We start from the raw sequence: 229,299 nt of genomic DNA on the forward strand, positions 1-229,299 counted from the left end.
AAATAAGCTCTTCTCCATTAGGGAAATTGAACTTTTGAAAGCAGGCTAATTTGGTAGGTTCTAAAATAACATATTTCTAAATGCAAGGCAATTTTACTGTTATGTTGAATTAGCACACTTGAAAAATTAGTTACCTTTTTAAGATCATTAATGTCAGGTGGCACATTGTTTTATTTATAAATATCTCAGCTCACTTGATAGAACTCTGCGCAGACTTACTAAAGGACCAGCAGGCTGGGGACCCTGGCATATGAATTATGGAGGAGACGAGCCAACGTACACAGCAGGATTAACTAGTAAGGATATAAAAATCTGCCTTTCATAACATTTTTGAAAGGCAGAGTTCTCCTGATTAATGAGAAAATTACGAAGGAAACCTAGAGCATTTCTGGGACTTGACGGTTATCCGGGAGAACCAAGAATTTCAGAGTTTGTTTACCCCAGCAGGTTTTAAGCCCAGCTGCTCATTAATCCCTCTAGATTCCATTTTGCTGATCTTGCTATACTGTTGGAATCACTTCTCCAATCCTTCTCAGGCCCTTCCACCACAACCACCATCACCTTGCTGCTTGAAATTAATCTAGAGTCCTTGAAAGGGCGCTGGGTGATGCACTTCTCGGTGTTGGTAGGAGAGGCGAGATGGAAGTGCTACTTACCCTAAGCTTCACAGGTGCTCTCTACAAGAGTGAAGTTCCACCTTCAAGACCTAGAATCTATGTTTGGAGACTAGACATAAAGATTCACTAAATCATGATTACACATTGCTCTCGTTAGGTATAGGAAACTGTGAGTTGCGTTCTCTATGGTGGTGGTGGAGTACATGAGAAAAGATTTAAGAAGCCCCTTTCTAGACTGTGGGAAGCCACAAGATTTTCTCAACTCAGGTCAAGGAAGATTTCCAGTTGAGAGTAGAAAAGTAAATCTTATTATCCCTTGAACCAACGAACTTAGAACTGACTAACAGACTTGGATTCAAATTCTGGCTGCTCCATAAATGAATAAACAGACTCCAGTTTCTCTGTGGCTCATAAAAACTGGCTCAGAGTTAACACCTTTCCCTCCAAATCTTTACAAATTAGCTGAGCACCGCCTGAAGATAGTCGTGGTGCTCAGTTGCATCTTACCCTTGGTAATCCTTGGGACTGTTGCCCTCCAGGCTCCTCTATCCATGGAATTCTCCTAGCAAGAATAATGGAGTGGGTTGCCATTCACTCCTCCAGGGGATCTTCCTAAGGATCAAACCTGCATCTCCTGTACTGGCAGGTGGATTCGTTACCACTGAGCCTCCAGGGAAGCCCTCTGGGAAGCCCACATGAAGATAAAGTGAAGTGAAAGTCGCTCAGTCGTGTTCAACTCTTTGCGACCCCATGAACTGTACAGTCCATGGAATTCTCCAGGCAAGGATACTGGAGTGGGTAGCCATTTCCTTCTCCAGGGGATCTTCCCAACCCAGGTCTCCTGCATTGCAGGTGGATTCTTTACCAGCTGAGCCACAAGGGAAGCCCCATGAAGATAAAACCCAAGGAAAATTATCTGATTTTTCTGTGTACCGTTATTACCTAACATTACCATACTTGACCACTTGGTGGTGCTCTTGAACCACTGAGGTCAATGTTCCTTTGGTTACTCCCCAGGAGAATGAAATGAAGGTGCAAGACAAAGAAACAGATGGGTTCTTGGTGCTTAAAACTGTATAATTCAAAGGAGTCAGTAAAAATAATAACCTGATCCTCTTAGGACCTAAAACAAATGGGGTTTGCGGGCCTTGTCAAGTTCCAAATCTCCTTCAAGGCTTAGAGTTCTCAAAGCCCGTTTCTCCCTTCTTGTTCCTCCCCATCTTTGGTACTCTGCTCTCCCCAGCTTAAATACCCCTACCCTTAATCAGCCGCAGTAAGCCCTTGGGGAAATTTAAAATGGTTTATATTCAGAAATGTTAAGACAAGGCCTTGGATAACCAATTCATGAACCAGAGTATTTCTTCAACTTCCAAATATTTTATTTATTACAATTATTTTCTTAAAAGTTTTGGAATATCCATCCCTTTTATCTTCTGTTAAATGACAAATACTTACTTTGGTGCACTCTATCCAGTGTCCTTAAATATTAAAATCACTTAACTCCCCTTTCTTTGACCAAACCACTAGGCAGCTTCCGAGTATATTTAATGGGGATTCCCCTATAGCTTTCCCAGAGGCAAAGAATGAGAAGAGCTAACGTTTATTATTCCTACAGTGTGCCAAGAACTATGAAAAAGGCTGTGTTTCATTTAATTCCACAAACACTCTAAGCCTGTTTCCTCTTCTATAAAACAACGTTGATAAATGAGGCTCAGACGGGACTGATCTGCTCCAAGTTGCCGTGACAAATTGTCACTCAGGCTAATTCCAAAGCTTACCAGGGCTGTGACCTGACCGCATGTGAAACAACCCTCTACCTCTTCCCAGCTGCTCTGCTCTCCCTCCCTTGGCCACCTTCAAGACAGAACATCTTACTTTTTTCTTTGCCATTGTCGTGTCCTCAGCATCTAGGGCTGTGGTACGTAGCCAGTTCTCAGTAAATCTTTGTTGAATATTTACTTCCATCTCTGTCAACTTGGATGAGAAGCTGAATCTGCCAGTGAAAGGAGGAGACACTATGGGGTGTTGACACCCAGATTTCTGAGCAAACACAGTGCAGGACCACAGTGAGTTCAACACGTAGCACCCACCAAGTATTATCCAGGGAGGGAGACTGCTTGCCTCTGGACACCCAGCCACTGACTCAGTAATGAGGAGGGCTTCAGTCCACAGCTTGTTTTTGCTCCTACAAACACATAACAAGTGCACGTGTTGGGGTATAAACTTGCACTTCTTCTAACTTCTACCAAGAATCAAACCCCCCTTTCCCCTCGGATGGTGCTCCCTTTGCTTATTCAGTCCAATCTCAGAATTTTCTATCGTTTTGGGATGTCTGAACCATGTCCATTCAGGTTTTGAGTCTTCAGTCATGTGTCTGACTCCCAGCTCTCCTCACATCTACCTCCCACTAGACCGACAGTTCCAGCTGTCTCTTTCACACCTTCTCTCTCTTGCATGCAACTTAAGCCTCTGGAGTGCAAAGTCGGGGAGACAGGGAGAAGCAGGAGCGTGTCACTGCCCAGCAGGACGATTTAATCTTTAATCTTCTGGCTGGGGCTGCCTCTCTGGCTAGTTGACTAGTGGCCATTCAGTCTGTTGGCCGATCACCTGAATGTTGGCTCTCTTCGGGGTTTGCTAGTTGGTCCCTCCAGGGGGTAAAGGGGATTCACCTCTCTCCCATCTCCTGCCAAGTATGTTCTTGCTGCTGGGTTGCCCTCACTGCTCAGGTTGCTTTCTTCTGAGGGTACCAGAGAGATAGCCTTTAAACCCAGCTCCCTCCAAGGGGTCCACTCCACCCTCGGGAAACACGCATTCTTGTTGTTATCACATGGTGGAGGGCGGGCTCCATCTGGACTCTCAGCCCCAGGTATTTACAAGCTCCAGGAACATCAGGTCCTCTGCTGGACTAGCAGGTCAGAACTTCCAGAAAGAGATCATCACACTCAATATAATGCCCAGTTCCAATGTCTTCGGTCTTCCAGAAATGAAGATGGGAGGTCCAAGTGAAAAGCCTCCTTCCTCACAATAAAGGAAGGTTGGAAGGTTTCTTGCTCTCCATGTTCCTTTGCAAAGCAAGTTCTCTCTCTCACCCAATATTCCTCTTTCTCAAAATAGCAATGAGAGAGAAACAGTGGGGCCATTTTTGCTACAAAGACACTATCACTTGAACAGGTAGAATTCTACTGCTCTGAATTTAGAATTTAGTACCTTTGTTAGAACTGGATATGGAACAAGACTGGTTCCAAATAGGAAAAGGAGTATGTCAAGGCTGCATATTGTCACCCTGCTTATTTAACTTCTATGCAGAGTACATCATGAGAAACGCTGGCTGGAAGAAGCACAAGCTGGAATCAAGATTGCCAGAAGAAATAACAATAATCTCAGATATGCAGATGACACCACCCTTATGGCAGAAAGTGAAGGGGAACTAAAGAGCTCTTGATGAAAGTGAAAGAGCAGAGTGAAAAAGTTGGCTTAAAGATCAACATTCAGAAAACGAAGATCATGGCATCTGGTCCCATCACTTCATGGGAAATAGATGGGAAAACAGTAGAAACAGTGTCAGACTTTATTTTTGGGGGGCTCCAAAATCACTGCAGATGGTGACTGCAGTCATGAAATTAAAAGATGCTTACTCTTTGGAAGGAAAGTTATGACCAACCTAGATAGCATATTGAAAAGCAGAGACATTACTTTGCCAACAAAGGTCCATCTAGACAAGACTATGGTTTTTCCAGTGGTTATGTATGGATGTGAGAGTTGGACTGTGAAGAAAGTTGAGTGCCGAAGAATTGATGCTTTTGAACTGTGGTGTTGGAGAAGACTCTTCAGAGTCCCTTGGACTGCAAGGAATCCATCAGTCCATTCTAAAGATCAGTCCTGAGTGTTCATTGGAAGGACTGATGCTGAAGCTGAAACTCTAGTACTTTGGCCACCTCATGCGAAGAGTTGACTCATTGGAAAAGACCCTGATGCTGGAAGGGACTGGGGGCAGGAGAAGGGGACGACAGAAGATGAGATGGCTGGATGGTATCACCGACTCAATGGACATGAGTTTGGGTAAACTCCGGGAGTTGGTGATGGACAGGGAGGCCTGGCGTGCTGCGGTTCATGGGGTCGCAAAGAGTCAGACACGAGTGAGCGACTGAACTGAACTGTTATCAGTTCTAGGTTGAGTCAAAAGTCCGGGGGAGGGAGTTGGGGGGAAAGGAAAGTTCCATTTGAAAAAGGGAAAGACCCACTTGGTCTCTAACCTACCTGGTAACATACCCACAGACTGTGATCTCCTTTCCGGTTTGTATATTCTATGTATATGAACAGGCCAGTACATGACTCCAGCTCTATAGGTTATCCCAAAGGTTATGCACATGCTGTGACAAATAGCAAATACCTGATAAACTATTAGTTATGAATGCTATCACTATGATCCCTTCATAGGAGCTCCTTTTTTCCTTCACAGAGAAAAATGTCTTTCATACACTTTTTTCTTACATCTTACTGAGCATGTGAAATATTTTCCTAAAAATGTTGTGCTTCCTGTAAGAAAATACTTTTGTGAGATGTTCTCTTCTATTAACTCTTTACAGAGTAAACCTTCCCTCTTGGAAGCATGGGACCCATGTTGCTTTTTCTTCTCCTTTTTGTTCCATTTCTTATGAAGTCAGCAAATGGTATTGGAAACTATAGATGCAAATGTTTATTGAATGAAGACATAATAAGTACATACTCAGTAATCCTTTTAAGTTGAGTTAGAAAATGAAGCTGGATGTGAGACTGAAGTTTTGTTAATTTTTATAAAAAATAATGAAAGCTTTGGGTTTAATGAATAGATATTAGTATTAACCTTAATATTAATACTAAGCATATTAGATTTTTTTCTTTCTTATATAAGGGAAATTTGTTGATGATACTATTTCTATCTCAAGTATTACAAATGCTTACAGTATCAAATATGCACTTATGTCTTAACTCTAATATAACCAAAGGTTTATTTCTGTATTCTACTTATGTCTCACCTTTTCCAAGGTTTAAACACATGTAACCAGTAAGGAAGTTAGTACATTACCCCAAGTAATTTTTAGATGGTCTTCCCAAGCAGAATCATGATGGGAATGTCTTCTCAAACAGCCGAGATGGCCGCAGTTCACAGCTGCCATCAAGACTAGTTGACTTTCTTCAGTGTTTTTGATGGTTCTGCATTTCTTTGCTTCTCATAAGATAGATGATAACTCTACAATGACTTTAAAGTCATTCCATTGAATCTTTCATGCTCTCAGTTGATTCTAAAGCAACCCATTTGAACAGGAAGAATCCTCTATTCTTTTCTCCTTTTATCTAGACCACAGCTCTGTTGACTTCTAAATAACTGTCAGTGATTTATTTGACTCTTGTTATCACAGTCTTAAGGTCCAGTGACAAAGGACACAGAAGAGAAAGCAATTCATGTTTTTGGGGGAGATAGCATAACAGCATTCTAAAAGAAATTCCTAAGGGACATCCCTGGAATGCCAGTGTTTATGCCTCGGTGCTTCCACTGCGATGGCCTAGGTTCAATCCCTGGTCGGGGAACTAAGATCCCACAAGTCCCACAACATGGGCGAAAAAGAAGTAAATAAATAAATAAAAGAAATTTCCTGTTTCTAAGAATGAACCTGAGGCCAACTTCAGGCCTGAGCCTGCTGCAGAAAGATGTTTCATCCAGGAAATTACAGTTAAGTCCATCTGTTTTTATGGTAAAGACTTTGTAATGTGTGAGGGTCATTTTGAACCAGTTATTCATACGTGGTGATGAGGCAGATATGTATGGGACGGCTTCCAAAACACACTCTGGCAAGGAGTCAGGAGACAGGAGGACAGAGGCAGGGAGGATTTAAAACAAAACAAAAGAAACCAACCCAGAAGGTACTCATGGAAAACGGAGAACTTGGGGATCTAAGAACTCCTATGCCTCCACCTGGGAGCAATAACCAACAATGTTTTCTCTTGGTCATTTTTTTCAGTAAAAATGATATCCCACAGAATAAAAGCAGCTAATCCACAACTAAACAACCAAACGGGGGCTTTCCTGGAAATCAACCAACATACCTTGGTATACCTTCAATCATACTGAAATCAATCAATCATACCTTGGTATACAGCACAGGTGCTGGATGTGAATTTGCCTTTTTATCACACAGAATATTGGAAAAATGTGTTCAAGAAATGAGAATTAATCAGATAATTTGCTGCCATTGCCTTGATTTGCAGTTAAGTACCAGTGATTTTGGGAGAAGGCCATGGCTATGCACCCTCAATGCAAATATCAACACACTACAAAAGCTGAATAACCTCTTGGTTTATAAAAATAGTTTCCCTTCTGCAGATCCCAGAAGGGTCTCAGGGACTCCTCACAGTCTGCAGACCACACTTTGAGAATCACCACACTGTGCTGCTGCTGCTGCTAAGTCGCTTCAGTCGTGTCCGACTCTGTGCGACCCCATAGACGGCAGCCCATCAGGCTCCCCCTTCCCTGGGATTCTCCAGGCAAGAACACTGGAGTGGGTTGCCATTTCCTTCCCCAATGCATGAAAGTGAAAAGTGAAAGTGAAGTCACTCAGTCGTGTCCGACTCTTAGCGACCCCACGGGCGGCAGCCCACCAGGCTCCTCCATCCATGGGATTTTCCAGGCAAGAGTACTGGAGTGGGGTGCCATCGCCTTCTCTGCACCACACTGTAGAAGGCCCCAAAAAAGATTCTGTGGAAGATTATTTAATGACATGGAAAAACACGTTCATAATACACCCAAGTGAAATATAATAAAGAACATGTTTGTGTTTGATACTAATTATACTTCTTGAAATAATCTGAAATAGAAAAAAACAACAAAGTCACTAACAGGTACTGATTATATAAATTATAGCATATTCACCAAATAACATAGTATATAGCTGTAAAAAAAAAAAAACAGACTGATACATATACTGACATGCAAAGATCTTCACAATAAACTAAGTAAAATAACCTTTGTTGCAGAAAATTGTAGGGTGATGGGGAGGGGTGAGATAGGACTAGGGAATTAAGAGGTACAAACTACTATATATAAAATAAATGAGCTGCAAGAACATATTGTACAGCACAGGGAATATAGCCAACATTTTACAATAACTGTAAATGGAAAATAATCTATAAAACTATTGCATCACTATTTTATACACCTAAAACAAATATAAATTTTAAATCAACTGTACTTCAATATAAGAATAAAAGTAAAAAAACAAGAATGTATGTGTAGCTACACAAGCAGAAGCACATAATGCAGAAGAAATGGTTATGGAGAACTGTATGTCACATATTCAACAGGGGTTACCTGGAAAAGGGCTTGTACTGGGATGCAGGGAAAAGGGAATATGGGGGACTTTTATGTTTTAAGTGTAGCTTGAATGTTTCACAAAGAATATTCATTCATGTATTATTCATGTAATGAAGAAAAGAAGTGAATATAAAATGGCTTGGCCAGATATATGAAAAGGGTTAATAAATTACCTACCATGGGAACTTCAGTATTTTTTTTTTCACTTTTCTGGATTTTTTTCATTTTTCTACAATAAACATGTATTTCTTCTTTATTAACAACAGCTATTTTTATTTACAAAGAAGTCAAGTAAATGCTACATGTTGAACTGCTTAAAGTTATATCAACTGTGATTTACCCAAATCAGTGGCAGGGTTTTGGATATTTCAGTTACATGTGCTAAATAAAGAGATATTAGAATCAAATTCCAACATCATCAAAAGTTAAAGGTACTCAAAGTAATTCAGTTCAGTTCAGTCACTCAGTCATGTCCGACCATTTGCGACCCCATGGACTATAGCACGCCAGGCTTCCCTGTCCATCACCAACTCCCAGAGTTTACTCAAACTCATGTCCATTGAGTCGGTGATGCCATCCAACCATCTCATCCTCTGTCGTCCCCTTCTCCTCCCACCTTCAATCTTTCCCAGCATCAGGGTCTTTTCCAGTGAGTCAGTTCTTCGCATCAGGTGGCCAAAGTATTGGAGTTTCAGCTTCAGCATCAGTCCTTCCAATGAATATTCAGGACTGATTTCCTTTAGGAGGGACTGGTTGGATCTCCTTGCAGTCCAAGGGACTCTCAAGAGTCTTCTCTAACACCACAGTTCAAAAGCATCAATTCTTCAGCACTCAACTTTCTTTATAGTCCAACTCTCACATCCATACATGACTACTGGAAAAACCATAGCTTTGACTAGATGGACCTTTGATAGCAAAGTAATATCTCTGCTGCTTCCTGACCTGCATACACATTTCTCAGGAGGCAGGTCAGGTGGTCTGGTATTCCCATCTCTTTAAGAATTTTCCACTTTGTTGAAAACTGATCACAGTGATCACACTTTGTTGTGATCCACACAGTCAAAGGCTTTGGCATAATCAATAAAGCAGTAGATGTTTTTCTGGAATTCTCTTGCTTTTTCTATGATCCAGTGGATGTTGGCAATTTGATCTCTGGTTTCCCCACGTTTTCTAAATCCAGCTTGAACATCTGGAAGTTCACAATTCACGTACTGTTGAAGCCTCGCTTGGAGAATTTTGAGCATTACTTTGCTAGCATGTAAGATGAGTACAATTATGTGGTAGTTTGAACATTCTTTAGCATTGCCTTTCTTTGGGATTGGAATGAAAACCAACCTTTTCCCGTCTGGTGACCACTGTTGAGTTTTCCAAATTTGCTGGCATATTGAGTGCAGCACTTTCGCAGCATCATCTTTTAGGATCTGAAATAGCTCAACTGGAATTCCATCACCTCCACTAGCTTTGTTCATAATGATAATTAAATAAATGATAGTTTAAGAAAATATATATCTTTACAATTTTCAGTAGGAAAGAGTTTTTATTATTATTTGAAAAATAATAGAAATCATATGTAAAATACAAAGTGCATTTGGTCTCCTTTGTTCTGTTCTTTTCTCTATTTACACAGAACCCTAAACGTTTCATTTTCACTGGTCTGGCCCACTAGTACCATTTTAAAATGCATACAAGAGTTTCTTCTAAAAATAAAAAAACAATTTGTAAAATAACTACGCATTCTTCATGTATAAGACAATTTCGGTAATACAAGAATATTTCATATCACACACATAATCACTATACAACTCCTAATCTGTTACATATATTAAATCATTGTACATTACATATTCCAAACATACTATGGAAATAAGTGAAGAGATTAGAAAACAGGCAATGACATGATTTCTTAAAGCAATCTCATAGGAAGGTAACTTAAGATTCTGTCCTAGGAGGCACTCACTCAGACCCTCAGAAGACTCAACTTTACGTGGCTTGCCCAAGACTGTTTTCAAATGCCAGCTGTTCAATAAATAGATGAGTTTTACTTCAAAATTAGAATAATTTTTAAACAAACACTCCCTACTCTTTTCAGAAATGAAATACAGCTTCCCTCTTATAATACAGCAGGACATATAATTCCTCTGACAGCTGCCAGTCTAACTAAAAAGACCCTTCTTTTTGGTTTTGGCCACTGATTTCTTGCTGGTATCAGGTAAGGTGTCATTTCCTTTGGCAAACCACCAAGGTAATTTTCTCCTGGACATTTCAGACGAAGTCTATAGGAAAGAAACAACAAAAAAAGTATATATATTATATATATGTATATATATATTTGTACTGCTGGCAAGTAACACGTGCTGTGCTAAGTCATTTCAGTCATGTCCGACTCGGATCCCATGGACTGTAGCCCGCCAAGATCCTCTGTTCATGGGATTTCCCATACAAGAATACTGGAGTGGGATGCCATGCCCTCCTCCAGAGGATCTTCCCAACCCAGGGATCGAACCCACATCTCTTACATCACCTGCATTGTTACTAAATATACACCCATCATCATTCCCTTTTCAATAAAACAAAATAATGATATCTAAAGAGTTTATTTCTGATTCAAAGTAAACACATGAGACACAAAATCACTATATCATTTGTTTAGGCAATTACCTGCCACCCTGTTACGTGTTTTTAGACACTCAAGTGTCTAAAAAAGACTCTCATTTGGGAAGGAAAGAACTGGATATTATTTCAGATCCATATTAATTTTGGATATGCCAAAATGGTGAATTTAATGTCGGAGGAAGGCATCTGCTTGACCATGTGTACACACACAGTTATATTAGCGATTAAAAAAGCATACAACGTGTACATCTCCACTGGTGGACAAACTTGGAGCAGTTCAGGCATCATCAGGGCCTTGAAGAATTGCTGAGACATCACAGGTACTCAAAAAATATTTGTTCAGTAAATGGGGGAAAAAAATGATCTTTGTTTTGTAGACTCTTTTGAGGATCTGCTGAAACTAGGGATCCACTTAGGGAAAAAAAGACAAATGTACACATGCACAATATTTTGTCTAATTCTAGGGGGTCCCATGCACCAAATGAAGCCTCAGAATTTTAAGTTAAAAGTCTCTAGCTTTTAGGGGAAAAAATTAAATGCAAAGGCAGTGGTTGCTACTACATGACCTGCACAAGCAGATCCAACATATAGAGAGCAGAAGTTTCTTTTCCCTTAAGAAGAAATAAAAAGCAATGGGACAAAAATACTAAACAGGAAAAATTTTTTAAACATCCTGAAATAAACAAAAATTTTAAAGCTTCAATTTAAGAAAACTTGCCATCAATTTTTAAAAAACTTATTTGAAGAATCTTATTTGAAAAAAACTTATCTGAAAGAAAAAAAACACATTTGAAGACTCTACTGTGTGCCTTAGTATATTAATCAGAACTACCATTATCAAGACATAATCTTCCTCCAGTAAACAGCAGTCACAACAGATGTAAACCTAATGATGCATCAGCTAATAAAGAGAATTTGTTTTGACATTAGCTTTTATTAGAAGCCTCATAATCGTAAAATGAAAGAGACTAAGGAATACAACCCAGGGCGGTAGAGAAGACGAATGTTAACACAGGAAGGATCTTGAAACTTGGCCTCGAACAGACTCTACAGTGCTCAGAGTAGCTTTCTATACTGGAAGGTAGGTGGAAGAAAAACAGTCTGGCTGGCTCTCTCATCTCATAATCTACTTCCCAGCCTCAATATTCTTGTTCCCCTAAATGGGGAAAAAGAAAAGGCTAAATCCAGTAAGCTTAGTATGATTTCCACCCACTTACCCACCCTCTCCACAATACCCCCATTCTCCATATACACACATGGTTGATTCATGTTGTACAGCAGAAAGTAACACAACACTGCAAAGCAGTTATGTCCCGATTAAAAAAATACCTCCACTCTGTTGTCAGAATATGATATTATTTCATTAGGAGGGAAGCAAAAATGTTAATGTGAGATTGAAACAGTATTTCACTATAAATGTGCTTCAGTATTCAGGAAAAATAACAAGTTACACTTTTTCCTGTATTGACCGATACAGCTGGGAAAAAAATAAAGTCTTAGGCACTTTGTATACAGATTTCAGAAACAAAAGGCTGGGAATAGCAGCCAAATTTCACTACCACTGCCCAACATATATCTTCTTTAATGCCCTTCTTATAGCTAATCAATTGCCAAAATAATGTAAAGAATTCCAGGTAAGCAAATTTCATTAGGTTATCTAGGACATGAATATATACACATCTAACTGAAGGATAGTTTTAAAAAACCAGCCCCTCTTATTTTTAAGCTATTGAGAGAAAAAGAGTTTAACTGCTGGAAATCTTATAAAGATTACAACTGAAATAAAGTTCCTAATTCTCTAATATAAATAGTAGCAACCACCTACCGCTATGCTGAATTTATCATCCGTGAATTAAAGTAATTTTTGAGTTAATTATGATTTTCACAAACTTTTATCACTGAACTTTAGGCCCAGAAGAAATTAAATGTCAAATTTTCAAGTCTTTGCAATCATTTGGTAGAGTCACAGTGTCAAAGAATAGTTATTCTCTAATTACAATTTATCTCAGATAAATCATAGAACAATAATTTTCAAAGCATGTGATTTTAATAAAATATACCATGTAAAATACTACTAAACTCATGGTCGTTCTCTGATCATGCAAAAGTGCACTGGGCTGTGCCCAGGACCATGAGAAACAGCTACCCTTGTACCTGAGAGACTCAGTGTAACAGGAACAGAGAATGAAGAGTAACAGAAGGTAGACAAATTCCAACATCTAAAGAGGTATTTATAATAGAAGTTGGGTTTTGTTTTTGGTTTTGGTTTTTTGACCATGCTACAAGGCATGTGGGATCTTAGTTCTCTGAACAAGGACTGACTCTGTGCCCCCTGCATTGGAAGAACAGAGTCTTAACCACTGGACCCCAAAATTTTAGGGAAGTCTCTGAAAGAAAGGGCATTTCCAGGTTATACAGTCAAATATAAGGTAGATGTAAAATTTAAGCTGACATTCCCACACAATAAGCTAGAATAGATGGGATTATATTCTTCTTTTCTTGTCATTAAAAAAAAAATCTCTTTTCTCAGATCAGATTTATGAAACCAAAGGAAACACAGCACAGAGATTTTTTTTTTTAAAGTAACCTTCTATCAGAATTTATAACACATCAAAAAATACAACATTGTGGTATTAGGATATGGAAATTGAACACTGACAGTATATGAAAATTCTACATATAATTAACACCTTGGTCTTAGTGTCTACTTCTTCCTTGGTTCTCTTAGAATTTGACGAGCTCTCTTCAGGGTCAGGGAAACATCGCTTTTTGTTGGGATCACATGAAGAGTGGCATTGCATTCTGTGGTCACCATCTTTTTCCAGGATCTTGATTGTCATGTGGATAAGATACGTGTCAATGTTTTCAGGAACATATATTCTAATTAGGTTAATTTTATGTGTATCTGTAAAAGAATTTTTTAAAAGATTTAAAAGTAAATCACATAGAGCATCACAGAAAAATCTATGAGCTGGAAATAATGAAATATTTTGTAGAGACGAAGGAGGAAGGTGGTCAGAGAAGATGTTCCTCCTGCAAATGCCTACCCCCTCACAGATCGGAAATGGAGTAAGCACACACCCCCTTCACTCCTGCACCCCTGCCTCCGAGAGCCAGAGTCAGGTCAGCTCATCCACTCTGCAGAACTTCTGTTTCAAACTGAGAATCAAAACCAACATCCACAGAATTGTTTCTAAAGGAATTATGCTTCAAATTCCAAATATCAATTATAAGCCAATTTTTTTGAAAATAATTTTTTTCAAAATAATAATTTAATAATAACATAGAAGCTAATCATACTTGTAAATAAGATGCTAATAAAAAGTATTCTTTCAATGGATACTGAAGCATAACAAAACATATAAACTATTTAAAATGTCTATTAATTGAATATGTTTTCTGAGAAAGATAGATTTTAAGATCTTATTTGCCCTAACTTTCCACACAAATAAGGGCTGAAAATATCTCCTGAAAAATCAAGTGAAACAATGAGCACTGCCTGCACCCCTTCAGCCGTTAAAGAGATCAAATCACCCTTATTTTTGTGGCATGTCCCTTGGAAGCCACCCTTAATTTTCCAGGGACATGCACATTAGGAATGAAAGAACAAAATTCTTCAAAATATTATCCAGGTACATCATTAAATACATTGCTTCATTTATTAGCAGGCATAGTTACAATCTCAACTCCATAAGAGAAGCAGCTTAAAATTATGTAAACATGAAAAAAAACTAAAAGAATAAAAAAGTGCAGAATTCCTTAAAATATTAAGTTACAGGGACAAAAATCTATTTAGCAAATCAGCATGAAAATAATAAGACATAATTTCTCCGTTCTCAAATACTCTATGTTTAAGTATAAGATTATGCCATAATAAAATATAGAAAATTATCAATTCAAGATTGGGCAGAATTTAAATGCCAACAAACTGGTTCATTAAAACACCAAATTATGTAATATGGCTGCTGCTGCTAAGTCACTTCAGTCGTGTCCAACTCTGTGCGACCCCATAGAAGGCAGCCCACCAGGCTCCCCCGTCCCTGGGATTCTCCAGGCAAGAACACTGGAGTGGGTTGCCATTTCCTTCTCCAATGCATGAAAGTGAAAAGTGAAAGTGAAGTCATTCAGTCGTGTCTGACTCCTAGCGACCCCATGGACTGCAGCCCACCAGGCTCCTCCACCCATGGGATTTTCCAGGCCAGAGTACTGGAATGGGGTGCCATTGCCTTCTCCGGTGATATGGCTACAGCTAAGTAAAAGATGAAATAACCTATCTGAATCATTAGTGTGACATGGATATCTTCATTTCTTATTACAGTTTATAACTCAACAATGTTTCCTCCAGTGAGATAACAGACAGTATTTTATTATGGAAAAATAAGAATTCAAAAATAAAATTTCACATCAATAAATTATATATTACAGACTATAAATGTACAATCGAAAGAAATAAAGTTTAGTTAGAGCTCACGAATCTTAACGTTTTCAATTCTGGCTTTGGAAGTAAACTACAGTAATATATATTTTCACATTATCTGTATAATGTATATATAATGTTTGGACAGGAAGATGAAGTAAGTGTTTAATAAGTATAATTTACATTTCATTGTTCTTTGGAATTTCAATTTATGCTAATATCTTTATTAATTCAATTGAAATATTAATTTCATTTTAATATTTAACTCTGAATGAAAATTTGCTATACTCAATATGTAGTAGTAACAAAATAGGAAAAAGAGGGGCAAAAACTGCACAAGCTCTTTCAGATGATATTGTATACAATCAAATAGCTTATCAGAGACACATCTTTCCCTAAATCCTAAGAGACAATACATATATAAGGAAAAAAGTAATTCTAGGGTGTTAATATCCATCAGGCATCTGAGCAAGAAGGCATTTGATTTTCTCTGAAATACTATTTCCTTCTGCACTGAAGAAAGAAAGATTTTATACAATCATGATTCTAACCCCACCAGTAATTACTGTTGTCCTTTCTCTAACTTAACTTCTAGTAAACGGCAGCTGAAGTGAGAGAGACTGGCGAGTGACCGGCAGAAATGGCTAGCTTCCTCACAAGATACTCACAGCTAAGTGACCTTGGGTATTTTATCACAGGACAGGATTTGGCCCTCAGGTTTTCAAATTTACAAACCAGTAATAACCTTAACAGAGCCAGGTGAACCAAGTTCACACAATGCCAATTCATTAATTTCCAGTTGTGAACTCACAACTATTATATAGATTAGCAAGCCTAGCACATATTTTCCCTATAGAGACTGCCCTAAATGGGACATCAAAACATAACCAGAAAGCTGTGACAGAGAAGCAGAATTAGTTGTTAAGGTGTCTCCTCCCTCCAATAAGATCTTGACATAATTTATCAACAGGCCCTTAAAATACTTGAAGGTCTCATCGACCGGGATTAGAAACTGCATATGTCTTTGCTTTAAATAAAAGTTGGCAGAACAACTTTAACACGGTATATTGTAAAGAGGGAAACTTAGGTTCCCTGGAACTAACCTTGAGCAGGTTTCCCTGCTCAAACCTGTGTTTGTCCCTCTCCTGGCCTCTTAGGTTGATCAGCAGGAGAAGAGATTGAGGTCTTCTTCAGTCAAGTCTTGTTCAGGCCTAGAATGAAGGCTGCCTTTGAAAGTAACTTAAATACCTTTGTACTTATCAATTAAGTATAGTATTAACTGTGATCTTTTTCACCTTATTTCTAACCTTGGGGGGAGAACTGTATACTTATTCCTGAGTGGGAAAGAGTTTGACGTAGTAAAAAGCTTAATTAACTATTTGCACTGCAGCTCTGGAGATGAGGCTTTTGCTATGTCCTCTGCTCTGTCCTAACAGTCCAAAAAAATTCATCAGATTTACCGGATTATTATGATACATCTAGTTTACGTTTGTACATTTAGAGTAGGAAAACCCTTCTAATGTACCTCGTCTTTACTTCTGTAAAAAAGGGATCATAATTTTAAAATAGGCAGATTTTAACATTTTCTGTAAGGCAAAGGGGCTTGACCACAGTTGAGGTTCCACAGCATAATGACAGGAGAAAACCCTTCCACAAGGGGCCCAAGTCCATCCCTTCAATTTCACAGTGCCTGACGTGACTGCCTGGACGAGACAGGCTAGTTTAGTGAAAGCAATGACAGGGAATCAGAAAGATGTAGGAAGAAATTAAGAGTCAGTAAGCCATGGGGAAGGATTTTTTTTTCCAAGTGATGAACTAGAAATCAGAGAAGGATGAAAGAGCTCTGTTTTGGCGATAGGTATGGAAGGTGTAATAAGAAGCTGAAACAAACAAACAAAACAAGGATTTATCCGATTCAGACTTTCCTTTGAGTGATGATGGGAAGAAAGATTGTTTTTCTAAAACAAGACAAAGCATTAGAAAAGTGAAGTTTTCATAGTAGCATAAAGGGTTAATGTGATCAGAGTGGAAAATATCAGCAGATTGCTTGTTTACTTCATCTGGGTTCAATGACTCAAGTCATTAAGGCTGCAGACAAGGGTCGTGGTTATCACCTGAGTTGATGGGAGGGTTTCGGATAACATCAGCAATAATCTTTTGAATCTCTGGAGTCAGGCCTGCTCGCTCTGTATCGACTGGGTAGCCAGCTTTCATCGCTTGGGATAAGTGCAGGCCAACTGCTGTGAGAGGCAGAGTCCTCTTCTCAGCTGTATCCTTCTAGAGCAATGGCAGCAGAACAATCAGTGAGTTTTTTTTTAAGCTTCCACTATGCTGTATAGAAACACAAGGTCCAAAACCTTCAGGGAGTAAGTGTTCACTGAGAAATAAAACAGTGGACTGAACCTTCATTTAAATTTCTCATTTTAACTAATTCTTCAAAATGACTCACATGCTAGAACTCCACAGGTGCTGCTGCTTTGTATACTTACTCCATTGAATGAAGCAAAATCACCCAGCTTTAGCTAAGAGATCAGTCCTCACCCTTCTGCAATTATTCACCTTAAAAACCCATTAGTAACAGAGAACAGTCATTCTACTAAGTCTCATAGCTGCCACAACCTTTTAAAAATACAGCAAACTGTAACTCAATAAACTGCACACTTGAAATAACACATGGCCTTTCAGTTACATGAACTTCCAGGAAGACAAATGCTAAAATACTTAGTGATAACATCAGGTTCCGAATGTATTCTATACAAGGTTCTCAAAAAGACTTTAAAAAGTGCTTCAAGTGGGCTCTATTCATAAAATAAGAACACACACAATTTACAAGTGGCTGTCATCATTTGCCTAGTACTGAACTTAACATGAATTGTGCTAAATTAAGGACATTGCTACATATTTATGTAGCTTTTAAACAAATGCGGCTCCAAATCCAGTTAAGTTGTCTGTTAGATAAAATATTCTTCTCAACATTCAGGAAGTTCAATCACTCAGCTCTAAATTATTTCATGATACTCTTTTTTAACACACCTTGAAAGTCTAAATTTGGACTGTATGTGTATGAATGCTGATATTTTCACAAAACAGGGCACGTAAAGCAATATTCTTCATCACTCAAAGGAAGGTTTTTAGTTACTTCCGTGTCTGCCTAATATCAGGGTTATTTGATACCAGGCATCATATTACCTAAAACTAATTGTATTATAGCTCCTGATTAATTAGCCCTTAGGCATGTTAAATTTTGTGCTTAACTAGCAAGACCCGCCCCCACCCCCAGGCTCCCTGGAGGCACAGATAATTACACTACAATATTTCACAATAATATACAACCAAATAATAGCAAAAGACCCAAGTGAAGATATACCACTCCTCATATTTTTAACCATGAATAGGTAATATATGAAACTTCATATCCTGGCTGAGTATGAGAATACAATTTATTCAAAAAATTTAGAGGCTATTCCATATTTTTTTAGTAATTACATACAGTTTTGCCATACATATTTGGTCCAATTATATATATATACAAGCATTTTTAACATGTATATGTAAGTTACTGTTTAAATAAGAGACTGAACTTAAAATTCCTCTTTATCGTGTAATTTGTTTCAAAAAGAGTACAGTGGAATTATTTGGTTCTTTGTGTAATGGCTTTCAAACTTTTAATTAAGGAGTTTGGCTATCTAAGTAGAACATCTATTAATGACTAAGTCAAGCTAGGGACTGTTTATTCTTATTTGTATTGAATCTTAAACAGAATAGAAAGTGTGTAATGGAGCCTAGAGCATGAGACACAGAGAACAGAAAAAAGAGGCCCTGGACCATACAGCCTGATCTAAATCAATTTAACATCAGAGAGGATAGGAATGCAAATCAGTGAAACTCAGGGGGAAGCCTCATTCTGCCCTTCTGCCACTAAGATACCCTCTTCATTTTGTGTATTTAAAAAATCTCCACAACCTTAAGGACTTCTGCCACAATGATGAAGAAACAGGAAGTATGGCCATTTTTCACAGCAGTCAGATTTCTTTCAAAGAGCATCAGGCAGACACAGTTAAGAAAAAAAAAAAAAAAAAAAAAAACCATGACACTAGAGAAGAGTGAAAAGCAAGTTTGTTGCTTTTTTAAAACTTATTTTTAGCTTCTTGGACATCCTTACAGAGATATTCTATGCACTTTTGTATACATACACAGGGATACATGAATATGTGTGAAAGTGAAAGAACTCCTCAGTCATGTCTAACTCTTTGCAACCCCATGGACTGTAGCCCACCAGGCTCCTCTGTCTATGGGATTTTCCAGGAAAGAATACTGGAGTGGGTTGCCATTTTCTTTTCCAGGGGATCTTCCTGATCCAGGGACTGAACCCCAGTCTCCTGCACTGCAGGCAGATTCTTTACCATCTAAGCCACCAGGGAAACCCATTTATAAATATATAAGCATGCAAATCCATATATATACACATTTATGTACATTTTTCACACCACTAGGCACCTTCCTTTTTCTACTTAACAATGTATCTTAGAGATTATCTATTATCAGTACATACTATAATAGTTTTTTAACTATTAATCCCATTTAAAAAAAAATAGCTTCAAAATATGGCTGCTTCAACATCCCTAAGCTATAAATATGTTAATCAGTACCTCTGATACAACCTCTGTAAGATAATCATGCTCAAACTATACTTGCTGATTTTACTAGAAGTAGGCTTAGAAAAAGAAAAGGACCTTGTTCTAAAATTAATTATAAAACGAACCAATGTGAAACACTGTAGGATTATAAGAAATTTATCCCAAGTTAATACTGAAAAGCTGATAAAATACATTTAGATAAATTTAAAAATTCCCTCTAACTTGAAAGCAACACTTACCAAAGACATTTTCTTTTCTTGGAAAAAAGAATATGTAATGGCCACAGACGGTGAAAGTGAGTTTGCTTTATTTTCCAGCACCAAACTTGTCTTCTGTTCTTCCTGTAGTTCTGTGCTTGAAAAGAGGTCTGTCTACACAATTTTAAATGTAGCACAAATAATCAAAAATAATATCAATATAATGATAGAATATAAACATGATCATTAGCTATTAAGGAAAAAAATAACATAAACTTCAAGGAACAGCCCCAAATTCTCTTTTTATGAGAAGCTCAAAAAAGAACGTGTGTTTTTTTTTAACATATTGATTTTTAAAAGTAAAATAGGCTACAGTGAATAAATTTTGAATAAAGTATTTGCAATAGCAAACATGGTTACAGAACTAAAAATTCCCAGTCTTCTCCTTAAGCCAAAAGGAGAGAATACAGATGAACTATAATGTTGACCACACTGCTTCTAGATTAGTCCCCAAATCCCCTGGAAGTGAATAGTGAATAAATAAATGAAGTTTTAATTTCTATCTACATTTGAAAGTAAGATAATTTATTAATCTAAAATAATGTATTTATTCAAGTTTTAAAACAAAACCTCTCAACAAAATAAACAGATACCAGCAGCCTTGACAACTATTTTAGTATCTTAATTATGTAACTAGTGGTTATCAGTGGGGAGAGGGATGGGGGAAGGGGCATGATAGGGAAAGGGGATTAAGAGGTACAAAGTACTAGGTATAAAATAAGTTACAAGGATGTAACATACAGCACAGGGCAAATAGCCAGTATTTTATAACTTTGGAGTATCATATATAAAAATATTGAATCACTATGTTGTACATATGAAACTAATATAATACTGTAAATCAACTATACTTAATTTTTAAAAACTGGTAACTAATATGTTTTTATAACTGATTTAATAAAGAAACTCTCCAAATTCATTTTCTAAGTGTCTAGCATGGAAATTAAAATGAAGGGAGAAAATGATGCTTGAAGCATGTTTTGAAATCATCAAAAAAAGTTTATTCTCTCAGAGCTCCAGTAAATCACAGTATTTTACCTGAACACTATTTATTTGACAGAAACGTCTGATGACTTCCAACAGAGGGGCCAACATCACAGCTTTGCCTTCAGAAACACCATCGATCCTTTTCACATTTTCAACTGTAGTAGGTCTATCATTTTAAAAAATTGAAAAGTCAAGAAACCACTGAAACATTACTACTCCAGCAACAAAGCTGATAGATATTTAGCTTCATACTGGCATTCAATACACACGTATTAATGTTTGTTCCAGAAACCAAAAACTATGTATAAAACGAGTAATCAGGTTTTGAGTCTTAGAGGACAACTAAAAGGCTAAGACCACCTGACCTGCCTCTTGAGAAACCTATATGCAGGTCAGGAAGCAACAGTTAGAACTGGACATGGAACAACAGACTGGTTCCAAATAGGAAAAGGAGTACGTCAAGGCTGTATATTGTCACCCTGCTTATTTAACTTCTATGCAGAGTACATCATGAGAAACGCTGGGCTGGAAGAAGCACAAGCTGGAATCAAGATTGCTGGGAGAAATATCAATAACCTCAGATATGCAGATGACACCACCCTTACGACAGAAAGTGAAGAGGAACTAAAAAGCCTGTTGATGAAAGTGAAATAGAGTGAAAAAGTTGGCTTAAAGCTCAGCATTCAGAAAACGAAGATCATGGCATCCGGTCCCATCACTTCATGGCAAACAGATGGGGAAACAGTGGAAACAGTGTCAGACTTCATTTTTGGGGGCTCCAAAATCACTGCAGATGGTGACTGCAGCCATGAAATTAAAAGACGCTTACTCCTTGGAAGGAAAGTTATGACTAACCTAGATAGCATATTCAAAAGCAGAGACGTTACTTTGCCAACAAAAGTCCATCTAGTCAAGGCTATGGTTTTTCCTGTGGTCATGTATGGATGTGAGAGTTGGACTGTGAAGAAAGCTGAGCACTGAATAATTGATGCTTTTAAACTGTGGTGTTGGAGAAGACTCTTGAGAGTCCCTTGGACTGCAAGGAGATCCAACCAGTCTATTCTAAAGGAGATCAGCCCTGGGATTTCTTTGGAAGGAATGATGCTAAAGCTGAAACTCCAGTACTTTGGCCACCTCATGTGAAGAGTTGACTCATTGGAAAAGACTCTGATGCTGGGAGGGATCAGGGGCAGGAGGAAAAGGGGACAACAGAGGATGAGATGGCTGGATGGCATCACCGACTCGATGGACATGAGTTTGAGTGAGCTCCAGGAGTTGGTGATGGACAGGGAGGCCTGGCGTGCTGTGATTCATGGGGTCACAAAGAGTCAGACACGACTGAGCAACTGAACTGAATTGAACTGGTGGCTCAGATGGTAAAGAGTCTGCCTGCAATGCGAGAGACCTGGGTTCAATCCCTGGGTCGGTAAGACCCCCTGGAGAAGGAAATGGCAACCCACTCCAGTATTCTGCCTAGAAAATCCCATGGACGGAGGAGCCTGGCAGGCTACAGTCCATGGGGTCGCAAAGAGTCAGACACGACTGAGCGACTTCGCATTCACTTAAGACTGAGAAACTAGTTAAAAGTAAAGTGTGGTCAAGAAAGATTAATTTGTTATTCATATATCAGATGAGATAGAGAGAGAGACTGATGAAAGAGAAACTAATTAGAGGCTTTTACAATAGTTCAAGGGTAATGGTCTGAACTACCATGCTGTCACTAAAAAAAACAAAGAAAAGCATAAACGGATTACACAAGGAACAATTAAACAAAAAAAGTCTAAAAACTATATAATAAAAGATGGGGCTATATATTAGAAGAGTAAAAGTAATATCAGAGGTATTAAAGAGGCGTGATGAGGAACATGATAGTATGAATAACAAAATTAAGGAATTCAGAAAGTAGAGTTCTGGTATGTGCATGAAATGCACATACATATGGGGGGGTTGGTGGGTAATGTGTTAAGATTTTATAATGTATCCTGGATCTGATTGCTGAAAACAGCTGGTTTCATAGAAATGTAGGACTAAAGCTCAGTGAAGAGATCACTGGCATCAACACGGGAGATTTGGGAACCACTTCTCAGATGTGACTGCTGGAGCCATAGTCATGATATCACTTAATGACATATTTTACGAATCTATTATGTTAGAAGAAAATAAGTTAAAATATGTAAACAGTTTACCTCATTTTGGCCATATCCAACAATATCTTATTTGTTGCCAGAACAGCCGGAGGAACATCCATCGTATTGGCGTGTTTCTGCCTAGCTGCTACCAATTCGCCATATAATGCAGTCTGAACAAAAAGCAAATAAACAACATCTGTTTAAATGTGCTTAGAAATATCCAGCCCTTTATTTCAGAGTTTCAGATATTACATTTCCTCTTAGGATGAAAAAATAAACGGAACTGTATCTTAGCCTCTTTGTTAAAGAACAATTTTTAAAATACTGGCAAGAGAATTTTAAGCATGCTTAGATTCATAACTATCTTCTCAAAAACTAACTGCCTCTCTACAAAAGTCATACCTGAGTCTCCTGCTCTTGAGCGCAAATAGCAGGTTCTGAGGACTTGTAATATTTTCTTGGTGATGACACTATGATGCTAAAACAATTAAAAGAAAATAAATAACAAAAGCTTTTCTTTCTCCAAGTTCACTTTCTATTTTGCCTTCCAAATGAGAATATCTTTCCAAATCAATATTAACACTTGTATGTTATAATACCAGTAAGGTGACTGTTACTTAAATGACAGCCTAGATTTTAAACATTCTGGATCAAATACATACATTATAAAGGTAAAGTTAAAGCTGTAATTTGAGTTCATCACAAAATTGGTATAATTAAAAATACCATTTGCCTCCTCCTCCTCAATCAAATTCTTTGAAAGAAAATACTCCTTATCTACACTGAAGTAAAATAAGCTGTTTTAAACCAAGAGGAATACAATCTATAATCCTTCTTGTAATAGCACTGTTAATAATTTATAAATTTATAATAATTTTTGGTTGCTGAGGAAAATTAGCATGGATTTAATTAAATTATTGACAATTTTCTTCAAAACCAAACTAACAAAAATAAGCCAGAAGGTGTAATTTTGCCTTTGACTCGTTAAAAGAAAACTTCAAAACACCCAATTAGCAAATACGTGAAAGGTGTTAGGCAGCACATTAGACGGAACACCAACTTCTACAATAGGCATTTTTCACTGATAAATTACTTATAAAGAGGAAAAGTTATAAAATTGAAATTGTATAGAATAGCATATGTATAAGATGTCAAAGTTAAATAAATTTCTGCTTTTAGGGGTGAAAGAGAAGAACATGCTTGATATTTAAGAAATGCTTATAAATTTCCCAGTTGCAAGGGCTCAACATCTACAGTGTAAGGACTTCAATTTTATAATTATCAGATCCTGGATCATGGAAAAAGCAAGAGAGTTCCAGAAAAACATCTATTTCTGTTTTATTGACTATGCCAAAGCCTTTGACTGTGTGGATCACAATAAACTATGGAAAATTCTGAAAGAGATGGGAATACCAGACCACCTGATCTGCCTCTTGAGGAACCTAAATACAGGTCAGGAAGCAACAGTTAGAACTGAACATGGAACAACAGACTGGTTCCAAATAGGAAAAGGAGTACGTCAAGGCTGTATATTGTCACCCTGCTTATTTAACTTCTATGCAGAGTACATCATGAGAAACGCTGGACTAGAAGAAACGCAAGCTGGAATCAAGATTGCCAGGAGAAATATCAATAACCTCAAATATGCAGATGACACCACCCTTATGGCAGAAAGTGAAGAGGAACTCAAAAGCCTCTTGATGAAAGTGAAAGTGGAGAGTGAAAAAGTTGGCTTAAAGCTCAACATTCAGAAAACGAAGATCATGGCATCCAGTCCCATCATTTCATGGGAAATAGATGGGGAAACAGTGGAAACAGTGTCAGACTTCATTTTTGGGGGCTCCAAAATCACTGCAGATGGTGACTGCAGCCATGAAATTAAAAGACGCTTACTCCTTGGAAGGAAAGTTATGACCAACCTAGATAGCATACTGAAAAGCAGAGACATTACTTTGCCAACAAAGGTCTGTCTAGTCAAGGCTATGGTTTTTCCTGTGGACATGTATGGATGTGAGAGTTGGACTGTGAAGAAAGCTGAGCACTGAATAATTGATGCTTTTGAACTGTGGTGTTGGAGAAGACTCTTGAGAGTCCCTTGGACTGCAAGGAGATCCAACCAGTCCATTCTGAAGGAGATCAGCCCTGGGATTTCTTTGGAAGGAATGATGCTAAAGCTGAAACTCCAGTACTTTGGCCACCTCATGTGAAGAGCTGACTCATTGGAAAAGACTCTGATGCTGGGAGGGATTGGGGGCAGGAGGAGAAGGGGACAACAGAGGATGAGATGGCTGGATGGCATCACTGACTCGATGGTGAGTCTCTGAACTCCAGGTGTTGGTGATGGACAGGGAGGCCTGGCGTGCTGCGATTCAAGGGGTCGCAAAGAGTAGGACACGACTGAGTGACTGATCTGATCTGATCACTAAAACAGATTTGAACATGAGGAAAGACAACTCCAGTTCAAAGAATTAGTCATATCAGATTACTCAAGACAATTATAAATTTGTTTGAAGTAATATATTTACTTTTATCTTAGTATTTATGGAAATCTTTATACTAATGGACTATTTGCAAATTGTTACTTTAAAATAGTTCTCAGAAAAATTTTATTATCATATATACTCGCAAAATTCTGGCTAATATACCCCTGAAGCAGAAATACATGTGGAAAATGTTTGATAGAAAACATTTTCCCTATGAATGCTATAACAAGTGTACAGAAGGGCTTCCCTGGTGGCTCAGTGGTAAAGAATCCACCTGCCAAGGCAGGTGACATGGGTTTAATCCCTGGTCTGAGAAGATCTCACATGCCATGGAGCAACTAAGCCCATGTGCCACAACTATTGGGCCTGTGCTCTAATGTAGAGCCCATGCTCTGCAACGAGAAGCTCACACACCACAACTAGAGAGGAGCCCCAACTCGCCGCAGTGCGAGAAAAGCCTCTGCAGCCAACAAAGACCTAGCACAGCCAAAAATTAATAAGATTAGAAAAAGAAAGTGCACAGAAGAAAAATTCAAAATATACAATGAATATCATCAAAGAGGTAAGTGAAGATCCTATACCCACGAATCAAGAAAAGATTGCTATACATGGTCCAACAAAGAAGACAGAGAATGAGAAACAGTTCTTAGAAATTAAAATTTTTTTAACTACAACTAAAATCTCACTGGATGTGTTAGTTGCTCAGTCGTGTCTGACTCTTTATGAGCCCATGGACTGTAGTCCGCCAGGCTCCTTTGTCCATGGGATTCTCCAAAGGCAAGAATACTGGAATGGGTAGCCTTTCCCTTCTCCAGTGGAACTTCCCAACCCAGGGATCAAACCCAGGTCTTCCACATTGCAGGCAGATTCTTTACCAAATGACCCAACAGAGAAGCTTCTCATTAGATGGGAGGGGATACAAAGGCAAGGAACTCTCCAAGAAAATAAACAAATGAAAACAGGTTGAAAATAGGAGAAATTAAAAATTAGTAATAGGAACATTAAAAATCAAGAAAACAAAGAAGATAATTAAGGGAGCGGTGGTCATAACAACACAGTTTGCCTTAGTATACAATATTTGAGCATATATAATAAAAACAAATTATTTATATGACCAAAACTTGAAATATAATTTTGTTCCAGGGAAGCAAAGGGATTGAAAGTAAGGAAATGAGGGAAGCAGATATGGGAAACAAGCCTTTAGTTTACCATTATAGTATATAAACAGAAAATTTCTAAAATTAATTGAGTCAAAAAACAGTAATCTAAGCATGTCAGAAATATGCAGGCAACCTCTCACCTGTCAGAATGACTATCATCAAAAGTCTATGAATAACACATGTTGAAGAGAATGCAGAGAAAAGGAAATTCTTGTACAATGCTGGTGAGAATTTAAACTGGTGCAGCCACTACGGAAAACAGTATGGAGGTCACTCAAAAAACTAAAATTAGAGTTGCCATATGATCCAGCAATTCCAGAACTAGGTACACAGCCAGAAAAAAGCAAAAACACTAATTCGAAGATACATACATGCCAGTGTTCACTATTTATAACAGCCAAGATATGGAAGCAACCCAAATGCTCATCAACAGATGAATGGATAAAAAAGATGTGGTGTATAGATATACAATGGACTTATAACTCGGCCATAAAAAGAAGGAAATTCTGCTATCTGCGACAACATGGATGGATCTAGAGAGTATTATCTGTAGTGAAGTACGTCAGGAAGAGAAAGACAAATACTGGATGATATCACATATGTGCTAAGCTTGCCAGGCTCCTCTGTCCATAGGATTCTCTGGAGTGGGTTGCCATTTTCTCCTCCAAGGAATCTTCCCAGTCCAGAAACCGAACCCATTTCTCTTACATCCCCTGCATGGCAGGTGGTTCTTTACCACTAGTGCCACCTGGGAAGCGATGGTATCACTTATATGTGGAATCTAAAAAATAACAAAATGAATGTATATGGAAAAGTCACAGGTTTTATACCAAAGGGAAGAGGCAGGAGGGGAGGAGCTAATTTAGGAGAATGGGATTAAAAGTTACAAACTACTATGTTTAAAAATAAATAAGCAACAAGGATACATTGTATGGCACAAGGAATCATAGCCGTTATCTTGTAATAACTTTAATGGAGTATAATCAGTAAAAATACAGAATCACTATGCTGTTCACCTGAAGAAAGTGAAAGTCAAAGTCGCTCAGCCGTATCCGACTCTTTGGGACCCCATGGACTATACAGTCCATGGAATTCTCCAAACTATATTGTAAATCAACAGTACATCCATTTTATAAAAAAGGAAAGATGAGTGATTGAAAACAATAGCCTCTCTCTTAGCCTTTTCCCCACTTTTTCAGCCTTTCAAAGAGAAATGTACAATAAAAATAAAATATATGTTGAAAAGGCATTTAAAAAAAAAAGAAATATGGAGGCCAATTGCTTCTATAAAACAGAACATGGGTTTGAGAAGGGTGTGAACTTATGCTTTGTTATATGTCTTTAAGTGCCAATCGACTTTTAAAAAATTCACATGTATTATTTTAATGAAAATTCAAATGAAATTTAAAATAATAGTTATTGATACATAAGCATCATTATCATTTCTGTACACTAAGCCTGTCCATTAAAATTAACTACTGGACCACTCCATGGGTATCTCAAAGTTGGGTTTGTCTATCACTAAAACTCCTAAGTTAACCTCATCCCCTAAACATACAACCCTTCAAACCTGGCTTCCTCTTACATGGCCCAGTGAAGGAAATGGCAGCACTTAACCCACTCTCAAAGACAGAAATCCAAGCGTCACACTCAAGTCCTCCATTTTATCAACCCGTATCTTTTCAGTCACTGAGTCCTAACAATTCCATCTCCTAAATATCTCACAAATCTCTTCTCTCCACGCCTGCTGCCACTTCCCTCAACTAATCTACCGTCACCTCCTGCAAACGGCACACCAACAGCCTTTCTACTTGTGTCTCTACAACGTTGCTCCTCCTGCAATCCATACCCTCCACAGCCAGTCATCAACCATGGGTCGACACGCTAGGGTGCTCGGGCCAAATCTGTCTGTTCTGGCAAAGTTTGTAGCTAAGAATGGCTTCTGTACATTTTTTAAAGGTTTAAAAAAAACATCAAAAGAAGAACACTGTGACATGTGAAAATTAAATGAAATTCAAATTTCAGTGTCCCTAAGTAAAGTTTTATTGGAAAAGAGCCCTACTCATTCATTTTCATATCATCCATAGCTGCTTTGAGGCCACAATGGCAAAGTTGTGTAGTTGAGACAGAGACCAAGTGAAAAGTTAAAGTCACTCAATCGTGTCCGATTCTTTGCGACCCCATGCACTATACAGTCCATGGAATTCTCCAGGCCAGAATACTGGAGTGGGTAGCCTTTCCCTTCTCCAGGGGATCTTCCCAACGCAGGGATCGAACCCAGGTCTCCCACATTGCAGGCAGATTCTTCACCAGCTGAGCCACCAGGGAAGCCCAAGAATACTGGAGTGGTTAGCCTATCCTTTTCCAGGGGCTGTTCCCGACTCAGGAATCAAACCAGGGTCTCTTGCATTGCAGGCAGATTCCTTACCAGCTGAACTACCAGGGAAGCCCACCTGGCCCTCAAAGCCTAAATTATTTATCTGATCCTTCATAGAAAATGTTTGTCAACACCTGTTCTTAGTCATAAATTTGATTATGTCACTGTCCTGCTTAAAATCCTTCCTTGGCTCCAACTGCCTTTATGATCAAATGGAGTGCTTGAAAGGAACTGGATAGTCTTGTTGTTATTGTTGTTTAGTCACTCAGTTGTGTCCAAATCTATGCAACCCCATTGACTGTAGCCTACCAGGGATTTTCCAGGCAAAAATATTGGAGGAGGTTGCTATTTACTTCTCCAGGGGATCTTCCCGACCCAGGGATGGAGCCCTGTCTCCTGATAGGCAGGCAGATATTTTCACCACTGTGCCACCTGGGAAGCCCACCAGATACTCGAGACCCCGTTCAATCCTCCAGTCTTAAATGTTGCCACTCCCTTGCTTCCCTCTCCCAGGAAACTGCTAGCAAACTGCTGAGCTCCTCAATCACGTCATCCTCTGCTGCTTTCAGGTTTTAGTGTGTGGCCCATCCCACTGCTTAGAAAGTATTTCCACATTTCACCTAACTTCTACTTAAGCCTCAAGTGTCACTTCCAAAGTGTGTTTCCAAAGTGCCACAGCCCTGGATTGTAATTTTCTGTTCCCTCATCTGTATATCCCACTAGAATACAAACTCTGAGAGGGCCAGCGACTACATCTCTATCAATCTCCACTCAATCCCAGTGCCTAAGGTAGTCCATGGCACCAAGAAGTCACAGGGAATGTTTAAGTGAAGACATGCTTCAGCATACTGAATGGGTTTACTGTTTTGCACATTCCTTAAACCTTTTGTTTACATGAAACACAGTCATCACATATGACATATCCAAATCAAAAAGAAATCATTTGATGTGGAAGACTGATATTATACATAGTAAATGTTTCTATAAGCTCCAAAGCAATATTATTGAAGTGAGCACACCATTTAGAGAACAAACCATTTTCTTTCACTTAATATGTATGTAAATGTAGTCCACTTAACCTGTGCATATGTCCTCACAAGTTTTTAAATTCTCTACTTTCAGACCTTCTATAATTCGGTACATTCTCCATACTTTTATTAAGTCAGAAAGACAAATATTAAGCTTGAAAGCACAACAGATGTATCACCTTAATATCCACCATTGTATGTTGCCGTAAGATCTCTTTCTTGAAAATGAAGTGGGAATATATATATTTCATACAAATTATAATTAAATAGTGTATAGATGCTAAAGGTTAACAAACATAGATTTCAAAGTCACCTCTGTGATTAATTTATGCTCCTAACAAGTTAGTTAACCCTTAAGTCTCTTCAACCGTAAAATGGGGACAAATAATAGTAGCTAACTCATAGGTTATTGTAGGCATTAAATGACTATAAATGACTATATGACTATAAATGACATTAAATGACTATAAAGACTATATAAAGACTAGCATTTAGCACAAGCCTGGCAAACAATACCCAGAAGTGTTAGCTCTTAATATTAAAACTATAATTTTAATATTAAAACTATAATTTTATAAGTCTGCCTTAATAATTGTAATACTGGAGGCTTATGTTTGAACTTTCTTCTGCCAATGAAATAACCCAACATCTGATAGAGCTTTCTCTCTCGAAAAGAAAGAGAAAAAGTGTTAACACAGTGATTATAGAGAATAAAAATGTGAATTCTGTACCTGTTTTTAGGACCGTTACTCCCAGAAGAAATTTTATCATGTGCTTTGTAAGAATACAGCTGATCCAAGTTAAACTGCTTTTAAACATATAAAGATCCATTTAAAAAAGAGAGAAGTTTCAAAAATCTTTTAAATATGCAGAAAATAAAATACAAAATATTACAATGATAATTTTTCCTCTGACTAAACATCTCATCAAAGAAATCAGCTGAAAATAAGCTCATGAATTATCAGTTTCTAATGTTCTAAAGGCAGTTGGAAATACAATGTAATGTCCCATTCCTTCCAAATCTAGAGAATATGTGATCTAAAGAATTCTTAGAGACATGGAAAGAGCCAAAGTCATAAAAATGATTTAATTACATTCTACATACTTTAATAAAGCAGAAAAAATTCACCAGAAAATTTAATTCATTTGTCCATCACCCCATCACCCTAGTATTCTAATTAGTGGAAGTCTGCCTGTGGATAAGTATTTAATCTGTAATAGTTACCTAAGATCCAAAACAAAGCAAGAAAATGTGTGTGTGTGTAACTTTAATGAGAACATTCAGGAATCAAGCCTATTTTTCCATCAACTAAAAGTATCATAATTGCTAAGAAAAAAAAGACTCCAAACCAAATGAGTTATGAAGTAGGCATAAAAGAAAAAGAAAGTTACTTGCTCAAATACTTCTAACTGTTCTATTAATCCCAGAAATCATATATTGCATATTTTATTCTGTTCATATAATTTCTCTCTCCAAATTTTATGTCTTGCTATATATGGCGTTTTCTTCTTTGAGTGGAAATAAAATGGAAATAAAAATTAAAATAGAAATTGTATCAATGAAGAATGAAATAAATAAGAGCCATCTCTTTAACAAAAACAAACCTTCTCTGAAGTTAATTTAACTGGTACTTGATCAGAGACATGTTCCTCAGTGCCTGAAGATACAGCTTTAGAACTGAAAAGTAATAAAATTCTCTCAAATGTTAAAATGTAATTATTTAATACATGAATCATCACACCTCTACTCTTAGAGAGGCAGATGAGATTATATTACTCTTTTAGAACTGATGATTTCTTTAAATCAACTCCCCGCCACCCCAAAAGAGATTAAGCTTTTTAAATTTTTTAAGTCTTAAAAGTAAAACTGATAATCTAATGTATAACATTGTGATTAGTCAGTAATACTGTATTATAAACTTCAGAGTCACAAAGAGACTAAATCTTACTTGCTCTCTACACAGAAAAGTTATATTCAAGTAATGAGTTATGTACTACTGCCATAATCAGAGTAATATGTAAATGTATCAAACCAATATTTGTACACCTCAAACTTACACAGTGTTAGATGTCAATTATATCTCATTTCTTTAAAAAAAGAAAAAATGAAAAATGATCAATAATGTATAAAAGTATATAATGTATAAAAGTAATGTATAAAAAAGTATGATCAATAATGTATAAAAATTATTAAAATGTATAAATAATGTATAAAAGTAAGTAGGCAACAACACATATATTCCTTTCCCATCTTCTATATAGAAGAAGGCAATAAGGGATATGGATTCTTTCGTATTGATCTCAATGCTGTTTCTTTATTTATTTTTAATTGCAGTTGATTTACCACACTGTGTTAGTTTCAGGTGTAAAGTGAAGTGATTCTGTTATACATATATATATATATATGTATATATCTACATTCTTTTTCTTTCCTGATTCTTTACCATTACAGTTTATTACAAGATGTCAAATATAGTTTCCTTTGCTATATACTTCTTTAATCAATAGGAAAGCAGCTTTCTAAATACTATAATCAACTACTTCCTATACACTAAGAACACCTTCTGAATATTCTATGATTTATTCTCCCTACTAACAGCCACCTCCAAACTGACTAGAAGAGGCATGCAAAAATGATTCTCTTTATTCATTTTACCCCGTGTGGTGCCTGCAAATTGGAATAAAATGAATCATAAAAACCTGAAAGTTTAAAAGAAAAAGAGAAAAATGCACCTTGGTAGAAATGTCCTTGGACACAATTGTTCATTGGTTTGAAGGAAAAGCCCCGGAGGAGATTCTGTTTTGGCTTTAGCAAACCAGTTTCTACCCTATTGAACACAAGAAGACTCTTTTCAATGCACAGTGAGAATATGAAATCAAACAGGCAGACTTCTGCACGGTTTACCTTTTCCGTAAGGGTGCAAATCTTTACATATTTGCTGTGCCCAGGAACTTCTGCCAAGAATCCCTCAATGATGAGCTGACGGGAAAGAGCCTTCCACCATTTCTCTGTGCGGTCCTTGCCCGTACCAAAGACACTGTGTCTGCGGTATCTATCTTCAAGACGCTGGGAATTCTGAAATTGGGAATAAAAGTGTCTACTTAATTAAACAGGAGAAGTAAACCACAAAACCATCTACTGATTCTTTGGCTTTAATACTTAAGTTTCAGCTACCTAACTCACAAAAAATACACTTCAAACAGTGTTCCTTTTCTGCTTTAAAAAAAAAATGGCAGGGAATTTCATCTAAAAAGCACAAGCATTTCCCAACGCATAGGTACTTACTAGCTTTTTGATATGGGGCAAGTTGCTTACTTATCTTTGTTTCTATTTCCTTGGCTGCTATATAAGTATAATAATAATTCCAATCTCTTGGGGATGTTGTGAAGATTAAGTCAGTAACCAGGACAGGACAGAGCCTGGCTCCATAATACTAACTTTCTTTTTATGAGCTAACAGCTGATCCTTTAACTTAACCTGCATTCCTCAACATAAAAGTAAAAGCCCTGACTCAGTATCTAGTCAGTTTTCCTGGAACACTTGTAATGGCATTCTACACCTGCTAGGGGCTTACTTTTATAGTAGGAGATTCTATTGCTTGCAAACTAATAATACCAAAAGTATTAAGCTGCCTGACTAGTACTTGTTAGCAATCTGGACTCTAAAAATCATTCCTCTAGTCTTCCCTTTCAAAAGCAGAAAACAACGTGAAGTGAATGAACACATTTACTAGTATGAAGTAAGAAGATGCTCTTCTAATCAGTAGGAGTCTCTTCCCCTTATGAGCAATAATCAGTGTGAATACTGTGTATGGTGTGAATAAATTTACACTGCCTTGTTTCCATGGCAATCCCCACACAGAAAATATTTCTGCTCTTCCACACAGAGCATTTTGCCTTAAAGGAACCATATTCCTTTTTCAACTAGAAATCCAAACTTACCCAAGTAACATTTTTGAAAAGTCAAAATACTTTTCAGCAACAAATGTCTAACAATTTTTTTCTCTGTGCGAGGCATCTTCCATTTATTACGTATGTTCCAGTTAACTTAATTTTCCAGGTTAACCCACAAACGAAGGAAACTGCTAAGGATGAGAAAGTTGCTATAGAGGACATGGGGACTTGGGCACTGATTTTTACAGAGCACACAATTTTACACACATTCTAACCAATCATAAACCTTTCTTCCAGTACCTCTAGATCATTCAACTTAAAAATACAAATTTAAAACTGCATGTGAACAGCATAATAAAACAGAAACAGCCCTAGAACAGCAGTTAGGAAAGCTGTCATTCATCCTGCTTCTGATACAAAGCAGACCTGAGGCAGCTCATTTAACTTCTGGGATTTTGTATCAACCATTGTGTAAAAGGTGGTAGAGTTAAACAATCGTTTTTCTCTAATAAGAGTCTTTATTTCTATGGGGCAACATCTCAAAAATGGAAATTATCAACCCGTTGTTTCCCTTTAAAAAGCAGGTTGGAAAAATCAGGGTACCAAATGATGCATCAAGGAATGTGGAAATCTACTAACAGATGGATGTGTGTTAAAATAAAGAAAATCATATCCCCAATCTTTAAACCACTATCAGGCTTCCCAAGTGGCTCAGTGGTAAAGAATCCGCCTGCCAATGAAAGGAGACTCAGAAGACACAGTTTTCGACCCCTGGGTTGGGAAGATCCCCTGGAGAAGAAAATGTCAAACCACTTCCATATTCTTGCCTGAGAAATCCCATGGACAGAGGAGCCTGGCAGGCCACAATCTACGGGGTCATAAAGAGTTGGACACAACTGAGTAACTGAACACACACACATGCTATCATGATACAGAAAACAAATTTGCCACTTCTCTGAATTAACGTCTTTAAAAAAAAATCACAGTTGCTTGTTGTAGAGGTTCTTCTTGCTGGGAATGCCACATTCCCCTCCATGCCTTCTTCCCTTGATCCATCTCTGAGCGCACATATCTACTCTTAGCATCCACAAAATGGAAAAACTACTCTAGTTTTGCAGCTACTAACAACCATTCTCTCTTCAGAATTTGAATAATACTTTAACCTATTCCTTTGCTCCTCATCTTTTTTTATGCTGCAATATACTTATTTCTTCTCAAGTAACATCTTCTATACTGGATAATAAGTTTCATCTAATTTCACTTTGAATTCCCCACAAAACAGAGTACAGTGCCTCACACAAAAATAGATGTTTAGGTTCTTCCATGACAGTCCAGTGGCTAGGACTCTGCACTTGGGTTGCCTGGGGCACAGGTTCAATCCCTGGTTGAGGAACTAAGATCTCTCATGCCCCTGAGGCACAGCCACACACACACACAACAAACATGTTTAATAACTAGCAGGAAAAAAAAAACAAAAAACAATTATAAACTCTTCACTGCTGAGGTTTTAATTTCCTGTGTTCTTAAAGTACAAAGTTCATAGTCTCTGTCTATATTAACTAATGTTTTCCTTTTGCTTCTTCCCCAGTCCCTTCAAGTCAAAGAAGTTCACAGCTACCATTTCAGGGCTTAAAAAAGTCATTTCTGGAACTGCTGTTCTATGTGAACAATCAGGCCAAAATATAAAGATAATTATCTCTAGGCATATATACCAATCTGATAAAATAACCTGTCCAGAAAATTAAATGGATAACCCTCTCCTGCTAGAAAGTTTGAAAATTATAAAGGGTGATTAAAACTACTGATAGTTTTCCAATGGCTGCATATAGTCAAAGCATCTTTTATCAAGTGTTCTCTAATTCTGGAGCCATGATAGGGTTCAGCACTTTAGTAATAAGAAAGAGGTTTCACTTAATCTCCTAATTATGCAAATTAATCATTATATCTGTTTTCTAATCAGTAAAATTAAGATAACTGCATATCTTAATACTATTCACAAAGGTGTTTAAAGATTTTTGGAAATCTCTTTATGTGGTGAGCTAGACCCCTAAAACAAATTTCCTTAGGCAACATTTCTACTATTTATTTTCCAACAAAACTTATGCTTTAAAAACAAAATTTCCCAGTGCACTGGGACAACCCTAAGGGATGGGATGGGGAGGGAGGTGGGAGTGGGGTTCAGGATGGGGTACACATATACAACCATGGCTGACTCATGTCAATGTATGGCAAAAACCACTACAGTACTGTAAAGTAATTAGCCTCCAATTAGAATAAATAAATTAATAAAAAAATTTTCAAACTATTCACAAACACCTGGATGGCCCGATTTATACTATTTGTAAACATCTTATGTAACAGAGGAAAATCATGTATAGCTGAAATACTTGTTTTACATGTACAAATATCTCTTTAAATAAACTCAAAGAGTTTCAAGTTTAAGGTGTTTAATCATCCCACAGATAAAAATTATCTATAAAGATATTAATTTTTCCTAAATTAGTTAAGGTGGACGATTCATTAAATTCTCAAAGGAGATACAATTATAATTTTTAAAATAATATCCCAGTAGATGCCAAGATCTCTGAAATAAGAGAGAAAAAACTTGCCTTATTTTCACTGTAGTTAATGTGTACACATTTTCGTTAAGTGGTACTTTTTAAAAAGTTTTACACCTTTATCTAGCAAGGGTAATATAAAATTTCACAAAGAATACACTTCTTAATTTGTAGACTCCCTGAAGAGACTGTCAGTATAAGTGGTCTGGCTTGGTTTTTAAATAATAGGTGAAATCTGATCCCTCTTGTGACCAGTTCAAGTTTGTCTAGGAGCCCACTTCCACTTATCTGTTGATACTGGATACTGCTGGGTTATACCAAATTAAAACAAGGCTAATTTTTATAAATTATACATTCAGCTGGGATACACAGGATTTGAGGATGACAGAGACAAAAAATTTTCATAGATCTCAATTATATTTAATCTGTTCCTTGCAACTTGAATTCTTTTATATAAAAAAATACTGCAGCACTCAGAGTTGCTAGTCCAAGTTCCTCAGGCAACACTTCTACCATTAGATTTCTAATCAAATCAAATCAAATTTTAAACTCCATCCAGAATCTAAAAATACCAGTACCTGAAGGTGACATGCTTCCGATCTTTCATTAAAAATATTTCACAACTGACTACCTTCAAAAATCTCTTTCCAAACAGAACCAAAACTCCGAAAGTAAATATTTACACAAGGTATTCAAGAATTTAACAAATAAATGCTGACCTAAATTATTTTCAGAATTCTACATACAAAGTGAGAATTTTAATCTCTACTTTTAGTATATTTTTAATAAATATACACGGTTGCAAAGGATTCTATCTCCCACTTATTTTTTTTTCAATTAATATCAATATATAAAACTTAACTTTACAGACTTGTAAATCAGGAATAAAATCATATAAACAAAAGAACTACAGAAAAAGCTCCTTGGCTGTAAGGGTCGTGACCTACTCATATTTGTACCTGCAGCTGTTAGCATAATGCTGGCACACTAATCACTCAAAAAAAACCCAAGTAGCTGAATTAACTGTTTTTCCATTAGTTAAGAAACAGAAAACTTTGTAGGAATTTTAAATGCTTCTGATAAAAAAAAAAGCAGAAGGAAAGAAAAAAACATACAACCAAATATTATAACTGAACTGAGACATTTACAAAAGATCACTAAAATTTTAAGTTACGCTCAAAAATTTTACTGCTTTTCAGGGCACCAAAAGACACAAATTTGTTCTACCTGTCCCTTGACACAATGAAAGTTAACTTTTCTTAATTATCCCAAAAAAGACAGCCTAGGGATTCATCCGACTGCAATGTAATAAACTAAGACAGACAGCCTGGAAGCATTCTTAATGACACACACAGGTTTTGTCAAAAGTAATGAATGCAGTGATGACCTGGAACTTAATATGACTCTGAGTTTCTAATAACTAAAGCCAAAGCTATAACCACAAAACAGCAAACCTCTGAAGAAAAGTACAATGGGAGTAAAAGAAGACTTACAGATCCTCGGAGAAATAAAATTGGAATCCCAATGCCGAACCTTCCTCCTAAGATGGTCACAGCAGATAAGAGCTGGAATGCTTGTGGCCCGAAGTCCTGTGTATTATCTGAGTCTTCAAGGGAAAAGCAGTGATCCAATCTAAATAAAAACAGTACGTTAAGGAAGTTTAGTCAAGCTATGTACCTTTAGAAATTAAAAGAATTAGTTGTAATAATAAGTAAATTGTAAAAAAAAAAAAAAATTCCAGTAAAAAACATTTCAAATGTGCCAACTGCTTCAGAAACTACAAAGAAAATTCAACACAGCAAAGAGCATGTGAAGTATGTAGAACATGAAATATAAGCTGTAATACAGCATCACAGGCATGTCATGTTGATGTTTCTCAAACCCTAGTGCCCCAGAACCCAAGTTTCACAGGAGGTACTTCAGCCCAAAAACAGAAGAGAAAAAGGTTCAAGCAGGCAGAAATGTAGGGTTATCACTTGAAGCGCTTCACTTGATCGATTGTATAAAAATGCTGGAATTTTGCATTAAGTTTTGGTGGAAGAAAAAGGGTTATTGCCCTCACTCCCCAAAAAAGTTTTGAACTGAACAAAAAAATCTCCTGTGCAATCAATCATTAGTTTAAAATCTAATCACTGTAAAATATGACCAAAGATGATAAACTGTTCATTTAAGACCATTTAGAAGTTAAATTCCTAAGCCATCCTTCAAGCAGATTTGAAATTATCATTAATACAAATGAAAATTCTTTATAGCACGTTGAGAACAAAAGAACTTAAGAGAAAATCTACTAACATGGCTCAACTACCTAATTCAGTTGCTTTCTTTATAATAAATATCTTTGAAATAACAATAAGAATATAGTCAGTATTCTAGATATATTTGAGGGAAAAAGGCTACACTTAGGTTTATTCTCTACAGTAACTATTTTAGCAAGATACTTCGCTCATTAATTTTCTTTTCTACTATGAGTATTTAAAGGTATCAAATTCCCATAAAGTACCACCTATGCTGCAGCATACAAGTTGTAGTATACATTACTGTAATGATCCCTAAGCTCTAAAAATGTTTTAATTTCCAGTTTGAGTTTTCCCTTGATTGATGAGTTATTGTAAAACATTATTTTAAATTTCCAAATGAATGAGAATTTTTCTGCTTACCCTCAGTTTACTTCTAATTCAGTTGCATTCTGGCCAGAAAATGTAGTGTGTTTGATATCAAGACACCAAAAATTTGAAACAGTCTAACACAGAGGTCAGAAAACTTTTCCTATAAATGGTCAAACAGTAAATAGCTTAGGCTTTGTGAACCATATGATCTCTGTGACACAACTACTTAGCTCAATTTTGCAAAAGAGTCACAGGTAACACATAAAAGTACACGTCTGGGTTCTAAAAAAACTTTATTTACGAAAACTGGCTGCGAGTGAATTTGGTCCGGGGGCCACAGTTTGCCAACCACTGCTTATAAATATGCTACCTATGTTTGAGAAGTAGTCTCTAATTCAGTGCTCCCCAGCCATCATGTTGCAAATGGATTATAACTGTGCTGAAGACTAATCCCTTCAGACCGTAGGGTTCTGAACACAATCGAGATTCAAGCAGCCTCGTGTGCTATACAAGTATTATCATTAACTATGTGGGTCATGAAGTAAAAATGTCTGAGACACATTACTCAAACTGCTTGATACAGGCTTCTCTATATACCACAAATTGATAAATCAAACTTGTTACTGTATTGACCAGATTACCTCTTGCTTCCTACTTTTTTATTTCTTAGCCTACCAAAAACTAAAAATTACATCAACCTCTCCTACTTTGGTGCATAGACTTGGATTACTGTGATATTGAATAGTCTGCCTTGGAAAAGAACAGAGATCATTCTGTCGTTTTTGAGACTGCAAAGAAGTTCTGCATTTTGGACTCTTTCGTTGACTATGAGGGCTACTCCATTTCTTCTAAGGGATTCTTGCCCACGGTAGTAGACGTAATGGTCATCTGAATTAAATTTGCCCATTCTGGTCCATTTTAGTTCACTAATTTCTAAAATGTAGAAGTTCACTCTTGCCATCTCCTGTTTGACCACATCCAATTTACCTTGATTCATGGACCTAACATTACAGGTTCCTATGCAACAATGTTCTTTACAGCATTGGACTTTACTTCCATCACCAGTCACATCCACAACTGAGGGTTGTTTTTGCTTTGGCTCAGCCTCTTCAGTCTTTCTGGTGCTGTTTCTCCCCTCTTTTCCAGTAGCATATCAGGCACTATTGACCTGGGGAGTTCATCTTTCAGTGTCATTATCTTTTGGTCTTTTCATACTGCTCATGGGGCTCTCAAGGCAAGAATACCAAAGTGGTTTGCCATTCCCTTCTCCAGTGGACCACATTTTGTCAGAACTTACCACCATGACCCGTCCATCTTAGGTGGCCCAACATGGCATGGGTCATAGTTGTATTCAGTTAGAGAAGGCTGTGATCCATGTGATAAGTTTGGTTAGTTTTCTGTGTAATCCAAGTATATATCCCAACCACAAATGCTGAAGAAGGTGAAGTTGAATGGTTCTATGAAGACCTATAAGACCTTCTAGAACTAATACCAAAAAAAGATGTTCTTTTCATCACAGGGGCCTGGAATGCAAAAATAGGAAGTCAAGAGATACTTGGAGTAACAGGCAAGTTTGGCCTTGGAGTACAGAATGAAACAGGGCAAAGGCTAATAGAATTTTGCCAAGAGGATGCACTGGTCATAGCAAACACCCTCTTCCAACAACACAAGAGACAACTCTACACATGGACATAACCAGATGGTCAATACTGAAATCAGATTGATTATATTCTTCACAGTCAAAGACGGAGCTCTAGACAGTCAGCAAAAACAACACTGGGAGCTGACCATGGCTCCGATCATGAGCTCCTTAATGTAAAATTCAGACTTTAACTGAGGCAAGCACGGAAAACCATTCAGGTATGACCTAAATCAAATCCCTTATGATTATACAGTGGATGTGGCAAATAAATTCAAGGGATTAGATCTGACAGAGTGCCTGAAGAACTATGGACAGAGGTTTGTGATGCTGTACAGGAGGCCGTGATCAAGAACATCCCCAAGAAAAAGAAATGCAAAAGGCAAAATGGTTGTCTGAGGAGGCCTTACAAATAGCTGAGAAAAGAAGAGAAGCAAAAAGCAAAGGAGAAAAGGAAATATATATACATCTGAATGCAGAGTTCCAAAGAATAGCACAAAGAGATAAAAAAGCCTTCCAAAGTGATCACTGAAAAGAACTAGAGGAAAACAAGAGAATGGGAAAGACTAGAGATCTCTTCAAGAAAATCAGAGATATCACAGGAACATTTCAGCAAAGATGGGCACAATAAAGGACAGAAATGGCATGGACCTAAAAGAAGCTGAAGATATTAAGAAGAGATGGTAAGAATACACAGAAGAACTATACAAAAAAAGATGTTTATGACCCAGATAACCACGATGGTGTGATCACTCACCTAGAGCCAGACATGCTGAAGTGGTAAGTCAAGTGGGCCTTAGGAAACATCACTATGAACAAAGTTAGGGGAAGTGATGGAATTCCAGCTGAGCTATTTCAAATCCTAAAAGATAATGCTGTGAAAGTGCTGCAGTCAATATGCCAGCAAATTTGGAAAACTCAACAGTGGTCACAGGATGGGAAAAGGTAAGTTTTCATTCCAATCCCAAAGAAAGGAAATGCCAGAGAATGCTCAAACTACTGCACAACGGCACTTATCTCACATGCTAGCAAAGTAATGCTCAAAATTCTCCAAACTAGGCTTCAACAGTACATGAACCAAGAACTTCCAGATATTCAAGCTGGATTTAGAAAAAGCAGAGGAACCATAGATCAAACTGCCATCATCTGTTGGACTGTAGAAAAAACGAGAATTCCACCAAAACATCTACTTCTGCTTCATTGACTATGCGAAAGCCTTTGACTGTGTGCATCACAACAAACTGGAAAATTCTTAAAGAGCTGGGAATACCAGACCACCTTACCTGCCTCCTGAGAAATCTGTATGCTGGTCAAGCAGCAACAGTTAGAACCAGACATGGATCGATGGACTGGTTCAAAATTGGAAAAGGAGTACATCAAGGCTGTATATTGTCATTCTGTTTATTTAACTTATATGCAGAGTACATCATGTGAAATGCTGAGCTGGATGAAGCACAGCTGGAATGAAGATTGCTGGCAAAAATATAGATAACCTCAGATATGCAGATGACACCACCCTTATGGCAGAAAGTGAAGAGGAACTCAAGAACCACTTGATTAAAATGAAAGAGGACAGTGAAAAAGCTGGCTTAAAACTGAACATTCAAAACACTAAGACCATGGCATCTGGTTCCATCACTTCATGGCAATCAGATGGGGAAACAGTGGAAACAGTGACAGACTTTATTTTGGGGGGCTCCAAAATCACTGAAGATGGTGACTGCAGCCATGAAATTAAAAGATTCTTGCTTCTTGGAAGAAAAGTTATGACCAACCTAGTTCAGTTCAGTTCAGTCGCTCAGTCATGTCCGACTCTTTGCAACCCCATGAATCGCAGCACGACAGGCCTCCCTGTCCATCACCAACTCCTGGAGTTCACTCAGACTCACGTCCATCAAGTCAGTGATGCCATCCAGCCATCTCATCCTCTGTCATCCCCTTCTCCTCCTGCCCCCAATCCCTCCCAGCATCAGAGCCTTTTCCAATGAGTCGACTCTTCACATGAGGTGGCCAAAGTACTGGAGTTTCAGCTTTAGCATCATTCCCTCCAAAGAAATCCCAGGGCTGATCTCCAGAATGGACTGGTTGGATCTCCTTGCAGTCCAAGGGACTCTCAAGAGTCTTCTCCAACGCCATAGTTCAAAAGCATCAATTCTTCAGTGCTCAGCTTTCTTCACAGTGCAACTCTCACATCCATACATGACTACTGGAAAAACCATAGCCTTGACTAGACGGACCTTTGTTGGCAAAGTAATGTCTCCGCTTTTCAATATGCTATCTAGGTTGGTCAAGTGGGCCTTAGACAACATTACTATGAACAAAGCTAGTGGAGGTGATGGAATTCCAATTGAGCTATTTCAAATCCTGAAAGATGATGCTGTGAAAGTGCTGCACTCAATATGCCAGTAAATCTGGAAAACTCAGCAGTGGCCACAGGACTGGAAAAGGTCAGTTTTTATTCCAATCCCAAAGAAAGGCAATGCCAAGGAACGCTCAAACTACCACACAATTGCACTCAACTCACACGCTAGTAAATTAATGCTCAAAATTCTCCAAGCCAGGCTTCAGCAATACGTGAACCGTGAACTTCCAGATGTTCAAGCTGGTTTTAGAAAAGGCAGAGGAACCAAAGATCAAATCACCAACATCTGCTGGATCATCGAAAAAGCAAGAGAGTTCCAGAAAAACATCTATTTCTGTTTTATTGACTATGCCAAAGCCTTTGACTGTGTGGATCACAATAAACTGTGGAAAATTCTGAAAGAGATGGGAATACCAGACCACATGACCTGCCTCTTGAGAAATTTGTATGCAGGTCAGGAAGCAACACTTAGAACTGGACATGGAACAACAGACTGGTTCCAAATAGGAAAAGGAGTACGTTGAGGCTGTATATTGTCACCCTGCTTATTTAACTTCTGTGCAGAGTACATCATGAGAAACGCTGGGCTGGAGGAAGCACAGGCTGGAATCAAGATTGCTGGGAGAAATATCAATAACCTCAGATATGCAGATGACACCACCCTTATGGCAGAAAGTGAAGAGGAACTAAAAAGCCTCTTGATGAAGGTGAAAGAAGAGAGTGAAAAAGTTGGCTTAAAGCTCAACAATCAGGGGGGAGGAGCCAAGATGGCGGAGGAGTAGGACGGGGAGAACACTTTCTCCCCCACAAATTCATCAAAAGAGCATTTAAACATCGAGTAAATTCCACAAAACAACTTCCGAATGCCGGCAGAGGACATCAGGCACCCAGAAAAGCAGCCCAACTCTTCGAAAGGAGGTAGGGAAAAAATATAAAAGACAAAAAAAGAGACAAAAGAGGGAGGGACGGAGTTCCGTCCCGGGAAGGGAGTCTTAAAAAGAGAGAAGTTTCCAAACACCAGGAAACCCTCTCACTGCCGAATCTGTGCCGAGCTTTGGAAGCACAGAGGGCAACATAAAAGGGAGGGGAAAAAAAAAATAAACAATTAAAAATCGCGGATTGTGAGCCCTACGGGAACTCCCCTAGCGGAGAAGCAGCGCAGATGCCTGCACACGGCATTAGCAAGCGGGGGCTGGGCAGGGAAGTGCGGCACGGGCTGTGTCCCTTAGAGTAAGAATCGGGCCGAATGTCCTGAGCGCTATCTGAGCGAAATAATTTGGGCTAGCAAACCAGACTGTGGGATATCTACCACGCGAAAAGCCAGCCCTAACCTAAGACACCGCCAGGCCCGCGCACAGAACAAAGGACTGAACAGAGATAGCCGGCTGCAGACCTCCCCCTCCGGTGACAGGCAACCAGAGCCGGAAGGGGGCAATCGCAGCCCCAGAGAGACACTATCTATAAAACTGTAAGCAGGCTTCTTTGCTAACTAAAACTTCTTGGGGGTCTGGACGGTCAACATCTGCCTGAGAAGGTGCGCGGGTTTTACACCCAGATAACCGAGGGGCGGGGAGGCGATAAGTCGCAGCATTGGCGCCCGCCAAGCACCTCATCGCCTGAGCTGCTCGACCTGGGAAGAACACAAAACGCAGGCCCAACCGAGTCTGCGCCTCTGAGGACTACCCGAGTGCCTGAACCTGAGCGGCTTGGACCTGGGAGCTCAGTCCAGGGCCGGCCTCTGATTGTTCCCGGCGGAACAACCTAGAGCCCAAGCAGTGTGGGCAGGGAGGTTACACGCGCCGTGAGCGGGGGCAGACCCAGTGTGGCCGAGGCACTTCGAGCGCACGCCAGTGTTATCTGTTTGCAGCATCCCTCCCTCCCTCCCCACAGCGCGGCTGAACAAGTGAGCCTAAATTAAAAAAAAAAAAAAAAAAAAAAAAAAAATAGGGTCCTCCACCGTCCCCTTTGTGTCAGGGCGGGAACCAGACACTGAAGAGACCAGCAAACAGAAGAAGCTCTAACAGAGGGAAACGCCTTGGAAGCTACAGGCCATAGATTAAAACCCTGTGGTTACTACGGATTACATAGGAAGGGGCCTATAGATCTTGAGAAATATAAGTCGGACTAAGGAACTGCCAAAAATGAACTGAACCCACAATACTCACAACAAAACCAGAGAAAGACCTAGATATATTTTTACTATTTTTACGATCAATCTTTCTTTCTTTCTTTTTTATTTTTTAATTAAAAAAAAAATTTTTTTAAGTCCTCTATTGTCCTTTAATTTTCACTTTTATAACTATTACTTTGCAAAAAAAAAAAAAAAGACCCTATTTTTTTTTTTTTTTTTCTTCTTCAGCAAACTTCATATATATATTTTATAATTTTTTGACTGTGGTTTTTTTTTTTTTTTTTTTTTTTTTTTTTTTTCTTTTTTCTTTTTCTTCTTTTCTTTAACATTGCATTTTTGAAATTCCAAACTCTACTCTAGATTTTTAATTTTAGCCTTTTGATATATGTTATCAATTTTGTACCTATAGTTTTTTTCATAATTGCTGTGACTTTTTTTTTTCCTCTGTTTCTTTCTCTTCTTCTTTTATATAACATCGTATATCTGCAATTCCAAACTCTACCCAAGATTTTTAATTTATGCTTTTTGGTATTTGATATCAATTTTGTACCTGTATTTTCTTTATAATTTTTGCGACATTGTTTTTGTTGGTTTGTTTGTTTTCTCTCTTTATTTTTCTTCTTCTTCTTCTTTTTTTTTTTTTTTTTTTTTTAACGTTGTATTTTTGAAATTCCAAACTCTACTCTGGATTTTTAATTTTTGCTGTCTGGTATTAGTTATCAATTTTGTACCTGTAGTTTCTTTATTACTTTCACGACCTTGTTTGTTTTTCTTTGTTCGTTTTTTCTCTCTTTCTTTTCCTTCTCCTTTTCATTAACATCGCATTTTTGGAATTCCAAACTCTACTCTAATTTCTAATTTTTGTTTTTATGTATTTGTCACCAATTTTGTACCTTTAAGAACCCAATCTTCAGGACCCATTTTTCACTAGTGTACGAGATTACTGGCTTGACTGCTCTCTCTCCCTTTGGACTCTCCATTTTCTCCACCAGGTCACCTGTATCTCCTCCCTAACCCCTCTCTACTCTACCCAACTCTGTGAATTTCTGTGTGTTCCAGACGGTGGAGAACACTTAAGGAACTGATTACTGGCGGGATCTGTCTCCCGCCTTTTCATTTCCCCCTTTTATCCTTCTGGCCACCTCTGTCTCCTGCCTCCTTCTTCTCTTCCCTGTATAACTCCGTGAACATCTCTGAGTGGTCCAGTTGTGGAGTGCACATAAGGAAGTGACTACTGGCTAGCCCACTCTCTCCACTATTGATTCCACCTCATCTCATTTGGGTCACCTCTAACTCCCTCCTCCCTCTTCTCTTCTCCATGTAACGCTGTGAACCTCTCTGAGTGACCCTCACAGTAGAGAAACTTTTCATCTTTAACGTAGATGTTTTATCAGTGGTGCTGTATAGAAGGAGAAGTTTTGAAACTACTGTAAAATTAAGACCGATAACTGGAAGTAGGAGGCTTAAGTCCAATCCCTGACTCCAGGGAACTCCTGACTCCAAGGAACATTAATTGACAGGAGCTCATCAAACGCCTCCATACCGACACTGAAACCAAGCACCACACAAGGGCCAACAAGTTCCAGGGAAAGACATAACAAGCAAATTCTCCAGCAACAAAGGAACACAGCCCTGAGCTTCAAGATACAGGCTGCCCAAAGTCACCCCAAAACCATAGACATCTCATAACTCATTACTGGACATTTCATTACACTCCAGAGAGAAGAAATACAGCTCCATCCACCAGAACATCGACACAAGCTTCCCTAACCAGGAAACCTTGACAAGCCACCTGTACAAACCCACACACAGCGAGGAAACGCCACAATAAAGAGAACTCCACAAACTGCCAGAATACAGAAAGGACACCCCAAACTCAGCAATTTAAACAAGATGAAGAGACAGAGGAATAGCCAGCAGATAAAGGAACAGGATAAATGCCCACCAAACCAAACCAAAGAGGAAGAGATAGGGAATCTACCTGATAAAGAATTCCGAATAATGATAGTGAAATTGATCCAAAATCTTGAAATTAAAATGGAATCACAGATAAATAGCCTGGAGGCAAGGATTGAGAAGATGCAAGAAAGGTTTAACAAGGACTTAGAAGAAATAAAAAAGAGTCAATATATAATGAATAATGCAATAAGTGAAATTAAAAACACTCTGGAGGCAACAAATAGTAGAATAACAGAGGCAGAAGACAGGATTAGTGAATTAGAAGATAGAATGGTAGAAATAAATGAATCAGAGAGGATAAAAGAAAAACGAATTAAAAGAAATGAGGACAATCTCAGAGACCTCCAGGACAATATTAAACGCTACAACATTCGAATCATAGGGGTCCCAGAAGAAGAAGACAAAAAGAAAGACCATGAGAAAATACTTGAGGAGATAATAGTTGAAAACTTCCCTAAAATGGGGAAGGAAATAATCACCCAAGTCCAAGAAACCCAGAGAGTCCCAAATAGGATAAACCCAAGGCGAAACACCCCAAGACACATAGTAATCAAATTAACAAAGATCAAACACAAAGAACAAATATTAAAAGCAGCAAGGGAAAAACAACAAATAACACACAAGGGAATTCCCATAAGGATAACAGCTGATCTTTCAACAGAAACTCTTCAAGCCAGGAGGGAATGGCAAGACATACTTAAAATGATGAAAGAAAATAATCTACAGCCCAGATTATTGTACCCAGCAAGGATCTCATTCAAGTATGAAGGAGAAATCAAAAGCTTTTCAGACAAGCAAAAGCTGAGAGAATTCTGCACCACCAAACCAGCTCTCCAACAAATACTAAAGGATATTCTCTAGACAGGAAACACAAAAATTGTGTATAAATTCGAACCCAAAACAATAAAGTAAATGGCAACGGGGTCATACTTATCAGTAATTACCTTAAACGTAAATGGGTTGAATGCCCCAACCAAAAGACAAAGACTGGCTGAATGGATACAAAAACAAGACCCCTGCATATGTTGTCTACAAGAGACCCACCTCAAAACAGGGGACACATACAGACTGAAAGTGAAGGGCTGGAAAAAGATTTTCCATGCGAATAGGGACCAAAAGAAAGCAGGAGTAGCAATACTCATATCAGATAAAGTAGACTTTAAAACAAAGACTGTGAAAAGAGACAAAGATGGTCACTACATAATGATCAAAGGATCAATCCAAGAAGAAGATATAACAATTATAAATATATATGCACCCAACACGGGAGCACCGCAGTATGTAAGACAAATGCTAACAAGTATGAAAGAAGAAATTAACAATAACACAATAATAGTGGGAGACTTTAATACCCCACTCACACCTATGGATAGATCAACTAAACAGAAAATTAACAAGGAAACACAAACTTTAAACGATACAATAGACCAGTTAGACCTAATTGATATCTATAGGACATTTCATCCCAAAACAATGAATTTCACCTTCTTCTCAAGCGCACATGGAACCTTCTCCAGGATAGATCACATCCTGGGCCATAAAGCTAGCCTTGGTAAATTCAAAAAAATAGAAATCATTCCAAGCATCTTTTCTGACCACAATGCAGTAAGATTAGATCTCAATTACAGGAGAAAAACTATTAAAAAATCCAACATATGGAGGCTGAACAACACGCTGCTGAATAACCAACAAATCACAGAAGAAATCAAAAAAGAAATCAAAATTTGCATAGAAACGAATGAAAATGAAAACACAACAACCCAAAACCTGTGGGACACGGTAAAAGCAGTCCTAAGGGGAAAGTTCATAGCAATACAGGCACACCTCAAGAAACAAGAAAAAAGTCAAATAAATAACCTAACTCTACACCTAAAGCAACTAGAAAAGGAAGAAATGAAGAACCCCAGGGTTAGTAGAAGGAAAGAAATCTTAAAAATTAGAGCAGAAATAAATGCAAAAGAAACAAAAGAGACCATAGCAAAAATCAACAAAACCAAAAGCTGGTTCTTTGAAAGGATAAATAAAATTGACAAACCATTAGCCAGACTCATCAAGAAACAAAGGGAGAAAAATCAAATCAATAAAATTAGAAATGAAAATGGAGAGATCACAACAGACAACACAGAAATACAAAGGATCATAAGAGACTACTATCAACAATTATATGCCAATAAAATGGACAACGTGGAAGAAATGGACAAATTCTTAGAAAAGTACAACTTTCCAAAACTCGATCAGGAAGAAATAGAAAATCTTAACAGACCCATCACAAGCACGGAAATTGAAACTGTAATCAAAAATCTTCCAGCAAACAAAAGCCCAGGTCCAGACGGCTTCACAGCTGAATTCTACCAAAAATTTAGAGAAGAGCTAACACCTATCCTGCTCAAACTCTTCCAGAAAATTGCAGAGGATGGTAAACTTCCAAACTCATTCTATGAGGCCACCATCACCCTAATACCAAAACCTGACAAAGATCCCACAAAAAAAGAAAACTACAGGCCAATATCACTGATGAACATAGATGCAAAAATCCTTAACAAAATTCTAGCAATCAGAATCCAACAACACATTAAAAAGATCATACACCATGACCAAGTGGGCTTTATCCCAGGGATGCAAGGATTCTTCAATATCCGCAAATCAATCAATGTAATACACCACATTAACAAATTGAAAAATAAAAACCATATGATTATCTCAATAGATGCAGAGAAAGCCTTTGACAAAATTCAACATCCATTTATGATCAAAACTCTCCAGAAAGCAGGAATAGAAGGAACCTACCTCAACATAATCAAAGCTATATATGACAAACCCACAGCAAACATTATCCTCAATGGTGAAAAATTGAAAGCATTTCCTCTAAAGTCAGGAACAAGACAAGGGTGCCCACTTTCACCATTACTATTCAACATAGTTTTGGAAGTTTTGGCCACAGCAATCAGAGCAGAAAAAGAAATAAAAGGAATCCAAATTGGAAAAGAAGAAGTAAAGCTCTCACTGTTTGCAGATGACATGATCCTCTACATAGAAAACCCTAAAGACTCCACCAGAAAATTACTAGAACTAATCAATGACTATAGTAAAGTTGCAGGATATAAAATCAACACACAGAAATCCCTTGCATTCCTATACACTAATAATGAGAAAACAGAAAGAGAAATTAAGGAAACAATTCCATTCACCATTGCAACGGAAAGAATAAAATACTTAGGAATATATCTACCTAAAGAATCTAAAGACCTATATATAGAAAACTATAAAACACTGGTGAAAGAAATCAAAGAGGACACTAACAGATGGAGAAATATACCATGTTCATGGATTGGAAGAATCAATGTAGTGAAAATGAGTATACTACCCAAAGCAATCTATAGATTCAATGCAATCCCTATCAAGCTACCAACAGCATTCTTCAGAGAGCTAGAACAAATAATTTCACAATTTGTATGGAAAAACAAAAAACCTCGAATAGCCAAAGCGATCTTGAGAAAGAAGAATGGAACTGGAGGAATCAACCTACCTGACTTCAGGCTCTACTACAAAGCCACAGTTATCAAGACAGTATGGTACTGGCACAAAGACAGAAATATAGATCAATGGAACAAAATAGAAAGCCCAGAGATAAATCCACGCACATATGGACACCTTATCTTCGACAAAGGAGGCAAGAATATACAATGGATTAAAGACAATCTCTTTAACAAGTGGTGCTGGGAACTCTGGTCAACCACTTGTAAAAGAATGAAACTAGAACACTTTCTAACACCATACACAAAAATAAACTCAAAATGGATTAAAGATCTAAACGTAAGACCAGAAACTATAAAACTCCTAGAGGAGAACATAGGCAAAACACTCTCTGACATACATCACAGCAGGATCCTCTATGACCCACCTCCCAGAATATTGGAAATAAAAGCAAAAATAAACAAATGGGACCTAATTAACCTTAAAAGCTTCTGCACATCAAAGGAAACTATTAGCAAGGTGAAAAGACAGCCTTCAGAATGGGAGAAGATAATAGCAAATGAAGCAACTGACAAACAACTAATCTCGAGAATATACAAGCAACTCCTACAGCTCAACTCCAGAAAAATAAATGACCCAATCAAAAAATGGGCCAAAGAACTAAATAGACATTTCTCCAAAGAAGACATAAAGATGGCTAACAAACACATGAAAAGATGCTCAACATCACTCATTATCAGAGAAATGCAAATCAAAACCACTATGAGGTACCATTTCACACCAGTCAGAATGGCTGCAATCCAAAAGTCTACAAGTAATAAATGCTGGAGAGGGTGTGGAGAAAAGGGAACCCTCTTACACTGTTGGTGGGAATGCAAACTAGTACAGCCACTATGGAGAACAGTGTGGAGATTCCTTAAAAAACTGGAAATAGACATGCCTTATGATCCAGCAATCCCACTGCTGGGCATACACACTGAGAAAACCAGAAGGGAAAGAGACACGAGTACCCCAATGTTCATCGCAGCACTGTTTATAATAGCCAGGACATGGAAGCAACCTAGATGTCCATCAGCAGATGAATGGATAAGAAAGCTGTGGTACATATACACAATGGAGTATTATTCAGCCATTAAAAAGAATACATTTGAATCAGTTCTAATGAGGTGGATGAAACTGGAGCCTATTATACAGAGTGAAGTAAGCCAGAAAGAAAAACACCAATACAGTATACTAACGCATATATATGGAATTTAGAAAGATGGTAACAATAACCCTGTGTACGAGACAGCAAAAGAGACACTGATGTATAGAACAGTCTTATGGACTCTGTGGGAGAGGGAGAGGGTGGGAAGATTTGGGAGAATGGCATTGAAACATGTAAATATCATGTATGAAATGAGTTGCCAGTCCAGGTTCGATGCACGATACTGGATGCTTGGGGCTGGTGCACTGGGACGACCCAGAGGGATGGAATGGGGAGGGAGGAGGGAGGAGGGTTCAGGATGGGGAACACATGTATACCTGTGGCGGATTCATTTTGATATTTGGCAAATCTAATACAGTTATGTAAAGTTTAAAAATAAAATAAAATTAAAAAAAAAAAAAAAAAAAAAAAAGCTCAACAATCAGAAAACAAAGATCATGGCATCTGGTCCCATTGCTTTATGGGAAATAGATGGGGAAACAGTGGAAACAGTGTCAGACTTTATATTTTTGGGCTCCAAAATCACTGCAGATGGTGACTGCAGCCATGCAATTAAAAGACGCTTACTCCTTGGAAGGAAAGTTATGACCAACCTAGATAGCGTATTAAAAAGCAGAGACATTACTTTGCCGATAAATGTTCATCTAGTCAAAGCTACAATTTTTCCAGTAGTTATATATGGATGTGAGAGTTGGACCATAAAGAAAGCTAAGCACTGAAGAATTGATGGTTTTGAACTGTGGTGCTGGAAAAGACTCTTGAGAGTCCCTTGGGCTGTAAGGAGATCAAATACTAAAGGAAATCAGTCCTGAATATTCATTGGAAGGCCTGATGCTGAAGTTGAAGCTCCAATACTGTAGCCAGATGATGCGAAGAACTCACTGGAAAAGACCCTGATGCTGGGAAAGACTGAAGGCAGGAGGAGAAGGGGACAAGAGAGGATGAGATGGTTGGATGGCATCACCGACTCAATGGACATAATTCTGAGCAAGCGCCGGGAGTTGGTGATGGACAGGGAAGCCTGGCGTGCTGCAGTCCGTGGGGTCGCAAAGAGTCGCACATGACTGAGTGACTGAACTGACCTGAACTAAACTACTTTGATGGTAAATGTGTTGACTTTTTTCCAGCTATTATGTCAGTTGGGTGCTTTACATATTTGTAGGGGTTTTCTTGTTTAAAGTGCCAATAAGAATTTTCAACGAACTGGTCCATTTCATCTAAATTACTGAATGTATGTGCACTGAATTATTCATAGTGTCTTCTCGTTATCCTTTTAATGTCTGTGAAATTCCTCTTTCATTCTAGATATTGGTAATCTGTCTCTTCTTTTTCTTTTTTTTTTCCCTTTTTAGGAGTCTCTATCAATTTTATTGACCTTTTCAAAGAATAAGCTTTTGAGTTCAGTGTTTTTCTCAATTGTTTTCCTGTTTTCTATTTCACTGATTTAGTCCCTTATCTTTACTCTTTCCTTTTTCTTTTTTGCTTCCTTTAAGCTTACTTTACCCCTATTTGCTAGTTTCTTAAGGTAGAAGTTTAATAACTAATTTGAAATCTTTCTTCTATTGTAAGTATTTAATGCTCTAATTTTCCATTTCAGTATCACTTTAGTTTTATCCCATACAATTTGCATTTTCATTTCATTCAGTTCAAAATATTTTCTGACTGAACTTGTGACTTTCTCTTTGACTAATGGATTATTTAGTAGTGTGTTGCTTAATTTCCAAGCATTTGGAGACTTGCCTCTTATCTTTCTATTGATTTGTAGTTTCATTCCATTTTAGTTAGAAAATATATTCTGTATAAATACAAATCTTTTAAATGTGTTAATACTGGTTTTATGACCCAAAATACAGTCTGTTTTCATGAACACTTGCACCTGAAAAGAATGTGTAGTTCCTGTTGACAAATGGTCTATAAAAGTCAATTAGATCAGATTTCAGACCTGTTAATCCTTACAAACAGCATGAGCCAATTCCTTAAAATCAACCTCTCTCTCCCCTTTATTCTCATTCTCTGTGTATATGTGTGAGTATGTGTGCATACACAAAGGTGATATGTTTCTCTAGAGAACCCTGACGGACACATTCGTAAACTGACCGTTTTATCATCATGTAATATCCTTCTGTAACCCTGGTAATATTTTTTCTCCAAAATCTTCATTATCTGACATTAAAAATACTCCAGCTTTCTTTTGATTAATGTCTTCATGGTATACAGTTTTTTATCTTTTTTTTTTTCAATTCTTATTTATTTTTTAATTGGAGTTTAACTGCTTTACAATGTATGTATCCTTTTATTTTTAATTAACTTATATAATTATACCTGTAGTGAATATTTTGTGGACTGCATATGGTTAGGTCATATTTTTAAACCAATTCTAACAATTTCTTTAAATGGAGTTTTTAGACAATTTACATTTAATATAACTATTGATATGTTTAGATTTAGGTCTACCATCTTATTGGTTTACCTCTTTATAAAAGTAAAATGTTGTAATACTGCTTGCTTTGTCCTCTTTTTAAATAAATAAATTCATTATTTAGTTTTTTTTAAAAAACTGCAATACATATCATTCAATAAAAAAACAATTTAAAAGCATTTGAAAAGGAAAAGAAAGAAACAAAGGAAGATTTTTAGAATGTCCATTTAGAAGAAAAAGGTACCTGGACTTGCAATTATCACAGCAGTTTTCAGTTCCCATAATTCCTATGGAGGCCTTTCGTAGTTGTTTGTCTTCAAAATGAGACAAGATGATTCTACCCACAAGAAAATTTAAAATGAAATAAAAGAACAAAAACATATATGTTAAATTCATTGTTGAAAATAGTGAGAAATCAACATTAACTGACTCAGCTGGGATCTCATTATTTGGCTTCACTTTATTGAGGCACAAAGAAAGTTGACTTAAAAATTCAGCACATATGTAACACCAGCAAATATTTTCTAAGTATTTCTAATTATTCTGTGAAACATTTTTCTTAAGAGTATCATCTATATATCCTTGTTATTGAGTGATATAAAATAAACAATACTTACTGTCGCCTACACTTGCTGGAATAAAGATATTTTTCCATCTTTCCCATCATCTTTAATTTGTATGATCGAAACTTTTCATTGCGTATCTCACTAAGGAGGCACCTGTCAATTAAAAATATCACAGTAATATTAAAATTGTATTAGCACTTTATTTCATTTATTTATTACTGCTTATTTTTTGTAACCTAAAACATCCACACCACTAACAAGATAAAGAATATTTCTATCATCTCAAAGTTATTGGATCCCTTTCCAGTCAATGCCCCCACAAAAGCTAGGCATTTTTCTGATTTTTTATGAAAATTGCCTTTGAAAGAATGTCACCTATGTCCAAATATCAACTGTTTCATTGCCTATTAAAAACTGGTTAACACTCTAAAGGTTTTCACTTTGGCTTATATGCTACTTCCTTTTTTGGCAATCGTTCTACTGTTCACGAATTTTTACATTTTTCCAGTAAAAGATTATTCTTAAAGTTATTTTACATGAGAAACTAAGGCATCTAATCTATATAAGGAATACTGAAAACACTCATGATCCAAATATGAGCCTTTACCACTTCAGCTCTTCAGAAAACCTCTCAGCCTTCTAAAAACTACCTTTTTGTATTATGGGGTTTTACCGGACATCACTGCACATGGAACAACTGACTGGTTTCAAATTGGGAAAGGAGTTCGTCAAGGCTGTATATTGTCACCCTGCTTATTTAACTTAAATGCAGAGTACATCATGCGAAATGCTAGGCTGGATGAAGCATAACTGGAATCAAGATTGCCAGGAGAAATATCAATAACCTTATATGCAGATGACTACCCTTATGGCAGAAAGCAAAGAAGAACTAAAAAGCCTCTTGATGAAAGTGAAACAGGAGAGTGAAAAATTTGACTTAAAACTCAACATTCAAAAAACTAAGATCATGGCATCCGGTCCCATCACTTCATGGCAGATTGATAGGTAACAATGGAAACAGTGAGAGATTTTATTTTTTGGGGCTCTGAAATCACTATAGATGGTAACTGCAGCTATGAAATTAAAAGACACTTGCTCCTTGGAAGAAAAGCTATGACCAACCTAGACAGCATATTAAAAAGCAGAGACATTCATTTCTTTGCCAACAAAGGTCCGTCTAGTCAAAGCTATGGTTTTTCCAGTAGTCATGTATGGATGTGAGAGTTGGACCATAAAGAGAGCTGAGTGCCAAAGAACTGATGCTTTTGAACAGCGGTGTTGGAGAAGACTCTTGAGGGTCCTATGGATAGCAAGGAGATCCAACTAGTCAATCCTAAAGGAAATCAATCCTGAATACTCACTGGAAGGACTGACGCTGAAGCTGAAACTCCAATATTTTGGCCACCTGATGAGAACTGACTCACTGGAAAAGACCCTGATGCTGGGAAAGATTGAAGATGGAAGGAGAAGGGGACGACAGAAAATGAGATGGCTGGATGGCATCACCGACTCAATGGACATGAGTTTGAGTAGGCTCCAGGAGTTGGTGATGGACAGGGAAGCCTGGCGTGCTGAAGTCCATGGGGTCACAAAGAGTCGGACACGACTGAGCCACTGAACTGATTGACCAGACATCAGAAAATTATCAAAATAAAGTTCCTTCCTCAAACTTGTTTTCCCATAATGCTGAATTTATATAAACTTTTAAAATAACACGAAAGACTTTTTTTTTAAGTACTGCTGCTATACCTTATGCTGACTCTCTTAATTTTACTCTTATATGAAGAAATTCCATGACTATCACATATTAGATGATGAGAATCTCCCAAATAGTTTTTGCATATCTTTCCAGGAATATATATATAAGTCTGAGTTGAACAGGTTACAAATACTTCAAAAGAAAACAACACAACCTACAAGATCTAGGTGATAATACTTCTCCTCATCAAAAGGGAACTGACTCACTCATATTTTGACTATACCACCTTCAGACTGATAAAAATACTGATAGAAGTACAATTCTTAAGGATGATACCAAAAGGGAATCCAGTTAAGAGAATTCTGGCAAGTCTGAACACACAAATGACCTCTGATTCAAAAACTTTCTTATCCTTTGACACTACCAACCACCGTGCCCATCCATGTAATTTCTCTAAAAAGTCTCTTCCCACAACTGACTCTAGTTCCTAGTTCAGCCATCCAATCTCATTCCTAGCTCCTGGGCTAAAAATTCAGGCCCTATTTTGCAATGATTTGTTTAAGTCACCTCCTTTTCCTCAGAAAGAACAAAGGAAGCAAATGCCCACACTCTGAGAACAAGATCCCTCATTTTTGGTTCCAATGACCAATCTTTAACACATCAGTTTTGCTAACAAATTGAAGGAAATAAAATAACAAGTTTCTAACAACAAATCAAATGAATATTTGTTCTTCTTCTGGGACCATCAAAATAGTTAAAGTATAATATTCCACAGAATACAAAGAAGTTGAAAAAGAATAAATATTCTGAAAGCAATACCCTAACTAGAAATCAGTTGGAGCCAGTGGAAGATTTATTAAACTGAGATTAATTTGCAAATTATTCCCTTTAAACAAAGATTACAGTAACTATCTGGGTTTTGACTGTTTCAAATAATGACTAGCAACTGTAGACACTGAGACTTTGCCAACGGTATGGCTTCTACGATAAAAAAATTTTAGTTGCATATTTACACTGATGACCAGACAAGTTTCTTCTCTTAGTCACAGGATTCTAGCATAAGACAGGCTCTAAACATTTCATGAATTACAGTGATCTTTTCATTCGAAAATCAGCTATTCCATTTATTCTAAAACTCTCTTTTCTCTAATAGAAGAGGTTTGTCATAGGATAGCACAGATTTGGGCCTCGACCCTTGCTGAAATATTTTTTTATGCTGATTAACCCTATAGTTTTATTTCCTTTAGTATGGACACAAAGAACAACCTGTCTGTATTAAAGATTCAAGTATGGGTTTTCTGGCAACACTATTTGATTACTACTCACTGTTAACCTCTGTTAAATCTTAATGAGATAACCATTTAATATATCTTTGAGACTCAGATAAACAGAAACTGTATCCACTGATGAACCGGCCAAGCCACAATACAGAACTTAAGTTGTTAAGTCTTCAGCATCTTTAACACAAAGCACAAATAAAATCAGAACTGGTAGGAATCAACTTATGTTTGATACAATCCCAAATGTTTTTAACAACCCCAAATTTAATAGTGGTATGCGAAGCTGTGTTCTATCCCAATTACTTTAAATTAGTTTATAAAAAGCTTTACAAAGACACTAATGTCAAAAGCACAACCATAAGAAACAAAAGCTACTGACTACTCCTAAAAGGAGAGGCTTAAAATTTATAGCCAACATTCCTACCTAATTAATCCCTACTCTTCTCTCATACCTCAAGTTAACTCATTAGTTCCTCACGGAAGCCTTACCTGATCTTTATAAGTGGGTAAACACACGCCCAATATTACACTGGCTGCTCAAGGCAATTTCCTTCATAGCACGTAGTAGCTACACCGTTACACGTATTTGCTCGATCCTCTCCAAAAGAACTTTTGGTTATTGAAATTTTCAAACACAAACAGAGCAGTAAAATGAACCCTATGTACCCACAGTTGTATGATTCTGTGATTAAGATCTGTCATTCCCATTATATAGTAAACTCTATAAAAACAGGTACTATTTATCTGCTGCTACTCTGCTAAGTCGCTTCAGTCGTGTCCGACCCTGTGCAACCCCATAGACGGCAGCCCACCAGGCTCCCCCGTCCCTGGGATTCTCCAGGCAAGAACACTGGAGTGGGTTGCCATTTCCTTCTCCGATGCATGAAAGTGAAAAGTGAAAGTGAAGTCGCTCAGTCATGTCTGACTCTAGCGACCCCATGGACTGCAGCCTACCAGGCTTCTCCGTCCATGGGATTTTCCAGGCAAAAGTACTGGAGTGGGTTGCCATTGCCTTCTCCGGTACTATTTATATCTGCTTTTATTTACCATTGGATACTCAGCACAGAGCATAATGCTTGGGACATAGTGTTAAAAAAAAATTGCTGAGCACTAAATAAAAATAAAAACTGTATTAGATAAGCACTCTCACCATTTTAATAAAATGGGCTAATAAGTCCACCACATACATGTTTCTTAACTTTTTTTCCCTATGGGTAAAGGAATAAATTGGTAAATCCTGCCACTAAAATTCTGCAAGATAAAGTTTTCCTTTCAACATCAATCTCACAGAACATAAGTGCCAACAAAATACCTGTTTAGTATTTAAGTAGTAAGGCTTTCCTGCCTCTAAACACTAAGCACAATATTTTTCCATGGCAGTCAGTCAGTACAGAGCAACATGATCACTCAGACGGGCAAGGAGAGCGGACATGCTCTCACAGAACAAACAAAAGAAACAAAAATGGTAATTAGAGCCAAACTGGAATTGACAGAAGTCATTTGGAATAAGCACCATGGCAGCATGAGAAAACAAAAACAAAATAAATGGTATCTAAAGTAAATATGGCTGAAGACATATCAAAACTTGAGAGAACTGAAGAGAAAACCAAATCATCAACGAACAATATTTTGAAAGTGTTCCACAAGATCTACGTTACATTCCCAGTATAGTGCTGGTTTTAGCTAACTAAATCTTTACACTAAAAGATGTATAGATGAAATTAGTTCATCTCGGCAACTCACCACAAATCTTCTTAAACATCTTGGGTTTTCTTTTGGTTTTAAATGCACTTACACATATTAGTTTAAATTTTGAATGTTGCCTCAAATACTTTAAGAAATCTGCAAGGGTGAAAGTCATGAATGTTTTTACCTATTTAGGTTCATGTCTGCTGGAGCCCAAAGAACGTGACAAGAGCTTTGAAGTCCATCTCGGCCAGCTCTACCAATCTCCTGGTAATAGGATTCCATTTCCTTAGGAGCACCATAATGAATGACTTGGCGAATGTCAGCTTTATTGATGCCCATTCCAAAAGCTACGGTAGCTATGACACACTGAGAATACATAACAACATAGTTAAACATTTAGCAGAATTAAAACATGTTTCCCTTTGGTAAGTACAATTAGTTCATTCATTACAGTCCCTGGCATGCTACTGAATTTAATATGAAAGTGAATTTAGAAAGATGGTAATGATAACCCTGTATGCAAGACAGCAAAAGAGACACAGATTTATAGAACAGTCTTTTGGACTCTGTGGGAGAGGGCGAGGGTGGGATGATATGCGAGAATGGCATTGAAACATGTAAATTATCATATGTGAAACGAATCGCCAGTCCAGGTTCAATGCATGAGACACGGTGCTCGGGGCTGGTGCACTGGGATGACCCAGAGGGATGCGATGGGGAGGGAGGTGGGTTCAGGATGCGGAACACATGTATACCTGTGGCGGATTCATGTCAATATATGGCAAAAACCACTACAATATTGTAAAGAAAATAAATAAATAAAACTGAAAAAAAAAAGAAAGTGAAAGTGAAGTCACTCAGTTGTTTCCGACTCTACAACCCCATGGACTGTAGCCCGCCAGGCTCCTCCATCCATGGGATTTTCTAGGCAAGAATACTGGAGTGGGTTGCCATTTCCTTCTCCAGAGGTTCTTCCTGACCCAGGGATCAAACCTGGGTCTCCAGCATTGCAGGCAGACTCTTTACCGTCTGAGCCACCAGGGAATTTAATATAATTTTGACAAATCACTTACAGCTTAAGAGATTATCTGCCCAATTTACAGATTTAGGACTGGTGACCATCAAATAGGATTTGTTCCCTCTCTACAAAAAGGAGCAAATATCATGGTTCTTCTGAATGCATATAAATATAGGACACAAAAGAGACTCTTAAAATATATATTAAATGAGCCTTTGGGTTATTCTGAAGTTTCAAGACTGCATCTCAATTTTTCTAGCAGTATTCTAAGGTAGAAAGACAGGTGTGGGGCATGCTCAGTTGTGTCCGATTCTCTGTGACCCCATGACTGTAGCCCACCAGGCTTCTCTGTCCATAGGATTCTTCAGGCAATAATTCTGGAGTGGGTAACCATTCCTTCCTCCAGAGGAGCTTCCCAACCCAGAGGTCGAACCCTGGGTCTCCTGCATTACAGGAGGATTCTTTACCATCTGAGCCACCAGGGAAGCCTAAAGGTAAGAGGAAGCTGCTCATTAAAGAGATAGAATGAAATATGCATTTCTCTCTGCAAATTTAAAAGGATAAAACTGGTATAACAGGAATGAATATACAGAGGTGAGATTTACATGACTAGGGGAAATTTTAGGCCAAAATTAGTGATAATTGTCAAAAAAAAAAACCTAAATACATTTCTTGAAAGGTATTAATTAGAATACAAAAAAATGTACAAGTAACTCTAAATATACTACATGCCTTACATATAAAAAGCATTTATAAACAATACATAAACATAATATTTGGGTATACTGATCTAATCAAAATTATGATATAAATATATTGGGAAAAGAGGGGGTAGGGTAGAAACTTGTAGACGCGATGAGAAGGGCAGGAAGGGATGTCAAAGAGCTATGCGTTCACCTTTCATAGTGGGGAATTGAGAGATAATGCCTAAATCTAACAGGCAAATAATAAGTACACTAAGTAGGAGCAGTACAAGCAAATTATTGCAAGATACAGTGGCAAACACCAAAGGAATAAGCTAAAAAAGCTGAGAGCAGGAGAAAGAAGCTGGAAGGAATGATGACTTGTGCTTTTCATTTTAAACACCAGAGAACTATTTAGTTTGTTAAACTATGTGTGTGTATAAGTGGTAAATATTAAAGTGCCATTTGAAACAAAAACGTGTTAAGATGTACCAAGAGTAGAAAAAAAAGAAGGAAGGAAGGACAAATAAAGGGAAGTATGAGAAATATGAGAGAAAAATAAACATAGGAATGGAAATAATATTAAGAAAAAGCTTTGTTCGAATACAACGAGTCAGTTTTGCTATATTTGAGTAAAAAAGCAATCTAATAATAATTCCAATATTTATTTTTGAAATGTTATTTCTTATTCAATTTTTCCAACTTTATTGATATAACTGAATTATAACATTGTGTAAGTTTACCATATATAACATGATTTGATATACATATATATTGTGACGTGATCGATAACCTCAGTAAGGTTAATACCTCCATCACCTCACATGATTACTGTGTGTATATGTATGTGTGTCTGTGTGTTTGTATGATGAAAATTTTTAAGATCTAATTTTTTTCATGATATTGTCTTTAAAAGAGATCAACCTATTCTACAGATATGATTTTCAAAATATCGTTATAACCTCTCAGGTGTAAATGAAAATACTTAATCAGATAATTTACTCATAATCTCATCCCAAAAAGGAAAGGAATTCAAGCCATCTTGAAAAGGCAAATAAAATACAAAGGACATAAAATTAAAAGTCAGGATTAAAAGACTGATCACAGACTCAAAACACAAATCTACATCCAAATGTGAGATTTCATCATGAAAAATAGGAAAGAAAAAAATCTTAGTCTTCCTTATGTCTCTGGGAGAGGTTTCAATCTAAATAAATAATTAGTAATAATACGACAAGACAGAAAAACCACTGGTCAATTATTGACTCAAAGATCAACTGTTAAGATTTAGTAAGCAGCAGCTAATGAACTTTATCTGATAATTTTCAAGCTTCAGAGATAATAGAATAAACATACAAGCATTTAAGAATTTGGATAAAACCTCTATTCCAGGCAGCTGTGATAGCTGTTCTTGCCTTTGGAAAGAAGAGGAAGAAAGAGAACAGATGCCTTCAGGCAGATATGCACTGCAGCGTGACAAGGTACAGTGAGCTGAATATGCAGAGTTTTAGATTCATAGGAAATGGATGATCTATTGGGCAGAAAATGCAAAACGGAAGTTAAGTTCCTCTCAATTTGAGATGAGGACTATTCCAGGAGTATATTGACAGGGGGTGGATATGTTGATAGTGTTGATTTAAACCTACTTACATGTTTGAATTGAAATCCTCCAAAATAATCCATGTGACACCCGCTGAACCAGGATTCTAACCATAAGAATCTCAGCTGCAGCCCTTCTTGTAAACTTCATCAATACCTTTCTTCTCTCCTTCAGACCAATCCTACTTAGTGCTCCCAGTCTAGTGTTTCTATAATACTATTATCTTGCTCAAAAACAGAGCAGTCTGTCACAGTGGTTTTCAAGTTTTGTTTTGCAGAATTCTGAAGATTCTAAGACAACCCCCAAGACACTGACATGGAGACAGGGACGTTCCTGGACTCGGTTCTCCGTCACATCAACTTCAACAAGGCCATTCTACTTTAATCTGCTTTACCTGTCAGATGGAATGTCATTTAAATAAAAAGTCCTACAGCTTGTCTGGAAAAAATAAGGGAACTTCATACCAACTCCAGCTTGCCTCTCGGCAAGTTTTAAGATCCTCTATAACCTGGCCAAACAACCAATTCAACTCTCTTCCTGAGTCTCCACCAGTTCCTGCCATTTTACCTATACTTTGTGTCCCTCCTACTCCATACTTCCCTTTTCTCCAACCATTGCAAACGACTCACAATTCCTTGAACCCAGTATGCTCTCGTATACCAAAGTGCCTTGCACACATCAGTCCTTCTTTCAGGAGTTCTATAATCAATTCCTTATCCTTCATCACCCCCTAGCCATGCATACCTGATGAACTTCTATTCACTTGTTCAGATTCTACTCAAACTGCTTATTCCTGGGTGTACAACTCCATTTGACAATCTACCTTAACAGCTAGTGTTCCCTCCTCTGTGAACCTAAACACCATTCTATGTATAGGCTGCCATTTATACTTGCAACAGTTTTCTTACCTATCTATCTCCCATATTCTACACCAATTCTATCAGAGTGACTGCTTTATGCTCATCAAAACGGTACTCAAATCTATATGCATGAATGAATCACATGGATGTACACCTAAAATTTTTTAATACACATTGCTGTTTTTCCATTTTTGTGCTCATGCTCAGTCATGTCGAACTCGACCCCATGGCTCCTCTGTCCATGGAATCTTCCAGGCAACAATACTGGAGTGGGTTGCCATTTCCTACTCCAGGGGATCTTCCCAACCCAGGGATCGAACCCACATCTCTTATGTCTCCTGCACTGGCAGGGGGATTCTTTACCACTGCAATTTTAAACAAATAATATTTCAGGATTAAATTATGAAGTTCAATTCCAACTTTAAAGAAATTTTTGTTTAATTTTTAATATAGTTGACTTACAATGTTTTTTTTTAATAATGTATTAGTTTCTGCTGTACAGTAAAGTGAATCAGGTATACATATATCCACTCTTTTTTAGATTCCATTCCCATATAGGTCATTACAGAGTACTGAGTAGTTACTTGTGCTGTACCATAGGTTCCTATTAGTTCCTATTTTATATATAGCATGTATACCTGAAATTAACAATACATTGTAAATCAACTATAAGATACACTTTAAAAAAATTAATTAGAAAACAAAAAACATTATCCCTCCATGGGGGGGCAGGGGCAAGGAAGTTGGGGAACACAACAAAGATATTCAATAAAGACTTCATAAATAGCTATTATAGAAATATCTGTTTCCAGTATGGGGAAAAGATAGTCATGATGATCCATCTTCACACCTGAATTTCATCTCTCATGAACCTATGATGAACTTGCTTCCTTAAGTTAATACTCAGTCCTGCATGGTATGTTCCACAGGCTAACTTCAGTTTTTTAAGCTCAGCTGTAACTTGCTCTGTCATTTTTCTGGAAGGACAATAGATGATAGTTGGACCTTCAAATTCCCAAGCAGAACTAAAGAAAAAGAAGAGCAAAAGGACAAATATATATATATATATGTTTGAGTTTTACATGATTTAATTTCCCCTTATTTTTAAATTTTTAATTTAATTTCATTTTTAAATTTTAATTTACGTTTTCCTTTTAGTAAAAAACTGAAAGGAGAAAGCATATAAAAAACAATGATATATTTAACAAAAATCTAAAACATTTTGGACACTCAGATGTGGAAATAAATTATGTTAGACACAAACACCACTGACTTCAGTTTTTTGTTCAAATTAAAACCAGAGACAGGTTTATTTATTGAAGCACAAGCCTTGCTAAAAACCGACAAACTAATGGAAATACAGTTACCATCCTTTTGGAAATGCAGAACTCTAGTTTAACAATTACTCTTCATTTACACAGGAAATGTAATATTTACATAGGAGAATAAAATTTTTACATTATCCTTATCTCTCTTATGATTGTAAAATTCAATTTCTACATGTTTACCAAAAAAGCAAGAACTTTCATATAATAATAAAAGATCATTTATATAGTTCAAAGAAGCATTTATTGGTAATCTTAAGGCTATGTTATAGAAAATAACATGTTAGAAAGCCTATTTTAGAAACCTGCACTTATTAAAAGTTTAAATGATGATTTCGTAGAATATTTAATTCCTCAATATATTCATTTACATAAATACATTCATTTATGCTGACCTAACGAATATAAAAAGAACATACCCCTTAGATTTAGAAAGTTATTTTATTTAATTTTTAATGCACATAACCTGTGATACAATTTTAATTTTAGGAATCTATTTTACAAATATACTTAAAGATCAGCCAAAAGATACATACAAATATTCATGGCAAAACTATGATAATGATAAATTATCTAAATGTTCATGATCATACACATTCATACTATGAAAGTGAATCAAATATTTAAAAAGTAAATGTATAAAAACCTTTAAGAAGGACTATGGTAAAAATCATTGAAAACTTAGAAAAATAATGCAGCAATTTTACTCTAAGAGTCTTAACTAAATAATCTACCCAAAGTAATTTTTGAGAGTGACCAAATGGGCTTCATTGTCAAAATTTCACTCCATGGAGTGAAAAAAAAAAATGCAAATTATCTTTTTAATGTACAAGAATCTCATTAAAAAAATATTTTTCAAAGAAGGAAGAACTGTGCACCAAAACATGAATACTGTAACATCTTAAAACATTAAGGCCTAATTTAAGAAAACACAATATACAGAAAGATAACAGAGGTACAAAAAGGAGGAAAATTGCAGACAAAATGGACATACTACAACACCATTTCTGTGGCAAGCTAACAACAACAAAAACAATTGAGAGCACATATTTGCATAGTCTAAGACAAAGAACAGAAGCCTATAAAGCTAAATGCAAAAATATCAACAGTGAAAACTGAGGAATGGGATTGGAGAAATCTAAGTACTCTTCAGTTTACATGCATCTGTACTGTTCAAAATGATACTAACAATATGGATCACTTTTTACATTAAAAAAAAAAGTAGAAAATATAAAAATTTGAATTTATAGAACCGAAAAATCAAAGCAGTGAACATTCCTATTGACTACATCAGTGAAATGACTGGAAGAAGGGCCTTGGTCTTTGTCTTCTCTGCCAAAAGAATTCATAAGAGACCAGCATTTATTGGAGGCAAAGCATGTGTGGAAGAAAACAAAGGCAAACTCGTAGAGTGAGCTGCATCCAATGGGGTGGCTTAGATTGCTAATATGAGGGCACTCTTCAGGTTATGTCTGGCCAGTCATCTTGCTTGTTCCCATATTTGGCCTGTCTCAGGGTTCTTCCTTGGTCAGCTCGAAGGTTTTGGGGAGGTTGGCAGGACATATTATGGGCTGGCATCTCTTCCTTCCTTTTCCCCTCCCCTAGAGTTGCATTATCCAGAATTCCTTAGAGGACAACGAGGACATTCTCTGCACACGTCAGGATGAGAAACCCTCTTGACCACAGCAAGAGGAAATTGTGGTCTCAGGGCCCAGTGCTCCTGATGGCATCTTCTCTCAAAGTGTAAACTGGAGACTGTTTGCAGCAGCTCAGCCTGGGGCCCGCCTATTGCCTACCTCACATCCCCTCTGAGATTCCTGGACCCCAGGGAATTTTTATTGGGAGGATGCAGGGCAAAGGTCCACCTTCTGTAGCTTCTTCAGGCTGGCATTGGGCTCATGGGCCACGGAACTCTCATCCTGCCTTGCCACGGAGCCCCAGGGAGACCTCTGCTGTTCCAAAAGAATCTGTCTCAGGGAGTGGCTAGAACCCCTGAATAACCATCATCTTGACATGGAACTGCTGCCACCTCGAAGAAATAAACTTAACATACCAGATGCATGGCTTTTGTCAACTGGGAAGACTCAGAGCAGGAGCTCTGATGGATCTTCCCAGCCCAGGAATTGAGCCTGCATCTCTTATGTCTCCTACATTGGCAGTGGGTTCTTTACTTCTAGCGCCACCTGGGAAGCCCAAGGTATAGAGATGTATTTTTGTCTTTGGAATATCTAGGCCTGCTGCTGCTGCTGCTGCTGTTAAGTCACTTCAGTCGTGTCCGACTCTGTGCGACCCCATAGACAGCAGCCCACCAGGCTCCCCCATCCCTGGGATTCTCCAGGCAAGAACACTGGAGTGGGATGCCATTTCCTTTTCCAATGCATGAAAGTGAAAAGTGAAAGTGAAGTTGCTCAGTCGTGTCCGACCCTCAGTGACCCCATGGACTGCAGCCTTCCTAATACAGATTATTTTCTATGGATCCCATGTATTTAACTTGCTGCTTTGAGATCTGCGTCTTTTTCTGGGAGACCCTATAATCTCGAGTCCCAAGGAAATTAAGAATTTCAATGGTGTTCTGATCTAAGGCCTCCATGGAGGGGCTACATATCAATATATCTACATACTGTAGAACAGGCCCTTCTTTTAGGCATATTTCCCCTAGTTTCTTTCCTAGGGCCTGGGCAAGCAAGTGTGGGCTGTCTCAAAACCCCTAAAGCAACACTGTCGAGGTATATTGTTGCATCTGACCCAAGTGGGAGTTGGTCCACTCAAAGGCAAACTGATACTGTGAAGATGAACAGATACTGTGAAGATGAGAGATGAACTGGGATGCAAAAGAAGGCATCCTTGAGGCTGAGCACAGTAAAACATTTAGCATCCTGAGGGAGCTGGACTAAGATGCTATAAGGATTAATCATAAGGGGATGTATAGGAAACACTCTATCATTTACTGCTCAGAGGCCATCTACCATGCTATATTCCTCATTTGTATTTAACAAAAAAAAAAGGTAGAGGGGGCACTGCTCGGGACCTCCTAACCATAATACGGTCAGGGAACTAAGGTTTCTCCCCATTAGTGGGGTAGGACACTCAGTGACAACCAAAAAGGCATGTGAGCCCACTTCAGTTCAGTTCAGTTGCTCAGTCGTGTCCAACTCTTTGCGACCTCATGACTGCAGCACGCCAGGCTTCCCTGTCCATCACCAACTCCTGGAGTTTGCTCAAGCTATTGTCCATCAAGTCGGTGATGCCATCCAACCACCTGATCCTCTGTTGTCCCCTTCTTCTGCCTTCAATCTTTCCCAGCATCAGGGTCTTTTCTAATGAGTTAGCTCCGCATCAGGTGGCCAAAGTATTGGCGCTTCAGCTTCAGCATCAGTCCTTCCAATGAATATTCAGGACTGATTTCCTTTAGGATTGACTGATTGGATCTCCTTGATCAGTCCAAGGGACTCTCAAGAGTCTTCTCCAACACCACAGTTCAAAAGCATCAATTCTTTGACGCTCAGCCTTCTTTATGGTCCAACTCTCATATCCATACATGACTACTGGAAAAACCACAGCTTTGACTATACAGACCTTTGATAGCAAAGTAATGTCTCTGCTTTTTAATATGCTGTCTAGGTTAGTCATAGCTTTTCTTCCAAGAAGCAAGTGACTTTTGATTTCATGACTTCAGTCACCATCTGCAGTGATTTTGCAGCCCAAGAAAATAAAGTCTCTCACTGTTTCCATTGTTTCCCCATCTATTTGCCATGAAGTGATGGGACCAGATGCCACGATCTTAGTTTTTTGAATGTTGAGTTTTAAGCCACCTTTTTCACTCTCCTCTTTCACTTTCAAGAGGCTCTTTAGTTCCTCTTCACTTTCTGCCATAAGGGTTGTGTCATCTGCATATCTGAGGTTATTGATATTTCTCCCAGAAATCTTGATTCCAGCTTGTGCTTCATCCAGTCTGGCATTTCACATGATGTACTCTGCATATAAGTTAAATAAGCAGGGTGACAATATATAGCCTTGATGTACTCCTTTCCCAATTTGGAACCACTCCATTGTTTCATGTCCAGTTCTAACTGTTGCATCTTGATCTGAATACAGATTTCTCAGGAGGCAGGTCATGTGGTCTGGTATTCCCATCTCTTGAAGAATTTTCCACAGTTTGTTGTGATCCACGCAGTCAAAGGCTTTGGCATAGTCTTTAAAGCAGAAGTACATGTTTTGCTGGAACTCTCCTGCTTTTTCTATGGTCCAACAGATGTTGGCAATTTGATCTCTGGTTTCTCTGCCTTTTCTCAATCCAGTTTGAACATCTAGAAGTTCTCTGTTCACGTTTAACTGAAGCCTCGCTTGGAGAATTTTGAGCATTACTTTGCTACCATGTGAGATGATGAGACGAAATACTGTTCAAACTGGCAAATGTGATTCCAGTGAAGTAACAGGTGTGAGGCTTTTCACTGACACCTGTCACTGTGCAGCTTTTAGAGAAAAAAGATCCAGAGTAAGAAGTCAGGCGAGTCAGCGGCTTCTGTATGAATTAAAAAATCGATCTTCTTTCCGCCACATCAGAGATGACCCAGGCTCCTTGATGGAGATAGACATCTCAGGGCAGGTGTGGGGGAAGCTGCCGGGACACCTCAGGAGCCCAGCATGGTCATCTCAGAAGCAGGAGTCCCTCTTCCTCTTCAGGATCAAGCCTGTCTACAGACTGGGCATGGCCTAGGAGGCTCCTTCTGGCATCCACAGGCCCAGTGGTCAGTTGACTTGCCTTTGAAGCATTCCCCCTTGTTGGTCTAACCTCTGGACTGATGGTTGACACCTGCTGTCCCCTCTCAGTGGCCCTGAAGTTGCAAAGTGTGTCCGACAGCAACCGTTATCAGCTGAGCTTTGGCTCTGGCCTGCCTCAATTCACACTGAGTTCTTTTCTTCTCCTCAGCTTGATTTTTTACCCCAAAAGCCACCTCTAGCAGGTGGGGCATCAGGGTTTGTGGCCCTGATTGTAACATTTGAAGTTTTCGCCTATTGTCATAGGGGCGAACTGAATGATAAAAGGTAGTCCCAGTAGGGACTGACCCTCAGGAGTGGAGGTATCTATGTTAGTAAACGTTCTAAAAACCTCCACAAGTTGTCCCCAAAAGAGGGCTGGATTTTCTTCTTTCTCTTGGGTCACTTCTTTGACCCTTTCATAGCTGACTGGTTTTCTAATGCATTCCTCATTCCTTCTAATAGGCACTGAATAATGTGCTTCCTGGCCCTCATGCCCACCAGGAAATCATCATCCCAAGAGGGACTCTGCATCCCCAGCGTATCATAAACGCTGGGTTGGGCCCTGGCAAGCTGCTCAGTGTGCCCCGAGGCTGCCGTCCAAACCTCTGCTTCTCCTCACAGGTACAGCAGGTAGTGAGGATTAGTTGGATGTCCCTCCAGGCTAAACCAAATGCCAGGGTTAGGGCCTGAAATCCTTCAGTAAACCTACTAGGGTTTTCAGAAAATTGGTCCAGTCTTCGTTTGCACTCTGCTGAATCAGTTAAAGAGAAGGGCAGGCACACTCAGACTGTGCTTTCGCCATTTGCCGCTTCCCTGGGAGGACACATTCTCCCTGATCCTGGGTGACTGGAAGGCCCACCTATGAGATACCTCAGTGGTGGGATTAGCTTTTTCATCCTGGGGTCACTTCAGTTCAGTTGCTTAGTCGTGTCTGACTCTGTGACCCCATGTACCGCAGCATTCCAGGCCTCCCTGTCCATCACCAAATCCTGGAGTTCACCCAAACTCATGTCCATTGAGTCAGTGATGCCATCCAACCATCTCATCCTCTGTCATCCCCTTCTCCTCCTGCCCTCAATCTTTCCCAGCATCAGAGTCTTTTCAAATGAGTCAGTTCTTTCCATCAGGCGGCCAAAGTATTGGAGTTTCAGCTTCAATATCACTCCTTCCGATGAACACTCAGGATTGATCTCCTTTAGGATGGACTGGTTGGATCTTGCAGTCCAAGGGACTCTCAAGAGTTTTCTCCAATACCACAGTTCAAAAGCATCAATTTTTCAGCACTCAGCTTTTTTATAGTCCAACTCTCACATCCATACCTGACTACTGGAAAAACCATAGCTGTGCTAGACAGACCTTTGTTGGCAAAGTGTGGTACCAGTGTGTTTAGAGGTGAAAAGGGAAGCGAGGTTTGGGATTTGCCAGGGGGATCTGGAGAATCAGGGGTACTTGTAGGAATCAGAGAAGGCAATGGCAACCCACTCCAGAACTCTTGCCTGGAAAATCCCATGGATGGAGAAGCCTGGTGGGCTGCAGTCCATGGGGTCACTAAGAGTCAGACACGACTGAGTGACTTCACTTTCACTTTTCACTTTCATGCATTGGTGAAGGAAATGGCAACCCACTCCAGTGTTCTCGCCTGGAGAATCCCAGGGATGGGGGAGCCTGGTGGGCTGCCGTCTATGGGGTCACACAGAGCTGGACACAACTGAAGCGACTTAGCAGCAGCAGTAGAATAGGAGAAGCTCGGTTTCCCCATTGAGAGTTGGGGGAAGTTAAATGAGGACCGTCTAGAATGCTGGGAGAATTCTCTGGTTCCCCAGGCCTCTGAGCTGCACAGAGCGAGACTCCGGTAAAGGGACATGAAGGCCTGGACGCAGGGAACCTCAGTCCATTGTTCCAACCTGCAGCAAGAACGATCCAGTTGCAAGATGGTATGATAATTTACAGACCCATTTTGGGGCCATCTTTCTCCATCACCCAAATTATATAAAAGCCAGGAAGTATTACAGAAAAACTTAAGTTTTTCTTTTTTTAGCCCATCTAATTTAAATAGCTTCCAGTTCTTAATTAAGGAAACAGCCCAGAGGTGTTCCCTCTGACTTAGGAGGGGGTCCCCTCATGTTGAACAACCTGCAACCAAGAACAAAGAGGCTAACCTAGAAATGTAATCCGGCATCCTGGAAACATTTACCAGAAGGCTTTAATCTAGACAGGCTTCCCTGGTGGCTCAGATGGTAAAGCTTCTGCCTGCAATGTGGGAGACCTGGCTTCAATCTCTGGGTCAGGAATATCCCGTGGAGAAGGAAATGGCAACCCACTCCAGTACTCCTGCCTGAAAATCCCATGGACTGAGGAGCCTGGTGGCTATAGCCCTTGGGTTGCAAAGAGTCAGACATGACTGAACAACTTCACTTTCTTTCTTTTAATCCAGGGCGTCCCTGAGATCCCCAGCAACCCTGAATCAGATGTGTTTGGCTGAACTTAGTTCCCTGAATAGAGAAAAATGTTGCAGTTGCCAGGGACTCCCTGGGGAGGTTATTTTGATTGTACAGTCTTATGATTATTTTTCCAATACTGGGATGTATCCTCCAGGACCAGGCATCTCAAAGATTCAGGTGTGGCAGCATGGAATCAACCAGCCCAAAAAGGCTGTTGTTATTAACAGAAGCAAAGCTCGTGTGGAAGAGCACACGGGTGAACTCACAGAGTGAGCTGCACCCAACAGGGGTGGCATGGATCGCTCATATGGGGCAGTCTTCCAGGTTGTCTCTGGCCAATCATCTTGCTTGTGCCCATATTTGGCCTGACTCAGGGTCCTTCCCGGTGGGTGTGCACGATCCTCAGCAAAGATGGATTCCAGTGCAAAGGTTTCAGGGAGGTTTGCAGGACGTGTTACGGGCTGTCTCCTCCTCCATCCTTCGACCCCTCCCCTAGAGCTGTGTCATATGGAATTCCTTAGGGGACAGCTGAGGACTTTCTCTGCACATTGTGTCAGGCTGAGAAATCCCCTTAACCATAAGAATGAGGAAACTGTGGTCACTGTCTTAGGGCCCAGTGCTCCTTCTGGCATCTTATCTCAAAGTGTCAGTGGGAGACTGGCTGCAGCTGCTCAGCCTGGGGTCTACCTGTCTCCTACCTCACTATTACAAGAGGATTCATTATTTTGCCAAGAGGTTTACTAAAGACTGTTATTTCCTCATAACAACTTTCTGAGAGGGGGAAAAAAAAATCTATCCTCATGTAATCAAGTTAGATAGGTGAGACAGGCTTATTTAAATTAAACGCATCATGCATATAGAAAACAAATAAGGTAAGACTTTAAGAAACATGATGGCTCAATGAAGAGAAAAAATGTGAATACAGATAAACAAATAGTAGAATTAAATGAAAGGAAGAAAATGAAGATAACAGGTAACACCCTGAAGTCTTAACTTACTCTCCATCGCAGAGCTCATTAAGAGGAAAATTTTTTTCTTTTTTTCTTTGTTTCTGGCCAAGTCACATGGCATGTGGGGTCTTAGTTACCCGACCAGGGATCAAACTCATGCTGCCTGCAGCAGAAGCATGGAGCCCTAACCACTGGACTGCCAGGGAATTTCCAAGAGGTAAACTTCTATTTGCCCAAGTTCTACAGAGAACATTCTGACTCTTAAAGGTTCCCTGCTACCACAACTCTTCTTGGAAGATGCAAAACAGGTGCAAAATCATTTCAGATTTGCTTTTAGAAAAACCAGTCACAGTCAGTATCAAAATCTTTGGATGGTCTTAGGAAAGAGGGAGCCACGAAAAAAGGAACACCAAGACTCAGGGGATATGCTCTCAGGTGATACATCTGAAAACTGTATACAGATGCACCAGGGAGTCCTGAGGAGCAAGGAGGTCTGTTAAGAGAGGCTATACTAGTCTGAGCTAAAAAGTAATACAAACCTCAATTAGTAGAATTAGTATGAACGACAGTGAGAAGAAATCATTTATGTAAGATATGATAAGAAGACAATACAATCGCAGTGTCGCAGTGTCACGGTGTTGGGGGTGAAAAAAGACAAGCACAGTTTCAAAAAGGATAGGGTTATTAGGAAGAAACACCATAGAGCTTGAGAATACCATGGACTGAAAAGGATCAAGTATTAGGAAAGTAAATAAGGATCTGATTGTGGAGATGCTAACGTAAAATAAATAGCCTTCTCCAAGAGAACATTTTACCTTTAGGACAGAAAGGAAGTGTAGTACAATGGATATTCACTTCGGAGAGATTCCCTAGAGCAGCCAGAACACTCAAAATACATTCATTACATGCGTGCTTTAACCTGAACACAGGACAGTCAAGCCAACAGTGAATTCTGTATTTAAATTCACCCTAAAAGACCTTAAGAGTTACTTTAGGGTTTCCTAACCTAGGATCAATCTTCTTTTTATTCCTTTCTGAGAAGGAAAATACTAACAATGTTCTTTAAATTCTATTTTCCTAGATTTGCTTTGAATTTGTATGGATAGAACAATTATTTCCATTTACTCTAACTTCACATTTCATAATGCGAAAATTATAAGTTTTTCACTGAGAAAACAGATCAGAGAAGCCTTCTTAGCATACACATAAAATGTCCAAAAACAACATAAATAGGAAGAAGTGCTAGTGACAGTTTCTACATCAGTAAAATGAAAATAATATGTAGCTTACAGAACAGTTATAAAATCAAACTAGATCATTTACATGAAGCACCTAGAATACTACTTGATACATGATATGGGCTCAAAAAGTATTTAAATTCCTTAAAACTCAAGTTAGTCATGTAACTAGTGAACCAGGCAGAATTCAGATAAAAGACGCGTTTGCTTTTTTGGAGATTTGTCACTTATTAAGAGTGTAGTGAAAGTCACTGAGTTGTGTCCGACTCTTTGCAACCCTGTGGACTATAGAGTCCATGGAATTCTCCAGACCAGAATACTGGAGTGGATAGCCTTTCCCTTCTCCAGGAGATCTTCCCAACCCAGGGATCAAACCCAGGTCTCCAACCCAGGTCTCCCGCATTGCAGGCGGATTCTATACCAGCTGAGCTACCAGGGAAGCCCATTAAGAGTGTATGTTCTCTTCAAATAACAGTACGGAGTATAAAAACATAAGAAAAATTAGTTTCTCCCTTCCTCAGTCACTGATTATATAACATCACACTTGAACTGAAGCTAAGCAGAATTTCAAATATGTTAAATATACATTCCAAAGAGATACGTTTTAAAAATAAAATACATTTTTTATAAAGAACAAAATAGTTACCAAAATTTATCAACCATGAAACACTCACCTTGACTTATAGACAAGAAACTGCTTCAGATCCTCGAGGATGTCTCCTGTTTTTCGTCCAACTTCTAAATACAAGTTTGGTCGATCAAAACCAGTACAGGTTATCTGAGGATCCTTCAGGTTTAAGCAACATACAATGTCTTCTCGGACTGAAGAACCTGCCGTAGCAGTCAGTGCAACAATTGGAACCTGAAATAAGGAAAAGCGATTTTTAACAAAGGAGCGAGGTTGTTAATTCCCAACATTTCTACTGCCTTCTTAGAAAGACACTGGAAGACAATTACAGGAAGAATAGAGAACAGTGATAAAAATGAAACTTTAAAATTATTCTTTCAAAGAAGAAGAAAAACACTTTCTTCTTGTTTCTCAGCCTTCTAAGAAATCATTCAAACACTAAACTCGTAAGATTTCTAAATGCAATTTCTATCTAAAGTTAAATCCACTTATTAGCTATCTACCTCTCCATTTATTATTTATACATTTATAACAGTGCTGGGACAAATGAGGGGTAAGTTACGTCTTATCTTTGATAATCTATAATTCATAAATTATAAACCCTGCACTCACTGAAAATTTAGCCATACATAGCCCAACTAAGGCTCTTGTTTTACTCCTATACTAAATACACTGGTATATGGCTTTTCAGATCTAAAATAATAGCTCTCAATTACCTGGATAATCTCTCAACAGTTTTAAATGGTTAATAGGGGCATACAATATAAAAGGAAAATGCAGAAAATAAGACATCTAGTATTAACTGATTCCTTGAGCAACCAAGTCATGTTCTATTTTCAGTACAGTAGACTTCTAGATTTAATTTTTTCATCACTATTATCACTGGGAGTATTAATCAACTATGCAATCATCTCATAATCAGAAAAACTGTTCCTATATAATTAGCTGCTTGATATCCAAGATTACAACTTTCTGAATACTTTTTGGCTTATTATAAAATATGGTAAATAATATGCTCATAACACAGCTCTTCAGATGCAATACATTTACCCTGCAAATCAGTTGAAACAATTACTGTACATAAGTGAAAATTTAAGTGCAATTTGTAAAAATGCAATTACAGAATTTGAAAAAAGATACAATTTATTAAAAACTGTAAACTACTTATATAATCAATATAGCTTTATTAAACTGAAAACTATCTCAAAGTTCATGCAAGGAAAAATCAATTAAGTCTGGGAGCAGTTTTTAAATGGAAAAAAAGATAACCAAAATCAATGTGACCAGTTAACTGACATTTTGATATTTTCTAGCCTTAAATTCTGTGAAATTATTAAAAAACACCCCAAATCAACTTAATTGATTTTTGGTTTACAATCAGACTATTCTCTGAACTTAGAGAGCATCTGCCTAATAACATATAGGAACAGGCCAATTTATAAAGAAACCAGTTTCTCTAATCAAGGCTTAATATATATGGCTTAATATATATGTATATACCTGCTATATATCTTTATAGCAAATAAACATATCTGTATCAAAAATATGGCTGAGAATAAGGGAAGTTCAAACACTGAATTTTCCAGGACACGAACATTCTCACCTTACCACAATGAAGCATTTCCATCAATTTAACTGTTACTCAAACAATTTATAAATGAACTAAAAAAATGCTTGATATTTAACTGCATATACAGATAAAGACAGACGTTTTCAGGATAGAGAAGAAAAGAGGGCCTGGTTCGTTTCTATGCAGTATCATGAAAGAGCAGACAAGCAATGCTTTTGTGAAAAAAAAAAAGGAAATAAACATGAACCTGACACATTTTGAAGAAGTTAGTAGAAAAATCAGGCAAAATAGCAGCACAGTAGTATAAGAATCTGGCTCAGAAATAGCTGCCTCAGTTCAAAGCCAGCTTTTGCCACTAACGAGATGTGAGATTTTGAGCTGCTTATTTTAGACACATTGGCTGCACTGTACAACAATTGAACCCATGCCCCCTGAAGTGGAAGTGCTGAATCGCCAGGGAATTCCCATGAGCTATTTACTTCATATTCTAAACGCTGGTTTCCTCATCTCTAAGATGGCTACAACAACAGCAACAACCTCAGAAAGTCACTGTGAAGAGCAAATGGGATAAAAGGTCTAATTGCAGAATATAACGGCATAGTACACAGAAAGCAAGTGACAAGTGTCAGCTATTACTGATATTATTATGGAACATCTGAAAAGAATTCTACACAAGAACTCCAGAGACACGGCCACTACTCTCAGATTTGCCACTCCCTTTGGCAAGAGCTAACTTCTCTCGGCCTCGGTTTTTTCATCAAAATATGAGATGGAGAGGGCTACTGGATGTTAACCTCTCTTCTAACTTAAAAATTCCCACTTTGCCACGAGAAACTCCTTATTCTAGTGACCAGCTAACAGAGAAAATCACCATAAATAATTCATTCCTTTGCCGACATCCTAGAAAGGCACAGTTAAGAATGTTGCTTCCGTAACTTAAAAAACACAGTAAAGTAATGGAATGCACTAAATTTAAAGGAACAGTATTTACTTTCACTTCAGAAGTGAACAGAATGTTTTTGCTTAGAAACTCTGGTGCTTTATGATATTTAAAACAAGTAAACTAGGGTAAAGCTTGAAAATAACACTCAGGTTGGCTAGGAGAAAGGTGTATCCATACATCCTGGTTTGCTGGGAAGCTCTCAGTTTATCTAGTCATCACAGCATAGTTCTTCTAATTGGAGGCTAATTACTTTACAATACTGTAGTGGTTTTTGCCATACATTGACATGAATCAGCCATGGGTGTACATGTCTCCCCATCCTGAACCCCCTTCACACCTCCCTCCCCATCCCATCCCTCAGGGTTGTCCCAGTGCACCAGCTTTGAGTGCCCTGTTTCAAGCATCGACCTTGGACTGGTCATCTATTTCACATATGGTAATATACATGTTTCAATGCTATTCTCTCAAATCATCCCACCCTCGCCTTCTTCCATAGAGTCCAAAGTCTGTTCTTTATATTACAGCATAGTTCTTAATAGCTTCAACTTTTTAATTTTTAAAAGCAAACTGGTATGGTTGATAAATTACCTTGTCACTCAGTTTTATCAAGTTCACAACTCACAAGACTTGTTCTTTAAATTGGCAAATCTTGGTTTCTTTGGTAAGAAGTACAAAGTTTTGGTGAAAAAAGCAATAAAATGTAAATTAATCTTGTGACTATAAATCTAGGAATGCCTGAAGACATATACTTCAATGGTGCTACCACTACAAATTCCAAGAACTGTTACCATTCCATTTGCCTCTGAATTTGGGTGGTGGTGCTGCTGCCGCTGCTAAGTCGCTTCAGTCGTGTCCGACTCTATGTGACCCCATAGAAGGCAGCCCACCAGGCTCCCCCGTCCCTGGGATTCTCCAGGCAAGAACACTGGAGTGGGTTGCCATTTCCTTCTCCAATGCATGAAAGTGAAAAGTGAAAGTCAAGTCGCTCAGTCGTGTCCACCTCTTCGTGACCCCAGGGACTGCAGCCCACCAGGCTTCTCTTTCCATGGGATTTTCCAGGCAAGAGTACTGGAGTGGGGTGCCATTGCTTTCTCCACTGGGTGGTGCAGTTAATCTATATACTCCATAGTATGCTTCATTCATTCATTCACTCACTTATTCCAAATAGTTACTGTCTACAATGTGCTGATCTTTGTAAAAGGGCTGGGAGGAATGTCATGGAAAGATCCAAAATGTCTCATTTCTTACAGTTCTTCTTACTTGAATTTTATAGAACTTTAAGGTTGATGTAAAGCTTTCCAGGGCTTCCCTGGTGGGTCAACAGTAAAGAATCCAACTGCAATGCAGGAGACGCAGGTTTGATCCTTGTGTAGGGAAGATCCCCTGGAGAAGGAAATGGCTACCCACTCCAGTATTCTTGCCTGGAAAATTCCATGGACAGAGGAGCCTGGTGGGCTACAGTCCATGGGGTCGCAGAGAGTCACACACAGCTGAGCAAATCAACAACAACAACAAAGCTTTCAACAACAAAGTTGTTCTTTGGAGACTCATTTTGTCAGATTCTCTCCAAATGGGAATAAGTTAGTGATTTTTTTTTGTTATTTTTGAACTTATTGAAATAGTTCAGTGTCACACTGGTGACAGTCAGCTGTAACTGCGATGAGAAGAAAAAAAAGCACGGAGAACAGCGAGGAAAATGAGAGCCCTACAGCCACCAGGGGGCACTTCTCACCACTCAGCTAACAGAGAGATTTCATGAAAACACCAGGGAAAAAGGTTTCTCAGCTGCTGCCTGACGACCATCCTGGGCTCAGTGAATCATCCCAAGAAATGAAAAGAATCCAATGGCGTCCACAGCCTGACAGAATAAAAGACTAGTTCAATATCGAGAAGCATTTCTAAACTGCATAAAACACTTAAAACTCCTCTAACACAATCCTTCTAGAATCAAAGGCCCAGGAAAGGATTACAGACAGCAATCTTCCTAATTTCCAAAAGCTTACTTTAAACCGTTCTACATCAATGAAAAGCAGTCCTCAAGGAATCTGAGCCTGCTGGCTTTCACCATATCATCTTCTTTTTCTATTAATACTACGGGTACTATTAACACTACTAATCTTTCTATATTATTCATACTGTTCCATGCACTTCATTTGGTACTACTGCTTCCACTTTTATGGGCAATTCTGAATCTAAACTCCTTTACTGGCCTCTGTGCTAATTCAGAGCAGAAACTGTTTTAAACTTCTTTGACGTCATTAGTTCTGGAAGCCCATCTAGTATCCCACTGTGTAGCACTGCCCAGCTCTACCACTCACTGCCTGCGTGGTAAAGTTACTTCTCAGGGACTCAGCTTTCTCATCAGAATTCACTTATTCATTTACCAATTATTTGTGGAATACTCACCATGTGACAGGCACTGTTGTAGATTTTACCAACTAAACCAGCAGAAATCCCTCACCACAAAGAATATTCTGGTAGGGACCCACAGGCCATAGACAAAATATATTAAAGTACGTTAACACTGCTAAGTGTTATTTAAAAGACAGCAAAGGAATATGAGGAATGCTGAGAGTTGTGGGAAGAGGGTTAATTTGAAAATCTGACCACAGTGGACAGGAGGACTAAATGAAAAAGTACTCTTTTCAGCAAAGACTTGAGAGAAGTAAAAGATATACCATGTTGTAAAAAAATCTTTCCCCTGCTTAAAAAGCAACCATTTGCCCTTTCATAAAATCATTTTCAGGTTTTTGGCCATTCCCCAATCCTGGATCCTCCCTTGCTAAGCAAGTCATTTCAAGACATTGTACTTGGCAAAGCTTACCTTCGGGAATTCTGCCTTTAGGCAACCCAAATCCCTGAATGAATTTCTAAAATCATGTCCCCATTCAGAAATACAGTGAGCCTCATCCACAGCAATAAGTGTGATACCTATCAAAAAAGAAAAATATGTAAATGGAGAAGATAAAGTTCAAAAAAGTAATAAACTCATCTAAAGTTTTACCACCAATTTCACTTTGAATATGTAAATATAACAGAAAGGAGAAAAATAATTCAAAGTATTGACTCATATAAAAATATAAGCATAAATCATAGCAGATAACACCAAAAATTGGGCTTCCCAGGTGGTGCCAGTGGTAAAGAACAAATAGACCAATGCAAGAGACCTAGGAAACAGAGGTTTGATCCCTGGGTCAGGAAGATCCCCTTCAGGAGGAAATGGCAACCCTCCAGTATTCCTGTCTGGAGAATCCCATGGTCATAGGGGCCTTGAGGGCTACAGTCCATGGGGTCACGAAGAGTCAGACACGACTGAAGTGACTTAGCACGTACACCAAAAATCATTACTGAGAATAAGCAGAGGGAGATATATGGATAAAAGGCAGATGGATAAAAGAAAGAAATATTAATATCTATTTTTCAAGTAACATATTTATTCAATTTTGGTTTTCATCATTATTTCTCAGAGAAATTAATTACTACTACTCTGTCCTCAAAGCTATCACTCATCTGCAATGATAATACCTTAAAAAGAAGAGCTGTTCTAATTCTCATTCATAATACTTTTATCTCATGGATTAGCTATCCAAAGAGAAAAAGTCAGCATATTTCTACTGAGATTACATTCATCACTGTCTGTGAATGATCACTACAGAATTCCTCTGAAATGCCAGTTCTGAAAGACAGGATGACATCCACAGTTTCTAATATAAAACGGGAAGGGAAGAACTATATCTCATTTTGTACAAAGTAGGTAAGAAGGAAGGCAAATTGTTCCTTCTTCACCTAGCAACCCCTTTGCTCGGCCCCCACCCCCACCTCCACATTGACTCAGAATCAATAACGTACAGTAATGCCTCTCAGAAAAGGGCTTTACTATATAACTTCCCTGGTGGCTCAGACGGTAAAGCGTCTGCCCACAATGTGGGAGTCCCGGGTTCGATCCCTGGGTTGGGAAGATCCCCTGGTGCTGGGAGCCGGTGAGAGACATTCCACTCGTGACAAAGGTCATGAGGAAGGAGGCTCGGCATACGCAAAGGCGGGATCGAGCCTCGGGAGTCCCCCCAGATATTCTCGAGCATCTACCCCCAAAAACCAGAGTCTGCCTACTTTATTGCTTTGTGCTCTCACCTCTGACTTTCCTGGGGGCTGTCCCCCACCACCATCTTGCTCTGTCTGTCAAAGAGTTAACTTACAGCTCCAATTAATAAAGTTCCTGGGCAATTAGGAGTGTTTAAATCCAAACCCTCAGATGGCTCTCTAACTCGCCTGACAAGTTTACCCGGACACCTACAGCTATGCATACGATTGTTTACAGTCTCCCAGCCTCGAGAGGCACGGGAAGCTTAAGATATTCAAATAGCTTAGAGCCTCTCAGAGAGTTAGAAACTGTCAAAATAAAACTAGTAAAAGATTTCATTGATGAGCCAATGCTTGTTGCCAAGTTTCCACATCCCCTGTATTGTATCCTTGAATGTGTATTAATTAATATAGTTGCTATGTAGAAAAAATTAGTGGTGGCCTTGGTGTTAGTAACTTTAGACCCTTAAGGTAATAAATTCTTTCCTTTGTAAACCCTTTACACATTCACCCTATAGGAATGTAATTTTATCTTCGGAAGATGGCGCCAAACCTTAAAATAATTACTCTTAGAGAAAGTAAGTCTTTGTTGATAAGTCCTTGTCAAGAGTCATAAAATGTTAATAGGCCTTCTGGCCAGAAGATGATGTAAATCACCTAAACCATTTGTATACGATAAATTTGCAGGAAAGAAACCCTGGTTTTTGATAAGCATCAAAGACTGCTGACTTTGCATCCCCTATTATCCTCTATGTGTAACTTAGGGTATATAAGCCCCAGTTAAAAATGAAGCTACGGGCCTTGCTCACCAACGCTTGGTCTCCCCATGTCATTCTTCCCTTTAACTTCCAGCTGAGTCTCCATCTGGAGCGCGGAACCCACCATGCTTACTAATTATGCCTGGGCTTCTAAGATCCGACCAGGGAGGCCTCAGTGTCTCCTCTCCTTCGGGAGAACGGAAGGACGCCTGCGGCCTACGTAAGTGGTGCAAACTTCTTGTCTTGAAGTTTTATTGGTCTCCCGCGTAAACCAAGCTACTCAGCTTCTTTTCTCCACTGAATTTTCCTACTGAGCTATCCTCATTCTATTATTCTTTATATCTCTGAATAAATAAATAAATAAATAGGTCGCCTACTTCGTCTCCCCTTCGAATACCCTGGATCAGCTGGGGCTGGACCTCGGCACCCTGGAGAAGGAAATAGCAACCCACTCTAGTACTCTTGCCTGGAAAATCCCATGGACGGAGGAGCTTGGTAGGCTACCGTCCACAGGGTCGCTAAGAGTCGGACACGACTGAGCGACTTCACTTTCACTTTCACATAACCATCCATGAAAATGTCTTCAGATATTTCAAAGTAATGACAGTAGCGCTTTTGCCCTTGATTACCAAATTAATACTTAAGAAATAAAAAATTTTTCCCTTCAACGGGGATGATCACAACTTAATGTGTATCTGCATATTAATGTTTTGCCACCGTGTGTTAGCTGCTCAGTTGTGTCCGACTCTGTGCAACCCCATGAACTGTAGCTCACCAGGTTCCTCTGTCCATGGAATTCTCCAGGCAAGAATACTAGATTGAATTGTGATTCCCTCTTCCAGGGGATCTTCCTGGTCCAGGGGAAGTTTTGCCACTGGGGTTAATTAAAAACATAAGTCAGACTACCTAGATGCATAACTTGGCTTACCATTTATATTACTTTAAGCATCTTACTTAAGCTTTCAAGTGTCGGTTTCCCAAAAGTATAAGGTAGATAATAAAAGTAGCTAACATTTTTTTTAGTTACTCTGAAGATTAAGATCATTCACATAAAATGCTAAGATAGGGGCTGGCATAAAAGACTGCTCAATTTAAAAATATATATATTATTATTATAGTTATTGTGCTAGTCACTCAGTCATGTCCAACTCTCTGCAACCCCATGGACTAGCCCACCAGGTTTCTCTGTCCATGGGGTTCTTCAGACAAGAACACTGGAGTGGGTTATCATTTCCTTCTCCAGGGGATCTTCCCAACCCAGGAATCGAACCTGTGTCTCTTCTGTCTCCTGCATTGGAAGGCAAGTTCTTTACCACTAGCACCACCTGGGGAAATGCATACTATGCTCCAAACACTTCCCTAGGAATAAAATAATAGTAAAATGCAATTCATGATCTTGAGGAGCTCACATTTCTAAAGGAAGAGACAGAGAAACATGCATATAACTACAATTCATTGAGATTACCAATTACAACAGGGTCGGAGAAGAAAAAGAAGGAAAGAAAAAAAGAAAACCCTGCTAAATCTGAGAAAATCCAGGTTGATTCACATCAAAATTCTATTAACTGATGAGTGGGAAACATTCAATATTACCACTATACTTATTTGGCTTTAGAAACTATATGACCCAGATTTTAAGTTAAATAGGTTAAAACAAAGAATGACAGCTCCTTCATTTTAAAACCCTCCTTAAAATCACAGGTTTGATTAACTAGCTTTTGCACTTCCTCGGTGGCTCAGTGGTAAAGAATCCACCTGCAGTGGAGGAGATGTGGGAGATGCGGGTTCGCTGCCTGGGTCAGGAAGATCCCCAGGAGGAGGAAATGGCAACCCACTCCAGTATTCTTGCCTGGGAAATCCCATGGACAGAGGAGCCTGGTAGGCAGGGATAGGAAAAGACTCAGACAGAACGGAGCAACTAAAACAACAACAACTACTATTTTTTAATGGAGTTAAACTTTGTGCCTCACAACCAGCTGCTGCAAGCTTCTGCCAACTTTCCCATTAAATGTGCAAGTCCAAGTGTCTGCCCAGGTCCAGGACATATTTCATTTTGGCACATCAGTCATTAAAGCCTTACTCCCAAATTTACAAGACAATTACAGGTACGTTTGCTTTTAAGGTGTCTCTATATAAAATTCTGCTTGCTGCTTCTGTTATAAACCCACACTACTTAAATAACAGCATTTCATAAAAATCATAAATCAGAATAGCTAAATGCCAAAACTACTGTACAAATGAAATTCTGAGTATATTCACTGCTGCAAGCATTGTAAAATGAAAGTTAAATAAAACTACTTGAGAGAATTTATCCTATTTTGTTCAACACTGACAGCCACCCAAAAAGAGCATTTTCATCCATCTTATGCAGATACTCAGCTCTAATAATTGCAGTGTTCATAATTTATTCCTTTACAAAAAATTAAAATAGAGAATTAGAACAACCTGTCAAGAGGCTCTAAGTAAATATTGGATTAAATCCATCACAGAAACAAAGCAAATGTTAAAATGGAACAAAACATATCCAGACCACTAGGTACATAGACCCTAACTTTTACAATAAAATCATGGAGTTTATATATCTAGAGTTGTTGATTTTAATCTGAATTTAAAAATTCATAAGAACTTTATACAACCTAATAAGATACACACCAAATTTGTTTTAAATTAAAAGCAAAAACATAACATGCCAATAAGGGAGTTTAACAGCTGATGGTTGCCCTTTTTGATAATATATTTAATCAAATGCTAATTTCTGCCCTCATTCTTTTGTTGATACTTAACACATATTAAAAGATAAATACTTGTTTTCATTATATTATGAGGATAACTGTTAAATGCTTTCCCAGAGTTATCTGCAAGTAACCATTAAATGAGAAACCACAATGTTTAAAAAAACTTTAAGTGCTAGGAATTATTTTAACACATAAAGTGAGATCATATTAAATTAGAAAGCAAAGATTGTCTGGTTTAACTTAATGTTTGAAACATGAACAATTGCAATAGAATCTGTGATTGTAGCTCTTAGATAGCTGAGCCTGACCATCAAGAAGGGAAAAAACAAGACAAAAATGTTTTTAGCACACACATCAAAGACGATACCAGCTTTTGACTAATTTTTTATTTACATTTTCTAGGAAATAGGCTATGACATATTATGTAATTTTTAAAATTAATCGTACTCACTGACAACAAATAGTCAAAGGTACTGTGGTCTCCAACCTGAAAATCACACATCAGAATCACCAGTGAAAGACTACAGCTGCCACAACCTCATAGCAGGTGCATTAAATCACAATTTTCAAGGTTGGAGGATCTGAAATTTTCTAAAGTTTGAAAGGTGATTCTCATGAACAATAAGAGTAGAGAATCACTACATTAAGATTCAGAATACCAAAAAAAGGAAATTATAATATCATAGAATCCAAGATTCAACATTTATTCAATAATATATTTAAATGCTTACTATGTACCAGTAACATACTGCTACTGCTAAGTCACTTCAGTCGTGTCCAACTCTGTGCGACCCCATAGAAGGCAGCCCACCAGGCTCCCCCGTCCCTGGGATTCTCCAGGCAAGAACACTGGAGTGGGTTGCCATTTCCTTCTCCAATGCATGAGAGTGAAAAGTGAAAGTGAAGTCGCTCCGTCGTGTCCGACTCTTCACGACCCCATGGACTGCAGCTGACCAGGCTCCTCCATCCATGGGATTTTCCAGGCAAGAGTACTGGAGTGGGGTGCCATTGAAGGAAATATAAATAAATAAGAAGAGCATTTTCCCCTAAAAAGTTTATAGTCCAGTAGAAGAAAACAGGTATACAAATAGACAATTATAATCCAGGAGCTTAATTTCTAGGGCAAAAGGAATTGTGGGACAGGACAGGAGAGACAGAGATTTGCTGGATCCATCCACAAGTTTAAAGAATATCTCACTTTAACAAGTACTTATAAAGATTCTATCATCCCACTTACCAATATCAGCCTCAAGTTGCCGAAGCAGCTCCAAGTTACCTGAACAGAATTCTGGAGTTAGGTATACAATCCGGTATTTGCCTCTATAAAAACAAACAAAGAAATAGGAAATGTAAAAACAATCACCCAATGAATATAACTGAAAACCATAACACAGTATAATTTTTTTTAAATAATGCATTACACCACTTAATAAAAACAAAATGCATATTATATGTGTGGACATATACACATATATTTGTTCTCTGATTTCATTTCAATTCATCAAAACAAACATGGCAACACCAGTCAGAAAGTACTCAGTATAAGATGCCATTAGAAGCCAGATTCTGATTTCCAGCAGTCTAGCCCCAAAATCGCAGTGCTTGAGTTAACTGATCAAGCCTACAATAAACCTTCTATACGTTAGCAATCCACCTACACGCCACCTTCCTTGGAGGATGACAACCCCATCACCCTACACAATTGATCCCATCTCCACAATTATACCCGCAGCACCCACGTTTCTCCTGTATATTCTGCTCTATTGCCCACATCTTCTTGGGCCAGTGATGAAACCATACTAAGGTCAAGTTAGTCTCCGTCCTAGAATTCGGGGGTCTAACCAAGTAACAACCAGTCAGTCTCCAAGCAGCAAGATCTGTAACATGTAAATGAAAAATACCTGCAATCTATTTTGTGACTAGAAAAACAGAGAACGCTTACCTTCTGAGAGAAAGCAAGAGGAAGACAGAGAATTTAGGTTAAAAAAAAAAAGGCCCTATTGTATTTTCAATACTGATTCCAGTCTCTTCCTGAGGGCTGGCTAATTTCTTTTCATAGGGATCCACAAGCCATTCCTGTATCCTTACTATAAAAGTTGATGTTCGTTTAAACTAGTTTGATTGATTTCTATTCTGTGCAGACAGAATCCTAATTAAGACAATGTTTGCAATGAAGGTTAGGGCTAGGGCAAAATAGGTACAGAGTCTCTTTTCCATTCTATCAAATGATGACATAGATCAAATTAAATAAAATAAAATAATGTTCTTTATGAAACCACTTAAAAATATTTAATCCACTGTGTGCTAGGCATGGTGCTTTCACTAGGAATGGGTAGAAAACAACTAAGAAAAAAGTTATGCTTTTCATATCATGAAATTGACTCAGTAGTCTAATGAACACATTAGACTCAGTAGTCTAATTAGTTCTGATGCCAGGCTATCTAGGTTTGAATCTCAGTTCTATTTCTGACAAGCTAAGTAATCTTAGGCAAGTATTTAACTTCAGTGTGCATCAGTTCTTCAGGGTAAAACAGAGTGATAAGAACTATAAAGACAGCTAATTCTTTAGATATCTACCTTCAAAGTAAACCCAATCAAATCCCAATTGGCAATTTAGTTGAAAAGGTGATATCGAAATACAAAGAACCTAGAATAGACCCAAAAAAACTGAAGAAAAAAAAAAACCCCTACTTTGAAAGAACAAGAAAAACAAAAGTGGATGACCTGCACTACCTGATTTCAAGACTTATTAGAAAGCTGTAGTAATCAAGACACCAATCAAGGCAGACAGTGACAAAACAGAAAATAAACACTGCAGCAATAAACCCATGTATATTTACTCAATTTAGTTTTTACAAAGGTACAAAAGCAATACGGTGGAAAAAAGATAATCTTTCCAACAAATGGAGCTGGAAGAAATGGATGTGCCTAGGTCAAAAAAAAAAAAAAAAAAAGAACTGCAGTCAATACCTGATATAATATACAAGATTTACACAAAATGGATCATAGATCTACATGTAAAACATAAAACTATAACATTTTTTGAAGAAAATATAAAGGAAAATCTCTGTGACCTTGAGTGAGGCACCAAAAAGCAACAGCAAAAGCAAAATCCATAAAAAAACACACTGACAAACTGGACGTTATAAAAATGAAAACCTGATACTTTTCAAACTAACTGCTAGGAGAACGGTCCGCCTTCACCAAAATCTTGTATGTTGACCTTCCTCCCACTGCCTCTTTGGAGCAGTTTATAAGAACTGAGATGCTGCCTCCCATGCTGCAGTCCTCATTTTGCCCCAAATGAAACTTAACACACACACACACACACACACAGACAAATCTGTTAGGAGAATGAAATATGGAGTCATAAACTAAGAGAAAATGTTTGGTAACCATATAGCAAGTGAAGGATTTATATTCATAATGTATAATATAAACTATCAAAATTCTCAAGAGAAAAAAATAAGCAAAAGATGGATATAAACACTTCATCAAAGATACACAGATTTAAAAAAAAACATAAACAGATGGCTAATAAGTATATAAAGAGATGCTCAACATAATTAGTGCTTCAGTTCAGTTCAGTTGCATCCGACTCTTTGCAATCCCGCAGGCTGCAGCACACCTGTCCATCACCAACTTCCGGAGCTTGTGCAAACTCACGTCCATTGAGTAGGTGATAACGATCCAACCATCTCATCCTCTGTCGTCCCCTTCTCCTCTGACTTCAATCTTTCCCAGCATCAGGGTCTTTCCCAATGAGTCAGTTCTTCACATCAGGTGGCCAAAGTGTTGGAGCTTCAGCATTAGTCCTTCCAATGTAAATCCAGGACTGATTCCTTTAGGATTGACTGATTGGCTCTCCTTGTAGTCCAAGGGACTCTCAAGAGTCTTCTCCAACACCACAGTTCAAAAGCATCAATTCTTTAGCACTCAGCTTTCTTTATGGTCCAACTCTCACAACCATACATAACTACTGGAAAAACCATAGCTTTGACTAGACAGACCTTTGATGGCAAAGTAACATCTCTGCTTTTTTTTTTAATATGCTGTCTAGGTTGGTCATAGCTTTTCTTCCAAGGAGCAAGGGTCTTTAAATTTCATGGCTGCAGTCACCAGCTAAAGTGATTTTGGAGCCCCCAAAAATAAAGTCTCTCGCTGTTTCCCCATCTATTTGCCATCTATTTGCCATGAAGTGATGGGACCAGATCCCATGATCTTCATTTTCTGAATGCTGAGTTTTAAGCTAACTTTTTCACTCCCCTCTTTCACTTTCATCAAGAGGCTCTTTAGTTTTTCACTTTCTGCCATAAGGGTGGTATCATCTGCTTATCTGAGGTTATTGATATTTCTCTTGGCAGTCTTGATTCCAGCTTGTGCTTCACCCAGCCTGGCATTTCACATGATGTACTCTGCATATAAGTTAAATAAGCAGGATGACAATAAACAGCCGGGAAATGTAAATGAAAAACACATTGAGGGGCTTCCCTGGTGGCTCAGTGGCAAAGAATTTGCCTGTCAATGCAGGAAACACAGGTTCAGTACCTGGTTCCGGAGGATTCCACATGCCACTGAGCAACTAAGCCCATGTGCTGAACTACTGAGCCTGTGCTCTAGAGCCTGGGAGCGGCAATGACTGAGCCCACGAGCCACAGCTACTGAAGCCCCCGCACCATAAAGCCTGTGCTCAGCAACAAGAAAAGCTACTGCAGAGAGAAACCAACACACCACCACTAGAGAGTAGCCCCTCTTCCGCAACTAGAGAAAAGCCCGCACAGCAACAAGGACCCAGCACAGACAAAACTAAATTTAAAAAATTTAAACACACACACTGACATTCTATTAAAATGGCTAAAATTAAAAACTTGGCCACACCAAGTGATGGCTGAGATGAGGAGAAATTAGAATTCTAAGACACTGCTAGTAGGAATGTAAAATGGTACAACCACTCATAAAGTCTGGCAGTTTCTCAAAAACTTAACACAGAATAACTATGTGATTCAGCACAGGCCTTCCCTTGGAGCTCAGTGGGTAAAGAATCCTCCTGCAATGCAGGAGACACTGGTTTGATCCCTGTGTCAGGAAGATCTCCTGGAGTAGGGCATGGCAATCCACTCCAGTATTCTTGCCTGGAGAATCCCATGGACAGAGAAACATTGTAGGCTGCAGTCCACAGGGTCACAAAGAGTTAGACACGACTGAGCGAGTAAGCACAACACATGCAAATGCTCACAGCATCTTTATTTGTAAAATCCCCAAACTGGAAACAATCCAAATCTCTATCAACAGGTGAACAGATAAATTATGGCATATCCACATGATGTAATCTATTCACCAATAAAAAAGAATGAACTATTGGTACATGTAACAACATGGATGAATCTCAATATATTGGGTAGGCTAAAAAGTTCAGTCAGGTTTTTCCACTGAGAAAAATACCACAGACAGTTGACAACATGATCAGGAATCATATAAATAACTTACAATTTAATATCTTCTACAACATTTTTTGACTGTGCTGATCCAAGAAAACAAGCTGGAATACTGGATATTCTGTAAGAAGAAACACAAACATCCTGGAATCATGTGCACACTACAAATATCAACTTCATTTTTAAGTGAGAAGAAACAAAAGGTTATGATGTACATTTCTCTTCTTTGCAATCACTTTTTGTAACTCACTAACTTGGTAAATAAATTCCTTCAATGGCTATATTAGAAGGAAGGTGGTTGTTAAGGTGGATTTTCCAAAAAGACTGCAAGCACAGGTTGAAGGAATTTAAATGTTTTTCATAAATGAAAACTACACCTCTATGTATACACTTCATACCAAGCTAAAGAAGAAGGGTAACCAACAGAGAAAAGAATTTTGTGATATGTAGTGTTAACCGGCATAAAATTTGCTTTTTAAAAAAAATTTGGGGGTGGGGGGTCATCTGGTAGCCCTAAATTACAGAGAACTCAAGAAAGAAGATAAGCTCTTCCACTAAAGTGTCATATATTACTAGTAAAGACAAAGCAACATTATATTAGAAATGTGTTAATAGGAACTAGATTTTAACACACATGATAAATCAAGTATTTCTTTCACAGGAGTTACAAAAAAAAAAAAAAAGGTGGCAATGTGGCTCTGAAAGCCTTACTCACTCAAGCTGAAGTACTTGGTCTTCCATCAAAGAAATAAGGGGAGAGATGACAAGGCCAATCCCCCCTACATAAACAGGTGGATACTGGAAGCACAGACTCTTTCCATACCCTTAAAATAAAAATAATACACTCAGAGAAATGAAATTAGGTCGCTGTTACCCTCATTTCTTCTTACAATGTACTTGCATGAGATGAACAGTCACTACTAATGGGCTACCTACCTAAGAGTTAATTCATGCAAAATTCAAGCATCTATCCTCAGCTCATTCTCTTCTACAATTTACACCATTTGTATACATACATACCTTATGGAAAGATTAAGTATTTCAAAATCTTGAAGCTTTATTTTTTAAAAGATAAGGTTATTTGCTTAAGTACAACTTACCAGTTGTCATGACAACAACATTATCTCTTCTTTCTTCCAGTACAGAATGAATCACTTTCCATTGAACCCTGGAGGATGAAAAGCAAAATGCTGCACTGTTTTACTAATAACAAATGGAAGAGACAAGTTAAGTCTAACCATTTCCTTACATGTAAATTTTAACTTAAAAGTAAAATAAATAAATAAACATTTAACTCTAGTTAATGATTTACCTGCTGAAGTGATTAGAAGGGAGTGTAAGGATGCCTACAATTTACCCCAAGATGCACTTTATTAATAAAAACTGAATGGATTAAAAAATGGATAGACAAATAATTGATATGTGATAAAGCCATTTTATTTTTTCATTTCCTCCAGAATTTCTTTTACATTTCCAAGTTTCAGTAAAAATACGTGAATTCTGGAGCTTTAAAAACAGAACTCCCACTTGACCAACTTCCCATTCAAGGTGACTGAACAACTAGGATTTCCATTTATATTTGCATTAAATTTTATTCCCTATATCTAAAATATAAAATAAATTCCAAGCTTCAATCTAGATATCCAACAAAATCACTCATTTAAATAAATAAGAGAAATGCTCTAGGTGCAAGGACTGACTAAAAAGGGAAATGAGGGAACTTTTTGGAGTGATTGTAATGTAGCATATTTTAAAAAGGGTTTAGGTTACATACGGGTGTGCCTGTACACTTAAGACTTGCCAATGTTAAACACTTAAGTTTAACCATTTCCTTACATACAAATTTTAGTTCAAAAGTAAAATAAATATTTAACTATAGTTAATGATTTACATGCTGAAGTAGTTAGGGCGGAGTATAAAGAAGCCTACAATTTACCTTGAGATGCATTTTATTAATAAAAATTGAATGGATTAAAAAGTCTAGACAGATAATCAATATGTGACAAAGCAAGTATACTAAAATGCTAACAGTGAATTAACAGTGAATATACAAGTATTCATAGTAAAAAAAAAACTACTGTATCTTTGAAATTTCTTTTAATAAAATTTTGAGGGAAAAACAACAGAAGGTGATCTTCTGGTATGCTGATAATGATCTACTCTTTCTCATCGGAACACTGGCTACACAGGGTGTCTGGTTTGTGAAAATTCATTGATATGTACATTGATGTGTACTATGTGTAGGACACAGTTTAGTCTAAAAAAAATGTTTTAAGATCAGAATAGAAAAAAACAGTCTAGATTTTTACATTCCTATTACCAACAGTTTTATTCAAATTTACTTGTTCTTCAGCTCATTTGTATTCCTCTCATTTTAAAACTTACAAGTGTGCTCCCTTGGATGTAAATACATTTGACTATGTTAAAACAGATACGATTATCACTGTTTTTCATTCTACTGTCTTATGAATGTCTATTACATCAATATGTTAATAGAATAGACAATAAGATGCACAAAAAAGACACACAGATACTTTTGTAATAAATTAAATGTCAGGATTAACTTAAGATGAATTTATTAATGTATTTAAACTCAGAACTCTATCTTAAGGAAAACCATTTTTTCTCACTTATAAAAACAATATGCAGATACGAATTTTATATAAATATTACTTCAAAATAATTCTGCACTTAGGAAAATTACAGTGTAGCATGTATAAACAATAATGAAGTTGTACTTTTACTGTTCAATGGATGGATTATTTGTCTTTTAAAGTTTGTAAAGAAAACAGTAAATGTGCAATTTAATTAACTGAGACTATACTCACGGCTTAAAACTAGAATGGCCAAAGTAGGTCTTGAGGCAGTTAATTTGCTTTTCAGTAGGTCTTGGTAACAGACAGTCTTAAAATAAAATGGGCATTTATGTTAAAATAAAGGTACACAAAGTGAGAGGAAGTTTTATTTTACTGACTTCTTTTAAAGAATCTAGTTACTGTGTTGTTGTTCAGTCACTCAGTTACGTCTGACTCTTTGCGACCCCAAGGACAGCAGCATGCCAGGTTTTCCTGCTGCTGCTGCTGCTAAGTCGCTTCAGTCATGTCTGACTCTGTGCGACCCCATAGACGGCAGCCCACCAGGCTCCCCTGTCCCTGGGATTCTCCAGGCAAGAACACTGGAGTGGGTTGCCATTTCCTTCTCCAATGCATGAAAGTGAAAAGTGAAAGTGGAGTCGCTCAGTCATGTCTGACTCTTCGCGACCCCATGGACTGCAGCCTACCAGGCTCCTCCGTCTGTGGGATTTTCCAGGCAAGAGTACTGGAGTGGGGTGCGCTGCCTTCTCCTGTCCTTCATCTCCCAGAGTTTGCTCAATGGCAAAAAGTGTAGAAGAACTGAAGAGCCTCTTGATGAAAGTGAAAGAGGAAAGTGAAAAAGTTGGCTTAAAGCTCAACATTCAGAAAACTAAGATCATGGCATCTGGTCCCATCACTTCATGGCAAATAGATGGGGAAACAGTGGAAACAGTGGCTGACTTAATTTTTCTGGGCTCCAAAATCACTGCAGATGGTGATTGCAGCCATGAAATTAAAAGACGCTTACTCCTTGGAAGGAAAGTTTTGACCAACCTAGACAGCATATTAAAAAGTAGAGACATTATTTTGCCAACAAAGGTCTGTCTAGTCAAGGCTATGGTTTTTTCACTGGTCATGTATGGATGTGAGAGTTGGACTATAAAGAAAGCTGAGCACCGAAGAATTGATGCTTTTGAACTGTGGTGTTGGAGAAGACTCTTGAGAGTCCTTTGGGCTGCAAGGAGATCCAATCAGTCCATCCTAAAGGATATCAGTCCTGGGTGTTCACTGGAAGGACTGATGTTGAAGCTGAAACTCCAATACTTTGGCCACCCGATGCGAAAAGCTGACTCACTGGAAAAGACTCTGATGCTGGGAAAGATTGAGGGCAGGAGGAGAAGGGGATGACAGATGATAAGATGGTTGGATGGCATCACCGACTCAATGGACACGGGTTTGGGTAGACTCCGGGAGTTGGTGATGGACAGGGAGGCCTGGCGTGCTACGGTTCATGGGGCCACAAAGAGTCGGACACGACTGAGCGACTGAACTGAACTGACACTTATTTTTCCTTTGAGTACCAGGGACAACTCCAGATAAACCGTTTGATTAATTTCTTAATACTAAGGATAAGAACTTTGCTACAATTCACACTTTTGCCAGCTTCATAAAAATACGATGTTTTGGAATTTGTTATACTTCTAAAAACTAACATTTAGAGCCAACCATGGCAAACAAAATAGCAATTCAAATTTTATAATATAACCAATTTTCAGTCAACAGTAAGCCATAATTAATTACTGTCATAAATAAAATCCATAGGTAAAACCTTCATTTTAATTACCATTCCACCAAAAATCTCTGATCAAAATTCCAACTGCAAAGCAAAATGGAGTTACGTTAACTTCACCCCACTGATTTTCATTTTTTCCTCAAGTTGAAGGATTCATGAGTAGCCAAGAAAGAGCAAAGGAAAGAAGAGTCAAGAAAACCCACCTCTAAACAAATGAATATTTGTCCATTTTTAATACAAGAAAACAAAGGGCAAAAACTTTAACATTTTCATATACTTTCCATCTATGAAATGTATTTTAAATTTTCCATATTACAACATTGAAGAAATCTAGCTCCAGAGAGCATTCTACTCTATGAGAAGATGCCTACAGCTTATCATAATGCGTATCATCACTTATACTTAAATGACAGAAGATTCATTTAGCAGATTCTTTACTAGAGTTTGCACACACAAGATGAAAATTAGTCCATTTTGCTATTTGACACTTTGCCATTTATTTTTAAGTAATAAGCACCTGAAGGACAGATATTTATCAATGCCATTTATAATAATGCTTAATATAAGTAATTAATTTATTATTTCTTATTTCTGTACCGTGCTCAGTCATGTCTGACTCTTTGCAACCGTATGGACTGTAGTCCACCAGGCTCTTCTGTCCACAGGATTTTCCAGGCAAGATTACTGGGGTGATGGAGTGGGTTGCCATTTCCTCCTCCAGCGGATTTTCCTGACCCAAGGATTGAACCCATGTCTCCTCTGTCTCCATCACTGCAGGTAGATTCTTTACCGCTGAGCCATCGGGAAGCCCCTGCTTCTTATTAAATGATTTTTTATCGTTTTTGACAAAACATAAAATTCAGGATGAAAAGTTTCACGTCACCATGTTCACCAAATGACACAACACTTTTATTACTTACTTTTCTAAGTAGTATGACTGTCCTTTATGAAGACCAAAGCACCATAGGATTTAATGACAAGTTTTCAGGGCCTAAATAACTACATGCCACAGAATCCTTGATGTCCAAAATGTTTAAAATTAAAACCTAAATTAAAATCAGTGATAGGTACCAGAGATGAGTCAGTTCAAACACAGGACAGTGCTTACCTTCATCAGCTTCTTTTTCCTCTTCAACAGCTTCGTTCTCATCTTCATCATCTTCTTCAGAAGGAAGATCTAGATTTTTTTCCATTTCTATGCATTTTGAATGATTTGGATCTACCGTGCCACTTTTGAGGTTTTCTAAAGACTGAACATTTAAAAGAATTTTTCAAAGCAAAAGCATTGAGAGTGCTGCATCTTTTTCAGCAAACACAAAAGGAGTATTATTAACAGAGCCTACAATTTTGTTCAAAGCTGGCAGATGCACAAGCAGTACCACAAAAGAACATGTGTGCTCCCGTTTAAATATGTGCTCAAGAATGGTTTCTCAGGCATAAGGCCAAAGATGGAATACTGCCAGCACAAACAGGGTTCATTAATAGCATACAATGAACTGGCCCTAGGGAAAGTTTTCATAAATTTTGCATTTAGATTATTTAAAACATTTTTTTCTTTATCATACTTCAATGCTTCCAATTCCCAAGTTGTAAATGTGGGTTTTAATGTGATTCTTGTAATGAGTTTCTCTGTATCATGTGTCAGCGACATTATTTTTGAGGAAGCATAAAGTTTAAACTATAAGCCAACAATAAACGTGTTTCTGGAGTTGTCAAAGCAACAACAAAAACACTGAAATAATTTTAGGAAAGGAATATTACAAATGTAAAACAAATGCTTTCATGTCAGCTTGGTATCTGATTTCCTCCCCTAAATGAAGATTATCTTCTTAATGAATCTGCAGGTATTTCAAAATTGTTTCATCTGTAAAATTTCTTAATGAGAAATAACAGGAAGAATTATTAAACCACAGTTGTCATTTTCCCTTTATAGTAAAACTTCTATTCAGTAAGTCTGACTTAAAAGGTTTTTTAAAAAGTATTTTTCAGGCCTTTAAAAGGGGAAAAAAAGAGATTCTCTTTCACATTTTTTTTATTCCAGTCAACAAACATACTTGTAAAAAAAAGTACTTTTATCTGTGCACCCAAGTTGCCTTCTAAGAGGTTCAATATATAACATAAATTTGTAGAAGTCTGCAAGTATCCTATAAATCCACTACTTTAATAGGACTCTTCAGAGAAATGGCTCATCAATAAAGGCATATGATTCAGTATTTATATCCTTTTATTACTGTTAGCTAATATTTATTACACTTAGGAAATGCCAGGCTCTTTAGTTAAACCCTTCACAAGTAACACCTTAATAATAAATACAACTGTTAATAGAGTATCAAAAAGCTAAGAAACATGCCCAAAGTCACCCAGCTAATTAAGGGAGAAGTTAGACTTTAAACCCACATTCACATTCAGAATCCACATTCCTATCACTACCCAGTACACTGACTCAAATTCAAAGAATCAGGAACTTAAATCTCATTTCATAAAAAGAAAAATCACATCGACCTAAAGATGAGAACTAAAAAGTATGCATAATGGTGAACTTCCATGTTTTTCTTCATTTTCCCTTAATTTAGCTAAGTTTAGGCTTTTCTTTCTAATTGTCCATCCTTGATTCATAAGATTTGATGAAGAAACTGGAGGTCAGGTGAAGAAGTAGACTATACATAAATTAGAAAATACTATTTTCAACTTGGTAATAGGGGAAAACTGAATCACTTAAAACATTAGAAAATTATGTATAAAAGAAAACATCCACAGCAAATAAAACCAAAGTAAAGAAGATGGAATGTATAAAAACAGAACTTCCAAATAAAAGTGGACACACATGGATAGGAGGAAAGAGAAACCTGTTTCAATACTGGAGAGCTGAACCACTACCCACGTTCCAGGAAAAGATTAAAAGAAAAAGTGACCTAATTAGTATACTATGGAAATGAGAATCCAAGTTCTTATTCACAGTGCCAAAGAATGAACTTCATGAACACTCAGAACACTCACAGTAGCAAGCAAACAGAATTTATTTCAGAAAGAAAGTACAAAGCTCTCAGGATAGATGCTGAGAGGGAGTGAAGTTCCCACAAAGGTGGGACTTAGCAGTTTATATCCTTACTCATAATGATTTGTACACTTTTGATTGGTTCTTACTTTTAACATATGTTGTTTCTAACCAATCAGCATAAAGACCACGTTTGACTTGACATCTTTATGGCTTCTTTTGATCCTTGGATTCTTAGTTTTCTTAGACATTAAGTTACCATCTGCAACCATTTCTCATGACTCCCAGCCATTTTTACAATGGACCAGATGCATGCACTAAAGATTAATGATCACCAGTTGTTTTTCCCTCAGGCATATGGAACACAAATTAATTAGTTAATCAGATCCTTCCTGGATCTGAGTGCTGATAATTTATCAGACCAAGGACACATTCCTCTAAGAGCCAGGAATTCGGGACAAAGGAGATAGGCTTAGTTTAATGGAGTGGGATGCTTATTAAAACAGGCCAAGGTCTCAGAGTTCCTACACTAACTGCCTAACAACTTCTACATCACTACTGCTAATACATTATGCACAGGCTGTACAAAGACATAAAGAAATATGAAAAGGAAAACAAAATCTAATGCTACATAAGTGACAGCAATCTCATTGTGGTAGGACCAGTTTAGAATCAGGCAATATTTTACTGCATTAATGTCCATTGTAAAGAACTAGAAGTAATTTTCTGTAATGGTAAACATACCTTAAGCATCTCCATTTCTAAATCTTCATCACTCTCAATTATGTAAGATAGATCCTCTTCATTATCCTTGGAAGATGAATGCTTTAAAAAAAAAAAAAAGTATGTCAAACATTAGTTTCCAGTATTATTGACTCAATACCCTCTTTTCTACAAAATAAAGTTCCTTTACACTAAATATCTTTAGACCACCTCCTATTCTTCACTAATAAATGTATAATATATATTTATATGTTTATGTGACAGGTAGATAGAAAGGAAGGGAAAGAGGATGGTAGGAAGGAAAAAGAGAAGGAGGAATAAATGTAGAAACAAAGAAGCAAACAAAAAGAGAAAAACTACCTAACCTGTTTACCTAATAAACAAAATAGATAAACAAGCTTGTGATAGTCCACACTCTCTAAATGAAAGTACAAATGACAAATTCATTTATAGTTTAAAAAAAGCCCAAACTGTGGTTCCCAAACTTTTTGAGTACAGGAACCTCTTTGCAATATTTAGAAATTCTGTACAAAGCCAGGAACTATACTTGTTCTCTTATAGACACTGATTTTTAAGAGATCACAACAAGTTACAATGACTAATAATACATTTAAATAAAATTATATTTTACAAATAGCATCTACAGGTATTTAAAAAATAGTGTCAGATAAGTTATTTATTGCCAATGTGGAGATATGAAGAAACTACAATAATCTGGCAATCCTTACAAAGCAAATGTCCAATGATAGTAACCTGTATGAAGGAAACCCACCAAAGAAATACAGAAGGACCCCAAAAAAGTCTAAAATTTAAACTGGAAAGGAAAAGGTAGTATAGACTTAATTAACCTCAAAAATTAACCTTTAAAAAAGATCTTAAAATAAGCCTTATTCTTTTATTTTTTAAATGGGGTCTCATGAATTTTTTAAATGCTAATAATTATTACACAATAAAAAATGGCAATAAATGGGATAAAAGATGTGAGTCAGATCATGAAATCCTGATCATCATTCTATATAATTATATGAAACCTATCACTTTAAAGTGAATATGTAATATGAAATTTCTAGAAAATCAGAAGGTACTACAGACATTAGCAAAAGATATTTCTCAAAAGTGGAGTCCACTTTACAAATGGTTGGTATGAAAACAGTTTGAAAACAATGCTAAAATGCATTTGTATACTGATAGAAGTGATTACTAATATAGTTACCAAATACAAAGAAATATTGAGAATCTGTCCTTAGAAAACTGAGGAAATAATCCTACTAAATGACTTTCAAATCTAATTTTAAAACTTTAAAATGCAGTTATTATTTTTAAAATGTACACAAATGTATACAACCAAATATGGGCAATACAGATAATTTTTTAATTAATGAAAAACAAATGAGATAAAAAGTTTACAGCTGTATGTCTCTTTTGTCTTAAAGAAACACCATAATTCCGCTAATACAACTTCACTATTTCAAAAAATATGCTTAAGTTATTAGCAAACAGAAAAACATAATCTCACAAATTAATCAAATCAGAACATGATCAGAAATCTAAACATGAAGTTGAGAAAAAATATACAATGTTTAACAATAACTATCAAGAACAAAATGAGGTTTCTGACTCTAGATGACAGTATAGGTGAGTGTCAAGTAAAAACATGGGTTTAATAGAAACCCTCTCAGAATATCAAGTAAAGAAAACCCATATGAGGAAACAAAACTACCCTCAAGAATCACGTTTGGAAAAGTAAACTCTGGTAGGTATGTAGGGATCTACAAAAAGAAGAGGTATATAGTAGGTAAAAAAGCAGGAGAAATAGCATATGCTTAGCTTCTGCTAAGTCGCTTCAGTCGTGTCCGACTCTGTGCGACCCCTAGACAGCAGCCCACCAGGCTCCCCCGTCCCTGGGATTCTCCAGGCAAGAACACTGAAGTGGGTTGCCATTTCCTTCTCCAATGCATGAAAGGAAAAGTGAAAGTGAAGTCGCTCAGTCATGTCTGACTCTGAACAACCCCATGGACTGCAGCCTACCAGGCTCCTCCGTCCATGGGATTTTCCAGGAAAGAGTGCTGGAGTAGGGTGCCATTGCCTTCTCCGATATGCTTAGCAAATGGTAACAAATGTGTACTGACCCTAAAAACCTTTCCACTATAAAATGCTGTTGATCATACTAAGTCAGGAGTAGCAAACAACAGCTCACAAGCCAAACCCAGCCTACTTTTTTGCTTTTGTAAATAAAGTTTTATTAAAATACAGACAGGCTGCTGGTCTACAGCTGCTTTCACACCAAACTGGCAAAACTGGGCAGAAACCAGGTGGTCTGCAAAGCCTAAAATATTTACTCTCTGCCCATATATAGAAAAAATCAGCCAACCACCTTCATGAATGAACTGTTTGCTCTTTACTGTATTCAGTACCTCAGGAGATGTGCAAGTAACATCAGTAAGATGCTTTTCCTGAGCCTGTTGTTCCAAACGTTGGAGTTCCTCTTCTGTAATATCTAATGACATCAAACAATTTCTTTCTGTATTCTCTTCCAACTTCTTGCCTTCCAGTTCATCTTCAAATCCATCTTCTTGTTTCATTTGATTTCCAAGTACCTTTTCTCCATCATGTTCAATTAAATCATCAGGTGTTGCATCCCATGCCTCATCTTTAACTTCAGGAAAAATGTTATGTGCTCTAATTTGTTTCTCTTGTGCTTCACCAGCAGTTGGCTCTTCCAGTGGTAATAAGTGAAAGTTACTGCTAGGTCTCAGTTCCTTCTCAGTGGAGCCAAACATCATCATCCTCAATGAATACAGATTTTCTGAAATATCCTTCAATAGTAGGGAAACCCTAAAAAAAAAATTTAAGAAAGGTGAATTCAACTTTAATTGTGTTAACTCTAAGGACAAGTTTTAATGCTTTTTAATAAGAAGATCTTCACTTAAAGGACACACTGAATTAAAGTCGCTCTTCATGCCCTTCATGCTTATAGTTTCTGGGCTCCTTGCTAGTACAGCAAGGTACTTCTACACTCAACACCTAACTTGCGTGCTTACTAAGTGTCAGGAGTGTTTGGCCCCAAACTAATTATTTATGGTGTCACTCCTTATCCATTCTTGATTTTCATGTTAAGCATTCATCCAAGCTTGTCAAACTGTGTCATAAATGCAAAGCAAATATGCCCTGAATGCAGCCTCATGCACTCCACTGGAACTGCAGTTAAGTGGACATGAATTCATGCTTATGGCATGTGTTTTGGCTATTCACAGATCTCTTTTGTTCTACCCTAGTTCAGAGATATATCTAAATAAGTGAAGCAACAGCATAGACTTGTTACAGAGAATCTGGAATAAAAGATTTTAACTAGTTCTTGTTTTGACCCACTAAAAGTTTATAAGCTCTACCTTTATTAAAAATGAATCCAGGGAGGTGGGAGGGAGGCTCAAGAGGGAGGAGATATACGTATATATACGGCTGACTCATGTTGTTGTATAGCAGAAACTAATACATTGTAAAACAATTATATTCCAATTAAAAAAAAAATGAATCCAATATTGCCCATTCTCAAAATTTAAGAAAATCTACTTAGCTTTGATATTATAAAGCAAAGTATTAAACACATGTAATTTATACTCAATAGTTATTTTAATTCCTAGAAAGAAACCTGAAATGCATGTGAATAGTAATTTTTCATATAAATGGCATTTTCTTCTTTCATGGAGGGAAAAATGTAAAAATGAATATGAAATAGTTTTATTAGTGCCTTTCCCCGTTTGACAGTTACTTCTTTCAGATATTCTCAAAGTTACATAGCAACTACTAAAACAAATTGCCAGGAGGAAAATTACTTTGATAAAGAGCTGAATTTCTATCTCATACTTTGAAATCTATCAAAATATATCACAAACCTCATCCAAAAAAGAATACATTAACATTGCATTTTTTTCAGAGTCAGAATTCTATTTCAATTAACTGCTTCACATTTCTACAAAGGATTTTAGCCTCAAAATTGTATTACCATGTTATACTCAATCACTGTTCAAGAGTACTCCTGTTTCTAGAGGTTTTATAAGGGAGTCATTCATTCATTAAGGACAGAGCAAAGCCAGATTCCAAGAAGTAGCTACTGGGAGCTACAGTCCATGGAGTCCCAAGAGTTGGACACAACTGAGCAACTAAACAACAACAACCAGTAGTCCAATACCCATCAATTCAAATATCAAAAGTTATCTAATGCTTGGCTCAGACCGTAAAGAATCTGCCTGCAATGCAGGAGACCTGGGTTCGATCCCTGGGTGAGGAAGACTCCTTAGAGAAGGGAATGGCAATCCACTTCCGTATTCTTGCCTGGAGAATTCCATGGACAGAGGAGCATGGTGGGCTTCAGTCCATGTGGACATGACTGAGCAACTAACGCTTTCACTTTTTTTTCAATGCTTCAGCTATATAAAACACTCTTTAAAATCTAAATGCCTCTTATTTTAATAGTCTACTGATTAGATAGAATTCTCATATAATAATCACTTAATAACCAGAAAAATGAGGTTACAGGTTTAAAAGTTGCTCCTATTTACTGATTTCAAGTAACCAAACTATAAATATAATTAAATGAAAAATGCCCATAAACAGAAAGAAAAAGAACACTGTGAATCTTCTACATTTTGTTCAAGTGAACTTAAAGAATTTTATTTGGCTTTGCTTCGTAAAGCCTCCTACAAAGCAGAGAAGCCTCCAACTTTTGTGCACAATTTCACAATTAGAAGAGATTTCTTAAATTTATACATCAGTCTGTGTGCATGTATTCAAGCAAATTTATGAGTCCACCCTAATGAACTTCTTTACTGTATTTAGAAAAATGCAATAAGAACAAACAGAATTGATTTAAAAAAAAAAAAAAAAAACAGAAACATTTAACCTCTGTGGATTTTCCAGTTTTCCAAAAGTATCAGGAAGACGCTCAGCCAGATCCATCATCTCCTTGGAGATCGAAGTCAATTGTTTCTTCACATCACTAGGTAGTATTTCCTCCTCTGGAATAAAAGAATCAATACTAATTTTCAAATTACAAAGCAAAGATATTTATTTAAACACTGCTGCTGCTACTGCTAAGTTGCTTCAGTCATGTCCGACTCGGTGTGACCCCATAGACGGCAGCCCACCAGGCTCCGCCGTCCCTGGGATTCTCCAGGCAAGAACCCTGCTGCTTCTGCTGCTGCTAAGTCGCGTCAGTCGTGTCTGACTCTGTGTGACCCCAGAGACGGCAGCCCACCAGGCTCCCCCGTCCCTGGGATTCTTCAGGCAAGAACACTGGAGAGGGTTGCCATTTCCTTCTCCAATGCATGAAAGTGAAAAGTGAAAGTGAAGTCGCTCAGTCATGTCCGACTCTTAGCGACCCCATGGACTGTAGCCTACCAGGCTCCTCTGTCCATGGGATTCTCCAGGCAAGAGTACTGTAGTCAGGTGGCAAGAACACTATTAGGGCTTAAATTTTCATTGTTTCTTTAAATGAACTGCAACAAAAAGACTTCCTTAACCTATCCCAACATCACCTCAATCACTTTATTTCCCTTCCAAATTTCTGTTCTTTAAAATTTTAGACTAAATTCTAACTGATCTGCATTCATACATATTACAACCCAGTGGTTCTCAACCTTGGCAGAAGGTGAAGGTAGAAATGAGACTCTGATCTCACCTGCACTGCTTCAACATCAGAAACCAACAGACCACCATATGGGACGCTACTTACTAAAACAGCTTGGTAAACATAACCTTACCCGACAGACACTCCTCACTGTCCTCATTACCAGTCATCACGAAATAAAATGCAAGCCTTTCTCATTCATAAGTGATCACCTTCCGAACTTTCAGCTTCATTCTGTCTGATAGTGCCTCGCCAACACCACCCAACTTGCCCACCTTTCCCAAACCCTTCCCCTGCTTACAATTTCTGCTCTTTATCACCACTTGTGTCCTTTAACAAGTCCAGCTCCTCTGAAGCACTGGACATTGGATTACATCATCAGCTACTCCTACTAGTTACCTTGTGATCTCAAAATCACATCACTGAAGATTTCAGCACTTGGTTCACTGTCTCTTTCTTCCCTCTATTTCTGTGATAACTCCTAGTGATTTCGACATTCACAGAAACTCTCTGCCTAAGAATGTGGCCTTTTCAATTCCTCAGTCCCTCCATTTCCAGCCATCTTTTCCTCAACTGGTCTCAGCCACCCTTCCCATTACCATGTGCTGTGCTTGGTCGCTCAGTTGTGTCTGCCTCTTTGCAATCCCATGGACTGTAGATGGCCAGGCTCCTCTGTCCATGGGGATTCTCCAGGCAAGAAAACTGGAGTGGGTTGCCATGCCCTCCTCAAGGGGATCTTCCCAACCCAGGGATCGAACCCAGGTCTCCTACATTGCAGGCAAATGCTTTACCGTCTGAGCCACCAAGGAAGCCCAAGAATACTGGAGTGGGTTGTCCTCCCCTCCTCCAGGGGATCTTCTGACCCAGGAATCAAACCAGGGTCTCCTGCATTGCAGGTGGTTTCTTTATATCTCATCTGAGCTACCAGGGAAGCCCATAACCATACCCTAGATCTTAAAATTATCAATAAAGTCATCACTTCCAAAATGCCAACTGCAAGCATTCCATCCTCTGAACACCAGCATGACTTCTGCAATACAACAGTTCTTGCACACTTTCAGAACCAAGCCCACTGACCTCCTGCCTTTTCCTTTCCCATTCTTCTTCTCGCCGCTCCCCACACCCCCATGCCTTACTCTCCTCCCTTACCCATATTAACCATTCGCTCCTGTGGACTCAACTCTTTCGTTCCTTCCTTCTTCCATGGCACATACTTGATGCCCATACCCAAGCAGTTGACTACAGTCAAAAATAAACCACAGTTATGAGGGTGATATTTTGCTTTCAATTCATGCACACACCCCATGAACCCTCAGTAATGACTGTTAATTATTCTACATTTCCCACTTTCCCACTCTCAAGAGGACTATATCATACTTCTTTCTTTCTCTTCATGCTTCCAACACCTCAACACTTGTCCCTCCCTTTAGTCAGAGAACAACTTCATCTCTTACTTCACTAAGAAAACAGAAACAAAAAGAGAACTATCTCATCTTCCCGCCACCAATCTGCTAATTGCTAATTCATATCACAACTCCCATTTACAGCAAAATTCCTTGAAAGAAAAAGCAGTCCACACTCACTGTCTTCAACTTTCTAATGCCATTTTCTCCTAAGCTGACTGCCTGCCACTGAGCTTTTTCCAAAAGCTGTTCATGGAAAGGTTACAATGGCCTCCACATAGCCAAATCTGTTCATCCAAGTTGTTCATCTCACTCTTTCATTGGAATATTCACTGGAAGGACTGATGCTGAAGCTGAAGCTCCAATACTTTAGCCACCTGATGTGAATAGCTGACTCACTGGAAAAGACCCTGATGATGGGAAAGACTGAGGGCAAGAGGAGAAGGGGACAACAGAGGATGAGATGGTTGGATGGCATCACCTTCTCAATGGACTTGAGTTTGAGCAAACTCCGGGAGATAGTGAAGGACAGGGAAGCCTGGCATGCTGAAGTCCATGGGGTCGAAAAGAGTTGGACACAACTTGAGTGACTGAACAACAACATCTCAAACTCTCAGAGGCATTTAAAACAGTTGATAACTTGCTCCAGCTCACAGCATTGGTTGGCTTCTGAACACTGCCCCTCCTATGCTTCCTCCTTCATCACTACCCCTTCACAGGCCTCTTCGCTATACTCTCCATGTCTTCCTGACCTCTAGAGGCTGGTGTGCCCTTGATGCTAATATGTGGGCCTCTTCTATTCTTTATTCCACTCGCTTCCTATTTTATCTTCTCAAGCTTAACTGCCATCTGTATACTGATGACAAAGTTACAGCTCCAACCTGTCTTCCCTCCAAACTCCAGAATCATGTTCCCAACTAAGATATCTCCTTGGGTGATGATAAACATCTAAAACTTAGCACACATGTGTTCTCAGTCACTCAGTTGTGTCCAGCTCTCTGCAACCTCATGGACTATAGCCCGTCAGGCTCCTCTGTGGGTTGCCATTTTCCCCTCTGGGGATCTTCCCGACCCAGGTGTCGAACCGGCGTCTCCTGCATTGCAGGTTTCTTTTACCACTGAGCCATCTGGGAAGTGACCAAAACTGGAATCCAGATTTTTCTTACCCAAACCTGCTCTTCTCATTATCTTTCACTGTGACTGACCCTTGCATTCGCTCAGTGGATCCAACCAAAACACCTCTACGTCTCACTCCCCACAGAGAATTCATCAGCAAATATATACATACCTACCGCTTCTCACCCCCTCTGCTGCCACCAGCTCAATCCAATCATCTCTTGCTTGGATCATTATAATAGCCTCCAAAGCGATTTCCCTGCCTAAATACTTACCCTCCTGTAGCAGCCAGAAAAATCCTTTTGAGATAAATATTTAATCACATCATGCTGCTACTCCAAATCCTTAAAGTATTTCCCATCACTCATCCTTGTATTTAATTAATAAAATATGAAATCAGATTCACGGCCTATAAGCCCCAAATGATCTAGCCCAAGCTACCTTTCTGGCCTCATTTCCGACTCCTCTCACCTTTGTTCATTTCATCTCAGTTTCACTCACCGTCCCTCACAGCTTTGCTCTCTTTTCCCCTCACGCCTTCTATGTTCTCCCTTCAGGCATCCATGTGGCTCATTCCATCACTCAGACACACAAAGTGAAGGTTTGGTCTGTTTGGTTCAGTGTACTTTCCTCAGCAAGTGGTACAGTGCCTGATGCCTAATAAACCCCCAACAAATCTGTTATATGAATGAATGAATAAATAGTCCCTTTCTGAACCAAGCTTCTTTACCCAAAAAAAAAAAAATGTTTACAGGTGCTTTCTCACTTTCCTTAGATCTCAGGCCTCTATTCACGCTAATGCGATTTCCACCCACATCATTCCACTACTCCATTCTGGCTCCGGTTATGGGACCTTCACGGCACCCAAGCCTCCCTCCCTTTTTTGTGTCCCAATGACCACTGTCCCCTCAATACAGTCTTTTGTCACCCAGTCTACCAAAGCGGCTGTAGTAAAAGGTTACCAACGACTGCCACATTGCCAAACCCAAGAACTAACTCTAAGTCCTCAGTTTCTCAAACTCGCAAGAAAATTTAAACAGTGAGTAACGCCCTCCTCTGTAACACATGTCCTTTACTTGGCCTGCCGCACGTCCACCTCATTTCCTTCCATGCCCATGGCAACTCCTCTAGGTTCCCCTCCCCACGCAAACATGGAATACTGAGAGTTCCTTGAGACTCTTAGCCCCAGTTCTTTACCTAGAACTCCTAATTCTTTAAGTCCAATCATCCTCTGAGTTAACAGGCTGTATATCTAAGAGCCTACTGGCCACCACCTCCACTTTGCTATTTCGCAGGCTTCCTTCCATTAACGTGTCTAGAATCAACTGTACAACCCCTTGACCCCAAATCTGGCTCCTTGCCCTCAATGTTTCTCAACCCTGCTGCTCACGCTGACAACACAGGACTGATCCGTGCACATGGCTCACACCGTCACATTAAATCCTGTTGATTCTACTGCTCTGTTAAATGTACTTTGCATCATCCACTTCTCTCCTTTCACAATGCAACCAAGCCAAGCCACGTCACCATCACCTTTCACTTGGATTATGGGCACATCACCCTAACAGGTCTCACACTGTGACCCTTGCCGTCCAGAATCAATATTCTGCTTCACAGCCCAAGTTCTACTTTTTTTAATGTAACGCATGTCATTTTTGTTTAAAACTCTCAACAGCTCTTCGGAGGAAATGAAAGCCCCTGCCTCTCCTCTATCCCTTACCCTGTCATGTTCAACAGCTGACTATACCAAACTGCTTTCAATTGCCCATAGACACCTCTTCCTCCTGAAACTGGGCACCTGCCATTGCCTGTGCCTTTGACACTCTTCCTCTACTCTTCCGCCAGCTAACTCCTGCTCATATTTAAGATCCTGCCATAAACATCACTTTTTCCAGAAAATATTCTCTAATACCTCCAAACATTCACTGGGCACCTCTATATGCTAGCCGTAACACCTTTTTCCCCACATCATAAGCCTCATCTTCCTACAGTACCCTTGTTTTTGGTGTTCACCTATATCCCCATAAAGCTGTAGGTTTCCCCTCTCAGGAGACAGATCATGCCTGTCTTGTTCACTGCTGGCTCTCCATTTATACTGGACTGAATAATATTATATTCTAATCTTCTTTTATTTTTTAGTAAAAGAAAAAAAACATAATAAAACCCGAAAGTTTTGAAAATATCATTTGAAAATGTCATCTATATATACATCTACATTTGAGAAAGGTGAGGCTGACACTGCTGGTGTAGTAACAAGAAGGAAAGAAGCGCAGGAGGGAGGGAGGGAGGGATAAAGGAAAGAAAGAAGGAGGGATGAGAGGAGGGAAGAAAAAAGGAAGGGTAATGTTAGTTACAATTCACTGGAATCCTAGTCAAGTAATTTCCCTTCAGACGTCACAACACACTTAAACAAATAACATAACAGAGAATAAAAGTGAGGGTCAAAGAATGCAATATTGCAATGACAGGAATCAGGATTTCCATAAAAACTTATAAAACATATGCTACTTTACTTGAGAAATAGCTTACAGTCCTCAGAAGCATTTTCATCAGAGACAAAATAGCAAGTGTAACCTCCAAGCAATCTTGTAAACCACAAAATCAGAAAATCACGAATCCCTCTGTTGAATTCTGAGTTAAATAAGCTCTTATATATTGTTCTCTACACCAGCTTCAAAAACATATCATCTGCCTCAGTTATCAAGGTAATTTCCAGCCACCATACAACTACCAACAGATGTGGCCTTCCAACAAGAGAAAGTATAAGAAATCTTCCTTAACGTGTAAAGGAGGGTCACCCACAGAGAGTATGGATTCCTTCTCAATAACAGCTATGAAGGATATTATATAATTTTTTATAAGTAGGTCATGCCATATTTTTAAAAGTTTGGCAAAATCACCTCATTTAACTAACACCTTCACAAACACAATTATTTAAAATCTCTAAAAGGAAGCTACAAGAATAACAACTATACAGAGATTAGTATGGGTGCTTAGTATGAGTTCAACAGCTACTCTGTGAAACAGGTATTATGCCATCACTCACTTCCCAAACACAGGAAACAAGTAAATTCCAGGTCACGTGGCTGGGATTCCGCCACTGGCCTACGTGACACTATATAAGCAGATCTGCCATTACTGACCTAGCAAGAGATCTGAGGGCTGAACTTGAAAGCTGCAAGTGGCCATTCTTTTAGCAGAAAAAACAGAATTATTGCATCCTGAGGAAAATTTAGAAATTTAAACCAGAGCACTCTGTGCTCAGTCATTCAGTCATGTCTGATTCTTTGTGATCCCACAGACTGCAGCCCACCAGACTCCTCTATCCATGGAATTTTCCAGGCAAGAATACTAGAGTGTGTTGCCATTTCCTTCTGCCATTGCCTTCTCTCGAGGGCATCTGCTTGACCAAGGGATCGAATCTCCCATCTCCTGCATTGGCAGGCAGATCTTTACCAACTGTGCCACCCACGGAGCCCAAATATTTATAGCAAAGATGTATAATCTCCAGGCTGAGAGGCGGCTGTTTGTATCACTGATGTTCTCCAAGCTACAAAATCCCAACTCTAGAAGCCTCATGAACAGCAATGCTACAAAGGATAAGTAGTAAGTGCTGCTTTGACACAGTAACATGCTTGAAACCCTAAGCTTTGGCCAAGCAGACCTCATCCTGATCCTCAGACAACCAACACGCTGTAATAATGCTAAATACACATGTGAGAAAATTTGTGCTTTTGGAGCTTAACCTCACAAATGAGCAAATTCAAATTTTACCTTTTATTTTTAGACCATAACATACCTTTAGTCTTCACAAATATTTGTACAGGATCACTCAAATTTGCTAATTTTTGATAAATGATGAAACCAGCCTGTAGGAAAACAGAAAGGTGAAAACAGTATGCTAAAATCACCAAAATAAAATCCGATGCCTCACCTTTACAAAAACTAAAAACAATGATTCCCAAAGCACCCAAGAAGCTGAATGCAACCCTTTAAGTTAAACAAAGATCTAACTGTCTTCATTTATTCACCACACCCATTGTCAGAATGGAGAAAGTGGCACAGCTTTAAAATAAAAATTTTCTCATTTTAACCTCCAATATTATGAGCAAGTACCAAAATCAAATACCTTATAAATGGAATCTAACAAAATATAATCAAGTAAGAGACAACTGTATGACACAGATATCCATTTCCCATCATCTCATTATTAGCCGTTGGTCAGTATATACACAGTCCCCCAGCTCGCTACTGTAAACAGGAACAATCAAGTCACACAGAGTTCTCATGACTCACACATGCTACAGAACTTGGATTAGTTCTCAAAAAGTTTTCTATTTTAAACAAAACATAAAGGAAAATTATCTTTTTATTTCTCCCACACAGATGAATTTTCTTCTGGTTATAAATAAAAGAAGCTCCCATTTCTAAAAACAGATGCAAAGAAAAGAAACAAGATATTAATCTACAAATAAAAGTACAAGCTGAGGGGGGAAAGTCTATTAGGCCATAAAATAAGACTTTTAGGGAAAAAGAAAAGAGTGCTATATATACATATGTATGTATAGATAGATCAGCCCTAATTTCACTATGTACAAATAGGTAACTATAAAAATCATCTGACTAACAGCAGTGGAGAGCTAATTGTGGGGCCAATTTTCTAAATTTTTACTGCATTTTAAATATAAATGTAAGAAATAAGGCCAGTTTCAATACAGAAACTGCATTGTAGTTATTTTTATTCTGAAGTGGCTTATAATCAAATACATCATCAACACCATTTGTGCTTATTCAGTCTGAGCTTACTGTCCTCTCATGTTTTCAAAGAACTCATTTTTTTTCACATAAAAATTGGACATTATTTTTGCTTCATGATGATAAAAATAACAAGCATTACAATCTATTGATACTTGCTAATTAATATTTAGAATTAACAATTTCACTAAATTTCTACCTAAGCATTTTTAATGCCCAACTGACTTAAAACATTTTAGTTATACAATAAAAATTTTATAAGGTAATTCATAAAGTTTAGAAAATAGATTGTAGTCTAAAGATCTTAGGAGGGGGATGGGACGAATGAAGATTCAGACTGACATATATACAGTGTTGATTTGTTGTTGCTCAGTTAGTAAGTCATGTCCGACTGTTTATGACCCCATGGACTACAGCATTCCAGGCTTCCCTATCTTCCGGAGTTTGTTCAAACTCATGTCCGTTGAGTTAGTGATGCCATCCAACCATCTCATCCTCTGTCGTCCCCTTCTTCTCCTGCCCTCAATCTTTCCCAGCATCAGCGCCTTTTCCAGCAAGTCGGCTGTTTGCATCAGGTTGCCAAAGTACTAGAGCTTCAGCTTCAGCATCAGTCCTTCCAATAAATACTCAGGATTGATTTCCTTTAGGACTGACTGGGTTCATCTCCTCACTATCCAAGGGACTCTCAAGAGTCTTCTCCAGCACCATAATTCAAAAGCGTCAACTCTTCAGTGCTCAGCCTTCGTTATGGTCCAACTCTCATATACATACATGACTATTTTGGAAAAACCATAGCTTTGACTACATGAACCTTTGCTGGCAAAGTGATATCTCTGCATTTTAATACACTTTCTAGGTTCGTCATAGCTTTTCTTCCACAGAGCACATGTCTTTTAATTTCATGGTTACTAAGTATAAAACAGATGACTAATGAGAGCCTACTGTAGAGCACAGGAAACTCTACTCAATGCTCTGTGATGACCTAAATGGGAGGGAAATTCAAAAAAGAGGGTATGTGTGTATATGTATGGCTGATTCATTTGCTATACAGTAGAAACTAACATATGGAGAAGGAAATGGCAACCCACTCCAGTATTCTTGCCTGGAGAATCCCAGGGACGGGGGAGCCTGGTGGGCTGCCGTCTATGGGGTCGCACAGAGTCGGACACGACTGAAGCGACTTAGCAGCAGCAGCAGAAACTAACATAACATTGTAAAGCAACTGTATTCTAATAAAAATTAATTTTTGAAAAAGATCTTTGGTACATACATAAGCATCAGTGGCTGCATACACTTTCTGGTCCTCAGTGAGGGGAAACTTACTCCAGTTGCTACAGCGGATAGACCGGTCTTTCAGAAGCTGTTTACCAAAGAGGTATTTAACCAAACCATTGAGGCTCCAGGTCTCTATACATTTCAGCTAAAAATAATGGAAAAATCACCTCAGGAGAAGTTATTTCTTTCCTTTTATTCTTAGATATTTCTAGCCGATACCAAACGACCATGTCACATGTAAAGTTGAAAATGTTACACCAAAATATAAGGCAGAGATAGTCCTTAGTAGATTTCCAGTCACTAAAAACCTCATTTGCAGTCTACCTTACAAGAATGTAATTCTATCATTTCCTCAATGTAGGTATTAAAATTCTAGGACTGTCCAAGTATCATCCATGGACAAAAGTTGAATAGGTTGGTGATTTTCCTACCTCTCAGCCAAATGAACACTTGGCTAACATGAGAATGTAACTTAAATGACTACATTAATAAAATATGTGAAATATGGGCCATGGAAATGATGGTCAAACTTCAACTAAGAGGATCACACCACAAGAGCTGCATTATGTTCTCGTCAAAAAAAAAACAGGGGGGATAGCGATATAGATGGGTTAAAGAGAGAAACTTTAAATATAATAATTAAATTCACAAATATATAAAACAAAGTGAAACAGTACTAAATATGGGAGAGGGTGCTTGCTTAAAGAAACTATTCGCTAAGGCAACTGATTAGAACTGAAAGTTTTCATTATGAGACATGTATTAGGGACTTTTTTTATAAAAACATTACGTAGCTTAAAATATGCTCTCAAAAAAAAAATCTAACACTCAGAAGGCACATTCTGTAAAACACAAATTTATTTTGTTTTTATTCTGAAAATAATATATGTAATATGTCTACCTTTTCATTGGCAACATCTGTCAGCTCCACAATACTCTTCAACTTGATATCAAAGTCACGTAGAAGTTTCCACTGATCTTGTTCAATTCCCACACCTGCCTTTTTAATTGCTTCATTTTCAAGCAACATTTTTAGTCCCTGAGGGAAACCTATAATTTTTTATATTAATGTTTATATAATATTTATATAATAATATATAATATTTATTTCCATAGGTTCTATCAGACATGACAGATTTATGTTCTACTTCATACACATTTTATGTTTATATTTAAATTTGTGTTTAAGTTTAAATTCAGAAACCAACACTTACCTTGAATGTTTTTGAGAGCTTTTTTTTTTCACCTAAAGCAAAAAGTCCTGGCTGATAAATGACAAGAAAAACAACTAATTTAAATGCTAATAACTGTATTATCACTAACATTTAGCCCCTCTGCACTTCAGTTCTCTACCCTGTGAAACAGGAATAATAATATCATTGACTGACAGATATGACATGAAAATTAAATAAAACAGGGATGAGTGAATACTTAAAATATAAATACTTAAATATAAGGTGATGAGAGAGGCACCCGTTAATTCAAGAGCTTAATTTCATATGGACAAAGTTGACATAATACAATTATCTACCATATAAAAATGAAACAAATACAAGAGATACCAACCTGACATAGAAGAAATATGAAACAAGTAGCACTTGCTCTCTGCCACACACAGCTGAATGAGGGCCACTCTGCCCAGTGTCCCTTTCTTGTACGCTGGTGGCCACTCGATGTCAAATCCGACCACATCTCCATCAGAGAGACTCATGCTAAAGGGGGGAAAATAAAATAAGTTATTTAATTAAAATTTTAATTTCTGCACCACTGAAGACATCATTTAACATGTTAAAAGACAAGCCACAGACTGTAAAGGATATCGTAATACATACAACTGATAATGAAGAGTCAGAAAATATTGGGTTAGCCAAACAGTTCATTCTGGTTTTTCCACAAGATGTTACAGAAAAACCCAAATGAACTTTTTAACCAACCCAATAATAAAAAATTCCTTGAAAAGTCAATACAAAAAAGATAAATAATCCAGTTTAAAAAAAGTGGGGGTGGAATATGAACAGGTAATTCCCCAAAGGAGGGTTTCCCAGGCGGTGCAGTGGAAAAGAATCTGACTGCCAATGCAGGAAATGCGAGAGATGGGGGTTCAATCCCTGCACTGGGAAGATCATCCCCTGGAGTAGCAAACAGCAACCCGCTCCACTATTCTTGCCTGGAAAATTCCATAGACAGAGAAGCCTGGTGGGCTACTGTCCATGGGGTCATAGAGAGTCGGACACAACTGACCGACTGAGCACGTAATTCCCCAAAGGAAATCCAAACAGCCAATACATTCAAATATATACATGAAGGCACAAAATCTCCTCTGAAGTCAGAGAAATGTAAATTGAACCTTTACAATTTCACATCTAGCTGACTAACAAAAATTAAAGCTCCACAATACTGAATGCTGATAAAGAAAGCTGCCAGTGGGACCACTCACATACTGGTGAATTTTCAAACTGATAATCCTCTTGGAAAAAACTCTGACAATATCTAGTTGAAGATGTATGAACTGTATGACCTGACAAGACTTTCTCATAAATATATGAAACTTATATGTGCATAATTAGAAATGTTTAGGAATGTTCATTGCAATACTATTCCGACTAGCAAAAATGGAAACACTACATTTCCATCAACAAGAGAGTGAATAAATTATGATATACTGAGACAATGTAATACTATATAAAAGTTTAAATAGAACTTCACATACCAAACCAAAAAGAAAAATTCACAAGAATATAAAGTGTTGAGTGAAAAAGACAAGTGGAAGAATACACAGAGTTTGATAGCATTTTTTTTTTAAACTTTACATAATTGTATTAGTTTTGCCAAATATCAAAATGAATCTGCCACAGGTATACATGTGTTCCACATCCTGAACCCTCCTCCCTCCTCCCTCCCCATACCATCCCTCTGGGTCGTCCCAGTGCACCAGCCCCAAGCATCCAGTATCGTGCATCAAACCTGGACTGGCAACTCGTTTCATACATGATATTTTACGTTTCAATGCCATTCTCCCAAATCTTCCCACCCTCTCCCTCTCCCACAGAGCCCATAAGACTGTTCTATATACATCAGTGTCTCTTTTGCTGTCTCGTACACAGGGTTACTGTTACCATCTTTCTAAATTCCATATATATGCGTTAGTATACTGTATTGGTGTTTTTCTTTCTGGCTTACTTCACTCTGTATAATAGGCTCCAGTTTCATCCACCTCATTAGAACTGATTCAAATGTATTCTTTTTAATGGCTGAGTAATACTCCATTGTGTATATGTACCACAGCTTTCTTATCCATTCATCTGCTGATGGGCATCTAGGTTGCTTCCATGTCCTGGCTATTATAAACAGTGCTGTGATGAACATTGGGGTACACGTGTCTCTTTCCCTTCTGGTTTCCTCAGTGTGTATGCCCAGCAGTGGGATTGCTGGATCATAAGGCAGTTCTATTTCCAGTTTTTTAAGGAATCTCCACACTGTTCTCCATAGTGGCTGTACTAGTTTGCATTCCCACCAACAGTGCAAGAGGGTTCCCTTTTCTCCACACCCTCTCCAGCATTTATTGCTTGTAGACTTTTGGATCGCAGCCATTCTGACTGGTGTGAAATGGTACCTCATAGTGGTTTTGATTTGCATTTTTCTGATAATGAGTGATGTTGAGCATCTTTTCATGTGTTTGTTAGCCATCTGTATGTCTTCTTTGGAGAAATGTCTGTTTAGTTCTTTGGCCCATTTTTTGATTGGGTCATTTATTTTTCTGGAGTTGAGCTGTAGGAGTTGCTTGTATATTCTCGAGATTAGTTGTTTGTCAGTTGCTTCATTTGCTATTATCTTCTCCCATTCTGAAGGCTGTCTTTTCACCTTGCTAATAGTTTCCTTTGATGTGCAGAAGCTTTTAAGGTTAATTAGGTCCCATTTGTTTATTTTTGCTTTTATTTCCAATATTCTGGGAGGTGGGTCATAGAGGCGATAGCATTATTTTTAAAGTTTCTTAATGGGCAAATAATAGTATATGATATTGAGGGGGACACTAAATTATGAAAATTATAGAAAATATGTGAGGGAATACTAAACTCTGAACTCATGATAGAAGTTAGCTCAGAGGACTGCAAAAGAGAATCAAAAAGAGCATACACGGGGCTTCAGCTGTATTTTATTGTTTTTGTCTTAATAAAGATTTGAAGAAAAGGAAGATTAAGGTTTGACAAATCTAGTGGAAGGACTATGGGTGCGTGTTAAATTATTGCTTATATTTGCCTGCTTCATAGTTTTTAAAAGTGAAAAACCTATTTCATAAATTTAAAAAACTCAACCTCTGTTTTGGGCTAAGATGAAATATCACTGATCAGTCAAAACTTTCCCCCATGAACCAATAGAGAAGATTAAACAAAATGCATAAACAAGAGTTTTCAGACACTGGACAACAGGAGCTACAGGACTATGCTCTCTGAGGGGAGGAAATCAAGTATAAGCCCAAATGCTGCCCCAGATTTCCGCCTGGAACATTCTAGACAACAGAACAGGAAGGAGAGTCCAAAGCAGAGCACAGAATTGGGAGGACAGAGTTCAGAGCCAGAGAGGCGAAGCAGCTGGAAGGTGTGGGCAGAGTCCTGGGGAGGAGGGAGCTAGGCAGGAAACGACACGTAAGCACAGAGAGAAACTACAAGGCTGGACAAAGACAAACCAGGGAACTGCAATCTGGACAACTCCTGCGGCTTACACAGAGGTAAGAGGCATCGAGTTCTGCAAAACTGGTGTAGAGAGATTCGTTTCGATCACCTGGGGCAGTCAGCAAAGACTCCAGAAAGGTCACACCCATTACAGACTAAATCATGCCTAGAATAAAGGCTACTGACATCTGGCCTAAAAAAATTAAAACTAAGCCTCAAAGTGTAAAACTGATTTTCAGGTGACTTTACTGCCCAATACAGCAAAGCTCCTTTCTTTGAAGGAAGACAACAAAATCTAACATTCAACCAGGTAAGATCATAACATCTAATCAAAAATTGTCAGTCATGAGAAAAGAAACAGGAAAACATGACTTATAAGCAGGATAATAGTCATTTAATAGACAAATAATTAGTATAATGGAATTAACAGAAGAGTATATTAACACAGCTATTTTATAAATATGCTGAATATGTTCAAAGATTTAAAAGAAAATATGAATATAAGTTCAGTTCGGTTGCTCAGTCATGTCCAACTCTTTGCAGCCCCATGGACCACAGCACGCCAGGCTTCCCTGTCCATCACCAACTCCCGGAGTTCACCCAAACTCATGTCCATTGAGTCGGTGATGCCATCCAACCATTTCATCCTCTGTCATCCCCTTCTCCTCCCACCTTCAATCTTTCCCAGCATCAGGGTCTTTTCAAATGAGTCAGCTCTTTGCAGCAGGTGGCCAAAGTACTGGACTTTCAGCTTCAACATCAGTCCTTCCAATGAACACTAAGGACTGATCTCCTTTAGGATGGACTGGTTGGATGTCCTTGCAGTCCAAGGGACTCTCAAGAGTCTTCTCTAACACCACAGTTCAAAAGCATCAATTCTTTGGCGCTCAGCTTTCTCTATAGTCCAACTCTCACCTCCATACATGACTACTGGAAAAACCACAGCCTGGACTAGATGGACCTTTGCTGGAAAAATAATGTCTCTGCTTTTTATGAATACGAATACGGTAAGAGCCAAAATAGAAGGTATTTTTAAAAAGAAACAAATAGAGCTTCGAGACATGAAAAATACAACAAGATTTTAAATTCACAGGATGGCATAATAGCTGATCAGATATTACAGAATAAAAAAAAAAAAAAAAAAAAAAACAAGGGAACTTGCAGACAGAGCCAAAGCACAGAGAAAAAAAGAATCAAAAATTTTAAAGACAAAGACCCTCATGACCAAGAACACAGCCGCTGTATTAAGCAATGTAACCTATATGTATACAGAATGGCAGAAGAGAAAAACAGGATGTGAGAGAAAACACATTTGAAGAAATTATTCAAACATGATGAAACTATAAATCCACAGATCCAAAAAGTTCACTGAACACGCAAGCAAGACAAACACAAACCACACTACACAAAGGCACATCATAATCAAATTGTTGAAAACCTGGAATGAGGTGAAGCAAAAAAAAACCAAACTACGTGCTTACCTTCCATAAAACACAATTCATCAGAACTACACCCTTCAAGATATTTAGGCTTATTACCTTCAGATAGGACATACTATAGCACTGTTAAAGGTAAGATGGTAGCTGCTGCTGCTGCTGCTAAGTCGCTTCAGTCGTGTCCGACTCTGTGCGACCCCATAGAGAGCAGCCCACCAGGCTCCTCTGTCCCTGGGATTCTCCAGGCAAGAATACTGGAGTGGGTTGCCATTTCCTTCTCCAATGCATGAAAGTGAAAAGTGAAAGTGAAGTCGCTCAGTCGTGCCTGACTCTTAGTGACCCCATGGACTGCAGCCTACCAGGCTCCACCGTCCATGGGATTTTCCAGGCAAGAGTACTGGAGTGGGTAGCCATTCCCTTCTCCAGGGGATCTTTCCAACCCAGGGATAGACCCAGGCTTACCACATTACAGGTAGATTCTTTACCGTCTGAGACACCAGGGAAGTCCAATGTGTAAACAGTAATTAAAAAAATATATATATATACAAGTATATTAACATCAAAGATTTGAATGAATCTCCCACTACTTCTTCTTGTAAAATGCTTGAAGAGTCTCAGACTGGATTATTCAGTTCAGTTAAGTGGCTCAGTCGTGTCCGACTCTGTGTGACCCCATGAATTGTAGCACGCCAGGCTTCCATGTCCATCAGCAACTCCCAGAGTTCACTTAAACTCATGTCCATCAAGTCAGTGATGCCATCCAGCCATCTCATCCTCTGTCGTCCCCTTCTCCTCCTGCTCCCAATCCCTCCCAGCATCAGAGTCCTTTCCAATGAGTCAACTCTAAGCATGAGGTGGCCAAAGTACTGGAGTTTCAGCTTTAGCATCAGTCCTTCAAAAGAACATCCAGGACTGATCTCCTTTAGAATGGACCGATTGGATCTCCTTGCAGTCCAAGGGACTCTCAAGAGTCTTCCCCAACACCACAGTTCAAAAGCATCAATTCTTCGGCACTCAGCTTTCATCACAGTCCAACTCTCACATCCATACATAACCACTGGAAAAACCATAGCCTTGACTAGACGGACCTCTGTTGGCAAAGAAATGTCTCTGCTTTTCAATATGCTATCTAGGTTGATCGTAACTGTCCTACCAAGGAGTAAGCGTCTTTTAATTTCATGGCTGCAGTCACCATCTGCAGTGATTTTGGAGCCCCAAAAAATAAAGTCAGCCACTGTTTCCACTGTTTCCCCATCTATTTCCCATGAAGTGATGGGACCAGATGCCATGATCTTCGTTTTCTGAATGTTGAGCTTTAAGCCAACTTTTTCACTCTCCTCTTTCACTTTCATCAAGAGGCTTTTGAGTTCCTCTTCACTTTCTACATTAAGGATGGTGTCATCTGTATATCTGAGGTTATTGATATTTCTCCCAGCAATCTTGATTCCAGCTTGTGCTTCCTCCAGCCCAGCGTTTTTCATGATGTACTCTGCATAGAAGTTAAATAAGCAGGGTGACAATATACAGCCTTGACGTACTCCTTTTCCTATTTGGAACCAGTCTGTTGTTCCATGCCCAGTTCTAACTGTTGCTTCCTGACCTGAATACAGGTTTCTCAAGAGGCAGGTAAGGTGGTCTGATATTCCCATCTCTTTCAGAATTTTCCACAGTTTATTGTGATCCACACAGTCAAAGGCTTTGGCATAGTCAATAAAGCAGAAATAGATGTTTTTCTGGAACTCTCTTGCTTTTTCCATGATCCAGCAGATGTTGGCAATTTGAACTTTGGCTCCTCTGCCTTTTCTAAAACCAGCTTGAACATCTGGAAGTTCACGGTTCACATATTGCTGAAGCCTGGCTTGGAGAATTTTGAGCATTACTTTACTAGCATATGAGATGAGTGCAATTGTGCGGTAGTTTGAGCATTTTTTGGCATTGCCTTTCGTTGGGATTGGAATGAAAACTGACCCTTTCCAATCCTGTGGCCACTGCTGAGTTTTCCAAATTTGCTGGCATACTGAGTGCAGCACTTTCACAGCATCATCTTTCAGGATTTGAAATAGCTCAACTGGAATTCCATCACCTCAACTAGCTTTGCTCGTAATGACGCTTTCTAAGGCCCACTTGACTTCACATTCCAGGATGTCTGGCTCTAGGTGAGTGATCACACCATTGTGATTATCTTGGTCAGGAATATCTTTTTTGTACAGTTCTTCTGTGTATTCTTGCCACCTCTTCTTAATATCTTCTGCTTCTATTAGGTCCATACCATTTCTGTCCTTTATTGAGCCCATCTTTGCATGAAATGTTCCCTTGTTATCTCTAATTTTCTTGAAGAGATCTCTAGTCTTTCCCATTCTGTTGTTTTCCTCTATTTCTTTGCATTGATCACTGAGGAAGGCTTTCTTATCTCTTCTTGCTATTCTTTGGAACTCTGCATTCAGATGCTTATATCTTTCCCTTTCTCCTTTGCTTTTCACTTCTCTTCTTTTCACAGCTATTTGTAAGGCCTCCCCAGACAGCCATTTTGCTTTTTTGCATTTCTTTTCCACGGGGATGGTCTTGATCTCTGTCTCCTGTACAATGTCACAAACCTCATTCCATAGTTCATCAGGCACTCTATCTATCAGATCTAGCCCCTTAAATCTATTTCTCACTTTTATTGTATATTCATAAGGGATTTGATTTAGGTCCTACCTGAATGGTCTGGTGGTTTTCCCTACTTTCTTCAATTTAAGTCTGAATTTGGCAATAAGGAGTTCATGATCTGAGCCACAGTCAGCCCCCGGTCTTGTTTTTGCAGACTGTATAGAGTTTCTCCATCTTTGGCTGCAAAGAATATAATCAATCTGATTTCGGTGTTGTCCATCTGGTGATGTCCATGTGTAGAGTCTTCTCTCATGTTGTTGGAAGAGGGTTTTTGCTATGACCAGTGTGTTCTCTTGCCAAAACTCTATTAGCCTTTGACCTGCTTCATTCCGTATTCCAAGGCCAAATTTGCCTGTTACCCCAGGTGTTTCTTGACTTCCTACTTTTGCATTCCAGTCCCCTATCATAGCTACCCCATGCCCAAGGTCAGGGGTGGCGGCCAAGAGGAGCAACCCCATGCCCAAGGAGTGGTGGCTGCGCGGGCACAGGAGGGCCGAGAGGAGTTACTCCACGTTCCAGGTCAGGAGGGGCGGCCAGGAGGAGATACCCCTCATCCAAGGTAAGGAGCAGCAGCTGCGTTTTGCTGCAGCAGCCGTGAATAGATACCCCACGTCCAAGGTAAGAGAAACCCAAGTAAGACGGTAGGTGTTGCAAGAGGGCATCAGAGGGTAGATATTCTGAAACCATAATCACAGAAAACTAGTCAATAATCACACAGACCACAGCCTTGTCTAACTCAATGAAACTAAACCATGCCTGTGGGGCCACCCAGGATGGGCGGGTCATGGTGGACAGGTCTGACAGAATGTGGTCCTCTGGAGAAGGGAATGGCAAACTACTTCAGTATTCTTGCCTTGAGAACCCCATGAACAGTATGAAAAGGCAAAATGATAGGATACTGAAAGAGGAACTCCCCAGGTCAGTAGGTGCCCAATATGCTACTGGAGATAAGTGGAGAAATAACTCCAGAAAGAATGAAGGGATGGAGCCAAAGCAAAAACAATACCCAGTTGTGGATGTGACTGGTGATAGAAGCAAGGTCCGATGCTGTAAAGAGCAATACTGCATAGGAACATGGAATGTTAGGTCCATGAATCAGGGCAAATTGGAAATGGTCAAACAGGAGATGGCAAGAGTGAACGCTGACATTCAAGGAATCAGCGAACTAAATGGACTGGAATGGGTGAATTTAACTCAGATGACCATTATATCTACTACTGTGGGCAGGAATCCCCTAGAAGAAATGGAGTAGCCATCATGGTCAACAAAAGAGTCCGAAATGCAGTACTTGGATGCAATCTCAAAAACGACAGAATGATCTCTGTTCGTTTCCAAGGCAAACCATTCAATATCACAGTAATCCAAGTCTATGCTCCAACCAGTAACACTGAAGAAGCTGAAGTTGAACAGTTCTATGAAGACCTACAAGACCTTTTAGAACTAACACTTGAAAAAGATGTCCAGACTGGATTATTACAGAAAACTAATTTGACAATTTAAAAAATATTAATAATCATTTTTAAAGTTCTTTTAAAGGATCATTTGCTATAATTGTTGCTCATTAAATGCAAGAGACAGTCACAGTCACTATTCAATATTACGTTTGTATTTTTAATGAAATAGAAAGGGACGTTTTAGAGGTTGAATAACTTGTGCATGTTTTTCCTAAACTGGTGTGTTCAGTAATTCTATATATAATATCTTAAGTATTGAAAAGATTAAAAATTAGCTAAAGTAATACAAAGGTTTATGAATGAACAAACAGGGACATTACATGTTTAATTCAGAAATTTTAAGTTTTTTGTTTTTTTTTTACCCTTGAAGAAATCATTAATATTCTTTATTCATATTTTTTTTTTGCAGTTCTTAGATTTTTTTATTTTTTATAAGTTCAGATAATATTGCTATTATGTAATTTTTTTTTTTTTTGGTCTTGCCATATATTGAAATTTTTTAAGTTTTTATTTAAAAAGTAGAATTAGTGATATTTTACATGTATAAATATGTACTAAACACACCTCCACTATAAAACTCAGTACACTTACAAATACTACCATAAAGCTTATAGTCTAAGGGTCCAAATTCAAATGAAAGTTGGAAATTTAAATCTTTACCTAATATCTTCTGAGAGCAAAGAACAATCATTAGCTTCATAACTGTACACAGTGGATCCAGTGAATTCTAAGAAGGGCAGGTGATCTTCCAAAACACTCTTCCGAACAGATGCCTTGAGTTAAACAAAATTCCAAAAAGGCACAAATAAAAGTCACATTAAATAATAAATGTTAATTGAAATAATAAAATTCACTGAAATATGGCAAATTATAGCTCTAAGTTTTATCAACTAAAGCTTTATAGACTAACGAGTCATATAGACAATTTAACAAAGATGAAGCTACCTACTGTAAAATTATTTTTCTAACAAATTTACTTGCAAACTTCTACCCTATTTTCATAAAAGCATTAATTTTGTTAATGTTTTTCTGCAATTAGATTAGTATTCTAGATGCAATAATGTTGCCTTAAAATATTGAAGACTGGTTGGTGAAGCTTAAATCTATCAGGACTTAAAATTCACTTGACCATAAAAAAAATTCACCAAAATAAATATTGTCTAAATTACAATCTGAATTGGAACAAATTGGCAAGGCCAGCCATGTGAACTAGATAAAAAGGGAAAATAGAATAAGAATTCTTATATTGTAAACCCAATTAAAATTTAATCCCACTCATCCATTCAAGGACTAGATTCTGGTTCATTCACAACAACTCTAAAAGTAAATAATGGCTTGAAGTTTATAAGTGTGAGGATGAACTCAGTTTACAGTCAAATATACATTAAATTTTCCATCTGAAAGAATTACTGATGAACTGCATACCTTTTTTTCTTCTACCGTATAGCTCCTCTGCACAGAAATCCAATCAGGAAGTTTCCGCTGCCGTCCTCTTTCCGTTTGTTCACTCATCTTTAAAAGGTCCTAGTTGCAAAACCCAAAGAACAATTATTCCATTAATAAATCCAGTCTTTATAAGAAAACCCACAGACAGATCAATCAACCTGACTGAAGAGCCAAACACACATATTTAAAGTAAGCTGTGGCATCTGGGCCCAAACACAGGATGTAAGAGCCAGAATCGCAAAAGAAGAAACAACACGCTAGCTCTAAGCCATTCATTTATTATTTCTTCTTTTTAAAATAAGCGAGGCAGTTTAATAGAGTTCTAAATTCTAAGCTTCTGGCAGTTTCTAAATTCTATTATTCTCTGACTTTGATCTCTTCAAAAAATAATCTTCATCTCATTCACAATGAGAATCTCTGAGTATATAAATTTTTATAAATTTTTGATAACTTTAATTTTCATATCATATTGCCTAAGATCTAAGTAAACTCATGAAACTGTTAAACTGTTCACAAATCTACCTGAAAAGACAGAAAAGCTTTTCTATATTAAGGGTTTTTATTACACTCTTGGCCTATCAAGTGAACTAGTCTTTCTAGTTTCGTTGGGAGTATTTTTAAAAAATCTGTTATGAGCTTTGAGGGCTCTCCTCAACATAAACTGCACTTCAAGAACGGTTACAGAATTACAAAGACTCGGAACACTATGACATACTCTGTTAAAGGTAAAACAGAGCCATCTCCTCATGTCACTTTACACAATAAACTGAAGTGGCTTTAAGTTCTTAATAAAACTCTTCAAACGCGAACCTTATTCCTGACATCTCAAATTTCTAGTAAACGCACAGATTTTAATATATACCTGAAGATTCTTATGATGAAACATGATATCAAGATGAAATAATCAAAGCAACTATTTATGATTATGGGTTAGCTTGTCATCCCTATTGATATTATAAATGCTGAAGAAATTAAATAGCATCCAGCAAGTATCCATTAAGTTCTCATTTTCCCAACCATAAACCCCCAAAATTGATAACACTAATAATGTATGAAAGAAAATTTTTAAAGATTACTTTGGCAAACAAATCTGGCATACAGAACAAATCACTCTTATACCTTGAAAAGGAAACAGTTAACAGCAGTAGAAGGTAACTCATTCACTCTATTGAGGAAGTGGGAATGGAAGACCTCAACCACTGAGCCACCAGGGCTCACCTATCAATGGTATCTACTAGCCAAAAAATACCAAAGAGCATCTACCTAGAAAATGTTGTTAGCCAGATATAACTAACCTATCTAGATTGCTCATCATAAATAAGCTTGGAATGATGGATTTATTAATTTATGCCTGGAAAATGGGAGATAGCAAGCTGTACAATTTAGATAATATAAAACAGAGGAGTTCCAAAATGAAGACAACTTCCTTTGTGCAATTTTTTTTTTAACTGCTCAAAACTATTCTGCTAATCCAAAACCATAACATGTAGTAATGCAGAAGAAAAGGAAATTTTTGGAATCTGTGTGTGAGAGTTTGGAGTTCCTCCAAAAAACAAAAAGAAAATAATATTCCATCTGCACTTCATGCTTGCCTGTACTCTTTGAATCATCAGCAAAGTCTGGCATTGGGGAAGATCTATGATTCAGTCAATCAGAACTAACAACTTGAATGTTAGCACTCCCACCTGCATTATATGTTGTAAGATAAAATATATGCTGGATGAAACACAAGCTGGAATCAAGATTTCCAGGAGAAATATCAATAACCTCAGATATGCAGATGACACCACCCTTATGGCAGAGAGTGAAGAAGAAATAAAGAGCCTCCTGATGAAAGTGAAAGAGGAGAGTGAAAAAGTTGGCTTAAAACTCAACATTTAGAAAACTAAGATCATGGCATCCGGTCCGATCACTTCATGGCAAATAGATGGGAAAACAATGGAAACAGTGACAGACTATGTTTTGGAGCTCCAAAATCACTGCAGATGGTGATTGCAGCCATGAAATTAAAAGACGCTTGCTCCTTGGAAGAAAAGTTATGACCAACCTAGACAGCATATCAAAAACCAGAGACATTACTTTGCCATCAAACATCTGTCGAGTCAAAGCTATGGTTTTTCCAGTGGTCATGTATGGATGTGAGAGTTGGACTGTAAAGAAAGCTGAGCGCCGAAGAATTGATGCTTTTGAACTGTGGTGTTGGAGAAGACTCTTAAGAGTCCCTTGGACTGCAAGGAGCTCTAACCAGTCAATCCTAAAGGAAATCAGTCCTGAATACTCATTGGAAGGACTGATGCTGAAGCTGAAACTCCAATCCTTTGGCCACCTGATGTGAAGAACTGACTCATTTGCAAAGATCCTCATGCTGGAAAAGATTAAAGGCAGGAGGAGAAGGGGATGACAGAGGATGAGATGGTCGTTTGGCATTACCGACTCAAGAGATATGAGTTTGAGTAAACTCTGGGAGTAGGTGATGGACAGGGAGGCTTGGAGTGCTGCATTCCACGGGGTTGGAAAGGGTCAAACACAACTGAGTGACTGAACTGAACTGACTGACACACTGCAAGGCATTTTATAAATGTTAATGGTTATTAATAAGCTTATATTTATTTCAAATCCTAAAAGATGATGCTGTGAACGTGCTGCACTCAATATGCCAGCAAATTTGGAAAACTCAGCAGTGGCCACAGGACTGGAAAAGGTCAGTTTTCATTCCAACCCCAAAGAAAAGCAATGCCAAAGAATGCTCAAACTACCACACAATTGCACTCATCTCACACGCTAGTAAACTAATGCTCAAAATTCTTCAAGTGAAGCTTCAGTATGTGAACTGAGAACTTCAAGATGTTCCAGCTGGATTTCGAAAAGGCAGAGGAACTAGAGATCAAATTGCCAACATCCAATGGATGACAGAAAAAGCAAGAGGGTTCCAGAAAAACATCTACTTTTGCTTTATTGACTACGCCAAAGCCTTTGAAAAAGCAAGAGGGTTCCAGAAAAACATCTACTTCTGCTTTATTGACTACGCCAAAGCCTTTGACTATGTGGATCACAACAAACTGGAAAATTCTTCAGGAGATGGGAATACCAGCCCACCTTACCTGCCTCCTAAGAAATCTGTATGCAAGTGTAGAAGCAACAGTTAGAACCGGACACGGAACAACAGACTGGTTCCAATTTGGGAAAGGAGCACATCAATGCTGTATATTGTCACCCTGCTTATTTAATTTATATGCAGAGTACATCATACGAAATGCCATGCTGGTTCAAGCACAAGATGGAATCAAGATTGTAGGGAGAAATATCAATAATCTCAGATACGCAGATGACACTACCCTTATGCCAGAAAGCAAAGAACTAAAGAGCCTCTTGATAAAAATGAAAGAGGACAGTGAAAAAGCTGGCTTAAAACCCAACATTCAAAAAACTAAGCCATGGCATCTGGTCCTATCACTTCATGGCAAATAAATGAGGAAATAATGGAAACAGTGACAGACTTTATTTTGAGGGGGCTCCAAAATCACTGCAGATTGTGACTACAGCCATGAAATTAAAAGTCGCTTGCTACTTGGAAGAAATGTTATGACCAACCTAGACAGCATATTAAAAACCAGAGACATTACTTTGCCATCAAAGGCCTGTCTGGTCAAAGCTATGGTTTTTCCAGTAGTCAGGTATGGAGGTGAGAGCTGGACTATAAAGAAAGCTCAGCACTGAAGAATTGATGCTTTTGAACTGTGGTGTTGGAGAAGACTCTTGAGAGTCCCTTGGACTGCAAGGAGCTCCAACCAGTCAATCCTAAAGGAAATCAGTCCTGAATACTCATTGGAAGGACTGATGCTGAAGCTGAAACTCCAATCCTTTGGCCACCTGATGTGAAGAGCTGACTCATCGGAAAAGACCCTGACACTGGGAAAGATTGAAGGTGGGAGAAGGGGACGATAGAGGATGAGATGTTTGGATGGCATCACCGACTCAATGGACATGAGTTTGAGTAGGCTCTGGGAGTTGGTGATAGACAGGGAAGCCTGGCATGCTGCTGTCCGTGGGGTCACAAAGAGTAGGACACGACTGAGTGACTGAACTGAACTGGTTTGCCACAAATCCAAAGCCCTTAACAGGAAAGTCAAAAGCTAATCCCAAAGTATGTGTATATATACACAACACACATAGGAAAAGAGTCTATTCTTAATCTTAAAACACATTTTTATTAAACTGGAAAACAAGTTTTGCTATATACAGAGTAGATCATTTGCAAAACTTCCAGAAAATTGTTTTCTGCAAATAGTAAACAACTCTATAAAAACAACTATAAAATCTTGTAATTCTGTAAGTAATCATTCACACTGCCAGAACAGAAATAAACCTCAGTAACTCTTCCCTATAGCCAACTATATGACTGAAATAATTTTAATTTAAAATGTCTAATTTTTAGATGTACATACTCTTTTTTGCACACAAAATTCTGTCTAGATGCCTCCAGGTTAAGAATTTGAAAGTAAATTGTTTACAAACCTAACATTTTTATCAAACTTAATAATACTTACATCTTGGGCCAGATAAAAAGCACACAGAAAAGAAAGTTGAAGAATAATTCACAGTACAGAAATTCTTCTGCATATATGCGGCTTTTAATCATTGATCAGATAAAGGTTATTCTTGGAAAGGATCGAAGTCATTGAATAATAGAATTTTTAAACTATATATTGAGCTGTTACCTTGTTGAATATGAACAATGTTCACACATTTTTTTTCCAAAATCAAATCTTATCATTTATTTGGGCCATTAAAGGATCCCAAGTTCCTCTTTAAAATAATGTATTTTGATTTGCTTTGGTTTGGATTCTTCTAGAATAATCTCACCTATCTAGCCACCACTATCTACCACTTTTCACCTTTATCACTTTTTTAAAGGCTGGCTTTAAACAACATACATGTGGGATTTTTGTTGTGGTTTGTTTTTCTGGTTTTGGTTTTGAACAGTGCCAATTTGAACATGCTGTCTTTCAATAAGGAGATTCATCTGATTCACAGTTAGTATAAGAAGTTGAGCTTTCCCTTTCATTTTTGATTAATATTTATCTTCCTTTCTTCAGTTTCTTCTTACTCTTTGTCCATTTTTCCAACTGGGTGAAGTTACCATTCATACTCTTTTTTACCACTGTCAGTGTTAAAACTTCACTTTTTACACTATTATTACTATTACTACTATTACTCCACTCTCTGGGCAAAATAATAAAACTATATCCCTTCCCCATCAAGACCTGACATTTACACTGTCTCTCCATCCAGTAAGGGAAAACTCTTAGAATGTTTTGACTTCCCCGCCCTCAACCACTGCTTTTTCCTGATACAGTTTTGGCTGTTACAGCCTGTTAGCTTTCTAGTACTGCTTTTCTATTTCAAGAATCCTTACTGTTTTCTGAACATTTTTGTTACAAATTTCATCATCCATTTTAATGTTTATATAAATTTAGATATATATGTAAATGTTTATATTGCTTACTATGGTTTCCTTTTCAATTCATCCTGCCCTATCCTAGATCTCTGTTCTGAATTCAAGTGTTTGCTCAGAGGTTCTTTTCAATTGCTTTCCTCAGGTAGAATATGTAGGGGATAAGCGCTGATCCCTCGCATATATAAAAACCTATTTTTTCAGACAGATAAGAGAATGATGTGTTGACGGAGCATAACAGTCTCTCAGCAGTTTATAGATGTTCTCCTACAGTCTTCTGCCATTTAACATCACAAGTAAGAAGTCCATTGCTTTTCTGCTGCTTTCTTCAATTATGAGTAGCATTTTTCCCATCTGGGAGCCTTAGAGACTTTAAAGGATTTTTATATTTTAAAGTGCTCCACTTTATTCTTCTTGGGATCAGCAAGTCCTTGGAAAGGATTCCAAGTCTTAAGAAAATTTTCCTCTTGTCATAGGATGAACTGTATGCCTCTCCAGTATAAGACAGGTTGGGGTCCTAATCTCCAAGTAGCTCAGAATGCCACTTTGGAGACAGGGTCATTACAGAGGTAACCAAATTTAAATGAGGTTATTAGGGACGTCCCTAATCCAAAATGAGTAACGTCTTTATAAAACAGGGGAAACCTGGACACAGAGACAAGACATGCATACATAGAAGACGATCTGAAGAAACACAGGGAAAAAGTCATCTACAAGCCACGAAGGCAGGCCAGAAGCAGACCTTTCCCTTACAGCCCTCAGGGAAAAAAAAAAAAACTCGCCAACAACATGATTTTGAACTTCTAGCTTCCAAAACTATAGAATATTAAATTTCTGTTGACTCTTTCAGTTTGTGGTACTTAATCGCGGCAGCTATAACAAACTAATACACTCCTGTTACTAGTTTAGTTATTAATTGCTATAACCTATTCTTTTTTTCCTTCTATACCACTTATTCACATTCCAGTGAAAACTTGCCTGAATTTCTTCTGTTAATGTCTATTTTTTTCTACCTGATGATGACTTCCTTAACTTTGTTCAGTATTACAAGACATCTCTTCTACTTGATCTCCAAGATGCTAATTTCATTCTCAATATTCTCCCTTTCATTTCAAAGTTCTTTTACAATTTGCCTTACTGAACTTTTACAATGTTAAGATTTGGACTATTAGTTTCAGAAAGTTTCTTTGCACTCTAGTTGAGTCTCCCCAAATGTGCTTGTAATTTCTTTCTTTAGTCAAAGTTATGATTTAATTATTTCAAAGACCCGTTTCAACAGGAGTTTCCTATTCTGGACGTTCCTCATCTGAATTCCTTGGGTAAAATGTTATTTTACTTTACCCCGTGTAACTCTATTTACCATCAGCAGTCTCAGCTCTTAGGATCCATCAGAAAGCTGCAAACTGAGCACCAAGAGAATATACTAAGTTTTCCACTGAAGTTCTAGAAGACAATTTCTTGATTCACAGGTATCCAGAGTTGGAATCTCAAGCTCTAGCTCCCCAGCACATAGAACCCACCAGTACACCTCCTCTAGGTCCTGTAAGACAGAAAATATCAAGTAGGCTTCCTAAGTCCAATCACTTCTTCAGTACATTCAATACCAATTTAATTTTCAGCCACATTTGTTTTACCACAGTAATTCTAACGAGTACTTATTTAGGAAACGTTTTAATTCCTCTCCTAACCTCCAATATTCCTTTTATACCATTTTCAGTTCTTTAATACATTTTCTATTGAATCCACTGAATTCATTTTTACAAGGAGTCTAAGTTATTTTTTGTGTAGAAAATTCTTTTTTATCAAGGGTTAACTATTCAGCTAAGTGATTTGATACCTGTTGATTTTACTCAAATACATGATGACTCCCAATTGTCCGATTCATTTGTAAATGAAGTTCTACACCAGAAGTGGACAACATTTTCAAGTTCATGGCACATTCAGAAAATGAAACTGTTTTCATGGCATGCTGGGAATGGGATCTGGGAATATACTGTGAAACTTCTACCTTCTTTATAAAATTAAAATTTTCAAACTTTTAAAATAACAAACTTGAAATTATTTAGAAGAAATAACTTCTGTATATTAAGTTTTATGTTTAACATGGTTACACAAAATTCTTGATTTAGATCTTTAAACAACATATTCTTAATACTCCGTAGAGCAACCATCACGAACAAGCTTTGTTAGCACCAATGGCAGCAAATGGCAAAAGGGGAAGCTTTGCTCCCACATACTGAAAGCTCCTTTTTCACTGTTTACCAGCACTCCAACAATTTAATCTCCTTAAATTGAACTTCAAGCCTGCAGGAAGTCTTTAATGCTTCTCCTGTTCCTCTACTGAGAAATATGTTAATTTCTTCCGATGATGTTAAATAAGCTTCAAATACAAATGAATGTTTTTATATCCAGAATTTCAATGCTCAAGTTCTGTATTAGGCACACACTGGCTTCTCTCTAATAATATTAATCCTTCTTTAGGATTCAAATAACACCAATTAAACAATCACTTGTAAAAGTTATTTTAACTTCACTCCGCCAAACCTGAATTTTTACTCTGAATCCATAAATGTTGTCAGTACACATTAATATATTTTCCACATGATCACTACAGTGATGATTAAGTTAATTCAAGTGCTCAAAATGTCAGTTAAGGATACCATTTTTTTGAAGCCAATAATTAGACTTCAAAAAATCTGCAAAGTAAGAGTCATTCACACAGAATAATTTGAAATTTTTCCCTTTAGCTTATAAATCTTCCTTTGGACTGTCAACCTATTTCAGTAATGAAATAGCTAATCAGATTTCTTCACCTCAAGCTGAAAGGATGGCATTGTAGCCACTTGGATTTCAGTAGATTCACCTTTTTTATGACATCATTTAATGCAGAATTCAAAACTACAGGTAAATTTTAATATACAAGAGATTCTGTGAATAAAATAACATATAACTAGGAATACTGGGTTTTTCATGTTGAACTTAACATAAAGCCTTTCTACATTCCTATTGTCACCAGCCCCATACTTCCAGTTTCTATAATTTCTCATATGTTTCAAAATATTCATTTTTCACTTCATTTTTCATCCCCAGTTGGTTTTGGAACTTCTGTGCCAAGCAAATAATGTCCTTCCAGGCATTTTTCAAAGATTCTATAAAGCCTGCTGAGGACCACTGCCAGTATTTACAAATTCATAACTGCAATGAACACTTTTTTCATTAATCTTCTTCTAATGTTGTCTTCAGCATAAATCTTCAACATATCTTCTAAAAGATAACTGAAAAATGGCAACTTTTCTACTTCCTTTGCCTCACTGGTCCCAAACATAATATTCCATATAGGCAGGAGGGAAAAAAGCAGATTTAGCAAACTAGTGAGGTAATCTGGGCTCTATTAACTGTTCAATCCTTCTTGAGTTCAATCTGACTATTTCTTTTATCAGTCTCTTAAATTTGTTCTTATTTTTTGCTCATAGACACTTTCAAATGTTCAGATCTTTTATTTAGTAAAATAAATGTTTTATGAAAAGGTATCAGAATATTCTGCCTGACACCCCTACTCCATTTGATTTAGGCTGAAGAGTAAAGAATTCTAGGAATACTAAATCCAATTCTGAGATAATCCTTTACTACTTAGTTATTGATTAATAAATATTTACTATTATGTTCAACTCATAAACTGAATGACTTTCCAGCTTTAATCAGTCTTACACATCAAAATTGGGCAAGTAAGTATCTAAGGAAATTAAATCTACTTGCATATAAAGTACTTAAAATATTACAGGTCTTTAATTCCTCAGGAAAAGTTTTCTGTTGTTTAACCTGTCTTCTGTTGTTTAACCTGTCTGTATTCTTATGAACATTTCTAAACAAATCCTATCCAAAACAACAATTTTTTTTAATTAAGGAGATTAAACAAAAACTAAGTGTACTGAAATACTTATTTTCATTTATTTTAATAATTAAAAAATTTTAAAGTAAACAAAAAATACTTCAGGGTAATCAAATATATTTTTAAATGAGTTTCTGAATTATAAAGACATATTTTATTGAATCAATTGAGTTGCATATATTCAATCAATTAATAATAGTAATAATTAACTAATAATCATGCTCTTTTCTATGTTTCCAGTAAACCTATGAGAATTAAGAAAGAAAATTCAAAGAACACATATAACTTTCCCAATGATTAAATAACATACACATACCCAATTAAAGTGATTAACAGATAGGAAATTACTTAACAGTTAAGATGGAAAGATACAGCCACAACACAGCCCTTTTCAACCAAGTTTACTGCACATAACTATACATGTTATAGATATCAGGCAATTTACAAAACGATCTACATAAAGAATGCTCAAATATAATTTAACCTATTGCAAATCTTTGAATGTTTGCCTTATAAAAAGCTTTTATGTTTGAAAATTATAAAAAATATGCAACCATCAAAATCATGCATTACCCATAACCCATATCATTATGCTGCAGCACAAACTGGAAGGCACTAACCTTGCTTCAGCTAACTCTTCCCAATGGTCAGTTTGGCCCATTTTGCCAGACCTTCCAGTTTTCCAAAAGAAATGGATGTGACTATGCAATCTCCCATCTGATACCAATTTCCAAGACCCGGTTTCCTGCAGGCCTCTTAATTCTAACCTTGGCTGTAGACAAATCAATACCAGCAGCTGGTCTGAGTATCTTAGAAATGTTAAGAGTCAATATCTCTTTATAAAACATTCTTTGAGTGAAATATTTGGGTACATTTTTGGAGGTATACTACAGAAGGAGTAGTTGAGAAACAGTAGGAATATGCCAATAGAGGAATCAGGGTGGTAGTCTGGGACACCTACTTAATCAGGAGAGTAGGAGGGGAGTTATCCTAAGACTGGAGCACGTCTCCTTTTCTCCCCATTTCTGAGTCTTCTATGTCAACTCACACTGGCCTGGCGCATTACTTCACCCTATGGATTCCTCAATGACGCGAGCAGCACCCACACAGCCCATCATTTACCTTCTCATCTGTAAAACTGGGACCAAAAACGATGAACCCAGAGAGGGGCACTAGCTCAGTTCTTCCAGTCCATTAACTACCAGCATCAATAAAATGCTTCAATAGTCAAATTATTAAAAGGGCCAGTTTGATGGTCTAGTGTGAAAATTAATGTCTAAATAGAGCCTAGGGTAAATGAAAGAAAAGCCATCTTCATGAAGGTAGGCCAAGGAAATTTCTTTACATAATACTAAGATTTCCACTCAAAATACTTCTTTACTTCTCACACCGTTTTACCTATAGTTACATTTTAAAAAATTAATGTTACAAAAATAACCAGTATTCTCCAGAAAGATTTATATACAAGTATAGTCATCCTTCGGAGAAGGCAATGTCACCCCACTCCAGTACTCTTGCCTGGAAAATCCCATGGACGGAGGGGCCTGGTAGGCTGCAGTCCACGGGGTCGCTAAGAGTCGGACACGACTGAGCGACTTCACTTTCCCTTTTCACTTTCATGCATTGGGGAAGGAAATGGCACCCCACTCCAGTGTTCTTGGTTGGAGAATCCCAGGGACGGGGGAGCCTGGTGGGCTGCCATCTATGGGGTCGCACAGAGTCAGACACGACTGAAGCGACTTAGCAGCATAGTCATCCTTGTTATACGTAATATAAAACCAAAGCAGCTTAAATGATTCAGCAATTCACTCTGGTTATCAATGTCCAAATTTTGGTTAGACACTTTGAGTCAGACAGGACAGAGAGACTAACAATAATAAATTTTATATATATATACACACAGATACATATAGAGACACACTGTTGTTTTAGACGTGTCCAACTCTTTTGCAACCCCAAGGACTGTAGCCTGCCAGGCTCCTCTGTCTATGGAATTTCCCAGGCAAGAATATAGAAGTTGGTTGCCATTTCCTTCTCCAGGGAATCTTGCCGACCCAGGGAATGAACCTGCGTCTCCTGCATTGGCAGGCACATTCTTTACCACTGAGCCACCTGGGAAGTCCCCACAGAGACACATGTGCACACATATTTCTACACAAGCATGCACAATCTATAATTACAGTAGAGGGTATAACTTATAAGGTATCCTTATGTATTGTTTTTGAGAATTCTTTTCTACTTTTCAATGCACTAATAGGAATAGGAAGGGGCAGAGGAAAAAGAACCATGGAATCCATGACAAAGCCCTCATTAAATTCCCTAATTAAAGAGGCTTTCATTAATCTATTGAATCTTAATTTCCCTCCAAATAACCCAGGCAAACAAACTACAAACGCTAAATAAAACCACCATTAGCATTTGCTTCAGCTACAGTAAATCACAGCAATTTTAAAGGTAACAGGATTTTTCTTTTGAGAGACCTATTTCTTTACAGGTATCTACTAAATATTCATAACTGTCAAACATTATGTAATATATAATTTATATTTTTAAAGTGTAAGTTAAAATTTGTGTTAATAAAGTCAATTGAAATAAAGTATAAGTAGAACCAAATAAATACAATAAGATGTCATTAAAATGCTAGCAACAGGGGAAAAGAATAATGCAGTGTCATTGTGAGAAGCTGCACTGCCCATAAACCAGGAACATGACTTGACCTGAACTGAGTCCATGGCACAGCAAAGTGCTTTATAACTGAATTTCACTATCCAACTGAATAATTCATTATTTTTAATGAATTTCCTCTGTTCTGTAAGTAGCTATAGCCAGTCAGCTAAAATCAGCCACTATAAACTGGGAAAGTACAGAGAAAGTTTTCAGGTAAGTCAATTTAAAACATTCTTAGGCTGCCTATTTTTTCTTTTTATTTTTCCCTGTCACTTCATATGGGCTGAGATGAAATTTTATAAGACTCATTATCAAAAGGACATTGACGGGTGGCCACCCAGCATCCATTCCACCCTGCACCCTTTGCACAGTACAGTAAATGTAATTCAGATAATGACCAGTTATTTGCAAAGCCAACGTGCTTCAAGGAGGCTGCCCCCAAATGCCAGCTCCCATGGAAAATCCAACTGATGTAAAATAAATCCCATTCCCCTAGTCACAATGATTCAGAAACTCAGGCATGGACTCAAGGCATTCTCCTAGCTTTGGGTTAAGAATAAAAACTGCAACCTAAGACAGACCAATGAGATACAAGAGATGTTTACAGGGCTTCTGAGAATAATATTTTTTTCTCTTATATGAAAGTACCACAAGAGATGTCTTGTTTGAGAATGGGAAGACTGGGCCTTCGACAATTCGACAGCCGGAGGATGAAGCTAACACACAGGAGATGGAAAAGATGAGAAATGAAGCTACAGTCAATGCACTAAACTAGTCTTCAAGTTAGTCCTCCCTTAGCCTTCAAGGTTCATTTTAAAAATAAGTTTCCTCATTCGTTAAGCCTGTTTGAATCAAGTTTTCTGTGCTTGTGTTGTAACTAACACACAAATATAATTGAAAATAAGAGTATGTGGCCAATTCTTTTCTTTGACCCCTTATCTTAAATAAAAATAAATTATAAGGATAAAAATACTAGCCCCAAACACACAAAAGTATTAGCCACACAAAGTATACAGTACCAAAAGTTTCAAAATTTCATTAACAGAGCTTCATATCTTCTTTAAATCAAAACAAGAATTAAAATAACATTAAAAAGCAATGCAACAGAAAATTAGAACTTAAATAAATGGGAGTGATATTGAACTTTAGGATGCACAGCTCTGCATTGGGCTGAAATTCAGGATTTTCAGATAGAAAGAAAAATGCAATATTTTACAATAAGACCAATTTAAGTGTGGAAGGAAGAGCAAAAGGTAAAAATAGAGACAGAGTGAAAAAGAAACTGGAAAATGAATATACAATTCTGAAAGCAACCATAAGTTTATCCAATGCCAAGAACTTCAGATTAACTTCTTCACAGAGGGAAAGTTTATATAAAATGAGTAAAAGGAAAAACGAGCAATTCTGTGCTGATACAGAAGGCAAAAGTTATCTTCTAGTCCAGTGATCTTTCCACTGCACGCCAGTGCCCTCATTTCAAGAATGAATAGCTAAAGTCAATCACGTGCCAACAGGTGACGTCCAACACTGCAGATCAAAATGAGAAGAAGCAACAAACCTTTGATATTTTTTCTAATGGCTTCTGCTAGTCCTACAATACACTAGGGAGATCCCACACCTCTACCTTCTTGGCCTCAGAGAGACCTAAAGAGAGGGTGAATCTCTGCCCTGCCCCGAAGAGCTAGCCTATCAGACTATAGGCGGAAGATCATAAAATTCATACAAGATACTGGAGTTAGAAAGAAGCAAAGGCTTGAAGGGAAGGGAGGGAAGATCACTGGTTCCACTTATTGGGAGATAATGTGAAATTATTCTAATCACGTATTTCCCAGTGAAGAAATTATTCCAAAACCATCCTCTTTTTTAATCCTCCCATATATAAAACATTTATCAAAAAAGAAAGCAAATCACCTTTAAACGAAGCTGACTGCTCTGCAGGTGAAGGAGGATACAGGATAAACCTATATGATCCCTAAGGGAAGTAGTGCAGAATAATGATGGTGTTGATGATACTAAAAATGCTGATGATGATGATTTTAAGGCAAGGAGCGGGGGTAGCGCCTAACTGCTATTACTAACCAGTTTTCACAAGAGGTAAGCTTAACTCCTATCAAAGAGCTAAAGTCTCTGAAATACTTGTCCCCCAGTATCACTTTGAGGTAATTTGATTTTATAAAATTTTATCAATTTGATTAAAAGACTGAAATACTCCAGGGATGACCAGATTCAAGATAAGCATATCCAAATGAAGGGACTTATCTATATATGAGCAAGAATCAATTAAAAAGTATAATTTATATCTAAACTCAATAACAGCAAAAATGACAATCTGCCAAGGAATAAACTTAAAGTAAACTACATAGGACCCATTTTAAAGACAACTAGGCAAGCTTAGTAAAACATCAAAAAAGGTCTAGAGAAGACATACTGAGTTCCTGGACAGTTAAGACTCAAAACTTTAAATTAATTAAATCAATACACTCCAGAAGCAACAGCAAGAAAAGATGTCAGCAGGATTTTTCATCAAACCACACAAGCTTATATTAAAGTTCACTAAGAGAAGAAAACAGTCAAGAGTGTTCAAAAAAATGTATTTTTTGAGAAAATAAGACCAATAAAGAAAAATTCACTCTATTAAACATAAAAAAAAGTTTGAGAACTCCTAAAGTGAAGTCACTCAGTCATCTCCAACTCTTTGAGACCCTGTGGACTGTAGCCCATCAGGCTTCTCCATCCACGGGATTTTCCAGGCAAGAATACTGGAGTGGGTTGCCATTTCCTTCTCCAGGAGATCTTCCCAACCCAGGGATCAAACCTGGGTCTCCCACATTGCAGGCAGACTCTTTCCAGTCTGAGCCACCAGGGAAAGGGAAAGGGAAAGTCACTCAGTCCTGTCCAATTCTTTGCGACCCCATGGGCTGTATAGTGCATGGAATTCTCCAGACCAGAATACTGGTGTGGGGAGCCTTTCCCTTCTCCAGGGGACATTCTCAACCCAGGTATCGAACCCAGGTCTCCCACATTGCAGGCGGATTCTTTACCAGCTGAGCCACAAAGGAAGCCCTAGGGAATTCCTCTATTAAACATAAGCAGTACACAAAAACAGAAATTAAAATGGTGTGGAATTGGTATAAAAATAGATATAAATCAATGGAACAAAATATATCATGTTCAGAAACAGAGCCATGTAAATATAGAAACTTGACATAAGATAAAGGAGGCATTTCTCGTCTTTGACCACCTGCACAGGAAAACCCTGGTTCAAGCCACATTACCTCTTATTTCCGTCACCTCCAGTCAGAGTGATTCTGTTAAAAAATGTTTCAATTTAAAGAATTATATACCATAACCAAGTGAGATTTATCCCAGCAATGTAAAGGTGGCTCAATAAAAGAGAATCAATTTAATATGTAACTTTTACAGAATGAAGGAAACACACCTGACCATCTCAACTGACATGGGCATTTGACAAAATCAAATACTCTTTCATGATATAAAGTCAGAAAACTAGGGAGAGAAGGGAATTTCCTCCACACAATAAAAAGCACTTTTGAGAAACGCAGTTAACATCATACTCAACGGTAAAAGACTGAAGATCTTTTCACCTAAAATCAAGATCAAGACAAAGATACTCCTTCCACCAATGCTATTGAACAGAGTACTGAAATTTCTAGCCCCAGAGAAATTAGATATAAATAAGAAATAAAAGGCAATAAATTGGAAAGAAGTAAAACTCTATTCACAGATGACATGACTGTGTCTATAAAAAAAAGTCCCAAAGAAAACACAAGAAACTCACTACATCTAATAAGCAAATTCAGCAAAGTTACAGGGTAGATGATCAAGACACAAAAACCAGCTGAGTTTCTAGACAACAGCAATGAGCAATCTGAGAGGAAACTTAAAAAGCAATCTCGTTTACAATAGCATCTAAAAAAATAAAATACCCAGGAGGTGAAATGAAAAACCTGTACATCAAAACCTACAAAACATCGCTGCCAATTAAAGAAGACATTTCATTCACGAAGAAGACAAGTTCCACCACAACAAATGGAATACCACCTGTGTTCACGGAAAGAAAGACTTAATATTGTTAAGATGTTATACAACCCCAAGCTATCTACAGATTCAACACAATCTCTATCAAAATTCCAAAGGCCTTTTTTTTTTTTGCAGAAATGGAAAAGCTAATCCTCAAATTCATATGGAATTGAGAACTCCCTGGTAGTCCAATGAATAGGACTCATCGCTTTAACTGCTGTGGCCCGGATTCAATCCCTGGTCAGGGAACTAAAGTCTCGCGAGTCACCAAGCATAGCCAAAAGAAAAAATTCATAGGTAAAATGGTTCCACCACTGTAGAAAACAGTTCCTCCAAAAGCTAAACACATAATTATCATATGATCCAGCAAGTCCACTCCTAGGTACAGACCCAAAAGAAACAGGAACTGGAAACAAGGACTCAAGTAGATCCTTGTAAGCCAGTGTTCAGCGCACCATTATTCACAATAACCAAAAGGGGGGAAAACCCAACTGTCTGTCAACAGATGAATGGATAAACAAAATATAGTATGTACACACAACGGAAACACATTCAGCCATAAAAAGAAATTAAGTTCTAATACATGGTACGACGTGGATGAACCTTGAGAACATTATGACAAGTGAAATAAGTCAGATGCAAAAAAACAAATATGATTCCACTTGTATATACTATCTAGAATAAGCAAATTCATAGAGAGCGAGCATATCAGAGGGTATCTGGGGTGGGACAGAAGGGCAGTGGAAAGCTGTTGCTTAATTAACCAGTTATAGAGTTCTGCTCTTCAAATACACTAAGCAGACTCCCTCAGGGCCTTTGCACTTTCATTTACTTCATATAGCCACAAAACTAGCTCTCTCACTTCCTTCAGCTCTTTACTCAAAAATTACCCAGGTGGCAAAGAGGATGAAGAATCCTCCTGCAATGCAGGAGACCCGGGTTTGATCCCTGGGTGAGGAAGATCTCCTGGAGAAGGGAATGGCTACCCACTCCAGTATTCTTGCCTGGAGAATCCCATGGACAGAGGGGCCTGGCAGGCCACAGTCTGTGGGGTTGCAAAGAGTCGGACACGACTGAGCAACTAACACTAACAAAGAGTGAAGTCAGAAAAACAAATATCATATATTAACAAATATATGTGGAATCTAGAAAAACGGCATTCAGTTCAGTTCAGTCGCTCAGTCGTGTCCAACTCTTTGCGACCCCATGAATTGCAGCACGCCAGGCCTCCCTGTCCATCACCAACTCCCGGAGTTTACTCAAACTCACGTCCATAGAGTCGGTGATGCCATCCAGCCATCTCATCCTCTGTCATCCCCTTCTCCTCCTGCCCCCAATCCCTCCCAGCATCAGAGTCTTTTCCAATGAGTCAACTCTTCGCGTGAGGTGGCCAAAGTACTGGAGTTTCAGCTTTAGCATCAGGACTGATCTCCTTTAGAATGGACTGGTTGGATCTCCTTGCAGTCCAAGGGACTCTCAAGAGTCTCCTCCAACACCACAGTTCAAAAGCATCAATTCTTCGGCGCTCAGCTTTCTTCACAGTCCAGCTCTCACATCCATACATGACCACTGGAAAAACCATAGCCTTGACTAGACGGACTTTTGTTGGCAAAGTAAGGTCTCTGCTTTTCAATATGCTATCTAGGTTGGTCATAACTTTCCTTCCAAGGAGTAAGCGACTTTTAATTTCATGGCTGCAATCACCATCTGCATCGATTTTGGAGCCCAAAAAAATAAAGTCTGACACTGTTTCCACTGTTTCATCATCTATTTGCCATGAAGTGATGGGATCAGATGCCATGATCTTAGTTTTCTGAATGTTGAGCTTCAAGCCAACTTTTTCACTCTCCTCTTTCACTTTCATCAAGAGGCTTTTTAGTTCCTCTTCAAACGGCATAGATGATCTTATTTGCGAAACAGAAACATAACGCAGAGAACAAACGTATGGACACTAAGGTGGGAAGAAGGGGGCGATTAATTGGGAGACTGGGATTAACACAAATACACTACCGATACTATGTATAAAATAGATAACTAATGAGAACCCACCATATAGCACAAAGAACTCTACCCAGTGCCCTGTAGTGACCTAAATGGGAAGGAAGTCCAAAAAGAGAGGATATATGTATACGTGTAGCTGATTCACTTTGCTGTACAGTAGAAACTAACACAACATTGCAAAGCAACTATACTCCAATAAACACTAATTCAAAAAAAATTACATTCTCAGCCAGGCCTTGCCTGACCACCTTACTTTAAAATTTCAGTTCCCTACCCTCATCCACACTCCTCATCTCTCCTTCCTTTATTATTCTCCATGGAATTTTCACCTTCTGACATACCAGGCATTTGACTTATAGCCTATCTCTCTCCAAAATGTAAACTTCCCAAAACAGAGCGATTTGTGTTTGTTTTGTTCACTGATGGACCTAGAGCGGCCCTCAGTAAATATCTGTGTAATTAAGAAGGGGAGATCACTGTTCAATAGCATGAAAATCTAACTGCCCTACCCATAGACTTCAACTCCCTAAAAATTAACATGCCTAAGTACTCTAACTTAAAACACTACTAAATTAGCATCTTAAGGATGTTAATATCCGCTTCTGTAGGGAGAATATTTACATACTGACACATAACCAGAAAACAACTCAATTTTAACCAGGAAAAAAAAACAATAACAACAACAAAAACAAAATTAAAGACTGAATATTTTGAATTCAAAAATCCAACATGATTTGTTACATTACACAAAAGGGAGGCGGAAAAGGAGAACGAAGATGCCCGTCCCTAAGGAACCTTCCACCCAAAGGCCAGAGACCTACTCTGTGGGACTGAGAACCTCCAGGTAGGAGAAGGCTAGAAAGATATCCCAGGGCCTGGAGCCTGAAGCAAGGTTGGAGGGACACGTTACCCTGAGATGATCCAGTTCAACGGGACTCGTCCATCAGCTGGATGACTTGTGCAGCGACCCAACACCACAGCCTCGAACCAGGTATCAGGGTTCGATACCGATTCAACAGATTACCGCGCTGCGGAGCCCACGCGGGAGGATCACGGCGCACACAATGACGCGTCACTCCTGGGACACGGACCTTGCCCTCCCCTCCGTCCGGGCTCCGCCACGCCCCCAAGTCCCCCGCTCCGGGAGCGCTGAGCTGCAGCCCCTCCCACCCAAGCCCAGCTGGCCACTCGGCGCGCATGCGCGAATGGGGGGGGGTGGGGCTCGCCGCCGCTAAGCCCTACGGGAAGTGTAGTCTCCGCACGGGCGCCGGTGGGCCGCCCGAGTCCTACGTCTCAGCGGTACCTGGAGAAGTCAGAACAGCCTCGCCTCAGCCGGGTCCTCGTCTCCATCTTCACACCTGTCCGGTCACCTCACGCTCACTCCCCAGTCCCACGCGCTGGGCTTCCGTCAGAGCGGGCTGCAGAGGAGAGACCGAGACCCGATCTTCGTTTCAGCGGGCTGTGCTGGAGGAGGCGGGGTCCACTGTCCGCCTCCCGCCGCCCCGCTCCCCGCCCCCTCCCCTCCCCCCCGCGGGCGTCGGGCCGGTGCCCGGAGAGCGGCGGCGGCCCCCGCAGCGGCCGCTGGAGGGGCGGCGGCGGCGGTGGGCGCCGCGGGCGATGCCCCTGCCCGGCTGCTCCGGCGCGGGGCTGTGCGAGCGGCGGCGGCGGCGGTGGCGGCGGCGGGGGAGCAGGCAGGGGGCGGCGGCTGCCACAGAGGGGCCGAGAACTGGCGGCGGCGGCGGTCGTGAAGGGCACCGGCGGCGGCGATGATGGTAGTGCTGATGTGAGTGTCTGCTGACTGGGGGACCCGGGGGCTGCCGAGCCCGAGGCGGGCGGCCCGGCGCAGAGCGGGAGCGGGAGGCCAGGGGCGGCGGAGGGATGCTGAGCGCCCAGTGCGGAGCCGGGAGACGCCGCCCGCCCGCCCGCCCGCTCGCCCGGCCGCCGCAGCCCTTCCGGGAGAGGCGGGAGCCCGGCGCTGCGGCGGCCCGATGTGGGGGTCCCGGGCAGAGGCTGGGGCAGCGCAGGCCGAGGGGCGTCTGCGATTGTTCTCAACACCCCCTCCCCCACCCCACCCCGTGTGTCTGTTTGTCACTTGCAGCTGAAGATGGAAAGAGCCAGGCGAAGGGGAGGCGGCGGCGGCGGCGGCGGCGGCCGTGGCCGCGGCGGCAAGAATGTAGGGGGTTCTGGCCTAAGCAAGAGTAGACTGTACCCCCAGGCCCAGCACTCCCACTACCCCCACTACGCGGCTTCAGCCACCCCTAATCAGGCTGGGGGCGCAGCCGAAATCCAGGAGCTGGCCTCCAAACGAGTGGACATCCAGAAAAAGAGGTTTTACCTAGACGTGAAGCAGAGCTCGCGGGGCCGGTTCCTCAAGATAGCCGAAGTCTGGATAGGGAGAGGCCGGCAAGACAATATCAGAAAGAGTAAACTGACCCTCTCCCTGTCGGTGGCAGCGGAGCTGAAGGACTGTCTAGGGGACTTCATCGAGCACTATGCCCACCTGGGCCTGAAAGGCCACCGGCAAGAGCACGGTCACGGCAAAGAGCAGAGCTCCAGGAGGAGACAGAAGCACTCAGCGCCCTCCCCGCCGGTCTCGGTGGGGTCCGAAGAGCACCCTCACAGTGTCCTCAAAACAGACTACATCGAGAGGGACAACAGGAAATACTATCTAGACCTGAAGGAAAACCAGCGGGGTCGCTTCCTAAGGATTAGACAAACCATGATGCGGGGTACTGGCATGATAGGTTATTTTGGCCACACTTTGGGCCTCGAGCAGACTATTGTCCTCCCAGCTCAAGGAATGATCGAGTTCCGTGACGCCTTGGTTCAGCTCATCGAAGACTATGGCGAAGGGGACATCGAAGAACGCAGAGGTGGAGACGACGACCCCGTGGAACTCCCCGAGGGGACTTCTTTCAGAGTGGACAATAAAAGGTTCTACTTTGATGTGGGCTCTAATAAATATGGAATTTTCCTGAAGGTAAGTGAGGTGAGGCCACCTTACCGTAATACTATTACCGTTCCGTTCAAAGCTTGGACAAGGTTTGGGGAGAATTTTATCAAGTATGAAGAAGAGATGAGGAAAATTTGCAACAGCCATAAAGAAAAGAGCATGGATGGCAGAAGGGCCAGTGGTGAAGAACAAGCATGCCTCGACTAAGATGAAAGTGAACTCCATCAGGCAAAAGTTAAAATCATAGATTGGCTAAAAGAACTGATCCATACTCATTTGAAGAAATTTCTCCTCTTTGGGGGCCCTTTGTTATCAGTAATACCTCTAGTAGTTTATACTTCAAGGAGTCTGATTCTTATGTTATGTTACCCGTAGAACACTCTAATTCTTATGGGAACTCCTGCCTTCCCAAAGCTAAATAGTTTAGCTGCTTCAACTGCTCCAGACTATTGAAGTATGCAAATCAGCACAAAGTATGACATTCTGACCTTCCAAGTACCCTAGCTAAGATTTACATTGCACTATGACATAAGCCTGAAAAAAATACATATACCTAATATGGAAGTGTGAATTTCTACTTAATAAGTTCCCCCAAAAAAGGATTCCATGCCTACTTCATTAAAAGCTGCTAGGATTACCTGTAGGACAGTTACCACAGAAACAGAAATTGACTTCTATTCTAAATATATTTATTTATTTATAAAAGGACAAGTTGCAGTATATTCAATGTCCATTGGATAACTGAATATTAAACAGTCCCATTAAAGAATCAAATCTTAGTTACTATAGTATGCTATAATTTCAAATTTTGTGGTAACCCTACAGTTTATAGTTGCCGTATCAACGCCATGAGAGTTTTTATTGGTTATTCTAAGCTAGTTACAGTCCTATCTTCACCTCTGATGATTGTACCATATATTATTAGTGGCTTTCCAAAGTTTCAGGAATTACTTTTTATGTCACTGTTGCGTGGGAGGCTTCATCCTATGGCTTTGCTATGGAAATCTTGATATTTTAGCTTTTCATACTAATTTGAAGGTTGTAAGAGGTTCTTTCCCAAAATATATCATAGACTCAAGGTGTTATAGTTTTTGCTGCTGCTTTAACACTATTTCAGAGGGGTTGGTGCACCAGTTATCTGATATAAAAATACATCTATAATAATATATTTTAGTAGCTCTTTTAGCACCTTAAGACCATTTCAACACTCCCAGTATAAACCTGACTTTTACAGGTGTTTTAATTCCAGGAAAAGTTTTCTCTTTTCTAAAAAGCATTTAGAATAAACATAAAATTTCAGCCTGAAAAAATATTATTTGAAGATTGATTATAAGCATATTTGAAAAGAAAATTCAGGCATTTTCCAAGGTGCTCTTTATGATACTTAAAAAAGTTTACTTTACACAAGACTCACCCATTTACTTGTATGAAAAATTACTTTCCAGGAAGTGCCACTGCAATTTTCCAACACCTAAGCAGTTTTTTAAACAAGTGGATATAATGTATATGTGTACCAACCCACCCTGTATTAACTGACTGAAATTTTATCTGTTGAGCTGCATTTTATTCTGAATGAAATTACTGTCTTTTCTCTTGGCTTTACTCACCTCCCACACAATAAGTCCATATAATCATGTTTAGGAGCCAAACACTGATTTCAACCCCTAAATATAGCTCTCATTGATGAGAGCTGACTGCACGGATTGAGATCAGAATGTAGCTCTTCTTCTATATGCTATAAGTAATTCACAATTATTTTAACAGTTGTTTTCCCTCCAGAGGTTGTCCCCCAAAAGGTCACTAAAAGAGATGAATTAAGAAAATGAATTTGACTAATTCATGTTACTTAAAAACAAGCAGTCAGTAACCCAGACGTATATGCTGGTGTTGGCTTACGGATTGTATTTCCGGTTTCCTCAAACAGTGTGAAGGAATCTCACTAGTTCATTATAATTGTGGACCATCTGGATCACTGTGGAACAGCTGAAGGTTAGAAGATGATGTTAGTACTAGAGTTAATAGCACATGGTGGGTGTTGAGACTCTAAAAGTAGCAAGGATCTTTAAACAGTCCTCACTGTAAAGTAACTATTATAGGCTTGATAAAAAGTAGCTTTGGGGTCTAGGAAGGAATGGTGTGCCCTTGAATTACAATACTACTGATTGCTTTGCTGCCCATCATAGTGCCTATGAATAATAATTAACCTGTCAGATTTTGGCGAACTGGAGCTGTGAATATTCCAGTATTTGAGCATTCCTATCACTATTGCTGTGACTATGTACTTTCTCTTAAAACCTTCTCTTCTAATATATTTATATCCGTTAAGTCTAAATAATTTCCTTTTTGGATTTTACTCTGGTAAGATTTGAGTGTGTGTGTCTATATATATATACATATATGTGTATATATATATGTGTGTTATATATATATATACACACACACACTACTATGTCAGACATAAATATCTTTAACTCATTGTATATAAATATTATTAGTTTAATTTTTCATTAACAGTTTAAGTTAAAAATGGGTTAAGCAGCCAAATTTTCTACATGGTATGTATACTTCAAAGTTTTTACCATCTCAAAGTTATAGATTGCATAGATGCATATATACCGGCAGTTGAATATACTTTAAAATCATTAAGCCTTCTGCCAGTCCTTTAGTTTCTTTTTTTTTCCAAAGTTAATGTTCACTGAAAAAGGAAATGATGCTATGATTTTTTGATACTTAAAATTTCCAATCATTCATTAGCCATAATCCAGTAAGATCCAGTCCAAAACTCTGGTATTAGGACATGTATTGCCATGTATCTTATAAAATAAGCTACTACTCTTACCTGTGCAATATACATTTTATTTATTGTCATTTGTATCACAAATGGAGCTGCAAGTGTACATGGTATTCTTCAAAATACTAGGATCCCTGCCTTGAAGATATAAAACTCTTAAGGCAACTGGATGTTAGCAATCAAAAAGTGAGCATTTAAGTTAGTAACCAAAATTACTCTTTCACTATATAGTTCTAAAACACTGATGATGTTTGCACATAATAATCCAAGCATAATGTGGTACAGACTCAAAACTGTAATCATATAAGCTGATAGTACGAAGTCTGGAAACGGGTTCCTCTTCATTGTTGGCAGTGTGCTCCTACCAATTGAAAGCAGCACTAATCTGTTGCTTATATGCAAGAGATGCAATGTATTATAAAAGAATTCAACTTCTGCCACATTTTATAATTTTCCTTGTTAAAGCCCCAAACTGCCATGTCCCTTAAACTTGAGTCAAACACAAGCTTATTTGCACTAAAGAGCATGGCCAAAAATAAATGACAGGGTGGAAAAGCTAGTTGGAACCTCTTGAAATAATGGGTTCTAATGGGGGAATTTCACATTTGTCTATTTGAAAGCTATATGGTCCAGGCAGACAATCTGTCAGTTCACTAATTTAATAATGCACTTTACCTTTTGTATATAAAAGATGTACATTTATGCCACTTGACTGGTGGGACGTGTTTCAATAACTGTGTAGTTTAGAATCTGTAGGGTGAGCTCTTGCATGCATATGTTTGTGTTGGAACTGCTATAGTAACAAGTTTCCATTCAACCAGTGTCATGGAGAAGGGTAGAAGATGCCTCTGAAGTAAATCCCAAGACACCTAACAAAGAATTTTAGAGTTCATATTTGTATTCTTAAGGACTAGAATCAATTAATAAAACTCTTTCTAGCCCAGACTAGTATTACAGTTGAGATTATATCTAATTGAGACTCCCCATAATACCCTGAAAATGAATTTTGGGAATTTGTGCAAAAAAAAAAAAAAAAAAGCTTTTAATGATTGTTTCATTTTTGATGCATGTTTCACTTACTAATGAAAAGACAGTACCTGGTACTGTATTAGAATTCAAAGTATGATTGGCTGATATGGCATCATTAAGAAAATAACCAGACTAGAGACATAAAGTTCAAATTAAGGAAATGCAAAGAAACTAAGAACAACTGCTAAAATAAATATGACGTTATTTCAAAATTTGCAGAAGAGCTAACTTTCACCAACCAAAAAGGGTATTAGGGGACTTAGTGTATCCTTCCATCCTGAAAACTTCCTAAGATGTACATTTGAAAAGTAGATAATTGTTGCTGAATAATAGGTTGTATGTACTTTACTAAGAAACACTGTGTACTAACGATTCATCAAGAGTATACTATATTTACTGCATTCATTTTATATATGTGGATAAGAATACATTATATAGAGTGATCCTATCTTAATATACTCATGTATTTATATTGTAATTTTGCAAATATTTTCAGTAAAATAAACATTTATCTGAGCTGCACAATCTGAAGAGGATGAAATTGGAATATACCCTCAGACATTCAGTTTTAATAAGCAGCTGCCATGGAAAGTTGATATATGTACTATCATTCCTTTAGATTTTATGTTTATTTTAATATTTAAATAGGACTTGATTGGAAACTTGAAGTAGTGTACTGAAAATAATTTCTTCATAAGTATGAGTTTCTTTTTTCCTGCTTATTTCCAAGTGTCTTTCATTGGAACTATTTATAAAATCTTATTCCAAGCTTTATGTAAGAACTTTGCTTAGTCACCACGTAGTTTGAAGTCTGTCTTTTACCAAAACACCAAACATCTTTGGCAGGATAAAAATCTAAAGTAAACCACAAAGAGAATTTAAAATTGACTCTACGCCAACACAATAATACAGGTGTAATATTTATCCCTGCCAAATACAGATTCTTAAAATCTTTCTGGAGTTTCCTTCAAGATTCCTTGAATTTCATAGAGAAATGATGGCTCATGGCTAGCCCATCAGAGGAAGAGAGGAGAGATGTTCGCATGCTGTTAAGACAATCTGTAGTCCACAATGCTGTAGAAATGAGGTACAGGGAAATGTGTTTTTCCCAATTTAATGTCTTGTGAAAATTGAGTTTTTAGATCACAGTTACTCTGTCATACTCAAATTTATGTAGAAAAACAGTTTATATGTTAGTGTATTTTCTTGAGTAATGTCAAAAATTAATCTTTTCTCCTTAATTTGACATGTTTTTTTAAGTAATTTAGTTAATCAATATTTTTGAATAGGGAAAACCTGCATATAGTACAAAATTTAGATGCTCCAGATTGATAGACACTGAAAGGTAGCAACTAGTGTTACCAATTTCTTGTGTATCCTTCTAGAGTTACTCTGCATATACACACATATATATACACACATATTCTTTTAAAACATACATTTAAAAACATATAGACACTCTCTTGTACCCAGTAGTATCAATAGTAGATCTATCATTATAAGTGTATTTTCCCCCTTCTCCTTTAGATGCCATGCTTGATCTCATTACCATAGCATTTAATTTGAGCTATTTATGACACCAAGGGAACCCCAAGGAAATTTTGAATGACTCCCATTGGAATTTACTTGAAGTGCAAATATATGTACATATCAATTTTTAAATGTATAAATATTCAGTTCTCCTTCCTTATTCCAAACTACTTTGTGCTCATATCTCTCCCTCTTGTTGCCCCTCAAAAAAGTGGTGTTCTTTTTCTTGATGTGATACAGTTCAGGATGTGAAATTGTTTACCCAAAGATTATTTTAAATTAACTGTGTCCTCATGAAAAATACCCATATTTAAAAGCTTTAATAAATTATCACTTTTAATCAGTTTTTACTAATTATGTTACTATTATTTTTTACAAGACCTTACCATTATTAGAGAAAATCAGTTCTAGAACCACCACAAAAGGTTACAACCTGTTGAAGACTGTTGATTTAATAACATGAGCATTTATATATATAATAAGAAAAGTATCATTATTAATGAATCATTCAGTTAGCACTTAGTCAAATCAAGACTAAACAAAAAACAGAAAATGCTAATTCTGTTTATTTAAAGCATTGGGTCCCTTTGAGGAACCAAGTCTATCAGATTTCCTTGAGACCAAAAGGTACTATGATGATTTGGGAAAAGGTTAAATACCTTAGGGCTATGTAGTTAAAAATACAACTAAACCATTTCTATTCTCTGCCAGAAGAATATAAAATAGCACATATAATTGTTTTAAAATGTAGTAGCATAATTACTTTTCCTGAAAATATAAACAAAGTTGCTTTAATAGTTTCCCAACCCCTCCTTGCAAAAAGTCGTAATTCTCTTTTTATTCACATCAAGGAGGCATTTTAAGGTTACTTTTCTAATAGCCAACAGGAAAAGATTATGATATGAAAGAGTAACGTCCCATACGTGAACCATGAAGGATCCTATCTAGTTATGAATTAAAGCAACCAAAGTAAAAACTCCAATACTATTAGAAATATCTTAAAGAGTATATGGGTTGAGAAAGAATTTTTTTATGGATTAGTATATGTAAACTTTATGAAAATGTTTAAAGACTTAAAAAATTAAAGCACTTTAATTCATCTTTAGAATAATCATGATTGATGGCATGATTTTCTGTTTGTAACATGAGAAAGGTGTTGTTAGAAAGCGAGATTGTCTTAAACATATTTTTAAAGCTTAAAAGTTTGCTTCTGTCATTTTAGTGAACAACTCACTATCCTTTGCAGAGTCTATTACATTGGTTAAGATTTCCAGGTATTTACTTGTTTAAGCTTAAAATGGTGTGTAGGTATTGTTCCTTTTTTAAAGAGAGGGATCAAAAGGAAGGTAAATTCACCTTTGGGAAGAGTTTTGCTCATGTTTAGGCTAAAAATATTAGTAATTTTCCATCCTTGTAGCTCAGTCAGTAAAGAATCTGCCTGCAGTGCAGGAGACCTGGGTTCCATCCCTGGGTTGGGAAGATCCCCTGGAGAAGGAAATAGCAACCCACTCCAGTATCCTTGCCTGGAAAATCTCACGGACAGAGGAGCCTAGTGGGCTGCAGTCCATGGGGTCGCAAAGAGTCAGGCACGACTGAGCAGCTAAAACACATCCTTCATTAAAGAAAAGTTTCCCACATTGATCCTTTCTGGTAAATTTTTTTCCAAACTTTACCCTCTTTGCAATATCCCTTGTGAAAGATTGCTTAGCCTTATTGAGGCCAATAACATCTAGTAAATAAAATCTTATTGGAAATGAATTAGTGCTGCTGTATGAAAGTAGTTGGTAATGTGAATATGGAGAGAATACTTTTAAATGAGATATACGATTTCTTCTTGAGTGTTGTTTACTTTTTTCTAAGATTGAATAGCTGTTGTCTGTACTTTGATTTTTACCTCTTTATACTTAATTTCCATATTATTCTACTCAAACTATTCATTGTTCCCAGGAAATACTAGGAGTAAAGAAAAAGGAAAATAATCCCTAAGAAAAGAGTTTACAGTATTTAAAAATTTTAAAGTCACTCAAAGTGTAAGATTGTGGGGAAAATGCTTTTTTTGGTTTTAGTCTTTATCAAGGGATTACCTTGTAGCTCAGTCAATAAAGGATCTGCCTGCAGTGTAGGAGACCCAGGTTTGAACCCTGGATTGGGAAGATCCCCTGGAGAAGGAAATGGCAACCCACTCCAGTATCCTTGCCTGGAAAATCTCATGGACAGTGGAGCCTGGTGGGCTGCAGTCTATGGGGTCGCAAAGAGTTGGGCAGGACTGAGCAACTAATACTAATTACTTAGATCGTAAAGAATCTACCTGCAATGCAGGAGACCCAGCTTTGATCCCTGGGTTGGGAAGTTCTTTTGATAAGTCTTTATCAAGATAGCAATATAAATCTGATTATTTGATATGGGTAGAGGCAGAATGTCTTAATCTGGGATGCCTATATTTTGAAATATTCAGTATTTTGGGTTTTTTAGAACAAGTAATTGTGTATGATAATTCAGGATTTTATTTATGATTTGTTGTGGGTTTGATGAAGTTGCTGTCTAGAGGTCACAAATAGAAGAAACAGAGAAGAGAAAGGTGGTGGCTAATTATTTTGCTTGACTGTAACAAAAGAAATCAGTCTAATAGAACTGAAGTAAATAAGTCCTTCTCAGAACAAAATCTGTTTAACCTTTGAAAGAGCATTTGAGAAAGAATAATAAGACCTAATTCTGCCAGTAAGCAAATCATTTAAGTTTGGTTCGATTGTTTCTTTATATGAAACATGAACAATTTTGTCCTAGAAGCTAGGGTTCCCTCCTACTCTAAAGTTTTAAAATTCTGTATTGAAGGAGAGCGAAAGAAAAAATAGATAAATAATACCTGAACTGGAAAGTGTAAGAGATGCTCTCTTTATATGAAAAACAACTGTAGTAAGGTAACAACCTGAGAGGATGCCCGAAAGACTAGCAGAAGCATCCGTTGTAGAATGTGTGCATCCCTGTAACCACACGAGAGAAGATTTTGTTCCCAGTCTTCTTTAGAACCAAATTGTTGTATACTTACTCCGTAACTATCCTAGGCTTTAAATTTTTTACCAAATATTTTTGTTGTCTATTCAAGGTCTGCTTTTTGGAAAGCAGCATCACTAGGTCTATACATACTGTAGTCATTTTTTTTATATTAAGAATGATTAAAGTTAACATCAGTTTTTGAAATGCCATTGTTCCAGAATTAACCATAAATTATATTGCTAAATAATATACTGCAATTATCATCACATTGGTCCCTGACAATCAGATACTTCTTTGACCCCAATCTCCTTGGTCCTATTGAATGTCCTATATTACAAGTCATGACGTTTAGCAGAGAATATCAAGAACGCTGAACTTCCAACAGTATTGTTCTGCTGTAGAGGACTGTAACTACTAGGGTGTGCCAAGATAAAACATAATAAGTTTGTTTTATTTTTGTTTTTAGCCTTGAGAAACTGCAGAGGTTGGTGACTGGAGAGACAAGAAGCATCCCACGGGTTTTTGTCTCAAAGGCTTTTGCTTAGGCATCCCAGGCCTCCACTGTGCACTGCCTGCAGCACTGCCAGTAGAGGGGAGGTGAAAAGAGTGACGGCCTCCCAGGTGGCTCAGCTTTAAAGAATCCGCCTGCCAGTGCAGGAGTTACGGGTTCGATCCCTGGCTTGGGAAGATCCCCTGGAGAAAAAAATGGCAACCCACTCCAGTACTCTTGCATGGAAAAATCCCATGGACAGAGGAACCTAGAGGGCTTAGAGTCCATGGGATCGCAAAGAGTCAGGCATGACTTAGCAACTAAACAACAGCAATCACAAAAAGTGACACCTTTCTCTCTAAACCCGTCTTTTGGAGGCCTATTTCTTTATCAAAGACAGCAGTTTAGAGCAAGCAAAGTGTATTTTGAAGTGCATATACACATATGTGATCTGTCAATTTCAAAAATACCTGTGCACATAAATTCCATTGCAGAAGCATTTAATGAAAGCCTGGTGGTGGTTCACACTAGTAATCTGATCAACAGATTCTGTAGAGTGAATTGGCTGTTGTAGAAGGGTGTTTTTTTTTTCTCTCCTTGTCCTCAAAATAGCAGATCCATTTTAGATTCATGATTGCTTCTTCTTCAGTGTAGTTTGAAATCTAACTCAGATGAAAAAGAATACTTCAGTTTGGCAGTTCTTTACCCTGGCCATTTTGTAGAAGTTTTTCTCAGTTTCCCATTTCAAACCCTCCAAGCAGCTTTACCAAAAGAACACACCTAAGTGACAGAATTACCCAGCAAATGAAACAACAAAATCTTGAGCTAATGACTTAGGAATAAAGATATGGATACGTACAAAACACCTTGTATGTACAAAACTTTTGTATAAAATGTACGGAACTTTTCTTATCATTTGCTAATTTACTTCAGAAACAGCTATATTTTATTTCTATGTCCTTTAAACTAGCAATGTGATTTATACCAATGATTGTCAGTCTAGAATTTAAATAAATAGAATAGTCTGAAGTTTCAGTTGCATTTATTATGGGGTTTTATCTGTTGGTTAGGATGCATAAAGGGCTTACCAGGTGGCTCAGTGGCAAAGAATCTGCCTGCCAATGCAAGAGACGCAAGAGACTCGGGTTCTAGACTCGCAAGGACTCTTCCTGAGTCAGGAAGATCCCCTGGCCCCCTGGAGGAGGAAATGGCACCCCACTCCAGTATTCTGGCCTGGAAAATCCCATGGACAGAGGAGCCTGGTAGGCTACAGTCAGTCCACAGGGTTGCAAGTCAGACACTTTTGCGTCAGACACAATTGAGCAACTGAGCACATATAAACAGATCGATCGCTGTTGAGTAAATTCCCTCATGAGGGTAAACCATGTTATCAAGCATAAAAATAGAACTTGAAGTTCTGCCACTTAAAAAAACCTTCCTTATTTTTCCCGTCCCTTCTGTACATTTTACCCTATTGAAAGTGGTGGTGGTTGTTCAATTGCTAACTCATATCTGACTGTTCACAACCCCATGGCCTGCATTATGCCAGGCTTCCCTGTCCTTCACCATCTCCCAGAGTTTGTTCAAACTCGTGTGCATTGAGTCAGTGTTGCCATCCAGCCATCTCATCTTCTGTCACTCCCTTCTCCTCCTGCCCTCCATCTTTCTCAGCAACAGAGTCTTTTCCAGTGAGTCGGCTCTTCGCATCAAGTAACCAAAGTATTTGGAGCTTCAGCTTCAACATTAGTCCTTCCAGTGAATATCCAGTGTTGATTTCCTTGAAAGTGGTTCAGTTAGTTCAGTTCAGTCACTCAGTCGTGTCCGACTCTATGCGACCCCATGAATCGCAGCACGCCAGGCCTCCCTGTCCATCACCAACTCCCGGAGTTCACTCAGACTCACATCCATGAAAGTGGTTAAGGACTCATTTTCTCCCACTACACCATGGCCCCTCTTTATCCTATTTATTTATTCCAATGACTATTGAAACACCACAACGAAAGGCTAAAGCTCATTTTGAAAATGTATAAATGGCCCTATGAACTTGACTTTGGACTCGAAGAAAGAAGGGCTGCTGCTTCACTTAACTAATTTCAACACTGATTAGAACTTCTGTATAACAGTTTAAGATGAAGAGAAAACATTTTACTTGGAATGATACAGCCTGAAGGGTCAGTTACTTCCACTTTTCAGTACCCAGCAGATCTTCAGAAAATATTTTGACTAGCATGATTGACAGGTAATTTCTGAAATGAATTTAGCCTCTAGGAAAATTGCACCATGACCATTTTCAAACAGAAGGTGTTAACAAAATGGAGAGTCAAATAAGATTAGTACTAATAACTACTACTACCATGCTCTAGGAAGTACTAATAACTATTGTCTTCCATGCTCTAGGCTTTGCTAGACATCTTCTACCGTTCAGTTCAGTTCAGTCACTCAGTCGTGTCCAACTCTTTGTGACCCCATGAACCACAGCACGCCAGGCCTCCCGGTCCATCACCAACTCCCAGAGTCCACACAAACCCATGTCCCTCAAGTCAATGCTGCCATCCAACCGTCTCATCCTCTGTTGTCCCCTTCTCCTCCTGCCCTCAATCTTTCCCAGCATCAGGGTCTTTTTCAATGAGTCAGCTCTTCGCATCAGGTGGCCAAAGTATTGGAGTTTCAGCCTCAACATCAGTCCTTCCAATGAACACCCACGACTGATCACCTTTAGGATGGACTGGTTGGATCTCCTTGCAGTCCAAGGGACTCTCAAGAGTCTTCTCCAACACCACAGTTCAAAAGCATCAATTCTAAAGTGCTCAGCTTTCTTCACAGTCCAACTCTCACATCCATACATGACCACTGGAAAAACCATGGTCTTGACTAGATGGACCTTTGTTGGCAAAGTAATGTCTCTGCTTTTTAATATGCTGTCTAGGTTGGTCATAACTTTCCTTCCAAGAAGTAAGCGTCTCTTAATTTCATTGCTGCAATCACCATCTGCAGTGATTTTGGAGCCCACTGTTTCCCTATCTATCTGCCATGGAGTGATGGGACCGGATGCCATGATCTTCGTTTTCTGAATGTTGAGCTTTAAGCCAACTTTTTCACTCTCCTCTTTCACTTTCATCAAGAGGCTCTTTAGTTCTTCACTTTCTGCCATAAGGGTGGTGTCATCTGCATATCTGAGGTTATTGATATTTCTCCCGGCAGTCTTGATTCCAGCTTTTGCTTCCTCCAGCCCAGCGTTTCTCATGATGTACTCTGCATATAAGTTAAATAAGCAGGGTGACAATATACAGCCTTGACGTACTCCTTTCCCAATTTGGAACCAGTCTGTTGTTCCATGTCCAGTTCTAACTGTTGCTTCCTGACCTTCTACAGTTATCCTCATTTTAATATAATTTTCCAGAGTCTTAGAAACTGGTTCAGAATATATTTGATCCTTATTTACACAAAGCCAAAGAGTGCTGAGTTAGGCCAGACTGCATTTAAGACTTACTCTGAGATTTAACCCCCAACTAATAAAGCACAATCTACCCCAGCCACCACTGTCAATAAATCTGCCTCCGATTACTGGGAATTCTTTTTAATCCAAAACTATTCCCTACGCCTGGGGCTGGTATCACCAAAAGACACTTACTTACATGAACATTTATCTAGCTGGTTAAAGTATGATGCTAATCCAATTTACTTGATTTTTGTTGTAGATTATAGATTGAATCTCTCATCTTGACCAATTATTTCAAATAAATGTGAATAATTTTTTAAAGGGATCAGATGATGAAAATGTAGATGATCACCCCAATTCTACCCAAAGGGCACAGAGGAAACAAATTACTATTCACTGTGGGTCAGTTCAGTTCAGTCGCTCAGTATTGTCTAACTCTTTGCGAGCCCATGAACCACAGCACGCCAGGCCTCCCTGTCCACCACCATCTCCCGGAGTCCACCCAAATCCATGTCCATTGAGTCAGTGATGCCATCCAACCATCTCATCCTCTGTCATCCCCTTCTCCTCCTGCCCTCAATCTTTCCCAGCATCAGGGTCTTTTCCAATGAGTCAGCTTTTCGCATTAGGTGGCCAAAGTATTGGAGTTTCAGCCTCAACATTAGTCCTTCCAATGAACACCCAGGACTGATCTCCTTTAGAAGGGACTGGTTGGATCTCCTTGCAGTCCAAGGGACTCTCAAGAGTCTTCTCCAACACCACAGTTCAAAAGCATCAATTCTTCGGCGCTCAGCTTTCTTTATAGTCCAGCTCTCACATCCATACGTGACCACTCGAAAAACCATAGCCTTGACTAGACGAATCTTTGTTGGCAACTGTGGGTCTACAATTTAATTTTCATGATCCAAAGTCAACTGGTTATGTCAAACAGGTCTTAGCAATATTAGAGTTTCATTGGGCTTTTTTTTTTTTCTTTTTGGCAACTTTTTCTGTAATCCTACTCTTTCTGCATTATTCCATTCATTTTCATATTTTTATTACCAAGTTTCTTCTTTTTCTTCTGAACTCCAAAAGGATGAACTGTGATGCCTGCCCTGTTTACAGATCCAGTGCTTTTCAAACTTTATCGGAATTAAAATCACCTAGAGGGTTTGTTAAACCAGTTTAGTGGCCCTTACCCCAGAGTTTCTGTTCCTTAGGTTTGGGGAGTGAAGAGAGGACCAAGAATTTGTGTTTCTCATATATTCACAGGTGACCCCATGCGGCCAATCTGGGGACCAAACTTAAGAAGCAGTACTCTAGGCTGATATGATTCTACCTTAGCTACACAAGATGCTGAAGCAGAAACTTGGATCAAGACAACTGTAGCATCTTGCTGGGAAAAAGATCCAGCATTATTCCTTCTGCTTTAAGTTTACAAATCTCAAAGTTGACAAAAAGATGGTTTTTTGCAACTTTTTCTGCCATCCTACTCTTTCTGCTTTATGCCATTCACTTTCATATTTTAACCTTTTTGAATAAATTGACTAGAGGTTAGGTAAAGAATTATTTTCTTCCCTTTTTACCCTTTCATTACATTTAAGAACTTATTAGTTCCCTCTGATTTTTTGACAGCTATCTTGAGATAATTCTGATTGGAATTAACCCTTATGAATCCTTATATGAAAAGCTTAGCTTTCAGATTTATGGAGACTGTAACATATTTTTGATTTATTAATAACTGCTAGACAATTATTACTAAAGGAAAGTGAATAATTCTTTACTCAAGAATTGTTAATACAAGTTTTAGTGAATACTAAGTATTAGGACTTGAAGGGACCTTGCAATTAGTTTGGTCCCTTAAATTTACATTTTGTGATATACTCCATGTACTTCAGAGGTTCATAATTACTAAAATAGGCTAGGTAAACAGATAATAAAGGTTAAAACTTAAAATGCTGCTTAGCTCTCAAGATCCATAAGTGGTAAGAGATACAGTATAATTTATTTTGAAAGACTAATATTTTCACCATCTTCCTGAGTCCTATCTATATGCAGAGGATAGAGGAAATACACACTATAGTACTTTTTCAGATTAACAATTGGACCCATTGATTTAAATTTAGAGATACTTCACCAAAATACTCACTGGGAATATTATTTGGAAATATAACTAACATATTTAAGAATAATTCATCTTATGTTTGCCAACTTGAGGACATTCTATAATTAGCATGTTGATCAAAATTAATAGCTATTTTATATATAAATATAATTAATAAATATGACTATATGTAAACTCTTAGCAGCTGTCATTTTAGTGGATCAGATCCTATCAGAAATACTAAATTCATATGTATACACTTGGTGGTTCTGCAAGTTCATTAACTTCTCTTTCCAGCTTCAGTGATTAGTGAGTGAATGAATGAATTCACAATGAGTGAATGAGTGAATTCACAATGAGCAAATTCCTAATTGTGAAAAAGATTAACTGCTGATCTAGCAGAGATGGGCTTCCCTAGTGGCTCAGCTGGTAAAGAATCTGCCTGCAGTGCAGGAGACCTGGGTTTGATCCCTGGGTGGAGAAGATCCCCTCACACATGATGCATAAAGGTAATTAATAAATCAGAAAAATATCTGGACTGTTGTAACTTTGATAACTCTTTTCTACTTAGAGTGAATTTCTTAGAAATAATGGTTAGAACTTTTGTAGTCAGGTCCTCTTAATTTAACAGGATAAAGAAGTGTGATTTCAATTTTTCTAATATTATTCTGAAAAAAGAGGAACTTTGTCACTTCCTCCCACCACTTGTTATTGTGAAACAAGAAGCAGCTTTCTAATTTTCATGAGCTTCACTACTTAAATGAATTATTTAAGACAGATTCCATGAAATTTGCCCTTCAAAATGAAATCCAACTTTAATTTTCATAATAAATTTTTTATTTTTAATCATTCTTTTCAGAAAGGATATTTTTAAAGGAATAAATTTAGTATTATTTTTGCTTTTTTGAAAGTACTTATACAGGCTTATTTGAAAAGCCATGACAGTATGGTAAATTGGAAAACCAAATTATTGGATATTATCAAATAAAGGTTTTCTTTATAGAAATCCAGATTAAATTCTGTTTGAAGGTTGAAGAAATAAAATAATATTTTCACTTCTTTTTTTTGCGCTACTAATTTAAGATGGAAAGAAGCTGTGAAGTTTGCTAATTTCAGCTTGGATGGTCTGTATTAGAGATTAGGCTTCTGAGAAAGTTGATTATTGTTGCAAATAATATGTGTGATTCTCTCCTGGAGAATTTCAAGGCTTTACAAAAGGCTGAAGGATATTAGTGGCAATAATATCTAAATTCAGGGATCTAATGTAAACCAATATGAAACTCAATTCTCACTTGGAGAGTCCACTTTTTTTTCTGGTCACTTCTTAAGCCATTTGTGCTTTCTGTGATACTGTAACATATCCAAATTTCATAAGGACAAGTACTAATACCTTTAAGAGAGAGACCTGAATACATTGAAATATATTATGGCAAAGTCTATAAACTGTATATGTATTATATATTTCTAACTATTTAGCTAACTAAATTTTACTCTACAAGATTATTGTGTGTGTGTGTGTGTGTGTGTGTGTGTGTGTGTGTGTGTGTATAAAATTATAAAGAGAGACCAGTTCTTTCTGCATCCCCTTCCATGCCTTGGAGAAGTAAGGACAAATTGGCTTCATCTTGTTTGTTACTATAATTGGTTGGCTGCCCTAAAGTGCTGCATTGAGAATTTGAAATTTGCATCTAGAGGGAAAGAGAGAAGAACAACATTCATGCCAAATATTTGCTATTTGGCTAAAGTCGTCTCTGCTTTAGAGCTATAAAGTTCTCATTGTAGTTCTGAAATTTTCTAACTTAGCCAGACAACTGGCCCTTGGAGCAGAAAACTGTCATGTGACCCACCTAGAAATGTGTCTCTTCTAATGCTTCAAGAGAATTTTGTGTTAATCTAATGGTCCCTCCTTTAACACAGCAGAAAATCTCTTCTGTGCCTGTGAAGAACTCAAAGGACCATGGTCATGATGATGTCATCAAGAATATCCTTTGGCATTAAACTTTATATTTGCCTTTAATGGGTTCTAACTTCCATTAAAATGACAGCATTTTCTCCCTTTAAATCAGCCCAGAACCTCCCTGGTGGTCCAGTGGTTGAGAATCTACCTTCCAATGCAGGGAATGTGGGTTTGCTTCCTAGTTGGTGAACTAAGATCCCATGTACTACGTATTGAAGCCAAAATTCAGCCTAGACATTCTGAAACATTAACATACATAGTAATTAAAAATGCAGGTTCTTGTCCCCATCCCTAGAGATTCTGATTTTGTTGGTCCAGAGTGAAGTTTGAGATTGGCTTTTTTCATTCTGATACAGATGGTCTAGAGGCCATTCTTTGTCTTAGACTTACAGTCCTTCTTCCATATCATTTTTGTAGCTGAAATTGCTTAAATTTTAATACTGTCAGCCATAACACGATGGAAGATGAGTTTTTGGTTATATTATTAAGAGGTAATATCTGTAGCTCTCTAAGAGAGGCTGAATACACAAATCCAAGTATTTAAGATTTTGTGCTGTCATATTAGGGGCTTCCCTGGTGACTCAGATGGTAAAGAGTCTGCCTGCAGTGCAGGAGATTTGGATTCCCTGGGTTCAATCCCTGGGTCGAGAAGATCCCCTGGAGAAGGGAATGGCTATCCACTTCAGTATTCATTGGCTAGCTTTCTGGGCAATGATCACTGGGAATGTCAGTTCCCCCTCCTCCAAAATTCAGGTTCAAACTTCTTGACGTGTACCTACCAGTTACATTCTCCCCAGATTTTTCAACCAAGATATTCTGAGTCTTTCCAGCCCAAATCAAATCCATAGGTAATTTGTCTTCTCACAAGTTGATCAAGTCTTGAATAACTTGCCTCAGCCTTATTTTTTTCAGCTATAACTTACAATTTAGTAGAAGTAGAAAAACATACCCTTAATCAATCTGAATTCCTCACTTCTAATCTTGCTCAACTTGTGTTTATGTGTGTTTAAAAGAGTACATAACAAGAAATGTACTACCTTAACCATTTCTAAGTATATAGTTCATTGGTGTTTAAATATATTCAGCTTGTTATACAACTAGTCTCTGAAACTTTTTCATCTTCCAAAACTGAAACTCTATACCCATTAAACATTCCTCATCCTACCATCCCCATCTCCTGGCAACCCCCATTCTACTGTCTTCTCAACCTTTTTTCTCAATAAGCAAGATACTTCCTTAACTGTTCTTCCATCAATAATGGGTTTATAATTATTGCTACTTAGCTCTCCAAGTAGAATCCTTATATATCCTATATTATTATAATTATCATGCAAAAAGATTTACAATTACAGGACAATTATGCTTCTATTAAGAGCCCCTTATAATCTTTGGGTGACTATGAATGAGGATATTTTATTCTGGAAACTTGATTTACAGGGAAAGGTAACCCTTTATTCTTCCTGAGACTGAGAGGATTCCAATGGAATCTTTGTGCCTGTTTGTTGGAAGTCTGAAGTTACAGTTAGTTACCAGTGCAATTAGGCTAAATCCTGGAATTTCCTAGACTTTTCCTATGTACATCCTAGAATTGTCTTCTACTAGACAATTCTTGTATAATATAATAGATTACTTGTATAGTATATACTTGTATATATAATAGATTGAAATTTTACTTGTATAATATAATAGATTGGAAATTTTTCTGGTGTTTGACAGTGTTGATGTTCACTAGGTGATTTCAGAATCTTTGCTTAGTACAATACAAAACTGTTTACCTTTAAGTAGCTTTATTAGAAACCTAATTTGGGAGGAATGCTGCTGCTGCTAAGTCGCTTCAGTCGTGTCCAACTCTGTGCGACCCCATAGATGGCAGCCCACCAGGCCCCTAGCCATAAATAAAAATACATTTTCTGCAAGTAAAGTGTTTCACATGGTATTTTCAAAATCATTGGCAGTTGAGAAAAAAACTCAACCCAAGAAACATTTTCAAAACTCTTCAAGTTTTTCCTCAAAAAGTTTCTCTTACTCTGTTCTTAAAATTTTTCAAGAATTCAATAAAGCAGTATCCATCTAAATAACCAAAAATGCTATAATTATAAGAATTATGCTTATGTTCTTGACATAAGGAAAACAATCAATTTTTTTGGCTTAAATTATCTTGGAACTGGGACTTATGTAGTGGTCCAGTGGTTAAAACATCACACTTCCAATGCAGGGGATGTGGGTTCAATCCCTGACTGAAAACTTATACCACATACTGTGCAGGGCAGCCATAAAAATAAATAAATAAGTATCTTGGAACTGGCACAAAAACTAATTGATCATGATTCTTGAATAATGATAATTGAATCTTCATTTTACTAATTTATAGTATCGGTGTATCATGAGTTTCATCTCCATACTTTTTGTAGCACCTAGATTTTTCTTTAATGACATGTTGCAACAAGAGTGATAATATTTCAAAGAAAATTCCTTAAAATTGAATTTTGTTACTTCTTTTATTTCTATTAAAAATCAGAAATGTTTTCTCAGTAAGGGGAAAAAAATTTTGAGTTAAAAAGATTTAATGAAAGAGTTGGAGTGCATCTGGTTCAGTAACATACTAAGCAATTATTTTTTTTCTTTGCAGTGCTCCCATCACTGTATATATAATTTGGCCACACTGTACACCTTGTGGAATTTTCGTTCCCCCACCAGGGATTGAACCTGGACCCTCGGGAGTGAAAATGCTGTGTCCTAACCACTGGACTGCCACTGGACTGCCAGGGGACTCCCTCCCATCACTATTTATGATCTTTCTCTATTGCCCACCATTGTCACCCCTCAAAACACAGAACTTCTCTTAGTGTCATGTAATCCTCAGGGCACATGCTGTTAACAACCCAGAAGTTAATCTCTCCTCTCTTTGTAGTCTCTAACATAAGCTAGGCATTAATGTTTTGCCAATTGGGACTCTTTAATGTAGTAAACTCCAGTCTGAAAATTCCCCCAAGTTCTGAGCCTTTTTTTTATTTTTTGACAGCTGTTTACTTTATCAATTATAAGATTAAACTTACGTAGAATTAGTACTGCCTGTGTGACTTATAATAATTAAAACTAGTTTCTAATATTCTTTACACATGCTGAACAGTACTTCTATTTAAGGATCTTTTGGGTTATTAGGTAACTACGTGCAATTTGGTTTGTTAATCACTACCATTTACTGTTTGACTCATTTTTGGAAGAAGACTCCCAATATTACATTTACTGATGTGCCAAGCTGGGATTCAAGCAGTACCTTCCATTAGGTAATTTGCTTCTGATCTGAGACATATTATAGAAAATCTACACTTTGATGGAAATTTACGATTTATGTGGAAAAAATTAATCTTAGATAAACATGAAATTTGATTATTAGGTAATTTGCTTCTGACATGAGACATATTATAGAAAATCTACACTTTGATGGAAACATGATTTATATGGAAAAATTAATTTTAGATAAATGTGAAATTTGATTATTAGATTTTAATAATTCAATTCTGACTGACAAGTTTGTTTTAATAATTTTGTTTCGAAAATAACTGTAAAATGACTGTGGGTGCCAGATTACTCACTCTTATCTGTGCTATAATTTATAAAGCAAAAAAAAATTTCAAGTGTGTATTATTTGCACTATTATTTCAAGCATTCATGGACTTTAAAGAATCCTAAGGTCTCGCCTTTGCTCTCCTGGTATGCAGAGGTGTGGTGCAGAGGCTGAGAGCGCTGTGTTGTGTATTATCATTCGAAAGCCCCAGCTCTGGTGTTTTCAAGATAGGCTTGTTGTTTAGATGCTAAGTCATGTCTGACTCTGTGACCCCATGGATTGTAGCCCACCAGGCTCCCCTGTCCGTGGGATTTTTCAGGCAGGAATATTGGATTCTCCAGGGGATCTTCCTGACCAGCGGTTGAACCCTGAGTCTCCTGCTTGGCAGGTGGATTCTTTACCGCTGAGCCCCCTGGGACGCCCCTCGGTAGGCTTAGAGCAGGTCTTTTCACTGCTGTGGGCCCCAGCTTGTTTATCAGCAGTGTGGGCATTGGATCAGAAGAACCTTTCAATTTCTATATCCATGGAGTCATGAAACTTCTGAAGTTACCTTCAACTTGGTTCTGTGACCTTTTCTTATTTTCCCCACATCTTAACCATTTCATCTGACATTAACTGGTCATACTTTCTTTCTTGGCATCCTTCATGTTTAGTTACAGTTGCTTAATGGCACCCCACTCCAGTACTTTTGCCTGGAAGATCCCATGGACGGAGAAGCCTGGTAGGCTGCAGTCCATGGGGTCGCTAGAGTCGGACACGACTGAGCGACTTCACTTTCACTTTTCACTTTCATGCATTGGAGAAAGAAATGGCAACCCACTCCAGTGTTCTTGCCTGGAGAATCCCAGGGACGGGGAAGCCTGGTGGGCTGCCGTCTATGGGGTCGCGCAGAGTCGGACACGACTGAAGCGACTTAGCAGCAGCAGCAGCAAACTTATCTTTTGGTCCTGTATACTAAAAACTTTCAAAAGGCCATTCTTCTAGTTCCAAAAGGTTTTTTTTTTAGACACAGCCTAGAACATGATTAAATATATTTAAAAATGTAAACTTAACTTTCCTGTACAGAAATCCCATCTCCTTAACTTGAATTAAGTTTAAAACCAGAGGCTGTTTTTTTCTTCCTCTTTTTTATTCCCCTCTACACCTTGCCCTGGACTGATGACTAAAATCATCCCTCTTCATTTAATCACAAGTGTTCCTATTCCTGTTTTGCCTTTGAAATCTTGTTACCTGAAGATCACAGTACTTAACAGACAAATCAGAATGATGACAAGTGGGAATGAAAGTGATCGTTTAAAAACCTGATAAGAAACACTATGTCATCTTATTCCAACAACTGACTCACAAATTTTGTAGCATATGAGATCTTTGGTTTCCTGCCCATCCTAAATTTTACTTCAGAAATATTTTGTCCCTTGCTTAATAGATAAATGATCCTGTTCTTGTATTCACTCAGTGAGTATTAAGTGGCTGCTCTCTGCCAGCCCTTGCACTAAGAACTCAAGATACAGTGATTTATGAAAGAATAATATTCCACCACCATTAGCTTGAAGTGGGCCATGTCCAAAGTTATTTGATTCAAAGCAACTGTTGGAGCCTAATCAATCTGTCATTTTTTTCCATTCACTGGATACTCATCTGATTGTCTGCCACAGGCCTGGCCATGTATTGGTAAATATAAGTATGTTTGGAGCTGTTGTAAAAGTTGTATGTACTTTTCCCTTGAACAATTTATTTTCTAAATGTGATGAATGATCTGCATCTGTTATGGTATTTAGGATATATTTCATTGATGCCAATTTAGAGAACTACAGTCATACTACTTTAAACAATATCTCTGTCTTCTCTGTCATTCCAAGTCTCTCTTTTTTAAATTAATTTATTTTTTTATTGAAGGATAATTGCTTTACAGAATTTTGTTGTTTTCTATCAAACCTCAACATGAATCAGCCATAGGTGTACACATATCCCCTCCATTTTGAACTTCCCTCCCGTCTACCATACAGCAGATTCCCGTTGACCATGTATTTTACATATGGTAATGTAAGTTTCCATGTAACTTTCTCCATACATCTCACCCTCTCCTCCCCTCTCCCCATGTCCATAAGTCTGTTCTCTATGTCTGTTTCTCCATTGCTGCCCTGTAAGTAAATTCTTCAATACCATTTTTCTAGATTCCATATATATGCATTAGAATACGATATTTATCTTTCTCTTTCTGACTTACTTCACTCTGTATAATAGGTTCTAGGTTCATCTATCATTAGAACTGACTCAGATGCATTCCTTTTATGGCTGAGTAATATTCTGTTATGTATACGTACCAGAACTACTTTATCCATTCATCTGTCGATGGACATCTAGGTTGCTTCCATGTTCTAGCTATTGTAAATAGTGCTACATTGAACAATGGGATACATGTGTCTTTTTCATTTTTCCATTCCAAGTCTCTTTTAATGTCCTAGGATGAAAATAATGATTCTGATTCATCTCATGTGCTGTGTTCAAATGGTGATGACTTCCTGAGCTCTAAGGTTGGAGATTATGGAGTCCAAGGCAGGCTCATCCTAAGACCGCTGTGACTTCTGTGTGTCCATGGGGTTGAGCTGGGGGGAGGATGAGGAAAGCGTGGAGTAGTAACATTCATGTCACATATTTGTCCTCCCTGCCCCAGATCTTTGTATTCATCTCACTTTAATTTCATTTCATTCTCATAATGTATACAATATCTTCATGCACTCCTTTTCTCTCCATATGTCTGGATTGATATACAAAATCCATCCATGTTCTCAACTATGAATTACTCACCAGTGTCTTAGCTGAATGCAGTAAACCTGATTCAGCTGTGTCTGTGTAAATCAACAGCTGTAATAATTTTCACTGTAGACTCATTGCAGTGAAGAGCCATTAATGGATAAATTCAATTATTTTTGGTACAAAAGATTCATTTATCCTGAAAGTTTTTCTATAAATGGTCATTGCTGCTAAAATATTTTCTAATTAAATGTTAAAAAAGAATTATGGGATTTTTAAATTATAATAATTTTCATGTAATTTGACATTTTTCAAAGTTCTTTCATATATTGGATCTCATTTCATCCTGATGAAAATACTAATTCAGATGAGTTTAGGTCAGTATCACTAACCTCACTTAACAGATGAAGAAAACAGGTCCAGGCAGGTTAAACAGTTTGCTATAAATCACTTAGCGATCTACTAAAATAACCAAAGTTTATAAGAAGCCCACGGCTTGTTGAAGCCTTCATAATAAAACTATAGACATTTTAAATGGTAAAATTTGTTCAAATTAAGTACATACTTTTTATAACTAAATAAAATATTTTTTAATGCATTCTAGTTACTTTCCTGTTTTTGTTACATCTTTAGGTGCAATTCTACACTGAATCTTTGATGTATTTTGGCCCTGGCGGAAAGCATGTCAAATCATTATATTGGTGCGCATGTCTATACAGAAACCACCTGTCTAGATTCAGTCGCTAGTTACTGAGAATTTGACCCTCTTTCCTGAGCTTCCTACCTTAGTGAACCTCCCAGAACTGGATCCTATTGACTAGAATACAAATCCCCTCCTGTAGACACGAGTCCTGTCATGGCATTGCGTTGCATTGTAGTCTTCAAACATGTTATTTGGAGAATTTAAGAGAGAAAACTACTTGATTTGCACAGTAAATTCAATTAATAATTAAAAGTCAATCGGTGATTTTTTTTTTCCCCTACACGCTCACGAACAAGAGATAAATGACCACATAATAAGTTAGAAGCAGGCTTTTTTGGAAACCCGTTTGAAACAGATGTTCCAAGTTTTTAGCAAATTAACTCAAGAACCCACATCTTCCATTATATCATTATAATAGTTAACAGTGCAGTAATCTTCATCCACACACAAAATTTTATCATGTTCACTGTTATATTTATTGAAGCAGAAAATCAAAATAATCATACATACTAGGAATATTTGAATTTCAACAGGCTCAAGAGCATTGTGGTTAAAACTGCTGACTAGGAAGTTCCATTGAATAAATGAATTGTTCCTAGCATTCCCAGTTAACCATGGTTTTGTAGCCTCACGGGGGCTTCCCTCATAGTTCAGTTGGTAAAGATTCTGCCTGCAAAGCAGGAAACCCTGGTTCGATTCCTGGGTTGGGAAGATCCCCTGGAGAAGGGATAGGCTACCCACTCCAGTACTCTTGGGCTTCCCTTGTGGCTCAGCTGGTAAAGAATCTGCCTGCAATGCGGGAAACCTGGGTTTGATTCCTGGGTTGGGAAGATTCCCTGGAGAAGGGAAAGGTTACCCACTCCAGTATTCTGGCCTGGAGAATTCCATGGACTGTATAGTCCATGGGGTTGCAAAGAATTGGACATGACTGAGCGACTTTCACTTTCACTTCTAGCCTCACTGAGGAATTAGCAGGCTGAATTCTAAATTCTCACCTGGAGATTGAATTTATCTCTGCATATATTTCTGTGACCATAAAACTTTCATGTGGCTCAATCTGCATAAATAATCACATAGCTATAAATATAAGAAGGTCAATACACCTAGGATTATCATGAAGGAGCTTAGTAGAAAATCCATGTTTGCTTTTTGCTTTCAGAGGAATAAAATAATTTCAGTGCATTTTGTCCACCCCCTTAACCTATGGCAATAATTTCAGCTGTATTTCTAGGTACCGGTTCCCCACAGAGGAATCAGGCAGTGTCAGTAGTCTAGTAGAGAATGGTAAAGAGTATAGAACAGACTTTCATGTCAGCCAGTCCTGCGTTCAAGATCAAATTTTGTCACATATTGTGTAATTTGGGACAAATTTTATACCTCTTTAGAATCATTGTGAGAATTTATTCAATCAGCTTTCCATTTATAATGACTATGTGCTGGGCCAAAGGATGTATCAAAAACAAAACAGATAAGGTTCCTTGCCCCACAGAACCTATAGTCAGCCAAAATGCTCTTCAAGAAAATTCAGCATCCTAAGATACATAAGCTTAGGTGGCTAAACTGAGCTTCCCTGGTGGCTCAGATGGTAAAGCATCTGTCTGCCTGCAATGCTAGCGACCCAGGTTCAATCCCTGGGTCACAAAGATATCCTGGAGAAGGAAATGGCAACCCACTCCAGTATTCTTGCCTGGAAAATTCCATGGATGGAGAAGCCTGGTAGGCTACAGTCCATGAGGTCACAAAGAATCGGACACAATGGGGTGTCTTCACTTTCACTTTAAAGATACATAAAGCTGTTAGCAAAGTTTCTGTCACATAATAAGCATTTAATAAACTTAACCTCATTATTAATTCTTTCCAACCCTTAAAGTGGATAGTTCTCCAGAAAGTAGAACAAAAGTATGCAAAATTGGAAGGAAGTGGAAGTTTCCTTTTACCAGAGTAACTCTGTCAGGTACAGCTGCAACAAGGGAGTTGGGTTAGTTAAAATCTGTTGAAGCTGTTTTCAGTAAAATATAAAAGCCAACAACTGTGTAGGCAGAAATTTCTTGGGCAGGAAACAAAAAGCACTAACTTTTATAAAAGAAAAAAAAAACTAGACTTGACCAAAATTAAAATCTTCTGCCCATCAAAAGACGCCATTAAGAAAGTGAATAATCTGCAGACAAGGAAGTATCAAAGCATGGTTTTATTGCTGGAGGAAAACAGAAATGCTTTGCTTGACTTTTTTTAAAAGAAGATCGTTTGGCAGTCTGCATAATTTGGGGCCAGTTGCCCCACAGCTAAAAGGATTGTAATCACCTGTTTCCTAGTATTCGTGTAAGTATCCTTAGTGACTTGACAACCTAGGATTTTCTTGTCTTCATCTGCCTCAACTTCCCCCTACCCCACCCCCAACCAACATAGGAATCTTTGCAGTTACACCTTCATTTTATGTGCTATGCTGTGCCAAGTCGCTTCAATTTTGTCCCACTTTGCAACCCCATGGACTGTAGTCCATCAGGCTCCTCTGTCCATGGATTCTTCAGGCAAGAATACTGGAGTGGGTGGACGTTTCCTACTCCAGGGAATCTTCCCAACCCAGGGATAGAACCCGAGTCTCTTATACCAGATAGGAAAAACATTAAAGATGTTACGTGTCTTGTCCAAAATCACTTAACTAGGCATTTCAGAACTTGAGCTAAACTTTATTAAATGGTCTTCCCACTACCTAATACCTACTTCTGTATTAGTTTGCTTCAAAATCTATTGGGGGTGGAATATGTGATTCATTTAAAATATGTGTTTATTTTCTCTTAGCTACAAGACTTCTCTCACCCATTTATTTTAAAGTTGAAAGCTATTACAAACAAGATCATGTTTGTGAGTCATTTTTTTCTTCTGAAAAATAGCTGTTTGATAGTTGACACACACTCTAACCCTTATTTAACCAGGAAGTAACCATTATAATTGAGGTCCCAGTTACCGTCATAAAAGAGGCTCCTATAGACTGTCATTCTAATACTGAGCTTTTCCTCATTTTATATCATCTTGGACTATATTTCTTCTATCTTCTAGCACCTGGCATTCTGTTTTTCTTTGGTGCTTATGAACCTTTAAACCTCTCACTATCTCAGAAAATATTTATCTGAAGCATCATACAACTACCCATGCCATTAATTATATAAGTTTTTATCACTGCCTCTAGAAAAGCAAATGGTGTCCTTTAGTGTCAACTGAGTTTTTAAAAGGAAATTTTTTATAGCTAAACATCTAGGTTGCTGCTGCTGCTAAGTCACTTCAGTCGTGTCCGACTCTGTGCGACCCCATAGACGGCAGCCACCAGGCTCCCTCGTCCCTGGGACTCTCCAGGCAAGAACACTGGAGTGGGTTGCCATTTCCTTCTCCAATGCATGAAAGTGAAAAGTGAAAGTGAAGTCGCTTTGTCATGTCTGACTCTCGGGGACCCCATGGACTGCAGCCCACCAGGCTCCTCCATCCATGGGATTTTCCAGGGAAGAGTACTGGAGTCGGGTGCCATTGCCTTCTCCAACATCTAGGTTATCATGTAGCAATTTATTGTTGTTGTTTTCCAATTACATCAGTGTATGTTGATACAACTTTTTGGGTCAACAATAGCAATAACAGTGATAATGATGGGGTTTCAGAGCACTACTTTCATTTTATTTACTTTTTTAAACTTATCTGGCCACGCTGTGTGGCATGTGGGATCTTACTTCCCCAGCCAGGATTGAACCCATGCCCCCTGCAGTAGAAGCCCAGTGTCCTAACCACTGGACCGCCAGGGAAACCCCCAGAGCATTACTTTTTTTTTTTTTACTAAGTATGTGCCTATGTTTTTCCTTTTCAATCACACTGAAGTTTTAATGTATAGTAAGAAGTCATTGTGTGAGGTAAGAAATGACAGTTCCAGGAAATGAAAGCATTCATTCATTGATTCCACGCATCCTTATTGAGTTCCTCCTACAGGCAGGCATTGTGCTGGGGAAAGGGCTTACTTTTTCCGTTTCTTCCCTCTACTCTGGTGGAAATGATGAATAGCACTTAAATTAGATGTTTTAGATGCCTTTGTATAACACGTCAGTTTAGGACAGCATAAGCCTTCGGTAGGTTAGAAATGGAATTAAAATAAGAAATAATTTGGAGAAATAAGTATCTGGTTTTCATTATGGTCTTAATTTTGCCCATGAATACTTGGCATCACTTGCACATAAATTCTCTTCAGGATATGTCCGGGTATTACTATTTTCTTCTCAGAACCAGTAGAACTTCTTCACTTTATTTTTAGAATTGTCCAGTAGTGTAATAAGATTATTTCTATAGGAAATTGGGAATTCCTTGAACATTTTACCTCTGATTGTCACCTCTTTAACGTCAATGAGCTTGGCCCCTTAGATTTGAAGTGGAGAGCTAATCATTAAAAATTAGGCCCCAACCAGTGGCATTGAATTAGTTTTAAAACGTGGCATACTGTATACGCTTGATTACACACCAGGTAGCACAAGGAAATGGAGGAGGAAATGGCAGTCCACTCCAGTATTCTTGCCTGGGAAGCCCCGTGGACAAAGGAGCCTGGCAGGCTGCAGTCCATGGGGTCGCAGAGTCTGACGCAACTTAGCGACTTCACTGCCACCACAGCATAAGATAAAATTTTGTTTCCTTGCCACCTAAATGTTTTACGTTCATCGACCTGCTGTAGATACTAGTGGTCACTACTATTCGTGGTCACTACTGCTGCACCTGCATTCACACTTCCTTGGGGAACCAAAACAGGATTGAAGGCCATACTGCCACGAAGGCCATACTTTTAAGCATTTGAGCCAAATTTTTAATTGATTTTTTTTCTGTGTGTATAAATTAGTATTTTCACATGAATAAATCTGACTTGGAAAACCTTTCACATTCTAGGAGTTTTTTTGTTTGCTTGGCCATACCAGGCGGGGCATCCTGGATCTTAGTTCCCTGACCAGGAATCAAACCCCTGCCCTCTGCATGGGAAGCATGGAATCTTAACCACTGGACCGCCAGGGAAGTCCCAATTCTATGGTGTATTTGAAACAGATGTTTTATATCTTTTCTTAGATATAAAGACACATTTACTGTGGTCAATAAAAGAATGTGTCTTAATTTTTCTCCAGTTACAAAGAGCCTGTTTGGGTTTAGTGTGCTGATACAAAATCCATGTTGTCTGCAGAGTACATCATAGACCCCATTCTGGGATATGTTGCTCTCTGTGGGGCACGGTGAGGGTAGAAGTTTTGACATGAAAAAAGAGAAGTGACACCAACCTTCACGATGGTTCTTCAGTGGGTATATTTTGCTTAGTCGTAATGCTGTTGAACGTTTTATATTCAAGTTTAATTTACATACAGTTCTTATACCAGTCAGTCAGTTTGGGCAAGTATCAAGACATAGAACATTTTTCTCATGCCAGTTCTCATGTATCCCTTCCCAGTCACCACACGTACCGTCCCCCCATCCTGACTTCCAGAAGCAGTCACCAGTCTGATTTCTCACCCCATAAGTCACTTTCATCTATTCTGGAATTTCATATAAGTTGACAAGTATTTTTTGTTTGACTTCCTTCACTCAGTCTAGTAGTTTCTTGACCATCCCTGTTGTTGAATTTATATTTCCTTTTTATTGCTAATGATTCTTTTTTTAAACAGGCAAAAAATAAGCAGATCTTTTCTGAGTATCTTAACTGAATCATGGCAGCAACCCTGTAGTAAGGATGGAGGGGACAAAATATCTGCTAATATTAATATTAAATGATAGTGCTCCTAACATTCAGGCAACTCTCCTATATCTTAGTTATATTCGTACTCTTTTGAGAGACCCTGAATTATGCTATTGTTCTATTAAAAGCAGAGGTAATGGGCTTGTGCAGTTCAACAATTCAATAGCCAGTGAACCGTTACTGCTTTTTTTTTTTTTTTTTTTTACTTTATAGCTCTGTTTTGAGCTCAGAAAGTAATGTGAAAAATAATTCCAGGCTAGGAGACACTTCTTATGATATCTCTATATATCTCTATTATCAAAACATGCAGGAAGGAATGCTTTCATTGTTTATCAGTATGGTGATACCTCAGTTGCTTGTACACACTTTTAAAATTATATACTGTAAACCTTATGAACTCAGTTTTATTACTGGAAACTCACATGGGTCCATATTTTATGTAATGAAAGGAGAATGGATACAATGAAAGCAACATCCGGATTGCATTTTTTGTTCTTCTGAAAGTTCTAATTAAATTTACCAACATTTTGCCATTTTATTTGTTTTTTAATTTTTTGAATTATAATTTACATACCATACAATTCACTTGCTTTACTTGCACAATTCTGTTATCTTTGGTATATTTAGAGAGTTGTATAACTATCACCTCTGGCATAGAGATTTTTTTGTTTTTTGGTCGCTTAGCATGTGGGATCTTAGTTCCCCCACCAAGGATCAAACCTGTGTCCCCTGTATTGGAAGCGTGGAGTCTTAACTGCTGGACCGCCAGGGAAACATTTAGGAAATTCCTAAATTTTACCATTTTAAGCAAAGAGTCATTGAGATTCTGGGGAGCAGCAATATATTTAAGCAAAGATAATACTGTGATTCTGGTGTGGCATAGCCAATTGTGTACCAACAGATCTGCTGCTGTCTTTTTTAAGAGAATCCTATTCTTGCCATAGAGGAGTCTGAATTCAGATGTAACTAAAGAAAGGAGAGGCTTGAGCTGGCCTTTGGCTTAGTCCTTTCCTATCCATGCCATGTCCACCCTTAAGATTCTAAAATGGGGAGCAGCAGAACCACAAAGAGGTTGCAGAACACAGTCATACCAAGAGCACCCCCAACGGGCGCTCTCTTAACTTTATGGCAAGCTAGGAGGTCGTTTTCAATAATAGTTTATACAACTATTCAGCAAGGGGAAGAGAAACCATATGGTACTACAGTGTTGCATCAGTTCTATGGAAAAAGACACTCAAAGGAAATATTTTGCCAGATCACTGAGAGAGTATTAATAACATTTCATCTATTCCCAGTCTCTGAATCCCTCTCATCTACTTATTTTCTCATTTCCTTTGCCTTTCTGCCTGCCACTAAATACACATACTTTCCTTCTTGTCTCTGATAGCTATTTTTCTCCTTACGGTTCCTAAATTATTTTACCACATTCATATTTCATTCTGATTATTCCAGAAATACTGAAATGAAACTCCCCTTTAACATGACCTACTTTAATGTAGAATTTGGCCCAAGTCTTATTTCTCATAAAAAGGCAGTTACATTTAAATTACCAAAAGAATCTTATTACTGTAATTTAACCCATAAGGAGGATTCAAAGTGCTATCATACTCAGCTTCAAAGATATATGTTCTACACTATGAAGATGGTTAACCACTTTTGACCAGTATGCATGAATTCTCTAAGCAGTTCACCATTTTTTTGGTTGTAGTAATTAATTTTAATTAACTGTCAATATGTTTGTTGCCACGTGGAGAAGTGAGGATATAGCCCTGGTTCCCATTTTGGTATGTGCGAGGACATGATTTTAATGTTCACAGTGTAAAGTGGTCTTAGGTTGTGAAATAAAAAATTGTATGCCTGATTTCCCAGTGAGTACAGTTTAAAGAGTTTTGGAAGTCCTAGCTTAGCAGAAATTAAAGTTCATAGTAAATCATCTTTCCTCCACCCATGTATTTATGTTCTGGCTAATAAAAATTAGATTTTTGCTTCCTAATTTTGGATAAATAATGTTTTTGCTTCTCTGTCAAATTAATTAATCTAGCTATTGTATAGTGCTGTTTTTATTAACATGTACAGCAGCTTAGAGATTCATACTCAGTATGATTATCATTTGTGATTTAAAACCAAAAGTCTTCATTTTTACAAAAAACAATTTCACCTTTCTCTCCTTGAAATTGAACATGAGGTCATGAGTCGCACTTAGTGGGTAAGACCTATTCAGAGACATTCATGTAAAGTTATGGATGTAGGAGCAAGCTCTTAGCTGCCAATTTTGCTGATAATATGAAGTATTATAATATCCACAGTAGGTTGCCATAATTTAAGTAGATTTATTTAGGATTGAAAAGGCTTGACATGGCACATTGCAAAAGAAGGCTGTCACCTACAAATTGGCACTTGCCATCTGCCTCTACAAGGATCAAATCATGAGCCACTGCCAACTACTGACCTTCAGCATCCTCCAAAAGGAGTTCCGAGTGGAGATCAGGAATGAGGCATTCCGTGCTCTGGGAGAAACTGCCAGAACAGGTCTACAGACAGTAAGATAGTTTCAGGAGAATGGTGTATGAGCCCAGTTCTTGTATCTCCTCATATACAGAAAAGCACTAAAGTCCTTCATGGTGATGTCGGCTCCCTGGGACTGGCAGTGACCGTCATGAGACTAGCAGAAACCTTTGGAAAAAATATGTGCTTGATGCATATATTCCCCTTCTGCAAAATCACCAATATACTGGCCTTCCACCCTACCTCTCTGGGGCAGTTTCTCAGAGCTCTCTGAGGTGCTGTCTCCCTGGCTGCGGTCCTCATTTTGCCCCAAATAAAACTATACTCACAACTCTCACATTGTGCGCTTTTTTTTTTTTCAGTCAACAAGGCCTAGAAAAGAAAAAGAAAAAACTTAGTACTCAGTTGTTCACGAGATCCAGGATATTAAACGTTACAAAGTTTATTCTTTTTTCTTAAAAATAAAATTTATTTTGGTTACCATACACATTCCCATCATATCAGAGAAGGAAGCACAGCACAACATAGAATTTTAGAGCTGGAAAAGACTGACATCATCTAGTTGAATCTCACCATTCACCTAGCTCACTAAAATCTCTATCTTCTCAAGGATATTAACTTTCCTGCATTTATTTCCGAAACACTGAAATACCAGTAGTCCCCGGTTCCTTTCGCTCAGTCTCTATAGCTGTCTTTCCACTCCCTTCGGTTAGTCTCCATATTCAAGATAATGATTGCACCTGGAAGGATTACTTCCTTGATTGTTTTGTGCCTGAATTAGCTTGGGAAAAGAATAGTCTACTGTGCCTGAAAGTACAACCTCTCATTTAAATGTTTGGCAAAAGGCAAGGTGATTAATTCAAAGTTTTAGGAGTGGTTGTAATAACAGCTGTGTCATTGATATTCTGGTGAGCATATACAACATGGGTTTGCCATCGTGAGTGAGTAATACCACCCTATCACTTAAGTCGCGTAACACTACCGACCCTCTGGTAGCAGAGAAGCAAGAGTGGGCAAGCGCACCATTTCAGCTGGGCGTGGGGTCGAGGTTCTTTCTTCTTTTTTTTTTTTCAATCTCATTTCTCCTTCATTAAGTCAACAAATATTTGTTTTGCATACAGCATGACCCAAACAGGCTGCTAGGTCTGTAAAGCAGAGAAGCTCTTGCCTTTGACCCCAGGGATCGTATGGTATAGATACATAGAATTGGACAACTGCTTTTGGCTTGGAGCAGATACCTAAGGTCTGAGTAGTTCCACCACTGCTCAAGCAGTTTATGAACTTCCCTTTCCTCATAGGAATGCAGTGAGAAGTGACTGTTCTAATCATTTGTAAGGCATTTGGAAATGAAAAGTGCTATACAACAGCTGAATGATATTGAAATACTAAGTAGAAAATACAGCAGAAATAGAAAGCAAGATTAAATTATATGGTAGGAATGGGTCTCATAGGTATTTTCAGTACTTACGTCACCACAACAGCACTGCTTCCCGGGAAAAGCTAAATTAGGTAAATACAACTGTTTTTGCAAAATCAAGAAAAAAAAAATCTGTGTGTGTCAGCAAAAAAAGATTGTGGAATCTTATACTGGGTATTACATGAGGTAATATAGAGTTGGATTATCATACATAGTGTGGAATTTCCACACATCTACAATTTCTATTAGAAATATTATGCATTTCCGTTATTTGAAGTATTTCTCTAGTAATTTTTAAATGCCACCACTCTCAAGACTATTACTTACCAATAAGAGATTGTATCTTCATACTCAAAAACTACAAGAAGGTCCTTTAAATTATATAGGAAAGAAATTTGTTGTTTCTCTGACTTACCTATTGTATGTTGGGTTGGAAAGAGTCATTATCAGTGATTTATCATGATTGATCCTTTCTGATTTTACTTGATTTTAAAGTTTGTTACTTTTCTCAGAGGATTTCTCAGAGGATACAAATCTCAATTTGTATCCCATTCTATATCCTCAGAAGATAAAGAACTTATTGAATTGGGCACTTCTTTCATATGCTTTTATGTGGTCATTTTTACATCCAAGGGAGATTCTCAAACTGTAGAAAAAGGAAGGGGTCCTTTTTTGCTAGTCATTTAATATTCCATGACTGTGAACTAATCCTCATTGTAACATAAGTTACTGTATGATTTTCCCAGCATTTTCACCTTAATTAAATGAGACTCTCCACCACAGTGTTTAACCTGCAGCCTAACAAAAAACAAGGGGCTGTCACTGACAATCACAATCCCATGTTCTCTCCTTTGAACAATACAATTTTTTTTGTCACAATTTATAAAGAGATACCTCCTTAGTTTAATGTCATCACGTTCAAACTACAAAACTATTAAAACTCTAATATTATGTGGGGGGCATTTATTTTAAAATATATATTAGTATAATTATTACATGGTAAAGAAATCATTTATTTTATTGTCTTCCCCCAATTCACCAAATTTAATCATATGGAGAGGTTCCACCACGTTTGTTCCATATGTTTGTGCTTTGGTCTCTAATGACCTTTTGTCCTCCTTATATGACCTCTCTACATTTCTATTTAGAATAAAGAGATAGAAGCATGAAAATTAATAACCCATGCATCAAACCTTTTTTGCTGTGCTTAATAGGAACAAACACTTAAGGCTAGAAACCTTATGTTTAGTACTGTCTCCAAAGCTCAGTTATTGCATATATTGTCCCTTCAACATTTGAAGAAAGTAAGTATAATATGTAGTCAAATTTAAAAAAAAACAGTGTTAAAAAAAAGCACTTAATGTCTCTGCATTGCATGACAGGGTGTGACTAAAATTTGCCTACATAAACTCTCATGATGTTTTCAGATTTTATGGAAATGCTTTGGCTATACTTTGGGTTTGAATCTTCATAATGACAAAAGTTCTTAATAGTTATTTTTTTTAAATACACTATACTGTTTTTAGAAAGTTATAATTCATCTTCCTGCTTATATTTGTGCTGTTTGTCTGTACTATACTATTAAAAATAAAGGTAAATTTATATATACTTAGATTTTGAAAAGTAGCATCATATACATTTTTAAAATGTTTTGGTAACTTGTGGCACTTTGGTAAAGGAATGTGCAATTATAAATGTTTATGCCATTGTAATTTCTTTTTTAATTCCCAGGAATGACTCTTACTAGGCTTTAAATTAGAAACCAAACTCAATTTTAAAACTAGCACTTTGGTCCTACTGGTAGTTCCTGTTTTTATAATTGTATGGAACATTAACTTAAACCATTCTTTGCAATGCAGTTTACCTTTCCTCTTAACATCTAATCTCAAAAATCTTTAAGGAACATTTGAAATTAATACAGTGGTAATTAAGAAAGCGTTTTAGATATCATGGTTCTTTAATCTGGTGCCTGACTTTAGCAATTTTCTGATAAAAATAACTAAATGCCTGAAAAGAATATTTAAACATTTTAATTCATTAGAGCAAAATCAAGTAGTTGATGTCCATATAGACATAATTTATCTTAAACTCTGGAGCTGCCAAGAGAACTAAGGACAGAGCTGTGTTTAAAATACCCCCATATCCTCCAAAGAAAAATGACAAGAAGAAATAGAATTCGGTATGATTATGGCTATTGTATGTACTTCAATTAGCTTACCAGTATTTCATCCTGATACATCTGTTGGTATTAGAAGCAAAATGAAAACAAATATAAATGCTTTAACATTAGGTATTGGCATCAATATAGATTATGCATAAGCTATTGCAATAAAAAATATTAATTGTGCCTGTATTTGAAGATATTATCTTTTTTTCTGTGGCCTTTTTCATTTAGGGCTGCACAATCATTTTAAATGTACAGACAACAGAATATATGAATGAATGAAGTCATGGCCCTGTTTGCCATGAAATGAAGTGTTCTGTTGAATTTTGGGGGGCGTTGGCCGTTATATATTATGACATAAACGGATCAGTCACAAGAAACATGTGAATCTTATGTTCAAATCACAGCATTTAGAAATTATACATCTTTCTTTTTCCTCACAAAATGAATTCAGAATTTGCAATTCAAATTTTATCATTTTAAGCTGCTAATTATTAAAAATTACCTAATATGGATCAAAAGATTAAATGAAATGAAAACTATGAAAGAATGCTAATTAATAGCATAACCCCATATGCTATCAAACTTCTGATAACATTGTTTCTTGTAAAGCCTTAAAATATTTTAATGAAAAAGTAATTACCTGGAAATGAAGGCACTTTATTACCTTGAACTAGCTATATGTCTGTATAGAACTTGTCTAAAATCCCATAAAATATTCTTTATCCTTTTATAAATTTATCCTACTTATGTGTTTTTCTAAAGCTTCTTATAATAAAATATAATAATTCAAACTATTTTAATGTAACAAAATTGCATTACATAATACAACCAATGAACACTACAGGAAAAAAGTGTAACAAAAGTGTCTGTGATAATGGCAAAACTGTTAGTCTGAGTTAGTCTACAATCATTTGAGGTTAAAATGTTGTAAAATTTGAAGGCTTTTTCATTGAGCAATTTTTAGACAGCTTTTATTTTTTAATCTTATTTTTAATCGGCACTACCTTGTTTTGAAATGTTGATCAAAGATAAGGGCAATCAAAATATTAAGCCAGCCTGTCATTACTTAATTTTTAGTTGAGTTTGTTTTTTTTTTCATGTAACCCTAACACATTAAGAAATCAGTGTTGCTTCTATGCTCAAATCAACCATGCCTGGTGAATTACCAGCTTTAAATCGGTAATGTGGATGTGCTGCCGTGTATACTTGCTTCCTCTTCAGAAAATTAATACTTGGTTTAAACAATAGATTTGATTCAAGAGAAAAAAAAAAAAACAGGATTTTTTTTTTTTCAAAAGCTAAATTTTTTTCTCAAGGTATACCTTACATTTCTCTGATATTTGTAAGGATAGACTAACTTGTATCCAAATATGTTTTTCAACACAAGAATATTTCAAAGTAAACAGACTTTGTGTTTTTTGTTTGTTTAGTTTGAGGGCAGTTCACTTAAGAAAAAAAACATTTTTCCATAATTCTACTTATTTTTAATTCTTTCTCTGTAGTGGCCATTTTCCTGTCACTAGTCTTAAACGTTTTACTACATGTAAATGCTGCTTCACAGATGCAATCATCATTACATGGTACAGAAAGGAGTCACGTTTATTAGAAGTCTACTCTTACCAAGAAGAGACTAAAGATAAATTCCATGTCAGTTCTTTGGTTTGTTTCTTCGTTTTGTTTTGTTTTTTTCTAAATAAGATATATTAACCCAAAGGTGTGTTAATGTCATGGCATGAAAATCTTAAATGTAGATCTATCCAGTATTTTGTGATGCTGAGTAACAGACTTTTCTCAAGTCTCTGTGATGCTAAATATTTTCCTTAGAAGGTTTTTGTTTCATGTTAGATTGTTGTTCAGAAAGATGTTGGTCCTAGTGAGATTTTTAAAAACTGGGAAAACAAATGCATGTATTACAAGAATAGAAATGGTGAATTGTAAACTTACCGTATAGTACTGATTCTATTTTCAAAGATGTTTTTGCTGTTAAATATATACAACATAAAATTGCTGCCGTACTGTAATTGAGTACTTTTTTTCCTAAATGACCCTGTTATCACTATTCCAGAATTAGAAGTTGGGCAGATATATGATTGATTCATGTGTCTGCATAGATGTTTCAAGGTATATTCTTCTCTTGGTGAGTAAAAATATTTTTTCCTTGGCACCAATGCATTGAGATCTGAATATACCTGTATCTATTCTTATTGCACATTTCTTATACAGTACCTTCAAATACGCCAGAATTGGCCTAGACTTAAAATTGAGGGTTTGTTACATGTTTTCTAACAGAAAGGTTTTCAATGATATTCGTTATGGGTTTGTACTGTGAAAATAGTGAAAAATCCCTTTAAAAGTTCACCTGTGCTAAATTTAAATTAATATTTTTTCTTTAGCTCACAAATTACCCTAAATCCAGAGAGAATATCAACCCTTTTCACTGTTGTCAAATCCAGCCAAAGGAACAGCCCCATGACACTACAAAAACAGTAGAGGAATACAGAATAAATCTCTCATGTTACACTCCAGAATAAAGGCATTCGGTGAAAGAAATGAACCGAAGTTCATCGTGAATGCGAGGCTTCCGTACTTGACATTCCTCCACGGAAGGAAAGACAAGTGTCAGCACCATTGGCATCCTTTTCAAACTGATCTGATGTGGAATATCTTCCACCACACTGGAGTACTTCTAGACTCTATTTTGTTTGTTGGTTTGTTTTGTCTTAATTCATCAAACCTTTCTGTTTTCAAAAAAAAAAATTGTCGGCATTGGTAGAGAGATAAAGATTTGAAAATACTTTCTTAAGAGATCATGTAACTATATAACTCTGAATTTAAAAATTGAGGAGGAGGGATCATTTCAACCCACCGCCTCTTCCAAGAAAACATGTTTTTAAATCTGTAACTGCTTTAGTGTTAACAGGGTACAAAGTGTTTCTTGTCCTTTATTGTACTTAAAAGGTTCTCATTGATTGGTGATTGTATTGTACCGTATGAAAATGAGTCATAAATTGCCTTGTATTGTTTCTAATAGACCATACCACGTACTCCTTCAGTTTTCATGTTCCAAATTTTTCAGTGATGCATGTCAACAGTTAGGTCCGAAAATTCTGTGGTGCTAATTCTTCCATATCCGATGGTGCTTCTGTGGATGCTAACTGCACACATGCTGAACAAAGCTTGAAATTTAAAACTTTCCTCCCTTCCTCTGTTTATATAAAGTACAATAAAAATAACTTGAATTTGTCTCAAAGTATCACTGACAATCTAATAAACTGGTTTATATGTGTGATTAGTTTGGATTCTCGGTTATTTTTCAGAAAGCAGATTAGTTCTCCTGAGCCCTCATATCAACCCAAAGTAGATCTTACTAGAAGTGTGTACTATGTTATTTCTGCCCCCAAATCTATGGTATCTTCAAGAATTTAAATCCAGTTGGGCTGGCTTCTAAAATCAAGTTTAGATCAGAGCTATAAAACTTAGATTGATCAAATATGGAAAAAGTAAGTTGAGAAGAACACAACTGTTCTGAGTATCTATTTTAATATTTTATTAATAAAATTTTATCACCTGGTCCATGAGATAACATTTACATGGAAGCAAGTAGGCCTTCAAAATCTTTAGTACAACTCAAAGACATTGTAAAGACCATTCCTAAAGCAAGTAGGCCTTCAAAATCTTGAGTACAGCTCAAAGACATTGTAAAGACCATTCCTAAATGATATTTAAAGTTCCTCCCCATGAGTATGAAATAGGACCAAAAAAAAAAAAAATCAAATTGGAACTTTCCAAAACAAAGACAATATCACATGCCAGAATGGCATAATAAATAACTCCATGCAGGGGGTTCACTGGATTTTTAACTTTAGTATTTGCACTAAGAATCACAGCATTAGGACAAATGAAGTTGCTTCCCTTTCTTCATGATGGCAGAGGGCTGTCTCTCTTCAACTAGAGATAAATTCAATATTATGGCAAAGTGTGAATTTGTATGCTGAGCTTGGTATTTTTCCTGACTCAAGGATAACCTTAAATTTAAAAAGAAAAGATCTATATATGTGCATTAATATACTGTATTGGTGTTTTTCTTTCTGACTTACTTCACTCTGTGTAATAGGCTCCAGTTTCATCCACCTCATTAGAACTGATTCAAATGCATTCTTTTTAATAGCTGGGTAATATTCCATTGTGTATATGTACCACAGGGGAGGAAGGTGGGAGGGGGGGTTCAGGATGGGGAACACATGTACACCCATGGCTGATTCATGTCAATGTATGGCAAAAACTACTACAATATTGTAATTAGCCTCCAATTAAAATAAATAAACTAATTTTAAATAAATAAATGAAAAGATCCAGCTAAATCTATAAAGCTCCTCAAGCAACAATCATTGATCTCAAATAGAAGATGATCAAACCTATTAACCTAATCCAATGGGTCCATGACTGAAATGACATTCCCATACTACTATGGCTCTTTACTACATGAAAAGTATAAGCTACAGTTATTTTGCTTCAAATAGTTATTAAATACTGTCTAACTTCTAATGTCAGAAAATGAAGTTTAGAGAACAGAGCCCATGTGAACACTGGGTTTGCGTGTCCATGATTTGGTGGTTGTTGGTTAGTTGATAAGTTGTGTCCAACTCTGTGCGACCCCATGGATGTACCCTGCTAGGCTCCTCTGTCCATGGGATTCTCCAGGCAAGGATACGGGAGTGGGTTGCCATGCCCTCCTTCAGAGGATCTTCCTGACCCAGAGACCGAACCCAGGCCTCTTGCATTGGCAGGAGGATTCTTTACTACTGAGACACCAGGGAAGGCCCATCTCCATGACTATTTTGAACAAATGCAATATGTACTAAATCACAGGCTCTCCCTAGAGACAGTTCTACTGTATATTTTTATAACTACCTTTACAGGACTTCATCTCTTGAAAACTGGCAACTAATAAATGTACTACAAAATAGTTCCAGGTTTTCTTTCATCAAGAAGAGAAAGATCTATGAAAGTTTTAGAGTATTTTTATTTCTGTGATAATATTTTGCCTGTAAATTGAAAGAAAATTCTAATTTTATGAAAGGATAAGAGAATAAATAAGTTGATTTTGGAAAAAACAATCTACTTTTTAATCTACGTGGAAAGATCTCTAATTTTTATTCCCATGGTCAACCATATTTAAAATTAAAGTTGACCATAGTTTGTCTGTCCTACCTAAAAAATTATTCTCTTAAATTTTTTTATCAACTTTTTTAGTATGAAATTACTTTTAAAATCTCACCTGCCTTTTATAAGTAAAAAGTAATACAATGACTATACTTTGTAAGTTTAGTTGCTTATGAAAATAAAGTAGTCCCTCCCTCATTGAGTGAAAACATCATTGAAGGTTTTTAAAAGGTACAAAATTATATTTGCCTCTACGGTTTTATCAACCTTATTTTGTTAAGTTGCATTTTTTGTTCTGTAAACAATAATTTCCCTTTGAGATCTTAAGCTCAAGTGCCATTTGTAAATTCTTGAATGAAAACTTAAATAAAGATCCAAATGTTTTCCACTGAGGAACATCTTTAAAGCTAAATTTAGTGTACACTAACAGCCTAACCTCACTCATCTTAGGGAACTGGTTTTTCTCATTAAGAATTTCTTTGAGTTTGAAAATATCCAATGTTAATAATATTGACCTTCTTCTTAGCTTTTTAGTGTTTTGTGTGTGTGTGTGGGATCCTAGTTCCCTGACGAGGGATCAAACAAACCCATGCTTACCTGCACTGGAAGTATAGAGTCCTAACAACTGGACTTCCAGGGGATTCTCTGACCTTCTTTTTTTTAAAGTCAATCTATAACCTAAATTATTTCAAGCTTGTCTTCACATTATTTTTAAAACTACTGAAGTAAGTGCATACTGAGTTCCCACTGAAACTACAGTTACTTTTCTTACCCCCTACTTTATTCTTGGGGAAGACTTCTAGAAAATAAGGGGGAAAGTTAACACAAAACAAATGAGTCGGGAGAATGGATACACGTTTATGTATGACTGAGTCCTTTCTCTGTTCACCTGAAACTATCATAACATTATTAATTGGCTAAACCTCAACACAAAATAGAAAGTTAAAAAAAAATTTTTTTTAATCCAAGTAATTAGAAAAAAAAGTCACAGTTCATATGAGTAAATAAAAATTAAAATGCAGTAAGCACAGCACTACACATACTCTCCCTAAACAATCTCTCATATTCTAAGTGGTAACTGAAGTTTATACTTTTTGCAAAGCATAGTGTTTGCCATCATAAAAGACTTAATGAAAGATTGGCTTGTGAAAATTAAAAACGACTCTGCATGAAAGAGTTGGCCCTCAGTTTTGTGTGTTTAAAAATTCAGTCTTGTTAGTTCATTCTGGGTAAATACACAAGAGATTCCTTTCAAACAAGATCATTAAAATCATACCGTGAGCATCAATATCCAAAGGAGAAAACAATTTCCAACAGAAAATAGTGTTGCTTCGATGGAGTAGGATTGAAAGGAAACTGCACAAGAAGTGGACTTCAAATTTTGCTTTTATACTTTTAAAATTATTTTGTGATGATCAAATATTATTTTTATAATTTTAAAAATGATTATTTAAAGGAAGGAAATAAATGCTAGATAGATTAGAATATCTGTATCAACTGGTTGGCAATTCTCAATAGGATAATCTACTTTATTCTTTTTTTTTTTTTTTTCTGAGACGGGGTCTCGCTGTGTTGCCCAGGCTGGAGAGCCGGGCTATTCACAGGTGTGATCCCACTACAGATCAGCACCAGAGTTTTGACCTGCTCCCTTTCGGACCTGGGCAAGTTCACCCTGCCTAGGCAACCTGGAGGACCCCCACTCCCTGGAGGTCACCATATTGATGCCCAACTTAGTGCGGACACCCGCTCGGCATTGCTCACTACAGCCGATAACTCCTAGGCTCAAGTGATCCTCCCGCCTTAGCCTCCGGAGTAGCTGGGACTCCAGGCTTACACCATTGCGCCGGGCAGGAAAATCTACTTCTAAAATTTGGTAACAATGTTTCTTGACAAGTATAAAATCAGATAGAAAGGAAATTAGTAATATTAATGAATAGCATCATCTTATGATGGACTCCGTGATACAAACCTGCCAAGAAAAGGGAAATAATCACATCAGATCATCAGAGCCGTCACCCCAGAAAGGTATGATTACCAAGAGATCAGACCACTTGGGAGTGAAGGTTTGAATCATACCACCAGGTAAGCCACTGATTCCTGCCAAGGTGAGAGCAGGGGTGAGCGGTAATTTAGAATGGATGATGAAGGAGGAACAGGATGCGTTCCAGTTGTGGCCCTGAGATCAAACCCAGCAGCAGGTTCTCAGGTTGTGGTTGCTACAGACCTTTGAGAGCAGATACAGCGGGGCAAGGGGGTACCCAGAGGTGGCTGGAGTGAATCATGTAGGTTCCTTACACAATTCCTCCTTCCTTGCCCCCTTGTTTAAAGCAGCACCATCTCCTACTGATCAGTCAATTATCCTTCCTCAGATGGCAACTCTTCCAACCTGCTGGTTCCTTAGCAAAAGGAATCCAGGGTGCAGGCTACAGCAGCTGTAACTTGTAGTTACATTGTAATTCAATGGCTCCTAGCTGTGTTTCTTGGCAAGAAGGTGCCTCATTTGGAGAGGACAGCCTCCAACTCTGCAGAGTCCAGAGCTATGAGGACAGGGAGGCAAACTCCCCAGTGGGTCCCTGGCAGTAATGATGAAAAAGAGCAGAGTATATCACCCCGAAATGTACCATTTGGGCATATGAATTATTTTGAATTTAAGTTACTTAAAAAACAGCCAGCACACAAAGGACATTCTGATCCTTCTTTGTCCCCTGAAAGTAAGAAATCAATCTCATGTGAAGTTACTCTCTGCACCAAGACGGTAGCAGGCATCTTTATCATCAGAGTAGGGTATTCAAGGCACAAAAGGCTGTATATCTTGTCACTTCTTCAGTAGTGTTCTACCCCAAGTACAAACCCCTTTGTTCAGTCGATTTATCATAAAAATCAATAATAAAAAAAAAAAACCTTTTGTTTAAAAGGTATAAAACTTGCCTGCTTTGGTCACTTTTTGGAGTCTTCTATTTTTATGGACTCTGAAATGTATGAAATTCAGTTCATTTTTTTTTCCCTGCTAATCTGTCCTGTGTCAATTTAATTATCAGACCAGTCAAAGAACCTGGAAGGGAAGAAGGGAAAATTTTTCTTCCCCTAAAGACCCTGATCCTGAGAAAGACTGAGGGCAGGAGGAGAAGGGGAAGACAGGACAAAATGGTTGGATGGCATCACCCACTCAATGGACGAGCTTGAGCAAACTCCGGGAGATACTGAAGGACAGGGAAGCCTGGTGTGCTACAGTCCATGGGGTCACGAACAGGTGGACACGACTGAACAACAGCAAGTTTTGGTGTCCAACGTGGGACCCTCACAGTCTGGTTGTATTTGCTCAGGGCCTACTGAGAGATCCTGGGACCTCTGAAAAATGCCGGCAGAAGGTAAGAATTCTTACCACATCAGTCTCCTGGATCTGTGCCTAAGGATGTGTTGGAAGTGAGCATGTGAGAGTCCTTTTCGTTTTCTTAAATTAAGATGAGCAGGAGAAAATACTCGTGTGAACTGGTTACTTGGGTACAGCAACTCTGGTGGAGATTTGTGATGAGTACACCTGTTTTCTATGGATCCCTTTCCTCCCCAGAGATGGTCACTGTTTTCTTTTCTCTCTTTTGTGTCGTTTGTCATAAGGAAGAAAACCACAGAGTGGAACACGGGTGTAGGTCCTGTAAGTCTGTCACTCAAAGCGGCCTCACGGGCAGGTGAGTTCAGAGTTGTCATCCGACCAGCATCTACTTAGACAAACTTGGTTGTGGATCACCTCTGTAAAAACCAGAGGAGATTTTCCTTTCATTTTGTTCTTTGTTCTGAGAGCTTGGCTTTGTGGCCAGTGAGGATATACTTTCTGGTCTCTATCAGCTGGAAGGTGCAGCGCTGGCTTGGCTTTGATGGCCAAACACACTGGGATTCTGAGACACAAGGTTGCAAGCAGCGTTCTCGTTGTGCCAGCTCAAAGGGGAATTTGTCAGAAGGGGTCCCAGACCCAAAGGGACTGTCAGCTTTAAAAAAAAAAAAAAGCACAATGTCAGAGTTGTGAGTTAAGTTTTATTTGGGGGTAAATGAGGACTATAGCTCTTAGAAACTGCTCCAAAGAGGTGGTGGGAGGTCACTGTACACGTGATATTGGTGAAGAGGGAGTATATAAGTGCAATCAAGCACATTTTTTTTTTTTTGCACAAGTTTCTGCTAGTCTTGTGGACGTCACTGCTAATCATAAGGACCACATGTCACCACAAAGGATTTTAGTGCTTCTCTAGATATGAGGAGATGCAAGAACTGGGCTCATAAAATCATCTCCTGAAAATATGTATCTGAAGACTGGTTCTGGCGGTTTTTTCCAGAGCACAGAGTGCCTTATTCCTGATCTTCACCATCAACTCCTTTCAGGGGGATGTTGAAGACCAGCCGCTGCAGTGGGTTCATGATTTAATCCTTGTAGAGGTAGATGGCAAGTGCCAATTTGTAGTTGACGGGACCCTGGTCATTTCAACCTTCATTGTCTTGTTATTTCTGGAAAAGCCCCATTCCAGTAGTTCCTGTCCAGTGTCACAGAGTAGCAGCTTTGTGGTTGGATGTCTCACATTCTCATGCGAGACCCAAGACCCTGTTTGGGCTCCATCTATCTTACTGCCTATGACAAGGGAGGTTTTAGATTTCTTGGGCTAAATCTGGAAATGAATTTTCTGGATCTTGCAAGGACTGAATGTTTTGCACTCTCCTTTGGGACGGCTCTTATGTTCATGGTTGAGCCATAAAAAGGCTTATTGGTTTGAGTCATTATGGAGATTACTGTAAGATCCTGCTCATCAATGACAGGCTGATGAATCCTTTGAATTGGCTATATTTGAAAGAAAAAAAAATTTTGAGAGTGCTCATCCTGAACAATTATCTTACTTATGGAAAGACCAAATTAAAGAGAGTTCAGAAAAGACTATAAAGGCTAACTTGAGGGAATCCCTTCACAAGCTGAAAGAACAGAAATTAGATTTAGAACAAAAATCAAAGTTGACATCCAAAATAAATTCCAGCATCATCTATTAGCAAATTCTCAAAATTCCCCCATCTTCCCCAGAAAATCCCCTAAACACCCAGCTGTCTGTTAATTTCCCTTCTCTACAAGATTTACAGATAGCCCTTCAGCCTGCTTTTTACACCCAGGGTATTCAGGTGCCAAGTGTAAATGCTTAAAGTCAGAAAGTGAATTTAGTAAAAGCACCTGGGAAGGTCAGTAAGGCTTGCTTTTGCTGTCTTGTACAACTCCTGCTCTCCTAGGCTCTAAATCTGGTTCTGCAAGCATCAGTCCTTCCCATGCAATATCCTTTACAGATGTATGTTTGACCCCCCACCATCAAGAATTTATATACCCTGGTTGGACAGTGACAGACCTTTTAAATTATAAAGCCCTTTTACCTCCAGTTTCAGAAGATCCTACCAAATTTAGAGGAATTAGAAAGATTAGTGGTCATTCAAAAGCCCTTTCACGGAGGAGACCGATGACCAAAGTTTCTCCCAGGCCTTCCTACAAATTATCAGGAAATGGATCAGCTAGAGGTTCAGGGTCTAATAGAAGCCATAAAAGAGGCTTTCCCCGCTAAGGTGAGCTGGTCTAAGGTTGAATTATGCGCTCAGAAAGAACGTCCAAAAGTCTTTGTTGAATGCTTTGTATAGACTATTCAAAGGCATACTGCACTAAACCATGAGGCTCCAGAACATAGAAATCTTTCATTTCTGCTTTAGTAGGAGATTTTCTCCAAAGTATAAAAAGACAAATTCAAAATAGTGTGGCTGAGTGGGCAAGTCAAACTGTTATCATGGTCATGGAGGCAGCTACCCAACCGAGGAAGATAGCTTGCAGGAACGCAAGAGAAAACAGAAGTTAAAATAAAAAATCCTTGAATTGCCAACTGAATCTTTAGAGAAACAAAAGTCCGACTCTGAGAATAGCACAAAGTCCACTCAGACCCTTTCTTTTTTGCCTTCAGACATCTGCACATATTACAAAAAAAAAAAAAAAAATAGGCCATTGGAAGTACAATTGTCCTGCACATAAGGAAAAGAAGGAAATTTTTAAATAGTATTTACTCTCGACTTCTGATGACTCCAAAACTCTCAGAAAAAAAGAAAAGAAAAGAAAACTTACATTCTTTCTCTATGCATCGAAGACATCTATCTTACCATGTCTGTGAAATATAAACACCCCAGGAGATAATTAAAACATTGCGCACAAACACCTGAGACAGAAGGGGGAAAAAAGGTTTTGAAATATGCACACTGCTATAAAATCTTTCCCAAACTCTAGTCCATAGCTACTACAGGATTTGTCATGGGAAAATCCAAATCTTAAAAGTCTTGTCCACAAATAGTAAAAGCTTTAGTCATCTGAGTGGGTAATCTTAACATATTCCAACTGTTATTTATAAACTAGTGAGTTTTATGTTGTTGGACCTGATTCATAGTTAAAATTTGGGAATGAAAGTATAGGGTCTCTGCGTCTGTCTATATGTTTTATATGTGGGATATTTTTCTACCTCTGAAGGGTATTGCCAAAATTAATTTCGGAAGAGTTCTGTTTAATTGGCTTAAAGACAATCAAGTGCTATATAAATTAAGTATGTCCTCAGAAATATAAAAACTAACCCAAATGTTTTCAAGTTCACATGATCTAGAATAATTTTGTTAAATAAAAGTTAGCTTGTTTGGTTTATAAAAATGGGCATATATTTACAGTTATCATCATTAAATATAATACTTTTATTCTGCCTAGGTTCACTGAAAGTTAAGTAAGTTCATATTAACTCTTGTCAAATTTATCAGCAAAAAAATAACTTAAGGTGATGACTAGCTGCTTTGATGTCTCATGAAGTTAGGGGTGGGAACAAGTTTTGACTGGGGGAAATTGTTTTAATTGATGGGAACGAGTTTGATCAAAAACTGTTTTGATTGATGGGAACAAGTTTGATTAGTGGGAAGATTGGTGGGAACAAGTAAATTAAATAAATGTAAATGGGATTAAAAATTTTAAGTGAACTTTTCAACAATAAGTGTTTTATGGTATGGCTACTGAAATAGGTTCCCAAATCTCTATGATAATGTAGTTTTGCTAAGTTAAATGCTAGAAATTCATTGAATATCTAGATCACGTCCAGGTAAGATAAAACACAGGTGCATTAATTATGTTGAACATGATTTTTGCTTTTGGTTGCCTATTACAGAGAAACAAAAGTTCATAATGGTAGTTTAATCGCTAAGTTGTGTCCGACTCTTGCAACCCCATGGACTGTAGCCCACCAGGCTCCTCTGTCCATGGATTTTCCAGACAAGAATATTGCAGTGGATTCCATTTCCTTCTCCAGGGGATTTTCCCAACCCAGGACCTGAACCCGGGTCTCCTGCATTGCAGGCAAATTCTTTACCAACTGAGCTGGGAAGCCCAAACAAGAGAGACTTGGACTCATTAGTAAACACGTCTTGTTCCACATTGAAAAATTATACTATGAGAAAGTATATGCATCTAGAAATTATGAAATGCATTCACAAATGTGTCAGTGTAAAGAATGTTTATGTAGCACAGTTCACAGTTGCTTATTTCTTAGTTTTCAATAGAAATTAAGGTTTTAAGGGATAAGATGTATTAATAATAGTCATGGGCTGCAAAGAGACATAGCTGAGCGACTGACGCACATACTAGAAATAATAAGGGAAGCAACTCTGTATGCAAAGGAAATAGGATGTTTGGGCGTAAGAAAGGTATGAGATATGGAGGTGCATTTTTGTAAAGATAAAAGAAATTAATTTGCCCACAAGTCAAACTGGTTATTTCTGAATGAGAAAGAGGAAAGTAAAGGACAAACTAAGTTGATAGAAAAACTTGGCAGGAGAGAAAGAAAGGGGGTTTTACTTCGTGTTACTCAAACTGTCTAAAAATGTAATAAATTTATTACAATAGATTTTAAATAGTGTACTTATGCTTATGTAAAGTTAAAACTTAATTTTCTTTCATCTACTAAAAACTCAACGTTTTCTTGGACCACTGGTCAGCTCTTGATAAGATTAGAAAGGTGATGTATGGCAAAACCAATACAATATTGTAATTAACCTCCAATTAAAATAAATAAATTTATATTTTTAAAAAATTAGAAAGGTTTTCTTTACCTTTTAAGTAATCTGCTTGGAAAGCAAAGATTTTATGTCTTACTGAAAAAATTGACTGTGCTTCACGTTGTCTTTATCAGGTCTTTGATTATCTAAAACCAAGTCTTCTCCATTAAAAGAGCTAAGGCTTTTTGACAACCATGTAACTTTCTGTTTTTGTCTCTGTCACTTTGGTTAAATGGGTAACAAAGTATTGTTTCACAGTAATCAATGAACCCATCTATTTAAGTGTTTTAAAACCTTTTTATAAAAAAAAAAATCTTAGCAAACTTCCCACACTCCCCCTCCCCCCAATTAAATTCTAAATGAAGTTTTTCTGACCTCAAACTACTGGGATTTATTTCTAGGAGACTCTGGAACATCTCAAAAACAAAATTTTCTCTCTTGCCTTATTAAACTACAACAACGACAAAAAAAAATGAGAGAGAAGGAGGGGTTAAACTAATTTACTTTATTTGATATGTTAAACTACATGGAGGGGTTAAACTAATCAGCTTTATTTTATATGTTAAGTTACAAGGGAAACAGTATCAAATAAGGAGTTAATACTAAGCCTTCTTTATGTTTTACTTGTAGAGGTGTATAACTGTTACAGAAATTTTATGAAGTTCCTAGAAATCTGATATGTCCTAATATAATGTCATCACGTGTAATTCTAGCTATTATCCTAAGATGTATGTCACGGAAATAGCCAAACTTGCTTATCAACAACATCAACAACATCAAAATGAGAGAGAGCTCTCACCAGATTTTTACCCAAGGTCATGTTCAAGTCTTTTTATTTACACAAGTTATTGTTTTACTCTGATATTTTTGTAGAAGTGTTTCATCTTCAGAGAACCTCATGAAAAGGACAAGTACTCTAGAATACAGATTACTAATAATTTTCCTACTGGTGAATTCAGTGAGAATTTATAGAACTCTAATGGAGAAACAAATGGCTTTGTAAAGCTGCTAAAAGAGGATCAAGATGAAGAAGAATTAATTACATGGGGCTGCATAAATGAGGATGATTATAATTGTTATGGTTTTATTTATTTGCAATTTTTTGATTATTTTATATTTTGTTTTCCTAGACTTAAGGATATTTTTCTCTTAATTAATCTGAGATTTGGGGAAATACACCTTTGTGAAGAGAGATGAAAAATATTTATCTTTTTCTCCCGACCCAATTTCTTCAGAATCCAAAAACTCTTGGTGAGCATTCTTAATTTTATGGCACTATAATTGTTTACATAGTTGAAAAGAATCTGATCTCATTATAACAGGACACAGATGGAAACATTGGTTATATTACCAAGGCTGTGATTAGAAAAGAATCAGATATGACCAAACAGCTTTTTGGTCCCCTAGGAGGGAAGAAAGGGAAAGTCTTCCTCCCCTACAGTTTTCCTGCTTCCACCTCTTACCAGGAAGATTAGTGGATTCGTCCATCCTATTGAGTGCCCAATTGCTATATGAAGGCCTTTGATTCTGCGGGACTTAGATGGGCCCCAGGCTAAGCATTCACAACTGCCCTGCTGTTTGCATTTCCTGAAATAGGAGGTAGGTGAACTCCAGGTTAGATATTTACGGCCAGCCTCCTGTTTGCTCTCTGAAATGCAAGTAACAACTGAAACAGGATAAGTAGGCTTTGTCTCCTGTGGACACCTTAAGATAGCAGTCATGGCAGGAGAATGGGGCTAAACCTTGTTTGACTAAATGTTCAGAAGGTCATATAGTCCCATCCTTAGGGCAATAAGACATTTCACACGTACCCTCATTTTGGGGGGTCAAAATGTGATCCCATAGGTCTCTGGGCTGGAATTGATCTTGGGAAAAAGTTGTGCAGGCATGGCATGTTGGGGAGGGTCCTAGGGGTAGGTCAGGTGTGGGAAAAGAAACCAGTTAATTGGCTAAAGGTAAACACACACCTGAAGAACTGCCCTATATAAGTGATTAACTGCCTCTTTACTGTGCTCCTCTTCACTAGGGGGGGCACCCACACTCTTTCTCTCCAGGTGTCCATCTCTGCCTTGCTTCTGTCCTAGCTAAACAAACTGTTTCTCTGTGTGCTCTCCCACTTGTTGTGCTGTGTCTCTAATAATAAACTTCGTACCTGCATTTGCGGCTTTTGCCTCCGTGAGAAGTGTATTTTTCACTGGGGGCACAGATCGAGGGGGAAATAGCTTCTAGCCTCTAGCCCTTGCTGGCCTGGTGGCTAGGACTCCTGATTCTCATCCAGGCTGCTAAGTCACTTCAGTCGTGTCAGACCCTATGGACTATAGCCCTCTGTCCATTGGATTCTCCAAGCAAGAATACTGGAGTGAGTTGCCATGCCCTCCTCCAGGGAATCTTCCCCATCCAGGAATCGAACCTGCGTCTCTTACGTCTCCTGCATTGTCAGGCAGATTCTTTAACACTAGCGCCACCTGGGAGGCCCTACTGTACGCTGTGCCTGCAGAGGATTGCCTCAAGCGGGCACTTCACCTGTGCCTTTCGAAGCCTTTCTGCATTCTGTGAAGCTGCCTTCTAGATGGTATGATGTTCGTGCCGTAGGCCAACTCCATCCACCTCCTTCAGGGTGAGGTGGGTCCCCTGGTTAGTTGTCTCTTTACCATGGCCACCCCGTTCCATCACATCAGTTCTGAGGCAGCCAATGGCGGCTTGAGTTCTCTTTCCCCCTGCATCTTTCTACAACACTGACTGTTCCAAAGCCTCGGATTCACCCGAGGACCACGCAAGCAGTGCTGCTGTACCTGCCGTAGAGCATTTCCTGCTCTGATCTCTTCTCAAAGCTGGCGTTTATCTAAGCAGTGTATGGGCCAGAGCCACATTTTCATCTGTGGAGTGTGTTGTCTCCTGAACCTCGCAAGAAGCTACGTGAGTGGGCGGGGCTTCCTTATGTAGTGGGAACGCAAGATGTACCCATATGCCTTTTACTTTGAGGAGATATCCTGGCACGCTCTTGATCGTTGGACCCGCTAAAAACGTCACCGAAGCGGCAGGAGTCTGCATGTTTCACAGGGTGCAGGCTGGAGTACCCACTTCCTTCAGCTTCCGTATTCCTTCCTCTGACCCCCTGGACCAATGAGCCGCATCGCGGCACCGGCACCGCAGCATGGACCTGTTGTGGAATCCTTTCCTCCTGAGGGCAGCTCGGAAATTTCCACTTCACTGAGTGCTGTCATTGCTTTGCCCAAACTTTCAAGAACCACCCTGGCAGTGAATTTGCCCCGTTCCCTGGGTCCTCGCAAACATGTTGAATCCCCGGTCCTGGGAAAGTTACATTTAAGCCCCTTACCAATCACCCTCAAAATACAGCCCGGGGGTACACCTCTGCTCCTGCTGGTACATACCAGCTAATTCTCTCAGTTCTTCTGGTGTAGGGTCTCCTTCCTTTTTTTAGAATATGTATTTATATGACTGCATTGAGTATTAGATGCTGCACGTGGGATCTAGTTCCCTAAACGTGGATCAAACCCACACCACCTGCATTGGGAGTGAAGAAATCTTAGCCATTGGACCACCAGGGAATTCCCTCCTTGCATCTTAATCATTCCTAACATGTACCTGTTGCAGTGAAAAGGATTTAAAAAAAAAGAGGAATGAGGTTTTCTTCTTTCCCATTCTTAAGAACGAGGAAGATAAAACAGTGAACATTCGTTGTTTGTTTGTTTTTAACTTTAACCACTCCTAACTCTGAATGTCTGTAACGAAGTTTGCTTTTCTGCCCTCTAACGCTGCAGGAGCTACGCTGCACACCTATTTTCCTCTGACTCTGTGCTATATACATTCTCTATCTGGTGTTTACCCTTCCAACACCCTTCCCCTTGTAGTTAGGTATCAGAAAGAAGGACACAGAGCCACCCAAACTGCCAGACTCAGTGACTGGGCTATGATGTCAGCGGGTGACTGTCTTTGAGAAAGAAGTCAAGATCGTAACACCTTGGTTCCTCATCACCGACTACTGACTTCGAGCCCTCATCTTATAGAAGCCCCTAGACTCCTCATGGGGGAAGAGGGACACAGTTCTTGAGGCGTGAGCCTACTATGTTCCCCTTTCTGCCAGCTGAGAATTAAAGCCATCTATTTCCTCCAAACTCTGTCTCCTTATGTTTTATTCCACGTCGGTGGGCAGCCAGCAACAGAACCACCCAAGTGATGCTGGGAGTGAACCTTGGTCATCAGACAGGAGGAGGTGAGAGCAGCTACTGAGGGGAGCCTGGGTTCCTCCCTGATGGAGAAGTTTCTGGAGCACCATCCGGTGTGATGGAAGTGCTCACTCTTCCCAGGAAAGGATAGGACACCTCTCCAAACCTAAATGGGGACGGAGGTAGTCCTGCAGACTCAGCACACTCAGGGAGATCTACCTACGTGTTCTCCTCCCAGGTTTCAGGGTTCCAGGGTTTTCCCCGACTCTGATCTTGGTATCGCAGATCTATCTCAGCTGAGTATGCGAATATATAGGTATCTCTGCAATTTTATTTCATCTTTGGGGGACTTCCCTGGTGGCCCAGTAGTCTAGAATCTGCCTGTCAATGCAGGGAATGTGGGGTCAATCCCTGGACGGAGAACGAACATTCCACATGCCACAGGGCCACTAAGCTCGCCCTGCAGTGAAGCTCTCGTGTGCCCCAACTGAGACCTGCCACGGCCAAATAAATAAATAAAAACTAAGCCCTGTGGACACGCACAATAAGCTTTAAATTTTTTTTATTTGTTTTTTGGCCTGTTCAACTTTTGCCTCCAACATTCTGGAGGAGGTAAGGGCCTCTTTGGAAGCCACCAAAGAGACCCTCTGGCTCTCACACTTAGCCATTAATTGCTTGTTAATGGCTCTGAGCCCCTCATTATCCCTCTGCTGCCATCAATACAGCTTAGCATTAATCAGACAGCTCAGCTGTCTTCGAGTCCATTGTTGTCTCCATAGCTTTCAAATGCTTGGATGTCACATCTGCAACAGCATTTGCCTCCTCCAAGACCTTCTCCCAGATTTTATCAATCAAATCTTTAGCATTCGACAGTCACCCACCTTACACCAGGGGCACCCCAGGTGGTGGTAAAGAACCCACCTGCCAGTGCAGGAGATGTAAGAGACGTGGGTTCAATCCCTGGGTTGGGAAGATCCCCTGCAGGAGGGCATGGCAACCCACTCCAGTATTCTTGCCTGGAGAAACCCATGGACAGAGGAGCCTGGCGGGCTGCAGTCCATAGGGTTGCAAAGAGTCGGACACGACTGAAGCGTCCTAGCACGCACGCACCTTACACCAGGGCCTACCCGGGCCCCAACTATAAACCAGGTTATCATCCTTTTTGCCCTCTGCCTGACTGGTGGACCAGTCCCAAATGTTAGTCTTGGTTCTGCTTGTATCAATCCAGGTCATCCAAGAAGCAAAACTAAGATGGGGATTTCCATGGTGGTCCAAGGAAGACTCTGCTCCCAGTGCAGGGGACTGGGGTTCAATTCCTGGTCAGAGAACTAGATCCCACATGCCACAGCTAAGAATTTGCATGTAAACTAAAATCCTGCATGTAGCAGCTAAGACCCAGTACAGCCAAATAAATAAATATAAATAAATATTTAAAAAAAAAAAAAAAAAGCTAAGACCGGATTAGAGTTGTAAGGGTCAAATACTAGAGAGGGAAAATGGGGAGCTGCGGGAAACAGAGACAGGCCATCAGCTCATTGCTGCTCCGTGTGAATGAGAGAGGGAACATCTTAGACCGCAGCACTGTTCCAAGGAGGTTGGCAAGACCCAGAGGGAGACCTCGAGCCAAAGGCACTCTTCAGAGGAGTCCTGTGTCTTTCAGAAATGGGCCTGCCTTGGTATTCCTGCCGTGAGCAGTCACTGGGAACGGTCCAGGGGAATGAGGTCTTGGCTTGAACCCAGTGATGGAAGTCAGAGCACAGCAGCTGGTGCCTTTCGTTCACTCTCCTCCCTGCATTAGGAGATCTGAGAGGCACACTCTCATGGCTGCCCACCACATAGAGGTGTTGGGACCACAAAGAGCTCATCTCGGCCATGGATGAAATGTTCATGCTTATTTGGCTCATTTTGAGCGAGGGGTAATTTTGATATTTATACTCAAATTTGGTAGGGAAAGATTAGGCTAAGTGGAGTCTGAACTGACCACGAGAAATAAAATTAATGGTAAAATATTCATGAGTACTTTTAAGCTCGATAGTCAGATTTCTACTGCATAAAAGCAACTACTTTATGACTTTTAAAAACATCTTAATATACAAATATATCATTATATAACTTGCATCTTATGTATTAAAATTAAAATATCTCTTTCAATATAAAAGCCTAAATTTGTACAAAAAGAAATGATTTTAAAGTAATCAGATTATTTTTTAAGATTTCCTGTATCACATATTTAATAGTAAACTCTGCTAGCATACTTATTTAATCCTTGAAAAGTCTTTGATTTTACTCAATCACAAAAGTCATTTGTACATATATAGATATAATATAGTATAGGTGCTAAATATATATATAATGGGTTACTTATTATTAAATGTATTAATTAGAATGTTAAGTTCCTCCATAATCTCACTCATCAGAAGCAACTGTTGCTAACAGTTTAGTGAATAGTTTTCCAAATTTAATTATTTCATGTAAACAAACAATTTTAAAACAAAATTAATATTTTACTCTACTCAACTATGCTTTACCCAAATTGCTTCTTTAAACCACCTTTTTTACTCCTCATAGGTTTTTTAAATAACATTTTTAAAAATTGAGATATACTTCACACAACATAAAATTCCTTATCTCTAAGTGTTCACATCACTGGTCTTAGTATATTCATTATGTTACACAACTACCACCACTATCTAATTTGAGAACATTTTCATCCCCTTAAAAAGAAACCCTGTACCTATTAGCAGTTAATCCCAATTTCCCTTCCCACTGGGCCTGTTAGCTACTAATCTACTTGGCTCTATGGAATTACCTATTGTAGACATTTCATATAAATGGAATTATATTATGTTGATGCAAAGGTAATTGTGTTTGCATTGTTGAAATTTGCCATTTGATATTGAAATACATTCTTAAATAAATGTAGTTTGTTATACATCATTTTAATGAGCATTTCTACCTTTATTGTTTTTGCTAATGACTTACTTGCTATTTATTTTATATTTATTTTAGACTATAGGAGTGATGTTAGACAAAAAGCAAATTAGAGTGATTTTCTTATTTGAACTCAAAACGGGTCGAAAGCAGCAAAGACAACTCACAACATCAACAATGCTTTTGGTCCAGGAACTGCTAACAAACATACAGGGCATTGGTGATTCGAGAAGTTTTGCAAAGAAGACAAGAGCCTTGAAGATGAGCATAGTGGCCAGCCATCTGAAGTTGACAACAACCAATTGAGAGAAATCATCAGAGCTTATCCTCTTACATGAGAAATTGCTGAAGAACTCAACATCAACCATTCTTCGGTCATTTGGTGTTTGAAGCTAATTGGAAAGGTGAAAAAGCTCAATGAATGAGTTCCTCATGAGCTGACTGAAAATCAAAAAAATCATCATTTTTAAGTGTCATCTTCTCTTATTCTGGCCTTGCATGGTGGTTCAGCAGTAAAGAACCACCTGCACGGATTTTCCTGGTGGTCCAGAGGCTAAGACTGTATGCTCCCAATGCATGGGGCCCAAGTTCAATCCCTGGTCAGGGAACTAAATCCCTCATGCCACAACAAAGTCCTGGTGAAGCCAAATAAAATTAACAAATAAATAAATATTGGGGGGGCAGGGCGGAATCTACCTGCAATGCAGGAACCTCAGGAGATGAGGATTCAATCCTTGAGTCAGAAAGTTCCCCTGGAGGAGGGCATGGCAACATGCTCCAGTATTCTTACCTGGAAAATCCCATGGGCAGAGAGCCTGGTGGGCTACAGTCCATAGCGTCACAAAGAGTCAGACATAGAAGCGACTTGGCACGCGTGCACTTCTCTTATTCTAGGCAACAACAACGAACCATTTCTAGGTTGGACTGTGATGTGTGATGAAAAGTGGATTTTATATGACAGCCAGTGACAACCAGCTCAGTGATTAGACTGAGAAGTTCCAAAGCACTTCCCAAACTTGCACCAAAAAAAGGTCGTGGTCGTTTGGTGATCTGCTGCCTGTCTGCTCCACTACAGCTTTCTGAATCCCAGCCAAACAATTACATCTGAGAAGTACGTTCAGCAAATCAATGAGATGTGCCAAAACCTGCAACACCTGCTCAATAGTATTTCAATGTATGGATATACTAAATTTCTAAATGTATTAATCTGTTGATTGACATTTGGGTCCAGCCTTTAGCTGTTAAAATTAAAGCTGCTGTGCAAAGTTGTGTTCAAGTATTTCATGTACACTTGCTTCCATTTCTCTTTACCAAATATCTAAGATTGGAATGACCGGATTATATGGTAAGTGTATGTTTAACTTTTTAAGAAACTGTCCAACTGTTTTCCAAAGTTGCTGTTCCATTTTACATTCCTACCAGCAATTCCTCCACATCCTCACCAATACTTGGTATGATCAGTTTTTCTAATTTGTGTCATTTGAAGAGGTATATAGGGGGTATCTCAGATGGTTTTAATCTGCATTTCCCTAATGACTAGTAATGCTGTGTATCTTTTCATATACTCAGGCAAAGTGTCAAATCTTTTCCCATTTTTAATTTGCAATTTTTTTGGTTGCCTTGTTTGAATGTTTTATGATTTTTATTTATTTACTTATTGTGGCTGTGCTGGGCCTTCTCTGCTGCGTGGGTTACTCTCTAGTTGCAGTGGTAGGGCTTCCCACTGCGGTGGCTTTTCTTGTTGCAGAGCACGGGCTCTGGGGCACTCAGGCTTCAGTAGTTGTGGCTCATAGGTTCAGTAGTTGTGGTTCCAAGGGCTCTAGAGCACAGGCTGAGTAATTGTGGCACACAGCTTAGTTGTTCCTTGGCTTGTGGGATCTTCCTGGACCAGGGATCAAACTCACGTCTCCTGCATTGGCAGGTGAATTCTTTACCACTGAGCTGCCAGGGAAGTCCACCTTGTTTGAATTTTAAGAGTTCTTTATACAAGTCCTGTATCAGCTGTATGAGTACAAATATTTTCTCATTCTGTGGCTAGTCTTTTCATTTTCTTCTCAATATCTTTCAAAGAATAGAAGCCTTTACTTTTGCTAAAGCCCAATGTATCAATTGTTTTCTTGTGAATCATATTTTTAATACCATATTATAGAATCCAAGGTCTCAAAAATTTTCTCCAACTTTTTATTTCACAAATTTTATAATATTATGTATTATGTATATAAGCACATTATCAGTTTTGAGTTATTTTATTTTTAAGAATGAATCTTTATTTTTTTGGCCATGTTGCAGCAGGTGGGACTCTTAATTCCCCAACCAGGGATCAAACCTGTGCCCCCTGCAGTGGAAGCGTGGAGTCCCAACCACTGGACAGCTAGGGAATCCCCAAGTTAATTTTTGTGCATAATGTAAGATATGGATTAAATTCCATGGAATATTCCAAGCAGTCATTCTGGAGTGGGTTGCTGTTCCCTTCTCCAGGGTCTCTCTCCAACCCAGGGGTGGAATCCAGGTCTCTTGCATTGCTGGCAGATTGTTTACAGGCTGAGCCACCAGGGAAGAACTTTGGTGCAACAGAATATCCAATTGTTTCAGCATTATTTGTTGCAAAAACTATTCTTTTCCACTGACTCACTCTTGCATCTTCCCTGAAAAATAAATTGTCCATATACATGTGGCTCTATTTTTGGACTCTATTCTAGTTATCAGAATATCCTACCTTGGTTCCTTGATTTGGGGAATAAAAAATTTTTAATGGAAAAAGGCAAATAGAGGTCTCTGAACTCCTTCTCCCAGCAAAGATAGTAAATCAAAAACAATACTGGATCCCAGGGAGGAATGGCCAAAATTGATTCTATCCCTAGAGACCTAAAGGATGCAGGGGTTAGTAATCCATATCATACATCTTTTTAAAAAATAATTTTATTTATCTGTTTATTTATTTTGGCTTGCTGGGTCTTTGTTGCTTCATGGGCCTTTCTCTAGTTGTAAGCAGAGGCTACTGTCTAGTTGCACTGCAAAGGCTTCTCATTGCATTGTCTTCTCTTGTTGCAGAGCTTGAGCTCTAGGGCATTCTGGCTTCAGGAGTTGTGGCACGTAGGCTGAGTAGTTGCGGCTTCCGGGCTCTAGAGCACAGGCCCAGTAGTTGGGGTGAACAGATAGTTGCCCCCACCTCCCCTGACATATGGGATATTCGCCACCCAGGGATCAAACTGCATCTCTGCGTTGGCAGGCAGGTACTTTACCACTGAGCCACCACGGAAGTCCTATTATACTCTTAGCACTCAGGAACTTTTGAGGGTTTTAGGAGCTCTATGCCAAGAATGGGACAAAGACCAACAGCACAGGGATATTTTATGATGTTGCAGAGATGGCTTGCTGGGCTTCATGTTTTCTCTGAATTCTCTAATGTCGCTGTCGCCCATCACCTTTGCAGTTTAGAACGATTCGGCCTGACGACTGCACTCAACACCTTTCTCAAACCCGCTTGAAGGTTGTGCGGCCGCATGGGAAAGTGCCCTCGCATCTCAGAACAGGACTTCTGTAACTTCCTGATTTGTAGGTCTCAAAGCAGAGCATGCAAATTTTGAAACTTTCTGACAGTTCTCCAAGGAGACCGGAGAAGGAAAGGTTAAAAACATTCACACCTACCAAACAGATTAAGTGTTCTTTCCTCCGTGCGAGCAGAGTGTAGATACTAACAAAATCATCTCCTTTCTACATTCTGTACTGTCACTCATGTCCAATAAACTAAGGTCTAATTACTGAAAACTCCATAATTATAATCTGAATCCTTCATATAGTGAAATAGTAATTATGTATTACTGAAGGGCTTCAAGCCGAAGCATACTTTCTATTTAGCAGAAAACACCCCCTCTACTTATTAAGAAACAACCATATCATTTATTTCTCACTTATGTACCGTATGTTAGACACGATGTTATTTCTTTTCACGTAAGTGATTTCCTTCACTGTATCTTTTGTGTGTGTGTGTGCATTTATTCATTCATTGCACAACTGGTAGCAGAGAAAAAACTAACAGGGCTTTATGCCTCTTGACTTGCCTGAATCCTAAACATTGAGGACAGAGCAAATTAAGGGTTAGTGTAATCGGCTTCAATTTCCTACAGATGGAGCATTGTTATTTAAATATAATTACTTTCTTTATGTTGCAGTTCCTGGTTTTAAAAGATTGTTTCCTGGTTGAGCTAAAACTAGATACACAGCATCCCCATCCGTCATTTAAACTCTCATTTGTTAATTACACTGGAAAACATTTCACCCTGTGTACGGATTTGAAATCACTGGCCATATTCCAACTTTGTGAAAGATGACGTATAAACAGCAGCCTCTCTCACCACTGAATAACTCCAAATGCAACTGTGTGATTTTGCTGTGTTAATACTTAAGGTGATATATGCTCCTATGTGCAGATTTGTTGGAGTTTAAAGGAAAAATAAAATAAAATGACGCACAAATGTCACTATAATCTAATTATAGAACATTTTCTTACTTTTATTTTTGGAGGATAATTGCTTTACAGTGTTGTGTTGGTTTCTGCTGAACAGCTAGAAGAATCAGCTATATGCATACAAATATCCCCTGCCTCTCGTGCCTCCCTCCCACCACACCCCACCCCACCACACCCCACCCCACCCCTCTGTGTCATCAGAGTTTTTGTTGTTGTTATGTTTGTTTACTAATTTCAGAACATTTTCATCCCTTATGAAAGAGACCCCATACCCATTAGCTGTCAATCCCTATGTGCCCACTTCCTCCCCTCTGCCCCACTTTCCCAGCAACCACTAATTTCCTTTCTGTCCCTATAGATTTGCCAATTCTGGACATTTCTTATAAATGGAATCAGGCTGATCCATGTTGTAGCATGAATCAGTACTTCATTTATAAAGAAGTCTTTTTTAAAAATACCCCCAAATCAAATAAATTGTTTGTGAGGTAATGAATAAGGTATATTGAAGATAAACATGTAATTTAGCTGGTACCAGAGTATCTCGTTTTGATTGTGCCAAGGTAGTGATTTATTTGCACAGTTTTATAGACAGCTGTATAATTTAAGTTCAGAAAATAATAATTAAAGAGAAGGACTAAAGTAAGCAAGACATGTTTTCTTCCCTAAATTTGGTAATGTTTCTCTCCATTTCTCTAAATTTGTAGGTATGGTGGAAAGTTAGTACTTCTAGTCCATTCACAAAGAAAAAAAATCTGAAGGGCTGAAAAACCAGATGCTTGAGAACTGATGAAGAGGGTGTTTTCCTTTCACCAAATACCAGAGGTCTGAAAGCTCATTTTAGAGTAAGAACATTCAGTTGCCTCATAAACAAAGCAAGATCATGGGTTTTCCATCGTGTAAAAGGTACATGAAAAAATATCACGCAAGTTGCCAGCTGCCCTTAGGGCACTGGGCAGCAATGCTATCTTTCAGCAACTCACCCTAATTCTTCTGTTTTTGATAGGTCTCTTCATGACCTTTTGCTCTAACTTTCCCTTGGCTTTCAGTTGCCTTCTCTTCCTAGCCTCGGTTTGCTGTTCCATCTCCCCATGCAGCTTGCACAGCGAAAGATGACACGAGTAACCAGGAACAAATTGCCCGAGTGACTTTTTGTCTCCAGAAGCTCAAAGTGGCAACCTCATCACTGTGAGTTTTGCTGGGTAGAACAGTATTTTTTAAAATATTTATTTACTTGGCTGGACCTTTAGTTGTGGCATGTGGGATCTAGTTCCCCGATCAGGGATCGAACGTGGCCCTCCTGCATTGGTGGCACAGAGTCTTAGTCACTGGACCACCAGGGAAGTCCCCAAACAATCTTGATTAGACTTGGCAGACAGTCTTAAAGCTTCAGCAAAACAGGGATGCCGGACAATAAGAAAGAATATAAATAATCATGCACTTAATATTTTCAAAAATCATCTAATAGTTATCCTGGTATAGATTTTAAAATAATTGGACTGACTGACACTTATTTTATGTGAGTTTTTGCTTTTATTTTGTACCACATGGTGGCAAGGGGCTGCCACCTGATCCAAGCTGCTTTGAAACACTGGGGTTCTTTTGGAAAGATGGCAGTAGCTGCCCAAAAGTTTGTCTTGAATGAGGATTAGCACTCAGCTGACTCCTTGATGCCTGGATATGAGGAAAGGAGCCCTCAGACCACATTCTGCCTACACACTCACATTTCTTTTTTTTCTTTATATATATATATATATATATATATATATATATATATAGTTGAAGTGTAATAGATTACAGTGTTTCAGGGGCACAGCAAGGTGATTCAGTTATACATATACACATATACTGTTTCAGATTATTTTCCATTATAGGTTGTGACAAGGTATTGACTATAGCTCCCTCTGCTATACAGTAAAGCTTTGTTACACATCTATTTTATTTTAATTAGAAATCTAACATTCTATCCATACTAAGTCAAACAAGTGGAATCAAAATGTCATACATTTTTTAGTTAGCCAAAAATTCATGTTTTCTAAAACATATATATTTTACATACTATTTATATATGTGTATACAAAAGCTTTTCTACTACACCTGATAAAGGCTTGAGAAAGAACATCAAAAAGAAAAAGAGATGGAGAAATTGGAAAATATAAACTAAATGAAATGGGAGCCCTGAATATGAAATAGAAAAAGTGAAACAAACTAGATAAAAGTAAAAGATCATCCACACACGCATTTGTATTGAACCGTTTGCTGAACAGGCAAGAGCAAAGCCTTTCACACAACCCATTCTGTGCTCGAAAGCAATTCCTCCTTCTTGTGGTGACCTGGAAGGGTGGGATGGGGGGATGGGGAGAGAGAGGTCCAAGAGGGAGGGGATATATGCATACACACAGTTGATTTGCTTCATTGTTCAGCAGTAATTAACACAACATTGTAAAACAATTGTGTGTGTGTGCGCTCGTGCTTAGCCATGTCTGACTCTTTGTGACCCCGTGGAGGCTCCTCTGTCCATGAAATTTCCCAGGCAAGAATACTGGAGTGGGTTACCATTTCCGGTTCCGGGGGATCTTCCCAGCCGAGGGAGCAAACCCCCGTCTCCTTCATTGGCAAGTGGCTTCTTTACCACTGAGCCACCTGGGAAGCCCAATTTTACTCCCATTAAAGTTTTACTCCCAGCAAAAATCATTCTACTCCCATTAATAAAAGAACAAGAAGAAATTCCTGCTTGCTTGCTTCCTCCCTTCCTGTCCTTTTCTTTCTTGCCAGATTCTCCTACCACTCTAGATGGACATGCCAGAACATTAGATAATAAGAATCCTCTTAGCCTACGGTTACCCCCAGAAGATATTCTGTAGATTCTTGTTGTTCTCTCCAGGTAACTGCAGGGAATGTCTCCAAAATATTTACCAGTCAATATATCTTGAAATGACCCATTTCTACCTTCTTTATGCTATTTAACAATTCCCTAACCTGTCCAGGAAAATGACCTTTTGAACACTGCTAAGTAACAGAGTAACTATGAGTGGATCAAGATACACATAATACACATAGTCACACAAATATCATCTGTGTAGGATAGCCATCCCCAGTAATATCTGATCAGAATGCTAGCTGTAACTAGGTTGTAGCTTAATCTAAGTAACACATCCATAATAACACCCAGTCAGGTGCTGAATTATCTTCAAGCAAAGTGTAGACATCCTAACATAAAAATTGCACTGGGACTTTCTTGGTGGTCCAGGGGCTGGGACTCCACTCTGCCACTGCAAGGGGCCTGGATTCAATGCCTGGTCAGGGAACTAGATCCCACATGCAGCAATTAAGACCTGGCACAGCCAAATAAATATGTAAATATTTATTTTAAAAGACAGAAGGATGGTGTCATAAACTTTTCTGTCCCTGGAGTCTCAAGTCCCATCTGAGACTTGTTTGTAAGCTTTCTCACACTGTGTACAGCAGGCAGGTTTTTCCATAGGGCCTCCAGTTGAAAAAGTTCAGGGACATTTTCCATATAGCCATTTGAAGGGCAGGATGAACAGTAACAAGGTCAAGAAAAGTCAATACTCCTTCCTCTTGTCCCTCACATTCAGTCCAGGCCAGACTCCTGCCATAATGAAGTTAGTATCTGCTCCTTCTATATACCCTTGTGGTCAATAGCCTAGTTTAGGCCCATTCCCACTCATGGGGCTCTGCAAAAGCCCAATAACTGCATTGATCCATACTCTGTACACAGAGGTACAGGTGTATTCCCTGTACAATTCAGGGAATAAATCAACTGAATTACAGCCCAAAATCAAAATCAAAAATATATATAACAAAACTGGAGTATGCATTATGTCCTTCAAAATATTTAAGAAATAGCACTGCAGATTTCAGCTGAGATATCAAACTTGTTACATAATAATCCAAACTTTACAATATGGTAGTGGTTTTTGCCATATACAGACATGAATCAGCCATGGGTTGAAACTTTTGGAAATCTAGAACCAGTTTTCCTAAATCATGTAAAAGTGTAGGTGTACCTACTAAAATACATTGTTTGGAAAGCTATCTATCAGATCAGATCAGATCAGATCAGTCGCTCAGTCGTGTCCGACTCTTTGCGACCCCATGACTCACAGCACGCCAGGCTTCCCTGTGTCCATCACCAACTACCGGAGTTCACCCAGACTCACGTCCATCGAGTCAGTGATGCCATCCAGCCATCTCATCCTCTGTCGTCCCCTTCTCCTCTTGCCCCCAATCCCTCCCAGCATCAGAGTCTTTTCCAATGAGTCAACTCTTCACATGAGGTGGCTGAAGTACTGGAGTTTCAGCTTTAGCATCATTCCTTCCAAAGAAATCCCAGGGCTGATCTTCAGAATGGACTGGTTGGATCTCCTTGCAGTCCAAGGGACTCTCAAGAGTCTTCTCCAACACCACAGTTCAAAAGCATCAATTCTTTGGCGCTCAGCCTTCTTCACAGTCCAACTCTCACATCCATACATGACCACAGGAAAAACCATAGCCTTGACTAGACGGACCTTTGTTGGCAAAGTAATGTCTCTGCTTTTGAATATGCTATCTAGGTTGGTCATAACTTTCCTTCCAAGGAGTAAGCGTCTTTTAATTGCATGGCTGCAGTCACCATCTATAGTGATTTTGGAGCCCAGAAAAATAAAGTCTGACACTGTTTCCACTGTTTCCCCATCTATTTGCCATGAAGTGGTGGGACCGGATGCCATGATCTTCGTTTTCTGAATGTTGAGCTTTAAGCCAACTTTTTCACTCTCCACTTTCACTTTCATCAAGAGGCTTTTTAGTTCCTCTTCACTCTCTGCCATAAGGGTGGTGTCATCTGCATATCTGAGGTTATTGATATTTCTCTTGGCAATCTTGATTCCAGCTTATGTTTCTTCCAGTCCAGCGTTTCTCATGATGTACTCTGCATAGAAGTTAAATAAACAGGGTGACAATATACAGCCTTGACGAAGCTATCTATGGGCATTGGCAAAAGAAAAGAGGTTGGTATTTGCTTCTGTGACTCAATTTAACGGGAATGTATACAAAATGAATCTGTGTGTATGTGCGCGTGCGTGCATACTCAGTCAATCTGACTCTGCAACCCCATGGAGGCTCCTCTGTCCATGAAATTTTCCCGGCAAGGGTACTGGAGTAGATTGCCATTTCCTCCCCAGGAATCGAACCCCTGTCTCCTGCATTGGCAAGTGGCTTGTTTACCACTGAGCCACCGGGGAAGCCCAAAATATGTCTATTTGTTCAATAAATACTTGTTGAGCACCTACTGCATACTCTGTGTGTTCAAAGTTCCAGGAAAGCTGCAATGAATATAACAGGAAAAAGTCTGCTTTCATACAGCTTACATAGATCTGCCTCAAATCTGTATTTTGGGGGGTACATCCTAAGGGTCATGCAGGATCTTAGTTTCCCAACTAGGGATCAAACTGCAGTGGAAACAAGGAGTCTTAACCACTGGACCATCAGGGAGGTCCCTTGCCTCAAACTTTTAATGCATCTCTCTCCTATACTTTTATCACTTTGGTTGTCACCAACTCAAAATGGAAACTTTGGGAAATTTTTTTTTAATTTCTTTAATTCGAGGCTAATTACTTTACAATATTGTAGTGGTTTTTGCCATACATTGACATGAATCAGCCACGGGTTGAAACTTTTGGAAATTTAGAACCAGTTTTCCTAAATCATGTAAAAGTTTATGTAACATGCAAACAGAATTTATATCTTGGAAATCTGCTTTCAAGTCAATTTTTTTTAAAAGGGGAAATTGCTTTCCATCCTATCCTCAATCCTAAACTATCATGAAGACAAAATCACGCATTCATTTTTTAAAACAATTATTTATCGAATGTTTATTATGTCCTGGGGACACAGCAGTGAACTGAACAAGTTCTTACTTCTACGGCTTATGTTCTAGAGCAGAGAGTCAGACAGTGAGCAAACAAGAATTTGTCAGGTGACCAAAAGTGCTGGAATGGAGAAAAAAATCAAGCAGAATATGAAGAATAAGGAGTGCAGGGGTAAGACGAAGTCCTGGCCCATAGGGAAGAGGTCTCTGACGTGCTGAACATATACAAATACCTGAAGGAAGTGAGGAACTGAGCCATCTGGATACGGAGGGAAGAGTATTACCGGCAGGGGAAACAGCAAGTGCAGAGGCCATGAGGCAAGATTGTTCCTGGAGTGTTCAAGGGACAGCAGTGAAGTCTGTGTGGCTGGGACAGTTAACAAATAATAATAAGTGAAGTTTCCCAGGTAGTCCAGTGGCTAAGGCTCCAAGCTTCCAGTGCAGAGGGCGTGGGTTCAATCCCTGGTCAGGGAACTGCTGCGGTGTGCAGCCAAAAAAACCCCAATAAACAGTTTTTTTAAAAATCCAATTAAAAATTATTTTTTAAAAAATGAGAGAAAATAAGAGATAAGATGGGAGAGGAGTTTCTGGGGAAAGGAGACAGACCCTGCAGTGATGTGTAGACCAGTGCTGTGTGCTTTGATCAAAATAAGAAGCTACTGGCGAGTTTTAAGCATGTTTAGTATCATGATATGACTTGCACTTTATTTTATTTTCTACTTGCATTTTCATAGGACCCAAGAGACCACAAGAGGGCCAGAGGGAAGCAGAGAATTCTGTTAGCAGGTTGCAGTAACCCAAAAAAGAGATGACAGTGGCTTAAATCAGGGGAGCGGTAGAGAAAGTGAGAAACAGAAGGAAAATAAATATGTCCTGAAGATGCAGCTTAGAGGATTTGGGAGTAAGTGAGATATGAGAGAAAAAGAGGACTGTCAGAAAGGTGAAGCCCTTTGTACAAAAAGAGAAGACATATGTCTAAAACTATACTGCAGTTTTATATGTCATATACGTGAAATAGAGCAACATAGTCACTTTGTATTTAGCATTCTAAATACTTCTTGTACATTATCTCATTTTTGTGATCTATCTTTGTCAGGTAACCCAGGAATTTATGCTACTCTTTTACTCCAAGTATACATATGTTGAACCCCTCAGCAATGGGCTGGCTTGCCCATGTTGATACAAGATGTGTGATTTCTTATTCTCATTCCAAACTCATTTATTTTCTTCTCATCTCTCATGCCCACCTGTAGCACCATTATCATCCAAAAGTATGTTACGTATATTGTGAAATATTACCTAAATGGATGAACACCACTTTCAATTTTTAGGAACTTCCAGACATAAAAATCCTCTTCTGCAATTTCTTCAAGATGAGATGACTAAGTGGTAGAAAATTGCGATAGTAAATTGCTTTCCAAAGATGACTATTCAGGAAAAAAATGGTTATTTAAATCCAACACACCTGGGGCCCTATTATTACTAGGTTTTTAATATTAAGTCATGTTTTTTTATAGGCATATCCAAAATCAATAAAGATGAGCCCTTTTATGGTTTACTGTACATGTGTGTTTTGAAGCTCACTAACCCGAGTTCCTATTCCAGCTCTGTTGCATATTAGTTGTGTGATCTTGGGCATTTTCTCATTGCGCTATGAAGATATTAGGTTTTGGGGATTAGATGATGGGCAAAATAATGCCTGGCATGTTGTAAACGTTCAATATATAATATCTTCTATCACCACCACCATCTTTATTGGGCTAGCAAAATCTGTTAGTTGGTAAATATTGAAATCTTAAGTTGCTTCTATCCCATGCAGAAACAACCATTCTTTGCAATGAATTCATTAAAAAAAAAGAAAAATCATTTGATCTAGGACAGTCAAAGCACCAGTTGTCTGTTAGATTTTTTTCCCCCTACTGCATTTCAGCAGATTATTTTTGGTATTATAGAGGAATAGACGATGGAAAAGAACTTCCCTTTTCTTTCAGCCAATGTTTTCTCTTTGTGAAAATTACTGCCAACAGCAGTAGTCAGTTAAAAAGCAAGGGGTGGTTCTTGTCTTCTGGGTCAATTTCCTGCTAGTTCTGGACAAAGCCTGCTGATTAGGTAGCAGCAAAAAAAAGGTCAGTGCCAGTATTTATATATGAGGCTTTCTCTCTCATTCTCATTATGAAATAGTAAAAAGGTGTTGGAGCTAAGCAAATTCATTCATTGAAGACAAAAAATACCCAACATATTTCTTTAAGGTTGAATTTCTGTCCATTTTTATCTTGAAAGGATAATTTCAAGTGAAATTCACTTTTTTTCTGCAGATGAAGCAAATTTATTTTGCTCTTTGATCTATGGAATTCATACACAAAATCCAAACTACATCTTCCATTTCTCTTTTAAGTTTAAAAAATACCACTCTTTGTATGTTGTAACTTGGAAACAATAGTCTATGTTGGGGAGAGGAAATTGAGATCATTTTCAATGAAGAAGATTTTAATTCCCATCATCAGCTTCTGCACTAAAAAACTTATAGACTTTTCAAGCTTAGGGAGGTGAAGGTGAAAGTTATTCCTTAAGAAGTGTCACTTTATGTCTTTATTCTTCATTTTCTGCATCTTTCCCCCAAAGCAAAATCTCAGCATGACACATTTCTCACTTGGAAACTGTTCATTCACAGCATTTTCATGATAAACTTATTGCTTTTTCACTACTATACCCTTGACACCTAGCACATATTTGTTACAGGAAAATAAGAATGCTGAATGATTTCTTATTTTTTTCAAGAAAGATATGTGCAATGTAGGCATCTAATCAAAGAGAATTCTGAGAAATACATCACTCCAGGTGAGTACTTGGAAGCAGGCAATGCAATCTTGCAAATTATTATTCTCCTGCTTGCTCAGAAGGGATGACTTTTTAAAGACGAATGTAAGAGGATCAGTTAGTATCTATGCCCAACACTAGTTAAAATCAGAGCTTACTCCTTTTTGGGGAAGTTTGGTATTTTAAAATACATTATAGGAAAAAGTTTTAAAATGCCAAGACTCTGAGACAAGTAAAAAGAAATTTCAATGCCTATTTATTCTTTAACCAAAACAAAATGAAACAACATTCAGGTATGACCACTCTAAGCTTAGCCTTCTGCTCATGGGAGTTTTCTTTTTTCATATGTTTAATTAGAAGTTGCCCTCCCCATCTTCCAATTAAGAGACAAAAAACAGTGATTCTAACAGTGGTTTTTGTCTGCACTGGTTTTCCTCCGCTTCAAAGGGGGAAACTGTTCCAGTTCCTTTTCTTTCTAGTTGGCTGTGGTGCAGGCAGAATTTCATTTCAGGTCCTTTTTAAAACTTGTGATGCAGAAAAGATGGACAATGATAATATCTCAGTGTAGTTCTATTATCTCAGTTAAGAAGGATTCTGTGGGTGGGTCCCTCTCTATTATTTAGTACTTAGTATTTATATTAGTTCAAACATTGGTATCATGTTAATATGGTATACTTTATATTAATGTCAGTACAAATATTGGTGGCTCAGGTGGTAAAGAATATGCCTGCAATGCAGGAAACCTGGGTTCGATCCCTGGATTGGGAAGATCCCCTGGAGAAAGGAATGGCTCCCCACTCCAGTATTCTTGCCTGGAAAATCCCATGGACAGAGGGGCCTGGTGGCTATAGTCCATGGGTTGCAAAGAGCCAGATATGACTGAGCAACTAACATGCATACCTGTAGGAACTTTGCAAACCTTGCATGTGCTATTTGTAATGAAGGATGAATTTTTTCGCCAAGAAATGCGCACACAAATCTTGGTGAGACTTGCTTGAGAAATCTCGTTAGTCGTGGTTTTGTATTTTTATTTTTTTACTCAGAGAGGAGGAAAAACTATTAAATGCATAATGAGTATCAATAAACTTCAGGACTAGAATAAGGAATTTTACCAAGGGTCTTCTGGACTAGAACACTAACATGTAAACAAAATCTTTACATTAAAAAACCTGTAAGTTGGTTTTTGGTAAATCGATCTACATTTTAAGTGCTGCTAGGGTCATTTCTGGTTAAAGAATCTCTGGGGGAAAATCCTTCTGAAAGTGAAGAATCTCTTTGTGATATGAATTTTTTTTTTTGCCTTAACAACCTGGCAAGTCTATTGGGTATATAATGAGCTTTCATACTAGAGAATTCATCAATGAAGAAATGAGTCATGCTTTACCATGGGATGGTGTAGTATGTTGGATGGAATACTATTCAGCCATGAAAAGGACCAAACTGCAATTAGCTTGACTGCCCCTAACTAATCAGGGATGCTGAATGATCTCTAGTGCCTTGTTGGCTGCATTGCTCTGCTAGTCTCCTGCTTTTCTTTGAGGATAAATTCTCAGCTCCCTATAATTTTTGGCTAGAACACAGGGCTTCCCTAAATTCAACTTCAGCCCTGACTGTCCTGACCTTTTAGTTCAAACACCCTCAACCATCTAATTGACTCAAATTCTCATTGTCACAATTCCAACTTCTCAAAAACAAAAATTTAATTGGCATTATCTAGTATTGGGTATCCACAACTTGTCCTATAAGCTTTGATATGGGATGGTGTATTCCAGTACTTATGGGCAGAACAATATCTTGAAAATAGCACTGTGGATCAGAAAGTGATGATTGTCAATTTTGGGCAGGGGGAGTGGATAATAGCTTTACAATGTTATAATTTCTGCTGTACAACAGTGTATCAGCGATATGTATACATATATCCCGTCCCTCTTGAGGCTCCCTCCCACTGCTCTAGGTGATGACTGTCCAATTTACTACAGATACCATCTTTGCATCTCTTGCCCAGGATCCCACACCCAGACACTCACCTCACAGAAAGCCCTCTTTAAAATCTGTCCTTGCAAAGAACAAGACCTCAAATCAGATACCTGTTGCCCGCTATACATTCTAAGTTCTGATTTACTAAATCCAACTGAATAAATGATGTCAGAAATAATTGATTCCTTTAGAGAAAATCCTTGCTCTATTTACAAGGGTGTCTGATTCCCCAACATCTGCCATATGTTAGTCAAATCTCTATTTAATTCATTAACCCTAACATCACAAAAGAATCCTAGGTAGAGTAACAAGCAGGGCAGATGCTCTAATCATTGGGAATTACTCCTAATTGCCTTTGATCACTAGTTCCTACTGTTGTCTTTAGTTAAGATTTGAAAAAAATTATATGAACATTACACTCACTTTTAATAAGAATAGGTGTCTGGGATCATTATTATTTCTCCTGAATCTTTCACTGAAGGATGCCTGAAGGCTTGAAATATCAGAAATCGGTTATCCACTATTGACAAGGAAATATCATGCACTTATAACAGAGAATATAACTACTGAACTCCCATGCAGCCACCCATGAGAAGAGGGCAAATCTTGAATTCCTTAGGGAGATTAAGGAGATTCTGGACCTGAATGGATCCATTTTGGATTTCTAAGAGGCTTTGGGGACTTGTTTAAATGTTATGTTAGTGCCTGTGATATTGAGCACAGGACTGAGGCAAAGAAAAAAATGAAAGAGCAAAGGACACTTGTGGGAGAGAAAATTGATCAGCAAAGAGGAGAGGGACAGTGGGGAGAGAAAAGAAAACAGGTATAACTAAGGGATGGGAAGTGAAAGATCACCTCTAACAATCCCTTAGGATTCTTTTTTTTATTTTTTTGGCTGCACCTCATGGCATGCATGGAGAAGGCAATGGCACCCCACTCCAGTGTTCTTGCCTGGAAAATCCCATGGACGGAAGAGCCTGGTAGGCTGCAGTCCATGGGGTCGTTAAGAGTCGGACACGACTGAAGCGACTTAGCAGCAGCAGTATGGCATGCAGGATATTAGTTCCCAACCAAGGATCAAACAGGCGCCCCGTGCAGTGGAGGTGCAGAGTCTTAACCACTGGACCAACAAGGAAATCACTCTTAGGATTCTAAATGAAGACCACCACTGGTCTACCAAAATGAACAAAACAGTGTCTTTCTCAGCTTTCTCTAAATTCTGCCTCCCTTAAACCCCCTCCCCTCACCCCCAGACACACACACACAGCAAAACACACAGGGCTATTTAATACATTCTAATGTGTATGTCCCATCAGCTGTTCATTTCAGTGCCTTGTTCTCTCTTTGGTCCAATTTTTTCCCTCCAAGTTTTAAAATGCTTTAAAAATTATTTTTAAAGGCTCAGAAGAGTGAGGACACTGCAGATCATAGTATCAAGGACCTGGAGTGATTTGATTTGCCAGTGGGAATCCAGTGATATTTATACATCCACACAGTCTCTGATTTTTAGTTTTAGTGTAGTTGCTTTCCACATACTGGAAATACAGGTATCTTTCTCTAATACTAGTATCAGTGCTATGGACTGAATGCGTCCCCCAGAATCCCCATGTTGCATCTCTAATCTCCAATGTGATGGTGTTTGGTGGCGAGGTGTTTGGAGGTGAGGTCTTCAGGAGGTAAGTAAGGCATGACTGGTATTCATGTTCTCAGAAGAAGACACGTGAGAAATGATCCCTCTGCCACATGAGGTTTCAGCAAGAAGGTGACCACCTGCAATCCAAGAAGAGGGACCACACCAGAAACCAGAACCAGATCAGCTGGGACCTTAACCTTGGACCTCTCAGCCTCCAGAACTGTGAGAAATTAACGTTCGCTGTTGAAGCCACCAAGCCTACAGTATTTTGTTACACATCAGCCCAAACTAAGACAATTAGACTAAGAGGTATTCATGGTGCAACAAGATCTGTCCACTCAATATGAATCTGGGAGAAATGGCTCCTTTGTGACTTATAGATGGCTTATTTCTTTGCCCACACAGAATTGCTTTTGTAAGTTAATTTTACATAATGATTTTAATCCAGTATTACTGTAATTGACTTGATCTCTTAGGAAAGAGGTGATAAGAAGAATTTTTTTTTAAAGAAGGCTCAGCTAAATGAAGAGGGTAATGATTGTACAATATTATGAATGTACTTCACACCATTGCATGGTATATTTTAAAGTGGTTAAAATGGTACATTTTATGTTATGTATATTTTACCACAATAAAAAATGGTGGCTCAGATGGTCAATGTGGGAGACTCAGGTTTAATCCCTCAGTCGGGAAGATCCCCTGGAGAAAGGAATGGCAACCCACTCCGTATTCTTGGCTGGAGAATCCTATGCACAGTGAAGCCTGGTGGGCTACAGTCCATGGGGTCACACACAGTTGGACACAACTTAACGACTAACCACCAACAACCAAGTCATGACATGCAAACCCAGTGTTCACATGGGCTCTGTTCTCTAAACTTCATTTTCTGACATTAGAAGTTGGACACAATTTAATAACAATTTGAATCAAAATAACTACATAGTTAACAGAAATATGACTTGAATCCTCCCCACCACACCAAATTACTTTATTTCCCCTCTTCACAAGACTATCAGGACATATGCACAACACGATTTAAGTTCTAAGCAGAAATAACCCTAGGTCTAGAAAACATGTTACCTCTGCCTTTCATTAAACTGAGGGTCTTGTCACCCTTATGCCATTGGGTCAATCTATTCTATAGGGTCAGAAAGGGGAAGGCTGACTCCTAAGAGTTCTCACCTACCAATTGGCACTTGCCATCTACCTCCACAAAGATTAAATCATGAGCTGCTGAAGCTGCTGACCATCAACACCCCCTGAAAAGAGTTCAGGGTGGGGATCAGAAATGAGGCACTCAGTGCTCTGGGAAAAGTGGGCAGGACAGGACTTCAGATTGATATTTTCAGGAGGAGATTTTTGTGAGCCCAATTCTTGTATCTCCCAGAAAAGCACTAAAATCCTTCATGATGACTTTTGCTCCCTGTGACTAGCAGTGACCCGCCAAAAAAAAAGTGCTTGATTGCATGTACTCTACTTTCACCAAAATCACACATATACTTGTTAGGGGAAGCACACTGACTGAAACCCGACACCCTGGCCAGGCACCATAGTAACCATTTGCATGAATTGTTTAGGACAGGAGGTCCTGGTAAGGAACACGGAACTAATAAGCCACCACCAACCGGGAGAGTTCAGGAAAGGTCAAAAAGTGACACCACGTGTCCAACCACCTCCCAGAATCCTTCTCACTGGCATCCATCTTGGCTGAACAAGGCGCGCACCACCAGAAAGGACTCTGAGTCAGAATGATTGGCTAAAGACAATCTGAAACTAATTCCATCACCATAAAATCCAAGACTGCCAGAGCAGTCCTCCTGGGTTCCCTTACCCTACTGCTCTCCGCCCAGGCGCCCTTTCCTCTTGCTTTATCAGCACATGTGTCTCCTCAGACGATTCATTTCCAAGTGTTAGACAAGAGCCCACTTTCCAGCCCTGGAAGGGGTCCCCCTTCCTGCAACATACCAATCTTCCTCCTCACCTCTCTGGAGCAGTTACTCAGAGCTATCTAAGATGTTATCTTTCAGGCTATAATATTTTTTATAATACTTTATAGTCCAAATAAAACTTAACTCACAACTCTAGTGCATTTTTTTCCAGCTGGCAGAGCCATGATTAAAATCCATAAACACTACCTAGGGTATGTTTGTGAGGCAGAGCAGCGGGGCTTGTCTTCTCTCACTCACAATCTACTAACCCAGGGAAAAATTCACCTAGCTTTACCTTGGAAATCAGAAAAGAGCAATAGAATTTCAGGACTACATAACAATGTCGTTCAGTTTAAATGGAGATCAGAAATTGTCTGGGAGGGGCAGTCATTATCAGGTCACTGGAATAGGGAAGGAACACTCAAAATGAACTCATAGTCATTGAAAATATAAGGGAAGAATCACATTGGAAAGATTAAAAAACAGGCAAAGAAATTAATGGGAGAGAAACCAGTATATTTGTGATTCAATCTAGGACAAATGGAAAAAACTAAAGCGAAATAGATATTGTGCCTAGTAAGGAAGAAGTCATTGAAATGTGGTGAAATTAGGTTCATAAAGTGAGAGGATTCTGCCATGTTCTAGAATGGAGCCAAAGTCTTATAGCTTAGATTTTGGGACGAGATTGGAGAAGCAGGCTGGGGAGTCACTCCCTCAGTGAAGCCCAATTGAATAGAATATATTAAAGCTATTTAATGTTTTTCCATCTCAAGCTGTCAAATTTCTCTGCATCTCTCATAATACTGTAGCAGTTTGAAGCAGATCTGAACTATTAAAGAGATTCTCGAGAGTGTCATGTTCAGAATTTATGTTTCTGAGAAATGCCATGTCTTAGTTATGCTGTATTCCTACACCTACCAAAATGGCACATAGTAGGTATTAAGTAAATGTTGAATACTTGAATATTGTAACACATGCTGTCAGGGCATTCATCTTTTCCTCTTGACCTGCCCTGAGGTCACCAGCAGTTTCAGGTGTGACATCCCTGACTTACTGAAGCCTTCTGTAGTGTTCATCTGGCTGTTGATAGTGATGTTCTCAGCTAGGATTGCTGAGGCACTCACCTGGGCTCTCACTACTCGTGGAAGCCCCCAGGCATTTCCCCAGAGCCAACGATGTGCCTAGACCGCCCCTTGTGGTTCTTATCATAATTGCAGGAAGAGAGAGGGGGTGAACACAGAACTGGATCCAGGGTGGGGTATCTAGGGCTTCCTGGTTTCACTCTTTACTGGCTATTTTCTTTCTTTTTTTTTTTTTAAAGTTATTTTGTTTATTTTTGGCTTGCAGGATCTTAGTTCCCCAACCAGGGATCAAACCCGTGCCCCCTGCACTGGACCACCAGGGAAGTCCCATCAGTGCCTAATTCAAACATAAGATCATGAATTGGGGCTTTGGAAAAGAAAAGCCAGGTCACTCCAGCGGTTAGTTATCTAAGTCACTCAGGGCTTTCTTAAAGGGACTTTCAAAGGTGGGGGCAGCCTGTTTTCTTATATAGTTGTTTTGCTAGCTGCTGTGTCACACAGCTGGCAATTATCTATGGCTGTCTTTGCAATGGATGCCTCAGAAATCAAACCAGTAAAGTGAGGCACTTAAACTACAGCCTTATAGAATTTCTCTGACGGCTTTCTGGCTCCAGGAGCCCTTCTACCTGCACAGACTGCTGCAGGAAAAGTGATCAATTAAAGAGGTCCAGGAGTTAGGGCATCAAAACCTAACTTCCTGGCTCCTGGATGGGACACTTTTGAGGTGCAGTATATGCAGTCTCAATGTAGGTCCACTCCCACAGCTGCAAGCTGCTCATTGAACACTTTATTAACTTTCCTCTCGTCCCTTATCTCCACACTCCTTCAACAAGCTTACCCTCTGGATAAACTACTTGCACTCAAATCTTTATCTTAAAATTGTTTTTTGTGTGTGTGAGGGGGAGAGGTTCAGAAAATAAAACTAATTGCCAATAACCTACTAAGCCAAGAGACTTTCTGTTATTATTTCCCTGACCTTGCAATTCCTTCCACAGCGTCTGTGACTCCTGGGCTCTAAAGTTATTAGTCAGGGAGAAATGTGGCTTTGAATCCCAGGAGACAAATGTTGTTATTCATCAGTGTGAATAAAGACTGAATAATAATCAGATTCTCTTGTTTATGAAGCCAAAGCAAGACCTTCATTTATTAAAAATTTTGAGAAATCTGAACACTGAGCTGTGTTGAACCGATCAATCATTTATAACTCATTTCAAGAGCCTTATGTTAATACCAGTATGAATTCCCTGTACAGACCCAACCTTTTCTCACCCAAATCACTTACCCTCTCGGCGGCTCCGTTTTTCCTCTTTGTGAAATGGAGATAATCATACTCACCAGCTCCTTCACAAGGACTTTGTGAGGATTAATGAGTTAATGCTGGGAAGCACGTTTCTGCCTTAGATGAATGTTTCTATATAAATGCAAATGATTGCATTACAGCTAGGCTTCCATGTACAAATGCAATGACTTTAGATCCTCAATTCACTCATAACACTGAAAAGTGCTTCTAATATGAACACAGCTTCCTCCTTTTTTTTTTTTTTTTTTTTTTTTTTGTCCAGTAGAAAAAGCAACCATTGTGAAGGGTAGCCAGGAATGTTAGAGATGTTCCTGATTGTTTTCCCCAGACTTGCTCCCTGCCCTCTGATGGCTCGCTGGTTATGCATATGCTGTCTATTTAGCAACTTACCAAGTTATTCCTTTGTTACTGCTTGGGCTACCAGGTGTCCCATTACTCCTGCAGCCCTTTGAGGCTTATTTAAATAAAAGAGCATCAGTCTATATCTTACTTTTTCAATTCTTACAGAATTCCTTTTTCTCCTGATTCACCCCCTCTGAAATCTGATTAGGTGGATTCTGGGCAGTCATCAGAGAAGAGAGGAGTCAAGTTCCCTATATTCCTTTGATCAAATTTTCCTCTGCATAAAACTCGGCCAGTGCTCCATGGTCTGTAGGATGACATCCACGCTCCTGAGCCTGGCACCCCGCCAAGCCCATTCCTAATCCTACCACAAGGCTCTTTCCATCCTTCTGTCCCTACCCACCTGCACAAAGAGAAACGCCTTCTCTTGTCCCCCTTACAGTTCCGAAGACCCAGATTTAGTCCTTTTTTGTCCATTACTACCTGTGCGACCTTGTGCAAATTCTTTTCCAGCTTACATTTTTTTATCTACATAGCATGTGTGTGATATAAAATTCAAGTCACACAAAATGTAAAATCAAGTCTCCCCCCTCACATATCCTTGTGTTCCTCACCCTCAGAGGCAATCACTGTTAGCAGTTTATAATGAACCTTTCTGAATATAGTCTACATATACACAAAAGCATGTACAAATATCCACGAAATAACTTGCTAGGGTTTTGATTGGAATAGCATAAAATCTATAGATCAAGTTAGTCAGGACAGACATCTTGTCAGTATTGAGACAATCTTCTGCAATCTTCTTATTCTTATACATGGGATATTTTCTCCAATTATTTAGATCTTTTTTTAATTTCTTTCATCAGCATTTTGCAGTTTTCCTCATGTAGCTCTTATATTTTGTTAGATTTATACCTAAGTGCTTAATTTTGGAGGTGCTGGTGTAAATGACTTTGCATTTTAAATTTCAAATTTTGGTATATAAGAAAGCAATTGACTTTTTGTACATTAACCTAGTATCCTGCAATCTTGCTATAATTGCTTATTAGTTCCCAAGTTTTCTTGGTTGATTTTTGGGGATTTTTCTACATAGACAAGCATGCCACCTATGAACAAAGTTTTGCTTCTTCCTTTTCAATCTGTATTATTTTCTTTTCTTTTATACTGCATTTGCTAGGAGCTCCAGTGTGATGTTGTTGCTGTTATTTCTGTATGATATTGAATAGCAGTGTTACCAGAGGACACCTTGCCTTATTCCTGATTTCACTAGGAAAGCATCTAGTTTCTCGCTGTATTAGTTTGCTAGGGCTGCCATAACAGAGTATCACAGACAGGGTGACTTAGGCAGAAATGTATTGTCTCACAATTTTGGAGGCTAGAAGTCTGAGATCAAAATGTCGCAGGGTTGGTTTCTTCTGAGCTCTCCCTCCTTGGCTTGTGAATGCCTGTTTTCTCCCTGTGTCTTCACAAGGCCTTCCCTCTGTACCTGTGTCCTCATTTCCATTTCTTAGATAGGTAACCAATCAGATTAGGGTCCACCCTAATGAGTTCATTTTAATTTAATTACCTCTTTAAAGACCTTATCCCCCAATACAGTCCCAGTCCCAGGTTCTAGTGGTTAGGACTTCCATCACATGAATGGGGGGCAGGGAGGGAGACACAGTTCAGCCCATAACTCTCACCATTCACTATGATGTTAGCTGTTGCTGTTTTTGTAGATGTTCTTTACAAAGTCGAGGAGTTATCCTCTATTCCTGGTTTGTTAAGAGCATGTATATATACTATTTAGAATAACAGAAATTACATCATTAAATGGTCTTATAAAGATACAAATCGAAAGTCATCACTCCCTTGTGCAAAACTTTTCAGTATTTCCCATTTCTGTGTCATCCCACCTGGCCCAGTGATCTGGTCTCTCAGAGTTTTCATCTCATGCCACTTTCTCCTTCCTGCTCTTCTCAGAGTACCCTGGCCTGCTCGTTTCCTCTGAAAGAAGGCCTTCTGTGTCACAAACTTCCTGCCGTATACTCTCTGCTGCTGCTGCTGCTAAGTCGCTTCAGTTGTATCCGACTCTGTGCGACCCCATAGACGGCAGCCCACCAGGCTCCCCGTCCCTGGGATTCTCCAGGCAATAACACTGGAGTGGGTTGCCATTTCCTTCTCCAATGCATGAAAGTGAAAAGTGAAACTGAAGTCACTCAGTCGTGTCCAACTCCTAGCGACCCCATGGACTGCAGCCTACCAGGCTCCTCCGTCCATGGGATTTTCCAGGCAAGAGTACTGGAGTGGGTTGCCATTGCCTTCTCCTCATATACTCTCTAGGTGTACTGTTTATGATAGTTGTAGTTATATGTTTTTATTTAATGTTGTTTTTCCCCACTACTACTCCATGAGACAGTTCAGTTCAGTTCAGTTGCTCAGTCGTGTCTGACTCTTAGCAACCCCATGAACCGCAGCATATCAGGCCTCCCTGTCCATCACCAACTCCTGGAATTTACTCAGACTCATCTCCATTGAGTCAGTGATGCCATCCAATCATCTCATACTCTGTCATCCCCTTCTTCTCCTGCCCTCAATCTTTCCCAGCATCAAGGTCTTTTCAACTGAGTCAGCTCTTCGCACCAGGTGGCCAAAGTATTGGAGTTTCAGCTTTAGCATCATTCCTTCCAATGAACACCAAGGACTGATTTCCTTTAGGATGGACTGGTTGGATCTCCTTGCAGTCCAAGGGACTCTCAAGGGTCTTCTCCAACACCACAGTTCAAAAGCATCAATTCTTCGGCGCTCAGCTTTCTTTATAGTCCAACTCTCACATCCATACATGACTACTGGAAAAACCAGTAGTCTCTCAAGCTGGAGAGCCTTGACTAGATGAACCTTTGTTGGCAAAGTAATGTCTCTGCTTTTTAACATGCTGTCTAGGTTGGTCATAACTTTCCTTCCAAGGAGTAAGCGTCTTTTAATTGCATGGCTGCAGTCACCATCTGCAGTGATTTTGGAGCCCCCAAAAATAAAGTCAGCCACTGTTTTCACTGTTTCCCCATATATCTGCCATGAAGTGATGGGACCAGATGCCATGATCTTAGTTTTCTGAATGTTGAGTTTTAAGCCAACTTTTTCACTCTCCTCTTGCACTTTCATCAAGAGGCTTTTTGGTTCCTCTTCACTTTCTGCCATAAGGGTGGTGTCATCTGCATATCTGAGGTTATTGATATTTCTCCCAGCAATCTTGATTCCAGCTTGTGCTTCCTCCAGCCCAGCATTTCTCATGATGTATTCTGTATATAAGTTAAATAAGCAGGGTGACAATATACAGCCTTGACGTACTCCTTTTTCTATTTGGAACCAGTCTGTTGTACCATGTCCGGTTCTAAGTGTTGCTTCCTGATCTGCATACACGTTTCTCAAGAGGCACGTCAGGTGGTCTGGTATGCCCATCTCTTTCAGACTTTTCCACAGTTTATTGTGATCCACACAGTCAAAGGCTTTGGTATAGTCAATAAAGCAGAAATAGATGTTTTTCTGGAACTCTCTTGCTTTTTCAATGATCCAGCGGATGTTGGCAATTTGATCTCTGGTTCCTCTGCCTTTTCTCAAACCAGCTTGAACATCTGGAAGTTCACGGTTCACATATTGCTGAAGCCTGGCTTGGAGAATTTTGAGCATTACTTTACTAGCGTGTGAGATGAGTGCACTTGTGTGGTAGTCTGAGCAGGAATCATATCTATTTTGATCATCTTTATTTCCTGATAAATAAATCTGTAAAGTTAGGTTAATTATCACTGACCTAATTTTTTTTTTGGCCACACCACGTGGCATGTGGGATCCTAGTTCCCCAACCAGGGATCAAACCTTTCCCCCCTGCAAGGGAAGCACAGAGTCTTAACCAATGGACTTCCAGGAAAGTCCCTGACCTAAAGTTTTTTAACCGAGTTCCCTATCAATTGAATCCTGTTATGTTACTATGTTTTTCATTATTAAGGTGCTCCAGAGAAACAGAGTCCATAGGGTTATAAAGAGAGAAATAAGAGGAGATTTATAACCAGATATATAACCAGGCCTGGGGTCACCTGGTTATGGAGGCTAAGTCCCACAATTTGCTGTCTGCAAGCTGGAGAGCAATTTAGTCTCTAGAGACCAGACACTAGAGGCAAGTCTCCTAGATCAGAACCAGGGATTTGTTCAGGAAGGAATGGGAACCTAAATTTTGGAATGGTGACATGGATAGATGCACTTGAGAACCTCGAACCCTCTGGGTCTGCAGAAGTGGCCTCTATGCCCCTGGTCAGAGAATAGCAGCCCACTCCTCACCTGAAGAACACCTAAGGCCTCAAGTATGGCCGATGCCCTGTGCTCAAGATGATATTTACTGGGACTTGCCTGGTGGTCCAGTGGCTAAGATTCTGCACTCCCAGTGGGTTCGATTCCTGGTCAGGGAACTAGATCCCACATGCTGCAACTGAGTTCACATGCCACACCTAAAGATCCCATGTGCTACAATTAAGATCAAGGATCTGGTGTGCCACAAGTACGATCCAGTGCAGTCAAATTAATAAATAAATATTTTTTAAAAAAAAGATGATATTTGCCATCCTCCTCAGATTCAGCAGTCTCCTCCCCTCCTGGCCACTAGACCAATAACAAAGCACAAATCTCACTGTGGCGTGATTGAGAAAGAGCTGTTTTTGCCACAGGGAGAAAGAGAATACGCACTGAAAGAGCTTCAAGACCTGGATCGTGAAGCTTCAAGACCTGAGTGGGGCACAGTGCACTAGTCTGGATAAGGGACAGTTTGAAATGCTGAGGGCACCATATTGTGACTCAGGAATTAATTTCCTGGCAGTGGAGCCCGCCCTAATGTGCTCTTGGGATGGCTTTTAGAAATCATGGGGGGGAAGTAATCCACATTAAAAGAAGCAGAGATGTTGGAAGTGCTTTGGCAGAGTGCTCAGGATGGTATCTGAAGGCTCAGAGATGAATGAATCAATTATTTAGAATCAAGGACTCACTTTGTTCCTTGAGAAGGTCCAGATGATGCTTCTTTCTCTTATGCAATAAGGGATGTACAAATGAGAGCACAGAGCACTCCTTAGACACTTGGTTGTAGGGTCATCCACTGCATAGGGCTGACCATTCCAGAGGCTGTTACGGAACTGTCCTCCTTAATGACAATGTGGATGGCAGGATTCTGGAATAGCAGAAGCCAGGTGGTAGACCTTAACTACCAACAACAAGGGAAACTTAATTACCGTAATATTTGATGAGGAAGGATGGGTCAGTTCATCAGTGTGTGTATGTTTGTGTGTGTGTTAGTTGCTCAGTTGCGTCCAATACTTTGCAACCCATGAACAGGCTCCTCTCTGTCCATGGGATTATCCAGGCAAGAATACTAGAGTGGGTTGCCATGCCCTTTTCCAGGGGACCTTCCCAACCCAGGGATTGAACCTGGGTCTTCTGCATCGCAGGCACAGATTCTTTACTGTCTGAGCCACCAGGGAAGCCCTCAGTTCGTCAGAGGGGACCACAAACAGAATGCGCTGCACTCCAACCTGATTCAGGAGTGTTCTTCAAGGAGAGTAGTGAGTGGAGGCCCTCCTGACGGGCTGAGTTTCAGGCAGCACAACTGGTCATCTACTTGTGGAAGAGAGAAATGTCTGAGTAATGGTATCATGGAAGGTTGAGCAGATACTATTGGAACTTACCAAGTTGTTGGGAGGGGAGTAGTGGGAACCGTCCACTCCAGCATGGAGAAATAGTTTAACACTGACATTGTTATAATTGCCACTGCCCAGTGATAATAAAACGTGACCTGTCTTTTAAGAATTTCTACATAAATTCTCTACAGACCCTTCTTGCTCACACAGGCGTGGACCACTCCCACCAGTGGTGATCCCCTAGGTTCACCATTGCTCATCGACTGTGGTGAATAATTCAATAGGTTGTCAGAGGTTTGGAAAGAGTAAGCCTGGGGCCTAGAGGAATGCACTAAAGTGAGAGGGGTCTTTGCATGCCCCATGAATGTTCACCAGAGTAGATCCATTGCAGAAGAGACATTAAACAGGAGTTTCCCAAAATTTCAGACTTAAAAAAAAAAATTGTAGTCATACCACACAGCATATGGAACCTCAGTTTCCCCACCAGGGCTGGAACCCATGCTCCCTGCATTGGAAGGCAGAGTATTAATCACTGGGCCACCAGGGAAGTCCCAAAATCTCTGGTGACTTCTATCACCAGCCACCTGGTACCTAAACAAAAGATGGCTGAGATGAAGGCTCTGTAGAACCCAACAGCGCTGACTTTCTCACACTGATTTGGCTTGGTGTGACTTACGCTCCAGAGCTCCCTGCGGGCTCCTGTTGAGGCTGGTATAACAATATATCCATGGTGGGCAGAAGCTTGACCCTGAATCCGAGCTAGGTAGACCATAACTCAGGTTCCCTTCACTAAGTGTATTTTGCTTGCTTCCCTTCAGTCAGTCAGTTAAGTCCCTCAGTTGTGTCTGACTCTTTGTGACCCCATGGACTGCAGCACACCAGACCTCCCTGTCCATTACCAACTCCTGGAGCTTGCTCAAACTCATGTCCATCAAGTTGGTGATGCCATCCAACCATCTCATCCTCTGTCGTCCCCTTCTCCTGCCTTCAATCTTTCCCAGCATCAGGGTCTTTCTCAATAAATCAGTTCTTTGGATCAGGTGGCCAAAGCATTGGAGCTTCAGCTTCAGCATCAGTCCTTCCAATGAATATTCAGGACTGATTTCCTTTAGGATGGACTGGTTGGATCTCCTTGCAGTCCAAGGGACCCTCAAGAGTCTTCTCCAACACCACAGTTCAAAAGCATCAATTCTTCGCTGCTCAGCTTTCTTATAGTCCA

General features: G+C 38.5%; 2 protein-coding genes across 10 annotated transcripts; one reads left to right on the plus strand and one right to left on the minus strand.

The window, feature by feature from the left end:
- Positions 1 to 9,482: 9,482 nt before the first annotated feature.
- Positions 9,483 to 143,951, minus strand: WRN (WRN RecQ like helicase). 7 transcript variants are annotated; one of them, XM_055567133.1, is made up of 35 exons: positions 143,438 to 143,636; positions 131,290 to 131,469; positions 124,454 to 124,552; positions 123,689 to 123,801; positions 114,386 to 114,531; positions 113,721 to 113,869; positions 112,815 to 112,964; positions 110,589 to 110,658; positions 103,545 to 103,659; positions 101,059 to 101,479; positions 98,666 to 98,746; positions 96,035 to 96,176; positions 93,390 to 93,465; positions 91,662 to 91,729; positions 91,277 to 91,385; positions 90,614 to 90,682; positions 86,364 to 86,446; positions 80,378 to 80,484; positions 75,087 to 75,274; positions 64,548 to 64,722; positions 59,721 to 59,902; positions 54,920 to 55,021; positions 54,547 to 54,639; positions 37,999 to 38,137; positions 32,959 to 33,129; positions 32,787 to 32,881; positions 31,659 to 31,731; positions 30,785 to 30,858; positions 23,408 to 23,483; positions 23,063 to 23,175; positions 20,928 to 21,042; positions 19,872 to 20,003; positions 17,110 to 17,272; positions 13,269 to 13,483; positions 9,483 to 10,238 (listed from the first exon to the last, which is right to left on the minus strand). In XM_055567133.1, exons 2-35 carry the CDS (start codon positions 131,290 to 131,292, stop codon positions 10,119 to 10,121), a joined length of 4,227 nt encoding a protein of 1,408 aa, XP_055423108.1. In that variant the 5' UTR covers positions 131,293 to 131,469; positions 143,438 to 143,636; the 3' UTR covers positions 9,483 to 10,118. The 7 variants fall into 7 exon arrangements, with proteins under 7 accessions (XP_055423108.1, XP_055423110.1, XP_055423107.1 ...); XM_055567135.1 differs by having other exon boundaries at positions 17,110 to 17,269; positions 30,785 to 30,861; XM_055567132.1 differs by having other exon boundaries at positions 30,785 to 30,861.
- Positions 143,952 to 144,103: 152 nt separating this feature from the next.
- On the plus strand, positions 144,104 to 183,996 carry PURG (purine rich element binding protein G). 3 transcript variants are annotated; one of them, XM_055567141.1, is made up of 3 exons: positions 144,104 to 144,310; positions 144,626 to 145,507; positions 183,041 to 183,996. In XM_055567141.1, exons 2-3 carry the CDS (start codon positions 144,632 to 144,634, stop codon positions 183,176 to 183,178), a joined length of 1,014 nt encoding a protein of 337 aa, XP_055423116.1. In that variant the 5' UTR covers positions 144,104 to 144,310; positions 144,626 to 144,631; the 3' UTR covers positions 183,179 to 183,996. The 3 variants fall into 3 exon arrangements, with proteins under 3 accessions (XP_055423116.1, XP_055423117.1, XP_055423115.1); XM_055567142.1 differs by lacking the exon at positions 183,041 to 183,996 and adding an exon at positions 154,291 to 155,338 and having other exon boundaries at positions 144,109 to 144,310; XM_055567140.1 differs by lacking the exon at positions 183,041 to 183,996 and having other exon boundaries at positions 144,115 to 144,310; positions 144,626 to 151,178.
- Positions 183,997 to 229,299: the final 45,303 nt, after the last annotated feature.

The sequence above is a fragment of the Bubalus kerabau genome, chromosome 2 (assembly GCF_029407905.1).
Source record: "Bubalus kerabau isolate K-KA32 ecotype Philippines breed swamp buffalo chromosome 2, PCC_UOA_SB_1v2, whole genome shotgun sequence".
Classification (NCBI taxonomy): Eukaryota; Metazoa; Chordata; class Mammalia; order Artiodactyla; family Bovidae; genus Bubalus; species Bubalus kerabau.

Bases quoted from the DNA above. Each gene is read 5' to 3' on its own strand.
- WRN (XM_055567132.1), bottom strand. The intron at 30,862-31,658 runs GTTTGTTTTTGT...TATGTTTAAAAG, and splicing joins TTAAATTAACTTCAGAGAAG to CAGTTTAACTTGGATCAGCT. The intron at 21,043-23,062 runs GTAAACTGTTTA...TTAAAATGATAG, and splicing joins TTGGATATGGCCAAAATGAG to ACCTACTACAGTTGAAAATG.
- PURG (XM_055567140.1), top strand. From the start codon at position 144,632: ATGGAAAGAGCCAGGCGAAGGGGAGGCGGCGGCGGCGGCGGCGGCGGC.